The 288358-nt window shown below is 41.9% G+C and overlaps 5 protein-coding genes across 6 annotated transcripts in view; 4 read left to right on the forward strand and 1 right to left on the reverse strand.

The window, feature by feature from the left end:
- The first annotated feature begins 28780 nt into the window (after nt 1-28780).
- Nucleotides 28781-46844, forward strand: fam180a (family with sequence similarity 180 member A). Of its 2 annotated transcripts, none has more exons than XM_084050001.1 (3): nt 28781-28902; nt 44382-44479; nt 45888-46844. In XM_084050001.1, exons 1-3 carry the CDS (start codon nt 28815-28817, stop codon nt 46245-46247), a joined length of 546 nt encoding a protein of 181 aa, XP_083906127.1. In that variant the 5' UTR covers nt 28781-28814; the 3' UTR covers nt 46248-46844. The 2 variants fall into 2 exon arrangements, with proteins under 2 accessions (XP_083906127.1, XP_083906128.1); XM_084050002.1 differs by having other exon boundaries at nt 45918-46844.
- Nucleotides 46845-84555: 37711 nt separating this feature from the next.
- sema3c (sema domain, immunoglobulin domain (Ig), short basic domain, secreted, (semaphorin) 3C) lies at nt 84556-145679 on the forward strand. Its single transcript, XM_084050465.1, has 18 exons — nt 84556-84737; nt 88749-88926; nt 108335-108495; nt 110329-110391; nt 116411-116530; nt 119375-119465; nt 121616-121735; nt 122371-122513; nt 123696-123810; nt 125631-125700; nt 129689-129833; nt 130308-130530; nt 135333-135421; nt 137026-137067; nt 137823-137980; nt 139393-139460; nt 141001-141131; nt 143238-145679. The coding sequence occupies exons 2-18, from the start codon at nt 88788-88790 to the stop codon at nt 143649-143651; spliced, it is 2292 nt and encodes a 763-aa protein (XP_083906591.1). The 5' UTR covers nt 84556-84737; nt 88749-88787; the 3' UTR covers nt 143652-145679.
- Nucleotides 145680-146782: 1103 nt separating this feature from the next.
- Nucleotides 146783-159115, reverse strand: cd36 (CD36 molecule (CD36 blood group); the record flags this gene model as incomplete). The annotated part of the gene is made up of 12 exons (XM_084049540.1): nt 146783-146956; nt 147650-147704; nt 147800-147873; nt 148923-149041; nt 150721-150935; nt 152757-152826; nt 152969-153018; nt 154828-154919; nt 155597-155752; nt 157258-157402; nt 158446-158606; nt 158993-159115. 12 exons carry the CDS (start codon nt 159113-159115, stop codon nt 146783-146785), a joined length of 1434 nt encoding a protein of 477 aa, XP_083905666.1.
- A 6424-nt stretch (nt 159116-165539) lies between these two features.
- gnai1 (guanine nucleotide binding protein (G protein), alpha inhibiting activity polypeptide 1) lies at nt 165540-192492 on the forward strand. Its single transcript, XM_084050088.1, has 9 exons — nt 165540-166095; nt 178387-178429; nt 180004-180145; nt 181346-181503; nt 183665-183793; nt 185842-185971; nt 187028-187181; nt 188150-188380; nt 191134-192492. Exons 1-8 carry the CDS (start codon nt 165978-165980, stop codon nt 188338-188340), a joined length of 1065 nt encoding a protein of 354 aa, XP_083906214.1. The 5' UTR covers nt 165540-165977; the 3' UTR covers nt 188341-188380; nt 191134-192492.
- A 55422-nt stretch (nt 192493-247914) lies between these two features.
- LOC311040288 (membrane-associated guanylate kinase, WW and PDZ domain-containing protein 2-like) overlaps nt 247915-288358 on the forward strand; it is a 323523-nt gene continuing 283079 nt past the window's right edge. The window contains exon 1 of the mRNA XM_084050480.1: nt 247915-248407. Coding sequence (XP_083906606.1) covers nt 248074-248407 — 334 coding nt within the window. The 5' untranslated portion in view covers nt 247915-248073. The remainder of the gene's footprint in view (nt 248408-288358) is intronic.

The following is a 288358-nucleotide window of genomic DNA, read 5'->3' on the forward strand; positions in this document are numbered from 1 at the left end:
GGTACTTTTTCCACCCACTGGCACTGTGTTTCCCCAACTGTAGCCTTCTGTGTCAGGCCGGTATCAGGAAGAGTCATGGATTACAGAGCCCCAGAGGGACTTTTTCTTAGGGGAGCCCCAGCAGATCTTAACCGATTAGAGTTTTTTTTCCCCACAAGTGCCTGAGTCCTAGGCCTTCCTGTCGACTCTATCAGTGTTGGCACTGGATGGTGGCTAATGGCTGCCAGCCAGGACCGTTGTTTAACCCTTTAAGACCTGAAACGCATCTGTGTGTCTTTTTTAGATTTCTTTGGCTATTAAAAAATAGCAGATCTACAAGCTCATAGCGCGGCCACGCTATGAGCTTCTGTTTTTCCTCGCACTGCTGAAATTACTTGTAGAGGGAATTACAATTGCCGAGGTATCAGGGGTACCGTGGCAGGCAGGCCAGCTACAATGGCAGGCAGCATGAAATTATAACATCAACCCCGCCTAACAGCAGAGACTCTGCGTTTAGATATGAAAAGGAATAGGAAGTGAAATATGTACCCGCTCCAGTGGTCTTTGTGCCCGGTGACAGCAGAGCAAATACAGGTACGTGTACGTTAATTCCCCCTTTTGTCCTCTTAACCGGGAGCTGTTCCCCCAGGTGTTTGGGCTAATTCAATTGTAATCTTTTTGGAAACGGATAGATTACGTGCACTCTATTAACCTCAGGTGCCTCAGCCTCTTAGCGTGCAGCCGTGCACTTGGTGAATATCAATGCTGCCATCCCAGCACTATAACACAGCCATTGCTACAGTAACACACCTGTGAAGTAGCACATGTTGGTGAGCGAAACGCTATTGTCTGCTCAAGCCATTTGACCTGCTAAAGCATTGCATACGAAGAATGTTGTTAGGTTGAAACCGATTCAATGGAAAGATGAGATTTGGGTAGGGATGTTTTGCTGGGCAGCCCATGTCTAGCTGCTTCGGGGGAAAAAAAACATCTGCTACACATGAAGTTCCATGTTTTTTTTTGTAAGGAAGATGGAAGAAATGTTAGTCTTGGCCATTAAAGGAGATATTTCAGTACAGTCATCCAGATAATTTACTGTAGTTTATTTTCTTACTATAGCCTTATTTGTATGGTATGTGCTCTTATTCGGTGAATCACTGTAGTTGATATTTAAAAAACAAAGCAAAAAGTTGTTTATTGTCTCCGCCAGGCCGAAAGGCATGGCGAGAGAGTATGTTTTACCGTCCGTCCGTCCGTGTGTGTGTACGTCCGTCATTCGATCTGTCTGTGTACAGCGAATCTCCGGCACCGTTGACTTGCTCGCAGCGAAACTGTGCACACACACTCCCTGGATACCAGAGCAGAACCTCTGCCCCAAATTTTTCACAGGGGCCTGTTATAGCGCCACCAGGAGGCCGATTGGTGCAAAACACATTTCTTGACAGTACTCCTACAGATGTTGTCCAAACAGCACGCAAATCGGTACACAGTGTCTCTATAGTCATTAAACGAAACGGGTCTTTCAGATTTCTCATATTCCATCCTGATTGGCTAAAAATGTCTTCCAAAGTTTGCAGGAGTGCACCGTTTTGAACAAAATGCCTCAAATCATGAACACAGCATGCAATTTCTGTGAAATTTTGCACGCACATTCCCATTAGGCCGAGGAAGAACTACCATTTGAAAATGTTCAAATCAGCCTCATGGTGGCGCTATAACAGGCCGATTCGTGTTTTTACCTATAATCGCACCGATCTGTGTAAAACTTTGTATGCACACTCCCTATAGGTCAAGGAAAAACCTTTGCCCTGCAATTTTCACATCTGCCTTTTATAGCGCCACCAGGAGGCCGACATGTGTAAAACACATTTTTTTATACTACTCCTTCCAATCTTATCCAAATTTCACGCAAATCGGTACACATGATCTCTATAGTCATGTGATCACGACGGATGTGTTTGATTTTTCATATTCCATACTGATTGGCTAAGATTGACATCTAAAGTTTGCATTATTGGCTTTTTTTGAACAAAATTCTGCAAATCATGAATGCACCGTCCAATTATGCTCAAACTTTGCACGCACATTCACACTATGTTGAGGAACAAATGCCACCCTTTTAACTTTGGTCTGTTATAGCGCCACCAACAGGTTTAATTTAGCGAAACACATGTTTTGCGAAACACAAAATGCCTCAAATCATGAATGCAGTCAGTGTCCGATTATCGTGCAAGGCCTAAGAAGAAATGGCACCCTTTTCACGTTGGCCTATTATAGTGCCACCAGGAGGCCACAATAGCCTACCTGACCTGGCGGAGACCTGTGCTCCGAGGAGCACTTTTTCTAGTTTGTTGTGTTTTTAATCATTGTGCTTATTATCATCATGCATGATTAAATGGTAAATGGTGCATTTATAAAAAGCGGTTTTATCCAAAGCCCTCTACATAGATTGTGCATTACATTCACCCATTCACACACACACACACACACACACACACACACACACACACACATTCATACACCGATGGCGGAAGAAACCATGCAAGGCTCATTGGAGCATTTAGGAGTTCAGCGTCTTGCTCAATCACACTTCGACACTGGCTCTGGGGGAGCCCGGGATCGAACCGGTTCCCATCCGGACACTCTACCCCTAAGCCACTGCCGCCCCCCATGGTTAAGGTAGCTCCACCGCACTGACGTCGGCGGCGGTAAGCATTGCAATTAGCGTCTTTTCTCGAAAATCTGCCGTTGAATGGGCGGTGTGTACACTGTCGCGTACTGTCGGAAGTTGCAGGGAAGCGGCGAAAGCCAACCGAAGCAAGTTCGGTCTGCTTTCGACCGTCAGTAGTGGGACAGGAGATAGAGCTCTCTGGTTGGCTGCTAGGGACCCTTTCTAAAATGCTGGACATTTATTTTGTCTGAATACAGCGCATGGTAGGCCTATATTACTACAGCTGCATGATGTGTGCTCAAAATGCAGACACAAAGAATGGGACTGTACGTGCGCGTCTCATTCACACACAAGCTGCAGCTGTCATATTTTCCCTGAAACAAAATTAAGCGTATGCCACGTATCTTCAACTTATACAAATCATAAGCACTTACAGTACTCCTGCTTTTCTTTAAGGCGATAAAGGTCTGTAAAATTACTGAAGCAACTGGTGGTATTCTATGGTTTCACATCAATGTATTAACATGGAGGATAGATTGGCCATTTTATCAATTGAAAATTATGATTTCTTTGTGGATGTGCAAGGCTCGTGTGGTGAATATGGTCTAGTCTTTATAATTTAAGCATGTCTAGTCTTTATAATTTAAGCATGTACATGTTCATCTATTTGTTGTTGAAAAAGACATATTTTTAGCACCATAGTAACCGTCTATCGGTGTCGACTCTCAGGTGCATTTTTTTCACACCTTCCCACCAACTGATCTCCCGATTTCATTCGACTGCCAGTCGGTAGTAATCTGTAGAGTCTGTTTGGTGGAGAGCTGCCTTTAGACCGTAATCATTTTTCAATAACTGGAATACCAGGCAGAAGGAGAGAACAGAAAAGTTAAGATCAACTGGATAATCTCCTTTTCCTACTATAAATGTGCAAAATCTCTGTACGTCTGTACATCCGTCTGTAGTTCACGTATCGCGAGAACCGGCAAACTGGCGCGTGCGTCGCCAACGACCTGAGGGAGTGCCGTCTCTGCCGTCGAGCTTGATAGGCTGTTGTCCAGAACCGCTGATCCGACCAATATGCCCTTATATGGGCATATACTGATAACATCAGGGATCTCCATATAGGCATAAAAGGGACAAGGGCACATTATCTCGATAGTCATGTCATCAAGACGGACCTGTCCGATTTTTCATATTTCATCCTGATTGGCTACTTGATTCTACAACCTGGCCTGGCAGAGACCTGTCCTCCGAGGAGCACATTTTTCTAGTTGTCTCCGCCAGGAGACATTGTTTTCACTTTCCACATGTCAAGCTAACATTGGTCAAGCCTCACGTGACACGTGACAATACGGTGAAATAGTGTGATCTGATTGGCTAGTGACGTATAGCGGCCTATAAATACATGTGTCACTTTGAAAGAGTCTTAGCCTCTTCCAAAGTGAGGTAAGACAGGAATAACACAGACAGACAGGACAGATAGGACACTTACATAGGACACTTACATAGACAGGACGGATAGGACACTTATACAGACAGGACGGATAGGACACTTATACAGACAGGACGGATAGGACACTTATACAGACAGGACGGATAGGACACTTATACAGACAGGACGGATAGGACACTTATACAGACAGGACGGATAGGACACTTATACAGACGGATAGGACACTTGTGTCATGTTACTATGACACAGTAACATGTTCTATTTTTTGTAAGAATTAGAACATAAGAAGTAGAACATTCCCAACATTCCCAAGTCTGCTGGCGGAGACTTGTGCTCCGAGGTGCACTTTTTCTAGTTTGCCTTTGATTTACCTCACAGAATTACAGACTGAAAGGTGTAAAGAATTCCTTAATGTGGAAACCACGTTTCCCTGAAGTCCACATGCTCTGGTGCTCTCAGAAGACCAGTGTCTTCTGGCAGAATGTCCTCCTACCACGACTTATTGTGCATTGGAGGCACAAGCGAGGATGACCTCAGTGCAAAAACTTGTTTCCACCACCTCCAGAGCTTTATTGCCCTCCACCTTGTTTTCATCAATCACAGAACGAGTCTGGGCATGGTATCTGTTGAAACACTCTTGGGTTGTATATCCCTAGTGGCCGCCTGAAAAGGGGTTTATGGTCGTAATCAGTGTTTCAAAGCACAACGTTATTACCTTCAGCTGTTTGTAACTGTCAACGGCGAAAAGGGTCTCCATGCAGTCACAGTCTGTCAATAACCTGACCAACACAGGGGGGCTGCTGCTCCAGCCTGTGAATGATCCAAGCACCACCGAAGAAGAGCACACCCAGAAATCACGTGATCGCAACAAAAGAAATAATAGACACCTTTCATGTTAAAGGATTTATAAAAGTCAAATTTTCTGACTTTTTCTGTTGTTTTTCTGCTTGTTTTTCAAAAACCAAGTCACATTCAAACAGCCACAGCTCTGGAAAGGAAGATCGCGACCGGACAAATTTCGTTCCCTCTACTACGACACCCCCGTGTGTGTAATGAGACGATCTCCGTGAGAACGGCGGTCACAGAGAATATTCCATGATTTTGACAGTAAAATCGCTGTTTCCGCTGGAAATGGGCCGGTAGACGGATGAATTCATGAATTAATTCCTGTCAGTCAAAGAGTTAATGTACTCAGCTAAACAGATAGCCAACTTCTACTGGGATCCTGTAAATTAACTCAAAGACACATCTATCATTAACATTGAAAGGAGTTTCCATTGTCAGATAACATAGCCATGTACCTGCCATGAAATGGCTGAGATGAATCAATTATATCACCAAGCTACCTTGTCAGCACATAAAAAGGTGTGGCACATCACACATTATGCCCACAATTTGTGACTACATACAGTACCTTTATCTATGCCCGTTTCACCAGTGGAATATGAACAATGGGAAGCCAGGTGGTCTGTAATGCATGGCAAAAATAAATAGAAAATCTTAAAAAAAAACGTCCATAAATGTCCAGCTTATGATAAATTGCCGCTGCCTGTACAGGGCTTTCAAAATCGCACCGGGGGTGGTGTGGGATGGGGGGGCTGGGGTTGGGGCCGGGGCAACCCAGTCTGAACCTCACCATTCTCCCGTCTTTGTGTAGGTGTATATGTGACTGTCAGGCAGGAACCTCTCCCTTACACAGAATCCCATCAAAGCTGTCTACCCTAAGTGCCTTGTTAGAGACCAGATGTGTCGTCAATTTCTTACAATATCTCCCAACAGGAGCTTACGCAATTAAACTCCTCATTTTTGCATTACAAAGCCCAGGCCCTTTACCGTGGCATGCACACAACACGCACACAAGAACGGGAGGGGGCGGAAAATGGTATAGGACAACAGAGAAGCACAGATGCAAACACAAAGGGTGCAGACGCACGCAAGCAAACGGACGCACACGCCCACAAAACAGGTTTTGTATCCAAAGGGCACCCCTCTCCTTTCTGGTTCTGTGTGATTGCGCATAATTCCCTTCCTCCTTCCCTCCCTGCTTGGACTTCATTCATTCCTCTCATTAGATATACTGTATCATTCATAGTCAGCTCTAGAACATTTTCTCATGAAGGCTTTTCCCCCTGGAGCATAACCCAGGTTATTTGTTTCCTCCTTTGCGTCCTTAGGGCCAGTCAGAGTCTTAGTCACAGTTCACGATCATGAACTTCTTTGTTGACGATTAATTGTCATACAAATAATTGTGAATAATGGATTTCATTGTATTTTGGGCATTCTTGTTTGCCGTATAGGCTTTGAAAACTCCACGGGGCAGATATGACAGAAATAGCTTAAACATACAAAGACAATAGGCTCTATGCACAGCAGCCATATTGGGAATGAATTGGGCCCTTTCCTTACTTCCTTCGCAGGTGTTACCAATGTGATAGTAATTAAGGCTCTGTTCCATTTACTGTGGCATAGTGGTTGTCTTATTTTCAAGGACCCCCATAACTCTGAGAGTGTACAAATGGAACGGGTCCAGCTCTGTTCCATTTGTACACTCTCAGAGTTACACACCCACCATAAGGGGCCATTTGGCAACCAAAATAGAGTGTTTCTAGTGAGCCAACATGCACAATATCAGCACCCTGACCAGAATGGAACAGAGCCTTCACTAGTATCATTGGTAACACCTATGAAGGAAGTAAGAAGAGGCCCAATGTCTTTCCAATATGGCTGCTGTGCATAGAGCCTATTACTGAATTATACAAAGAAATGAATGACAATGACGGGTACCAATAATCGAAATAAACAATGTAGGCTACTATTGCCAAAACAGGCCATAACATTGTCATCCACGGCCACAGGAGTCATGCTCTTCACTGGCTGGGTAGATAGATTATTTCTGGGCAAGCAACACTAAAATATTTGTTCAGCTTATCTGGCCACAACAATATGACATAATTAAAAGAGCGTGGACAATGACATGGAAATAGGCTCTGGATATAATGTAGTCCCGGCAGCAGATTTGAACTGGACAAGAAGCGATAGGAAAGCTATGGGAAACTGAACCAGATGACTAAACGGGTATGCCACCTTCTGGAAACCCTGGACTACAGTTATGCACAGAGCCTAATAGTGATGAAATTATGATATTTCTGTCAAGTGTCATCCAGCTGTTTTCATACAGATGAATGGAAACAACTTTAACGATTCAGAAAACTAATTGTGATAAAATGATAAATGTGACACATCACAATGTATGTTCTAACTGCGAAACTGTGTCAAAGACACACCTGATACCTGAGATGAGATGGTTTGATGCTGAAGCTGATACGTATAAAAAGGCCTTACGGAAATACATTTTGTGTCATTACTCTAAGTACCATGCATCGATAATTCAGTCCAAATTATTTGCTGTTTGAAAGAAGGCAACGAGGCCTTTGGTTCTGCTGAATCAGATGGAAGGACTGAAGGAGACAGATGAGAGGGTGTGATAGGGTGCAATGCCAGCGGCTTCAACTGTAGTACCTACTGGGATTCTTAAAGACCAGACTGCCAGTTGGAGACTCTGGAATTTTCTCATAACACCACTTTTGATTAATGGTTTTCATACTGCTTCTCTGAAGGCCAGTCATTTTAATATTTCTAATCACTCAAACTTTATGTTCTGTGGTTAAGGGGGGCTAAGCTTAAAAAAATCAAAAAAACAATAATAATAATAATAACTAGAAAAAGTGCTCCTCGGAGCACAACTCTCCGCCAGAAGACTTGTGTTGGGAATGTTGGGAATGTTCTATCTGTATAAGTGTCCTATCCGTCCTGTCTGTATAAGTGTCCTATCCCTCCTGTCTGTGTAGCTAATCAGATCACAGTATTTCACAGTATTGTCACGTGTCTCCCACTCGGTCACCGTATGGACTGGATGGGAGTGAGCGAGTGGCCGGATTTTCGGTATTGGAATCTGGCTTATGGAATCTGGCTTATGACTCTTTCAAAGTGACACATGTATTTATAGGCCGCTATCTGTCCTGTCTGTGTAAGTGTCCTATCCGTCCTGTCTGTGTAAGTGTCCTCTTCCGTCCTGTCTGTGTAAGTGTCCTATCCGTCCTGTCTGTGTAAGTGTCCTCTTCCGTCCTGTCTGTGTAAGTGTCCTATCCCTCCTGTCTGTATAAGTGTCCTATCCGTCCTGTCTGTCCTATCTGTCCTATCTGTCCAATTATGTATCCTATATATAATTGTTACAGTATCCACCATTTCTCAGCCATTTCGTGATGGTTCCTGTCTTACTTCATTTTGAAAGTGGCGGAGACACTTTCAAAATGACACCATGTATATATAGACCACTATACGTCACTAGCCAATCAGATCACAGTATTTCACGTGTCACGTGAGGCTTGACCAATCGGCGTGTCATGTTTAGAAAGTGAAAACGCGGTGATAACAATACTCTCCTAGCGGAGAGTAACTAGCGGAGAGTAATAATGATAATAAGCCTGAATAAACACGTGTCTCTTCGTGTGTGTGTGTGTGTGTGTGTGTGTGTGTGTGTGTGTGTGTGTGTGTGTGTGTGTGTGTGTGTGTGTGTGTGTGTGTGTGTGTGTGTGTGTGTGTGTGTGTGTGTGTTAGGGCATTAACAGAATAATCGAATATTCGAATATTCGACTATCAAACCGACTATTCGACTATCAAACCACTATTCGATTATTCGATAAAAATTTTTTTTTTTTTTTAGAGTTTTTTTTTTTTTTTTTTTTTAGTGGCTTTTCTGCAGCAGACACGCAGCTGTGAGCTCTGGTGTGACGTCAACTCGCATTCCTTGAGTCCAGTCATCAATGTCATTGAAAAAAAAAAAAAAAAAAAAACTTTTTATTTTTTTTATTTTTTTATTTTTTATAATCAAATCGATTAATCGAATATTCGAATACTTATAGGTCGAATAATTCGAATACTAAAAATCACTATTCGTGAATGCCCTAGTGTGTGTGTGGATACATGTTGTCTTTTTGCGTGCTATAACTTTCATGTACATAATGTTGATGTGCCATGCAGGTCCCCCCCATGCAACTGCTGACATTTTTAGCACTGAGCTAAACAAAGCATGTCTACTTGCTCAGGGGAGATATTGCTTTTTGACTTTCAGGCAATACCACAGGTACAGGGAGGCCAAATTCAACCACCGCAGCTTTGTTATAACATGTTATTTACAGCGCGAATTGAGCCACCATCAACTGTATACTACAATTGATAGTGTTAGTGGGGCTAATGTTTTATTTAATAAAATGTTTTATTTTATTTTTTTCAAAATTGTTCTACATGTTTTATTTAATGTTTCTATATCAGTGGTGCTCAAACCTTTTCATGTCAAGGAACCCCCAAATGATATGTATTTGGCCGCCGACCCCATCTCAAAATATTTTGTTCCAGGGACGCCCAGAAGCAAAGATTTGAGTTAAAATGTTCGCTTTAAAAGAATATATATATTCAAAGATTTGCACACATTTTCACGATTTTTCAAAAATGGCAGATATACAAGCTCTTTGAATAGCCAAAGTGTAAAATAATGCTTTTTAGCTCAAATCAAAAAATGACAGATTCCAGGTTCCAGGTCTTAATGGGTTAAAATATTTTTTTAATATTCTTCTTTCAGTGATCATCTCTCTTCCCACTCTCCCTTTCCACTATGACATGCTCTCTCTCCAACACCCTCTCTCTACTCTTTCGTGTTGTTCAAGATGTGAGCTGTCTGGCATCAAGGTTTCTTTTCTAGTAAAAAAATCATTAGTAGTTAGTAGTGCTTCACAGACTTGAGGACAGCAGTTGATACAATCTCTGCAAGTAATTCTCTGTTGGTCAGCTTGTTTTCTGTCTCCCCCAGTGAAAAGTTTGTCAGGTCAGTTTCTCGGTTGTTTATTTTCTCATACCCGCTCTCATGTCATACCCAGGAGAACAGGTTTAACTGTGTTGACCAACAGCACCATGCTACAGCACACCAACAGTGTTATATAGCCCTCTCCCACCTCGACATACGTGTGCATTTACAGCACAGCATGGCTATTATCTAAGTGTCCTTGGAGGCTTGCATCATGCCTACCTTCGCTCTCGATGTGTGAATTGGCGAAAGTGAGGCATACATTTGTAAATCGCTTTGAGTGGTGAAGCCTGGAAAAAGCACTATATAAATGCAAGACCATTTATGTGTACCTGACATACTGTCAAAAATAAGGGATTTCCTATGAATTCATGCATGTTTATATATAAACCCAACGCCATGTTTCTGAGCTTTTCTGTGTATTCCTATGTCTACTGTATGTATGAGCGTGTGTTTGTGCAGGTGCCCGTGTGAATGCTAATACACAGAATGAGACTACTGCGTGGCGGGTGTAGCACAGTGACCGGTTTCTCGTGGGATTACCGATGAGCCCGGTTGTCATTGATCATCCACTAACAGTAAACAAGCAAATCCCTTCCCGTGTTTCTCTCCTACACCGTCTTCTCTGCAAAAGGGCGCAGCCAACACACACCGGGGGCAGACACAGTAGATTTACAACATTCCTCCAACTTGCTGAGGTTTGCTCGGTGCTGATAAAACCCAAAATGTAATATTTTACAAAATAAATAACCAAATAAACATTGTGGTGTTATCAGCGCCAAGCAAATCTCGGCCAAGTAGCTGGGGGGGCGATGCCTCTTCAGAATCCTTAATAGGATTCCTCCGCAGATGAGAAAAGTTGTGCTTATAGCTCTTCACTTTGGGATGGGAGAAACTTATTTTATCTTGTTCTGGTAGACTATGACCGGGCTGATTATCTGAGCTGAAACGCTGCAAACTGTTTATCCGTTTTGTTTACACTTCAACACATCAAAGAACCTTCCATCCCATATCGTTTACATGTGAAGTGAAAGGAAGGACTTTCGTATTTGAGGCCGCACACACCCATGCTCCCAAATATCTACCTTAACCGTGTCTGTGAAAATGAATCAGCAGCCAAGTATGATGAAACTCAAATTTCCATAAAATCTGTGGTCTACTGTACCTATATATAGAGCTTGAACCCTTCAATTCTGGGATCTACTGTCATGGCATGAAGTCTTTGCAATTTTTCTCTGAGCTAAGTGCTGATGAGGTGTTGGATTGTTGAAGGTTAAGACTCTGCAACTCTGCTTCAGGGGTCCCAGAGTTTTCACCTACCAGTAGAACTACTCCTCCCCACAGACACCACATCTCCACCCCAAACCTGAATAATTCATTGTGTTGTGCTTGTGCATGAACCCCGAGCTTTGGCTATAGCGAAGGCCAGCAGGCAACGGCATAAATACTTGATCCTTGTACAGACGCCATTGTGGCCCCCATACATGATTTAACCACATGAACCCTCTAGCTTCCCTATCCCTACTCTGAAGGGGAACATTCGCCAAAAAATGGCAGAACTACAAGTTCAGGGGGAAAAAGCAGCTGGCTTAGCATAGACCCCTAGGCAACGCCGGTCAAGTATATAAGGTTTAAGAAGCAGTTAACACTAAAGTTAATTCATGTTCCCATAAGGACACTGAAGATGTAATGAGGAAACAGAAGATACTCAATAAAGGATTTCTCAGGTGACTCCTAAATAATTAGCAAGGCCGACCTTCACCACACTTCTACAACAGGATTCAAACACACACACACACACACACACACACACACACACACACACACACACACACACACACACACACACACACACACACACACACACAGTACGAGCATGAGGAAACAGTTTTTGGAACTGTGCACTCTTTGAACTTTAACACAACTTAAGGCATCTCAGAACATTCATTGACTATTTCTTTTCATATCATTTTCTTTTCATATTTTCTAGAAAGCATCTAAAATGTTTTTTTCATGCTGTTGCAGAGAAGGACAGGCAGGTATAGCAGTGTGCTTTAAGCTTTAAGCACATTATTTGCCCTTGTTCCTGTTTTGCGTTTGACAACATAACAGCCCAAGCAGGGGCTCTGTGTAATTAATCCATTAAGACCGGGAACGCATCTGTCATTTTAGATTTTAACCACTTTAACCATTATTTTATACTTTGGCTATTCAAAAATAGCAGATATACAAGCTCATATTATTATTCTACAAGTAAGACGTGCCAACGCTGGAAGCGAACGCAGGTCGAAAATATTGTGTATTCACAGACTTGTGTGTGTGTGTGTGTGTGTGTGTGTGTGTGTGTGTGTGTGTGTGTGTGTGTGTGTGTGTGTGTGTGTGTGTGTGTGTGTGTGTGTGTGTGTGTGTGTGTGTGTGTGTGTGTGTGTGTGTGTGTGTTTGGCTGTAGCTGCACTCTGGCGCACTCTGTGGGTTGCACACAGGCAGTGCAGGCAGTGCACAGGCAGTGCACACACACAGACAGACAGAGACACAAGCCGAGCAGAGTTTCATAGTATGCTCCACTTGGGCGGAGGCGCGGCTTGCGCCTCCTTCCGCGTTCGCAATTATTATTCTATTGAAAAACCTTGAAAATATGTGCAAATCTTTGAATATATATTTTTAAAGCAAACGCTTCTGGGGATTCTACAAGAATAATGCCTTCTAAATCCTAACAGTTTTTCGAAAAAAAAACGTATGTTGCTATATACTTTTTGATGTCAAGACCCCAAAATGATATGTATTTGGCTGCGGACCCCCATCTCAAAATATGTTGTTCCAGGGACCCCCCAGAAGCACAGATGTGAGTTAAAAATGTTTGCTTTAAAAAAGTATATGTTCAAAGATTTGCAAAAATGTTCATGATTTTTCAAAAATAGCCAAATAAATCTTAAAATGTCACAGGCCTTTTTTCTAAGACCACCTTTGTTGAGATCTCCGTTCTCTCCACTCCATACTCTCACTGTCGCCAGTCCTACTGGCGTTTAACCCATTCAATCCGGGAACGCATTGAAAGTTTCAACAGAGCAGGCATAGATAGCCAGGCCACGGATGGTGAAGTTTGATATAGTCAATGAGCTTTGATACATTTACTACAGGGGTCTTCAACGTTTTCAGGCCAAGGACCCCCTAGCTAAGAAGGAGATGAAGCAGGGACCCCCTACTCTATATTGTATAAAATTGTGTTTCAGATTAAAGTTATTTTTTTACTTAGTCTGCTCTTTTTTCCCTCTACACCTATAGCCTCTTAGCCAAAAATAGCAGATCTACAAGCTCTCAACGCCTCGCAGCGCGAGGCGTTGAGAGCTTGTAGATCTGCTATTTTTGGCTAATGTTCCCCTCAGAAAAGGAATTCTAGGGTTCAAGTGGTTAATGTAAAAAACTAAATCCTATCAAAGATTTGGCGGACCCCCTATAGTAGCTCTGAGGACCCCCAAGGGGTCCCGGACCCCCTGTTGAAGACCCCTGATTTACTATGAACAGGACACACACACATAGTCCGCCTTTATGCAGAGCGCATTAAAAGGTATGTTACATTGACCCATTCACACACATTCACACACCGACGGTGGAGGCAAAAAGACTGCCTTTGAGACGTACTGTGCTGACGAGTCCGACCCAAAATAAATGACAGTAGCCTTCAGTGTGTATTAATCCTGAATAATCGCTTCAACTATATCCTTTTTCTTTGACATGCGCTACCTGTCTGCATCAACATGAATCAAAAATTCAATTTTCCCTTTTTAATGAAGAATAATAGCCAAATCCAGGCTGAGCAGCTTGTTAGACAAACACAATGAGTGGAGCTCCCAGTCTCTGCCAACACGGTTCCAACCTTTCTAAATGAACTCTCCATCACAAACAATCAATAAACGTCAGCCCCCTGTGCCATTCTGAGAACGCAGCGCAACTATTTCAAACTTTGCGGCATTCTGCCAAGACTTCCCACTGCTGCAGATTAATCAGGTGTGACTAGTAGCCAGCAGCAGTGGGGAGTCAGCATCTTTAATTACACCAAAATAATCCCTTGTATACTATTTAAATGCCTTAAAAAATGCACACACAAAAGTGTGTGGGTGTGTGGGCTCTGTGTGATTACACAGAGCCCCTGCTTGGCACGCACACACACACACACACACACACACACACACACACACACACACACACACACACACACACACACACACACACACACACACACACACACACACACACACACACACAAAATATGTATTTATGTCCAGATAAACAGAAGTACAAGAATGCCTTGTGCAAAGGACATAAACACTGCCAGTGCAGTCAGATAATGGGAAAACAGACAGTTACAAAGTGTATATAAGGCAGAACATTGTTACGTGCAATAATGTTGGCATACTTGTCAAACACAGCAGACAACAATCATGGGTACACACACACACACACACACACACACACACACACACACACACACACACACACACACACACACACACACACACACACACACACACACACACACACACACACACACACGGTACAACAAATAGACGACTCCTTGGTGCAGGTAGAGTTTAGTAAAATTGTCATCCGTGTTGGAAGTTTGAAATATTCAGGGCATGACAAAAGCACCTACTGCGCCCCTTAAACCAAATTAACCGTAAGGACAAAGCCAGCCTCAAGGACTCACTTTAAACCCTCTACTTATTAATTAAACTAATACTACACCAAATTTCTTTGATGAAAACAGCCGGACAATCTCTCAAGAGCTTGTAGATGTGCTATTTTTGGCGATACCCCCCCGAACAAGGATGCCAAAGGGTTCAATTGATTAAGTCCTTGTGTCCAGTTTCCTGCATTCACATACAGTACATTTTTGAGGACTGCTGTTAACTTTAGCTGTACCGTTTTCAGCCCCAATCCTTGACACTTAAAAAGCTGTATTTACTTTATAAGAGTTTTTGGCTGCAGCTCTGCAGATGCACTGTCTGCAACCCTCAACACCCATATGCGGCCAACCATATAATAAGCCCTAAAATACTATTAATGTCAATGTATCAGACCTTCGGCTGTTGGCTAATAGTGTAGCCAGAAACAATGTAATAGCATTTTGATTAGTCTTTTTATGTGTTCATTGGCAATTTTTCAAAGGATACAATATTTGTTTAATTATTAAAGAACAGAGGCGTAATGGGAGCCCGGGCAGTAAAAACAGCCATATAAATGAAAAGGAAGGCAAGGCAACTGAGGCATTAAAAAAATTAAATGGTCTGTATATCAACTTTGCCATGGTGCTAAATCATCCTTGTGTGAACATAGTGATGCTATATAAAGCTTGTTAACTTACTGCTGTCAATACTTTCAGCAGCCGTGGAATAAGGCTCAATGCTATTAGCATGGATGTGGGCTATTACTTGCACACGTCTCGAGCTCTTGTGACAACTTTCGAAACTCGCACAACAATAATAAGTGTTTGTTTGCTTAGAGCGTAAGTTCATTCGTCTCTGTCCATTTTAACCAATCAATACTTACCGTGGAGTGTCGTGGCCAGGACCACTTGATGATGTGCTTTAGTTTTGCCTTTAAAAGATGCCTTTTGCACATGCAATTCCCAACGCAGAGGTAAAACTCAGGGTGCAAGTGACACATCACTGACAAAGGGTGGCTATTAAGAAGCAATGGGCGAGGCTGGCCAATCAGACGAGAGTTCTCTGGAAGAACCATGAACCACTAATAGAGACCTCGCGGGTCAACTTGAACAATCACAACTGTCTCTGCCACTCTATGCTTCCACTTGAACCAATTAGAAAAGCAGCAATAACACCAGAGTTATACCTCTGGTGTATTGCTGCTTTAGTGAAATTAAACTACACTTTAATAAAGTTTACTAATATTACAAATGACTGGAAAATATGTGTACATTCCATAAGTACACTAAATTACCACTAATACGCATCTTCACGTTAGTGTAGCCTACTTTTAAAAAGTGTACACTAAATTACCACTAATACGCATTAAACATGTACTTTTAAAAAGTACTGAATTTCATAATAGAAGAATTTGTATTTGACATGTAATGGTGAATGTACTTTGCATGCAGTATGCAGTGGTGTACATCTTTTTATTTATTTGACATAAACCTGAAAATCTCATGTGTATCTCAGATCACACGTACCTTTGCAATACTCTCTGCCTATCTCTTATTCCCTTTCCCCCTGCTCAACATCCTTGTCTCCATACATGTTTTAATTTATAGGTTAACCTACTGTACCAAATTATCTTCTTTAGGATTGTTCCGTTCAACTCGGGCCCTCTTGTTAATGATTAATAAGGTGGCCTCTCTGATTGAAAGGAAAGGGTCTTTTCTCAGTGACTTTATCTCTCTCTTGGCCAAGATGTCTTCAGCAGCATCCACCCCTGTGGTTCCACTCACCTTATTCTTCGAGCTTTGAAGCTCGTTCAATTGAAAGACATGAGCAAAAGGCTCAAGGTCATCTCAGGTCTGGCGTTTGCCATTTATAATTCTCAGCCAAGTCAAATGGACATCTCCTGACAGGACTCTAGATTGCAAATGTTTGCGCACTATGTGTGACAAGCAATTATAATGGCTTGCAGTTCTTTCATACATTTTCCAAGTGAATCTGAAAATATTCCTTCCTCTGATGATTTACAATACATATCGTTTTTGTTTCCTTTCCCCACCAAATAAACTTTAGAGAATTGTTTGGGGAAATCAATATTGCCGGTGTGAGTAACTGGAAGCCGACAAGGCCGGCAGCAGAAGGATATCATCTAATGTGAGGCTCTGTCAGGTATACGTACTGTAGATTGCCTCTCATCATAATGAGATCTTTAATAAGAGCTATCTGGATACCACAGACATTATGATGAGTATTTACGTGTAGTTACTTTCATTATACGATCCACTACAGAGGCTGTCTTCTGAGAGGAAACATACTTAAAACGATAAATGTCCAATAAGAGGTACGCGTTATAACTTACTGACTGGGAGATTAAAGTGAGAAGCAAATGCTACCTCTGTCTGTCCTGGGAGAGAGACGTGTAGGGCGTAAGGAAAATGGAGGCAACCAGGGAGCTAATAATTTCCCCCCAAAATTGGTGTGATTTTCCCAAACTTTGTTAGGTCACTCGGGATGCTCTTACCTCCATTCTTTCTTATCTTCTTACTGTAAGAGCATGGGAGCCATGGTGGAGACGGAGAGATAGATGTGAATCTCCATCTCTCGCTGAAGAGCTGCCTGGCTTCAGAAGCGCAGAGAGGGAGAGGAATTTATCTCTATGCCACCCTGACCCACCCACTCCTCAAATTAAAAGCCAAATGTTGTCATTCTCTCTCTCTCTCTCTCTCTCTCTCTCTCTCTCTCTCTCTCTCTCTCTCTCTCTCTCTCTCTCTCTCTCCCCTGCTGATCCCTGTCCCCTCTCTCCCCACTTGTCTGGAGCCATGTGGAAATTACAGTGCAATTTGTTTGTACATGATGCTGTGAGATAGAATGTGGAGAGAAGATGGGGGAGGTAAATGGTGCAGTTTTTTGTGATGGATGCGACATGCAGAGAAAGCCTGACTGTGGGTAGCCTGCGTGTGATGCACGCTAGCTGGGTGTGAGATCCCATTGACATGACACAAGGCTTTGGGACTGATCTTGAATGAATTGTTCAATCTCATAATTCATCAAAATGTGTTTCATTTGTTGGAGGTTAACCGTCCAACAGGCAGCACAAAATGTTTTCCAAAGTTACATTTAGAAAATAAATAAAAGCGTACTTTCAAAAACAAATTTAAAGGTCAGGCTTGTCCGAGGATGACCTAGAGAGAAAAGTGTGATATTATACTTTTACATCTATGCGTCAGGGGAAGGCAGGGACAAAGCTAGAGGCTAGAGATTCCCTGCTGTTTATTGCCTATACCCCTTGTAAAGATAATGGCCAGATGCTTGCCAGACCGTGAGGAATTAAAGTTATTTCAGAATCAAATCGTTTAAAAACGTTAAGGAGTGAAGTGGGAAAATACACGTCTCATCCATTCTGTTATTGTCGGTCTCGATGGAGAGTGCACAGAGGGCAAAGCAATGTTAATGTACCCATCTCAAGTGTCTTTTAAATAAAGGTCAGATGAGTTAGAACAATATCCGAACATCATATTCAGTGAGCTCGACTAGCACCTGCACATTCCAGTATAGCAAACTCTTCAGGATGAAGATCTAAAGCACATTCTAAAACAGCCTTTTTCCATTACTCGACACTGAGCGGTTCACGCTGTTGGAGCGTGAAGTCTTTTCAAAGATTCAGCTCTCCTGCCGGCCCCCCAGACAGAGTCCTCTGATCAAAGATCTAAGAGACTTGTATCACATGAGATGCCTTAAGTACGCTCACCTTCTCATCCCCTTCTGTCTGCGTATAATAGCTTGACATGACGTGGCCAGGCCACTGCTATCCTGTGGGAGACGGAATTAATTGGACGTTTTTTTTGTAAAAAAAAAGGAATCCCTTTGACTAAAAAGCTATAAGCTTACAGGGTTGAAAGTGTCTTACATCTTGGACAGACTCGTGCAGGGAGGATATTCCAACAGAACTCTCTAAACAGAAGAATTCTCTTGGGATGAATCACCGTTTACAAAAGTGATTAAAAGTACCATGAACCATGAGAGGCAGGCGCTTAGGTAAGAACACCCTTAACTCATTCAGTGCCAGACTTATTTCTGGCAGTGTGGTCCCACGGCCACTCGGCCAGGATTTGGCGATTCTCTTACCTTTTCAAGTAGTCACAGAATATTTATCTCCAGTATGATTGATCCCCTGATGGTTGCTAATCACTGAGGGTTTCACTGTGTGATTTCACAAATGTCAACGAGGTCGTCGCGACCGCGTTGACATTTGTTGTCCGCCTTTGAAAATAGCATGTTTCACTCAAAAATACATGGTAAAAAGACAGAGACAGAGAGACAGAGACAGAGACACATACAGTAACTATTTAGCAAAAAAAAAGTATCTAATCTCTAATGAGTAATCAAGTTATCATTTTGAACTAATGTTACTCCAATCATTCCTTTTCACTTGAGCTTTAATGATTGACAAAAACAAACCACGTTGAATGTCAACGTTTGAGTACTACATGGATGTTCAAAATGCATTTTAACTGATTCCCAACCCTACTGGTATGTACTGTAACTCGCACGCCACTGATTCATTCTACAGCGCAGCCATTGCACCAGTCAGTGCAGCAGTGGCGTGCACAGACATTTTGAGGGGCAGGTGCTCAAGTAAATTATACTTTTTTTTGTTGACTTGGTCTGCTCTCTTTTCCCTCTACACCTATACCTCTTTGCCAAAAGATCTGCTATTTTTGGCTAAAGTTCTCCTCAGAAAAGGGATGCTACAGTAGGTTTCGAGTGGTTATGGTAGAAAGAAAAATCATATCACATAAAGAATTGGCGGACCCCCTGTAGTAACTCTGAGGACCCCCTAGGGGTCCCGGACCCCCTGTTGAAGACCCCTGCTGTAAACTGGAAAAAAAAAACTTTTTTTTCTTTTTTTCAAAAGGGCACTTCTGGTCAAGAGGGCAAAGGGCAGGTGCTCTAGCACCACCTAGAGTCTATCTGTGCACGTCCCTGCAGTGCAGAGTGCAGACGCTCACTTGGCTGTTGCCTCAGTCAGGCTCACCTCACCGGGGGGCCCAAGCCCGCTTCTTCTGTCGGTGCAGCAGCCTGGTTGGACACTCGGTTCATTAATTATTCATAAGTCTATTCCTGATATCCTAGCGAGGAGATGTGCTAGTAGGGGAAAGTGTAAACAGCTGAGAGTCACCAGGTAACTGCAGGGCTGAAGAAATAAGTGGCAACAGTTGTGTAGATGGGTGGGCCCGTCAGGTGATGGGGGGGAAGAAGGAGGGGAAGTCTGAGGACATCTGATGTGTAAGAATATAGCCAGTGGTGGAAAGTAACCAAGTACATCTACTTAAGTACTGTACTTAAGTACAATTTTGAGGTATTGGTACTTTACTTGAGTATTTCAAGTTTCCAATACTTTTACTTCTACTCCACCACATCTCAGAGGCAAATATTGTACTTTTACTCCACTACAATTATTTGAAAACTTTAGTTACTGGTTACTTCAGATATAAATTATGATTTTAGAAAACATACATTAACCACTTGAGCCCTATTTTATACCTGCCAAGCTCACAACGCGTCGCATCGCAACGCGTTGTGAGCTTGTAGATCTGATATTTTCAAACATTTAGTACTTTTACTTTTGGTACTTTAAGTACATTTTGATGCCAATACTTTTGTACTTTTACTCAAGTACATTTTTAATTCTGGACTTTTAATTGTAACAGAGTATTTCTATATTGCATATTGATACTTTTACTTAAGTAAAACATTTGAGTACTTTTTCCACCACTGAATATATATAGGTGTGGGGTGTTGAAGGAAATGAGGATGGCGAGGAGAGACAGAAGAGACAGATGTGGCCGGAGAGGAGAGACAGAGACACAGACTGTGACACATGTAGTGACACATATTTATAGCCATCTGTTGTTTTACCCTGTATCTCCTTTTAATAATCTCACAGATTTAAGGTAATTAATGAAATCTGCACATCAAGTGGACTCTGGCAGTCTGCAGAAAGTGGACTTGATTAATTGTGGGTTTGGACTAGGCCTGACCTCGATTATTCGAATTGTCGACTAATCAGTCGAGGGGTGTCTGAGTCGACTGCCAATCTCTTAGTCGAATTATGAAAAGAAAAAAGAAAGGTTTTCAATTATTATTATTTTTAATTATTCCACTGAGAGATTGGCCTAGTTTGTTATATTAATGAACTAATAGTTTGCCAAAAATAGGATATAAATCATGATTTATTGGGAGATAGATAGATACCAAGAAAGTAAGTTAAATCAGACATTAAGCACCCTACAGCCTAAATGGAATGTTTCTCTATTGCATAACATCTTTTTTGCATGATTCGACTGAGAGATTGACAGTCGAATCAGACTGATTTGATCCCAAAATCCCCTCAATGTTAATTTAATTCTGAGCATTTAGAAATAGATCTATAAGGTCCATTTTGTGCTGTGCAGATAAATGCAGATTGTTGAGACCTGTTCCAATGTGATGCGTTGTGAGACTGAAGATTGGCGATTTTTGCTATTTGTTGTATGAATATAGGGTGTAAATGTCTAGGTTGAGCGCCGCTTTGTAAACCAGGTGCAACTAGAAAAAGGTCTCCACCAGGTCAGGTAGGTTATTGTGGCCTCCTGGTGGCGCTATAATAGGCCAATGTGAAAAGGGTGCCATTTATTCTTAGGCCTTTCACGGTAATCGGACACTGAAGTCATGATTTGAGGCATTTTGTTCCAAAAATGTTTTTTGTTAAATTGGACCTGCTGGTGTCGCTATAACAGGCCAATGTGAAAATGGTGGCATTTCTTCCTCGGCCTAATGGGAATGTGCATGTGAAATTTCACGGAAATCGCACGCTGCGTGCATAATTTCAGGCATTTTGTTCAAAATCCTACAAACTTTGGAAGCCAACCTTAGCCAATGAGGATGGAATATGGAAAATCGGACAGATCCGTGTTGATCGCATGACTATAGAGATACAGTGTACCGATTTGCATGACCGTCAGATAAAATCTCTAGGAACGACCGGGCCAACGGTGCCGGAGATTAGCTGCCCACGGACGGACAGGACACACGGACGGACGGACAGGGTGCAAAACATACTCTCTCGCCATGCCTTTCGGCCTGGCAGAGACAATAAGTTGGGTGTTTGTTTTCCGAGTTTGAGGAGGGCTCCTCCTGCATGAGACACTGCATGGTGGCAGGTGCAGAGGTGAGACCGCAGAGCTTACAACAGAATGCAATGAAAAACTTTACTTTTACTTTACAAGCACGGCGCACACTCTGTGCCACACCGGCAGTGTATTTTAAGGAAAAACATTAGTGCTTGGCTGCATGCATGTTCAGTCAACTTTTCAGGGCAGCAAGGTAAGGGGACATAAATATTACTACACAGGAATATATGTATTTGGGGTTTATTCCATGATACCTGGCAACCCTACCACTTATAATATTCTCCTGTGGCGGTAATAAGAACCTAAACCTGGAGTGGAGTGGAGTGGAGTTCGTGAATGCACTGCAGGCAAGTTGTTGCGTTCAGGTGTTAGAACTCCTTTCATTATGCGGTTCTGCTTGTACTGCATGTACCTGGCTCCAGGCCCAGACAGTTGCAGTGCCTTTAAGTCTAGTGCTGACAGCTCAGTCTTGGGGGGGGGGGGGGGGGGGGGGGGGGGTCGACAACAGTGTTCCCAGAGAACACTGCTGTTATTACTCATTGCCGGCTGATAGTCACTGACAACCGTGAATCATGCCCCCGAAGCAGATTTTTGGACATGATCTCGGCGACAGAGGCATTATTACCTAGCTCGCACATTGGTCTCTCACCTTAAAAACCATAAGCTCCTTCCTCTCATCATGCAGAAGCTCGCTGATGCAAGAAGATGACTAAAATAATGTCTCCTAATATAGCTGCTGATAAGTAAGAGTAATGGAAAATCTATATTCTAGTTGAGCATGACGTTTTGTTATTGGATTGCTCACTACACTGTTTGACATGTGATCCAATCAAGTAATTAAAAAACGAATTGGTCGACGAGTGTAACGTAGGAAATGAGCCTCACGAACGTCTCTGATGCTATTCATTTCAAGCCAAATTACAAACTCTTATTTTGGGCCGTGAGTGACTAATTTGGATGTCAAAGTAATGAGATTATGGGTTCGATTGGATGGTTCTCTGTTGTTGGCTCATTACAGTCCGTAGCATATCAAACAAAACAAGTACATTTGGGGGTCCTGAATCCACCAATTAACCTCCTGGACCAATCCTAATAATGGGGAGCTGTCCAGAAGACACCCACCCACGTTCTAAAAGTCGAGATAGAGTGTATTTAAATTGAGCTGCATAAAACTGAGAATACTGTTTTGTGTTTTGTGGGGTGTGATGATGGACAGCCGAGGTAATTATTCTGCTTGAGGAATGATGATTAGGTATTGGGGTTTGGACAAAGTTAGCATTGTGGTTCTGCCGGTTTTGATGTGCCAGGCTACTGCTGTCAGCTACAGTCAGCAGGTAGGAGATATTATAATATATATTAGACAGCAGCAGCTCATCCTTGAACTATCATCACGCTGCAAGAGAATTACCCTGCGCTGCTACTAACTGCCTATCAACAGACCATGGACTTACGTTTCCAAAAACAGTTCCCCATCATTCCATATCAACAAACGTTTCTTATTCACAAAAGGCCATTGCTTTCTTTTTTGCATAGAAATTGTTATGATCATGATGTATCCTCACAATGTTGTCTTAACTGTCAGTAGACATTTTGTACCTACTCTTTACTGTCGTCATCACCCCGTCTACCGTTGATCTCAAAACCTCTTTTTTGCGTTGACGTTTCTAAAAAAATAAAACATAAAAGCAGTTTAATTCATTATGATATTTTAAACAATGATGGATTTGGTTCCTTTGTGTTTATTATTTCCAGCACATCTCCCAGGCCCTTGGCCGTAGTTCATTCGGAATATAAACATGTCAGAGAAGGAGAAGGAATGTTGAGAGGGTTGTCTTCCTGGAAGACACTGTGTTCTTCTCTAGTATTATTAGATGCAGTATCCCGCCAAGCCCTCCAGGCTTCTGTCCTGTCAGCAGCAACTCCGCAATCTGTTATAATAACCTGGTTGGTTTTTCAACTATAGGTCGTGATCTAAAGCTGGCCACAAAACAAGAATTATTATCATATAAGACTGGCTTGAAGAAGAGACTGTATGGTCCGTGGCATATGGAACAAAGGCAACAACTTAAGAACCCTTGATATTGCCGAATCCCAGATGCTTCTGAAGCTTTAGAGGAGCACTTATGGGTGGATTACTCAGACCTACAGCGTTGATAGATAAAACTGCAGCCTCAGATTTTGTTTGTGATGGCAATTCCATTAGCCTATTAAGTAAGCTTCACACAGGCTCACTATTTTTGCGGCCTAATGTCACATTTGCATATTTGAAGCATTCCAGTGATTCACACAAAAGCAATCAACTAAACAATGTCTCAAGGGTCCCACACCTGGTTTGAACCCAAACTCTCAGACCTCTTAGTGGCTGCATTCCTTTTTTACCAGACCTTGAGCTAAAATGTAATTATTCCAGATTTCACACCGTCACTGGAAGAGTTAGGAAACAGCAGCATCATTCCAATGCACACATAAAGCTTGGATAACTTTGATAGTCGTGTCCGTCAGCATGTGTGTTGTAACACTGCCCCCTTTTGGTGAAGCATTGCACTTAAGTCAATATGTACACTCAACTGTGCTTTTTATAAGTGGATTCGATTGACACGTTTCTACATAGAATCCCCACTGATTGATTCAGGGGTGAAGACTGGCCGTGCGTTTGTTGAATATTCTCTCTCCAGGCAGGCAGAAGAATGGCCACCTGCAGAGAGGACCTTTTTTCTTCTTTTTTTTTCTCTCCCTATTGTTTTTCCCGTTAGAACACCATCTGTTGTTGCCTAACTCAGGGGTTGTATAAAGCATTGGTTCTCAAAGTGGGGTCCGGGGACCCCCAGGGGTACTTGAGGGGGTTCCAGGGGGTCCCCAAGCTATATGATGGATAGGAACCAAATGGACCCTTATGGGTCTGCTACTCTGAGAGTGTACAAATGGTTCCATTTGTACACTCTCAAATTAACATTGATTTTACCATATGAATTGGGGTCCCAGAGATATAAATGCCATTAAATGGGGGTCTGTAGCCTAATGCATGTCAAACTGGGGGTCCTTGATATTAAAATGGTTGAGAATCACTGCTAGAGCCGTAAAAATCTTCTCTTATGGGGGTCCCTGGTATATCTTTTCAAATGGGGGTCCTTGACATGAAAAGGTTTGAGAATCACTGGTATAAAGCACACAAAGGCGAGTATTACGGCTTGTCCTTATGGATTTTTTTGTGTCCTTGTGTCCTTGTTTTATTCTTCTCTTTTTGAGATTTGAATGTATTGTGTTTTCTGGAGACTAGACAAGGGAAGGGCATACCTTCGGTGCCCATCTGGTATGGGAACATTCAAGCACAAATATGATTATAATGGAGCAGCAGAAATGACAGAAATGAAAGTCGCCGAGCCCTGTGCATATTAAGCAGGCCCTGCAGAGTTGCTAGATTAATGAATTGACTGTGTAAACTGGAAAATGTTGGCATTTGCCGTGATGCAATAATTGCACAATGCAGACAGTTGCTTTAGCAGCTTTCTGTATCTCATGCCATTTATTTTGATTTAATGCTTTTTTGTTTTAGCATTAACGACCCATGTAAATATGTAATTGCTGACATCTCCTCTCTGCTTGCCACCATTACCCCGTTCCTAATGCAAAGGTGGTCATGGCCCATTTGATAAAAGCGGATGGTTCGGATAAAGCCATCGCCCACCCACTGTGACTGAGTCACTTTAAATTTTACGCAGAGCCATTAACTCTTTAAAGTTTGCGATTGACCGTGTATTTGCGCTACTGAGACAAAATGTTATCAGTCTCACGAGTGCAATGCCTTTTTTTGGTCCAACACACACTGAGTGGTGCTATTAAAATGACAGCACCACTCATTGAGTTATGATGCTGTTTATTTTTTAATTTTGTGACTTTGGTTGTTAACCAGAGGTTTTGTCTGCATCAGACTGGGCGAATGTGAATGTTATTTGCAAGTTAGAGAGTTAGAGAAGGGGATACATATAACAAGTTAAAAGGGGGCTTAGAATACCCTTGTGTCCTGTGTACATTGAAGTGGCTGTTGAGAGAGATCCGTTTTTTTCTGTGGCTCCTTTACTGTAGTTTATTGATCTTTGCTTGAATTTGTCAACAAAGAGGAGGTTCAGATTTCAGTCAAGGTGGTGGTAATCTCTCAAGAACAGATTCTGCACTGCGTTGGAATCTGTCCTGAAGGTTCGTCATAACGTGTGCACACTGTGTGGGAGTGGGCGTGCCTTCAGATCCGGAAGCAGGCCGCGCTTTACCCAATCAAATGTAGTGGGCGGGATTCACGTGTCCGTCGTCCTTCCCTACTCGAAACTAGACGAAACTAATTTAACAATAGCGTCCGCGGAGCAGACAAAACCACGGAAAGATATTGACATTTGAACTTACTCTTTCATCATAGAAACAAGTGGGCTTATAACCAAAACGATCCATGTTCTCTGGGAGAAGTGGTGTTAGTGTTCCGTGTAGAAATGTTATCTAGTCGGAATGAAAACGCAAGCTCACCACCGGAAGTGGAGCGGTGAAGGCAGACTTAAACCCCGTTTCCTCGCGCACATGTGCTGCGTCGGCATTGTCCCAGAGTCACACTGAGGAGGAACGAACAGCAGAGGTCGCTGTTTTTCCTTTTCAGTGTGTCTCTGGGTTCCGAGATTGAGGTGGTGGTAATGATCAACAGGCTGGTGTTGATAACACAACGAAAAATAAGTTATTAACTGGGGGATCAGCTACAATGTTGCAAAGCAGGAACACTAGGTCTGGAGCAATCAGCCTGTCAGCCATTTATCTTTTATCAATCTGCCGCTCAGTGGCACTGCTGGGAGAAAGCAGCTCCGAATAATTTGACTTTGTGTTGAGATCAAAATACAGCATAACTCATTTTGACAACTGTGCTCTGTTGAGGGGGCTGAATGCTGACTCTCACACGGGAATCACTGCAAAATCCTACATGTTATTTTATCTCTCCGAGTCAAATTAACAAGCAGCCGCAGGATTTTGAATGATGCTGATGTACTATTTCTACGCCAGTAAATCAACAGTAAGATTTTGATAGTCGAAAGCTGTTTTCGGTTCATTTGGCGATGTTTAGGCACAGCTCTGAAAAAGACGAAACAAAATATGACTCATCTGCTGTGTCATTTTTTTTTATTTGAGCTAAAAAGTCTTATTTTACACTTTAGCTATTCAAAAATAGCAGATATACAAGCTCGTAGATCTGCTATTTTTGAAAATTCGAGAACATTTGTGCACATCTTTGAATATATATTATTTTAAAGCAAACATTTTTAACTCAAATCTTTGCTTCTGGGGGTCCCTGGAACAAAATATTTTGAGATGGGGGTCGGCGGCCAAATACATATAATTTTGGGGGTCCTTGACATGAAAAAGATTGAGCACCACTGATATAGAAACGCAAGTTTTTCAGAAAACTGCTTCAGGTCTTAATGGGTTAAATCAAATTTCATGTCATTTTCACAATCTGTGTAGAAATACAGTTTGAACCAAAATCATGATTTAGTGGCCCATATGGCCATGGCAAGCCTTTCGGACCAGGATAAAGGCGTGATTTAATTAGGAAGCAGCTTGAAAGCTAATGAGGTGTTGTGGTGTTTGCCTGGATTAATACACTTTCCTGGTGAAACCATCCATGCATGTGTGATGCCAACATGAGTTCGCTTTGTATACCTTATGGTCAGCTAATCTTTATTGTGTCTCTTCCACATATTGTAGTATAGTGTCCTACATGCATTGATTGTAACCACTTTCAACCAAGCGTCCCTATTTTGGGCATATGCTAAACCTTTTTTTGAATGTCCAAAACGTTCAAAGAATAGCAAAATCTGCAGATCTATGCTCATAATGCGCCATCTGAGCTATTTTTTTAAATAGGGCTCAAGTGGTTAAAGTGGCTTCTGTTTCTAACAGGTTGAACAATCTTGTGGGCCAGCAAGTTGATTTAGCAGCCATTCATCTGGTTTAGTCGGCCGGTTGACCCTAATTGAACCAGTCTGCCCAAGGCAAGCAGTCAGCCAGTAGCGTAGCGTGAGGGAAAGCCCGGCAAGTGGAGTACAGTAGGCGTTCCCCCCTTAGTCCTGATGACTTCCAGATGACAGCCCAGACGGCCTGGCTTCTTGAGAAAACTCGACACGCACACGCACACACACACACACACACACACACACACACACACACACACACACACACACACACACACACACACACACACACACACACACACACACACACACACACACACACACACACACGTTTGTATTACTATACTTGTGAGGACATCAACATTTTAGGAAGCTGATTTTATGATTGATTCATGATTTCTTTGGGGCTGCAACACGTTGTGAGCTTGTAGATCGGCTATTTTATGGTGTGTGCCATCGCCGCACAACTAAGTATGAAATGGGAAAAATCTACAACCCGACCCCTAAACCTAACCTCTAAATGTCTAATCCTAATATTAACCCCAACCTGAATCTTTTTCTAATTGTAAACGTATCTCTAAAAAAAAATCAACCATAAAACTTTTCTTGCGAGGACCAGGAAGATTTTCCTCAAATTCCTCAAATTCTAAAATACTTGTGAGAACGTTTGGTCCTTACAAGTATAGTAATACAAACACACACACACACACACGCGCGCGCGTGTGCGCACGCGCACACACACACACACACACACACACACACACACACACACACACACACACACAAAGAGTGGGTATCAGAAAGTGAATACAGTAGATGGGGGGAAAGAATGTGCCCTCAAATGAAACTATTGCTCTTGAAGTGCCAGAGCGCAACACACTCAGTTTGCTTTTATCCTCCTTCTCCTGATGGGTGTTCTGTTCGTTTTGACGTATAATCTGCTCAGCTGGGCCTTGGCTACTGCACCGTAGAGCCATGTGACATTTAGGGAATGCATCCCTCCATAGAGAGAAAGCAACAGAGTGGGAGATAGATAGAGAGACGGCGCTGTGTGTCAGTGGAGGTGTTGCTCTTCTGATATGATCACCATGATGCAGTGGTGGGCCGCTCTCATCGCTGTCCTCTCCTGCAGCGTCTACCTGGCAGCCTCTCAGCACTGGAGAAAAGGTAAGGTGGATGACTTAACGCTCAGTGGTGGAAAAAATCACTCAAATGTTTTACTGAAAGTATCAATACTGCAATGTAGAAGTACTCTGTTTCAAGTGAAATTCTGGAATTCAACATTTACCTGTGTGAAAGTACAAAAGTATTGGTATCAAAAGGTGCTTAAAGTACCAAAAGTAAAAGTACTAAAATGTTTGAAAATAGCAGATCTACAAGCTCACAACGCGTCGCCATGCGACGCGTTGTGAGCTTGTAGATCGGCTATTTTGAAATAGCCTAGGTATAAAATTGGGCTAAAGTGGTTAATGTATGTTTTATAATGTAATCATTTATATCTGCAGAGTAACTGGCAACTAAAGTTTTCACTTAATTGTAGTGGAGTAAAAGTACAACATTTGCCTCTGAGATGTAGTGGAGTAGAAGTAAAAGTATAGACAATTGGAAATACTCTAGGAAAGTAAAAGTACCTCGAAATCGTACTTAAGTACAGTACTTGAGTAAATGTACTTTGTTACTTTACACCACTGCTCGTTACGCTCTCTCACGGGTCCAGTCAGGGGCATGAGGGTGTTTTGTCTCAGTCGATTCTCTCCACTTCCACACATTACAGCTGTTGTGGCCACTGGAGCCACCGCTGGTGATTTGTTGACAATCTCAACTTTAAAAAGCTGTGAGAAAAGTTAGAGTTAAGCAGGCAGTGTTTCTTGTATGCAGACAGTAGTCTCAGGAGCATAAATGTAAGGCTGTAATGGCCCGTGTTCACACAGAGAAGACATTCTTGTTTGTTTGTGTATTCTACAGGCCGCCTGGGGTGATACTATGGGGATAAACAGACGCATGACGACTAATGTTGAATAGCTTTAATAATATTTACACAGTGCGCTGTGTGTGCGTGTGTGCGCGTGCGTGTGCGTGTGTGTGTGTGTGTGTGTGTGTGTGTGTGTGTGTGAGTGTGTGTGTGTTAGTGTGTTCGTGTGTTTGCTTGTGCCTGCCTGCATGCCCTCATACAGTACATACAATATTATATCTATTTAGTTTAGTTTATTTTGATCCACATCAACAATTACACAAAACGTACCACACTATAATCCAATACCACAATAACCCTGTCGTCCCTATTTTGGGGAAGCAAGAAGGTTTGCTCTATTGGCTCAGTGCTAAAAAATTCTAGCACTTGTGCGGGGGACCGCAGGGTTCGAATCCCAGGTAGTACGTGGAAGTTACAGAGTGCAGCTTTACATGGTTAATAATATGCACTTTTATTTTCCTTGCTAAATACAACTAGCTTCTTATTATTGGATCCAGTTCTACGGGGTCCTCATATGTTCTAGATTTAGCAGTGCAGGCTGAAATTCTCTGACAAACATTCAGACTCGGTCCCATTGGAAACCTGCATTCCTCGCCTCAAAGAATACGATACAGGGATTTGCACAACCAAAAAAGCAATGATTTAAATTGCTGGATTAGTCACATGATGATAAACCTGTGACAGGAAAGAGGATTTGAGAAAAAGGATTTGAAGGGTGATTTCCAATAGATACAATGCTAAATCACTGGGTGCATGACAGAGCGCTGGCCTATGTACTTTTACAGAAAGCGAGGAGGATAAGCACATTGTAGAGGTGCAAGGTGTGTGTGTGTGTGTGTGTGTGTGTGTGTGTGTGTGTGTGTGTGTGTGTGTGCGTGATTGCGTGTGTGTGTGTGAGAGAGAGTGTGTGTGTGTGTGTGTGTGTGTGTGTGTGTGTGTGTGTGTGTGTGTGTGTGTGTGTGTGTGTGTGTGTGTGTGTGTGTGTGTGTGTGTGTGTGTGTGTGTGTGTGTGTGTGTGTGATATATAGATAGATAGAAAACTTGATGTATCCCCAGGGAAATTGCAGTCATTACAGCAGCAGAATACACAGTAGTGAACATAGGACAAGGAGGCACAGCACAAAAAAAAACTAAACTTAAAACACTGTACCAAACAAGCAGGGAACAATACAAAAAGCCATCAGAGGCATCAAAAATAGAATACAAATAAAACAATAAGCATAGAAATACTGTCAAACCACTTAAACCCCAGCATCTGTATTGTGGGGAAAGCTCTCGCTGAAAATAGCAGATCGACAAGCTCACAACAAGACGCAGTATTAGAAAATACACTAGTATTGAGCCCTGGGGTTTAAGTGGTTAATGTGCAAAACAACAGGACGTACAACAATGTGATGTTTTGTACATGAGGGACAATGAGTGCAGAGACTTATTGGAAGTCCTGATGGCCGCCAACAGAAACAATCACAAGGATCCTTGGAACAGTGCAGATGGATCAGATCTGTTGCTGACATTCAGTGTTGATTATGTTGACTAAAACTATGCAGAAAAATGTGTGTGTGTTGAAATGTGTTGAACACGCTGGATAAATCAAAGAACATGATCCTTACAGTGATGCCTGCTTTGTACAGGTGGGAGTAGGGTCTGATCAGCAGGTGGATGATAGTGTTGTCGATTCTAATGTACATCTGCAGGGGGTGTAGTGCTGTCCTGCCTGTGTTTGTTCCTGATATAGGCCGCATTTAGGGTCACCTTTTGGATATCTGACCAGTTTATTGAGGACAGTGTGTCCAATTGGTTACAAAATAGGGTCCCTGATTTCATTTGACTGCAGTTCCATAAGTTAAGGCTTACGATAGGCAATGCATGTGTGTGTGTGTGTGTGTGGGTGTGGGTGTGGGTGTGGGTGTGGGTGTGGGTGGGTGGGTGGGCGGGCGGGCGGGCAGGCGTGCATGGCCATGTTTTGGAAGTAGAAGATGAATATTATAGATTGCATCATCAAAACTAACTGGTTGGTTGATTGTAGATGAGATGTAAATGAGATGTGAATCACTGCCCTTGCCAGGATGCTTGCCCGTATAGCCGTCCTGTATGGGAAGATGAAGCTAACCAGATTGGGAAGTTGACAGCCTAGGTTCTTAGGATAATGAGTAAATTGTCGATTCGGCTGCAGTGACTTCTATGGGGTCAGACCTTGACCCGTCCTTTTGAACACAATTAAAAGACAGTTCCACATCGTAGCTTACGGTGGAACCTAACCGAAACACGGCTCATGGACCTTCATTTCCTCCTCGTTCCCAAACGACTGCCAGACTGCCAGATACTCTCATCTTGATTGAGAGATAACGAGTGTTTTTCCTGCAGCTGTCTGGCAAAAACACCTGTCCTTGAGTTTGGCGTACTGTATTGTTCTTCCATCATTATTAAGACATTTGCCTGACATCATGAGATTTACTTCAGCTTCTCAGTTTGGGAGTGTTAGGGGAAATGTCTAGACGCACTCATGAAGCTTAGATTAATTTCTAAAACCTAGAATTCTCAGATAACCTTATTGAATCCTTTCAAGGGAAATGGGTGGTTTGAAGGGAAGATGAGGCTTTCTGTTTTCCTGTCTTGACCGCCAATGTTACCGCAGCTTTTTCTTTTAATTGATTGATGTAATACTTTATTAACATGATTATTAACAATACAGGTAGTAGTGCAGACAAAGGTTATGCTAAAAGAACAAAGCAATTGTCGTATATTTGGACCCCAAGTTGTTTATATTAATCTAAACCAGATGGAAATGTTAAAAGTAATCTTGCTAAAGTTAAGAAGAATAATGTGTTGATTCAGACCCAGCCTCGCGTCTGCTAATCAAGGACACTGCTAGGTGTGAATGGCAATTTACATCTCCATTGTTAACCTGAAGACATCAGGTCTGGCCTTTGTCTTCACTCCCAGGCTTCCTGACATGCGGGATGCAGACAGATAGAGACAATGTTCAAAGGACTTAAGCTGGATCTTCGACTGATCAATGGAGTTGATTTGGTCACCTTCCAGGGGGACCCCCACCCACAAGAACTTATTGTAATGTAAACCTACAGTATAAGAGTTGACTGTAAATGTGACATGTTAGTTAGTACTGTCCCACGCCGTGAGGCTGGGGGAGCTTCGGCTCACTGGTTCTCATGCTATGATGCTGCTTGTTGTTGCTGAATAAACCGAATCATGATCAGACCGATCTGGACGTCTTCTTATTATTTTAGGCAGCTATAGGCCTGGTAACCCGCAGTCTAGTTTTGCTTCATTTACCCCACACTAAACAAGCGAAGCTGAGAAATATACCAGTGTTGCAGACTTTATTGTTTTTCTGTTGAATTTTCTGTTGACTTGAGATCCTTTATGTATTTTGATAGGTCATTCCACATTTTGGTGGCAGCATAGTAGAATCCATTTTTTTTACCTATTTTTGAGCCGAATTGTGGGCGGACGCGGTCAGTTGATCTCCTTCTGGTGTTATGCCCAATTGCCCATGTGCGTCACTCACTCTAGAGTAGTAGTTTGACCAGTGGTGTAAAGTAACTAAGTATATCTACTTAAGTACTGTATTTCCCATTTTCAGTACTTTTACTTCTACTCCACTACATCTCAGAGGCAAACATTGTACTTTTACTCCACTACAATTATTTGAAAACTTTAGTTACTAGTTACTTTTCAGATATTAATTATGATCTTATGAAACATACAATAACCACTTTAGCCCTATTTTATACAGTACCTAGGCTATTTGAAAATCTACAAGCTCACAAAGCGACTCTTTGTGAGCTTGTAGATCTGCTATTTTCCAACATTTTAGTACTTTTACTTTTGGTACTTTAAGTACATTTGATACCAATACTTTTGTACTTTTACTCAAGTAAATTTAGAATCATGGACTTTTACTTCTAACAGAGTACTTCTATATTGCAGTATTGATACTTTTACTTAAGTAAAACATTTGAGTACTTGTTCCACCACTGAGTTTGACCCCTTTCCCACATTGAGACATCCCTCAAGCCAAATTCTAGCATTCACCACCGCTAATTCATGGATTGCTCTTGGTCCCTCGACTCCTGGCAAGCATTTAGAGAGATTACAAGCCCCCTGCCTGTGTATAATGACACCAGGGAACCCTGCCCATTCAAACAGTATTTGTTTAGGCAGACCGAAATGGAGGGGAATCATGATGGATGAATAGGCAGCGGCCATGCCGATAGTTTACTGTAAGTCACTCACACTGTGTCCAAAATCAAAATGTTCAACCACAAACTGATAGCTAGTCAGAGCGTATTACAGGTTGCGTGCTTGTTTTTAGATGTTTATCAGTAGTATTAACCCATTAAGACCTGTAGCCGATTCTACAAATGTCTTCTAAATCCCAACAGTATTCTGAAAAAAACGTATGTTTATATAGAGACACACGGCCGGAAGCGGAAGGCCTACAAATTCACGCCCACTTTTGAGATACTGCCGCTGCTCGAGGTCCGTTAGAACGATGAACTGCAGCTGCCAATGCAATCCCTATGAGAGGATATGAGAGTTAGCCTACTTTTAAAATATTCCTACATTAACTGGAGACGATATTGATTTAAATAAAAATATGTTTCCAAATGTATGAATTGTCTTTGTCAACATATCTTCTTGTTTTCTTAATAGTTGATGTGTTTCACATTTAATTTGCCACTTTAACGAGTTACCCATAATGTGAACACAGCAGAGGCGAGACGGCAGACAGACAAGTTGTCGCATTTCAGTGACATCACTGTCTTTACGAGCGCCGAGCGGCGACCAGTGGCGTACCCACACTGTAGACTAGAGGAAGGACAGGCGGTCGCCTGCCTAACTAAGATCTCGCCTGACGCCTGCCTAAAAAAAACAAATAACCCAAAAAGGTGTCAATGTGTGCTTAATGTCCTCAAAGTCATGCATCCAACAAGCTTTGAACTGAGCAGATTGGACCTTCTGTTCCAGAGATAATGACCAAAACATCTTGAAAACGGCCACTTTCGCCAGTTTTCTGGGTATTGAAAACCTCAAGGGGATAGTCCATGACGTATATATACCATGCGACCACTTACACTCTAGATTTCCGATGCTAGCGGTTTTGACATACTGATGGAGTATATTATAGTATATTGTGGGTAGTATATCGAGATGACAGATATGGGATATTAAAAAGGATAAATTAAACAAATGGGACAGTTTATTAGAACACAAAAAAAATCGCTAAAGCCTCAGTAGTTAACCAGTACAATTACGGTATTTTACAATGCCTCTCATAGAGATTGCATTGAGAGCTGCAGTTCATCGTTCTAACGGACCTCGAGTAGCGGCGCTGTGTCAAAAGTGGGCGTGAATTTGTAGGCCTTCCGCTTCCGGCCGTGTGTCTCTATATCAGTGGTTCTCAAACTTTTTCATGTTAAGGACCCCAAAATGATGTGTATTTGGCCGCCGACCCCCATCTTAAAATATTTTGTTCCAGGGACCCCCAGAAGCAAAGATTTGAGTTACAAATGTTCGCTTTAAAAATATATATATTCAAAGATTTGCACAAATGTTCTCGATGTTTTAAAAATAGCAGATATGCTATGAGCTAGCTTGTATATCTGCTATTTTTGAATAGCCAAAGTGTAAAATAATACATTTTAGCTCAAATCGAAAAATGAAGTGAATCAGGGTTAAACAGTGAATCAAAAAGAAATAGAAATTGCGATATGAACTACTAGTTTTAAATAATAATAGAAAAACTGTATTAGATAATGATTCAGTCCAACCAAACCTTCGTTAGGTCATGTTCACAAAGGTTGTACATAACTACGTAAAAGAGAGCGATTCCAAAATAGACTTCTAAACAAGGCATTCAAGTGCTTTAGGAAATATTTGGTCAAGTATGATATTCATTTCACCCATTCATCTATATTAAAGGGACATACCAGTGTTTTTGCATATTGAGCCCATTGACTAGAAGTTATGTGTAGGAGCCAAATGAGGGTTTATATTTGTATGTGTGCACTGGATTGGATTAGTGATTGATCTGATTGATGGAGGCACCTCATTGGCACCTCATTGGTGGGAGTGTCTCTGTGGGTGTGGCCGCCAGCGGCTATAAGTAATGGCACTCACCTGCTCACCTTTATGGCTGGTTTGACCATGGAGGTAGGGTGAGCTGGGAGAGCTACACTTTGTTGACAGCATTTGCATTTGAATTATTGCTCACTGTTTTAACTTATTTGATTTCTGTGCACATATTTATTACGTTTATTTATTGGAAATTGGAAATTGTAATATTTGGTGACACTGCAGTAAACATTTTAAACATGAGCAGTCGTTTGGACTCCCAAGCTTATCCTGCCAGCTGATCAATGTATTGGGGATTGTTAGCTCTGGTCCATAGCGTTCTCCTTAACGCTATGGTACTTTCGATTGTTTCCCCTCGCACCGTTTACTACAGCCTCTCGTCTGTAGTAAACATAACAAATACACTTTTGCTACTCACCAAAACAAAGACGGTTTTAAGTTTAAAGCCTACTCTACTAAGTGGGAACACTCTGAGCCCCCCACCTCACTTCTAAAATACTTTTTTGGCCAGAAAAGAAAATATTTCACCGGAAGGAAAAAATGATTTTGGTTACTCCACAGTGCCCACTACAGATTTGGTCAATGGTATTTTCCTATTGACCAGATTCCATCCGGTGAAATATGTTCTTTTCTGTCCAAAAAGTGTATTTTAGACGTGAGGTGGAGGTGGAGGGCTCAGAGTGTTCCCACTTAGTAGCGTAGACTTTCAACTCCATGAAACGGTCTTTGTTTTAGTGAGTAGCAAAAGTGTATTTTTTATTTTTGCTACAGACGAGAGAGGCTGCGCTACCACGGTGCGAGGGGCAATAATCGAAAGTACCATAGCGTTAAGGAGAACTCCTTCTAACGCTATGGACCAGAGCTAGGGGATGGTTATCAGCCGCAATATTATGTATAGCCTACTTTACACTACAGCTAACTTTTTTCCAAAGCATTTTTCCCTAATGTGTTAGTCCTAGCTTGAAAAGTTATGAAAAGTTAATATCTTTATCATTACATTTTAATGTATTTGAAGGTGGAGATTGTTTTGAAAAGTCTAAACTCTAAAATAGTCCCTGGAGAAAAGACGTTCATGACTTTAATCATGGTGATGGGATCATTGGATAATTATGAGGTCAATTTTAATTGAAAGCTTAAATTTTATAATAAGGTAATTATTTCACACTCTAAACGCGTTGTGGTGTGCTTTGATAAAATGTTGCCAGTAAGTTGTAGAATATACATGACTTGTAGTCAGTGGGATACACTTGCAATAATAGCGATATGGTCCTTTTTAAAGGGCTGTTTATATGTTGTTGTTGTTTAGTGCAGGGGTCTTCAACAGGGGGTCCGGGACCCCTAGGGGGTCCTCAGAGTTACTACAGGGCGTCCCCAAAATATGTGTGATATGATAATAATATTTTTTACATTAACCACTTGAACCCTATTATCCCTTTTCTGAGGAGAACTTTAGCCAAAAATAGCAGATCTACAAGCTCACAACGCCTCGCGCTGCGAGGCGTTGTGAGCTTGTAGATCGGCTATTTTTTGGCAAAGAGTTATATATATGTGTGTATGACCCCGAAGCCGTACTGCTGGCAGGTATCCAGGCCTTGCGCAACTGAGGCAGTTCCCTCCCCCGTGTCAACTATCGCACGGTCAAAGGGAGCAGGAAGGTCCATTGAGAGTGTGGTGGCAAGGTGCTGCTGCATGCGAGCCGCCGAGGCACAGCCTATACGCCTATCGAAGTTGCCCTGCAGCTTGAAAGAAAGTCTCCTTGGCCGGATCGTCAATTAGGGCCATGTCCTGGCCTACCACGGTCGAGCACTATACTCGGAGCATGGTACGCCGTTGCTTGGTGAACTGATGACCAGGATGCGCGGCCAAGGACCATGGGAGGGTGACCTGCATTGGAATGGTACTCTCCTGTATTGGAATGGTGCAGGCACAGGTGTACGTCAAGTACATGCTTCTCCGGCAGTTCATGCAGGGTTTGCCGCCAGGCGCCCAATGTCCATATGCAACGCTTGAGGCTGCTCTCTACTCTTGCAGCTGACCGTCAACTACCCTGCCCTGACGCTGTTCAGGTTGCCGGAGGGGATTTCATTCAAGCGCCCGCCCCCCAAGCCCCACAGGTGAGGCTGCCATTAGACGTTGTAATGCTTAAAAACTCTTCTCACTCCATACGCGCGGTCCTGTGTCGGCCCTGGTCTTGTATGATTATGTCCATCTGTGTTTGTTGTCTTTACTGTTTGTCTGTAGATTGTTTATTTATGTGTTACACTGTACTGATGTAACGCCCACAATTTCCCTTCGGGGATTACTAAAGTATATCTCATCTCATCTCAGGTGCGGGCGTATGGGGCCACCGCCCGGCCGGAACTGGCTGCGCCGGACGAGGCGGTGAGAGATGATGAGGCACCCACCGAGTCCAGGAGCCGAGCGCTCTAATGTTTCAGGTTTTGTTTTGTTATCTTAGAATTTGCTGAATTGCTGCTTTAGCCTGTATCGCAGTCCTATAATAAATGTTATACTTCCTGCATTTAAATAACTTTCAGAGTGTTATTTCTCACACGCTTGGGAGCTATTTCACACACGCTTGGGATAATTCCTGTGTTTGTCCTTACAATGACTACAGTCAGGGTTGTGCATCTAAAGTGTATTGGGGGTTGAAACCAGGTGGATAGTGGAAAATGGCAGATTTTAGCGCGTGTGCAACATTCTGACCTTTTCAACTTGTATATTACAACACTATGTAAAAACTATAGTTATACAGTAGGTATAGACGGGTTTCCGAGCGACGTCATCACAGAGCAGAATGCGCAATCTGCGCATGCCTGGGGGTGGAAGGCGCGTTCGAAAATACAGCCCTGAGCGGCAGTGAGCGCACTGGCCAATACAAACTAATAGGCGAGTGTGCTCCGGTGCTCCGGTGCGTAATTTCCAAACGCACCCATAGGCTTCCCCCCGCAGCTGCGCGGTCATATTCCTCTCAATGTTTACTAACAGGAAACCTGTCTATATATATTTATACTGTAGGTGTGTAGAGGGAAAAAAGAGCAGCAAAGGTTTATCTGAAACACAATTCTATACACTATAGAGGGGGTCCCTGCTTCATCTCTCTCTCAGCTAGGGGGTCCTTGGCCTGAAAACGTTGAAGACCCCTGGTTTAGTGGTTTAATGTCATCGCAAATTGTAATGCAATTAAGATATTGGTCTAGAAAATCTTTTTTAACCATATCCTACTTATAGTACACAGTGTGTCCTCCTCTGTCTTAACCACTTAAGCCCTATATACTTTTTGTTTTACAATTGTTTAATAGTTATAGTTGACTAAATAATTTACAAATCTCTGCTGTGTGGCAGAAACCAGCTAACTCCAAAATGAGTTAGGAGGTTTTGTTCATCATTGATAAGAACAGCTAAATGGACCAAGCTCACAATGAGGTTGGAGGTCAAAAGGGGGTGGAGCCTGGAGTCAGAAAAACCAGCAAACTCCACCCCCCTTTGGTGGACTTAGCTGGTTTAGCAGAAAGGTTGAGGATCCAATGGAGTTAGCTGGTTTCGGCAAACACTTTTTAATACTTTTCATTGGTTCAATTTTTTTTTATCAACACACAGACTTAAAGGGTGTTCAATAGCACTGATTTATGGGGGGAAAAAATGCAAAAGCGTAAAAATGGAGTTAGCTGGTTTCTGCCGGACAGCAACGATATAGTGTTTATATGGTTCCTCAATTACAAATACAAAGCAGGGCATCTGTCAGGGATAGGATAGATTCAAATCAATGCTTTGACACCTAAGTGATATACGGTTATTACTGGGTTTGGGCATAGCCCAAATACATACCATTCCCCTGGCCTACTGTAGAGAATGTGACGCCAAGCTTGATAAGACAGCTTGGCAGCTAAAATACTGCACTGCTACCGACCTCATAAAACACTATGGAGAAGCATTTATATTGAAATATTTGAGTCCTCCTTGGTTAACCAAATCCCTGCTGCATGTACCAAAATAACAATCATTACAGCAAGATTATGAGTGCCTCATACTACAAATATATATCAATACAACCAAAATATCAATAAACCCTTACAGTTCTCGTAATACTGAACAATTGGTGTTGTGACGACCCACAACCCTACTGTATACTTTAAACCATTCCGCATCATGACTGAACGGTTGCCACAGAATGCATCCACTGAAAAGATTAATTCTGAGTGGAAATACAATGGCTACACGCCAGAGATGAAATTGTCACAGCAGTGCCTCTCAAGCTGTCGTTTCCATGCATGTCTCCCACTCGCCACTCAACATACTGTACCATCAACATAGTACCATATGGGGCACTGTTTTTTAAATGTTCTTACATTTTTATCCCACGATTTTGTAACCCTATTTTTTCACCCAGTGCTAATGCCTATAAGCTTGTAATCCTGGGCGCTACTCTCCCTCTGCCAGCCTGGGGAGAACCCCAGGCCAAAACTGAGCTCATGCTTCCTTCAACGCATGAGGAGTTACAGTAGCAGACCACTTCTTATCACCTGACAAGGGGAGTTTCCCCGGTAGGACATAGCATGTGGAAGGAACACGTTATTCTAACCAGTTCCTTTCCCCTCCATCAGGCGCCCTGGCTGACCAGGGGGAGGTTAATCTGAGTTCCCAGAAGTTTTCGCCAGCTCTGGCGAGGAACTTCTGGGCCAGAGCCCTGGTATTTGTGGGCGGGATGTACCTTACGCTCTGAATCTGAGCGGACACGCCTCTTACCGGTCTGAGAGCTGTGCAACTCGTCTAAAAAGTCCGACGAGAGGCAAACAGCAGTACACAACAATGGCGGCCGAAATTTCTCAAGGGGAAATTGCTTCCCGTCGATCCTATTTAGATGCAACACCCACTGCATGTGGATCCCGCCCCCTTTTCTTCATTGGCTGTTGATTTGAATCACAACGCAGTGGCCGCGCCCCTGCTGTCCAAGCTCCGACGCTAACCCTCCCAGACTAGGGGGAGGTGGTATAGAGACTAGGATTACTGCATGTTTTTTTGTGAGGGTACCTACCCTGGGGGACAAGGGGAGAACATACAAACCCCACATAGAAAGGCCCTTTCGCCAATCCCACCCAGGGTATGGGCACTGATTACAAGGAGGAGAGAACACGCCCCCAGTGCCCACAGCGTCCCGACTGCCGACTGCGCCACTGTGCCCCCAGGGGCACTGTTTTTAAAAAAAAACACTATGCCCTAGGAGTTGTTTTGTTCAAATCGATTGCGTGCCAGTACAGCTTTGGTTTCTTATGCGGTATAAATTCCAGAGCTGCTGATCGTGCAATCTGGAGCCACTCACTCAGCGAGGATCATAAATCTTAACTCATGAGATAAGATGTGCAAGCAATTACATATCAACAGGGCTTGAATGGGATTAGGGTGAGAGGATTGACCAACCGAGTCAACTTACAGTAATGCCCTGTAGGTTATATAGCTATATATATCAATTTGCTGGCCTTGAACCATTGTACCGGTGGCAGAGGTTCTGTGCAGGCTCTCTATGGTGGCCAGATAAACTAAATGGAGGTGGAAGTAGATGGACATAAACGTGGCAGTCATCCAATCAGGCGGCGAGCCAGAGCATTTGGCACTAGCTGCCAGTCCTGTCGGGGTGAGGGCAGTGTAAGTGTGTAAGTGTGTAATTTTAGTATGATTATCTTATTTGTGTTCAGAAGATACAGATGAATATACACAGTCAAAGAGTATCAATGACCCCTTACAATTACTTAATGTTATACTAACTCTTGGGATTTTTACTGCGTAATCCCACTTCCATTTGTATATCCACCCCTTGCCATTTCCGCCTACAACAAGGGCCCATATAAAAGGCTGCTGATTCACAACAGAACCAAACACAGACATCCCGGGTTGCCCTGGGATGCAGGGACACCACCCGTGTTTGTCTTCGTTTTCCATTGGCAGCATCACACAGAGAGCCTACAAGTCAATTACATCAGTACTGTTGGAAAATGTAGTCGGAACAAATGGAGAAACTCCAGAGAGAGAAACTTTAACATCAATACATTATACAGAGAATCCTCTTTCATTTCAAAACACTGCTGTTTTCCAGTGGCTCTTCTTGACAAATTGGTGTTTAAACCTCAGTTGCTAGAAAGAGTCTTAACTATAAAGTGCTCCTCGGAGCACATGTCTCCGCCAGGTCAGGTAGGTTATTGTGGGGCAGCAATGTTCGCAATACAGTCATTATAAGATTTTACTACAAATAAGCTACAATTCAGGAGTTATGAATCAAGCATAAATAAGCCATATTGCCACCATGAGGCTGATTTGAAAAGGGTATGGTGGAATTTCTTCATCAAACTAGTAGGAGTGTGCATGCATAATTTGAAAGCCAATCGTAGTTAAACAACATGGAATATAACATCTGGCAGATACGTATTGATCACAGAGAACATTGTGTGCACATCCTGATCCCACCCACGCCTGTATTTAGGCCAGGTGCTGGACATCAAGGGAAGAAACACTCTTGAGTACCAAAATCTGTGTTGTACAGTATATCATCATTAGCCAGTGTTTGTGTCATAATGTGATAATATTTGCCTGATGAAGACCTAGAAGGTCGAAATGTTGCATAAATAAAAAGTGAGTTTTTTGGAGCTGGAGAACAGTGTGCGGACTTTCTTCTTTTTATCCTAGATACGTATTGATGACATACATAACTACTGAGGTGATGTGTACCAAATTGCATTAAATTTGGACAAAATCTGTAGGAATAATATAGAAAAATGTGTTTAGCAAAAATTGGCCTCATGGTGGCGCTATAGAGGACAATGTTAATTATTTTTGAATGGAGGTTCTTCCGTGGCTTACTGGGAGTGTGCGTTCAAAGTTTCTCACTGATGGGTCCAGCAATGCTTGTGCCATTATGTGCAAACGTGCCCCTCCCGCAAACTCTGAAAGCCAAACATAGTCCATCAAAAAGTTTGGAAGCCAATCTTTGGCAATCAGGATAGAACAGGGGCGCAGCCATGGGTGGGCCAATCGATTTAGCAAATAAACAAAAATGTTTAAAAAAAATGATAATACATTTTTGGGAGTATTAGCCAAAAATGTGTTTTGCAAAAATCGACCTACGCAATAAAAGGCAGATGTGAAAAATGTGGGCAACTGGTTCTGGTTAACAGAAGGACGGACGGACGGACACACATACAAACACGGACGGACAGGGGCGAAAACATAGTCTCGGCCACGCCTTTGCCCTAGCGGAGACAACTAGTATACTTTAAGAGGGAAGTTGCATTATAAGCCCTCAACTTTATACATTAATGGAGTTGAGTAAATGCATTCACTGTTCTGTTTTTGTGTGACCTTTCTGCTTGATGGGATCTGAAATATTATTAAAACATTATTAAAGTGTGTTTGTTTGTGTCCAATACTTCAGGGCTGCTCAGACTACCAATTTGGCTACTTCCAGCCTTGTTTGGACGTGACCCTTTGCTTGAACGTGACATGTCCAACACATTCCATTCCTACTGGGAATCTCTGTTGACTGTCAAGGTTTAATTAATGAAAAAGGCAGGAAGCAAATACAAGCGGGAATGGTTCATAAATCATTCCTTTCGAAAAACCCTGACCTCTTAAGGATACTTGGTATGTTTCTATTTGGTATGCATTCTATTTGAAGACATTTGACTGAAGAATGTTCAAAAGGAATTTCTTGGAATAGGCGAAGGTTGACAAATTCTTGTAGGCTACCGCCTATAATTTACTTAATCACTAAAAAGGAATTACTCACTTTAGACAATTCTTTTAACCACTTAAACATATATGTCGTTGACCGGGGGACCCCCAGGGGACCCCCGGGGGTCTATATTTGCCCCCCTCCTTTTTTCCCTCTCCCCCAAATGTCTCTCTCTCTGAAAATAGAGAACAATCGGCAATTTCCATAGAGTGTTTGCCAATGTTCTCCAAATGTTTCCTATTATGACATTCCCAGAATAGGGACACGTGGGTTCATGTGGTTAATAAACATTTTCTCAAGGTTTGTTGTGTTAATGCACTAGAAATTACAATTAAAGGATAACTATCCCTAGAAACACCAACGAAAATAACATACCTAAAAGAAAGTGTGCTATTGCTTAGCCTGAAAGGTAGGGCTGCCTGCAGCAACTGTTTCCAGTAGCTGATATGGAGGTGTTTTATTAGCGTCAGTCCTAGACAGACACCTGAGCCTAGGAGGACCCTGGTCAACTGTGTATGCCCTAACACTTTGAAATTACACCACGGTTAGCACAGCTGCACCTGCACCTTTTTCAGGCAAGGATGACTACTAACCCCTGGGCGTCACGCTGCGGCCAATTAGTTCCGTCACAGGCTCGAGGCTTCTACAAATGGCATAGTTGAAACCTAATTACCATTGGAACGCCAGGGGCCACATTCAGTCTAACCTGCATAGTATTTTAATAGTAATACGTCTGTGTTTGTTCAGCCACCAGCCCACCCACACGCAGGACTCACTGGATAAGGTGGTGCCTAATTAGCTAGAATGCGAGGAATGTCCTCTAATGCCTTCTCTCTTTCCTCTCTCTTGTAGCTTTGTATCCATCGGCCTATTGGATAAAGCGTGGGACACATTCATTGGTCAACCCCACGTTCCAGACGTCAGTGGAGGACGTCAACCTGCTTTTTGAGGTTAGTTAAGACCAGAGGTGGGTTTCCGGTAGAGCCTAGTGGAGCGCAGCGGAACTTGCTCTGAAGGTGCACGTGCGTGCCCGCGAGAGAGCCGTCAACACCTAGAACAATGGCCCTCTACCTGGCTGCTTTGCATAACATTAGGCTACTCGAGAAAGGCCATGGAATTGAATTACATTGTGTTAACATTCTTCTCACAATGAGAGACAATTGGTCTCTGCACTGCAGTGCGAAAGGGAATTCAGCCAGATGAATTTAATCATCACCCCAATCCGTACAAAGTTACTGTTTAAACAGGTATCAGCCTTGATGTTCATCAAGTTACATGGGCCACCTATGACTGGGACCCTACAGATTATGAAATAACTTGCATGAGATCCCCTCGCTTAGCTGAGGACCCATGCAAGAACGAGAGCTGCACCAGACACTCTAACGAGGTTACCCCTGTCATTCAAGTAAAGACAAGTTGTCTGATTATTTTAAGTATAGCTTACTTACAGTATATGTGGGTGAGTCTATGTAAAGGGTTTTTATATAAAACTAAAAGGAAAATAATTAATTAATTGAAACAAAAATCTACAACAAATTAACAATGCAACTAAATAAGAAATACAATTACATTAAAACAAATGGTTTTCCATCACATATGTTGCGTACAGTATTTCAACTAGCACTGAGCTGAGCGGCTATGTGCACATGCGTGCGGGTGCATGTGCGCGTGCACGTGACGTCATTACAATAGAGCTCCACTAGCTCAAAAATCCACAGCACACCCCTGGCAGACATAGCAGTAATATTGTTACAGGAACTAATTTCAACTCCAGTTCCAGCTAAGGAAATATGATGGTCCTCCTAGCCAAGTCAATCCTAGTACTCTCTTGAGGTCAATCATCTTGAAGTTGAAGTTTGCTGCTGAAAAACAGCAACGAGAATACCGTCACATACCACTACAATCCTCTTGCCTTCTCTATGGGCTGGATATTGTAGATTCCTATTTCATAATATATAGGGACATGCTATTTTAATTTATTCCAATGGCACCTCTTCAGTTATAGTAAAGGTATGATGGCTATTGGCCTGATGGTTTTTCTTGTGTACTGAGAGGTCCACATTTTTGTGTACTGTATGGATTTGTAATATTCACTGAGTTTTTTTTGACACACCAGTATCATGAGGTGCCGTCTGTTTATCCTATTCAGTCTGAAGAACAGTTTGTTCTCGAAATGTTACTCTTTTTGGATGTACTAATACATTTCACATAAGGGAGCTGTGTGCGGACCATCGTGTGCCTTTTATCTTTGTTCTTTTTGGGTCCCGCACTTGCCTTCAAAGGGTCTGTGGATGTGTGCGCAACTGTTTTTGAACTTGCTTGTCGTCCAACATGGACATACTTTCTGTTGAGGAACAGCAAGTATTTTCATTGGATGCTTTCTCTCAGATCCTGCTGGCCGGCCTGCAGATAGAAGGCGAGAACCAGCCCATGCTGATCCCAGATGAGGAGCTGGCTTCACTCAGGAACGTGGAGAAGCTGGAGGTCATCTGCGAGGACATCCTCCCCAAGAAGCTGTCCGAGATCAGGCGTCTGACGGCCGCGCTGGGCCGGCGGCCAGCGCCCCTGGACAGGAAGGACTTTGAGAGGACGGTGTTGACCATGGTGTACGCCGCACAGACACTGTCTCACATCAGCGACGAGCACCAGAGGGAAGTGTGGACTGATGCCCTGCTGCAGCTGTTCAAAGCCGTTCAGAAGGATCTTGCGCCCTCCTGAGGACAAAATTGTGAGATGTGACTTGGTGGACTTGACTTGCTCTGAATGTGGGCTTAACCCATTAAAACCGAGAACGCATCTGTGTAACCACATAAACCAATATTTTATTCTTTGGCTATTCAAAAATAACGGATATAGGTACAAGCTCTTAGCGCGGCACCAACTGCCGCGCTATGAGCTTGTAGATTTGCTATTTTTGAAAAATCGTGAAAATGTGTGCAAATCTTTGAATATATATATAAACGTTTTTAACTCTGGGGTGTCCCTGAAAGAAAATATTTTTAGGTGGCGGCCAAATATATATAATTTTGGGGGTCCTTGACACAAGTTTGAGAACCACTGATATAGTTTTTCAGAAAACTGTTAGGATTTAGAAGACATTTTGTAGAATCAGAACGAACGAGAACGATTTTTTTTTATGTGAACCCATGCAAATATATTATATAATTGATTTACAATAACACAGTATTATACAATTATGTTATTTCATTTGTTTCAGTGACGTTTGACTCTGATCAACAAGCAGTGTGTCACTCTGACACCCTGTGCAGAATTCCTTCCTTTGTATTGCATATAGCTATTACATCCCATCTAATTCCTTTTGGTGCCATTAAATATCTGCCCATCACAAAGGTTTCTCAGCTTTGTGATTTGAGAACGAAAAACCCCTGAAGTGTATAACGGATATTTGATTTACAGGTTAAAATGAATGTGCGTGCCAGTGTTGATTTTGACAGCAAATTTTGATTTAGTTTTTTTTTTGTCAGTCTTTTGAATAAAATACCATTTTAGTTTTAGTCATCTGAAATGGTTTATCTAGTTTTAGTCGACTAAATCTACACTACAGTTGATTTAGTCGACTAAAATGTATTTTGGCGGTGCCTTGATGGCGTCGTAATGGCTGATTTTACACTTGGTTGCATGCTGAAAATAGCCGATCTACAAGCTCTCAACGCGTCGCAGCGCGACGCGTTGACTATTTTCAGAGCGCAACACCCGAGCGCAACCAAACATAAAATGACTTGTCTTTTAGTTCTACTGGATCTCTTCTCCACTCGTCCCTCACTAACATTTTAGTCTAGTTTTTATTTGTTGATGAAATTTACAGTATATTTAGTCTTAGTTTTAGTCATCATAGCTTAGTTTATATTTAGTTTTCGTCAGTGAAAAAAGGTAGTCGACGAACATTTTTCGTCATAGTTTTAGTCGACGAAATCAACGTTGTGTGCATGTGCGTGCGTGTATGTGCGTGTGTGCATGTGCGTGCGTGTTACGCAGCAACATGACAGCCTCAACAGCATCAGCCAAACATGAGGATGATTAGCAGCCGCTGCTCCTGCTATCACCAACAGTAGACGCAGATGAGTTCTGAAAGCCTAATTTATACCGTGTAAGACAACCCCTGTGAGGCAGATTTTTTGGCTGACGGACATAATTTGGAACATCTCACAGGCGGTGCGCCACTTGGCACGTGGCTCTCACCTCCTGAAATTTCGAACAGCTCATGTTATTAATGTCTCGCAGCTTTGATTGGTTGACTGGCCTGGGGATATGGAGCTTGTGAATGAGCTGATGTATTGAGTATAAATGCCCAGCGCTATGAGCCATGAGCCATTTGTCTAATATACAGTAGTATAAACTAAAGCTAAAGCAGAGTTACTGTAGCTTTGGCAGAGTTAAGTCTTTGATCTGGGATTACCAGTAGTGGACAGTAATGAAGTACATTCACTTGAGTACCGTATTTAAGTAACTATTTTGCGACTTTTGTAAGTATCTGTACTTTACTTGAGTATTTGTATTTTGGGATAATTATGACTTTCACTTCACTACTACTCATAGCCCCATTTAGAACCTCTCCCTCCGCTATGTAGCTCCGAGATGAGGTCCTACGTGGCCCGGTGCCGTTTGGGTGAAAATTTTCCTCACATTTTCCACTTTACAGTACATGTTTCTTACCCCTTTCTGCACATCGTATCCAAAAAGTAAAGGTTTTCTGAAATGCTCTCAGATGTTTGAAATTTTAACGTACCATAAAATCTATCCAACGAGTTGAAAAAGCGTTTAATTCGCCTCTCCTCAGCCGGTTTGCACCTTTTGCTACGTGTTAATGCAGGAGGGTGAGGTTCCGATTGGAGCTATGCTACTCACTACTTTTCAAATACAAATATTGTACTTTTGACTCCACTGCGTGTCTGATATATAGGCAGAACATGGACCACGAACTGCACTGCTGGATCACATTCCTGTTGCAGATGAAGGTGATGGTGGCCAACTTCAGGCCACGTAGAGCAGTGGTTCTCATACCTTTTTAGGCCGTGACCCCCCAAAATAATCATATTTGAACTGGGGACCCCCCATTTTGTTTGACTCCGTTCCACAGATAAATATTGTGAAAATAGCCGATCTACAAGCTCACAACGCCTCGTGTTGCGAGGCGTTGTGAGCTTGTAGATCGGCTATTTTCATACATTTTGCCTCTTTCTTATATTATTTACTCCTACTACAGAGGGATGTTGAAGATGGCTGTCTTAAAGTTTTGGGAATCCACTCCATGAAGTGGCTGTTGTTCTTGTTTCAGCATTGTTGACATGCGGCCACAGAAGATGGCTGCCACGCTCAGGCTGCGCCCGTGCACCCGTGCACCCGTGCTGTTGGCTGCCCCGGCTGGTGAGCGGGAGTGGATCCAAGAATGCAGAAATGCAACCTGGGGAGCTACTAGGGCACCATGGCGACGGCCATCTTCCACAGATTGACCAGGGAAGCGCTAATCTCTCAAGAACAGATTCTGCTCTCCGCTTGAATCTGTCGGGGGGGGGGGGTTCGTCATATCGCGTATGCACTGGCCTACAATTGGGCGTGCCTTCAGATCAGGAAGCAGGCCGCGCTTTACCCAATCAAACGTAGTGGGCGGGATTTACGTGTGTGCCGATCCTTCCCCACTAGAAACAAACCGAAACTCATTTAACAATAGCGTCCTCGGAGCAGACAAAACCACAGAAAGATATTCACATTTTAACTTGCTCTTTCATCATAGAAACAAGTGGGCTTACAGGTATAACCAAAACGATCCATGTTCTCTGGGAGAAGTGGTGTTAGTGTTCCGTGTAGAAATATTGTTAGTGGGAATGAAAACATAGACGCACCACCGGAAGTGAAAGGCTGAAGGCAGACCAAAACCCCGGTTTCCTTGCGCACGTGTGCTCCATTTGCTCCCCCCTGAGCTAAGTGAAAATGTAAAAAACAGCAGAAAACGCTGTTTTTCCATTTTTATTTGGCGATGGGTTCCCAGATTGGGGAAGCGCAGACAGGCGGTGACTCCGCTCATGGTGGCAGAGACCAGGTGGTTGAGGTGCAGAAGTTGTACAGGGCCTCGTCATCAATGCATAATGTCTCATCTGTGTTCTCTACCAGCTGGTGGACTGACAGGGGTTGCTCGAGGGAGAGAATCGAGAAATAAATGAGGGGGCAGAGACAAAGCAAAGAAATGCCAGAGGGAAGACAGAACACGAGAAAAGTTGTTTTTGTACAAAGGAAAGGTTGAAAGTGTTTAGTAAAAGGTACCACACTGAACGTGGCCATGATCCTGTCGGGGTAATCTCCTTGGATGCCCATGCCTGACCTGGGTCCTCCTCCCAGAGAGTATACAGGTGAACTCTGGAGGCAGTCACAGCTCACTGAATCCAGGACAGAATGCATCAGCGCTGCTCCTTCAGTGTAGTTGCCCTTTGCCCAGTTGTTACCAGCACACCACTACTATGACCTGCATGTGGAGCATACACACATATATATCACTGGATTCTCATGACAATGACATTTTGTGAGAAATAACAATAAAAATGTAGGGTCACATTATGTACTAAAGAAGATATTGGGCAGTAAAATGTATATAGCAAGTGCTGTACATGGTCAAAAGAAAAACAATTAAAAGCATCAAAACAAAAGAAAAACATCAACGGGTAAAATGCATTAACACGTAGCAAAAGTTGAAAAATAAATTAGTTGAACTCAAATGCAGTTAAAAGCCAGGGACAACAGATGGGTTTTTAGCAGGGCTTGGAAAACCCCAATTGTAGAAGGGATGTTTTCTTGTGGAGGGAGTTTGCAATTAGAAAAGAAAATCGGTGAACTGTCTCCCTACAGTAATATGTGTGTGATGCAACCCAAGTGAAAAATTGGTTTGGATTATTAAACTCCTTTCGCCTGAGTCTGGCCTAAGGGGCTAACACACTGAGAAGCTCTGCTAAAATGTGCAATGCCTGTAAAACCATCGTTGTCTCCGCAAGGCCGAAAGGCATGGCGAGAGAGTATGTTTTACCCCCTGTCCGTCCATCCGTGTGTCCGTCCGTCCGTCCGTCCGTCTGTCCGTCCGTCCATCTGTCTGTGAGCAGCTAATCTCCGGCACCGTTGGCCCGGCCGCAGCGAAACTGTGCACACACACAATCCCTGCCATTTCAGAACCTCTGCCCCAAATTTTTCACATGGGCCTGTTATAGCGCCACCAGGAGGCCGATTTGTGCAAAACCCATTTTTTGATATTACTCCTACTACAGATTGTATCCAAACGTCATGCAAATCGGTACACAGTATCTCTATAGTCATGTGATCAACCTGGATCTGTCCGGTTTCCCAGATTCTATCCTGATTGGCTGAGGTTGGCTTCCAAAGTTTGGAAGATTGGTCCATTTTGAACAAAATGCCTCACATCATGAACGCAGCTTGCGATTTCCGTGAAATTTCACAAGCGCATTCCCACTAGGCCGAGGAAGAAATACCACCCTTTTCGCATTGGCCTGTTATAGCGCCACCAGCAGGTCTAATTTAGCAAAACACATTTTTGGAACAAAATGCCTCAAATCATGAATGCAGTGTCCGATTGCCGTGAAAGACCTAAGAAGAAATGCCACCCTTTTCACATTGGCCTATTTTAGCGCCACAAGGAGGCCACAATAAGTACCTGACCTGGCGGAGACCTGTGCTCCGAGGAGCACTTTTTCTATTTTTTTTCTGCTTCAGCTCCTCTCTTGCAATGCACCTTGGGTTATTCTGGGAACTTTTAGGCCTGCGTGAAAAAAAATGCTTCCCCTCAAATCTTTATTGATTTTGAGAGTAACACACACATGTGAAGATGATGCTTACAGTTCTGTGGTTATATTATGATTGGGTCTTGGTCACCTGTCTCTCCTCTGCAGTGCTGGGCCAGCACCCCTGTTGATGGGTTGGGAGGGTGACAAGTATCCTACCCACTGTAGAGGAGGAGGGCGTGATTGTGTTCTGTTTTCATTGTGAATAGGCATCCTTTTGCCTATAGCCTTGGATCAAGACTATACTATAGATGTATGGTAGTCTTGATCCAAGGTCTTTTGCCTTAAGTCGTATTTTGATTATTTTTGGTCAGGTCTGTACTGTATATTATTGCAGGGGACTGTTGGTGTTTGGAGATTTGTGGTGGAGAATAAAAAAAAAAAGTGCATTATTGGACTCTTCACTGAGCCATCGGCCGACGGCCAACCTTACTATTATGATTAAATTATAGATGTGCTGAATTCTGAGTGTGCGTAGCCTACTGTAGTATAACAGAATGACAGAGTGCCTTCGATTATATGGATTATGCTGACCATATATTCAGCCCCTCAAACCGGGACCCTTAAATCAATGCGCACGGTCGCCGTGCACACGCAGGCCCAAATTTATGCACGTTCATGCACACCACGCGCACATATCTTTCATGTTCATACATTCCACCACTGCACAGTGGTGGAAAAAGTACTCACATTTTGTACTCACGCATTGTGAGCTTGTAGATCGGCTATTTGTAAATGGCCGAAATATATATATGGCCGAAGTGGTTAATGTATGTTTTGTAATAATATAAAATCTACAAGCTCTCCATGCGTTGCAGTTCAAATAATTGTAGTGGATTAAAAGTACAATATTTTCCTCTGAGATGTATAGTGGAGTAGAAGTAAAAGCACTGAAAATTGGAAGTACACCAGTAAAGTAAAAGTACCTAAAAATTGTACTTAAGTACAGTACTTGAGTAAATGTACTTAGTTACTTTACACCACTGCATTTAAGGAAACAGGTGTCCTTAAATGCATTTTCGCCTAACACACAAGGCTGCCTATTGCATATTGAGAGAGCAGCACCCCTATGTGGCTGAAGACAGAACAGCATCTACAATCCAGGTTTGGCTGAGAGCTTGGACATTGACGAAGGAAATATCTTCTCCATGCACCAGTCTGGTCGGCAAAAGCACTTCTTTTTTTTTGTTGGGTCATTCCAGTTCACTGCAGCAAATTGAGACTGACAATTAGTTTGTTTTTGGGAACATCTACAGAATCAAACGAGCAGAGCAGGTGTTATCAGTGGTGGCTACAGCAAATACTTTTGTAATCGTTTTACTCAAGTCAATTTTGAATACCCACACACATAGGGGACCAACCAATTAAAATGCATATTTCATCGGGTGTGTGGAAGCCAAACCACAGATACCATTTCAAATTGATATTTCTTAATTCATAATGTGTATTGAGTAAAAATGGTATACAAATTAAATAATTGAAGATAAATAATTGCTAAATTCATGTTTGTTTCATTGTATATGTATACAAGTATTGACATTAGAGGACTTTTGCTTTACGAGAACATGTAGCCTACCTTTCCTTTAGTGTTAAGAAAAGGGGGAGGCATAAGAGGTATATGTGTCACCTAGCTCCGACGGAACCTCTCCCAGAATCGTAAATACAGCTAACATCGTATCCAAAAAGTAAAGCATTTCCGCCACTCTCTCAGATGTTTTAAGTTCTAGCGCACCATAAAATCTATCCAACGAGTTGAAGAAAGTATTTAATTTGCCTCGGTCTTCATCCGGTTACATGTTTTTAAGACAGAGATAACATTACTGATTCCCCTACTGGTCAAATGTTGAATTGCATCTTCTAATGCAAAATATTATGGAACCGGATGACGACCGAGGCAAATTAAATACTTTCTTCAACTCGTTGGATAGCTTTTATGGTGCGCTAGAACTTAAAACATCTGAGAGAGTGGCGGAAATGCTTTACTTTTTGGATACGATGTGCAGAAAGGGGTAAGAAACATGTAAAGTGGAAAATGTGCGACAATCTCGAAAACAAACGGCAGAGACAAATGAGGAACCTCATCTCGGAGCTTAGCTCCAATCGGAACCTCACCCTCCGCTGTATAGCTCCGAGATGAGGTTCCATATCGTTCTCTGCCGTTCGGCTGAAAAATGTCCGCACATTTGCCACTTTACATGTTTCTTACCCCTTTCTGCACATCGTATCCAAAAAGTAAAGGTATTCTGAAATGATCACAGATGTTTGAAATTTTAACCCACCATAAAATCTAACAAACGAGTTGAAAAAAGCACTTTATTCGCCTCTCTCCTCCGCCGGTTACATGTTTTTAAGACATTGCGCAAGAGTTGCGCCCATAGAGACAACATTACTGATTCCCCTACTGGTCAAATGTTGAATTGCATCTTCTAATGCATAATATTATTGAACCGGCTGAGGAGAGAGGCGAATAAAGTGCTTTTTTCAACTCGTTTGTTAGATTTTATGGTGAGTTAAAATTTCAAACATCTGTGATCATTTCAGAATACTTTCACTTTTTGGATCGGATGTGCAGAAAGGGGTAAGAAACATGTAAAGTGGCAAATGTGCGGACATTTTTCAGCCGAACGGCAGAGAACGATATAGGACCTCATCTCGGAGCTACATAGCGGAGGGAGAGGTACTATATGGGGCTACTCGGAGCTATGAGCGGAGGGAGAGGTTCCGTAGGGCAGGGGTAGGCAATTGAGATAAGCCTAGGGCCAATATCACTCCCAGACATTCCATCGCGGGCCGGGCCTCCCCGCGCGCATGCACAACACGCGCCCGCGGGCGCAAAATTTTTCGGGTCTAATTCGGGTCTAACTCGGTCTAATTCGGGTCTAATTTGGGTCTAATTCGGTTCTGTTTGACCAATATAAATCAACATTTTTTCCGGTTTAAATATCAGCACAGGCGATTTTTCTGGTGATTTTTTTTTTCTTCTCCATTTTCCTCTAATCTAGCTATAAAATGTTATAAATCCTTTAAAATGCATCGTGTTTATGAGTGCATGATTTCAAAAGTGGGTTCAAAATCAAAAAAAAAAATTCTAAAAAAAAAAAAAAAAAATTTTTTCAAACATTTTTTTTTCTCAAAATTATCTCACGGGCCAGATATTATTTCTGGGGGGCCAATTTCGGCCCGCGGGCCGCCTATTGCCGACCCCTGCCGTAGGGGCTATGTGTCACCATGACATATTGATGATTAGACTCAGCTGTTGTCATCAGTGGGTCAGACAGTTTTCTTACCGTCTTCATCTAACACTTATGTAAACCTGTGGAATATTCTTTTGTGTTTTGAGAGGTAAGACTTAATGTAAAACATTTTTTACAACCATCTATTCACTCCGTCTGGAGTGAATTCTGTAATAAGAAGACAGTTTTTTGGGACATATTAAAGTGAGCAAACAAGTAAGCCACATGCTTCCAGTGGACAATAGGCTCTATGCACAGCAGCCATTTTGGAGAGAAATTGGGCCTCTTCTTACTTCCTTCACAGGTTTTGCCAATGATACTAATGAAGGCTATTACGGTGGTTCTCAAACTTTTGATTTCAAGGACCCCCATAACTCTGAGAGTGTACAGAGTTACACACCTTTTAAAATGCACAATATCAGCACCCTGACTCTGTATGACCAGAATGAAACAGCCTTCATTAGTATCATTGGTAACACCTGTGAAGCAAGTAAGAAGAGGCCCAATTTCTCTCCAAAATGGCTGCTGTGCATAGAGCTTATTTAAACCTCTACAGGGTGTACAAAGACAGAGTTTAAAGAGGACTAGAGTAGGCCTAGGCCCACAGTGGTGTGTATTAAAAATAGCTGCTCATATAAGTTACAATCTACAGTTTTATTGAGACAACACCCAGGTATGAGCAGCTGCCTTCATCAGGGATAAGTAATTGTCCATGCAGTATTTACTTATACATTCTATTTCTATGAATAACTTTATGAATGATAGTTTCTCAAGTTCTCATTCTAGTCACTGTTGAACATTACCAGCTGCACAAAGCATACATTGATGACTGCAACATCTAGCCTGGAGCACTTGTCTTGATCCCTAGCATGCCCATGCTGACAATTAAACACAAGGAATAGGTGATGGCATATTTGTATAAGCAGTCTACAAGAATTGTTGTATAATTCATGACATCATATAATATAATATGGTCTGACTGCTCTGTGGAGCAGGTTGCTTTTAATGATTATTATCAAATGTGACCAGATGTGTTGCCTCTTCAGAATCACTCCCAGATGTATGTGGGGAGTTTGTACATTTATTCTTCTGTAAAATAACATGGGAAATGGAAATGATAACATTAATATCAAATCCCCTCCCTAAACACTTTAAGTCATCCATTTGCCATTGTGCTCCCTGGCCCTGCTATCCAGGATGTATAACTACTAACTACATCAACTTGGGCCTTTCCCTTCACCCTGCTATGGGTAGCAGATGCAGGGCAGGATGATGGATCAGGCTTGAACTAGCCACCTATCGACAGAAAAGCTGGTGATCTCATAAAGAAAAGCCCAACCATCATGTTTCACTTTAAACTTTAAAGCATTCGGCCAGAAGTCAGAGACTCTAATGCTTAATATATGTTTTGTTGCGCGGCAGTGTCATGCTTTGAAAATATCTGATTTACAAGCTCATGTTGTGAGTGCTTACTAGATCATCTATTTTCTCAGGCCTCACTGCACATTGCACACTGTAGCAGAAGTTGAAAGCATGAAAGAACAGTTTCATACATACTCTGGTTCTGCTGTCTCATCCCTGTGTGTGTGTGTGTGTGTGTTTGTGTGTGTGTGTGTGTGTGTGTGTGTGTGTGTGTGTGTGTATAAAATGTGGAATTAGAGTGTAATTTAAATGTGGAATTCTACGCATCACGTTAACACATTCATTTTCCTGCAAAAAAAACCTAAACGACTGAACTCCACTCTCTCAGCTTTTTTGAAATGTATTTCAGGCCTTGCACATTAACACTGCACTTAAACATGATGTTGGCCTGTGTTCCTCTTCTGTTCAGGAAAAGGTTAAACTAACCATATCTTATAATCTAACCTATGTGACAGGCCCTGCCATGTTCTTTTGATCACAGATCTATGATGTCACAGCAGTGGGTGTTTTATTGTTGTGTTTGTAGACCCCCCAAAATAATGATATTTGAACTGGGTACCCCCCACCCTGACAAACACTTGGAATGTAGGATTTTGTTTTTGTTTGACTCGGTTCCACAGATGAATATTGTGAAAATAGAAGCTGTGCTGTGAGGCGTTGTGAGCTTGTAGATCGGCTATTTTCCAAAAATGGGCCTCTTTCTTATATTATTCGACAATGTGGGCAATGTTTAACCAGTTTTTAGTTTGTTGATTACTTTTGATGCAGTAATGGTCTTTTTCTTGTTATTTTCTTCTGTTTTCCCAGGTATTAAAAAGGTCTTAAAGGTCTTTAAATTGTCACTTCACTGCCCCCCCCCCCCCCCCAAAAAAAAAAACCCACATGTTGAGAACCACTGGCCTATGAGATGGAGGAAGATTCTGTGCATGCTGAAGGAGACTCTACTGTGGGTCTAAGGGACACTTACATCAAGATCAACTCTGAAATGCACAAGTACCAACCCACACACTCAACACTAGAGATGGTCCGATCAATCGGCCATGGATCGGATAGGCCCGATATCAATGAAAATAATTGAATCGGTCATTCCGATAAATAGGTCAATTAACCGATCCGATCATGACTTATATATGTCAAGAGTTAGATATCACTCCGGATCCGAAGGTGGCGGTGAAACGCTGGCTGAATAACAGCCGCCTTAAAAGAAGGAAGAAGTGTTTGTTATGATCTCGCTGCACTGCTCTGCTGCACGCAGGTTTGAAAATGTCCACGGTGTGGAACTTCTTTACAGTGTGAGACCGATGCGACACACGCTATGGAAAAAACAACAACGCTGAAATCTGTTGCGCACAGAAAAAAACTTTCACTCAGTCTGTGTGTGTGCAGCCAGGGCTGTGTGTGTCAGTGCAGCCACAGGGCACAGCCTGTGTGTGTGTGTGTGTGTGTGTGTGTGTGTGTGTGTGTGTGTGTGTGTGTGTGTGCGCGCCCGCTCGTTGTGCCGTTAAAAAAAATTATCCAGCAAACAGCCCAAATAAAGTAGTCCATTGAAGTAGATAGGGACAACACTTATTGTAGAGTTAAGCACAACATTTTAGATCCCTTTAGAGAGTTTAAAACTATAAATTCCAGCGGAGTTTGGTGTTAGCAGCGAGCACATAGCAATGACATATGGTACTATTTTTGCCTTGAATATTTTTGAAAGGCAGTTTGACACGGTTTGTTTTTTTGCCTTGAAAACAATGAAAGGCATACAATGTTGCTATACTCAGTATGCCAAAATGGTATGGCTTTCATTGAGACAGTATGGCATACTCCTGGGTCCTGGCACCCACTAACTACATTGAAAACCTAACATCACTGTTACTGCTTAGATCAGGAGTTATTTTGTTGCATTGGAATTGCTGAGGTTTTAGACATATTTTAGTTTGTTCAAGACAGTATATTTAAATTTAATATTTTGTGGATTTAGTTTACTTGTTTTGAACCAATGCTGCACTCATTTGACTTGAAAAAAGTACTTGCTTTTAAACACAATAATAACTTATTATGTATGTTTAAAAGCAAGTACTTTTTTACTCTTACTTAAGTAACATTTTGAATGAGCTACTTTTAGTAGTGGGGTAAATGTATGATACATGAGTGAATTAATTAATAAATAAATTAAAAAGTTAAATAAAATACAAGAAGTAAAAAAAGATACAAATTAATATTGCGCAACATGATCGGATCGGTGATCGGTATCGGATGATCAGACTTGATCGGATCGGTGATCGGTTTAAAAAAACCTGATATAATATTGCGCAACATGATCGGATCGGTATCGGTATCGGGTGATCAGATTTGAAAATGATCGGATCGGTGATCGGTTTCAAAAAACCTGATCGGACCATCTCTACTCAACACAATACAGTAGGTGCTTGTGGGTGCAATTATTGATTATGCAGTATACAACATAGAAACTGCTCACTAGGTGGCAGTATTACCAAATGTTCTGGTAGCTTGTTTTTGTTTTCTGGTCAGGGAATTTGTAGGCTACACGTGACAGTGAATGATAACTGCGACATTTCTGTTTTCTGTATCATCATTCATGACGTCATGACGTAAATAAGGTACAAATGTGTCTTTACACATCTAACAAAACATTTGAGAAAAGGAAATTTGACAATTTTATGTCACATGACCTATTTTTATTTTCTTAATCTGTGTGTGGCTCTTTATCTGGTACTACATCTTGTTAAAATCATAGTAGCGTGTTTCCACATTGAGTGAAATACATTGATATCTAATTCAGCTGAATGCCGTGCTGCTCTTAGGTAAGATTATACACCTATTACTTCCCCTACAACTCTCTAGCTAGCATACTTATACGCCTCAGTTCTCAGCGTTGTGACAGAAAGAGACTGAAGAGGGAAACTTCACAATATGTCACTCATGTACACATTGTGCTTTGATGCACACAATTAAGCCCACCACACTGTCCATTATCGATGATAATTGAGCACACGGTGACGGCACACTGCCATGATAAAAACCGCCCATAGACTCGATAGATTCTGTCCTGTCTGCCAGTCAGATGACTTGTGGTTCAACTTGGCATTTTCTTCTCCACCATTATGAGGAAATATTTCTGGCTCCATATCTCGTGTATCAGGACGCAGTCCGGCCACTCCATTAAAAACATTCCACTGGCAACCGTCAGCAGCAGCCCATATGGGCCAAATTCCTCCCTTTGAAATTCCATTGGAAGAATATGTTTGTGTTAAAGTGGGACTGGGGCTTATGGTAGATTAAAGTACTGCTTTTTTTTTTTTTTAAAGAAACATTTTGCTTATTATTAGGCTAATCTCTGTCATTCTAAGTAGAGGTACAGTATATTACAGAATGAAGGGTGTGACTCAAGAACACCAGCTGTAGACCCAGTGTGTTGAGTTGATTTATGAAGCTGCAGCGATGAGACCGGGTGAGGTCATCATCATCCGCTTAATGGCACACTGATGTTGTCTGATTTTGACAGAACACCTCCAGCACAGTCCATCTGCAATTTGAAATGACCGCCTCAAGGTGTTAATAGTGCGACATCATAGCATTTAGAACAGTTGCATTTCATCAGTGTTAACCACCCGTTTCTAGAAGGAGGTTGTTGGCTGGACCGGTGTCTGTCCTTCTGACAGGCTAATGTAGCATGGAAAATTGCAGCCGAGCCTCGCTTTGAGAGAGGAGAGATGGTGCCAATGTGAGAGACTGTAGAGGGGGTGAGATGGATGGGGATGGGATGCATTTGTCAGGGAATGGGAATACCGGATTGCATCAAACGGCCAATCGCACAGCATGAGTGGGGCATCAGGGCCTCCAAACCACAACCAGGCCTCTCGAGAAGAGGCGCACAGAATGATATAAAAGCACTAGCGGGCTGGGTAAAAAAGGGAGTCGTGTGGATCACAATATCCACATGGGAATGACGTATAGCTTCCATGTGGCCAGCCTGTGAAATCTATGATTTATGGCTCCAAATTTGGGCAACGTTTTAGCTCGATCTGAGTTCCATTGACTTTAATCATAAACTAATTTAAATATAGAAAAAATATATAAAACATTTGTGGGAAAAAGAAAATGCATGGGGGTACTTCTTTGTCCTTATGGCAACTCACTCAAGACATTTGGGGCTGATCGGTCCAGTAGTAGTTGCAAGATTAGCTCCGGACAAACACACAGACAGACGGACATGCGCATAAACCAACCCTCGTAAAGACGTCTAGCCTCCTGCAGAGCTAGTAGCTACGCTGTAAAAAATGGCAGGATAAAATATATTGGATCTCATTATTGTATTTAACAAAGGCAGTGGTCTCCTCTCACCTGGACCATTGCGGATATAATTTTTGTCATGAGCACATTTGGTTGCTGAAATTGCCAGTTCACTTTATTATTCCTTTTCTGAAGCTTACAGCAAAATAAATATAGTGTTTATTTGTCACTATTGATTTTCCTATGTACAGCACCTCCCCCACTACATGTGTTATTTTTTTCATACTGGCTGGGAATGCAAGCCAAATGGTATAATTAATTGTGCACACAACATTCTCAGCCCACCAAATGGATTTGTTGGGCATAACAGGCCTGGAGCCATTGATAAGCAATGGGAGAAAGTTGGCAGCTTAGGCAGCAGTGAAGCTCAGGGTACAGGATGGAAGCTTATAGTGCTCTTCTCTCCCAAACTTCTTATCATACGTTGTTGTTATGAAGAGGTGCTCACATGGGAGTTGTGGTATGCTGTGTTTCAACACGGCTCGCAGCCTCCCAGGGTCCCTAATTTGATTTAGCTTGGGGGTAATGCAGACACAGGTGGAGGGGTCCCGAAGGGAAGCCAGATCCAGCACATTAAAGGTTGATAATGACAGCATGTGAGTGATTAATTACTGTCCTGCGTGCTGAAGATGTCCTTAGTGATATTAACTGTTTTCTCATTGCTCACTGTGACAGGCTCCCTGGAGATCCCTTTTTCATTTGGAGACTCTCCTCACAATACGTCTTCATTTGTTTAAATGCAGTCACCATGCCCAGATGGATTAGACTTGCTCAAGGTCGGTTTAAAATGGGACAAGAACAATATTCATTAAGGCTCACGGTATTAATATTCCATCACACAACCGTGTCACTGGAGAAAAATGATTCACGTCAGCACTTTTTGTTCAGTTTAAAGTACATCTCAACTAACAAAGTAAAACACTTATGAAGCCCATGTCTATAATAATGCATTAAAAACATACTTATAATACATTATAATACTGTATAATTACAGTTATTAGCACTTTTACTGTAAGTACTTCCATGTTTATAATGTGTTAAACATCCTACTTTAAATGTGCGAGATCTCTGTCCGTGTGTGTGTGTGTGTGTGTGTGTGTGTGTGTGTGTGTGTGTGTGTGTGTGTACGTGCGTCTGTAGTTCACGTATCTCGAACGGGAACTACAACCGACCTTCAAACTATAGAGGTCCAATACACCCATATATAGGCATTAGAGGTTTGGGGCGCTACGCGGCCCTCACATCTAGAGTTCGGTGTCCATATGGGCATGATATCCGTACACTGAGTTAAACCTCCAAAACATATTTATTTCAACGTTTCAAGACCTATAAAGTCAAAACGTTGCCCCTGAATGGGAGCTCTTTGATTTCTGTCTCTGTATCCACTATCCAGCCCCTACCTAAATGCAGGTATAAGATGTGTCCACAATCTCCTCATGGAACATATACTGTATGGGCCTGCCCATGTATGGGACCGACCTGCTGTGAAAATAACCGATGCGAGGCGTGGTGAGCTTATCGGCTATTTTCACTGCTTTTGTGCTACACTCTTGTATGAGCAGGGTATTAATTTACGAACAAACTAAGTTGAAATATGGAGATATGGGGTTTCTGCCCGAGTCAGCAACGATATGGAGATCCGGTTGTCCAGAACAGTAACCCTTGCTATGCATCCCTCTTTATGTGTTGTAATAAATGCATATAATCTTCATTGTATACAGTCATTAATACTTTTTAACAATAATCATCACATTATAAGCCATTTTATAGTGGCTTGTAAATATAAATCAAGTATAAATGCATTGTAATGTGCTTATAACACAGTATAATTACAGTTAGCACTCATAACTATACTCATAATGCAATCATAACACTTTATAAAGCCTTTTTTATAATGACTAATGCTGTGTTCACATTGGCAGCTACAAAAGATACAGAACTACAAAGCGACGCAGTGTATCGCTGTCGAAAGTGTTGATCAACACAGTCGTTGATGTCATCAAGCTTGCATCTGATGAGCACGAAAAATATAAAGGAAAATAAAGCCTGCATGCAGGTTATAAAAAGAACATGAACTAGCGGACAGAATTAATTAGTTTTACCCATTACAAGCAGGAATTGTGTGAAAAGAGAGCAAGTGAGTGGATATGGTTAAACAACAGGTTTGTAGCTGCAGTTGAAGCCAGCTCAACTTGTAGCTTTGTAGATTTCGTAGCAGCTACACACGTCGCGCATGGCTTTGTTTCTTCATGTTGTTGGCTTCCATTGAAAAGGAATGGTAGACTGTAGCTGTGTAGCTGCCAGTGTGAACACAGCATTATGAAGTCAAGTCTTATAATTCTAACATCAATGCAAGAACAACCAACAAAATGTTTCTCAGAATCAGTTTTATTTGTCACATCACAGTCTTATAAGCAGTGCCTACACCTCCAGGAATGCCAGGACTTTACTTAAAGTAACCACAATAGTGATAATGCTATAATGCATTATAAATTATTATAATGTATTTAAACAATGAAAGTATTTGCAGAGAAAATGTCTGCATGTTCAGCAATTCCTGAAGTATTAAACTTAACATATAAGTCATTATAAAATGATTCATGTGTTATAATTATTGATTTGTTATAAATCAGTACGAATATACATTTATTGAATATGAATATTAATTTATATATGCAGTGTTATAAGCAGATTACAATGCATTTTAGATATGTTCATAATGCTTTATAGACATGGGCTTGATAGAACGTGTTACCAAATTAACTCTCTGCACAAATTGGCACAATACTCATCTCTTGCCTTCTCATTGCATATGACGTTACGACCACTTGGCAGACGGCCAGGAAGAGAGAGAAGCACACAGTAGTAAATTCACATTCTGAAGACGTCCCTTAACTGTCGCTCGAAATGTTGGCTGTGACAAATGACATTTTCCGTCTCATTTACTTCACTCAGCACTGTGCCTTGTTTTTTGGGATTAATGCAGGCAATCCTAAAGAGACACATTTACTGCAAACCTTCTGATTGCTGTGTGTGTGTGTGTGTGTGTGTGTCACTGGTGTGTAGTGTACGTGTGTTGCAGTGCTCCATGGTTTTGATGTAAAGTACATATGTTTGTAGGTCTGGTGGTCTCCCATTGAGAGTCGTTAGAGCTGTTGTTTCTGGTGATGCTCTGTTGACTCTTGTCGTACATAATTCTGTGGCTGGCTGATCAAATGAAACTGCAGGCAGAAGAGAGCCCTCATCACTGTACCACCTGTACATCTACAATCATCTAACCCCACTGTAATGTTATGGTCAGAATAACTTCTCTGCGTCTACTAGAATCTGTTTTGTTTGTGTGTTTTGTTCAACTGTGAGCTATTAGGCAATTAGCCAGAATCCCCTGCAATTCTAACTTGACAGACTTTGAGAAGAGCTTATTATAGTGCTGATTTCTGAATCGGTTGTGGTCCAAAGATAGGCCCTCAAGAAATGGATACTGCACGAGGTGGAGCGTGAGTAACGTGTAAACAACCCAAGGCGTGTGAGGTGGAACTTGTGGGAAGATATCCTTGGCATAAACAAAGTGAAACATTTTGATTTCCGATTTGAGAACGCCTGCGTGTAGCGAATGTTTATTGATACTGCGTCTTCGCATCCGTTGATCTGTGTGATCAATGGTAAGTGATACAGCGAAAGCAGGTGGTCAGGACGACTCAGACACTTGCCTGTAAAGTGAATTCAACTCGACGCAGCTTGAGTCGCTGGCACGTTGCCATGTTTAGAGAAGAATTAATCATTAGGTGAGTCCGAGGATCTGCGGTCTGAGGGCTTTGTTTTCACGAAGGCCACCTTATTTTGGTTTAAACGTGCATTGAGCCCCCTAGTGTAGACGTGCTCAGGAAACGAACTGTTAGGTCTTGATGTATGGATGGTACAAGAGTTTGTTTCTCATGCAGGAGATGGTGAATTGTGGGGTTTGTGTGCAATGCTCGCACGCGCATTGGTGGAAAAAGTACTCAAATTCTTTACTTAAGTAAAAGTACCAATACTGCAGTATAGAAATACTCTGTTACAAGTAAAAGTCCAGAATTCAAAATCTACTTGAGTAAAAGTACAAAAGTATTGGCATCAAAATGTTCTTAAGGACCAAAAGTAAAAGTACTTGAAAATAGCAGATCTACAAGCTCGCAACGCGTCGCGATGCGACGCGTTGTGAGCTTGTAGATCGGCTATTTTCAAATAGCCTATGTATAAAATAGGGATAAGTGGTTAATGTATGTTTCATAATATCATAATTTATATCTGAAAAGTAACTTGTAACTAAAGTTTTCAAATAATTGTAGTGGAGTAAAAGTACAATATGTGCCTCTGAGATGTAGTAGAGTAGAAGTAAAAGTATTGAAAAAAAAATGTAAAAATACCTCAAAGCTGTACTTAAGTATAGCACTTGAGTAAATGTACTTAGTTACTTTACACCACTGCGCACGCGCATACACACCGTGCTTTGTGGATTCTGAGCCCCTCAGAGGCGCTCCCATTCACCATGTGTGTTTGATATCACACTGACTGTGAAGAAGTGAGCAGCCCCCCCCCCCCCCCCAGGGAGTCGTACACCAACCACCAGCTCACACTCTGTTTATCTGCTCATTTCAGCACACCGTGCAGTGTATCTGTAACCTGCATGCACTCTAAAGTATAACAAACTTTTCAACTAGGAGCCCTTCCTCACAAGACGCGTGTCATCACCTCCGCTCCCCAGGGGGGTTCCCCACGCTCGTTGAGAATATGAGAATAGACTTAGAGGTTCATCAAGTGTTATTCTAAAAAAATAATCCCATGCTCTCTCTCTTTCCTTCCCTTCTCTCTCTCTCTCTCTCTCTTTCCATTTCTCCCCTCTCTTTCTCTCTCTCTCTCTCTCTCTGAATTAATTGCTCTCTCTCTCCAGATGTCATATGTTGTTCTTCACAACCAACAATAAGGGAGCCTGTTTGCATGCACGGATCAGAAAGACATAAAGAGAATTACAATGACTTGTTGGCTTGGCGCATCCCTCTACTTTCCAGCAGTACGGTTTCGTAACGTGTTATTGGAGTGAACAGCTGCTGCTGATGTTGTCACAGGGGCGGCTCTGCAGAGAGGCTTTCTGTCAGGGAGGTTGGCTCCCACTGTCTCTCCTGCAGCAACGCTTGACGCGCCGAGTGAAAAGAGACACTTGCTCGGACATGCAGGTGTAATTGGGAATTGTCTGCTTGTCAAAAATTGAAAAGTCACAAGTCAGTTTGCTTTTCAATCAGAAGTCATCCACAGTGACATTTAACTCACTCACCCATTCCCAGCTTCACGTTCACTGAACTTTTCACGCCGCTGATCGGTACTGACAGCTGGAATTTTGTCTCGCAGAAGAATGTGCGATTGATATTTCGTCAACTAAAACTATGCATACTCGTGGCCAAATTGCCAGCATGACACGATCCCATTCTCCCCAGTGTTGGTTGTCTGAGTTGTGCTGAGTCTATAACTTTCTCCTGTCCCGCCTGGTTCCCTCAAACTCAGTTGACTTTACCCAGGAAAGCCATGTCTAGTTTCAGTGCCAAGACTGCCCAGAGACGGGGAACTCTCTCTAAAAGTGAATTATGAATAAAGAAGATTGTGTATCCTGAATCCAGGATTACAAAACCATCATGAAATCATTAGACAAATCTATTCCCGTCATTTTCAGAACATTTCTGCTGCCTCCTGGCATGATGACGCTGTTTGTTTTGTGACATTCATTTCACCCCAATGAGAGAACAGTTAGTGCTCAATTTAAATTCTTGGAGCCCATTCCAATGAGCTCTAATACAAAACAGAATGCCCTCATTGGGTCAAGGGCAGCGTTAACTGTATGCAGAAATATGCAGTCGATAAACCGCAGGCTTGTGGAGAGTGGCAGTTGTGTGCTGCTGCTGCATATCTGCAAACGGTGGCGGCAATCTCCATGAATGACACCATAGTCCAATTTAAATGGTCAATATTGTACGATACAGTAGTGACAATGTGGCAATGTGGGAGTGTAGCTTTATGAGTCCATGCCCTAACTTAATGCCGAGTCATTATTTCCACTAACAATATATCATCCTCTCATGGAGTAACTTGTCACGGTGACCTTCTCGGGACACCGGCTTTGCAGATACTGCGAAATGACCGGCCTGTCACCGTGCTTTGGTACCTCGTGTCATGTGGACTCACGTGTTGCCCTATACTGGATTTGTAAAAAAAAAAAAAAAAAAAGAGACAAAAAATGTCCGTTCTAATCCCCTATGGGAAAACGAGTCCACAGGTTAATGCTGACGGAATCAATTAAAGGCCTAAATGGAATTGCTTATGTGTAGCCCAGCTCATCCACTCAGCTAATTAGCACTATTCATCTAGTTGCTGGTGGAGCGGGATGCGGTCCCATGGCACTCACGGGGCTACCCTCAATTAAATGTCTAGGCTTTATATGGCTCCCTCATTGCCTCCAATGCGTCTCATTTACTTACTGTATGGGAAGGGGTTTTGAGCCGCAGATGTAGGCCTATGCAAGGCTTCCCTTGTGGGTTTGACTATTGATCTGGACCCCGATTTCATCCACCTTGTAAATGTTTGGTACTCTATAGGGAGTCACTCGGAGGAAGTAATAGAGTTGATTGGGACCAGCAGGTCACAGACCTGGTTGTAATTGTGTTTTCGGGGAAGCTAAAACGAGGACCAACTCAAAGCTGATAAAGGGAGTTGCGGAGGAGCTCTCTGGTCTGGATATTGGTAAAAAGTTGGCTTTCGTGATGTCATGATTCATGAATGATATTCCCATGCTCCAATGATTACACTTCAATTGGCAGACCGTGATTTGTGGTGTAATCAAATACTGCCAGGGTGGCGCATGATGGAGTGTGTTGGATGGTTGTTGGAATGCGCATGTAAGGGTTTGTTTTTGCATGGGTCTGTTTGTTTGTGTGTTTTGTGCATTCTGCGCAACCACCATTATTGTCAAAGACAATGACTGACTATGCCCGATGGCAAGCAACATATGTTTATAATCCTTGTGATTGCCTGATCGTTTGGTATAACGAGCCTGTTTCTTTTGATAAAGGGCTGGCCTTAACACAGAAGCAATCCTCCCAATGATGTCACATTTGACCTTCTATCATGCAAACTAATCTCCCAGTAACTCAGTGATCTAGCGAGGAAAGCATTCTAATCAGCAAGATCAAGGGCCCGAACAATGCACAATCTGGTAAATATAGCAGAAGATATTCTATATTTAGTACCATGTCATTCTGTAAATGATACTGTGGCTCTTTTCCTTATCTTTGTATTACCTCTCTCTGAAACTCTTTACAACATGATAGAAAACAAAGTACTATAAATGTTCCTTCTAAACACAGTTGTTCATAAATGAAACACATAGACCTACAGTATTACACATTTTTATTTTATATACCTGCAGTTGAACAATGCTGTTTACAAAATCATTAACACTAAAGACAGGAATTGAGCAGAGGACAATCTTACTGCTAATACTCTAGCATATTGATTAAACTGTCCAGGACACAAATCATTGTGCCACTCACTCTGCCTTTAAACTGGTCTGGTCTTTAGGGACTTCTTATAGGGACCTGCAGATTGAAATGTATGGAGCAATCGGCCCTGCTAATAAAACCTGTCACTCACTCATGTGACGTCATCATGCAGTCTGCCCAGGCCATAGTTTCTGTTCGAATCTTTGTCTTTTCATTTACTGATGCGTTATTTGAATCAATTAATTAATTCATTACATTTTGTGTCATTTTTTGATTTCTTTGGGCTATTCAAAAATAGCAGATCTAGCTCATAGCGCGGTACTTGAAAAACCTTATGTTGCTATAATATCAGATAAAATCTCAAACCTTTTTCATGTCAAGGACCCCCAAAATGACATGTATTTGGCCGTGGACCCCCATCTCTAAATATGTTGTTCCAGGGACCCCCCAGAAGCACAAATCGGAGTTGTTTAAAACATATATTCAAAGATTTGCACACATTTTCATGAATTTTCTAAAAATAGCAGATCTACAAGCTCATAGCCGCGCTATGAGCTTGCATATCTGCTATCAAAGCGCAAAGAAATCATAAAATGACACACATATGCGTTCCCGGTCTTAATGGGTTAAATGTGCATTCTACTTTTGTAGAAAGATGTCTAAGTGGGGTTTTAGACAGGAGGGACATGGTTACTGTCAGCTTCTCACTCACAAACAACCTCGACATCTTTTTCTGCCATGAAAAGGTCAAATTTACGTGTTACATGTGTTTTTTTGCTATGTTCTCATGCATCAAGGGTCAGATAAAAAAGCATGGAATAACTACTTCAATCAACTAAGAACATTTCAGTTGGCCTGTTACTCCTTAAGCATATATCAAGTGACACGTTGTTCCTCTTTAAATGAATGCAATCTGGGCAGAGAGAGAATGAGAACCTAATCTGTCAAGATGAGTAACACTGCCGAATGCAGGTCTTTAAAAAGAATGAAATCTTATTGAATTCTACCGTTGGTGACAAGAGTGCTTTCAGATGCTGGTTCAATCTTTTGATTGGCTGTGCTCCTCAGTTAACCCCTGACCTCAGGAAGCTTATAAAACATAGGAAGTTTACCCATGTCCAATTCACATGATATGGGACACGCAGGGCCACTGTCCCCTCCCCGTTCCTGCAGTCCAGGAAGTTCACCCTAATCAGATGCATTTATTGTGTACGGCAGGCCGAAAGGCATGGCGAGAGTATGTTTTACCCCCTGTCCGTCCGTGTGTCCTGTCCGTCTGCGAGCGGCTAATCTCCGACACCGTTGGCCTGCTCGCTCCGAAACTGTGCACACACACTCCCTGGAAGCCAATTCAGAACCTCTGCCCCAATTTTTCACATAGCCCTGTTATAGCGCCACCAGGAGGCTGATTTGTGCAAAACCCGTATACTCCTACAGATTATATCCAAACATCATGCAAATCGGTACACAGTATCTCTATAGTCATGTGATCAACAGATCTGTCCGATTGTTCATATTTCATCCTCATTGGCTAAAGTTGGCTTCCAAAGTTTGCAGGATTGGTCCGTTTTGAAGAAAATGCCTCATATGATGAACACAGCGTGCGATTTCCGTGAAATTTCACACGCACATTCCCATTAGGCCGAGGAAGAAATGCCACCCTTTTCACATTGGCCTGTTATAGCGCCACCAGCAGGTCTAATTTAGTAAAACACATTTTTGGAAAAAAAAAGCCTCAAATCATGAATGCAGTGTCTGATTGCCGTGAAAAGCCTAAGAAGAAATGACACCCTTTTCACATTGGCCTATTATAGCGCCACCAGGAGGCCACAATAACCTACCTGACCTGGAGGTGACCTGTGCTCCGAGGAGCACTTTTTTTTTGTTTCCCATTGATTTATTCAGCATGCTGCTGTACAAGACATGGTCAGATCTTACTGAGAACAGGTAAGATGAGACTGTATGTATGACAGTATTAATGGCAAATCTGTCTGCAGAGGATATTTAATATGAAATTCTAATTCATTGTTTGACCACATTAATATGTTTGCAGGTAAATATAATTATGAAAATCTCAGTGGAAGTCAAACAGTTTGTTTGGCTTTCTCTCTCTAAAGGTTGTTTAGAGAGAGAACCTGCCGGTCGGTTAACAAACAAAATGTGGTTTAAATTGGAGTCTCCTTACGCTTCCCATGTGAGAGCAGCTGTAAGAAATCAACGATTATCCAATAACGATGCAGATAACACACCATCCAAATCTGACATAATACTCTGCACATGATTCACGGTCCAAATGTCATACCGTTGATGCTGAGTAACATACCGTGCTATCATATTCAGTCTTAAAGTAACCCAAAACGTTTGTGTCAAAGAACTGTTTACCAGACCTTGAATGAAAGCATAATGAAAAATGTAGTTTTTTAAATGTTCGCATAGTTTAGTTTAGTTTATTAGCACATTGTTATAACAAACATATAGAAACAATACGTATATTAAATGACAAATAGCTGTGCAAGGAAAGGAAGAAGCCCGCTGGCTTATTTGAAATCCTTTCCTTCATGGGAGAAGTCATTAAACAACAGGATACAAAAACTGCTCAAAAGAAGAAAACATTTAATGTAGACCTTTCCAAAAGATGGATGCCAGCTTGATATTTAAAGGATCTACACCATGAATTAAAAAAATAATAATAATATTTAATATCATATTGTTTATGTCCCTCAAACGTTTTTCAAAAGGTTTGAGCCTAAATCAAGCCTCAGATATACTCATTCCAACTAACTTCTCTCTGGCTTATAAAGCACTTTCACCTGCAATACCACATTGTCCTGTTTGGCACGGGGCGCTATTGAGCCAGTTTGTATGCATGTTATCTCCTGGTTCTGTGTGGAAAAAGTAAAAAAAAGAAGAAAAAAAAAGAAATGTTTTTTATTTATTTATTATTATTATTGTACCCTGATGTCACGTCACGTCTGGGTGAAAATCAGTTTGGCCTGTTTTGAGTCCAACCCCAAATTTGCTGTGAAAGCCTGAGTGTTCAAACTGGGGTATTTTTGGGGATAGAAGAGAGTTAGGGGAGACCAAAAACACACAAAAAAGAAGAAAAAGTAAAAAAAATCATGGTGTAGTCCCTTTAACCAATGAGAAGTATTGAGCGTGTGACAAAAGAACCCCACACCGGATCCATTGGAACACAGGTTCTTTTTCCCTTTTCCCAAAAAGTTATGGTTTTGGACGTGCAAAACCTGCATGCATTATATGGAAACCTTATGGTGATACATCTGTATTCTGTACGTGTTTCTTAAAGGTGGAACCAAGAGGCGCTTATGGGGCTAGTTGCTTCCACAGGTGAGTGGCTTTGGTGAGTATCTGGGGGGCACTCGGTAGAGGAGAAATGTGCGCTGAAGGTGAGTGGAAGTGAGGTTGTAGCTCCGATGGGGGGCTGCTGCGATCATTTGGGGTGGTGGTACCCAGGGATGGCTGGGACGTCATGGTTCACGGTGTGAGTGGTTATTGGGGGGATTGCAGCTCCCATAGGGAAGTCCCAGTACAGCCCTGTCAAAGGGCTTTGCCGCCCTCTCTCTCTCCCAGTGACATCATCATGCATCTGTGTTTAATGCCAGGGTCCGGGGGTAAGGGATACGGCTTGACCTTTGACCTTTGGTGAAAGCCGAACCATTCGTCACGCATCACTAGGATCAGGGCCTTCGTGGGCTCCTGGCACATCTGTTCATAATGCAGGTAGTGTGTGTGTGTGGGGGGGGGGGGGGGGGGCTGAGGCTCCTGTGAAGCTGCTGTATGTATAAAGTGATGGCGGTTGAGTCGTGGGCTTCCAGAGGGGAGACCCTGATCCCTCCGTCTATAGTAAGGAGGTCTAACCACTCTTAACCCTGTAAGACCGGGAACGCAGCATCTGTGTGTCATTTTTAGGTTTCTTTGGGCGATTCAAAAATAGCAGATCTACAAGCTCATAGCGCTGCACCGAGTGCCGCGCTACGAGCTTGTAGATCTGCTATTTTTTGAAAAATCATGAAAATGTGTGCAAATATATTATATTTCTTTTTTTTTTTGCGGACATTAGTAACTCAAATCTTTGCTTCTGGGGGTCCCTGGAACTAAATATTAATATATATATTTTTAAAGCGAACATTTGTAATTTTTTTTACAAATATTCGCCTTAAAAATATATACATTCCAAGATTTTCACGAATTTTCACGATTTTTCAAAAATAGCAGATCTACAAGCTCATAGTGCGGCACTCGGTGCCGCACTATGAGCTTGTATACCTGCTATTTTTGAATAGCTCAAAGACATCTAAAAATGACACACAGATGCGTTCCCGGTCTTAATGGGTTAATGAGTCGGAGGAAACTGAACTTTGAACTGTGAGAAATCTCAAAAGAACCTCGATAAGACGCTTTTGAGAGATAGTTTTAAACACTTGACAGCTCAAACTAAACTGAATGAGGGGTTTGTATTTGTATATGAAGGCAATAAATATCCATCCGTCTTTACACTTTCAAATAACGCCACGGTGGCCGCTAAGTGTCCCATTTAGCTGTCCGGCGGTGTTGAAAATAAGTATGAATAAGAGTCTTCGGGGAACATCAGGTGTTTACATTCTCCATGATGGATGACACTGACACTCTTTAGCTTGAAGGTTGGATGTATACAGCTCTTTAAGGAAGTTCCATAGACCTTTTGGCTGTTTTCTACTGAGAGAGACAGAACTCGGTGGTTTTGATTTTCAGCGAGGCCTCAATATTAACCCATTAATACCGGGAACGCATCTGTATAATTTTTTGATTTGAGCGAAAAAGCATTATTTTACACTTTGGCTATTCAAAAATAGCAGATATTCAAGCTCGACGAGCTTGCAGATCTGCTATTTTTGAAAAATCTTGAAAATGTGTGCTGTGTTTTAAAGCGAACATTATTAATTCAAATCTTTGCCTCTGGGGGTCCCTGAAACAACATATTTTTGATAGGGGTCCGCGGCTAAAAACATATAATTTTGGGGGTCCTTGACATGAAAAAGTTTGAGAACCACTGATATAGCAACATAGGTTTTTCCGAAAACTGTTAGGATTTAGAACTCATTTTTGTAGAATCGGCCTCAGGTCTTAATGGGTTAACTTTTTGACTTGTTCAAGGCTTTACGGCGCTAGCACAAATTCTGCGTTTCTTCCGTCGGTCAGTGAGGTCAGCCCCCTCTAACTGACACTGGGATCGTGATAGACAGGTAACCCCCCGACCTTTTAACGAAGGCTCAATAATCGGAGAACCATGACCGCTGAGGCTCGACGTCGACATGATATCTGCTTAGGTTTGAGAACATAGATTACCGTTTGACATCAACTTACTGAACTATTGAGTGACCTTCTTGGCAGATTGAGGAGGAAAGCCCCGTGGCGAATCCCTTCTTCAACTGATTGAAATGCTAGCATGACACCCACTATGATCCATAATGACTGTCAAATTACAAGAGTTTAGATGGAGAAGATAAAGCATACCTCGAACCTTTCCAGTGAGCTTTTTGACTCTGAATCCACTCTTAGCTGTCCACTGAAGAAGATGTGTAATTATGATGAATGGATTTGGGGCAGAATGTTCCTGTTACAACAGGTTTTCTGTTTTTTTTCTCCTCTCCCCTTTTATTTTTTTAGGAATGTCTCTGATTGCCTTTTTTTGTATCTCATCAGCATCCATCATTAAGGGTTGTACATTGTCAAAGTAATCACTGTAGATTCTTATCACCGTTTTGATCCACTGGCCAAGTAACCACATTGCCAATGGGAGAGTTGAGCTAGAGGTTAAACCAATACGCTCCTGACAAAAAAAAGAAACATTTATCAGATATTCTATTTTTAAAAGCCCACCAGGTACTCCGTCTAGACCTAAACACACTTTTCAAGTGAAGTCTGAGAAGCCACTTTGATGTAAGCCAATGACTCGGGGGTCAGTAATGAGGCCAGATTCTATTCTAATTGGAGTGCCTCCACTTTGGTAAAGGTGCAATTACGCATTGCAGGGTCAGTTTCATGACATCACCGATCTACATCAAACGTTCCACTTACCTGATGAGCAGAGTAGACGACGCCACACATCCATCCCATGTGAATTGAAAGCAAAGCATCCGATGAAAGTCCTCATGATGTAAACCGCATGCTTTTAATACCACAACATTTAATAGAGACCTGCATGTCCCTCATTGAAACGGATCAGTACGTCTAGCTGAGCGGATGTTTTTCTTTTTCTTTTTAAAGGGACTGCTGTTTATCCCTATGAATGACTAGTTGTACAGAATAATAGACCTCAGTCTCTTGCATGGGCTACCTGCCAGACAAGGCTGCATAAATAGCTACATTTCTTTGACTATTCTTTATGCGTTGGTCTTTCACATTTGTCACCACAGCCCGGAAACTGATGAACAATCTAGCCGCCCATCAGTTGCAGTGTTGATTTCGTTGACTAAAACGTCTTCGACTACCTTTTTTCACTGACAAAAACTAAATAAAAACTAAATAAAAACTAAGCTATGATGACTAAAACTAAGACTAAATATGTTGACTATTTCGTCAACAAATAAAAACTAGACAAAAATGTTAGGGAGGGAACTAGTGGAGAAGAGATCCAGTAGAACTAAAAGACAAGTCATTTTGGTTGCGCCCGGGTGCTGCGCTCTGAAATAGCTGATCTACAAGCTCACAACACGTCGTTGTGAGCTTGTAGATCAGTTATTTTCAGCATGCAACTAAGTGTAAAATCAGCCATTACGACACCATCAAGGCACTGCTAAAATACATTATAGTCGACTAAATCAACTGTAGTTTTAGTCGACTAAAACTAGACAAAAAACTAAAACATTTCAGATGACTAAAATATGACTAAAACTAAATGGAATTGATTCAAAAGACTATGACTCACTAAAACTGAATCAAAATGTGCTGTCAAAATCAGCACTGATCAGTTGTAAACTGGGGGGCAAACATTGTCTCATGCATTTGTTCGTTTTCCCTCCTCATTGAAATGCTTCGCGTGGTTGTCGTGTTCCAGACAGAAGTTGTGTTTCGTTCTCAATGTTAGATTGTGGAAACTGATAAGACAGGAGCTGGGGAAATTGTTTTCAGGTGTTTTGTTTTTGACAATATAGTAAACTACAGCTGGGTTTGTTGTCGCATTCAGTTCTTGGACACCACTTCAATTCCACGACAGGAAAAGGCAGAACAACTGCACACAAATGCGTCAGGGTACACACACTAGAGATGATTGAAATCAATGAAAACAGAGCTGGGAAATGAGGGATAAAATATAATGAAATCCAGCAGAATCATTTGTAAAGGAATTGATGTTTACAATTGGGAGTTAGTATGGGAAATGAATGAGCTCCAGCATTCATGAAAAGCCATTATGGATTTGGCTGAGTGATGAGAATGAGAATGAATGAAACGTGCATCAGGATGAGCAGTATTGTCTGGTGTATAGCAGACTGGGCCATCTTTACAGCCGTCAATCCCGTGTGTCTCTCTTGCTTCTCTCTTTCTCTACGGCATGCTCATCATTTGAAAAACAAGTTTATTTGTTTGCATCTCCTGACTAATACCACACAGCTATTTGTGGATGCAGTGAATAGGAGTCTTTCAGTAAAACAAGCAGGCAGAGCTAAATGAGATGTCCGCTCATTAGAAAATGCGAGACAATGTTAAAGTGTCTATCTAGTGCTGCATCTAAGCTTTCAGACGTTTTTAGAAATAGTTTTGTTACAAATTCATATGAAAACATCTTATGATGCAGATAAATAAAGCTCCTATGTGTGAATCACAGATAGACAGTTGGTATATAGCAACAATGTGAAAGACGGCAACCCCAAGGAAATGTCCCACCACAGGAGATACAGAAGTTAGACGCGCCATTGTACAGCAATGGTGTTCCACTGCTATAGAACAGGCTTTTCAACAGATTATGAACCAGGGACCACCAACCTGACTAAGAATCAACCTGGGGACCACTGTGTTGTGTTGGGAGGCGATATGGGCGTGGTGTTAGGGGAAAAGGCTTGAAATTAAATAATGACTGTTAAGGATTTAATTTGTTGCACGATACAATACTACAGGCAACAAATTAAATCATGCCCTTAACTAGCCTGGCAGATTCGTCTGGTTTCCAGGATTGCCCTTAATAGTCATTATTTAACTGAAATAGGCTAGTGGTCCACGGCTAAAAAAAGGTTGAGAACCACTGATCTATTCCTATCCCACGGTTACCCTAAGTCTGTTCTCTTAAACTTCTATATTAAACTCATGTTAACTGATATACTGATTTTAACTTATGAGTACTTGAGCAGACATATGTTATATGGGCACATTTCCTAATAATGATGACTCGACCAGTTGATCCGGTACACTTATCTCTTCTTGAGATTCTAACTCCCTTTTCTGTGGAATTTCTTGACCTCCAACTTCCCAGTAACTGACAACATTGACGCATCATCATACTGTAGGTCACCAGGTCATTTAGTGCACTGTTTCTCAACTAGTCTTTCACTTTCCTACATTACTAAATGCATAGTCAGGGACCACATGCACTACCTTCACGGACCACCAGTGGTCCACGGACCACCAGTGGAACATTTATAGTAACCTCCACTCACTTACAGCAGTTACGATTGGGGTTGAGGGGCCAGTGGTCCTTAAGGATGTTCCAGGGGGTCCCCCAGGAAAATTCACCGGCTAGAAGAGAGAATGTATAAGAATGATTATTCGGATCATAGGTTTCACTCGCCCCACTTATCTCTAAACTAGAGTCTCGGGGGGCTACGGCCCCCCTCGACCCCAGCCGCGCACGGGGCTCTAGGGCTGTGAGGGCGCGCTTATTTTGGGGTACCAAAATGGTGGGATAGAACTGTCCAAAAGAAAAAAAAATATATATATATATTGGAAAAAAAATGTTATATTTCTTTTTTACGTGGTGGTCCGCGGACCCCCTGGTGGTCCGCGGACCCCCTGTGAGTGTTGGGACCCCCGGGGACCCCCCTGGAACATGGCGGACCCCTTCGGCTGTTTTTTTTTTCATGAACGTCCTTGCTTGTTTCTGTCGCTTGTTTTTGAAAACCTGGTATCCCGACTGACATCACTGACGTATCCTTGGTATTTGTACTTCCGGGTTGCATAATGATGACATCACTGTCGAATCCTTTGGTGTCATGAACCTACGCTTTGGTGTCATGATGCCCGTCGCCGTGTATTTTTGTGTTTGGGATGTACATGGCACGTGAAGGACGGACATATTGTGATCGAGACATGAGTGAAGTGAAAGTAACGGCCTGGGTGGATCAAAAGAGGTACGTAAGAAGGGGGGGGGGGGGGGGGGGTGGTGAAGCGAAGGACCTGCTTGTGTGTTGTTGTGGAGATGCGCAGAGTTCAATGGCGGCCGCTCGTGTTGTTTTGACTAAAGCCGCCGCCGTTCGGTGTCGGTGGTGCACACGGTAAACGGTACGAAACTGTTTCACCTTCCGTTTTGTCCGTAATGTGGTGAGTGGAATAAATTATGTTGCGACGTGGAAACTGTGAAGTGAGCAATGATAGGTGCCCAACGCCACCCGTAAATTCTGCGTGTCCGCCGTGGCTACTGTGTTGGCGAGATGTGGTGTGTCGGCTTTGTGTTTACTCGATTACAGAGCTGTGGCTATAGCGTCAGCGGCGCGCGGAAGTCACTCCCCGATTATATAAGTAGATATCATATCTTACTCCCTGGCACAAAACCCTGGTTTCAAAGGAGGTCCGGGGCTTACTTTGGGGATTCTTGACATGGAAATATTTGAGAACCATTTTCTTACAGTATATGATTTGTGATCCTCTTCATAAACTGACATTTTTGTGTTTCAGTCAGAAACACTCATTCAAATGTGTTCTATGGAGCTCAGGACAGTAGCAGCAGGAAGTGGCATAAATCATGGTTGGACTCCTCATGGATGTCCTTCCTATGAGTCACTATGCACAGTCACTAAATAGTTTTAAAAATATGTTAATTAGAGTCAGGGGCCCCTGGTTGGTCTGCATTGGTCTTGTTGTATGGCTGGTATTGGGTGCGATAAATGTAATGTTCTATTTATTTATTTATTTATTTAATTGTCTATTGTGCTTTGTTTTTTATGAATGTCTATGTTGTTGAGTGCTGTTGTTGCAATGATTTTAATTTAGGTAAGGTAGAATGGCAAGTGTGTTGATAGTTAGATGCTATGATGTAATCATTTATGCGGGACCTCAACGGAAATAAGTCCTTGGACTTTTTGTGATATCCTGATATATGCTGTACTGTGCACCTCGGTGAATTTGTACCATAAATGATCAAATAAAGTCAAATCAAATCGAATCAGTCTAATGCTTGGACTAGACTAGAGAAATATAATTTGATTTATTGCATCCTTCCGCACCAACTTAGATAGAACTGTATTTGACAGGCGATGTTATGCAATGGAAGGTCTCCCTCGAAAATGAGATGCTGCATCTCAAGTGGCTTGTCCTCCAGGGAAATTTCAAATAATGTGTGTGTGTGTGTGTGTGTGTGTGTGTGTGTGTGTGTGTGTGTGTGTGTGTGTGTGTGTGTGTGTGTGTGTGTGTGTGTGTGTGTGTGTGTGTGTGTGTGTGTGTGTGTGTGTGTGTGTGTGTGTGTGTGTGTGTGTGTGAAAAAGTTATCTAAGGCACACAGTAGAAAGAGTTCATAAAGTTCATCGCCTACAGTGTGAAGGGTAATGATACATTATATATCTGGCATGGCCTCAGACGGACCCAGTCCAAACTCCTGGTCCTACTAGTATGACAGATTGCATTACACTGATAAATATGCTATTATTAGACACCTGATGATAACTCTGCATTCCATTTTGACTGTGACTTTGCAAGACTTAAAATTATAGCCTAAGTGTCGTCTCATTCGGGCAGAAACCTTGTTTCTCCATATTTGATGTATTTTTCTTCATATTTTATACTACTGTATGTACCCTATTGTATATGTAATAGCTAAAATAGCTGATCTACAAATTAGTCCTCATAGATCTGATATATTTTCTATTTCAGTTTATTGCCCGGGCACTTAGGCTCCGAAGTAGCCTGACAGCGCGCCGCGGGTTCGAGTCCCGATCCCGACGGCCTTTGCTGCATGTCACTCCTCATCTCTCTCCCCATTTCCTGTCAGCCTACTATCCTGTCAATAAAGGCATAAAAAAAGCAAAAAAAAAGAAGAAAAAGACCGCCTATAGGTGAACCATTAGAATGAGGGCGTATGTGTTAGCTTGTTAGCGAATGGGAATGAAGGGATCTGAGTGAGGTTGAACGTGGAAAGGCTGTCTGATTGTAGTGGGTGTATCTATATAGCGAATGAGAATGGGGGAGAGTGAGGCTGAGTGTGTACACGTACTGCCTGCCGTGCCTACCTGAACTATCTCTGCGCTTGATTTATGGAACATTTCGAACATTTAGTTGAGTCGGCCCATCACTCTTTCGTCTCCTTCTCCATCCACTCTTCTCCTCTCTCTCGCCTGTCTTGAGCCGTTCCTCCTTTCATCCCTTCTTCTCTGCACCCCAGCCTCGGCAGTGGTTGTTATTTCTGGAGCCGCCGTATAATCAGTGGTGGAAAAAGTACTCAAGTTCTTGTATCAATACTGCAATATAGAAATACTCTGTTACAGGTAAAAGTCCAGAATTCTAAATTTACGTGATTAAAAGTACAAAAGTATTGGTATCAAAATGTACTTAAAGTACCAAAGTACTAAAATGTTTGAAAATAGCAGATCTACAAGCTCAAAACGTGTCGCATTGCGACACGTTGTGAGCTTGTAGATCGGCTAGGTATAAAACAGGGCTAAAGTGTTTAATGTATGTTTCATAATATCATAGTTAATATCTGAAAAGTAACTAGTAACTAAAGTTTTCAAATAATTGTAGTGGAGTAAAAGTACAATATTTGCCTCTGAGATGTAGTGGAGTAGACGTAAAAGTACAGAAAATGGGAAATACTCCAGTAAAGTAAAAAAATCCTCAAAAGTGTACTTAAGTGCAGTACTTAGTACAGTACTTAGTTACTTTACATCACTGCGTATAATCTGCAATGTGAGATCTTGTGATGTCCTTCTGTAATGGCAATGCCCTCTGGCAGAGCAACTCTCTCTCTCCCCCCCCCCCCCCCCCCCCCTCCCCAATGCCAAGTCCCCCTCTACATTACGGAGTGTGGACAACTTCAGAGGTACTGACTCCAACAGGGCATAACATTGTATTCATACTTTACAGTAATGTATGGATTCCAGCCGACCGTTTCAGAGAGCTAGAAAGGGTCTCGGGGTGATTTCTCTCGAACTGTTTTGACGTGGAGCGTGACTTTGGCAGAATTCTTCACCTCTCGTTTGGAGGGGTGGCTAAACCTCTCTATTAATCTCTCATAGTGAACAGTTGAAAATGAACGCCGGTGCCTTTGCTCATAAGCATTCATCAGATCCGCTCTTTGGTGTCTGGCAGCTTATTAGGTATCCCATTATTCATGTCTCTGCCTTTTTTGTTTTTCCTCCCTTTTCACGGGTCTCTTGAAGTGCCTGACGCAAGATGGAGAGACGCCATGCGAAATCAAAGCAGCTGCCTCGACGAGAAACAATATAGCCTTATTTCTAGCAGGAAACCTCACGCAACATGCAAATCAATCAATCAGCAGTTGATTCAGGCATCTTGTTACTCACACAAGCTGCTGGTCTATGTCAATGCCTATTGATTCTGATGTGCATTAATAATAGCTGTCAAATAATTTCCAGCCAGTTGATTGGGATGTTTCATTGCATGTGCTCAGCAGTGTTGAGCTTTTAGACACGTGTGTGTGTGTGTGTGTGTGTGTGTGTGTGTGTGTGTGTGTGTGTGTGTGTGTGTGTGTGTGTGTTTGTTTAACTGGATCACTTGCAATGACTTGTATTTGGCCTTTTGTAGTGGTTAACCACATGAAAGGACATTTTAGAGTACTTTGTACATGAAAATTGTGTTGTGCTTTTGACCCAGTGAATACATTTACGGTAGTTAAAACTATGCGCAGAATGCATTTAGATAAACAATAGCCTTTAAGGAAAAATTGAGGTATTTTTACCAATGTGAAATTTAAAACTGAGGGATTATGCAGTAAATCAGTTGTGACAGAAAATTAGCATGTTAAACTAATGTGGCTCTGTGAGAGGAGCATATCCCATGAAGGAGATATGCGTCACAATTAGAGTGGAACCACCCCTGGCCCTGTGTGCATTTAACGTCAGGGTGACAAATACAAAACATCTGCAGTACTAACAAGGGACAGGTTGCTTTGAGTCTAAGGTGCGTGCGTGCGTGCGTGCGTGCGTGCGTGCGTGCGTGCGTGCGTGCGTGCGTGCGTGCGTGCGTGCGTGTGTGTGTGTGTGTGTGTGTGTGTGTGTGTGTGTGTGTGCGTGCATGTGTGAGTGTGAGTGTGCACTGCAGCTATATCCCTTTACCACCTGCGTCTTGTGCATCAGATCAGAGGCACAGCGGTTCAGGCACTGTTCAAACAGATTGCGTGTTGAAGCCACATTCTGAACATATGAAATGTAAGTGTTTTACCAGCCTTATCGAAGGAGGATTTATATACACTGAGGATCCACCCATAGCTTACATAAAAACACCGCCTTTTGACAGCAGAAGAAATTTCAGATTTCTCTCGGCTCACGGCTGCCAGCAGGGAGTTGTGTGAACTGCACAATCAAACCATAACGTTGAGATGAATGGATGTGGCTGTGGTTCTCCCAGCTGAAGGGTAATTCCTCCTCATGTCCTCTATAATCATGTCTCCTGTCTAATATTACTCACCTCGCCTAGTGACTCTTTGGCTCATTTCACTCATTAAGGTAATTTACTGCCGGAGCCCTGTGGTGGGTAGTGTAAAAGATAAGCCTTAATTCTCTTTACTCACTGTGTCAATTCTCTCTTTTCTCCCCCTCTCTGAAGCTCTCTTCCCTCTTGCCTTTGTCTGTCATCTCTCTCTCTCTCTCTCTCTCTCTCTCTCTCTCTCTCTCTCTCTCTCTCTCTCTCTCTCTCTCTCTCTCTCTCTCTCTCTCTCTCTCTCTCTCTCTCTCTCTCTCTCTCTCTCTCTCTCTCTCTCTCTCTCTCTCTCTCTCGTGATGAGCACACAAGGCTTTTACAGTCCAATGAAGAGGCTGTGCTGCTTGGGCTGTACCATCCTGACAGTTTAATTGGAGAGGCGTAAATCAGCCCAGTGTGTCAGGGAGAGGGGTAATTATTTCCTTCTGTTTCAGCTACAGTACCAGAAGCCTGCCCCCCCCCCCCCCCCCCCCTCCCGACACTTCACATAGGCCCCGCATATCTGCATCTCTTGCTCTCTCTTTTTTTATTTTTCAAACAAGGCTCACACTCTCAATACCAGTAAGCAGTGTTGATTTTGACAGCAAATTTTTATTTAGTTTTAGTCATAGTCTTTTGAATAAAATTCCATTTAGTTTTAGTCATATTTTAGTCATCTGAAATGTTTTACTGTTAGTCTAGTTTTAGTCGACTAAATATCATAAGATTTTAGTCGACAAAATCTACAGTTGATTTGGTCGACTAAAATGTATTGTGGCGGTGCCTTGATGGCGTCATAATGGTTGATTTTACACGTGGTTGCATGCTGAAAATAGCCGATCTACAAGCTCGCTGCGACGCGTTGTGAGCTTGTAGGCGAAATTGTCGAAATTGACGAAATTGTCAACATAGGCCTATTTAGTCTTAGTCATCATAGCTTAGTTTGTTTTTAGTTTTCATTTAGTATTCATCAGTGAAAAAAGTTAGTCGACGAATATTCTTGTCATAGTTTTAGTCGACGAAATCAACACTGCTAGTAAGTTCCTGTGTGTTTACCTGAATTGGAGTCGTCTTTCGTGTGACCTTTTCGTCTGTACATAAGTGCTCCGTCTTTCACATCGCAGCTCTTTCTGTAAAAAAAAGGCATGAACAGCAGTCTGCAGTTCAACAGTTAACACAAATGTGCCCATTCATGGAAACACAAGCCGGGGCATAATTTACTTCTTTTGGAGCCGCGTATGGAAATAGAGTATGCACAAAGGCATTTGGTGAGTGGGCAGTATGTGTGGTGAGGGGTAACACATTAGAACATTGATTTGTCCAAGGACCACGCTTCAGTCCCGAGACCCCTAAGTTGTGCGGGTTTGGTTTTGGCACCCCGCATCGGCCGTGCGGTACATGTCCAAAACGAGGTGATGCCATAAAACACATCCCATCCTGTGGTCTCTGTGTTCTGGCATCACAAAGCATCTCCGGCTCTGAGCCACGTCTGTCTGTGGTGGAAAACATTCTGTGTCAGTGCTGCTCTGGCATGGATTTGAACCTTTTGCTTTAGCATTTTAACCGCTTTACCCCCCATGCTGAGTTTGCTTTATTCACTGACCCCCTTTTTCAAGTAGAGGTGTGTTGAGTGCAAAGTGCATTTTTTTTCCCGGTTCCTTTCTTGTTTGTTTTATTGTCTGAAAGTGATATGTTGAGTGTGCGTGGGGGATTGCGTGCTCCTGGATGGAGATGGAGCATACCGCTGTGACTCGGAGCATAAAAGCATATATCTCTCTTTAAGGTTGGCCACATTGGATGAAGCCTGGCCTGTGACCTTTTTTATTGCCTCGCTTTTAATAAAAAACGTTTAATAAAGTATGGGACTGCTGTGGTTATGGCGGTGTCATGAAATAAAACGGAGGAAATTTGAGCATAACGAGTGCGTTAAAATTGGCATCGTAATAAAAGGCTTGAATCAACACACATGTGTTTTATCATCACATTTTAATATCCGACCCACGATTGTCACTGTACAGAAGTTTGAAATATTTGTGTTTTTTTTTTAAATTGCCCGAGCACAAGACGTGCAAACAGATTTACCATTTAATATCAGAGAGAATGTCGGGGGGGGGGGGGGGTGGAAAATATGTGTCGGGAGTTTAATTTACATTGCACAATGAGTTGGCTGTGGGCTCATGGCCATCAACAGTCTCTCGGCTCTCTCTACAGACTCTCTTCCTCTATGTCTGTGTGAGGTAGAGGTCCTCTACGTCAGTGGTTCTCAAACTTTTTCACGTCAAGGACCCCCAAAATGATATGTATTTGGCCCGCGGACCCCCTTCTCAAAATATTTTGTTCCAGGGGACTCCCCGGAAGCAAAGATTTGAGTTAGGAATGTTTGCTTAAAAAAATATATATATATATTCAAAGGTTTGCACATTATTTTCAAGATTTTTCAAAAATAGCAGATCTACAAGCTTTGTATATCTGCTATTTTTGATTAGCCAAAGTATAAAGGGTTAAAATTATTGTGACGCTATATTAACACATTTTGCTGGGGACCCCCTGGTACCCCCCCCCCCCTTCCCAAGGACCCCTTGAGAACCAATGCTCTACGTCGCTGCTGATGATTGTGCCCCGCTATAAAGAGTTTAGGTGATCTGTATGCTGTCTAGTTAGCTGAGAGAGAGGGGGAGAGGGGAGAGAGAGAGAGAGAGAGAGAGGGGGGGAGGTAGAGAGAGAGAGAGAGAGAGAGAGAGAGAGGGAGGGGATGGGGGAGGAGGAGAAGGCGGAGGGGGGGGGGACTTCAGTAGAGTGTGTAATAGGACACCAGCCCTCTCTCTTTTCGCTCTCCTCCTCTCACTCCCCCTCTCCCCTCTCTCTCTCTCTCTCTCTCTCTTTCCTCTACTCTCTCAGTCAAGCCTGTCCTGTATAGACAGTTAGATGGAATAGCAGCATTTTTCTCCCCTCTGGGATATTCAGTCACCGGGGATCTTGTGTGTGTGTGGAACCAAAAGTGTTTGAAGGGGGATAAGGAACGGGTTCCATTCGCGACCTGGGCTGTCAGACCACGGCAGGCAGCGCCGAGGGAAGCCCCCTCAGAAGGTGAGTCCTGGAGAGGGAGAGAGAGAGAGAGAGAGGGGGACCGGGACAGGCATGTCTGTTGTCTGGATGAGGGTATAGGGAACCTCCATGAGCGAGACAGAGAGAGAGAGAGAGGGATGAGTCACTGGACAGAGAGAGGAAAGGGAAAGAGAGGGAGGAAGTGATAGGCAGCAGGAGGCTAACAGGTGCAGGGGTGAGAATGCAGGAAATCAGAATGGAGTGTTACAGAGTTAAAGGAGTGTCTCCCTGTTTCGACAGTGTCTCCTATGAGATGCTGTGTGTTTTAAAGTCAACTTTGATAACTACTTTCTGCCTTGGAATAGAACATGTGTAGGCTCTAATCTATTTTAAATATGTCATGTGTATTTATATGATTATCCACTGCTTATGTTTTTGATCTTTTCTATGGACAAACTTGGTCCACATACATTAGGTCTACACACATCAAGTCTGATTAGCTTTGAATAGTTGTTGAATATGGTAGATCTATTGGGGAAATAAAGGTGTTTGTTGTTATAATACTCATTCAGCTTTACATGTAGCTGCGTGTGTCTTGTTCCAGTATGCGTGTGTTTGGCAACATGCAGCAGGAAAGGTGCTGTTGACTGGTTGCTGACAGGGTGGGGTGTGAACACGCACTGACCCCCACGTTTAGAAGCAGGGGAAAGTGTGTACACTAAGCTATAACTGACAGTATACACTATACGGATCATTCACATGGTTAGAAAGTTCCGTTCTCTAATTGAGCTAAAATGCTCCTCTGTTCACCATCTATTTTTTTTATGTATATACCAGATGACTACAAGATGTCTCCTGTGTAATTTATGTACATTCAATTTCAATGCGGGTTGGCTATCTCTCCTCAAATATATACAGGAAGAATGATTTAGGAAAGACCAAAAGGACACATCTATCAAACCTGAAAGCAGATGGCAGAGCTTTCTACTTCAGTTGCCCCAGTATAAACGGACTAAATTATATGCATGTGTATGAGGCAATAACAGGGACAGAAAGGAAAACCAAATGAACACAGACCCCCGTTCGGGCAGCCGAAGAGCCATAAAATTTCATAGGTTCATCAATATTAGTTTTTGACAGTTGCCTCTGAAATGCCAAGATCGAAAAATTCATTAGGCGGTCAGCCAAGGAACACACAGTGAACTCAATTATCATTATGTCGCTCCCGTAATATATCACTCCACTCAATCAAACCGACCTCTTTTGTGCAGACAGATTTAATTGTCATCGCCGAGATTCCTGGCCCGAGCCCTGGTGTTATTTCTGGATTGTGCCGGGCTCTGCCAGACAAAATGTTTAGGCCTATTACTTTTGATCACTTCTGCAAACGGAAGGTGTCGCTTATTAAGGGACCAATTAAGTCAAGCAAGCGCAGGGGTTCTATAACGTATGTAGTACGTAGGTCATTCATACCCTCGGTATAGTGGAAGTTCTGCATTACTGCGGTGGCTCTGAAGAGAGGGAAACTACAGCGCAAGTGTCTAAACCTGACCCATAAGGGTGTCATGGCAGGCCTGTGTCTTATCTCAGTCAACGACTCCTGACACTCAGTTAAGCGGGCCACCGGGAGCACGGCCTCTCTCTCTGTGATGACTTGAGCAGCTGTGAGCCTGACGTCTTCAGGCCGCGGCAGAGAGCCTGTTGGAAGATCACCCCAATCTCGCTCTCGTTCTCTCTCTCTCCCTCTCTCTCTGTCCAGAGAGAGCCAGAGGTAGAAGTTTAGCGGCTTAAGAAGGCTGGGGTTGGAGCAGGACTTTATCCTCAGGGGCTGGCCTGGGAGATAGGTCATAGCCGTCGGAAGCTTGGAGCCATGTATGTTTGAGCTAAAGGATGGGGCTGTTTCGTTTCGCTAAAGTGCAGCCAAAAGGATCTCACTGTGGAAGTTTTCCATATGTGATGCCTACATTCACACTTGTTCATATAGGCTACATGCGTGGGTACACACACACATGCACCACTCCCCACATGGTACTGTATGTTATCGTAAAGTTTAGAGTGTGTAATAAACCAATATGTCATTCATGCCATGATCCACGCCTCACACTCAGTCTCACCTCCGTATGGCGCTCCAACTTTAAAGTTTCATAGAAATCACACAGCTTGTGGTCTTCTGCATCATCAATCTTTTACTGCTCATCTATAAACCACAAGAACACAGAACAACCTCTTGTATACACATTCCTTCTTCGCAAGCAAAAAAGGCAATTTTCTATCATGCTTCGGTGTAGTATTTCACAGCTCAGGCAGCATTGCAGGCAATTTCTCCGGAACGGGTGAGATAAGGCGAAGAAGGCCTTTTCTGGAGCCATGGAAATTGGCTATGTGCTGTAGGAGGACTTGCCCCCCAGGCAGTACCTGTCCTTATCAATAATTGAGATGCTCTTGTCCTGTAATGGAATGAGAGATTGGCGGCGCAGGGCCGAGAGGAAGTGTTTTCATTGGCAGCCCTTTTGTGCAGATTTATCTCATCCATATTTAAGACGTGGCCATCTGACTGGGTAAAAGTGAACAACGGAATTGAACTGACTCGTTAAGCTCTGATCTTTGCTCAGCATTGTCTTGTCTTTTTTTCAATCAATTGTATTGCATTATACTGTAGGGCAAGTGGATTTTTAAATGAGTTCTCATGGGAAGACGGGCCCGGACTGAAGTGATCATTGTTCGTGACCCTGCTGTTTTTATATATATATAGCTTATGTTTCTGGCTTTATACTCGAAGCTTTAACTTTTATAGAAAAAAATCCAACTCAAAATCAAACTGTCAGTGAAACTAATCTGTCCCCTCTCAACCTTTGACACCATTACTTATAATGTCCTTCACACCAGGCTGCTAAGTTTACAGCGTGGCTTTGGGCCATGGAGATGGGCCAAGTTGACAATTAATTGTCACTAAAATAATTGCGATTAACGATTTAATTGTGTTCTGTCGTTGAAAATTAATGGAACATTATGAATAAAAATTCTGTTTGGCTTTTAGACTCGTATTAATTACTTTATACTTAAAGGAGAATTCCAGTCATTTTAGATGTTTGCTTTGATGTGTCGCTAATCACTCACCAACATACAAAGGGCCGTTGAATTTTTCCAGAGAAGCCCCTGTTGTCCATTGTGGAGACCCCTTCCACTGGCATAATGGAGTAATGTGTATAAACGAAAATCGCCTATTTTAGCAGCTCCAAAGCTCGTCTTTTTTCCACCAATCCTCATTATGCAGTGTACTGACACTCAAACATGCACTGAATGTCCCTTATGAGCTGCCGTTCATGCAGAACGACATGGAGCTGGTTGCTTGTTTTTCTCACAGAATCTGGCAACACAGAGGACTAGCTTCACGTCGTTCTGCATGAAGCCCTTTGTATGTTGGTGAGTGATTAGCGACACATCAAAGCAAACATCTAAAATGACTGGAATTCTCCTTTAACCCATTGAGACCTGAAGCCGATTCTACATGTCTCCTAAATCCCAACAGTTGAACTGCTGAAAAACGTATGTTTCTATATCAGTGGGGCTCAAACTTTTTTCATGTCAAGGACCCCCAAAATGATATGTATTTGGCCGCAGACCCGCGCAAAGATTTGAGTTAAAAATGTTCGCTTTAAAAATATATATATTCAAAGATTTGCACACATTTTCACGAATTTTCAAAAATAGCAGATCTACAAGCTCGTATGAGCTTGTATATCTGCTATTTTTGAATAGCCCAAAGTGTAAAATAATGCTTTTTAGCTCAAATCTAAAAATGACACAGTTCCAGGTCTTAATGGGTTAAATAAACGAACAAAACATCACTAGTGAAAATAGCCGATCTATAAGCTCAAAAGAGCTTGTAGATCTGCTATTTCCACAATTTTTGACATTTAAAAAAATATATATGTCATTTTTTTACATGGAATTGATTATGACGATTATGTAATAATTGTATCAGGCCTAGGAGATGCACTGTTTGGTCTCTGAACAAATTAAAAAAACATGTATATTCCTCCTACCCAACAGGCAGTGGTGACCTTGGTGTGGTTCCTGAGCCGTGCAGTCATGGGCTGGCCAGAGGGGTTGACCACCAGACCACCTCTGTGGCCCACGATGACCCCCCTCCTCCTGGCGCTCTCCCTCCTCCTCGGCTGTGTCTCCAGCATCTCTCAGCCTCAGCCCAGAGTCTTCCTCTCCTTTGAAGGTAAAATAAACCTCATTGTGCCCTCGCAATGCGCTCCCAGACAGGGTTGCCAGATCTGACAGGGTTGCCAGATTTTATTTGAAAATAGCCGATCTACAAGCTCACAACGCGTCGCATCGCGACGCGTTGTGAGCTTGTAGATCTGCTATTTTCAAATAGCTGATGTATATGTTAAAGTGCTCGTGTGGCCCATAGTCGCTTCTTTTGGGCTGGTTTTCCTAGACCTGGTTGCTTGTTTCTCTCACAGAATCTGGCAACACTGCCCCCAGAGCATTATTATGCAAACAAAGACACGCACACACACACACACGTAAAGCATTACGGCTCGACCTCCTGATGATGTGTTTATTGTGTGCTAATGCCTAACAAATGGTTGAAAATGAAGGCATGCCAGAGGGATAGGTACAGTATTACTATGACTATGTCATTGCAGATCTTGAAGCAACTATTATGCTGTCTTGGGGGGCGATCATGAACATTATGGTCGTTAGCAGTGGTGGAAAAAGTAGTCAAATGTTTTAAAAGTATCAATACTGCAATGTAGAAGTACTCTGTTACAAGTAAAAGTCCGGAATTCAAAATGTACTTGAGTAAAAGTACAAAAGTATTGGTATCCAAATGTACTTAAAGTACCAAAAGTAAAAGTACTAAAATATTTGAAAATAGCAGATCTACAAGCTCACAACGCGTCGCGAGCTTGTAGATCGGCTATTTTCCAATATCCTAGGTATAAATTAGGGCTGAAGTGGTTAATGTATGTTTCATAATGTAATAATTTGTATCTGCAAATAGTCAAATAGTTGTAGCGGAGTAAAAGTACAGTATTTGCCTCTTAGATGTAGTGGAGCAGAAGTAAAAGTATTGGAAATTGGTAATACTCAAGTAAAGTACAAATACCTCAAAGTTTTACTTAAGTACAGTACTTGAGTAAATGTACTTAGTTACTTTCCACCACTGGGTACAGTATTGCTACGACTATGTCATTGCAGATCTTGAAGCAACTATACAGTCTTAGGGGATCACGAACATTATGGTCGTTAGTCTCATAATGAAAGGGGCAAAGTTTCCATTCAGGCACAAATCACAGAGGAAGCACACACTTACTCCTATATTCAGGGGGTCATGTCTGAGAGTGCTTTGGCGGTGCTTGTTCTATTGTCCCGCTGTGTGTCGAGGCCGTGGTGGGCCGTACCCCTCTGTGGGATGGTACCGTTTGTCAGGATGACCCTGAGCCCCATGGTCCTTGTTAAACTTTAACCACGCTATACGCCATAATGGAAGGAGGCCCCGGTGGGCATTGTCGGGGGGGCTTCTGGTTTTCATTTTGTCGTTGTATGTCATTTCTTTGATGTTGCCCTTGGAACGTGGAGCACAGGGTCAAGGGTGTGCGTGCACGTGCGTGTGTGTGTGTGCACACGCATCGTGCTTTTAATCCATTTAGACCGGGAACGCATCTGTGTCAAAATAGCAGATCTACAAGCTCGTAGCGCGGCACCGAGTGCCGCGCTACGAGCTTGTAGATCTGCTATTTTTTTTAAATCGTGAAAATGTGTGAAATCTTTGAATATATATATTATTTTAAAGTGAACATTTGTAACTCAAATCTTTGCTTCTGGGGGGTCCCTGGAACAAACTATTTTGAGATGGGGGTCGATGGCCAAATACACATCATTTTGGGGGCCCTTGACATGAAAAAGTTTGAGAACCACTGATATAGAAACATACGTTTTTCAGAAAACCGTTAGGATTTAGAAGACATTTAGCATAATCGGAACCTCAGGCCTTAATGGGTTAACAGTGACTGAGCAGATGAGAGTGACTGTCTGTAATGTGTGTCTGTGGTGGTAAGGCATTTTGCACGAGTCTGCAGGAGATGCCATATTGGTTTCTTTTTTCCTGTATCTTTTCCTTCTCCTCACCCCCTCCCTTCTTCCAAAACTGTCTCTTTCATATTTATGTCATAATTTCTCATACCTGCTTCATTCTTCCCTTAATATTTTGCTTTAGTTTTCTCTGCTTTCACCAATTCTTTTCCCTTGACTCCAGAATAGACATTGAGCCGTCGTACCATAGACGGGGCCCTGGCTGTCGGTGCTGGGTGTGGAGCACGTTAGCTTGGAAAAAGTAGTCGTTTCTGCAGACAGGAAAAACAATGCTATCCCTTACTTTGGTTGTCGACGCTGAGTGAAATTATTCACCGACTCCTGTATGCTTCCAAATGGCTGGCTTAATAGGCCAAAGAAGGAAGTCGACGCTGTAAGAGAGCCAATCCATTTCTTGAAGGCTTAATTCCTTTTCCAGGTGCAAATTTGATTCGAATTCCTTTCTTGCCGTAGTTTTGTTTAGCTGCGGAGGGAACCTAGGTGGAATGCTACTTGCATGCAAGTATGGCCTCCGGTTTGATTTTTTTTGCTGCTGTGTTCTCATTTTGTAATGGAGGCTTGGGGCCTTGAAACTTAATGAATATCTGTCACTATTTTATAGATGTGCGTTTATTTTACCGTGGCATAATAAACCTGGCATACATTCATTACATTTACGACAAAGACGGCAGAGGCATAGCAGAGGACAAAGCTGCTCAGTGGGATTATTGGAAGCTAGACAGTAGATTCCAGAGGTGGCTTCCATTCGAGCTGTGATTTAAGGCTGTCCACAGCGCCTGAGCTCAAGCACAAGGGGCAGGCAATTACATTTTATTTGTGAGTTAGAAATCACGGTTAAGTCGAGGAAAATGAGGCTCATATTTCTCGGGCTGACCTTGAAAGTTCACCATGGGTGAGCTCCAGATGCAGGGAGAGGCCGTAGAGACACTCAGGGCCCAAGGGTGGAGGCTTCTCTCCCCCATAAACAACTCTCTGCAAGTCCTCCCCTGAGGAGGAGGGAAGCATTCGGGATTGCTTGGGTTCTCTCCAAGCCTGATCCGGAGGGAGGAATGAAGAGAGGCTATAGGAATGAAGAGCGGCTATTAGGAATGAGGTCAGGAAGCTGCGACGACGCAGGTGGCTTGGCACCTGCCGGGTGGTCAAAGGGCCATTCCTTCATTTTTTATTATCATGACCTGGAATTATTTAGCATCATTTTACACTTTGGCTATTCAAAAATAGCAGATATACAAGCTCGTAGCGCGGCACCGAGTGCCGCGCTATGAGCTTGTAGATCTGCTATTTTTGAAAAATCGTGACAATGTGTTCAAATCTTTGAATATATATTGTTTAAAGCGAACATTTTTAACTATATTCTTTGCTTCTTGGGGGTCCCACTAAACATTTTGAGATGGGGGTCCGCGGCCAAATACATATCATTTTGGGGGTCCTTGACATGAAAAAGTTTGAGCACCACTGATATAGAAACATAACGTTTTTCAGAAAACTGTTGGGATTTAGAAAACATTTGTAGAACCGGCTTCAGGTCTCAATGGGTTAATAGCTCAGGTTAAATGTTACTTCCCAGCTCTTAAAGTTGTGTTATGAAAACGTCTTTATTAGTCGTTAGCGTTCAGACTATTGTTGCAGCGGCAGACAGCAGACCTGCATTGCTCAAAGAAGAGGCAATATCAGGAATGAGGTCAGGAAGCTGCGACGACGCAGGTGGCTTGGCACCTTGCGGACGGGGTGGTCAAAGGGTCATTCCTGGTGGCCGGATTCTGTAAAGACATTTTTATTATCATGACCTGGAACTAACCAAACAAAGGCCCTGGAAAAAATAAAGAAACCACCGGGTGGGGGGTGGGGGTTGGGGGTCGTAACGTGGATGTAGACAGCAGGAATACCCTCCTCCGCTTTCTCCCTCTGTCACTCCTGAAACCCTATCCAGGGGTAAGGCAGGTTCACGGCGCTCCCAAGTGTACATCGCAGACTAGCGGAGAAGTTGCTGTCTCGGACATTCTTCTCTCCCTCACGGAGGCGAATGTGTGCGAGGCGGCGGCTAAAACCGCATACTTAAACGGTGAAAAACACCGCCTCCAGAATGCAGCTAAACCCTAAATAATAAACAGTCAAACACGGCCATTCTCCTCAGCTTGGTGAGATAATAAACACCGGCTTGCATTATTTCAGCTCGAGTCGTTTTTGAGGTTAACCCTTTGATAGAGGATATTTACACTTCTGCATCTGCTTTGAATATCTTTTTCTTTGAGTGTTTAACCCGGCCCCTATTTTCGTTTGCCCATTGAGAAATGATCTCAAAACAAGGTGAAATCGTGGTGGCCCCACACAGCTCACGAAAGAGAATAGTAACTGAAAACGGGTGAATTTTGCATCTCTGTAGTTGTATTGCTATTGTTGAATCGGCCAAAACCAATGTTGTGCAGTAAGCTGGCAACCAAGAAGGGCAACGCGAATCATCAGAATATCACTACATGTGTGTATTGTCAAAAACAAAATGTTAACACAGGTGCTGTTATGATTCATTTTATTTTCAATTCCATGTGCTGCAGATCCAATAGAATATTCTTGCAATGAGATGTAACAATAATTCATAGTGAACTATGCAAGGTTTATTGGATCTTGTTTACGCGATACACTTATTTGTTTTAGCTCTTGCTCATTTGATTTTCCTATTTGTCTCATCTGTTAGCATTCTTAGCTCGGTATATAAGAGCGAGACTGTTCTCGGGGATGACATTTGGAGGGCAGATAAAAATGTGAGAATGTTGCACCACGACAGAGAGACGGGACAGAGGGTTGAAGGGCAAGTAGACAGTGGTGGAAAAATCACTCTAATGTTTTACTTAAGTAAAAGTATCAATACTGCAATGTAGAAGTACCAAAAGTAAATGTACTAAAATGTTTGAAAATAGCAGATCTACAAGCTTACAACGCGTCGCGATGCGACGCGTTGTGAGCTTGTAGATCGGCCATTTTCAAATAGCCTAGGTATAAAATAGGGCTAAAGTGGTTAATGTATGTTTTATAATGTAATAATGTATATTTGCAAAGTAACTAGTAACGAAAGTTGTCAAATAATTGTAGTGGAGTAAAAGTACAATATTTGCCTCCGAGATGTTGTGGAGTAGAATTAAAGGTATAGACAATTGGAAATACTCCAGTAAAGTAGAAGTACCTCAAAATTGTACTTAAGTACAGCACTTGAGTAAATGTACTGAGTTACTTTACACCACTGCAAGTAGGACAGGGTGAAGTGACGTCAATGAGAGGAAATGTCTTGTCTGGTGCCACTGGGAGGACCACAGTGGCCGCTGTCCTCATTGCGGGCAGGGAGGGTGTGAAGGAGGAAGGCAGGGCGACGTCAGGGGTTGAACAGTGGTGTTTGCTGGGTATTCTATTATGTATGGGAGCCGGTGAACCTTGCGGTTGGCCATCAAACACTTGGCAAGATTCCCAACGGGCCTTTTCTTCGACTTTATAAGCATTGACTGACTGAGCTCTATTGGGGGGTGGTCGGTGGTCCAAGGGTGAGTAGTCACTATCCACACAGATCCATACAATGGACGGCAGACGAACAGAAAGATTAAGGTTGGCAACCTTTAGAGACCTGTGATTCTCTCTCTCTCTCTCTCTCTCTCCTCTCTCTCTGCCTTTGAAGTAGTTTATTTGTGTGAGCTGGTCAAGCAGAATCAGTGCAAAAGCCTTTTGTTGGGCCAAGAGACCACTGGGGGCATTCAATATTAAACAGCAGGTTGCTTGCTGCCTTTTGCTGCAGTGCTGTAGAGCAGAACTCTGTGGTATCTCATCTTAAAGTGGAAAATATGCCTCGCATGTTCCGCAGCAAGACCAGCTGGAACGTATAAGCGCTACGATAGAGCGTTCATGTCAAAAGGTCTGCAGGAAAGACAACCCATTTGTCCATCAGCATGAATCGATGCCAGTGGATCTGTGATTGACAGGACATATTGCTTCCCCTGTTCTCACAGGCATTTTGCTCACTGCTAAAGCCATACAGTAGCCCACAGTGAGGATCCTCTGACGGAAATGGGATCTAAAGAGGGGAGAATACAGAGTAGATGCTGTCGATACTACTTCCCAGAGAACGTATCTAAAGTGACTACAAGCTGCAATCACTGTCCTGTGTAATTCAATGTTCTGTAAACTGTGAGGGAATCGATTTTTCAAGGACACAAGGCTGAGGGGGTAACAAAAGCAGCAAAGCTACCAAGTCACTCAGAGTCAAAAAGAAAAAAAAGAGAAAGAAACAGCAGTCTCTCTAATGTGATTGTGGTGAGGAGCCAATTGGGAACAGAGAGAGATGTGTGGGCACCGGGGAGGGACTTGTCATTGTGCCCCTTTTGGGGGATCGCAGAGGAGATTGCAGTGCTCACGTTCTGTGATGAGAGAGTGGAACTGTGGATTCCTTTTTTGCTGTTGTGATCATTATAGCTTACAGGGGGAAAGGCAACACCACAAGAAAACATCCCCCAGGTTTTCTAAGTCCATAGCAATTTCTGACAGACTACTAGGCCTTCAAAAATGTTTAGTGTGATCAAAGAAACGAAGTTCAACAGCAATGTTCCCCGCAGTAAACAACACTGTTATGGTTGTGGTTTTTGGTTTCCCATACAAGGAGAGAGAGGCTCCTCATGTTGCTGGATCGTAAAGAGATAGCGATTTGCAGGAGCCTGAAAGTATGTGTCGACTGTAAATTTGGATCACCCTGGATTGAGTTCAGGCACTGGAGCTGGGTGGCCCAAGGTTGTGACTTTGACAGCCTTAAAGACTCTGATTTGACTCTGAAGGGTTCCAAATGGAACCATAATGGACCCTTACGTGTCACTAAGGATTTAATTGTGTGGTCTGCGTGTTCTGAAATGATCATACATTCCCCAGAGGACACAATGGGGGGTGGTAAGCGTGGGAAAATTTGACTCTGCTGTATTCATGGTTAGTTTTTTGAAGGTAAATATGGGTGGAGACGAGTTTGCCACAGTAGGGCAATTTGCTCTCTGCATATTTCCAGTATTGTTTGTCAAATAATCCAGAGTCACTCATGAAAATCCATCTTTAACTAAAATCTTTGCTTCTGGGGGTCCCTGGAATAAAATATTTTGAGATGGGGTCGGCGGCCAAATACATATCATTTTGGGGTCCTTGACATGAAAAAGTTTGAGCACCACTGATATAGAAACATAAGTTTTTCAGAATACTGTTGGGATTTTGAAGACATTCGTAGAATCGGCTTCAGGTTATGAGGCTGCACTGTGTCATGACAAAGTGATAAAACCCCAACTACAATATGGGATTATCTTGTCCACTCAGTTTGAAACATCCCCTCAACCTATAAGGAGCAGAGATTAATTTAGGAGCTAAATTGAATGGCCCTGTGGAGTGTTAAGTCTTTTTGATAAACACCAGCCACGGAACACAAGCCAAGAGGTCTCCACACCCCATTAACACCGCAGGGACAGGCTGCGGGCCAACTTCTAAAACAGCCTTTGTGTCTTCCATGCAAATCAGCTCTCTTCAACTGGCTGCTATACCTGAAAAGGGCACCACAAATAAATTATCTTCATGCTAACGAGCCCTGGTCCCCGTTTAACCCATTAAGACCGGGAAAGCATCTGTGTCGTTTTTAGATTGTCTTTTAGAGTCTTTGGCTATTAAGAAAATAGCAGATATACTGCTATTTTTTTATTTGAAGTTTTTTATTTGAAGCAAACATTTTTAACTCAAATCTTTGCTTCTGGGGATTCTGCGTCTTCTAAATCCTAGCAGTTTTCTGAAAAAACGTATGTTGTAACATGTAGTATTTGGCCGCGGACCCCCCCCCACATCTCAAAATATTTCATTCCAGGGACCCCCACCCCCGACCCCCCCAGAAGCAAAGGTTTCAGTTACAAATTCATATATACAGTATATTCAAAAGATTTGCACAAACTATCGATATTTCGTTTTTAAATAGCAGATCTCCAAGCTCGTAGCGCGGCACTGAAATGGATTGACCGGATTGAATGCGTTAACGTGCGGGGGAACCCGTTCCGTGGTTGTCAAGGGCAGCCTGGTGGGAGGACCCCAATCACTCGCCTTGATAAATATTGAAGCCGGGGGGCTCACACACACACACTGTGCCCCCCCCACTTGTAATTCATCCCTCCTCACAAGATGGAGTGGGCTTCACTGTGAAGGCCCTGACTTTCAAAACTTCTGCCAAAATACCGCTGCCCTTTGTTTCCGATTATGCGACAAGCCTCCTCCTCAGTCGAGTTCTGGATGGCTGCACTCATCTAATACAAGCGTTGGTACACTCATACATACTACACCATGTAGAGGACTTTGTCCTGGCAACTATAACAAACAAGAGTCCCTCTGGGAATACAACAACAACAAAAAAAGGCATTGGCCTGAATGGGGGGGATGTCTGTTCCATATCCCTGGGGACATAGCCCACCAGTGATACAGTAATGGCTGAAAGATTTATGTTCAGGTATAAGGTCGAGGGGTAAGTTAAGGTGGCATGCCAGAGCAAGGAGCTCGCTCCTCTCGACCACCCAGGAGGACTGTCTCTTGTGCAAGTCAACAGCAAAGGGGTCGTCTGATTGTCTGTACAACAGACATGCTCTGCATTCCCTGGCGGGCAGCAGCAGCGCTCGCTCCAAATACCAAGACGCACACTTCTCCGGAAACTTGCTGCAATTTCTCGTTGCGAGCAAGAGCCAAGGCTCAGCCGAACGACTCTCTAACATAAAGTGCATCTCATTAATCCCCTCGTTGTCTTTCAGCCTATTATCTATGTCGAGACGTATGTAATGGGAATCATATGGCTGTGTGGGATGCCTGAGTTCGTATGTATGCCTTTTCCTCACAACACACAGTGAAACGTTGCTGTGCAACGTCGCCGAGCAGACAGATCTCTATATCTAAATAATCGTGCGAGCTCAGAGTCTATAAGTTCTCTCTTGGCTGTGTGTATACTGTACGTGTGTCTGTGCTAATGAGACGCTCTGCAGGGTGATGTTATCCAGTACCACGGCGGTCTTCACCGCGTGGCGAGTTCACCAAGGTGTTGGCTAATAGCCCCTCTAGGAGCAAGAAACCTGAGACACTAGCTTGTCCGTCAGACAAGCCCACGAGCTGGCCGGTCTGCGTTCTCCCTGTCCTAATTAGCGCCTGGTCTCCTTCTCCCCTCTCACAAACACCCATAGGGAATCCATAGTGCAGTTTGGGCAACCCAGTTATAATATAAAAATGTCCTCCAGCTTATTAAAAACATGCATTATCCTCTCTCTCTCTCTCTCAAGCGGTTTGTTTGATTGATTGATTGACTGAATACTTTATTGACAGTTTGCAAAAAAGGTACAGTGGTACAGATGCATACAAAAGGTGCTAAAAGGATAACACAAAAAGCCCAAAGGGCGTATTTCCATTGTGGTCCTGTGTATTCAATTCATCGAGACATTTAAAGACAATAATATGCAAAACATCATATACTAGTTGAAAAATATGTACATTAAACAGTTGGGGGGGGGGGTCATTTCTGGTGATAAGCTTAGACGTTTTACAGGTGACCTCTCACTTGCCCACACCGGGAGCCCCTTGTTACCTTTCACCCCTGGCAGCTGGTAAATCACTGTGTTTTTACAGTCAGATGAGCTACAGTCACACAGAGACTACACAGAGTCTACAGGAGGGTGGCAGGAGATATGGGTCAGAGGATTCTCTGAGTTTATGAATTTACTGGCCACGGCGGAGAGCCACAAGGAAGATAAAATGGGACCCGGTAGGTCCCTTGCAGCCACTGAGGCATGATGCCTTTGTCAGATTCAAAAGACTATGTTTCCGCAACTGACATTAAGATATGGCCAGGGCCAAATAGTTCTTTCTGTGGTGTTGAGTGATGGCCAGTGCTCGTGGATTGGGTAACGGTCCCGAATACATCTGTTTGTCAGTCAAGGTGTTTTTTTTTTTTCCCTTCTTTGAAAGTCCTTTCGCTCTTTGTAAAGAAAGTCTCTTATTGATAGGGCACTGTGAAGAAATGTGCCATGAAACATAATATTTTGTAATGATTGGAAGGAACTCTGTCTAAATCTTTATCCAGTGATAGTGAATATATTGGTGTTGTTGGATATGTGCCTCTTTTCCGTCTGTTATGACTTTACACCTTGGCTAAGCCTTTGTATAAGCTCTGCAGTTAATACGCCCAGTATGTGACAAATTCTTCAAACAATCCAACAGCCAAAAGTGGGAGAATTCACAACGTTTGAAAAGCAAAGAGTCTTAAAACACATCTGTAAAAGCTGCCTCATCATAAAATACATCTGACTCCACACAATTCAAAAGGCTCAGGCCATGGAGAATTTCCATCTGACCTCGTCCATCCTCAGAAAGACAGGGGTCTTCGTTCGTATTGATGCTCATTGATTACCTTTCAGCATGTTGCTGACGAGGAACAATAAAACATTCAACACGGGGGGGGGGCAAGGTCAGACAGAGGAATGTCAAAACAACAGAGACGTGCAGAGAAAAGCAGGCGGACAGACGAGCTGTCAGATATCTCTCAGACATGCATGCAGCCCTGAGGCATGGCGAGCCGCAGCTCAGTGCATTTTTGTTATCCTCCTCCGGGTGGACGAGGGCCCACGTTCTATCTCGGTCAATTAGGTCTGAGCTGAGGACACGGCGCTGATGGGGAAATATGCATGTACGTACTAACACACAGAGGAACACACACACACACACACTCATTAATGCATGCAGGCATTGCACACACGGACACAAACCAGCACACACATGGATACAGACAAACAGAGTGATGGACTGACAGATACAGACACAGGTGCACACACATAAACACATATGCGTGTGCGCATGCATGCGTGAACATCCCTCATTTTACCAGCAGAAACATTCAGCTGCATCTACCACAGTGGGTGCCTAATTTTAAACAGTAAAAAGGTGCTTCTTCCCACTTCTAAGCCCCCAACCCATGCACCAAGTGAGACATACTGGTCCACTTTTGGTCGCTTCAGCATTGCCCTTTCCCCCCCATGACTTCTGACCTTTTGTTGACCCCCAAAGGATGCATGCCGTCGCCTGATATTGCCTCTCTGAGCAATGCAGGTCTGCTGTCTGCCGCTGCAACAGGGGAATAGTCTGAATGCTAACGACTAATAAAGACGTTTTCATAACACAACTTTAAGAGCTGGGAAGTAACATTTAACCTGAGCTATTAAGGATCTGGCTGAAGAAGACTTTGAACTGTTGTTCATTACCTTCCTCTTTGATTCACACCTGAGACATTACCTTACAAGAGGTGAATGTAATATTGGCTGAGGCAGCTTAACCTTCATGTTACAATTGAGAGAAAGTTTACATTGGTAAGGATTCGGTCTTACTGAAGCTAGTTTGTGTTGAGTAAGTAGTGTGGAATTCAAATGGATGAAAAAACAATGTTCAGATGTTAGCGGCAGATTTGAGTCATTATAAAAATATCCACCCGACAAATGGTGTGTGGACTTTGTTTTATTAACCAGTGTGGAAAATTGTGGACCCAGTTTCACCGGTGATTCAACGGAACGTTTTGCCACCAAAATGTAATCATGCCCATGGAATGTGCGTCCAACTGATTAACACACGTGTGTGCGTACACACGCACACGCGCACACGTGCACGCATGCACACGCAGCAAGTAAACATCTTTAACAGCTTGGTGTCTGCCTACGGTATATGAACAGTATCCATCTCATATGAATAATGAGGGGTGAGTGAAGGTTTTAATGAGGCATGATAAAAGTGAAGTCTAATCTGGGGAAGCAGAGGGAGTGGGTGTATATGCGTTTTTTTGATGGGGTGGGGGTTGTTGTGGTGATAGGCCGTAGCTGAGACAGATATGTATGATTCCCCCTCATCTCCATGCCTGGTTCTGTTCAGGCCCTTGGCTGAGAACAAAAGCCCACACGGCCCATTCCAGTATGAAGGAGCACTCACTCAAACAACAGACGTAATCATCATCGATCTCTCGCACGTTGTGACTGGAGCTACTCTCTCCGCCAGGCTCTGCTGGCTGCGAGTCCGCACGGCAGGCTCACGCAGAGGCAAAAGATACATAAACAAGCATTATGTGAGCGTGTGCATACATATGCATACGTGCATAGACACGCACACACTTTCAAATAAACATTCTTCATGGTTTTGACATTGCTATATTTCTGTCCTAATACCAGGCTTACGCTGTACTGTATAGCCTACTGCAAGTTTGCCAGAACAGGGTGAGACCGCTAATGAGGTTAAATGATGTGGATAATAAACACAAGCCACTGCTCAGACCAGTGGGATGAATAGGCCAGCATTCTTTGATCCTGTCATTCCTGGAAAGGTATTTTGGTATTGGCTCACAGTCTGCTAGTACAGTGGCAGAACAACAGTAGAATATGTAATACTGCTATATCTAGATTAATGAACATAGTTAGCCTCAAACAAAAATGCCCTCCCAATTTGTACACACGGTCTGCGAATACCATCAACAATAGTTAAACTGCATATGTAGGGAATAGGCTCTATGCACAGCAGCCATATTGGGAATGAATTGGGCCCCTTCTTTACTTCCTTAACAGGTGTCACCAATAATACTAATTAAGGCTCTGTTCCATTTAGTGTGGTATAGTGGTTGTCTTATTTTCAAGGACGCCCATAACTCTGAGAGTGTACAAATGGAACCAAATGGACCCTTACGGGTCCATTTGGTTCCATTTGTACACTCTCAGAGTTACACACCCACCATAAGGGGCCCTTTGGAAACCAAAATGGAGTGTTTCTAGTGAGCCAACATGCACGATATCAGCACCCTGACCAGAATGGATCAGAGCCTTCAGTAGTATCATTGGTAACACCTGTGAAGGAAGTAAGAAAGAGGCCCAATTTCTTTCCAATATGGCTGCTGTGCATAGAGCCTATTTGGGAATGGTAAACCAGCACACTAATAGTACGAAGTGGTGAATATTAAAAAGCCAGAGGTGAATATTCAATGTCCTGTTATTCTATCTCGGTGAGTATTAACCCATTTCAAACAATACCCTCCCCTCGTTTATATGTACAGTATGGCCTGAGAGCTGTGTAACAACCTCACAGGAGGCAGTGTGTTAATCCTGTCTGTCATCTCAAAGCGAAACTGCTGCTATTTCACCCATTTATTAGTATTATTAATTATTGACACACATAAAAGAAGCAACAGGAATTTTGATCAAACTTGCATCACTGTTATGACATCGTTGATATAGGGATTGGGAGCACTCTAATAAAGCAAGCCAAACGATGTCAGGCTTCTGGAATCTAATCAAAGGCAGTGGTTCGATTAAAAGAGAGCTTTTAAATGTCATTTAATGACATTTATTGGCATTGATTCCCAGGAATGTATTGATATGAAATTCACCAAACTCTAAGATGATTCAGTTCTTTCGGTATTTATTCCCCCACCCCCAACCTCTCCCTCAAGTCATTGCCAATTCCATGTATGTACTGTAGTTCCTGTCACTGCCGACATCTACTGTTGGTCTGGGGAGGTATAATGTAGGTACTAGGTACTAGGCAGCAACATGTCTCCTCACATGGAGTCACTAGCCACTATTATTTAACCTGACAGTGAGAAGCTTAGGCGGTGAAGCTGTTGTTTTTGTCATGTTGTTGTTTTGATGTTTTATATGTGGGACAATGGATGGAAATTAGCTTCTAGCTAAATGTGGCATGTTTACATGACATCATGTTCACTTCTTGTGTACATGTAGCCTATTGAATGTTCATTTAACGCACACTGTCCCGTAATTAAACAAGTAAAGTAAAGAGGACCTAACGGACGTGAAGGAGCACCCCATCCTTCCCAGTTCCTGTCCATGCTGAGCAGGCACCCCGACTAACTTCTAGGAGTCGCTAGTGCAGCAACAGAGGCCGCCCTCCCATGTCAGCTTACAACCCGCCAACAACAATTGTGTTCATTGGAACGCCCGGCCAAGCCGGAGGTGGTGGTGGTGTGGTGGGAAGGAACTTTACCCCTGCACCACCTGGATGGCCCTTTCAGTATTTATTTTGCATTTCAAGATGATGTGCAAATGAAAAAAAGAAAGAAATTCAGCTCTCCTACCTTCTCCCTGGACAAAAGAAATCTGTGTCCATGGATTTCCAGTGCAGTTAAACATTACATTACAGTCATTTAGCAGACGCTTTTATCCAAAGTGACTTACAATAAGTGCATTCAACATAGGTCGGGAAGGAAACTACTAATCACCAGAAGTCTTAAGTGCATTCTCTTTTAAAACATTCAACTAAGAGTATACCTAGCACGGTTTTAGCAAGGTAAAAGTGCAATATATCAGCTACCTTCTGTGCTGTCAGCGTGTTCAACCACTTTTCTTTCGAAAATAGACGATCTACAAGCTCACAACGCATCTCATTGCGGTGAGTTTTGAGCTTGTACAAAACACTTCGAGGATGCTTGAGCTGTGCCACCCACAAACACTTTTTTGACACTCTTCCTCCTCTTATGAGCTGTGTGATCTCAACTAGAAGGAACGCTTATAAACTCATGACCAATAAAGCACATGTGGTCAGGGAACGTCATGAGCGAGTGTGGATTTGGTCCTAATGGGCAAGCACACCGCTCTTTTTTTCCTCTTTTGTTTGTTTGGTAATTAATTGTCCGCTTTGCTAATCACTTCAAAAGCTGGGGATTTCTGTATAATTGCGTAATAGGGGCTACACTGTATATGACATTGGCCAGCCATTGTTATAATGTCATTACAGGATTTGATCGTGAAAATCAGTGATAAGCCAGAGTTTGTTGTGTTTGTAAGAGAGTCGATGGGAACAGCTTGGTGAGATGCATGAAATTTTGTGTGATGAATGAATTAAGTCGGCTAGGAGTTAGCATCAGTGATGGAAAAAAGTACTCAAATGTTTTACGTAAATGTGTTTTGCGTAAATAAAAGTATCAATACTGCAATGCAGAAGTATAGTAAAGTAAAAGTCCAGAATTCAATTTACTTGAGTAAAAGTACAAATCTGTTGGTATTAAAATGTACTTAAAGTACGCAATGCGACACGTTGTGAGCTTGTAGATTGGGTATTTTCAAATAGCCTTGCTATAAAATAAGGCTAAAGTGGTTAATGCATGTTTTATAATGTAATAATTTAGATCTGCAAATTAACTACTAACTAAAGTGTTCAAATAATTGTAGTGGAGTAAAAGTACAATATTTGCCTCCGAGATGTAGTGGAGTAGAAGTTAAAGTATAGACAATTGGAAATACTCCAGTAAATTAAAAGTACCTCAAATGTGTCCTTAAGTACAGTACTTGAGTAAATGTACTTAGTTACTTTAAATTACACCACTGGTTTGCATGCATGCACACGGCTAACACTAGCTGCTAACGCTACTAATGCTAACGCGTTACGGCTAACGCTAGCTGCAACCATATTCCATTTGAAGCCTTCCTCATTAGGTGGTCGTGGCGTTGGGTTTTTATTTTAGTTTAGACATGTCCCAGTGGATGTATTGTGTTTCTAGGAAAAACCTCGACAATTCATAACAGCAGCCTCTCTCCCTCCTTTTGAGAGAGCAGGTGCAGCATCTGGCATCGCAAACTTTTGGTCCTGGTTCTGTGAGAGGCTTAATCTGCAGTATGCAGCGCAGGGATGACTCATATGTTTGTGTGGAACCAGGGAATAAACACTGTGTAGACATTGGATCCCATGGAATGAGCATGTTCCACAGGGCAAGGCCTGCCTCTCCCAAGAGTACACAGTAAAATCCAGAGTGTCCATTTAACTCTGAAAGTGTAGAATAGGACCCACACATACCGGTTTGCATGTGACACACACCCTTGCTGTGTTCCATCTCAGAGCTTGCGGTTCGAGACCTTCCCTCCACCCCTTGGGAGGAAACATGAAATGTCTCCGATTCCCACCACTGTGAAAACAATACAAAGTTCACCATAATATTAACAGTTATTTCACCTTGCACCACACCCTGGTGGTGGACACATTGTTGCCCCTGTGGAATGTCCTATAAAGCAGGGATTCTCGGCCCTTTTTATTTACACTGTAATGTTCATTTAACTCATTAAGACCTGGAACGCATTTGTGTCACTTTTTGATTTGAGCTGAAAAGCATCATTTTACACTTTGGCTATTCAAAAATAGCAGATCTACAAGCTCATAGCGCGTCACCGAGTGCCGTGCTATGAGCATGTAGATCTGATATTTTTTTTAAATCGTGAAAATGTGTGCAAATCTTTGAATATATATTGTTTTAAAGCGAACATTTTTAACTCATATCTTTGCTTCTGGGGGTCCCTGGAACAAAACATTTTGAGATGGGGGTCGGCGGGCAAATACATATAATTTTGGGGGTCCTTGACATGAAAAAGTTTGAGAACCACTGATATAGAAACATAAGTTTTTTCGGAAAACTGTTGGGATTTAATGGGCTAAATGTCAACCATTTAGCTTGGGACACCCTCAAGGACCCCCTGAGTTTCCCCAGTCCCTAAAAGGGACATTTGATAGAAGGGGAGATGTGGGGGGGTATTGGACCATACCAGAACATAAGCGCACATATTAACTTTGAGGTAACTGTGATTAAGCTCAGGCTGATTAAAGTCAGTCAAGCTGCTCCATTGGAATCAGCCATCATTAATGACGGCATTCTGCCAGATTGCACTCCAGGCTGAAACAGAAGCTCAAGCTGTAAGGGTTGTTAAATTAAGAATGTTCCCCCGAGTGTAGAAAATGTCTAAAAAAGTGTTGTAAAATCTCTCCCAACTGCTTATTTTTGGGGAAGATATAAGAATGTGGTTTTGGCTTTCGTTCGGAAACCCAGTGTGTTTCTAATTAGCTATGAGATACCCACTTCACCCTTGGTGGCACGCCTCAACCAGGGTTGCCAGATCTGCTTATTATAATTTCCCCGCAAGATTTCATTTGAAAATAGCCGATCTAGCTTGTAGATCTGCTATTTTCAAATAGCTGATGTATATGTTAAAGTGCTCATGTGGCCCATAGTCGCTTCTTTTGAGCTGGGTTTCCTAGACCTGGTTGCTTGTTTCTCTCACAGAATCTGGCAACACTGGCCTCAACTTCCATGTACTTTGGCAGAGCGAGTTATGTAACATCTTTAGCTCTCCTTGGAGCTGGGATAATACCACCCCTGAACAGGGGCCTTATTCGATGCTATCTCCTTGGCTTTGAAGCCTATGGCAGATGGTATCTCTTTTTTTTACAGAGGGTTTTGCTTTATTAAATGGAGAGACTTGCTTGTCTGCTTGAAGGGGGAGCCCCTCAATTCCAATTTAAATTCTGCCGAGTCAGGTGAAAACAAGGCAACTCTTGTGTGTTCCTCATTAGTCCGCACAAGATGCTCTCGACTTCAATTATACAGTACAGCCCTATACCTACCACAAGGCTAGTATACATCACATAATATGGCTATTTCTTACGATGTTGAGTATAGGTGCAAAGTAAAGAATCGTGGGAAACATTCAATCCACCGATGATTCACATGGTAAGCTCATCTTTGTTTAACATTAAGCAGCCCAGGCTCTGATCATGGCATATGGTTCGAAGTGCCAGACAAAAAGCCTGTGATCAGAGAGAGAGAGAGAGAGGGGTGGCAGGGGAAAAGCCACTTCCCTTCAAAGATAAAAGGCCTCCGCCGTCTCAAGAGTCTATACGGCTGCACAATAATGACAAAATGTGACTTTATAGCCCTGCAGGCATTGACGGGACAGCATAAGAGAGCTGTTTGTTGATTAGCGGTGGCAAAACAAAAGGAGACCTGGAGAGGGTCAAAAGCAGAGGGGAGGAGATGGAGCGTATAGATCTACTCAGCGCTCCTGTCCGACCCCCCGACCCCCCCCCCTGGCCCCAGAGCGCTCAATAGTGATTGAAAAACGTATAAATATGCATGAGTTTGGCTGCAACAGTGAGGGGACTTTGATGGTATGATGGAGAGTTCTCTATCTTTTGAAATGAATGGACTCGAAATAACTGTTCGTGTGTGTGTGTGTGTGTGTGTGTGTGTGTGTGTGTGTGTGTGTGTGTGTGTGTGTGTGTGTGTGTGTGTGTGTGTGTGTGTGTGTGTGTGTGTGTGTGTGTGTGTGTGTGTGTGTGTGTGTGTGTGTGTGTGTGTGTGTGTGCGTGCGTGCGTGCGTGCGTGCGGTATTGACAATAAATGCATGTTTTTAATGAGCCTGGAGGAAGACTTTATTTTATAACTGCCTTGCCCCAAAATATGCACTGTGTGGGTTTCCCCAGACTCTTAAGTGACCGAAAGTTATGTAAAGTAGACAGCACTATCTTTCTATACAGGAAGAAGTTATACCACAAAAACCCAATTCAATTGTCGTTATTTTCCAGTGTTAGCTGAGGGCACTGGTGGAATGTAACTAAGTACATTTACGCAACGCGAGTTTTGTACTTGAGGTACTTTTACTTTATTTGCACATTTCCTTTTCTTCCTTTATACTAATACTCCACTACATCTCACTGGCAAATATTGTTATTTTTATTCCACTATAATTATTTAACAGCTTTAGTCACCAGTTGCTTTTCAGATTTAGATTATTAATGTAAGATCTACATGGGGCAGGGACGCAGAAAGGGTGGGGGGGGGGGGGGGCTGGACATACTCAGTTCCCAAGGGGTGAGGGATATCCCCCCCCCACTTTTGGGATGAAGAAAAAATAAAAAGAAGAAACTTCCGACATCTACACTTCATGGAGTACATTTTTTGTACCGAATTAACCGAATTAATGTTAAAAAAAACACCCAAAAAAGTAACAAACTCAGGGGAAAAACGCAAATCTTCGCGGCGCGCGCACGCACAGAACGCATGCGTCCCCTTCGGTTCCCCTAAAATGCTCTCTGCGTCCTTGACATGAAGTAATACATTGTGATTAGTATCAAGTTAAAACAACCTAGCAGCTCATAATGTAATTTAAATCAGTCCCACCAGCTGCAATTAAAGTGTTGAACACATTCAATCCAGTATTCAATAGTAAGATTATGAAATAGGCCATTCGGCATAATGGTACTGTAAGTATATTTTGATGCCAATACTTTTGCACTGTTACTCAAGTACAACTTTGAATACAGTAAAAAAAAACAAAAAAACGGCAAGCACACAGTGGGCAAATCATTATTATAAAACATACATTAACCACTTAAGGCACTTACATAGGCTATTTGAAAATAGCCGATCTACAAGATCACAACGCGTCGCATCGCGACGTGTTGTGATCTGCTATTTTCAAACATTTTAGTACTTATAATTTAGGTACTTTAAGTATGTTTTGATGCCAACACTTTTGTACTTTTACTCAAGTAACATTTTGAGCACAGGCCTTTTACTTTTAACAAAGTATTTTTATATTGTAGTATTGCTACTTTTACTTGAGTAAAAAATATCCGAGTACTTCTTCCACCCACTGCTTGCACAACACTGGCTAAGGCTCATGTTTTTGTCTCTCCAGACCTACAGGTGTCTCCTTCCTTTGAACACTTCAGTCTGTCTGAAAAGGCCATGGACTACAGGATCCTGCAGATGGACGAGGACCAGGACAGGATGTACGTGGGCTGTAAGGACCACGTTCTCTCCATGGACATCAACAACGTCACCCACGGCGCGCTGAAGGTCAACACCTCCAACTCAACACAATTATACACTCCAAGTCAACATTAGACACCATGTTTGAGTCAAATGAAATAAAAAGGGATATTTCTTTTGCCATATTGATACCTAATGTTCATTTACCTTAACCCTTTAAGACCGAGAACGCATCTGTGTCATTTTAAGATTTCTTTTGGCTATTCAAAAATAGCAGATGTACAAGCTCATAGCGCGGCACTCGGTGCCGCGCTATGAGCTTGTACATCTGCTATTTTTGGAAAAATCATGAAAATGTGTGCAAATCTTTGAATATATATATTTTTTTAAGCGAACATTTTTAACTGTTACAACTTCTGGGGGTCCCTGGAACAAAGTATTGTGAGATGGGGGGGGCGTCCACGGCCAAATGCATATTTTGGGTGACATATTTTCTTAAGAAAGATTTGAGTAAAAAATGTTTGCCTTAAAGATATATATATTCAGACACATTTTCACGATTTTTCAAAAGTTGCAGGTCTACAAGCTCGTAGCGCGGCACTCGGTGCCGCGCTATGAGCTTGTTTTTTGAATAGCCCAAAGAAATCTGAAAATGACACACAGATGTGTTCCCGGTCTTGATGGGTTAAATAGGTCATTTTAATCGATGAGATGCAATGTGCTGACATTGTTTAATTGGTTTCTTCAACTCACAGTAGAAAGGCGAACATGTAAAAGGCATTGATTATTCCGTTAGGCCCCTGATAGCATTGCACACGTGCACATCAAAAGCCCAAGAAGACTGCGCCACGATGTTAACACCATCTGTGTGTTGTTATACAAATTACCATACAGATTAACCAAGATCAGACCCATGTTGAGGTAAACAAAGCAGAGCTTAAAATGGTTCACTTAATAGTGCTGCCGTGGGCAGGATTCATAAGCTCACACTGATAACTATGATCTCGTATGCCGAGAGGGAGGTATTGTTGGCGTAATTGACAGCCGAGAAGAGCATATACACATGGGGAAAGCATTTATTTTTCTCTCTGGGGAGTGCTCTGCCACGTCCATTTTGCCTGAGTAGATTGCCTGATATATTCATAGCACCAGACCCTTAAGTACCCCTTCCACATTTGAAACCACAGCATTTTTCTCCTGGCTGTGACTGTGTCTGTCATCGTGGACGGTGAAAGAAAGGCTACCACTATTTTGTAACTTTTTTTTAATTCAGTAAAGACGGATTATTCAGGCTGCCACAATCTGAACTTTGCGCACCCCCCCCCCCCCCCAAGTGGGGGTCTGCCAGCAAATGCATCAGACCCAAAAGTGGATTTATTCACTTCCGGTTTTGAAAAGTCCCCAAAATGCTCAGAAACTTCGCCTACCCCCCCTAAATGGGGGTCTGCAAACAAATATATATGAAGTGGGTGAAACAAGCACTTGAAACCATTTGAGTAATTGTTTATGTATTTCAAAAAAAATATTAACATTATTTTCCTTTTTTAGGTTTCGGTTTATTTTTTATTCATTTTTTAATTATTTTTTTACTGCTTTTTTTTTACCCCACCAAAATGGACCACCCAAAAACCTGATAGGAGCACGTTTTAGGCCATTTGGAGTCGATTGGTGGTACTTTGTAGTGACACTATTTTGAGTCGCCAGCCTTTTCTTAGGAAATTTGTTTCTGGTATTCCTTTATTTTCTGCGTTGTTTAGATTTCGTTCTCAACAATGTTGTGATTAGATTACTTGTTACTGTGAGAGGTGATCATTTTGTTTACAGTGTGACCTGTGGTTTTCCACTTAGCATTCCCAGACCAGGTTTTTCCCACTGATCTCTAGTTAAACTGCCCCCTCTCTCTGTTTTTCCCCCCTGCAGGTGTTTTGGCCTGCGTCTACCACCAAGATAGAGGAATGTCAAATGGCTGGCAAGGACCCTACGGTGAGAGCAAACAAATCACATGTCCATTTGAATCAAATGTACCCAGGTGTCCCTATTTTGGGAAGATTTTAAAAAAATACTTTAAATTCATTAATTATACGTAGCCTGCGAGTTAGTTCAGGCAGCATACACTCGAGAGGTTTCTATGTGGCTGTATACAGCGTCATGCAAGACCCATACGTCATACACTGACGTGGCAATCAGCTGTCCAATTGGGCGGGTTATTTAAGCTCACCTAAATCAGGCGTTCCATCCGCTTGTGTGTTCTGGTTTGTTGTCATGCAGCGTTTGCTCCCAGCACCACCAGTAGGCTCTGCTATTGGTCTGTTCCCCATGGGGGTTGTTATTATATATCTATCTCCCTGCTCTTAATGATGGTTGTCTAAATTTCTCTGAGCAGAGACAAAAATATAGCAGAGCCTGAACGCCAAGATAAATATTACATCCACACTTGTATCCTCATTCTATAATATTGGTTCAATATATTCGGTCTATAATATTGGTTCAATCTATTCGTGAGTTATCTGACTGAACTACGATCATGATCATAAGGGTTCAGGTCTTAATTTAGGGCAGCATAATCTGCGTCCAGATCGGTGTCCCTTGGGATGATTCAAGCCGGAAACATGGTGCGTGCTGCTGTCCTCTCCCATGTGTGATCATGTGTTTCAGTGTCCCAGGCAGGTCCACCGCCACATGTGTAGCAGCTAGCAGATGTCTAGAGAGGGTCACTGACATGACGGAGTCCTCCTGGTATCGGCTCTGTTTGCAAAGATGAGAATGAGGACGTGGGAGGAGTGCCTCAGACCGCTATAGAATAATAAACCAGCATCAAAGCTGCACAAATTGGACACAGCTCATTGCTGTGTCTTTTTCTAAAGAATTCATAACCGCAACGCCTGATTTTACACACCGAAAAGAGATGCGGTCGTGAGCAGAAACGAGACTTTAATGAAGACATGGAGCTCTGCGAACTGATTCCGTCAGTGCCTCTGTTCTCCGCTAATTGGGCCACTCTGAAAAAGAACAGAATCTGCAGGGATTACACTTCAAACTAGAGCTAAATGAGTTGTTCCGAAAACAAGAGCAAACAAGTGTTGTTGTATAGAATATAATAGAAGAGAGTTTTTCTTCTTGGAGTGTGTTATCTCTTAACACATCAAGTGCCAGAGGTTGTTTAAACAGGGTATACTGTACATCCAGTGCCAGTGTTCTTACCGTTTACGCTGATCTGTTTAGAGCTGTAGAAGCCCCCACGAGGACCCGGATGTAAACAAAGGGTGCGTGCGCGATGGTCGAGGGTCCTGGAACAATAATATTTCTAGCGACTGGAACAATAATATTTCTAACGCGATCCGCCATTGCAGAGTGATCGCGCGTTGAAAATGGCTTGTTTTCACGACGGTAAAAAGGTATGGAGATATGGACCTTTTTCTCCAAATCCTATCATTGGAGCGGACGGAAGGGAAGTTTTTTTGGACTGGATTCACATCCGTCCGTTCCATTTTCAGGGGGAAAAAAAAACTAAAAACAAATTGCAAATGCGAGAATTCGAGTTTATGGCACTCAACGGGTGTATTTGCAAACACGAGAATTCTCATGTTTGGCCCTCAATGTGTTAATTATCTCTAGATGTTTCTTTTATTTTCCTTATTAATAGCACTGGAGTATGCTACCAAGCATGTCCCTGCAAGTAGAGCTGTACAGTATGTCACGAATGAAAGCTGGAATAGAACTACGCTACCCCCACAACGTTTCGTCCTCCTACCACAGATTATTGTGTTACCACCAACACGCCCAATTTGTTAACGCGTAGGCCAACATGTCCATCGGTCTCCGGTCTCCCTCACAACAGCCAAAGAAACGGAGCCAAGGGTTTGGACAACGCACAGCATTGTAAGGAGCGGAGAAGAAGCTGTTTTCAGTCACGGTGTGATTTGTGCTGCCTTGAGTCATAGCCCTGCTGTTGTGGACAGGCTCCCACAAATATTTGGGCGAGCTGTCTCTGTGTGGAGCCATTCAGTGGCCCTCTCTCTCCTCCGCTCTTCCCTTCTTCTGTCAACCAGCACCAGTGCCAGGTCCCTTCCTCTCAATTTATCACTGTACTTTTTTTTTTTTTTCGTCCTGTCTTACTCCTTCCTTCCCTTTCTCACTCACTTTTTCCTACTGTGCCTCTGTATGCCTTTTTGTCTTTTTAATTCGGCCCCTACATCTTTTTTTACTCTTTCTTCCCTTTCAAGGTTTTTTTTCTCTCTCTCTCTCTCTCTCTCTCTCTCTCTCTCTCTCTCTCTCTCTCTCTCTCTCTCTCTCTCTCTCTGTCTGCATGTTTCAATAAACTTTCATAAAGCAGTCGTTCGTCCTTCCTTACTGGGCTTCTACTTCTACTTTTTTATTATTTGTGGGTCCTGAATCAGAGCCTCTGTCAGTTTGTTATGGTTACCCTCCTCCATCTGTATATATTCAGTTCCTCTTCCCTGATAGAATCTGCGGTCGCTGGGACTCCGGAGAGAGACCACACGTTCTTTGCAAACGGAGGGTGGCATTTAAGGAGAAATGTAGGTTAACCTCTTCAAGTACAAGAACGCCAGACTGATTAAATCTGTTGGCTCCGTTTGCTCGAAACCTCCGCTCTCGACTCTAAACGGTGTCGAACACCACCTGAACATGGGGCCATGAGGAGGCTAGTTGCTGCATCTGGCAGGGTTTAAAGGTTGTGTTGCCTGGATCGGAAACACACGAGGAAATCAGACGTGATATCTTTTCTCATATGTCGCTATGGGAATATGAAATTGGATACGGGCGGGCTGCAGCGTGTGTGCAGGTTAACGGTGTGTGTGTTTGTAAGTGTGTGTGTGTGTTTGTGTGTGTGTGTGTGTGTGTGTGTGAGAGAGAGATATGGGTGTGTGACGCTGGAAATGCAGTTGTTTTCCAGCTCTCCGCGGAGCTTTATGCATTCTGTGAGCTGCAGCAGCTGCTATTTCCACTGCGATGGCCAAGTTCCTAACCGTTCCCTGGGTACTTGCGCCTCTCCTCTCGAGGTTTCTCCTCCCTTCTCTCCTTCTCTCTCCCTTTCTCCTCCTCTCCTTTCTATACCAGCTACAGTATAATGATGCTTTGAGGTTGTTGCTCCACATTCCCAGATGGCATAGTGCCAGTCAATTGTTTGTGTCCACTGGCGTGCCTACTTGTGATGCACTTTTAAGACAATTGATGTTCAGTTTTATGTGTCGGCTTGATGTGTCCGAGAACAGCATCATAGAGGCTCTAACAAGCCCTATGAGAAGCAGTTATAGATACACATCCAGGCTTAGAGAGCATTGGCGTAATAGCCTCTACACTTTTTAAGTAATCTACGTACTTGGGGTTGGGTGGGGGGTGGGTGCGCTTGAGTGATGTTTTGTTTGTTGTTTGTTTGTCTCTTTTTATATTATGTGCTGTCTTTTTTTTTTATATGGACCCACGGGTCTGAAATAAAGATTATATATACCCTTCCAATTCCTTCCTTCTACCCTGATCTTTCCTCCTCCTCTACCCCCCCACAATGTTAGACTTTAATTACCCACAAAGCCCCAGCACTCATGCCACTCCAGGCAGATTTATGGAGTTGGAGGCAGTGACGGGGAGAGAGAGACAAGTAATGAGACGAGAGATCAGCATAAGCTGGGTTCTCCAGGTCCATGGGCTTGCCTCAAATGATTGTGCCGTATAGTGATTATATATCCGTATAGCTGTTTCATAACAAGAGAGATACGTTTGAATTGCATTTACTCCTGCGGAATAGGATACTGGAAGGGTGATAAACAAGACCTGGCCCAATCCCAGACACAGGAATTAGGCCTCATCCACCGCTGTTGTGTCTGTGCTGTTGAAAAACCCATATGAGGAGGTGTTCTTTTTCTTGGTTTTGTCATATTGACAATAATTGAAAACATTCATTTCACAACAACAACACAAACATTTGGGAAACAGATTTTTGCTCATTTCAGCCACATTCCTAGGTGGTTTGAAATAGAATTCAAATCCGATTTCTAAAGATTTGCCTCAGTCAGTCTGGACACTCTGGCAAGGAATAACAATTACGTGATATTTGTTTTGCAATTATGTCATAATTTAATCAACCAAAAGGGTCAACGTTTAATGTTACAATTTTATGAGCCCATTTTGTTTTATATGTTTTGGCATGAGATTTATAATGATGTCAAATGTGGACGTTCCACTGATAAACTAATGATGATTCATCATCATTTATCTTTTGTTTTGTTAGACAGGGCAACAGATATTTATTTTTTTACTGGAAATTCAATTTGTTTTACAAACAACTGTAACTATATTATAATTTTCCATTATCAAAAAATATATTATGTTATATAAATGTTGGAGATAAGTGTTTGAACAGCTAAATCTGCCCTGCCCCCAACATTCAGAAAACACACTGCAGAGCAGTTTTGTCATGTCAGGAGTGGAAGAAGTCCACCTGGTAAACCCACCCAAGTTTAAACAAACACAAGGACACTTAATATCATCAATATACATTTAATTGCACAGTTAACTGTATAGAGGCTTCTAGACTGGGATGGGCAACTGGCGGCCCGCGGGCCGCATGCGGCCCGCACCGTCACTCAATGCGGCCCCAGGCCAAATTTTTTTATTTATTTTTTTAAGTTTTTTTTTTTTAAATCACAAAGAAAAACAAAGTAATCTAAACATATCCGAAATGGTGAACTATTGCCTTCAACTGTTCCAAACATGCAACTTTCCATGAACCATTTTAATTACAACAGTCCACCAGTAGAGCGCGCTCTCGTTTATTTTGATAGAAGCCATAATTATTAACTATAATTCAAGTGTTCATTTTTGTATATTTTTAAGCCAAGGTTACAGCAATACTCTGAAAGGCATACTCAGGAATGTGAAGTTTTGTTTAGCAGTACAGCTGTAGTAAGTTGATAGAAAAAAACAAAAAAAAACAAAAACAAAGTTATAACAAATAATAATAGTTAATATCCCTTATTTATCACATAATATGTGACTATTATGGGCTTTTTGAGTAATGGGGTACTACTGGCGAGAGTGCCGATAAACAGGGGGACCAACATCCAGCCAGGGGGGGGGGGGGGGGTCGGTAATGCGGCCCCCCAGAGTGATTGAGGAAATGTTGTGGCCCTCACCATCTACAAAGTTGCCCACCCCTGTTCTAGAGCATTGCAAATATAGCTGGTTCCGAATGCAAGACATTTACAGTGTACTTTTATAGGCCAATATTATACCAAGTACAGTCAATACAGTCAGTTCATATATCAACCTCCTCCACTACCTGCTTTTGCAGCTTTTTGGAGAACCTTTGTCATTGTCTCCGCCAGGCCGAAAGGCATGGCGAGAGTATGTTTTGCACCCTGTCCGTCCGTCCGTGTGTGTGTGTGTGTGTCCGTCCGTGTGTCCTGTCCGTCCGTTACCAGCTAATCTCCGGCACCGTTGGCCCGGTCGCTGCAAAACTGTGCACACACACTCCCTGGATGCCAATTCAGAACCTCTGGCTCATATGGGCCTGTTATAGCGCCACCAGGAGGCCGATTTGTGCAAAACCCATTTTTTAATATTACTTCTACAGATTTTATCCAAACGTCATGCAAATTGGTACACAGTATCCCTATAGTCATGTGATCAACACGGATCTTTCCGATTTCCCATATTCCATCCTCATTTAAACAGGGGGACCAACATTTGCTAAGGTTGGCTTCCAAAGTTGGCACGTTTTGAACAAAATGCCTCAAATCATGAACGCAGCTTGCGATTTCCGTGAAATTTCACACGCACATTCCCACTAGGCCGAGGAAGAAATGCCACGTACCCTTTTCACATTGGCCTGTTATAGCGCCACCAGCAGGTCTAATTTAGCAAAACACATTTTTGGCTCAAAATGCCTCAAATCATGAATGCAGTGTCCGATTGCCGTGAAAGACTGGAATAGAATAAATTGCCCCCTTTTCACATTGTTACTTTGTCTCTTTTCTCTCCCCAGCACGGCTGTGGGAACTTCATCCGAGTGGTGCAGCCCTACAACCGGACCCATCTGTTCATGTGTGGCAGTGGAGCCTACAGTCCAGTCTGTGTCTATGTCAACAGAGGTCGCAGGCCAGAGGTAGACAGTCATTTCCTTTAAGAGTGTTATTAATACCATACCGGTATGTGATAGTTCACAATAGTAGGCCCAGTGGTGTAAAGTAACTAAGTACATTTACTCAAGTACTGTACTTAAGTACACTTTTGAGGATTTTTTGCTTTACTGGAGAGGTAAATATTTTGCTTTTACTCCACTACAATTATTTGACCGTTTTAGTTACTTTGTAGATTTAGATCATTATCACAAAACATACATTAACCACTTCAGCCCTATATACATTTCGGCCATTTGAAAATAGCCGATCAACAAGCTCACAATGCGTCGCGATGCGACGCATTGTGAGCTTGTAGATCTGCTATTTTCTAAAGATGTTTATACATTTTAAACTTTTGGACATTCTGCACAATGAGTACTTTTGGTACTTTAAGTATATTTTGATGCCAATACGTTTGTACTTTTACTCAAGAAAATGTTGATTACCGAACTTTTACTTATAACAAGAGTATTTCTACATTGCAGTATTGATACTTTTACTTAAAAGTACTTTTTCCACCACTGAGTAGGCCATAGCTTCCTCCACTCTTATCCGAGTTCAATGAGTGAGTTATAATGTTGTGACAACTTGCTGTAGGTAGACCATAAAAGTGAAGGAATTGCATGTGCTACAATGTGATGGTATCATATCTTGCAGCTCTGCCGTAGCCAAATACCTTCTCAATGAAGTCAAAACTGGGAATTACCACAAGTTTCAACACATGTTTGAAACAAAGTCTCTTGAGGCAATACTGGCTGGGCAGAGTCACTATGACTTTACACATCAGCAGTAGTGGGAAAAGTACTCAAAATGTTTTACTTAAGTAAAAGTATCAATACTGCAATGTAGAAGTACAAGTAAAAAAGTCCGGAATTCAAAATGTACTTGATTAAAAGTTCAAAAGTATTGGTATCAAAATGTACTTAAAGTTTCAAAAGTAAAAGTGCTAAAATGTTTGAAAATAGCAGATCTACAAGCTCACAACGTGTCGCATGGCTTGTAGATCAGTTCAAATAGCCTAGGTATAAAATAGGGATACAGTGGTTAATCTATGTTTTATAATGTAATAATTGATATCTACCAAGTAACTGGTAACTACGTTTTCAAATAATTGTAGTGGAGTAAAAAGTAAAATATTTGCCTCTGAGATGTAGTGGAGTAGAAGTAAAAGTATAGACAATCGGAAAAATACTCTAGTAAAGTAAAAGTACCTCAAAATTGTACTTAGGTACAGTACTCGAGTAGATGTACTTAGTTACTTATACACCACTGCGCATCAGTTCCTATAGGGTATAATGGGCAGAGATACTGAAAGGAGAGACAGAGTAAAGAGCTGGTTTCTGGGCACACAGCCTCTCATCTCCGGGCCGACACATAGCTCTGGAAGTGAGAGAGGGAGAGGAACTCATCCAGGAGAAAAGTGCTCACTGAAAGAGCAAACTTTTAGCCACAGAACCATGCTGCTGCCAAGCGCTAATAGGCAAAGACCTCCAAATCAGGCTTTTTCTCTCCACGCTGCAGTGCCTTTTGTCATTTCCAGGGGGGGTTGACAGGCAGACAGCTCCGTTTTTAAACCTCTCTGAGCCCAAATGTGCCCAGTGTCTCTGACAGCCGATCAATACAGTATAACAAGCTGTCACACAGTGAGATATTGACGGCAGGCTCACAGTGGTCGTATGTGGCCCTTTGCAGTGGTGTTAAAGTAACTAAAGTACATTTACTCAAATGCTGTACTTTACTTTTACTTCTACTCCGCTACATCTCAGAGGCAAATATTGTACTTGTACTCAACTACAATTATTTGAAAACTTTAGTTACTAGTTACTTTGTATATATACATTATTACATTATAAAACATACATTAACCACTTTAGATCTATTTTATATACGGGCTATTTGAAAATAGCTCACAACGCGTCACATCGCGACGCGTTGTGAGCTTGTAGATCGCCTATTTTCAAACATTGTAGTACTTTTACTTTTGGTACTTTAAGTACATTTTGATACCAATACTTTTGTACTTTTACTCAAGTACATTTTGAATTCCAGACTTTTACTTGTAACGGAGTACTTCCACGTTGCAGCATTGATACTTTATACCCTTTTGGCTCGTGAACATGCATCAGATCAGCTGGAACTGATGATAAGGCAGGATGCTTACTTTTTTTTGAGCAACTTGTTGTTGTTTCGTCTTCGTCTGCACTGCTCAGACTTTATGGTGGAAGCACTGCAGAATCCAGGGTCCAGTCCAGCAGACGCATTAGGTCCACCTCCAGAGGGCTGCAAAAACACATAAACAGACAGGCTATAAGATCAGACACTTGTCTCCTGGAAGAAGAAATGTTCCCTGGCCACAATGTCACTTGCACTTTGGGGGGGGGGGGGGGGGGGGGGGGCTGGGTTGCATCATCGTCTGTTGGATTGAAATTCAGATGAAACCAGAGGCTTCCAACACAGTATACAACAGTCACCAAGGATACAGCAGAACCTGGCCGCCCGGGGTGGGGATTGCAGTGGGATTAGAGAGAAGATGAGACCTGAGATGGAACAACAGCGATCCAACACGTTAGCAGGGGAAACCCCCCTTCCCCCCTCCTATAGACGGAATGTTGTTTTTAATGTCCCGTGTAGGCAGTTAAGGTCCATTGCCCAGGACTGCCTCTCTGTACTTCTTCATACCAAAAAGGAAGGGAAACTTAGAGCAGGGCTACCTTGTGGAACATTTGGTATGCTCATATTTGTCATGTTTATTGCATTAGATATTCCCCAAAATAAAGTTTGTCTCTCCCTGTCTCTCGCTTCCTCCCTCCCTCCCTCCTCCCCGGCAGGAGCAAGTGTTCCACATCGACTCCAGAGCCGAATCTGGAAAAGGACGCTGCTCCTTCAATCCCCAAGTTGACACAGTCTCCGTCATGCTCAGTAAGTGCTTCCTCCCTCTATAAACACACACACACACACACACACACACACACACACACACACACACACACACACACACACACACACACACACACACACACACACACACACACACACACACACACACACACATACATGCAAATGCATACTGTGTATATGTCTGCTGTCCGGCAGAAACCACTCCAAAATGTTCATTTTTCAGGAAATGAAAAAAAGTGGAGTTAGGAGGTTTTGTTCATCATTGATAAGAACACTGTTACAAGTAAAAATCCGGAATTCAAAAATGACTTGAGTAAAACTACAAAAGTTTTGGTATCAAAATGTACTTAAAGTCCCAAAAGTAAAAGTGCTAAAATGTTTGAAAATAGCAGATCTACAGAGGTTGGAGGTCAAAAGGGGGTGGAGCCTGGAGTCAGCAAAACCAGCTAACTCCGGTGGAGTTAGCTGGTTTTAGCAGAAAGTTTGAGGATCCAATGGAGTTAGCTGGTTTTGTCAGAGGCGCTTTTTAATACTTTGGTTCAATAATTTTTTTTTTACCAACACACAGACGTAAAGGGTGTTCAATGGCCCTGCAAAAAAAAAATCTGTCAAAATGGAGTTAGCTGGTTTCTGCCGGACAGCAACGATACAGAGACACAGCGCCACCTCCTTATCTTTGACCCCCCGGGTCAGGCTACACACTCTCCCTGTTTGTCCTTTGATCTGCGGCCGGTCACCAGGGTGTCGGGTGGCTGTTGACGCCGCCCGAGGCGTCGCGTCGCACGCACACATCTCGCCTTTCTGACATCCGAGCACCGTTATGTCAGTGGGCCAGCAGCGGACGGCCAATCAGCCGGCTCGGGGATGAAAAGTTACTAGGGCGCGTGACACCGCAGTGGTGGGAAAACGTACCCTAACGTTTTACTGAAGTACAAGTATCGATACTGCAATGTAGAAGTACTCTGTTTGAAGGGAAAGTCCGGAATTCAAAATTTACTTGGAGTAAAAGTAGGAAAGTATTGGTATCAAAATGTACTTAAAGTACTAAAAGTAAAAGTACTAAAATGTTTGAAAATAGCTGATCTACAAGCTCACAACGCGTCGCGATGCGACGCGTTGTGAGCTTGTAGATCTGCTATTTTCAAATAGCCTAGGTGTAAAATAGGGCTAAAGTGGTTAATGTATGTTTCATAATATCATAAATGATATCTTAAAAGTAACTAGTAACCAAAGTATTATATTTGCCTCTGAGATGTAGTGGAGTAGAAGTAAAAGTATAGACAATTGGAAATACTCCAGTAAAGTAAAAGTGCCTAATTTTACTTAAGTACAGTACTTGAGTAAATGCACTTAGTTACTTTACACCACTGACTCGGGCGCGTGTGGGACGGGGGGGGGGAGGGGGTTGGGGGGGGTCCTGTGCCTCTTGCCTGCCAAATAGAGCTCGGGTCAATGTCAGTGCTGTGGAAGTGACGATGATGCAGCGCTCCCCAAGCCTCTCTCTCTCTCTCTCTCTGACTCAGACAGAGGACAATCCCAGCCAGTGTCTGGCTCTGATAAAAAAAAAAGGCTCCATTTGCATTGTATCGCCCCTCATCCTCCCCTGTGACCCCTCCGAGAGGCTGTCTGGGTGCTGTCGACACGCTCCCCTTAGAGCAGGCTGGCTTGGACGCCGGCCACATATACCCCCCTTCCCTCCCCCCGCCCCCCAATACCCCTACATTCCCCGCATCTTCCGAAACACATGGCCCCGGTGCTAATGATATGATGGAGGGACCTAGTAATGGAATGATGATAAAAGGCATGGCGTGCGGCGGTGCCGAGTGCAAAGTCGGTTATTAGCAGTCAAAACAACGGGGGCGGGCGGTAAATCCGCCGTTAACGCTGTCAGAATTCGCTCTTGCCGTTTCCCTTTGTTTAAATAGTCTCAGGCGTATTAATCAATGGGAAATCAGGCTGCTGCATTTAAAATATACACTTCTGTTATATATGGTGACATATGTTAAACAGAGGGAAATGGCAGAGTACGTAATTGGCTGTTAAGCGAAATAGATAGGTTTTTTTGTCACAGCCTTTATGATGGCAAGATTATTTCTTGTGTGTGTGTGTGTGTGTGTGTGTGTGTGTGTGTGTGCGTGCTTGCGTGCGCGTGTGTGTGTGTGTCTGTCCAGACCAGGAGCTGTTCTCGGGGATGTACATTGACTTCATGGGGACAGATGCTGCCATCTTCAGGAGCCTGACGAAGAGGAACGCAGTGCGGACAGACCAGCACAACTCCAAGTGGCTGAGTGGTGAGTAATGCATTCATATGGCCCTGATCAAGGACATTTGTTCAAATAGATATGTATTACTGAACTGAACACTGGGAGACATTACCCAATTGAATGCACGTAGAATAGTGTAGCTTACAATCAGTTTTGTGCGCTTATTGTAAACGTCTTTGGTTGCTTGTTTTTCCTGTAAAGTCACTGGTAGTTGCGGTTTGCGTTTTTTTGGGGCTTGTTTCTAAAGTGTAGTTGCTTATTTGGTCTTTCTTCCTAATGTTGTTTGAACCAGTTGTTCTCAAACATTTTCATGTCAAGGACCCCCGAATTAATATGTATTTGTCCACGGACCCCCCAACTAAATGTATTTTGTTGGTAAAATGTAAAACAAATCATGAACAAAAATCCCTTTTTTCACGATTTGTTTGGCGCGCGTTAGAAGCTTGTAGATCGTCTGTTTTCAAATATCCGATGCTCATGTGGCCAAGTTGTTCCTTTTGGGCTTGTTTTCATAGACCTACTGCAGTTGCTTATTCCTCTCGCAAAATTTGGCAACACTGCTTATAATAATAATAACTTTATTTATATAGCGCCTTTCAAAAACAAGTTACAAAGTGCTTTACAATAACAACAGTTCAACAGTACGATGTGCTTTCTTGTAGAGCCAATCTTCATTGATGCCCAGCTGATACCAGATGGAACGGACCCTAATGATACCAAACTGTATTTCTTCTTCCGTGAGAGGCTCACAGATAACAGTGGAAACACTAAAAATATCCACACCATGGTGGCCAGAGTGTGTCCAGTAAGTGTCTATGATTGATAGATATACACATATATTTTTGGATATGATATACAGTATATTGTATGATATGATAAATATCATATGATAAAGAATATGATATATATGCAGTGGTGGAAAAAGTACTCAACTGTTTTACTTAAGTAAAAGTATCAATACTGCAGTGTAGAAGTACTCCATTACAAGTAAAAGTCCAGAATTAAAAATTCACTTGAGTAAAAGCCTAAAGTATTGGCATCAAAATGTACTTAAAGTACCAAAAGTAAAAGTACTAAATATTTGAAAATAGCCGATCTACAAGCTCACAACGCGTCGCGATGCGACGCGTTGTGAGCTTGTAGATCTGCTATTTTCAAATAGCCTCGGTATAAAATAGGTATAAAATAAAGTGGTTAATGTATGTTTCATTATGTCATAGTGTATCTGAAAAGTAACTAGTAACTAAAGTTTTCAAGTAATTGTAGTGGAGTAAAAGTACAATATTTGCCTCTGAGATGTAGTGGAGTAGAAGTAAAAGTATTGGAAATTGGAAATACTCAAGTAAAGTACAAATACCTCAAAATTGTACTTAAGTACAGTACTTAAGTAAATGTACTTAGTTACTTTCCACCACTGTATATATGTAGTGATTTTTATGAGATATATTTTATGATTTTATGATGATATACTGAAAGATTATTGATATTATGTTATGATACATAAAACGATATATCATTAGTGGAATGTGTATTGTTATAATAGTATTTAATGGAAAAGCAGTATTTAATAGCTTTTTTAACCCATTAAACCGGGAAAGCATCTGTGTCAGTGTTAGCGTTGGCTATTCAAAAATAGAAGATATACAAGTTGGCTATTCAAAAATAGAAGATATACAAGCTCACAGCGCGTCTCTTCGTGCCGCGCTGGGAGCTTGTACATCTGCTATTTTTAAAACATTTTGAAAAATCTTGAAAGTGTTTGAAAAGTGTTGAATCATTTTGAATAATTTTAGTACTACTGATTTAGAATATATCTGTAGAATCGGCCTCAGGTCTTAATGGGTTAAGATATTAACCTTCAAAACATGCAATATTAGTTTTCCTCTATAGGTCAGAGCGAGTGACTATATATGATAGAAACGTGTGGTGCTTGATGCATGCCTGAGGCAACATGATAACGGCAGGCATTTTGTCCGTTGCTCTGCAGAACGACATCGGGGGTCAGCGGAGCCTGGTGAACAAGTGGACCACCTTCCTAAAGGCTAGGATGGTGTGTTCTGTCCTGGAAGAGGACGGCACCGAGACCCACTTTGATGAGCTGGGTGAGTGGTAAAGAGGGCAACATGTACTGTACTCTCTAGTACACAGTTTCCCATACAGTGGACAGGACCAATGTTTGGGTCCCGGGCCAATTTTTTCCGGGTTTCGAATAAATATCCTCTTAAAAAAAAACACATTTCAAAAGATTAAAAAAAGTTTAATCAGAAAAATCACAACTTTTCATCAATTGAAAACAACTAGTCCATACCCGGTCGACGCATCCGCAGGGGGATATGCGCACATGATCTGGCAACCCGGGAGGCAGTTCGTCCCACAGTTCCGTGCACATGGTAATGGGCAATGGCTGTGTGTAAATTCAATTGCTCCAGCCACTGAGGAGAAACGGGCAGAACAGTTTTTGGCCTCACCATGCACTACAGACAGAGGTTTCTCAAAAGTATTTAATAAATAAAAGCACATAATTCCCATGAGTATATATATATATATAGATCTACAAGCTCGCAACGGGGAGCCTGACGTGTTGTGAGCTTGTCGATTTGCTGTTTTCACTAGTTTGGGTCCCGGGCCAACGTCTAATCTCTCCTTTGGTTCTCGAGCTATAAACTTCATGGGAACCACTGCTCTAGTACAGCACGTGTTCCCTAGAACACGTCACTTGTTATGAGTGAATTTCAAGGCCCTCAAAAACCATGTAAGCTGTTCAAAACATGCTCTGTTCTGTCAGAGTCCATGGACTGGAAACAAAAGAAACTAGGAATCATTTTTATTCCGGTCCTGGCAGCTTAATTGCTTTTTGAACATCTTGGGTTTTCATCCAACGGTAGTGATCAGTTCCTCCTCGAAAGGTTACCCTGTTTCATTTGGAACGAGACCGTCTTTCACTGACATTTTTCATAACACTTTCTGTGTTATTGCTGGTCAGTTTCTATTGGTTTATGCATGGATTTTCCCAGGGATTTTCTTAACCCATTAAGCCCGGGAACGCCTCCGTGTAACCACTTTAACCATTATTTTATACTTTGGCTATTCAAAAATAGCAGATCTACAAGATCATAGCTCTATGAGTTTGTAGATCTGCTTTCTTTTTTGTGCAAATATTTGAATATAGATATATTTTTTAAGCGAACATCAGTAACTCAAATCTTTGCTTCTGGTGGTCCCTGGAACAACATATTTTGAGATGGGGTCCGCGGCCAAATACATGTCATTTTGGGGGTCCTTGACATGAAAAAAGAACCACTGATATTATGGCGACATACGTTTATTTTTTAAAAACTGTTAGGGTTTAGAAGACATGTGTAGAATCCCCCAGAAGCAAAGATTTGAGTTACAAATGTTCGCTTTAAAAAAATATATATATATTGAAAGATTTGCAAAAATGCGCTCATAGCGCGAGTGCCGCGCTATGAGCTTGCATATCTGCTATTTTTGAATAGCCCAAAGAAACCTAAAAAATGGCACAGATTCTTTCCCGGTCTGAAAGGGTTAACCTCTGTCTTGTTGAACGAAAACCATCATCGAACAGCTTTTTATTCACTGTTTTCCATTCTGCTCACCAGACTGGGCCTGTCAACAAGGACATTTATTAATTCCTACATCCATCACTTCCTCGCCTGTTGTCTCCACTCCAGGCGCTTAATGAATAGTCATTCATTAAAACAAGAGCATGGCGCGTGTGTGTGTGTGTGTGTGTGTGTGTGTGTGTGTGTGTGTGTGTGTGTGTGTGTGTGTGTGTGTGTGTGTGTGTGTGTGTGTGTGTGTGTGTGTGTGTGTGTGTGTGTGTGTGTGTGTGTGTATGCGAGTGTGCGTGCGAGTGTGTGTGTGTGTATTCATTAAAGTGTGCATATATTTTCCCATCCAGAGAGTGTGTTTTTGCTGGAAACCGATCAGCCCAAGGGCCTGTTGGTGTATGGCGTCTTCACATCCACAAGGTAAGACCCCATGATGCCGAGGGGCAAACCGCAACATTCCTGTATAGCCTCTGGTGTTCGTGCACATTTTTAAGTGTTATATATCAGCGGCAGTATGTGGATGTGCCAGGCACTAAGGCTATGTTCAGACTGACAGACGAAGGCCTATCCAGATTAGAATCATACTGGTTTTATTAAGTCTGATTGATTGATGTACTTCATTTAGTAAGACATGAGAAAAACAGTACATGGAAGTACAGGTTCACAATACAAGGTCTACTAAACTGGAAGACTCATAAAGCACTAAGCTTGTTTAAAATCCCCATGCACACAAATCATGATGACATATAAGAGACAGACAGATATACACACTACTATACAGAATGTATACAATCAGCTTACACGTTACTGGTATGAAAAATAAGAAATATGTACAAGAGAAAAAACAGCACAAAAAAAAAGAGAGATAAGCCTAATGGATTTTTGCACATAAGATTTGAACCCCATACCTAGGTCTGTGTCTCTTTACATTTCTTTGGCTTTTCAAAAATAGCAGATATACAAGCTCATAGCGCGGCACCGAGTGCCGCGCTATGAGCTTGTAGATCTGCTATTTTTTGAAAAATCTTGAAAAAATAAAATGTTTGGATTTTTTTCAAAAAAACTGTTAGGATTTAGAAAACATTTTTAAGAATCGCCTCAGGTCTTAATGGGTTAAATAATAATAAAAAAGAAACGGTTTTGGACATGCAAGGTTTCCATCCGACAGTGACAATGTTCAGGCGACAATGACATACAGTCAATTACAGCATCTCCACCATATGGCCTTCATGTTGATGCTCCATCCTTGTCAGTGTTGCATTGCTGAATTGGAACGTGGTTGCACTCTTATTTTAATGACGTGACGCGCACGTCGCTTAACACCTACACTACAGGTCACACAATGGACAATTGATATGCATCTAGGCTCATTCCTATGTTAATTCACCTGGTGTGAGTCGGGAGCCTTTGTTAACTTTGTAGAGGCGTTCATTTAAAGCAGTTTTAAATCTATGCGTGTGCCTGCGCGTGCTCCTGGTCAAATAGGATGATCCTTATTAATAACAGGTGTACTTAATGTATCATATTATGCATAATGGCATACATTTGAGTCCATTTACTGTGGCGTCAACGAAAATAATTCCTCTCCGTCCTGGCACCCTTTTAATGAGTTTCTCACAGCAAAGTTATGTATCCCACTTATTTAGATTCTATTATTTTCTGTAGATTTCTAAGATTTATTTTCTTGGGCGAGCAAAGGCACCTCATTTGCTCGCCCAAGAAAATAAATAGCACCCACAGAAACATTATGCACACACACGGATTTCACTGCACCGTGACTAATGAGCTTCCTTACCTCCTGGTGATTATTTCTGCTGTATTATGACAGGAAAGTGAGTGTAGAGAGAGGGAAGAACGTCCCCAAGCTGAAATCAACCCGGGTACAATTTGATTTCCACCATACTCTCTACTGCCGTGGTTCAAATTTTATACTAAATCTAAGAAATTCCATAAATACAAAAATTGCGACGCATTGTGAGCTTGTAGATCGCCTATTTTCACTAGTTTGGGTCCTGGTGGACACACCAAATTTCTCTTTTGGCTCTCGAGCTAGCTCGAGTGTGATGTCTTAACCCATTAAGACCGGGAACGCATCTGTGTAACCACTTAAACCATTATTTTATACTTTGGCTATTCAAAAATAGCAGATCTACAAGTTCATAGCGATTTTTTTTTACCCAAATCTTTGCTTCTGGGGGTCCCTGGAACAAAATATTTTGAAATGGGGGTCCGCGGCCAAATACATATCATTTTGGGTGGCCCATGGACTATGAAAAGGTTTGAGAACCATTGATATTATAGCAACATAAGTTTTTTCAAAAACTTTTTTTTTTGTAGAATCAAATTGCAAAAATAGCAGATCTACAAGCTCCATAGCGCTGCACTCGCGCCGCGCTATGAGCTTGTAGATCTGCTATTTTGGAATAGCCAAAGAACTCTAAAATGCCAGAGATGCGTTCCCGGATTGCAATGGGTTAAAGCTGGCGGCACTCATCAAAAAGTACAATACTAGGTCTATTTCATCTCCTGGTGTGCTGCTTGCATATTATGTCAACCTCCATCAACCAGATGAAGGAACTCGATACCAAATGGATTCAGATCTGCACACTAACGCCGGTTATCACGGGCCTTTATAGGCTTGAATGGCAGGCTTCTAGGAACGGTCATTTGATCCATCTGCTCTGAAACATAATTGGTTTCGTCTGGGTTAACCCCTTAAGACCTGGAACGCATCTGTTTCACTTTTAGATTTGAGCTAAAAAAAAGCATTATCTTACACTTTGGCTATTCAAAAATAGCAGATATACAAGCTCATAGCGCGGCACCGAGTGCCGCGCTATGAGCTTGTAGATCTGCTATTTTTGAAAATGCGTGCAAATTAATATATTTGTATTCTTTTAAAGCGAACATTTTTAACTCAAATCTTTGCTTCTGGGGGTCCCTGGAACAACATATTTTGAGATGGGGGGTCCGTGGGCCAAATACATATCATTTTGGGGGTCCTTGACATGAAAAAGTTTGAGCACAACTGAAAACTGTTAGGATTTAGAAGACATTTGTATAATCGGCCTCAGGTCTTAATGGGTTAACCCAGGGTGACGCAGCCACAGGCCCCCCTGATCCAACGGTTACCCAAGGATCACATCAAGGCTACAGTAGTCTAGCCCGGCTCTCTAAGAACAGCCAAACCAAACAGTCGGGTCTTTGAGGTCCCGATGCACTCCTATCCTATGTTATTCCTATCTCTCCACACTGTTTTATTCCTCCAGCTCTGATTTTTTTGGGTGACCTGTACCCCCGGCAACAAAGCCTCTGTTATGTGCTAACGTGGCGCGGTTTTAAATGACCGAGCCAAACCACATTGGATTCCACCCTGGGAACCCCCCCTGGCCGAAGTGTCCCCTCTAGAGCGTGGCAGCGGGGTCCGCCCAGATTGTATGGCTCGGGACGTATCCGCAGCAAACAGCGGGGTCCGGGAAGAACTATGCTGTTTTGAGCTGGGTGGGGTCCGGGATGATGTGTATGCTGGGTTCTCTCCTGTGTGTATCATGGTATGTGTGTGTGTGTGTGTGTGTGTCAGAGGCGAAACGTCATGAGGGCCAATTTTGGGGCCATGGCCCGGTCAGTAAAAACCCTGCCTGCCCCGTCTGCTCAAACTGCATGCAGGACAAGATTCGCCAGGGGGAAAAAAACAAAAAGCCCCTCACCCTCTTCTGTTGTAGCCAACCACAGCAAGATGCCTTTGTTTTCAAATGGCCCTCATTTGCAATCGGCCGAATTATAAAAGAGGACCATTTGAAAACGGGTTTGGCCGCCGACAGGCACGCAGAATGCATGGATGCATATTTATAGCAGAAAGAGCTTCACATTTAACTATAGCCGTACTACTCATTCATTTCTGAACCGATTCTTAGAATTTAAAATTCTCTATTAGCTCTGAAGGGTCTACTCTTCTTTCATGTGTATCAGTCATGATTGTTTTTCGCCATCAAACAATATCAAGCAAAAAGGACACATCGGCCGTCCTTCTCTCCCTCGTGCAGAGATGCGCACCTCTCTCCATTCAGAAATGGAATAGAAGAAGAACCGTCGTCCCAAAACACCCTCGCCCCGGGTCTAATCGGTCTGTGAAAAAAAATGGGGCAGTGTGTTTTGGGACGAGCGTTCTGTTTTCCATAGTGGAATGGCTCGGAATGGGGTGGGATACAGATTCTGGCCCGGTCAACAGTAGAATCCATGCTACGCCAGTGGTGTGTGTGTGTGGGTGTCCACATTATGAGGACAACACCGGGTAGTAGCAGTACGTTAGGAGGCCACCAGTTAGTTAGCTGCTCCCTCTTATTCTCAACATGTCCCCATAAGTACGGAAACCTGACCTTTTGTGTGTGTGTGTGTGTCATGTCCTCAGCTCCGTCTTTAAAGGATCAGCAGTGTGTGTGTACAACATGGCTGAGATCCTGACCGTCTTTAACGGGCCCTTCGCTCACAGAGAGGGGCCCAACTTCCAGTGGGCAGCCTTCCAGGGCCGAATACCCTATCCCAGGCCCGGAACGGTGAGTTCACTTCAGGGTCATGCACGTAATGACATTATAGCACTTACATCCTATACTTCATTTACTGTCCCCCGGGGATCTATACTAGGCCCCCTCCTTTTTTCCCCCCTTTACCAAATCTCTCTCTCCATTTTATAACTTCTTTTAAAGAAGTAAAACCGGTGCATTTCCGTTTCCGTTTTCCGGCCTTATAAAAGACTTTCGGGGGTGAAATTCATGGAATGGGTCTTGTGAAACATTTGCCACTCACAAAAGATGTAAAATGTAACTTTAGTTTTTTTGAAAAAGTTACCTAGTATTACTTTAAGTGTGTATTGGTTTTATAAATGTGTATAACCAATGAAAAGAGCTTGTGATTTAATAATAACTACATTGGATCCATTGGAAGGTTTCTGCCCGACAGCAACGGTATGATTGTTTAATCCTATATCTTAACCCTATATCAGGATAAAGTCTGTGACTGTCTTTTCCCAGTGTCCCGGTGGAGCTTTCACCCCAGACATCCACACGACCAAGGAGTTCCCGGACGACGTGGTGACATTCGTGAGGAACCACCCGGTGATGTTCAACCCCATCTACCCCATGGGCAGGAGACCACTGGTGGTCCGCACCAACGCCGACTACAAATACACCACCGTGGCCGTGGACCAGGTCATGGCCGCGGACGGCAACTACCAAGTCCTCTTCCTCGGCACAGGTATGGATGGACCTCCCCCCAAACACACACACACACACACACACACACACACACACACACACACACACACACACACACACACACACACACACACACACACACACAGTGGTGGAAAGTAACTAAGTACATTTACTCAAGTACTGTACTTAAGTACAATTTTGAGGTATTTGTACTTTACTTGAGTATTTCCAATTTCCAATACTTTTACTTCTACTCCACTACGTCTCAGAGGCAAATATTGTACTTTTACTCCACTACAATTATTTGCAAACTTTAGTTACTAGTTACTTTTCAGATATAAATTATCATATAATGAAACCTACATTAACCACTTTAACCCTATTTTATACCTAGGCTATTTGAAAATATTTAGTATTTTTACTTTTGGTACTTTAAGTACATTTTGATGCCAATACTTTAGTACTTTTACTCAAGTAAATTTTGAATTCTGGACTTTTACTTGTAACAGAATATTTTTATATTGCAGTATTGGTACTTTTATTAAGTAAAGAATTTGAGTACTTTTTCCACCACTGCGCGCACACACACACACACACACACACACACACACACACACACACACACACACACACACACACACACAATCGGGCCCAATGTCTCTTATTTCTCAATTCTACTATACTTGTGGGGCGTTTGGCCCTCACACACACATCTACTATTTCAAGTTTGTGTTTAGACCTGCTAGTCCTTAAGACTTGGATGTATTTGATGGGACTCTACAAGCAGGAAATAGTCTAAACACTGTATATTTCTGGTTATGGCTGCACACAAAAAAAAGTAATCTGAAGTTGTGATTTTAGGTTTCACATTACATAATTATTATGTAATCACGAAACTTGGCAGTTATTCAGACATCTTATCTGATCAGAATCAGCTTTATTTTCAGGTGTGGCAGTTGACTTATGTTTTTCCGTGCGCACACATTTTGTAGTATTCCATGAGAAGAGAGAGGATAAATGGAACCATGTCATTTGTACACACTTTGGAGTAGAAGTATATACTTATTACATTCCAGTTTTTGTTAACTCTGAATTATCTCTGTGACCCAACAATATTGTTCTACTTACCAACTTTCCAAGTGTCTGTCTCATAATTCACTGTTCCACCCACTATGAAAACCCTCCTCTTTTAGCTCTGCATCAGCTAGCCTGCTAATAGCTATGGGACTTATGCAGTGGTGGAAAGTAACTAAGTGCATTTACTTAAGTACAATTTTGAGTTATTTGTACTTTACTTGAGTATTTCTAATTTCCAATACTTTTACTTCTACTCCACTACATCTCAGAGGCAAATATTGTACTTTTACTCCACTACAATTATTTGAAAACTTTAGTTACTAGTTACACTTACATACATTAACCACTTTAGCCCTTATTTTAAACCTATTTGAAAATAGCCGATCTAGAAGCTCACAGCGCGTCGCATCGCGACACATTGTGAGCTTGTAGATCAGCTATTTTCAAACATGTTTGTACTTTTACTTTTGGTACTTTAAGTACATTACGATTTGATCAGTACTGCAATGTAGAAGTACTCAAGTACATTCTTAATTCAGAACTTTTACTTGTAACAGAGTACTTCTACATTGCAGTATTGATGCTTTTACTTAAGTAAAACATTTGAGTACTTTTTTCCAGGACTGGACTTATGATCCTTATGATCAATATGACATCATAGTATTGACGTCATAGACTGGACATATTTGGGCATGGCTGACACAAAACTCCGACAATGTGTACGAGTATTGCATAACCGGAGGGTCATGCGTTCCTGACTTGCGTTCCTGAGGAGGCCGATGCCCAAAAATGGCACCAGCCTAGTCATCAATAATCATAATAATGAATAATCGTATTCATAAATCATTCAGCAAAATGATCAGTTTTGTCACTGTACGGCCCTGACTCTAATATATATATTTATATTCTTCTTCTTACATTGACTGCGGCTATACTGCTGCTTTAATTATAAAGTGTTTACATGAGCGATTTTAATCATAATGACCCATTGGCTGATCTGTTCTACTGTGAACCACCCAGCAAATTGAAATATAATGACCCTCCCTCTCCACTTAATTGAATGCAGTGGCTTCTTTTTTTCTCCCCCATTTTTTTTTCTAATTAGAGGTCATTTGAAAACCAATTTGTAATTTACAGTGTAATCCTGGAGGCAGCTGCTCTTCGCGCTAATATGATATATTACATACAATATAATCCTTGTTTTTTTATGAGGCATTTAACGAGCCAAATGACTGCAGAGGGATGGTAAGTCCCATAGCTATATAGCGGGCTAGCTGATGAAGGGCTAACAGAGGGTGTGCATAGTGGGTGGAAACAGTGAATTGTGAGACAGACCCACTAAGTTGGTAAGTGGAACAATATTGTTGGGTCACAGATAGGGAGAGGTCATTCAGAGATAACAAAAGCTAGAATTCATATACATTAATTACTTCAACTCCAGTGTGTACAAATTACATTTGTACACGTTTCGGATTTTGTACGCTCTTCTGACTTACATTAAAGTAATACTAGGTAACTTTTTCAAAAAGACAAAAGTTACATTTTTATCTTTTGTGAGTGGCAAATGTCTGAGGAAGGTCGAAAGACCGAAACGTCAGTCTATCTGTTTTACTTGCACCGAAATAAATAAAAGGCCTAAACTGTCCGTGTTGCTCCAGCGGTCTCTCTTCTGCGTCTATTGTCCCTACCCTTGTGACGTACCGGACTGGCTGTTTAAGGCTGAGGCGCAACGGTAGAATCCCTTTGTTTCACAACACCCATTCCATGAATTTCATCCCCGAAAGCCTTTTGTAAACATATTTTCTATTGAAAGTGGACAGGGGGTGTCTTTCCCACGAAAATGACGTCATACGTTTCCTGTTTGGCCCGGAACTACCGCGCTGGTAACAAAAAGGAATTTCACGCTGTTTTTATGGAATTATAGGATTTGAAGATGGAAAAACAAAAGCAAAAGAAAACACAGCACATGGTAATTAAAGCTCCACTTGCTAAGAGAAACAATCCGGAGATAATATAAAACAACTAAAATAGCTCATTTTGAAACGCTAATGCAGGAATCCGCTAAAGACCTGCAATGACGGTAGTGACCAGCAGAGGTTGCAACAAATCGTTATTTTTGGACCAAACCAAGTATGGCTTTAACACCAAGGATTTCACTGTGTTGTTTTGAGCTGGTGTGCCCTTTCGCGTGTGCACGCTTTACAAATGTGCACATTTACAGTACGCGTGAGTGCACCTGTGTGTGTGCGCGTGACGCGTGTGTGTGTTGTGTGCGTCAACACGTTTGCAGTCGGTACGCAGCCAGCGAGTCTCTCTATCTCTCTCACAGCTGCTTTGTGTTTATCGGGCCAGCCTCTCCTTTATGATTGTGCTCTCTCCTGCCTGGATTCCTGAACGGGGGCCAGGACCGTCTGTCTAACCGAACAGTGGTGGGAAAAGTACTCAAATGTTTTACTTAAGTAAAAGTATCAACGCTGCAATGTAGAAGTACTCTGTTACAAGTAAAAATCTGGAATTCAAAATGTACTTGAGTAAAAGTACAGAAGTATTGGTATCAAAAATACTTAAAGTACCAAAAGTAAAAAAAGTGCTAAAATGTTTGAAAATAGCAGATCTACAAGCTCACAACGCGTCGCATCGCGACGCGTTGTGAGCTTGTAGATCGGCTATTTTCAAATAGCCTATGTATACAATAGGGCTAAAGTGGTTAATGTATGTTTTATGATGTAATAATGTATATCTGCAAAGTAACTAGTAACTAAAGTTTTCAATGATCTCCGGGACGCGAGAGACTCTTATTATGAAGACGTTTCCAGGAGCTGCTGCTGCTCTCTGTAACTCCTCCCCCTTCCTCCTCTGTCACCTCTCTGTGTTTCCGATTCCCAGGGACAGTTGGATGTTATCGATGATGATGGTGGTGTTACGTTTTTTGCCCTCCCCGTGGCCCTTTGTCCTTCCCCTGGTGTGGAGTTAACTACCCCCCGCCCCCCCCCCCCCCCCCCCCCCCCCGCCCCCCCCCCCTCTTTCTCCACCACAGCTGACTTTGCTGCGGATGCCCGGTCGGTCATGGCTATCATGTCTAATTCATAAGCAAACACGGGCGAGAAAAGGAAAACAAGACTGGGGCAGAGTTCTTTTTTTCTTTCCCTGGGTGGTTTCTTGAGTCGCGTTCTCACCGCATCTCGAGGTCTCTCTCTCTCTCTCTCGGCCGCGGTCATGAGGGTGTAGGTATGCGCCTCGTGTGGTTAACCCATTAAGACCGGGCATGCACGCGTGTAATTTTAAGATTTATTTGGCTATTAAAAAATAGCAGCTATACAAGCTCATAGCGCGGCACCGAGTGCCGCGCTATGAGCTTGTAGATCTGCTATTTTTGGAAAAACGTGAAAATGTGTGCAAATCTTTTCATATATATTGTTTTAAAGCGAACATCTTTAACTCAAATCTTTGCGTCTGGGGGTCCCTGGAACAAAACGTTTTGAGATGGGGTCCACGGCCAAATACATATTCATTTTGGGGGTCCTTGACAAGAAAATGTTTGAGAACCACTGATATAGAAACATACGTTTTTCAGAAAACTGTTGGGATTTAGAAGACATTTTTGTAGAATCGGCTTCAAGTCCTAATGGGTTAAAATGACCCTCTCCATTGAGTTTTTGTGTGTTTTATTTGTGTCTATGTGTGTGTGTGTGTATGTGTGTGTGTGTGTGTGTGTGTGTGTGTGTGTGTGTGTGTGTGTCCTATGTCCTGTCTCCATGCCCCCAGATAAAGGCACAGTGCAGAAGGTCATCGTACTGCCCTCCAATCGCTCCTTGGATGAAGATCTGATCTTGGAGGAGCTGGAAGTGTTTAAGGTATGTCGGCCTTTATGTCTACGTGTACATGTCTGTCTGTCTCTCATTCCTTTGCTTTCCCAGCACACCTCGCATGAAAAGCAGAGAGCGGGGCGAGCGAGCTTGGCCACAACACACAGGCCTCTGGCACAGGAGGGAGGGAGGGGGGGGGGGGGGGGGGGAAGTACTCGATTTCTTTACTTAAGTAAAAGTATCATTACTGCAATGTAGAAATACTGTCACGAGTAAAGGTTCCTAAATTCAAAATGTAATCGAGTAAAAGTACAAAAGTATTGATATCAAAATGTACTTAAAGTATCAAAAGTAGAAAGTACTCATTATGCAGAATGTCCCATTTCAAGTTTACAAATGTATAAAAATCTGTGTAAAATAGCAGATCTACAAGCTCACAATGCGTCGCATCGCGACGCATTGTGAGCTTGTAGATCGGCTCTTTTCAAATGGCCCGAAATGTACATAGGGCTAAAGTGGTTAATGTATGTTTTGTAATGATAATAAAAATCTACAAAGTAACTAGTAACTAAAGTTTTCAAATAATTGTTGTGGAGTAAAAGTATAACGTTTTCCTCTGAGATGTAGTGGAGTAGAAGTAAAAGTACTGAACATTGGAAATACTCCGGTAAAGTAAATAATACCTCAAAATCATACTTAAGTACACTACTTGAGTAAATGTACTTAGTCACTTTACACCACTGGGAGGGAGAGAGAGTGAGAGAGAGAATTGAGGAGGTGGATGATTTGAAGCAAAGGGGGTGATGGGAAACATACCGAACAGCCCCTGCGAGCGCCCTGGCGGCTCTGACCCCGGTGAACTACCACCGGCACGCCATTTTATCTTTGCCCCGCCGATTCCAGCTCAGCCTTGTTGCCGTAAGAGAGAGAGACACGGTCATGGTCAGAAGGCTTTAATCTTCACACACACACACCTGGACTCATACTGGTGCTCGTCTGGCTCTACGAGGGAGCCAGCATGGACATCTGGGCAACAGAGGACAATGTTGTTTCTGCAGCTTTCTCATGGTTGTTTGGTCCTCCATGACGATCTGTTTACAATGAGTAGCCAGCTGTTGTTAACCCATTAAGACCTGAAACTGTGTCATTTTTTGATTTGAGCTAAAAAAAGCATTATTTTACACTTTGGGCTATTCAAATAGCAGATATACAGCAGATATACAAGCTCGTAGCGCGGCACCGAGTGCCGCGCTACGAGCTTGTAGATCTGCTATTTTTGAAAAATCGTGAAAATGTGTGCAAATCTTCTGAATATATATATTTTTAAAGCGAACATTTTTAACTCAAATCTTTGCTTCTGGGGGGTCCCTGGAACAAAATATTTTGATGGGGGTCCGCGGCCAAAAACATATCATTTTGGGGGTCCTTGACATGAAAAAGATTGAGCACCACTGATATAGAAACATACGTTTTTCAGAAAACTGTTGAGATTTAGGAGACATGTAGAATCGGCTTCAGGTCTCAATGGGTTAAAAGAAAGCCAGAGATGTTTGTGCCACTGAATGAGATAAATGTGTGAGAAAGACAGATTGTCTCTGACTGGTAAATACCTTTGATGAAAACATGACATGGTATTGTTGTTTGTTTTTCAGGACCAAGCTCACATAACAAACCTCAGGATTTCCTCAAAAAAAGTAAGAGTTCATGCATTCTTTTGTGACTTTGCGTCCATATTCATATGATTCTATTGTGCCTACTGTGCCCAAATATCTTTGGCTGCTGATGAAACTGCTGGAAAAAAGCAGGAATGCTGGAATCTGATTTATACCTTGTAGGCCTGACCTTGATTGTTCGAATAGTCGACTAATCAGTCGAGGGGGGTCTGAGTCGACTGCCACTCTCTTAATCGAATTATGGGAAAAAAAATATTTTTGATTAACTAATAGTTTGCCAAAATAGGATATACATCATGATTTATTGGGAGAAACCAAGCAAGTATATGTTAAATCATTAAATAAATTAAATTAAATCACAGACATGAAGCACCCCTACAGCCCAAATGGAATGTTCCTCTATTGCATAACATATTTTTGGCATGATTCGACTGATATTTTTTTTGGTGTTGCATTAGTCGACTATTAGTCGACTATAGGCAACTATTGGCCAATCAGATTCGACTATAGAAATCCTTAGTCGTGGACAGGCCTGATACCTTGTCATACTTTAGTTTCCCGTGCTGAAAATGGCCAATCTACAAGCTCACAACGCATCGCGATGCGATGCTATATGAGCTTGTGTATCTGCTATTTATTGTACAACTGAGTATAAATGAAGCATAATAAGCCATAATTACTGAGCGACTGGCCTGTTTTTTTTTCCTGTCAGCCGTTCCACTCATTATACAGGACATATGGGGCCCGCTGACCTTTTGACCTTGTTTACATTGCAGCAACAGCTGTACGTGAGCTCGGAGTACGGGGTGTCCCAGGTCTCGCTGCACCGTTGTCAGGCCTACGGCTCGGCTTGCGCTGACTGCTGCCTGGCACGAGACCCCTACTGCGCCTGGGATGGACTCAGCTGCTCCCGTTTCTACCCCACGGGTAAAAGGTAACACGTGGATTCCATACCAATGCACCACATTGTGAGGCTCAGTTTAAAGGCATACTGTACCTGGCAACCCTAGGTTGGTTCTGTTGAAGCTGGCAAAAACAGCTTATATACTGTTACATATATCCTTTTGAACAAGCATGCGGTGGTGTAAAGTAACTAAGTACATTTACTCAAGTACTGTACTTAAGTACAATTTTGAGATGCTTTTGCTTTACTGGAGTATTTCTAATTTTCAATACTTTTACTTCTACTCCACTACATCTCAGAGGCAAATAATGTACTTTTACTCCATTGCGATTTTTTGAAAACTTGAGTTACTAGTTACGTTGCAGATATAAATGTATTACATTATAAAACATACATGAACCACTTTAGCCCTATTTTATACCTAGGCTATTTGAAAATAGTTTGAAAGTTCGCATCGCGATGCGTTGTGAGCTTGTAGATCTGCTATTTACCAACATTATAGTACTTTTACTTTTGGTACTTTAAGTACATTTTGATACCAATACTTTTGTACTTTTACTCAAATACATTTTAAATACGGACTTTTACTTGTAACAGAGTACTTCTACATTGCACTATTGGTACGTTTACTTAAGTAAAACATTTAAGTACTTTTTCCACCACTGCAAGCATGTATGCATGCATACGATGAAAATAGCAACTGACAGCTCTTGAGGCTAAACGATACCTCAAAAAAACGTTTTCAACGGAAAAGACACGTCTAACACGTCGACACAAGGTAGCATCAAAATTAGACGTCAGCATGAGGTGAGGAGGGCAACGATATTGAAGTCCTTGCACTCTTTCCAAGCGTGCACTTTAATGTTAATCTCTGTCACCAAATGAACATTTTATTCTCCCTGGCATATCCTCTCTCCCGGTAGACATAACACAGACAACGAGGGATGAGTGACAGCCCTCATTTACACATGACACCTCTCTGCTCTGCTTTAACCCATTAAGACCTGAGGCGATTCTTAAAAACAGTTTTTCGGAAAAAAAAATTTAAAAAAATATTTTCACGATTTTTCAAAAATAGCAGATGTACAAGCTCATAGCGCGGCACTTGGTGCCGCGCTATGAGCTTGTATATCTGCTATTTTTGAATAGCCAAAGACATCTAAAGTGACACAGAAGCGTTCCAGGTATCAATGGGTTAAAAGCAGCTGTGAGTGTGAGTCTCCACATGCCTGTCAGCCACAGGTCAGGTTTAGCTTGGGTCGTAGAGCCAAAACACAAAGCCACCCAATTTCCTTCACAAAACATGATCTTGCATGATGTTGGTATTTTCCCCCTGCCTGATGCATACAGTATGAGTGTCCTCCATGCTGAGTGAAATAACAATGAAATTGCCCTTCAGTAATAATAATATATAATATTATCTGTCTTTTTTTTTTTTTTAGGAGAAGCAGGAGACAGGATATCATGCATGGCAATCCCCTCACGCAGTGCAGAGGTTTCAATCTGAAAGGTATACAATTACAAAGCTGCTGAATTTCACAAACTCGGTGAACGAGCCTTCATTGGCAAGGCATTGTATTATTGGCAAGGCATTGTATTATTGGCAAGGCATTGCACTTATTCCCACTGATTCACATTAGTCTCTCAAGACAGAGACGTGTTGTCTCCCACAATTTCCAGTAGTTTTCACAGTGTGTAATTTGGAAGCTCTGAAAATGTGTAGAAAATAAAGCTAATGTCTCGCCATTTCCCTACATCCATTTCACCTTTCAGTCACATCTGCTTAGCAAAAAGAGAAAAATATATTCCAAAGATATTTCAAAATATTTTTTTGCGAACAGAATGTTGTGATTGACGGAATACCTTTGAAGAGGTGATGACAGTGTCCCGTTCTCAACGTTTCCGAGGCGGAATTACAGACTGTAATTCCACAATTCTTTGATTGTGGAAAAGATAGTCTGGCACCATTACATCCTCTCATTGTAAAACAATACACAGCAGGTGGGATTAGTTATTCACCTAGGGAAAGTCTATAACAGAGATTAAACTGTATGTGTTTATGTAAAAGCGAATAGCACAGCGACTGAGTGTGTGTGCGCGTGCGTGTGCGTGCACGTGAACTCGTGCACATACGTGGGCACTGCTGGCACCTGGCAATTAAGGCTGCGACTTACAGTACTTGACCATGAATATTCGGTGTAGTTTAACACTTTAAGGCCTGGAACGCATCTGTCATTTTTTTTATTTGAGCTAAAAAGCATTATTTTACACTTTGGGCTATTCAAAAATAGCAGATATACAAGCTCATAGCACGACACCGAGTGCCGCACTATGAGCTTGTAGATCTGCTATTTTTGAGAAATCGTAAAAATGTGTGCAAATCTTTGAATATATATTTTTTCAAGCGAACATTTGTAACTCAAATCTTTGCTTCTGGGGGGTCCCTGGAACAAAATGTTTTTAGATGGTGGTCCTTGGCCAAATACGTATACATTTTGGGGTCCTTGACATGAAAAAGTTTGAGAACCACTGACATAGTAAAATACGTTTTTTTCAAAAAACAGTTTTTAGAAGACATTCTAAAAACAGACATTTTGTAGAATCGGCCTCAGGTCTTAATGGGTTAATGCAAGGAGGGGCTCTTGTCCCAGAGAGAGTTCTATCTCTCCGCAAACAGTTGGCATTTCTAAATGAACACCAGCCCGGTGGAAGCAGCCATATGGCCATCGCCACTAATGAGTCTTCCTGTCATTCATCCTGCTGAGCGAAGAACCATGTGGCTCTTAAGTGATACAACAAATGACATAATTGACAGCAAAAACAGTTACTGTCCAATACTTGAATAATTAGGGTAGTTTGGCAACAGTGTAGCAGCCGGGGGTTTGGTTTTGGTGCAGGTGGAGGTTAGGTTAAACTTTAAGGTCAGCTTTAATTCCACCCTCACTGTTGGGACATCTGTGGCTTTTCTGTCTGTCAGCAAGTGACGTACTCTGGTGTTGTGTGTGTGTGTGTGTGTGTGTGGTTGTGTTGTGTTCGTGTGTGTGCGTCAGCTTACAGAAATGCGGCGGAGATGACGCAATACGGTGTGAGAAACAACACCACTTTCCTGGAGTGTCTACCCAAGTCCCCGCAGGCGTCCATTCGCTGGCTCATCCAGAGGGACAATGACAGGCGGAAAGAGGTCGGTTCAAGGTCTAACGCCCACGCTGCAGCTGCCTGAGTTCTGATCTATCGCAAAGTAATGAGCTCGCGGAGCGCGATATGAAAATCCCTGGTGATAAATGGTATCAGTTAGCAGGTATCTGTTTTTCATCCATCACAGCGATCCATCCACACATTATTACATCAAACATCAAGTATGTCATACCGATCACACGAGCCTACTGCCTTGATCTGGACTCGCATTGCCTGGGGAAGGACATCGGGAGTGTTTTATTGGCTGCAGCATATTCTAATGAGTGTTGATGCAGATAAAATGTGACATGAACCTCGACTAACGAGGGGATTCTCAGCAGGGAGACGCTTCATAAATATTTGACACCCCTTAAACAGCTTGAGTCCTTGAAAGTGTGCAAGCCGAGCACCTAAATGATATAGACTTGGCCATCAGTGCTTTGATGGATCATAGCCTAAAGTATAGGATTTCGCCTTGACATACTGTGTACTGTTGTGTCTCTGGGTTGGATCCTGGGCAACAGCCAACTCTGTGTATGAGGAGCACAGTCGTGCGGTAAGTACCGGGAGCTGATGGAAGGTGTTGCGCTCTTGTGCATTGACGGGGATAGACGCCCTCGTTCTCAGCCAATACTGACATTAAGTCTCGCTGACCTACTTTCTGTGCATTATTATAGTTTTGTGGCACAATGCTGTTAAAGTTCTTTCATGACTGATTTCCCAATGTTTTTATTGTGGGGTTCCCAAACGAAATAACCCCTTAAACCCTATTTCAAAAATAGTGAAAGTAGCCCATGTACAAACTCACAACGATCTGCTATTTTATATATTGTAGAACATTATTGTGAGGGGGGAAATGGTTTGGTTTATTTGAAAATATAGTCTTTGGAAGCAATAGTTTTGGGATAATAAATAAAAAACTGGGATATTTACCCACGACCCATAAAAACAGGGTTGTACCCAAAATGGGTCACTGCCCTATGTTTGGGAAGCATTGGTCTAAATAAATGAGTGCATATTTTTAGGTCCAAATCAAGTCTTAGTCTCACATATTTAGTTTAGTAGTATTTAGTTGACAGACTTGAGTAACAATTACTTCTGCAGTCAACCTTTTCTCGGTAAAGGATCCCAAGGAATTTCACGAATCTTTTTAAACATGGACCGCACTCAGGACAATTAATTACTCTCCGCCAGGAGAGTATTGTTATCACTGCGTTTTCACTTTCTAAACATGACACACCGATTGGTCAAGCCTCACGTGACACGTGAAATACTGTGATCTGATTGGCTAGTGACGCCACCGGGCCTATATATACATGGCATCACTCTGACAGTGTCTCCGCCACTGTCAGAGTGAGGTAAGACGGGAACCATGAAATGGCTGCATGGCTGATACATAATTGGCAGATAGGACAGATAGGACATTTATATAGACAGGAGGGATATGACATAGGACACTTATACAGACAGGAGGGATAGGACACTCACACAGACAGAACGGAAGAGGACACTTACCCAGACAGGTTGGATAGGACACTTACATATACAAGAGGGATAGCGACCTATAAATACATGTGTCACTGTGATAAGCCAGATTCCAATACCGAAAATCCGGCCACTTCGAACCGGCCACTTCGAACCGGAAGTAGTCAAGTAGTCGCGGTCCAATTGTTCCTATCTGTCTTATTGGACAGATAGGACAGATAGGACACTTATATAGACAGGAGGGATATGACACTTACATAGACAGGACGGATAGGACAGGAGGGATAGGACACTTACACAGACAGGACGGAAGAGGACACTTACCCAGACAGGATGGATAGGACACTTACATATACAAGAGGGATAGCGACCTTCGCGACCTTCGAACCAACACAAGTCTTCTGGCGGAGAGTTGTGCTCCGAGGAGCACTTTTTCTAGTTTATTTTGATATGTGTAGCCAGTGAATTGGCTTCAGGTGTTGTATGCTGATGGCTTCGTGTTGCTGGTCATGGAGTTGTTATAGTCAGAGGCTACTGAATATGAAGGTTTGCACATCATTTTGGACATAAATCAGAATGATCATTTATAGAGGGCGCTGATAACCCAACCGTGTCTTCCCCTCCGCAGGTGAAGCTAGGCGACCGCGTCGTCTCCACCGAGCACGGCCTCCTCATCCGCTCCGTCCAGCTGTCTGACCAGGGCCTGTACTACTGTCTGACCACGGAGAACGGTTTCAAACGCACCGTGGCCAAGATTCGCCTGCGCGTGCTGAGCGAGGCCATGGTCAGCGTTCTGACGGACAAGCAGCAGTCGCCCTGGGCGTGGGCCACCTCGCTGCACCCCAAGTCCCTGCTGGCCGCGTTCAGCCCCGCCGAGAGCCTGGCCGTGCAGCAGTACTGCAAGGAGAGAAAGCAGCTCCAGAACCTCCAGCTCCAGCAGAAGACCCAGGCCCCGGGACCTCTGCGGGGGGACCTGGCGAAGCTCAAGCCCCTGCTGGACCGCAGGAGTCGGAACCGACGCAACCACCTCCCAGACGTCTGACGGAAGGACGGCAAAGCTGGCACAGAGACAGACTGATAACCACATATTCCTCTGATTTCTAAAAGGACATTAGCAGGACCTCGCTAGCCAGCTCCCTGACCCCACTGTGCTGTACTTGCGGAAGTCAGAAGAGAATTCTGAGATATCTCCTCGCTTATCTCATTGTGTATGCATGACGTACTTTGACCTGAAAGACTGTGAGATACACACACACTTCCACACAGACGCACGCACGCACACACAATCCTTTTAATGTCGGTGTCCTGTTGCAGTCACAAGCAGGGCCGGATTTATAGGAGTTGAGGCCCCTGGGCTAGAGTAATTTTTCAGACCCCCTGGCACGCATAGCGTGCGCAAAAATTCACGTTTGCTTTTTCTTTTATTTCGTGTTTTTGTTACTTTAATTCGGTTAATTCGGCAGGGTTACTTTACAATTTCATCATAAGAAATATATATATGTAAAAAAAAAGTTTTTTTCTTTTTTTTTAGGCACCCCCAGTTGGGGCCCCTGGGCTGCAGCCCACCCTAGCCCAACGGTAAGTCCGGCCCTGGTCACAAGGCAAACTGAAGTGACCCTGTCGGTTTATGGGTGATGATACTAACCAACTGTGTGGTCTCAATATAACTAACGATAATACACCTTAAGACATGGGTGTGGTTGATGATCAGATTATAATAGGCAATGGAAAAGAAATTGGGCCAACAGGAAATTGGCACAACGTGGACATGTTGTCAACATTTTTGAGCCAATATCCTAAACAAGTTAATATCCAATAAAGCGAGGTAAGTTGAAACCCTGCAAATAAATAAGTTATGGATATTTTAAGGGAAATGAAAGAGATAGAGAGAGATATGCATGTTTTACGATGAATGTTATTGATTTTTTTTATGCCAAGCGCTACATCGTGCTTCACTAGTTTCTACAGACATTTGCATAATACTGTCTGTAGCAACATACTGTACAGTATGTTTTCTCAGCAAAACTTAACAGAGTTATTCATGACCGTTGTGGGCATATTTAACATTATGCAGAGCGTTCCATTCCTGAGAAACATTTGTCATTCTAGTCTGTCCTCCTGCACCATATACTTAAGACTAGCTCTGTCTTTACAAGACACAGATTGCCTGATAAGTGGCCTCAATAAAATAATAGCTGAGAAATTCAAACATCAGTGTAGGCCAAAGTCCATGTCTATAACTCTTTGAATAATTCATTCTGTTCTGTTGCATACGCCTTACATCATCTCTGTACATAACAGCATATCCCCTTTTCTCCATCCATACCGTAATATACCCTCTTGTTTCCAGCACAGATGCATGTTTACAGTATGTGTATGAAACGCATCATTGACAACAGAACAGGCTATTTTAAGCCCTTTGAACAGTTCAGCTGGCAGACACGCACATTTTTAGTTTTTCTTCTTCGGGTAAATGTATGCTAGTAGTACCTGAACATCGGAGTACTCTCGATTGACGCTGAAAGAGAAGAATATCTCTGGAGAATCATATTTTCTAATGATGAATAATACTTCATCAGTGGTATTAATGAAATAATGAACTGTAGGCCTACTCATAGTTTGCGATATTGCAGGGTTGACTTTCCCCATTTTATGTGAATAGAATCCTGTTTTTTTTTGTAAGCATAGCTAATGTAGATAAATATTATTTGTCGTTCGTGTACAGTGCTTCTCTTGTTTTATCCTTTTAACTTAATGTCACGTCCTCTCTTTCTTTTTTGTTTACATTGTGAGCCTCGTGTACATAGATATTTCAACCTAGTCTACCAAATAACCATGACCGTATCTGCAAATTGCAGAGGTAAGTTTTCATTCTGAAATGCAAATGGCTTTCCCAGTGTAACCTTTCCTACGACAGGTCCCCATGTCCCTTTTTAAGAAACAAGCGAGACCAGCATTATGTAAAGTCCAGGTCAGTGTCATTTCAGTGTTATTATGAAACCTGCGTGTGTATATCTATTTATTGATGTCATGACAGCCTGAATAAAGCAATTAAATGAATTGGATCTGATTGCGGAATTCATTGTCCGACTATGTCATGTACTGTAGTGTAATATCAGTATTGCTCTGGCATTAGACCAGATTAATTTAAAGGGGAAATTCGTTTCCACAAAAGTAAAACCAAAGTGTTCGGTACCTGCAATACCTCAGATTGACAAATATCATGTTCAAAGAAAGTCAAGTCTCCTGTAATCGCAATTAAATACTTCCTGGTGTGTCTGACCTGTACCCTCCAGATTTAACTTTAAAGGCCCCAGGAGCCTACAGAGGGTCATTTAAAACCCATAAAACTCGAGAGAGGGCTCCTGCTGGGCAGAAATACTGCTTTCTTACTAAACAAACCCAAGTACCACACACAACCGCAGTATAATCATCCCTGAGACCATATTTTACTCTTATTTTGATTTACGGGCCACTTGGGGTGAAAAGGAAACTGAATAATTGGGCATTAAAGTGCACAATAGAGAGGTTTGTTTCAGCGGCAAGAGAGCCTGTGACTGTTTTTTCATTTTTTTAGGCCACAGGGAATGTGGATCAGTTTTGACAAACCCATGCTGTGTCATGACTAAAGTGACTATTCCCTTGAGAACACTCCCTTCAGTCCCTTGCATGCAATAGAAATACAAAATGTCATTCATTCACGTTTTATTCAGTCTGAAGGCTCAAGTCCAGCCCAGAATAGAAATAATGAGTTTCAAGATAAAAAATAAATTACAGTTTGTGTACATTTTATGTATGGGATGGATAACAAACTCGCTCCTCTCTCTCTCTCTCTCTCTCTCTCTCTGTGAAGATCTCAAATGAATTACACTATGGTCGTAAAAGGGATTCCTCTCGCTTTCAACATCCCCAACGGGGATGTGGTCATAGCAGTGAAGACAGCAATCAAAAAAGGAACAAAGTACGAAGTCATAATTTGCCAAAAGTAATTCAACTCTCAGACTTCACAAAATCACAGTACCCTCCCCCCCCTCCCCCCTCCCTTGGTATCAAATAAAATCCTAACATTATAAAATAAAGTGCAGGTCGATAAGATATCAAAAGATCCGAGGTCCAATAGGCTATAGCAGCGTGAACGCGCTTTGTGCTCCACACCACACGTGACAAACTAACTCATGCTATGCTTTTCCTTGCGTTCCTCTTCACGCACAGGTAGGTTATTAGACAGCCGGCGAAGGTGGCCAGCCCCATGCCTAACAACGCCTGCTGTACCGTCTCCAGCAGTTGTATACGCGAGGTGAGCTCTGCCTTGAACATGTCCGCCGTCGCGTCGTCCAAAGAGCCCGTCTGATTCACATAGATGGAGAGGGGGAAGGGGGCAGAGAGAGACGGAATGAGTGAGAGACAGTGGTGGAAGAAGTACTCTGATGTTTTAATCAAGTGAAAATAGCAATACCATAGCAACTACAAGTAAAAGGTCTGTACTCAAAATGTTACTAAAATTGCAAAAGTATTGGCATCAAAATCTATTTTCGAATAGCCGAAGCATAAAAACAACTGTTGTGTTTTGTAATGTTAATCTTGCTCTACAAAGTAACTAGTAACTCGAGTATTCAAATAATTGTAGTGGTGTCCCTGCCACCGGTCAATAATAGCCACTTTAGAGATGTCATCCTTGGCAGAATACGTTGTAGGGGGGCCTTCATTGTACATGTACATACATGGTTGTATGTTCTCTCTTCTATTGAGACATTTAGATCGTGTAAAAGGTCATGTCTCACCTAGACCTAGACACAGGATCTGACACAAATTTTGACCTGATGGTCAAGATTCAATTTATCCCCTGAGCAAGCAGGCGGGCTCTATTAGCTCAATGGTAAAAATGTCAGCCCTTGCGCAGGAAACCGAGTTGAAATCCGGGATAGAAGAGGAAAGTTACATAGTGCAGCTTTAAGTACAGTACTTGGGGTAGAGAGAAAATGGAACCACACACATTTCCCAAGAGAAATGTTCAACTAACAATAACCTAGTACATCTTACCTCGTTCAGCCAAACAACGGGGAATATGGTGAAATCCTTTACTTTCTTCAAAACCCTAGAGGGAAAGGGTACATTATTTATACATTCAATGAATGATTACATCTGTGATTACGGTCCCTTGAGATGGGTTGAGATGTTATAATAACTTACGTGATAACTTCGGACGGCCCATACATCATGTTCACCTGCAGTCTTTTGGCAAACCTCATGGTGAACCCAGTTGTCTGATAGTAAACAAAACCACATAAAAAAATGAAAATTAGCACCACAATAACTGTCCATGAAAGCTCGTGGAGGTGTCAGTGTGGAGAAAATGCACGATAGAGTATTTATAGACGGATTTCCGCGCGACGTCATCACAGAGCAGAATGCGCAATCTGCGCATGCTCGGGGGAAACGAATTGTTGCGCCGTTCACTCTGTTGTTGTGTTCGGGAGTTAGCCATAATTCTGCTATTATAGGCATAATGCTGCTATTATATACAATCAGATCCAACTTCCGACAAATCATTTTTATTGAGTAAACAAGGTATTACAAACTGCATCATTTAATCTACTTTCATTAAACCCGGTGAAGATCATTTCTTTTATGAATGGACATTTGATCAGAGCTGCTGCGGGTAATGGCGCCCTCTATAGGCTTACCCCTCCTCTGCGCGGTCATATCCTCTCATGTTTACTAACAGGAAACCCGTCTATAAATCCAGAGCATAAAACATGTACCCATAAAGGTCAATTGTAACATCTCAGAGTTAAATGAACATTCCGGATTTTACCATGTACCTGATATGCCACATCAGGGGTGGGCAACAACCCTGATGGCCTATTGAGGCGATCAACTGAGGTCATAAAAAACAACCATCATTAACATATTTGTTTGACGTGCATAAAGGCCAAATTGTTTGATGTTTTTAGTATTCAGTATATTATCTTTATTACTAATTAAGATTATTGACATTCTTTTATAGGTTTTATTATTAAATGATTGCCTATATTATGACTGAGATTAGATAAAAGCAATGGTGGTTTCCACTGTCTGGCACTGTTTGGGCACATGATCACGTAGCTATTTTTCAAGGTTGGCGTGATCACCGATCACGCCAACCTTGAAAAATAGCTACGTGATCATGTGCCCAAAAAGGTTGCCCACCCCTGTGCTACTGTACATGAATCTCAGTCTGAGGAATCATTTATAGTCCAGCATATCCATACGGTATAGGCCTATATAACTTGCAGTAAATAGGACATAATTGTGAGAAGTCCTATGCTCTTACAGGCTCCACGTCCAGGAAGGTCTTATGATGTTCTTCACTGGGACTGAGCCCTGACACGGCCTGGGTCAGTACAGGGCTTCCATGGAGGAAGTGAGGCAGAGAAATGTAGATAGGGAACCCTGTACAGAAGGAGAGGGACAAATGAGGCATTAGTGCGGCCACGCATCTGAGCGCAATGATCGGTGGTGGAAAAAGTACAACATTTTTTTACTCAAGTGAAAGTATCAATACTGCTATGTATAAATACTCTGTAAAAGTCCGGAATCCAAAAGGTACAGAATTCAAAAAGTACGAAACTATTGGCATCAAAATGTACTTAAAGCACCAAAAGTAAAAGTTCAAAATGTTTTAAAATAGCCGATCTACAAGCTCCCAACGCGTCGCGATGCGACGCGTTGGGAGCTTGTAGATCGGTTAGTTCAAAATAGCCAAGGTTTAAAATAGGGCTAAAATGATTAATGTATGTTTTATAATATTATAATTTATATCTGAAAAGTAACTACTAACTAAAGTTTTAAAATAATTGTAGTGGAGTAAGAAGTGCAATATTTGTCTCTGAGATGTATTGGAGTAGAAGTAAAAGTATTGGAAATTGGATATACTCAAGTAAAGTACAAATACCTCAAAATTGTACAGTACTTGACTAAATGTACTTAGTTACTTTCCACCACTGGCAGTGATGAAACAACAAAACAACATTTTGGGGGGGGGGGCTTGTTTTCATAGACCTGGCCGCTTGTTTCTCTTGCAAAATCTGGCAACACAATGATTACCTGCATTTTACACCTGTAGCCTAATCGGGAGGAAGTGGACAGATATTGAATGAAGCAGCAGAAAAGGGCAATACACCATATTCACACGGCGGCCATGTTTCCATGAAGTCAATGAAAGTAGCCACCCTGACCCCTGGCACTTTCAATGTTAAATTCCAATATGGCCGCCGTGTGAATATGGTCTATTGGCTCTATAGACGGATTTCCGCGCGACGTCATCACAGAGCAGAATGCGCAATCTGCGCATGCTCGGGGGAAACGAATTGTTGCGCCGTTCACTCTGTTGTTATGTTCGGGAGTTAGATAGCCATAATTCTGCTATTATAGGCATAATAGGCATAATGCTGCTATTATATACAAACAGATCCAACTTCCGACAAATATTTTTTATTGAGTAAACAAGGTATTACAAACTGCATAATTTAATCTACTTTCATTAAACCCGGTGAAGATCATTTCTTTTATGAATGGACATTTGACCAGAGCTGCTGCGGGTAATGGCGCCCTCTATAGGCTTCCCCCTCCTCTGCGCGGTCATATCCTCTCATGTTTACTAACAGGAAACCTGTCTATGCACAGCAGCCATATTATCACTTCCTTCACAGGTGTTACCAATGATACTAATGAAGGCTCTGTTCCATTTAGTGTAGCACAGTGGTTTCCACGACCCCCATAACTCTGAGAGTGTACAAATGGAACCAAATGGACCCTTACGGGTCCATTTGGTTCCATTTGTACACTTTCAGAGTTACACACCTGTAAGGAGCCATTTGGAAGCCCATGAGGGTCCCTGGACCCCAACTGTAGATCCACTGGTGTAACAGAGTGTTTCCAGTGAGCCAACATGCACAATATCAGCACCCTGACTCTGTTTGACCAGAATGGAACAGAGCCTTCATTAGTATCATTGGTAACACCTGTGAATGTCTTCACAATATGGCTGCTGTGTATAGAGCTTATGGCGCCGCCCGGAGATGTGCCAAGATTAAGGTGAAGAATAGGCACCCATCAAGTCATATACTGACCATCTCGACATGGGCTGACGTCCAGCACTCCCGATAAGGTGCAGTACTTGGTGACCAGTGGGTCTACGCAGTAGCAGTGGTTGTCCGGGTTGTTGGGTCTGTCCGGGTCGTTTGGGTTGACGTTCGGGGCGGCCATGGTGGACTTCAGGAGGGTGAAGCGGTACAGTTTGATCCCTTTCAGATTCATAGTGGACTCGTAGCTGGCCGACACCGACCTGTGTGACAATACACGGACGAGAGGGGTCAGAGGTCAACCGGTCTTAACAGCAGTGGCGTAAAGTACAGTACATGTACTCAAGTAATGTACTTAAGTACAATTTTGAGATGTTTTTTTACTTTACTGGAGTATTTCCCAATTGTCAGTGGTTTTGCTTCTACTCCACTGCATCTCAGAGGAAAATATTGTGCTTTTTAGTCCACTACAGTTATTTGAGAACTTTAGTTACTAGTTACTTTGTAGATTTGGATTATTATTACAAAACATACATTAACCACTAACACACCACTAACGCCCTATATACTACATTTCGGCCATTTAAAAATAGCAGATCTACAAGCTCACTAATGCGTCGCGATGCAACGCATTAGTGAGCTTGTAGATCTGCTATTTCAAATGATTTTTTATACATTTTATACATTTGAAAACTTGTGAAATGGGACATTCTGCACAATGAGTACTTTCTACTTTTGGTACTTTAAGTACATTTTGATACCAATACTTTTGTACATTTACTCAAGTACATTTTGAATGCTGGACTTTAACTTGTAACAGAGTATTTCTACATTGCAGTATTGATACTTTTACTTAAGTCAAAATGTTTTGTATTGTTTCCACCACTGCGATCTGGATCAAATAGTTGATTGATGAAGAAACCACATTCATCATATGTGCATGCCCGTTTCATGATGAAAATATATTTTTCTATCTTTCTTTTTTCCAACCCCTACAATGTAACTTGGTTGAGAATCAGATTGACTCATTTGAGTAATGAGTATTAAGTCAAATCCCTGGCTGAGATTTTGTTGTTGGATAGCTCTGACCTCTAGTGGATACTGCAAGTAAGACCGGTTCAGATGTGAGGTCTACTGAACAGTGAGTGTCTGTCAAGTCAAGAGAGGAGTGGTCCTCAGTAGTGGAAAAAGTACTCAAATTCTTTACTTAAGTAAAAGTATCAATACTGCAATGTAGAAATTCTTTGTTACAAGTGAAAGTCCGGAATTCAAAATTTACTCGAGTAAAAGTACAAAAATATTGGAATAAAAATGTATATTTTCAAATGGCCGAAATGTATATAGGGCTGAAGTGGTTAATGTGTGTTTTGTAATAATAATCAAAATCTACAAAGTAACTAAAGTTTTCAAATAATTGTAGTGGAGTAAAAAGTAAAATATTTGCCTCTGAGATGTAGTGGAGTAGAAGTAAAAGTACTGAAAACTGGGAAATACTCCAGTAAAGTAAAAATACCTCAAAATTGTACTTAAGTGCAGTTCTTGAGTAAATGTATAGTTACTTGTTAAATGTTTACACCACTGGTGGTCTGCAATGTCGGACCCCGTCCCCAGCTAAATGATTGATGTCAATCTTCACCATGCATTGCATGTACAAGTAAATATGACTACAGAATGTACAATAATGTCTATTTTGATCAGTTTGACTGTTATCACAATACAGTGCATAGTCAGTAAAATAATTCTGCCAAATGACATACCATATCGGTTGAAGTCATATCTAACAAAGCAAATGTTCTTAGTTTGGGGCAGAGATACATATCTTATCAAATGGGGTCCGTGGCCTAATGCATATCAAATTAGTGGGCCTTGTAATTAGGTGGAGAATCACTCATCTAGAGACTGCCAAATCAGTGCAAGATGTCTTTAAACAACATCTCTACCAGCTTGGCTACAGAATCACAGTTCTACTTCATTATGTGGTTACATACAATACAACACGTCATCACCCATTAGTTGATGTGAATGTTAAGGAGTGGTATTTATCTACATTACTGCAACAACTATAGACAGAAGTTCCTCGTCACCTGCAGATGTCTGAAGAGAAGAAATAGAGAGGCTTCTTCTTTTCCACAAAGGGAGGGAATGAGGAGGCATCTGGGAGAGAAAGATATCTTTTTACAGCTACCGTAAGAGCTATAGCCAATAGGCTAGGTCGTTTGGTAATAGCTGAGTCATGTAAGCTTTTCTTGTATCATTAAACACAACGGTTCTCCAGTACTACATGTATGAACCTCACCTGTCCCATTGATCAGGTTACAGTACTGGTCCTTCCAGAAAGGTACCTGCCTTTTGGAGAAGAAAAATAATAACAGAGAACAAAATAAAAGTAGATTACTATACAGTACAGTTATACTCTTGTCCAGAAAGAGAGGAGCAGGTATTTGGGTTCCATGTTTCCCAAAGGAAATTGTGTGTGTGCGTGCGTGCATAGCTTACGTGCGTGCGTGCGTGCATGTGTGTGTGTGATTGGGTTTAACCCATTAAGACCTGAAGCCGATTCTACATGTCTCCTAAATCCCAACATCTGAAAATCACACCCTGTGTGAAGGTAGCGGCGCCTTTGATACATTTTGTCATCGATATGTGTTTATAATGTGTTTATAGCCATGTGTCACGTGAAGCTTGACCAATCACTTTGTTGACGCACCTGACCAATCAGAACGTTGACGTACGCACACGGACAAAGTCAGGTATAGAGCAGGATCGCGGCGCTAAAAACCTATGTTTCTATATCAGCGGTGCTCAATCTTTTTCATGTCAAGGACCCCCAAAACTATATGTATTTGGCCGCGGACCCCCATGCCTATCTCAAAATATTTTGTTCCAGGGGGTCCCAGAAGCAAAGATTTGAGTTAAAAATGTTCGCTTTAAAAATATATATATTCAAAGATTTGCACACATTTTCAAGATTTTTCAAAAATAGCAGATCTACAAGCTCGTAGCGCGGCACTCGGTGTATATATGCTATTTTTTAATAGCCAAGTGTAAAATAATGCTTTTTAGCTCAAATCTAAAAATGACACAGATGCGTGGATGGTGGAAAATAGTGTAAATAGTGTCACCTTGAACTCTTTTAGCCTTTCACTGCTAGTAGTCCATGAGCCAGAGCCCCAAAATTGAGCAATGATTATCGAAAGAGTGAGCAAAACCATACCTATATTAAATTGTTCATAGGGTCAATACGAGTAAATGAATATATGATAACCTTTCCACAGGAGCAGCTTTTTCATAGTTATCACACATTTTCTTATTTTCCCCATATGTACATGACAGGTGAAAAAATGACAAAATTTAAAAAAGAGTTATCATAATGAAACTTCCCCAGTTGATTACTTACATGAAGACAATGATTTATCGTATCACAAGTTTTCTGAAACTGTATATTTAAATATGCAAATTAGGCATTTAGTCCATGAGCCAGAGCCACAAAATTGAGCCAGATATTGAATATTCCCTCGTTAAAACCTTTGACTCCAACCTCTTAACAAAATGAAATAAGAATGTTGACTCTGGCTTTGTCCAATGTTCCAATGTTGATTCTGGAAAGTTATGCAAATTCAGGCATATTTTCTTAATGCATAATTTGCATATTTAAATATACAATTTCAGAAAACTTGTAATACGATAAATCATTGTCTTCATGTAAGTAATCAACTCAGGAAGTTTCATTGTGATAACTCTTTTTAAAATGTTGTCATTTTTTCACCTGTCATGTACGTATGGGGAAAATAACAAAATGTGTGATAACCATGAAAAAGCTGCTCCTGTGGAGAGGTTATCATATATTTATTTACTCATATTGACCCTATGAACAATTTAATATAGGTTTGGTTTTGCCCACTCTTTCGATAATGAAATCTTGTCTGGCTCATGGACTATATAGGTCAAAATAACCTGAACACTATCTGTGTGATGTAATATAATTATGTGGTGTGACGTGGTTGCAGCCGCACATCTAATAAACCATTTAAGATTTATATGTTGATAACAGTAATCAAGGCCAGGAGGAAGAGTTTCATTCAGGGAAAACATAGCCATCAGATATTTATCCCCTGCAGGGGATTGGTGTTTTAATTTTATTTCAATACTGCTTACCTCATTCCCATCCACCGGTCAATAATATTCACTTTAGAGATGTCATCCTTGCCAGTGAATACATTGTAGGGGCCATCATAGGTGCCATTGTACTAGGGAAAACACACAGGAGGGTGAAGTCATTACATTTGCGCTGAAATCCATTACAAAAAGGTTTTAAGTCTGATTTATAATTTGCTTTGCTGAAAATAGCCGAAAAGAGCTCGCAACTGAGCTTGTAGACGTGCTATTTTTCAGCATGCATTAAGCCAAGGGTCTTCAACAGGGGGTCCGGGACCTCTCAGAGTTACTACAGGGGGGGCCGCCAAATCTTTGTGTGACAGGACGTTTTCTTTTTTTACATTAACCGCTGAACCTTAGCCGAAAATAGCAGATCTACAAGCTCACAACGCCTCGCAGCGCGAGGCGTTGTGTAGCTTGTAGATCGGCTATTTTCGGCAAAGAGGTTTGGTGTAGGGGGGGAAAAAAGAGCAGACCAAGTACACGTTTTCTAAGTATCGAGGCTTTAAGTGGTTAACTGTCTGAAAATACACATTAACATGAATCCAACACAGCGCTACACAATGACAGCGCTGTCAAACAAGTCTATGAAGCTATCTATGAAATCTATGAAAATGTTCCGCAACACTATTTTGTACAATATGTAGTGGGGGGGGGTCCCTGTTTCATCTCTCTCGCAGCTAGGGGGTCCTTGACCTGAAAAAAAACATTGAAGACCCCTGCATTATAAGCATTACTCTCCTTAATTAGGATAGTCTTGTTCGCTTACAGGTGAGAAAATGCCCACGGTGTCTTTTAATATGGGGTCCAGGTACCCCCATAGGAGCTCCTTGACTGTACGGCGCTGGAACAGCGAGGAGTTGCTTTTCTGGATCAGCCCCTCCAGTAAGAAGTGCAAAGGCTTGGGAACGAGTGAATAAGCTCCCTGAAAAAAAAACAATACGAGAATAAGAGAAATATAAATGTTCATATTTTAAGCCGTTAACTACAGTATAAACACCAATGTAATTCTGCACCAACACACAAACAAAACGGCAAAGAAAGTGCTGATAAATGGCCCCACGGCTCTGGCAGATAAGAGTGGAAAATGATGTTCCTTTTATGACAGCAGATAATGCATAATGGCATGCTGGAGACGCACGATTTCATCTTATCAGTATTCAAGAGCAGACCTGCGACGTACATAAACCCATAAACTGGACTATAGTTATAAAATCATGACCCTTTAGCCCCAATTTCATATGATTCGAACATCAGCTCTATCATCAGTATGTCGACAGTCAACAGTTTCTTGCTCAACATTTCCCGTTGAGTGAAAGCAAAGTACAGCATGATACTAGCTCATATTTACAGTAATATCCTCACTGCAATATCCTTTTTATCTGTGCTATTTTTACGCCTCGCTTCCTCCAGCTTCTAGCTTTATTACATGAACAGTAAAACCTTGTTTGTGTTCAAATTTTAATTTAGTTCAGATTCAGAATTAACCACAAGAACACTATTTCTGGGCATGTCATAATAGACGAACAGTAGGCGAAAATAGGCGATCTGGAAGCTTTCAGTCAAATCATCTCTTCAGTAAAATCTCTAGAGCAGCTATTTTTTGCAGATTTGGTAGAGGGGAAAAAGGAGTGGACCAAGGATAGATCCCTGGGGGGCCCCAGCCAATGAAGTAAATAGGGTTTAAGTGGTTAAGTACTAGCCTAATATTCAGAAAAACAAATAACGCACATCCTCCGTTCTTTGGTGCTGAGCTGTAACTGTATGAACAGTGATATAGAAACAAAAATAGGGCTTGCAACTCACTTTTATGCTCCAAGGTTTATTCAAACAAACAGCTGATAATCTGATATATCTGCTGTTTGTTTAAATAAACCTTGGAGCATAAAAGTGAGTTACTTGCGAGCCCTATTTTCGTTTCTAAATACTAGCCTACACAGTAAGTTCAAATCAAAGTAAACTAAGGACATGGTAAAAGTAAGTCGTGTTGATTAATCAGTATTCATTTATCCATTTGTGACTCTGGAAGTGTACAAATTCAACCAAATGGCCCCAGAAAATTGACACTGGGGATTTGACTGTGTACTGCAAATCGCACTTTCCGCTTTTCACTTCTTCCCCCTTTCTTTTTTTGGGGGGGCCATTCTGCACTGAACTGAACTGTGCTGGCTCAGCAGTTTTGTCATATCACACAGTCCTTACCAGCATACCTCTCAGCCTGCTTTAGTAAACGGCTGCATTCCAGAGCTACTGTACTGTACCTACTGCAATGCAGCCTAGTTTGATGTGGCTTTTAGCTTGTTGTTGACTACTAATTGTACAGCAGCTGAATGCGGGCCATAGAACCCCCAGAGTGAGCATCAGACATCACAGCACAGTGTGTGTGTGTGTGTGTGTGTGGGGGGGGAGGGGGGGGGGGCTCACACTTACAGCCACAGCCAGGTTCAGGGACGTGATTTCATCCTCCTCTGGTCCCACTGACATGGACGGCTCAAAGATGGCGCCCGCGGGTAGCAAGAAGGACACGGTGTGGTTGGGGTTGGCCGTTATGTTTTCTTTTGCGAGATACCTCGTTCTGAGGAAGAGACATGGATATAGATTTATCGTCACCAGAGGTGGACAGTAACTGAGTAAATTTACTTGAGTACTGTACTTAAGTACAAATTCTGAGGATCTGTACTTTACTTGAGTATTAGATTTCTTTGATACTTATTACTCTTACTCAAGTAAATTTCCAAGACAAATATTTTACTTTTACAAATTTCTAGGAAGGCTGAAAAGTACAAGTTACTTTTAGGTTTGCTGGTTGTTTTTTCCCCCTGAAATGCAATTGGCCACACGCTGTGTTCGTCAAAGAAGGAACAGCGTGCGCCCACGCGCACATGGCCGAACGTTGATGCGCACATCTGAAAAGTGCACATCTGAAACATTTTGACTGGGCTACTTTTACTTGTAGTGGAGTAAATTTAACCAGGGCGTATCTGTACTCTTACTCAAGTACTGGGGTCGAGTACTCTGTCCACCTCTGATCATCACCACATACATTGAATTAATGGCCGGGAGTCAATCAGTCTGTCTGTCTGTCTGTCTATCTGTCTGTCTGTCTGTCTGTCTGTCTGTCTGTCTGTCTGTGCCATTAACTAAATCGTTTTAGATTTTTTTGTATAGTCAGTGTGAACTCTTGACATCCACTTGACTTTTACGATTTTTAAAACTATATTTTTATTGTTATAGTGCTCAGGGTGAATGACCCTTACTGTTGTGTACGGAGCTGTCTTGTAATAAGCATTGATATGAGGTAGTTATTCATCCTTGACCTTTTGATATGAAATATAATAATTGTCCTAACAATCTGAATATTGTAGTATATATTATAAACTGCATGCTGGCCTGATTTTTATTGTTACAGTATGATTACAGCTCTCCACTCTTATCTATGTGTAACATGCAGAGAACGATTTTACCACTAACCTGGGTTATCACCTACTTCTCTAATCATATCAGGTAATAAACCTCCTTGCAAAACTTCCCAGAAAACATTCTAACAACACATCTACTGACACACGGCTATAAATGTGGCTGAAATAAGATACAAAATAATTGCTATGTATGCTGTACCTGTATGTGTAAGGTCCTTTCTCTATCACCACCGGCGTGGAGCCATTTCTCCAAACGTCCGTGGGGTTTTGCACATCAAAGAGCCAAAACTGCCGGTACACCACTCCCCCCGTGGACACCCAGTTGTCATAAGCCGTCGTACCGTTCTCAATGACAGCTTCCTGTTCGCAGCAGACAACACAGACAATCTATTTTTAAAACCAGCTTCAAGGCTGCCAGCAGGTCAGCGTGCCCCCCTCTGCCCGGCATCTGAACAAGGATGGCTCTCTTTTATTGCAGAACATCAAATAACACAGGCTAAAACCATCATGTGACGGTAAATAAACACCACACACTTCCCTCGTGCACGGTCGGTCTCCTGTTTACCAGCAAGTTGACGGCATTCCAAGAGGCGCACCTCTCCCTCTATTTCTCCGGGTTCACCTTGATCACTGGCACTGCACGCGGATGCATGCATATTATGCGCGCATGCACTCACACACACACAAAAAACACACACATGCACACACACACACACACACTCCCGGGGTGAAACTGAGCACCGTACCTTCTCCACTGTCCCCTCAATGATGCCGTTACCCAGTGGGATGAGTATGCCTCCCAGGACCGCTACCAATGCCCCAATCACAGCACCAGCTATAAGCCCACACTCCTTGTTACAGCAGCCCATGGCGGTGTGTCGTGCTCCGTCCTTCTGTCCGTCCGTCTGCTCCTGTACTCCTTCTGTCGGTGTGTGCCTCTATGTGTGGCCTGTGTGTGTGTGTGTGTGTGTGTGTGTGTGTGTGTGTGTGTGTGTGTGTGTGTGTGTCCTGGGATCAGGAGGCGAGGCAGTACCGTCGGTGGAGCAAGCAGAAGAAGGCCAGGTAAAGGTACAGACACCCCTGGCAGCAGCCAAGGGACTCTTCTGATATGGAATTTAATGACATTAAAGGGTTGAAGGTTGGCGAGGGAAGGAGCTCCCACGTGCCCCTTTCCTCCTCCTCCTCCTCCTCCTCCTCCGGTTATCAGTACACCTGATAACGGGGGGCCGGGAGAAAGGACGTGAGAGACAGAATCTTTGCTATCTGAGGATTCAGAGGAGATAGGAAATAAGATTATGAGCGTGATATGACTACATTAAAGGACCTGCAAGATTTTTTGTCAGCGCTACGCCACTAAATATTTGTATATATAATAATGTCACTTTTCTTGGTAAACAGTAAAGTGAAACCCCCTGACAAAAACATCCCAACACCACCGCTAGTCCACCACACTGAGTGATTGAATACTTTATTAGCAGTTTGCCAAAAAAAAGCACAGGAAGGTACAGTTAAATACAAGGTCTGCTAAGAGGATTTTAAACCCAAGAAAGCCTATATCTTGTTTCCATTGGGGTCCTTTGTACTCAATTCATAGAAACATTTAATGACAGACAAATAAACACTACTATGCAAAACATCATCATATAAACAGTTTAAAAACAAAAATGTGTACAGTAAACAGGGGGGGAGCTAGGCTTTGACTTTTACAGGGGTCAGTTTCGAACTGCAGCCATCTGTGCATGCTCTTTTAGAGCGGTTTTGAAGGAGAGTAGGGTTTTACACTCCTTTACAACTGTTGGTGGGGCGTTCCACATTTTAGTGGCATAGCAGGAGAACGAATGCAACCCCTTATTAGAGCCAAATCTGGATTGGACGTGATAAGTGGAGCTCCCTCTGGTGTTGTGATTGTGGACGTCGTCAAGTTGCAAGTTGCTGTACTCCGTCCTCTATATCCTGAGCCATCCGACCCTAGCAAAGTGAGCAGGGGTTAGATGAGTTAAAGCCTTTACTGGTTATTTCGAGCTGTTCTTTATCATGTACTGTAATTCCAACATAAAAGGTGGGTCATATACTGTGTTGTAAAAATCACAGTGTCTGTACATAATCTTATATACTTACTCACTCGTAGACTGTGTAAAGCAAGCCCATTGATGTGTTTCTGACACCATGTGCTCTTTTTTATCGAGATACTGCAGATCTAAGGATACAGGATGTCACAACAAGTCGTCTGCTTGCCAGAACTTCATGTTTCTCAATATTGCTCAGGTTTGTACTGTACATGCATGTCTTGTGGTCACGTAATGTGGCTTTGTGCAACCCATTAAGACCTGGAACGCATCTGTGTCACTTTTTTGATTTGAGCTAAAAAGCATTATTTTACACTTTGGCTATTCAAAAATAGCAGATCTACAAGCTCATTGAGCGGCACCGAATGCTGCGCTACGAGCTTGTCGATCTGCTATTTTTGAAAAATCTTGAAAATGTGTGCAAATCTTTGAATATATGTTTTTTCAAAGCGAATCTTTGCTTCTGGGGGTCCCTGGAACAAAATATTTTGAAATCGGGTCTGCGACCAAATACATATAATTTTGGGGGTCCTTCACATGAAAAGGTTTTGATCACACCACTGTACCAACATACGCTTTTTTGTTAGGATTTAGAAGATTTAAAAGAAAATCAGCCTCAGGTCTTAACATGGCATGTGACTCTATAAGTTTTTGTCTTGTTCTCCGAGCTCACACTTGCTTGCAGAAGGGAAATTCAAACAACCATGTCCAGTCTAGGCTCACCAAAGAGGATTACTATAAATCACAACATATACTGGCATGCGTATTTTGCCAGTGTTCTTAAACAAAGTCCATAGATTCGTCCACTTCCCAATAATAAAACTACAAATGATCTGTAATAACAAGTTGCACCCCAGGTCTGTTTGGCAGCAAATTGTTGGTCTCATTTTCATGAACTATGTCCTCTCCTATCTCCCAACCCCACTTGCAAAAATGACAGCATGGATGTAGCGCTGTACGGCACAATTACCATAGCTGGGCTTTACCAGTCCAGCATAGACTTTCAGAGATCTGTGACAAACCAGTTGTGTAAAGTATCTAAGTACATTTACTCAAGTACTGTGCTTAAGTACACTTTTGAGTATTTTTTACTTTACTGGACTATTTCCTATTTCCAATACTTTTACTTCTACTCCACTACATCTCAGAGGCAAATATTGTACTTTTACTCCACTACAAGTATTTTTAAACTTTAGTTACTAGTTACTTTGTAGATATAATATATTATACTATAAAACATACATTAACCAATTTAGCCCTATTTTATTCATAGGCTATTTGAAAATGTGTAGATCTGCTATTTTCAAACATTTTAGTACTTTTACTTTTGGTACTTTAGGTATATTTTGATGCCAATACTTTTGTACTTTTACTGAAGTAACATTTTGAACACAGGCCTTTTACTTGTAACAGAGTAGGCCTACTTCTACATTGTGGTATTGATACTTTTACTTTTGGTACTAATTGATAATAATAATAATGATTATTATTAGTAGTAGTAGTATTAATTAGTACCAAAAGTAAAAGCACTAATTATGCATTGCAGAACTTCCCATTTCAAGTTTTCAAATGTAAACAAATGATTTGAAAATAGCAGATCTACAAGCTCATTGTGAGCTTGTAGATCTGCTATTTTCAAACGGCTGAAATGTATGTAGGGCTGAAGTGGTTAATATATATTTTGTAATAATAATCCAAATCTACAAAGTAACTAGTAACTATTGTGTTTTTCAAACAATTGTAGTGGAGATTCACTGCCTTTTGCTATTATTTGAATGTTGTTTTATGCTTTTGCTTTTTTTTGGCCTTATTATTATTACTTATTGGTTGTAACTGTAATTGTATTATTGCTCTGTAAAGCACTATGAGCTGCATGTCATGTCATGAAAGGTGCTATACAAATAAAGTTTATTATTATTATTAAAAGTACAATATTTGCCCCTTAGATTCAGGAATTTCAAATAGCGTTAAGTAAAAAATGTCAGTACTTTTCCCACCACTGGTGCCATGTAGGCGGAGCTGTGAGAGTCAATGTGAGACTAGCTCCACTGTGGTACTGCAGAGGTCCTTTTCAAACCACATGAGGGCAGCACTCACATCATCATCATTATCATCAACATCATTGTAAGCATCCTCATCATCTCATGGCCAGAAAGGCCTAGTTCACACATCGCAGCATGATAAATGTCACCATTTTTTCTATATTCTTATTGAAAGAGAATACATGTGACCTTAATGGCTTTACTTTGTAGTTATTGGATACCCATCTCCAATGCTTCATCCTTGTGTAAGCACAGGGCTCATTATAGCAGTAGCTGAATTTGTGAGAAGCTAAGCAGAGATTGTTCATGTTACCCGGCTTCTCTCTAACAGAACATTGGATTATTTAAATATACTGTAAATAATTAACTGTGTACCCTTGTGTGTATCATAGTTTTGAAGTGGATCTGTTTATGGAAATTCAATTCAAAACTTTATTGCAGACACGCAGGGGGTCCATATATTAAAGTCACACTGTGAAGGAGACTGCAGGACTGGTCATGTTGTGCATCATTTTCTAATTTGTTTTTTCTAAAGACTATTCTACAGTGCAGTATCTCTACTTGTCAACAAAATAAAAGCTGGCTGGTACCCTGGAAGCTGCCTCCTTCTCACAGTGACTTGTGCCAGTAAGTATCCTTGGGAATCGATGGTTCCCGGGCCATGTGGCCCATGGCATAGGTCAGGAGCTTATCTCCTGTTTCCTTAGCGTGATGTACAGCTGGATGTAGTACAGGGGTCTTCAACGGTTTCAGGCCAAGGACCCCCTAGCTGAGAGAGAGATGAAGCAGGGACCCCCTACTCTATATTTTATGAAATAGTGTTTCAGATTAAAGTTTTTTTTTTTTAACTTAGCCTGCTCCTTTTCCCCTCTACACCTATAGCCTCTTTGCCAAAAATAGCAGATCTACAAGCTCTCAACGCCTCGCAGCGTGAGGCGTTGAGAGCTTGTAGATCGGCTATTTTCGGCTAATGTTCCCCTCAGAAAAGGAATTCTAGGGTTCAAGTGGTTAATGTAAAAAAAACTAAATCCTATCACACAAAGATTTGGCGGACCCCTTATAGTAGCTCTGAGGACCCCCTAGGGGTCCCGGAACCCCTGTTGAAGACCCCTGTACTAGTACATGGACATGACACCAGCATATCTCAGGGACTTACTCCCAATCCAGCCCTTGATGCTGTGAGCCAAGCAGGGAGGCATCGGGTACCTCCTTTTATCATATTTGGGATGACTCTGCCACGGATTGAACCCCCAACCTCCCAAATTCAGAGAGGACACTGACTCCAACCACAAGGCCCCTGAGTCGGTGCCAGTGCCCATCCATATCCATGGCTTCCTCAGTCCCATAATATGACCATTGGATCAGCGCTCTTGGTTGTCCGCTACCAGTGGTGTGAAGTAACTAAGTACATTTACTCAAGTACTGTACTTAGTCAAATGTTTAAGTATTTTTACTTTACTGGAGAATTTCCAATTTTCAGTACTTTTACTTCTACTCCAAAATATATATATATATATATAATACTTTTACTCAACCACATTAATATTAAAACTTAAATTACTAGTGACTTTGTAGATTTTGATTATTATTACATAACACACTAACCACTTCAGCCCTATACATATTTCAGCCATTTGAAAATAGCAGATCTACAAGCTCACAATGCGTCGCGATGCGACGCATTGTGAGCTTGTAGATCGGCTATTTTCAAATATTTTTAATACATTTTGAACTTGTGAGATGGGACAGTCTGCACAATGAGTACTTTTACTTTTGGTACTTTAAATTGTGCCTATGCAACTGTTCCAAAGAACAACATGAGCAGGTGCATGATCACCAGTGTGCCTTTATCTCTAGAGGGTTTCCTACGTTAGATAAACTGACATGCACCTAATTTGCCTAGGGATAGTACGCTGGGTTGCTCCCATGCGTCTCACCTGCTGCATGACAAAGAGAGGAATTAGAATGACAGGATTAGAATAGGACTTGTGACCACTAATTTACATGCCTATTATTAGAAAAACATATGTGTAAACAAACAAACAAAAACATGAATTTACACAACACTGATGACGGTGCTGTGATGTCAAACAAGTCTATGAAGCTATCTATGAAATCTATGAAAAGGTTTCATCTGCAAGACAATATATAGTGGGGGTCCCTGTAGACCAGTTCACTTACTTGGGAGCCACAGTTTGTGAAGAGGGATGATCCTACCTCAGGTACTTTTATTGTGAAAGTGGTGTTTAAATGATACAAAACAGCTTCATCAGGTGCTATTATGATGCCTAAATAAATCAAAGAAATACTTTTATTGTGAAAACAAAAAAATGCAACAGGAAGTGTAAATACAGCAGCTATTAGGATGGTTGTATCGACAGCCAGCGTTGCCATGTCGGCTTATTATAAGCGACACTGGGCTTGTTTTTCTGTAAAGTTGCTTGTAAATATTGGTAGTTGCGGTTTGCGTTTTTTTTGGCTTGTTTCTAAAGTGTTGTTGCTTATTTGGGCTTGTTGCCTATTTTGGCCTAATGTCGTTTAAACTAGTGGTTCATAAACATTTTCATGTCAACATATATTTCTTTTTGATTACTAGCCTACTCGTTTCGTTTATATGATGTTTTTGCATAATATTGTATATTTGTCAGTCTGTCATTAAATGTTTCCATGAATTGAATACACAGGACCCCAATGGAAACAAGCCATAGTGATCTATGTCAGGGGTTTTCAACCAGTGGTCCGGGGACCACCAGTGGTCCTTGAGGGGGTTCCAGGGGATCCCCAGCCAAATTAATAGTTAGCAACCAAATTGACCCTTATGTGTCTGTAACTCTGAGAGTGTACAAATGGAACCAAATGGACCCTAACGGGTCCTTGTGTACACTCTCAGAGTTACATGAACACTGATGATGGTGATACAGTGTAGATTGGGACCCCCAAGAAATCTAAATGGTTGAGTCCCTGGCACATCTTTTGAAATGGGGGTCCCTGGGCTAATATGTGTCAATCTGGGGGTCCTTGGCGCGCAAAAGGTTGAAAACCACTGATCTATGTGATCATACTAGCCATCAATAAAAAGTGAAGCGGGCTCGCTTCTTTTGGGCTTGCTTTCAATGACCCGGTTGCTTATTTCTCTTGCAATACATGGCAACACTGATCGACATCTCTCACAACGCGCACAGCAGCAGCAGCAGCAGGAGCAGTTTTATTCCAGCGTTGCAGCGAATGGAGGCTTGACGCTCTGTAAGGAGAGACACAGCGATCTGCCGAGGGATTTATCTAATTGTGTTTTAATCATCAATCAAAGAGCTGCTTCCGATGCAACGACCGAGATTACACTGATTCGTTTTAGTAGGTGTTTAGAAGAAAAGATCCACCTGTTTTCAGCCTTTTCTTTCTTTTCTTTTCTAACAGTCTTAGAAAAAGAGACACATTGCTGTCATAATAGGGCGTGCGCGCGGGTCTCATTCGGGGAGCAGTTTTTAACCCTTGAATGTGGGTATTTTAGTCCATTTTATCGGGGTTTTATTGTTTTTTTTTTGGTACACCACCCTCCCGTCCCCCCCAAAAGCACCCACTGTGAGGATCGCCCACTGTGAGGAGCACCCACCGTGAGGATCATCATGGGGTGCACGCTGAGCACGGAGGACAAGGCGGCGGTGGAGCGCAGCAAGATGATCGACAGGAACCTGCGGGACGACGGAGAGAAGGCGGCCAGGGAGGTCAAGCTGCTGCTCCTAGGTACATGAACTTCACCATGTTACTGTTTAAAGAGCAGATCTACAAGTACACACCATGTTACTGCCTCTAAGAGCAGATCTACAAGTACACACCATGTTACTGCCTCAAAGAGCAGATCTACAAGCAGTGGTGGGAACAGTACGCGTGTTTTAGTAAAAGTATCAATATTGCGCTGTAGAAATACCCTGTTACAAGTAAAAGGTCAGGAATGTAAAATGTACTTGAGTAAAAAAATTACGAAAGTATTGGCATCAAAATGTCCCATGTCACAAGTTTCCAAATGTATACAAATGCTTTGAAAATAGCCGATCTACAAGTATACATCAAGCTGAAGTGGTAATGTGTTTTGTAATAATAATCTAAATGTAACAAGTGTAACTAAAGTTTTAAAAAAATTGTAATGGAGTAAAAGTAAAATATTTGCCTCTGAGATGTAGTGGAGTAGAAGTAAAAGTACAGAAAATTGGAAATACTACAAAGTGAAGTTAAAAAAAAAACTCAAAATTGTACTTGAGTACAGTACTCGAGTACATGTATCTCGTTACTTTACTTACCACCACTGCAAAGAAAGAACAGATCGGCTTGTAGATCTGTTCTTTTCGGCAAGCGACATTAACAGCCATCCGAGGCTTTTAATCCACATTCACCGTCATGACTTTTGCCCCGTTGCGTTGACATCAGCTCGATACAAAGTATCCTGCTTTGTCTCTGCAACAAATGGTCGCATAATGGATCATTGTCATCGACTAAACCCTCTCAACAATGGTTACATTTCCTCTCCCGTCCACTCTCCACTCTGTGTGCACACCACCATCTGTATTCTGTAGAGGCCTATGCTCAGTGGTGGAAAGTAACTAAGTACATTTACTCAAGTACTGCACTTAAGTACACTTTTTGAGGTATTTCAGAGTATTTCTACATTGTGGTATTGATACTTTTACCCAAGTAAACAATTTGAGTACTTTATCCACCACTGGCCTATGTTTAATTAACGTAGGGGAATGGCCTAACACAGAAAGTGAATGGTGTAATGTTACAACAACACACACTCAAAAAGCACAATAACTTTAATTTGAAAATGCTATAAACATGCCATGGAAATGGGTTATCAATTAGTGTGTACTTAAGAAAGCGTTTAGAAGATGCAGACGTGTGTGTGTGTGTGTGTGTGTGTGTGTGTGTGTGTGTGTGTGTGTGTGTGTGTGTGTGTGTGTGTGTGTGTGTGTGTGTGTGTGTGTGTGTGTGTGTGTGTGTGTGTGTGTGTGTGTGTGTGTGTGTGTGTGTGTGTGTGTGATATTGAATTGAATTGAATTGAATTGTGTGATATTATGCATGTGATTTTACAGGCCAGTGCTGTAAACTTATTGCTCATACTTGCTTGCATGAGGAAAATTTTTCCCCTTGACGATATAGATTGGGTGAAAAACTTTTCCATCAGGCTCTCAGTAAGAGCGCCTTAGGAACTGTTGACATGCACACACACAGACACATGGTATGTGGGTTACCAGGACAAAATGCTCTCAATCCACTACAACTAAAATGGCCAACAGAGAGAGAGGCCATGGCTGTGGCTTTTCAGAGCAAACATACGATTGTTAATCAGAATTAATTTGTATTCTTTTCACGGTTTCATGTTACCATTTCCTCTTCACTTTTATCCGATTTGGGGAAATATAAGACATATTGTACTACATTGGATCAGTTGTTGGAAACAACTGTATGAGTGTTCTGTTACTGGGCTTTTGTGTGAGCAGTCAGCACCCATACATTTTTCTTTAATAGCTCCAATGCATTCCTCAGGTTCTTGCAGGACAGACGGGGCTAGTCGATTCAAAGCAAGCAAGTTGGGTCAAGTTTTAGCTGCCTTGCTGCAGGGCGGAACATGGGTTATTATTATCACCCATCATACAGACGACATAGATTTTTGCAGACACAAAATACCTGACATTCTAGTGTTTCTGTGTGTTTGTGTGTAGAGGGAATGTGTCTTCATTAATTAATTAATGAATATATATATATATATATATATACACGCACTCACACACACTTTACACACATACAACTTATCGCAGACTGCGTGTCAAGTCCTGATGCCCTTTTTAACCCTTTAAGACCTGGAACGCATCTGTGTCATTTTAGATTTCTTTGGCTATTCAAAAATAGCAGATCTACAAGCTCATAGCGCGGCACCGAGTGCCGCGCTATGAGCTTGTAGATCTGCTATTTTTGAAAAATCGCGAACATTTTTGCAATTCATTGAATATATATATATTTTTACAGCAAACATTTGTAACTCAAGTCTTTGCTTCTGGGGGTCCCTGGAACAAAATATTTTCGCGGCCAAATACGTATCATTTTGGGGGTCCTTGACATGAAAAAGTTTGAGAACCACTGATATAGAGACATTAGTGTTTTTTTCAAAAAACTGATTTAGAAGACATTTTGCAGAATCGGAACCTCAGGCCGTAATGGCTTAAGTTGTATGCTATGGTGTGTCGCTATGGGGTGGACATTTTGGCACCACGGCATGCCGTTTGTCTTTTATCCATTCAGTTGGTAGCCAGGTAACGCTCACACAGCCTGTTCAGGTTACTGGCAGAGAAGTGATGTAACATGCAGCCAGGCAGCCAGCGACTCCGGGAGAAAGGAACACAGTACCCAGTAAGATGAGCGCGCTGCTAATGACTAAAGCATTAAAAATGGAAAAGCTCCACACTGCAGCGAAGCCAGAGAGAGCAGACCGGAGTGGGAATCCGCTTTATTTACCTTGACGGTAAACATTAAGTGTTCTCGTTCCGTTTGCAGCACAGATAACTGCTTCTCTCCCTGAAATATGAATGTCTCCTCTTTTTACGATCCCATGGCCATAAAAATCTGTTGGTATTTGTTAGCAACGAGGGGTAAGCATGACCGCAGAAAGGAGTCAAACTACTGTTTGAAAACCTTTTTTAAAGCTTTTTTCTAGTTGACTCAGGGTGGTCACCTAGTCAGTTTGCGGCAATGTGTATGTTTAGAGTAAAGGCTTGGTATGGTAGCTGGTTCTGGCAGTGGGTGTTTTTTGTGGTGGGACAGCTGGTTCTGCAGAACCGCCTGTAATGGGTTCAGACCTGAAGCCTCATTTATACGCCGTTGTACAACTGTGTCACTCGCCGAGAATAACGGATTTTCAACTGAAAATAGAAAATATATTTCAGTTGATTGTCACTCAGCGAGCGAAGAAGTATAATTAAGGAGTGAGCTGCTGTCTGTACCAGTAGCAACATGAAATCATCACGCTGACACTGAGGCCTTCATTTGCATGAAAAGTGATTTGTGTGCGTGTGACTGTGTGTGTACACGCATGTAAACACACCTTAAAGTTCGAACAGGCTTGACAGCCTCAGGTCCTCCCCCTGCAGTTGGTGAACCTGGTATTTCTTACGGAAAACCTGTCATTTCTACTGAAAAACTGGATTATTTCCAATTTAGGCTAACTGTCAAACTTTTAATTGACACTAATTTTATCCCACCGTCTCCAAGCCTCAGTTTCCCTACTATTAGTGTCTAAAATGGATCATAATCTCCCCAGCCTAATTAATCTAGCTATAATTGTTTTAGTGGGACATTGTAGAAAGGTTTTTGTGAATAGTCTTAGATGGAATAGACCTTTCCCTAGCATTTCATCCTCCTGTTTTATGGTTCATACTGTGTGCCACTGACATTACTTTACAGCAGTAGTTTCTCACATTGAAGATTAAACATGGAAACGACCTGCATTCCTTGGTCACTGTCCCACCGTTAGCTATCTCACTCAGAGTACATTGGTCTGTGCCAACGCGAGCTGGAAACAATCTATTAGCCATTGATGTGCTTTTTGTGCTTGTTTGCAGATCAATGCCAGTGATTTAGTCTGATTGTTTCCTCACTGGGTAATGCTGCCAACCAGATCCTGGAATCCTCTGAGTGACTCATACTTGAGTCCCCCAGCGGGACTGAAAGGAAAAGAAAAGAGGAATTTGATAGAGAGTGGAGGGGAGAAAATGAATCATGATGGGGAAATGAAAGTATGACTGAAAGCAAAAAACTAAACAAAAGTAAAGGAATATACTGTACAAGGGGAAGAGTGACATTCACAACAGTGAGGAGTAAACTGCCCGTCGTCATTAGCCTCTCAGTTGTACAGAGAGTCAACCCTGGGATGGATGGTGCCAGCTCAGCTATGATGACTAAAATTAAGACTAAATATACTGACAATTTCGTCAACAATTAAAAACTAGACTAATGTTAGTGAGGGACCAGTGGAGAAGATATCCAGTAGAACTAAAAGACAAGTCATTTTACGTTTGGTTGCGCTCGGGTGTTGCACTCTGAAAATAGCAGATCTACAAGCTCACAACGCGTGTAAAATCGGGTATTACGACGCCATCAAGGCACCGCCAAAATACATTTTAGTCGACTAAATCAACTGCAGATTTAGTCGACTAAAATCTTATGGTATTTAGTCGACTAAAAGTAGACAAAAACTAAAACATTTCAGATGAGTAAAAATATGACTAAAACTAAATGGAATTTTATTCAAAAGACTATGACTAAAACTAAATCAAAATTTGCTGTCAAAATCAACACTGCGCTAGTACAGCAACCTCCCCTCCCCTCCAACCACAACCCCTGCAACCTGAATCTGCTGACCCAGACGAGGGACGAGCCCTCGGCCTGACCCCCTTTTATCCACCGCGAGCTGGAATGTGAACACCGGGTCCCGAACAAAAAAGAAAACCTGTAAATGTGTTAAAATGTGGGGCCGGGGCAGGCCGGCCGGCGGACCCTGCCAGCATTACATAAAACGCTTCGAATGACTTGGCATTCGCGGCGCTGCTAATCTATAATACAGAGTAGACTCGGTAGCCATTTTAATCACGTTTGTGGCCTATGCTAGGCATTCCGCTGTTGTCATCGCGCATTCCTCACTCTCCCCTCCCTCCCTTCCCTTTTCTCTCCGCTGAGAGGAAAATCACCCAGGAGGAGATCCAGGAGGAATGATGCGTTGGTGGCAAGCGATAGAAGCAGCTCTGTTCTGTTTAAAAGGGGAGGAAAAAGAAGGCCAAGAAAAGGCTTACATATTCAACGGAGGGGGTTGGCTGGGATCGTCTCAAAAAAATTCAGCAGATCACCAGAAACAGAAAACAGCTGGTCCAGTGGTTTTTGGTCAGAGGCTGTTTTCTTTTTTTTTTTGGGGGGGGGGGGTGTATCAAAGGAGTGGGCGTGTGTAACATGACTCTGCATGAAGGCCACCGGGTCAGGAGGACTGTGTGGTTCCATATATCCTATAAAAGGCCATGTGTGCTGAATCAGGAACTCTGCATTATACCCCCCAGGCCCAGAGCAGGAGGCTTTGAAGGTGGCTGGGGCCACGCCCGTCCCTGTGATGTCACAACTTGGGAATAGACCCAAGGCGGGTCACACGCCACAGGCCTGAACTCCTCCAACCGCATCGAACACAATGCTCTTACAGAATTTGAACCCAACTTTGAACTGTTTGATAGTTAATTTTAATAATCCATGACCAAGATAACGTCTGTATTAACAAACAGCAGATACATGTATCTTCTGTTAGCAACTTGAACTGTTTGATAGTTAATTTGAACCCATTAAGACCTGAAGCCGATTCTACATAATGTCTTCTAAATCCCAACAGTTTTCTGAAAAACGTGTTTCTATATCAGTGGTGCTCAGACCTTTTCATGTCAAGGACCCCCAAAATGATATGTTTTTGGCTGCCGACCCCCATCTCAAAATATTTTGTTCCAAGGACCCCCCAGAAGCAAAGATTTGAGTTAAAAATGTTCGCTTTAAAAATATATATTCAAAGATTTGCACACATTTTCACGATTATTCAAAAATAGCAGATCTACAAGCTCGTAGAGCTTGTAGATCTGCTATTTTTGAATAGCCAAAGTGTAAAATTATGCTTTTTAGCTCAAATCAAAAAGTGACTCAGATGCGTTCCAGGTCTCAGTGGTCTTGAATTCAAACCATAGACTGTATAAATGAGATGGACAAACCCACTCCGCTGCTTTCTACAGACCGAAAATGAAGCCGATTGTTCCAAGACTAGGTCCGCCATCTTTCAATACGCGTCAGAATGAGACCAGAGCATTATTGGTTGGGTAGCTTGTCAATCAAGAGCGGGGGGCGGGGAATGAATGCTATTGGTTGTGTAGCTTGTCAATCAAATCATCCCGCCCCTCCTAGAGAATAGCCTACTTTATCGTCAATTTTATAATAAATAGGACCATAATTTAGCAAAACGCATATCCTGATGATTGAAAGGAGACTTTAAACTAGCGACTGGAAGCATATAGAATTTATGACATTTTTTATTACAGTAAGAAAATCTAGTCTAAAGTTTGTCAAAAAACCCATTCACTTGCGTTAAAATAAATTCTTTCTGACACCGCAGGTCGGCGCAGGGTAAAACAGCGCCACTCTGGCCATTTACAAGCTTCCGTGTCGGCCTCATTGTAAATATCTAAGACTTGCCCCTTGATTCAAACACAAGCTGTGTACTAACTAATTGCTTGATCTCCAGGCAGTGTAACAGTATTACACTGCCATAGACATATTTGTGTTAATATTCACAGTTGTTTGTTTGTGTAGCGTCGCAGTGTGACGCGTTGTGAGCTTGTAGATCTGCTATTTTCAGAGCGCAACACCCGAGCGCAACCAAACATAAAATGACTTTGTCTTTCAGTTCTACTGGATCTCTTCTCCACTCGTCCCTCACTAATATTTTAGTCTAGTTTTTATTTGTTGACGAAATTGTCAGTATATTTAGTCTTAATTTTAGTCATCATAGCTTAGTTTTTTCAGTTTTCAGTGAAAAAAACAACAACTAGTCAGTGAAAAAAGGTAGTCATAGTTTTAGTCGACGAAATCAACACTGTGTGGGAGTGAACTACTTTGAAAATAGAATCAACAATCAGAAAATAAAATGGAATCTTTGACAAGATTCCCAAGTTCCTCCCAAGAAGACAAGTTTTGATCAGTTAGCTCAAACTTTCCTAGGGCAGGGCGGGGGTCTTGGCTTTCGAGAGTGAGCTCATAGCTTGTCTGAAGTGGATTTTCATGAGCTCTGCTCCGCATGGCCTCGAGAGAGCCGCCGTGTGGGTATGTGAACTGAAGTGGCCGCGGCGTTCATGTGGAGTAATGTGGGCACTAGTAGAGCCAGGGAGGCTGCTGTGCCTATGCCCGCCGGCCCACCCACTGCCCCGGCCATGCTCGGCCTCACTTTAACCCATTGAGACCTGAAGCCGATTCTACATGTCTCCTAAATCTCAACAGTTTTCTGAAAAACGTATGTTTCTATATCAGTGGTGCTCAATCTTTTTCATGTCAAGGACCCCCAAAATGATATGTATTTGGCCGCCGACCCCCATCAAAATATTTAGTTCCAGGGACCCCCAGAAGCAAAGATTTGAGTTAAAAATGTTCGCTTTAAAAATATATATATTCAAAGATTTGCACACATTTTCACGTTTTTTCAAAAATAGCAGATCTACAAGCTCGTAGCGCGGCACTCGGTGCCGCGCTATGAGCTTGTAGATCTGCTATTTTTGAATAGCCAAAAGTGTAAAATAATGCTTTTTTGCTCAAATCTAAAAATGACACAGTTCCAGGTCTTAATGGGTTAACAGCATGTCTGCTGGCAGTAATGCCCCCCCCCCCCCCCCCCCCCCCCCCACCACCACCACCACCTCCCTCCTGGGACCACTCCGGCGACGCAACATTGGCACTTAATTAAAACGATGTGTCCTCAGGTGCATCTCATCCAATTATACCCAAGGTGAGGTGCCAGTGCTCTGGTGTCAGCATGCACTCGCTGCTGCTGCAGGGCCCTGGAGGCTGTTCATAGGAATTCCATCTCTCTCTCTCCTACTGGCTTCATCGCTTCCCCTGTTTCATCTCTGATTCGCCATGTTGATTTGTGACATGGAGCGAGCCCCTCGAGACTTTTTTTTTGTGACATGTGTCAAGGACGTACTATCACAGGTTATTTGTTCAGTAACGGCGAGATGAGACGGAACTAGATTAGGGCGGTGATTTCATTATGCAAGACCAGGCCACCTCGGCTCTGCTAAGTGTATCACAGGGAAAACGAATGGTGCCACATTTTTATAATGAGTGTTTCCTCTTCCTCTCCAGGTTTAATAAACCGGGGGAAAAGCCGTTTAGGGTCATTTTAGGAGGTCCACTGGAAAATGGAAATAATTCCGTGCGTTTCAGGAGGATTGTTGTTGTTTACTTGGGGGACTATCCGTTTCCCAGTGGCTTAAAAACAGCTCCCTATTTGGAGTGCGTTTTGTGTCACTGGGGAAATGTTCATTGGCTCCCTATGACCGAGTCTGCTCCCCCGTAATATGAGCACAATAAGTGTGCATTAGCAGATCTAATATAGTTTATGGAAATAGCCATTAGGGCACATGGGATATGAGGATAATGCATGTGGTTAACAAGGGCATACATTGAAGTTAAAAAAAGAAAATTAGATTACAGAAATATTTCCTTAACCCATTAAGACCTGGAACTGTGTCATTTTTAGATTTGAGCTAAAAAGCATTATTTTACACTTTGGGCTATTCAAAAATAGCAGATATACAAGCTCGTAGCGCGGCACCGAGTGCCGCGCTACGAGCTTGTAGATCTGCTATTTTTGAAAATTCGTGAAAATGTGTGCAAATCTTTGAATATATATTGTTGTAAAGCAAACATTTTTAACTCAAATCTTTGCTTCTGGGGGTCCCTGGAACAAAATATTTTGATGGGGGTCCGTGGCCAAATGCATATCATTTTGGGGGTCCTTGACATGAAAAAGATTGAGCACCACTGATATAGAAACATACATTTTTCAGAAAACTGTTGGGATTAAGGAGACATGTAGAATCGGCTTCAGGTCTCAATGGGTTAAGGGCACAATCGCATCCATATTACCAGTCACAGAGATGCTGTGTACTGTAGATGCAGTAGTAAATATAGATTTCCAAATCTAAATGTTTCTCACACACTCAGCCACGCTAGTCGTTGCCATGGAAGTGTGACGTTTGAGAGAGAGGGAGAGGGAGAGAGAGTGAGCCTCAAAGTCGCCATGTAAAGGCAGGATCCTCCCTAATCGCTCACTCTGTCCTCCCATTGCAGGGTTTTGCATATCATTAAAGTAGAGTTACGCATATCCAATCCACTTAGTGGCGTCTCTCGCTTCCTGAGGTGACTCGTAGCATTGTCACCAGTAACCTATTTAATCATCAAGTCAATTGCGTGGTACTTAAAGACGGAAGCCCATGAAGGCAAAAAAAGGAGTGCTGTTCATTTAACCCATTGAGACCTGAAGCCGGTTCTACATGTCTCCTAAATCTCAACAGTTTTCTGAAAAACGTATGTTTCTATATCAGTGGTTGCTCAATCTTTTTCATGTACCCCCAAAATGATATGAATTTGGCCGCGGACCCCCATCAAAATATGTTGTTCCAGGGACCCCCCAGAAGCAACGATTTGAGTTAAAAATGTTTGCTTTAAAAAATATATATATTCAAAGATTTGCACACATTTTCACTATTTTTCAAAAATAGCAGATCTACAAGCTCGTAGCGCGGCACTTGGTGCCGCGCTATGAGCTTGTATATCTGCTATTTTTGAATAGCCCAAAGTGTAAAATAATGCTTTTTAGCTCAAATCTAAACATTCCAGGTCTTAAAGGGTTAAAGTTTTGCCTGCCAATTGATTCAATTCTTTCTTTCTTTCTTTCTTTTTCCTTTATTTATTCAGGGAAGCCCATTGAGAGCAAGCTCTCTTTTTCAAGGACGCCCTGATAACAGCATATAAAATACACACATAATGAGAAACGATCACAATTGAATCACATTACAATGTCACAGATGCAAATAAACATAGTGTTACATGAAACAGGTGCAGCCACTATGTAGTGTGTCCTCAAGAAGCACCCTGAATGTCACTATTGAGACCAATCGCACCAGTTTCAGAGAGTCCTGAAGTTTGTTCCATTTGTGTGGAGCATAATACACAAATGCAGTTTTTCCTTGTTCGCTGCTCTTACGCGGACTGGTATATCTAATGTGTGTTTGTGAACGTGTTGAGTGTCCAGTAACCTTTTGGTTCCAAAGTCAACGTTCTCCTTTAGGAAATGGCCAGTGCGAACACGCCATTTGACCTAAGTCAGATGGCTTGAAGTGAAATGAGCTCGAGCGAATAGTCCATGTAGGACATGACAGAAGGGAATGTGAGTGACATGATGACTGATAATGAGGCCTCTCTGTGACCTGATGTGTGACCTATACATAATACGTACATGGCTTCAAATCATTCTCAATGCTCTAAAATGCACTTGTGTCAGTTCATTCTGATCTAAGGCTGTTATGCGTATCTGTGTCACCTTTTTGATTTGAGCTAAAAAGCATTATTTTACACTTTGGCTATTCAAAAATAGCAGATCTACAAGCTCATAGCGCGGCACTCGGTGCCGCGCTATGAGCTTGTAGATATGCTATTTTTGAAAAATTATGAAAATGTGTGCAAATCTTTGAATACATATTGTTTTAAAGCAAACATTTTGAACTCAAATCTTTGCTTCTGGGGGGTCCCTGGAACAACATATTTTGAGATGGGGGTCGGCGGCCAAATACATATCATTTTGGGGGTCCTTGACATGAAAATGTTTGAGCACCACTGATATAGAAACATAGGTTTTTCAGAATACTGTTGGTATTTGGAAGACATTTTGTAGAATCGGCTTCAGTTCTTAATGGGTTAAAGCACTGCACCGCCAATAAAAGCAGAGGTCTTGCCACAAGAAAAGGTTGTTATCCAACATTTACCCACTTGCTGGAGTAGTGCTGTAATGTTTATTCCCAGGGTTATGAAGAGTTTCTTACCCCAGAATATGAACAAACACTACTAATATTTAATTGTTGGTAATAAGTAGCCATGTACTGTATAACTGATTAACCCATTAAGACCTGAAGCCGAATCTACAAATGTCTTCTAAATCCCAAAAGTATTCTGAAAAACGTATGTTTCTATATCAGTGGTGCTCACTTTTTCATGTCAAGGACCCCCAAAATGATATTTATTTGGCCGCTGACCCCCATTTCAAAATATGTTGTTCCAGGGACCCCCAGAAGCAAAGATTTGAGTTACAAATGTTCGCTTTAAAAAATATATATTCAAAGAATTGCACAAGTTTTCACGAATTTTCAAAAATAGCAGATCTACAAGCTCGTAGCTTTTAATTTTTTTTTTTTTTAGCTCAAATCAAAAAATGACACAGATGCGTTCCAGGTCTTAATGGGTTTAATCAACTCTGAGCTGTATGGTTATGGTAAAATAACTAGAGCTACGCGGCCCTCACTTCTAGTAGCCTGGCCCGCACATCGGAGACCGAGACAGTAGAGATGTTTTTTTTTTTCGTCAGCCTAATCCACGTGTACACGTGTATTATCCATCTAACCGTATTAGATGATCCATTTGTTTTTATGCTGCTGTTCTGTCATGTGACATTCAGTGTAGGCTGCTGTAATATTTGCGAGTGAGCAGGCTATTGTAACTTCAGGACAACTGTGCTGCTCAACTATTTTGAGCAGACTGATGAAAGCCTAGTTTTCAACGGCTGTACATTGGGGCGGAACACATTTTTGGTGGGCCAGACGTTGTTTTTTTTTACCAACGCACGCTTAACAAAAAAAAAAGAAACGCCAATTCCCTCCTTAGTATAGACGACAGCAACACGTTCTTAAAATGACTAGTCGGTGTTACACCAAATGTGTTAAGTTGTCCGATTCTGTGACTTGTCTTCAGTGCAGTTGGTAGGACGCGACGCCGCGACGGCAAGTAAACTGAATTCGATGGGTAAACAAATATGGTGTAACTGGGATGTGGTTCCGCCACTTGATCATCCCCAGCCAATCACAGATCGCAGTAACAAACAGGACATCGTAGCATCGCCACAACGGGAGCGTGGAAATAAGCCAATGGCTTACCTTTCACCACTGATAGCTTTGTGTCACATGTTAAGATTCCATCCATGTATTGGAGACCCAGTTTTCCACTCTGAACGTGTCTTTTATGTGCTTAACCACATTAATTGGTGTAGAGGGAAAAAAAGGCCCAAGTATAGACTCCCGAGGGACCCCGGTACCCATGTGTATGTATAGTTAATGATGTCCATCAACTCACTCCCCCTTTCTTCTCCTCCTCTTTGTGTTCTCTCCATCCCCTCCTTTCTTCTCCTCTTTGCTTTCTTAGGTGCCGGTGAATCGGGGAAGAGCACAATTGTCAAGCAGATGAAGTGAGTCCATTTTGCTGCTATGTAAATTAACCCATTGAGACCTGAAGCCGATTCTACATGTCTCCTAAATCTCAACAGTTTTCTGAAAAACGCATGTTTCTATATCAGTGGTGCTCAATCTTTTTCATGTCAAGGACCCCCAAAATGATATGTATTTGGCCGCGGACCCCCATCAAAATATTTTGTTCCAGGGACCCCCAGAAACAAAGATTTTAGTTAAAAACGTTCGCTTTAAAAATATATATATTCAGAAGATTTGCACACATTTTCACGATTTTTCAAAAATAGCAGATCTACAAGCTCGTAGCGCGGCACTCGGTGCCGCGCTATGAGCTTGTATATCTGCTATTTTTGAATAGCCCAAAGTGTAAAATAATGCTTTTTAGCTCAAATCTAAAAATGACACAGTTCCAGGTCTTAATGGGTTAAAACAACTTTTTTTTCTCCATCCATCCTTTTTGCACCGATCCATCAAGACTATTGCCATCAGATATGAGTAACGGTATGGTACAAGGTGGTCCTTTTCGATGGATATGCATATAAACGGCGGCGTTATGGTCTTTGAATCTCAACGCAAACGAGAATAAATCACAATACAAACGAGAATGATGACTCATGAGTTATACAGGGCACACCACAACGCAGTAGAATGGACAACAGTGACTCTAAATAGGCTTGCAGCTAGTGATGTAACTATTCATCATGTGAAAGAAACGATTAAAATGTGTGACAATTTTACCCATTAAGACCTGAGGCCGATTCTCCCAAGTCTTCTAAATCCCAACGGTTTTCTGAAAAACTTATATTTCTATATACTGATATAGAAATATACGTTTTTGTCATGCCAAGGACCCCCGAAATTATGTGTATTTGGCCGCCGACCCCATCTCAAGATATTTTGTTCCAGGGACCCCCAGAAGCAAAGCTTTGAATAAAAAATGTGCGCTTTAAATGAATATATATATTCAAAGATTTGCACACATTTTCACGATTTTTCAAAAATAGCAGATCTACAAGCTCATAGCGCGGCACTCGGTGCCGCGCTATGAGCTTGTATGTCTGCTATTTTTGAATAGCCAAAGTGTAAAATAATGCTTTTGAGCTCAAAAAAAAAAATGACACATATGCCTTCCAGGTCTCAATGGGTTACATCTGTGGAATTAGAAAATGAATCTCGATGCTCTTTTTAAGTACGTGAAATGTTTTGAGTTTGCTTGTTCACTGCACACGCTCGCTCACATGCACGCGCGCCGTACTACAGAGTATAAATTAGGCTTTAGCACTAAACTGTGAACGCAGCACTACACCTCCTTGTTTATCGTGGCGCAACAACGGGGGAGTACCAAAATAATCGCCCCAAAACACAGTCGCCCCGGTGCAAACCCGGCGGTATTACAGGCAAATCGGTGGTATATAGAATGGGGGCGAGCCTTCCCGTTATCTTATGGACTACTGTCATTTGTTTTCCGAGGCGAACTTGTCCGCCCAGCCCAACACTTACAGGTTGGTCAAAAATACTGTTGTAGTCCCTGGAATAAGTTCCTTTTTGAATTAACACTCTCCTCTCTCTTCAGAATCATTCATGAGGCCGGTTACTCGGAGGAAGAGTGCAAGCAGTACAAAGCTGTGGTCTACAGCAACACCATCCAGTCTATTATTGCCATCATCAGAGCCATGGGCCGCCTCAAGATCGACTTTGGAGACGCTGCCAGAGCTGTGAGTATAAACTCAACTGAAACCTAGACTTGCGGGCCCTTTTTAATACCTACTATACTGTATATTCAGTGTGACATCGCCAGGAATCTTTCCTTGGGAGGGCAGGGGGGGGGGGCAAACTAGTGTATGCTCAGCGTCCCAATGTGAACACAACAGAGTTTGTTTTTGCGGTTGCCTCCTGCTGTTGAACACGAGGAAGTATGAGAAACAATAATTGGGATAATTTGACCCCCCACGTGTCGTCTCCGGTAATAAACAGCCTCCAAAATGTGTTGACATTTCATTTCAGTTTAAAAATAGGGCCGGGCCGGGCTATCGCGTTAATTTCTATTAATTAATTACAGAAAAATGATCGTGTTAAAAAAAATAAAACACGATGCGGTGCGGGTCACATGCACACGATTTTTAATAATTAATGAAACCACTATAAAACAACAGTATCAACAACACACTCTACCAGCCTCGAATGGTGGAAAATAGCAGATCTACAAGCTCACAATGCCTTGTGCTTGTAGATCGGCTATTTTCACATGGTTACTGCATGTTTTATAATAATAATCGTAATCTACAAAGTAACTAAGTTTTCAAACAATTGTAGTGGAGTAAAAGTACAATATTTGCCTCTTAGATGTAGTGGAGTTACTGGAGTTGAAGTAAAAGTATTAGAAATTGGAAATACTCGATAGTCAAGTGCAAATACCTCAACATTGTACTTAAGTACAGTTCTTGAGTACATGTACTTAAAGACGTATGCCAAAATCCATTTGAAAAAATAGCTTTTCACTGTTCTCAGGTCAAATATTGATATGCGATTAAAATGCGATTAATTGCGATTCATTAATTACAAAGCCTCTAATGAATTAGATTAATTTTTTTAATTGAGTCCCAGCCCTAGTTAAAAATGGGCTGTTAGGGGTCCGTTTGACAGGTGTTTCAGAGTTAACCCATTGATACCTGGAACGCATCTGTGTCACTTTAGCTTCCTTTGGCTATTCAAAAATAGCAGATATACAAGCTCGTAGCGCGGCACCGAGTGCCGCGCTACGAGCTTGTAGATCTGCTATTTTTGAAAAATCGTGAAAATTATTTTTTAGTATTTTTTTCCGAAAAACTGTTGGGATTTAAAAAATGTTTAGAAGCGGCCTCAGGTCTTAATGGGTTAAATGAACACTCTCACCCCTCTCCCCGCTTCTCTCACAGGACGACGCGAGGCAGCTGTTTGTGCTGGCCGGCTCGGCGGAGGAGGGCTTCATGACGGCGGAGCTGGCCGGGGTCATTAAGCGTTTGTGGAAGGATGGAGGGGTTCAAGCCTGCTTCAGCCGCTCCCGAGAGTACCAGCTCAATGACTCGGCAGCATAGTGAGTCACGCGCGCACACACACACACACACACACACACACACACACACACACACACACACGCACACGCACACGCACACACAGAGAGGCAATTTAGACAACAGTGTCACCATGACAGTGAGTCATTCACACATAAGATCCACACATCCAAAAACGCCACAATCCCAGACATGGCAGCCGTCCTGACCTCTCTCACACACACACACAGTGGTGTAAAGTAACTAAGTACATTTACTCAAGTACTGTACTTCAGTACAATTGTGAGGTAGTGTTACTTTGCTGGAGTATTTCCAATTGTCTATACTTCTACTCCACTACATCTCAGAGGCAAATATTGTACTTTTACTCCACTACAGTTATTTGAAAACTTTAGTTACTTTGCAGATATAAATTATTACATTATAAAACATACATTAACCACTTTAGCCCTATTTTATACCTAGGCTATTTGAAAATAGCAGATCTACAAGCTCACAACGCGTCGCATCGCGACACGTTGTGAGCTTGTAGATCTGCTATTTTCAAACATTTTAGTACTTTTACTTTTGGTACTTTAAGTACATTTTGATACCAATACTTTGGTACTTTTACTCAAGTAAATTGTGAATTCTGGACTTTCACTTGTAACGGAGTATTTCTACATTGCAGTATTGATACTTTTACGTAAGTGAAACAATTGGGTACTTTTCCACCACTGCTCACACAACCCTGAGTCACTCTTGCTTTTAATGATATGCTGAAGGTCTGTCCAGGGCCTTCTGCAGGCCAATAAATCCCCAAGCAACGGTCCTGCTTAGATAGGCTGTGTGTCCCAGTCAGACACTCGCAAGACTCCTACTGCACCTCAGTCAAACATTTTGTCTACCTCAACAAACATTCGGGGAGCTTGATGGCTGCCATGCGTCCGTCTAACGCCTGAACTTGGAGAGAGAGCCATTAAGTCTTTGACCTCAACGTTTGGAATGTTTTCAAGGCTAGCAAGATCGGGCAAAATTGGAGCCCCCCCCCCCCCCCCCCCCTTAACCTCCCTCCTGCTAAACGCCTCATTTATTTGTTGAAACATTTAGAATGCTGTGTTGTGTGCAAGGGTCTTTGGTGTTAGAACAAATGATGTCATCACAGGGCAGCTCCTGTGTTTGTTTGGTAGAAACCCCCCCCTTGCCTTGTTTTGCAGCGAAAGAAGAAACGTCACCATTTCCCCTGTTGGCACAGAGAACTGCAGTTTGTTGTGCCAGGGATTACACTATACAAATGGTTTCCAGCGGGGGGGGGGGGGTCATTAAGGGAAATAACTTCACTTAATTTGTTTTTTTTAACTAACAAACTCCAAGGAAAGCATACAAGCTTAATTTTGGAGAATAGAATAAGAATGGAAAATATTTCCTTACGTTTACAATTCAGTATCTGTCAAAGACTTGCGTTACCTAACAGCTTTTAAAAGCCATTACAATTTGTTTGAATGTTTTACTATTTGTCATAAACACAAGTATAACTTATTCTAAATGTGGTTTTCTAAAACTCTTGTTACGTATGAGCTGTGTCATCACCCAGTGTGAGTACACCATGGTGTTAACCGTGGTTACGTGTGTAACCCAACAGTTTCTCCCAACTCATCTTTGTTTCTTTACCCGTAAGGGTCCATTTTACGCTCTCAAGAGTTAAAGATCTATCTAAGGGTCCATTTGGTATGGTTTCATTTTACACTCTCAAGAGTTAAAGATCATTTGGTTACCAACTCTTCCATCATTTTAGCTGGGGACCACCTGGAACCCCCTCAAGGACCACTGGTGGTCCCCGGGACCACTGGTTGAGAACCACTGTCATAGGGGGATTTGATAAATGCTCAGTTGTTCAGTTTGAGATGTGGAATCCAACAGAGATGTGGGAATCCGACAGAGTTTATCTGACTTGTGTGGCCCTATTGTTTCATCAACCTTGAGAATGTGTTGAGAGTTATTAGTTTTAACTGGCAGCTAAACACTTGACCTTGACACTCTCACACCCTCTCTCTCTCTCTCTCTCTCTCCCACTTGCATCCTCTCTCGCATGCCATCTCACTCCCCCTCTACTTTCTTCCTCTCTCTCTTATTTCTCACCCCCCTTCTTTCTTCCTCCCCCTTTCTTTGCTGCTTGTCTCTTTGTGTGCGCCCCCCTCTCTCCAGCTACTTAAACGACCTGGACAGGATATCCCAGGCCACCTATATCCCCACTCAGCAGGATGTCCTGAGGACCCGCGTGAAGACCACGGGCATTGTGGAGACACACTTCACATTCAAGGACCTGCATTTCAAGTAAGAAGTAACTTCCACCGTGACTCAATTAGCCCATTAAGACCTGGAACGCATCTGTGTCACTTTTTCATTTGAGCTAAAAAAAAAAAAAGCACAATTTTACACTTTGGCTATTCAAAAATAGCAGATCTACAAGCTCGTAGCGCGGCACCGAGTGCCGCGCTACGAGCTTGCAGATCTGCTATTTTTGAAAAATCGTGAAATTGCAAATCTTTGCTTCTGGGGGGACCCTGGAACAAAATATTTTGAGATGGGGGTCCGTGGCCAAATTCACTCGGCTTCATTTTGGGGGTCCTTGACATGAAAAAGTTTGAGCACCACTGATATAGAAACATGCGTTTTTCAGAAAACCGTTTAGGATTTAGAATACATTTTTGCAGAATCGGAACCTGCAGGCCTCAATGGGTTAGTTTACCTTCCTGTTAGCAGCTGTGGAGATTCCCATTGTACCGAGCACATGCATCCAGCAGTGATGGATTGTCATAATGTCTGCCACAGAGCTATGTACGGGAGTGACGCCATCGGTGATGACTCATCCAGTATCATGCGTGACCTTCAGTCGGCTTAAAGCAGACGGGAAGTGTGTGACTTTGAGCGTTTATGGTTGTTCCTTCACACAGTGTTCTTACAGAAATCTGATTTCCGTAGCCTCTTGCTCAATCGGTGGAGTGCGCCTCTGAAAAACCGCGTGATCCACATCCAAATGTAAATCATGCTTTATTACCCTTTAAGACCTGGAAGGCATCTGTGTTGAGCTAAAAAAAAAGCATTATTTTACACTTTGGCTATTCAAAAATAGAAGATCTACAAGCTCGTAGCGTGGCGCCGCGCTACGAGCTTGTAGATCTGCTATTTTTGAAAAATCGTGAAAATGTGTGCAAATCTTTGAATATTTATTATTTTAAAGCAAACATTTTTATCTAAAATCTTTGCTATTGTGGGGTCCCTGGAACAAACTATTTTGAGATGGGGGTCGGCGGGCCAAATACATATCATTTTGGGGGTCCTTGACATGAAAAAGTTTGAGCACCACTGATATCGAAACGTAAGTATTTCAGAAAACTGTTGGGCATTAGGAGACATTTGTAGAATCGGCTTCAGGTCAATGCAAATCTATGGTCCTTAGCCGGGCTCTGTGTTACATTACTGTGATAACGTACGTTAAGTATTCCAAAGCAGGCGACAAAATACCCCCGACTTCATGCCAAGCAAATGGGGAACGGAAAGTAAAGCCCCATCTGTTCTGAACATTCTGTGACACAATTCTCTCTGTGCACGATGCAACACGGAAGCGTTAACTAACTCTACTTAAAAGCCATTAGTTGCTGGCTCCTGTCCTGAAAATGCTTTTTCTACGCTACAGCGCAGAATTCAGTGAGCAAATAAATACACGGCTGTTGATACAAATATTTATCGTAGAAATGTTAACCCTTTAAGGCCGGGAAGGAAACGCATGTGTGTCATTTTAAGGTTTCTTTGGCTATTCAAAAATAGCAGATATACAAGCTCATAGCGCGGCACCGAGTGCCGCGCTATGAGCTTGTAGATCTGCTATTTTTAGAAAAATCGTGTCCCGCGGACAAATACATATTATTTTGGGCGTCCTTGACACAAAAAGTTTGAAAACCATTGTTGATAATAATGAGCAACATAAGTAAAAAAGATTATGAAAAAAAACTTAAGGAAAAAAAAACTGTTAGGATTTACAAGACATTTGTAAAACAAATTTGAATGAATTTGTAAAAAAGATTTTTGTTAAAAACTTTTGCTTAAAAAAATTATATAAATATTCAACCTAAAGATTTGCACACATTTTCACAATTTAAAAAAGAAATAGCTGATCTACAAGCTCGTAGCGCGGCACTCGGTGCCGCGCTACGAGCTTGTAGATCTGCTATTTTTATATAGCCAAAGAAATCTTAAAATGACACGGATGCGTTCCCGGTCTTAAAGGGTTAACACACACACACACACACACACACACACACACACACACACACACACACCCTTTTTATTGAGCGGCTCGTCGCTTGTTTCCCCCTCACCAGGATGTTTGACGTTGGCGGCCAGCGGTCCGAGAGAAAGAAGTGGATCCACTGCTTTGAGGGCGTCACCGCTATCATCTTCTGCGTGGCCCTCAGCGACTATGACCTGGTGCTGGCAGAGGACGAGGAAATGGTGAGCCACACACTCCTAGGGGCTGGGGGGGCAGCACCTGTCAGCGGGGAGTGTTGAACGGGAGGAGCGGGATGTAGGGTCTACATCCTCCCGGTGGGGGCTTCTTCTCACTGTAGGATGCTACGTCAGCGCCAAGCGGTGGCAGTGTTGCCAGATTCTGCGAGAGAAACAAGCAGCCAGGTCTAGGGAAAACAAGCCCAAAAGAAGCGGCTATGGGCCACTATGAGCACTTTAGACATAGACATCAGCCATTTGAAAATAGCAGATCTACAACGCGACGCGTTGTGATCTTGCAGATCTGCTATTTTCAGATAAAATCTTGGGGGGGGGGGGATTATAATAAGCAGACCTGGCAACACTGAGCAGTGGGAGGACTTAACAACAAAATTGGGAGAGAAAAGAGGGTACACATAATTGGCTACTCTTATATTAACCCATTGAGACCTGAAGCCGATTCTACATGTCTCCTAAATCTCAACAGTTTTCTGAAAAACGTATGTTTCTATATCAGTGGTGCTCAATCTTTTTCATGTTAAGGACTCCCAAAATGATATGTATTTGGCCGCGGACCTCCATCAAAATATCTTGTTCCAGGGACCCCCAGAAGCAACGATTTGAGTAAAAAATGTTCGCTTTAAAAATATATATATTCAAAGATTTGCACACATTTTCACGATTTTTCAAAAATAGCAGATCTACAAGCTCATAGCGCGGCACTCGGTGCCGCGCTATGAGCTTGTAGATCTGCTATTTTTGAATAGCCCAAAGTGTAAAATAATGCTTTTTAACTCAAATCTAAAAATGATACAGTTCCAGGTCTTAATGGGTTAAAAAAAAAAACATATTTATTTAATTGCTCCTCCTGTCTGCGGGTGCTTCCTCTTTCAATGCAGCTCAGGAGGCTTTGATGCCACAAACGGGCATTGAGAATACAGGATCATTATGCTTGGTTAGTCTATCCGTTAAAGTTCAAATGAAAAGGTCAGCACTCATTCACAGCATGCCTTTCCAGCACTAAAAAGCTTGTTGTGTTCTTTTGCTCCCTCTTTCACACAGAACCGAATGCACGAGAGCATGAAACTGTTTGACTCCATCTGCAACAACAAGTGGTTCACGGACACCTCCATCATCCTCTTCCTCAACAAGAAGGACCTGTTCGAGGAGAAAATCAAGAGGAGCCCTCTCACCATCTGCTACCCAGAATATGCCGGTGAGGCCGACGGCGCCTGTCTCGAAAAGTTTGCGTGAAAATTCTCTAGTGAAACTCGCTAGAGAATCATTAACCCATTAAGACCCGGAACGCATCTGTGTCACTTTTTGATTTGAGCTAAAAAGCATCATTTTACACTTTGGCTATTCAAAAATAGCAGATCTGCAAGCTCGTAGTGCCGCGCTACGAGCTTGCAGATCTGCTATTTTTGAAACATCGTGAAAATGTGTGCAAATCTTTGAATATATGTATATTTTTAAAGCGATCATTTTTAACTCAAATCTTTGCTTCTGGGGGTCCCTGGAACAAAATATTTTGAGATGGGGGTCCGCGGCCAAATGCATATCATTTTGGGGGTCCTTGACATGAAAAAGTTTGAGCACCACTGATATAGAAACATAAGTTTTTTTCTGAATACTGTTGGGATTTAGAAGACTTAATCAGCTTCAGGTCTTAATGGGGTAAACTAATATGAGAAATTGACCGTATGAAAGCTACACATTATGCATTGCCTTGAAATGGATGGAATCAGCCATCTGCCCCAGAAACTCCTTTTTAAACATATGGAATTGAAATATCAAGAACTTCAGGCAATTGTTTGTTCTATCTTCTCTTTTTTTCTGTTTGTTTTATGAGAACAAAGAAGGGAAAGAGCATTGTAGCAGGATGTTGTCTGCCCAGTGTCCTTTAGTCACATCTGCAAGCATATCCATTTTAAATACCTTTCCTATGCAGCGACGTCCTGTGGTTTTAGCTGTTTCTTTGGGTCAGGCTCTTAACACATGTGTATGGGGTGTTTCAGCTGTTTCTTCGGGTCAGGTTCTAACATGTACCAGGTGTTTTTTTTTGCTGTTTCTTTGGTCAGGCTCTTAACACATGTGTATGCTGTGTTTTAGCTGATTCCCCCGGGTCAGGTTCTAACATGTACGTTGCGTTTTGTTTTTTTCGTTGCCGTTTCTTCGGGTCAGGCTCTAACACGTACGAGGAGGCGGCCGCCTACATTCAGTGTCAGTTCGAGGACCTGAACAAGCGGAAGGACACCAAGGAGATCTACACGCACTTCACCTGCGCCACCGACACCAAGAACGTGCAGTTCGTCTTCGACGCCGTCACCGACGTCATCATCAAGAACAACCTGAAGGACTGCGGCCTCTTCTGAGAAGCAGACGATGGTGACAGGAGATGTCCTGATGTACCTGGTAAGGGGTGGTCCTTCCTGTGTGTGTGTGTGTGTGTGTGTGTGTGTGTGTGTGTGTGTGTGTGTGTGTGTGTGTATGTGTGTGTGGGGGCTGTCACGATTACAAATTTAAAGGTCGGGTAAGTGATTTTCTTTGGTTAAAATGAGTGTTAAATAGCTCTATATTCTGATAGTACTCATTTGCTATAGAGTGTTTGTTCAGTAAAAGGAGTCTCCTTGTCTCTCCAGCTCTTTAATAAACAGAAAATGTGTTTTTGTTTCAGTTTCATTTCCAATTTTATCCAATCAGAACAGAGAACTCAATCAGGATATAGATTAAACAAGTGAAATTGGAAGTGATGACACTAAGAAATGAGCAGGCAAAATTGGAACTGGAACACTATAAAAATGAAGCTTAAAAATGGGTACTTTCTCCTGATTGGTTGAGACCGGTTTTCCACCGGAAAATGTATTTTCTCTTTATTAAAGAGCTGGAGAGACGGGGAGACTCCTGTTACTGAACAAACACTCTATAGCAATGATTACTATCAGAATATAGTACTTTAACCTTTTAACAAAATACTTTTTGTATTAACCAAAAAATATCACTTACCCTACCTTTAATTGTCACTCAAATAATTGCGATTTAATTGTGTGTTTGGCATCAAACTTTGGCATTCTGTTTGCCTTTTAGGCTTCGTAATAAAAAATTGCACAGGCCAGATATGACAAATAACTTAAATATACAAAGAAATTATTGACATATTTAATAATTTTATACATTTGAAAATAGCTGATCTACAAGCTTTCGTGATGCGATGTAAGCTTGTAGATCTGCCATTTCTGTTTGTTTTTTTATGTTTGAAAATGTGTGAACATTTTTCAACATGGAAACGATTATGACGATTATGCAAAAATAATTGCAAAATAAATTATCTCAAATAACTGGCCTAGTTTAGGCCTAGTGTGCATGTGTGTGTGTGTGTGTGTGTGTGTGTGTGTGTATAAGGGCACATTTCTGCAATCCGCATGGCAACCACGTACACTCACCATGGCATACAAGATCTATGGTCAAAACCCAGCGGAGTCTCTCAGGAAGCATTGAGCCTACTTTATGTTTAACCATTTGAACCCAAGCGTCCCTATTCTGGGTTGAACAGTCAGCGAAACAAGCAACCAGGTCTAGGAAAACCAGACCAAAAGAAGCGACTAGGTCACATGTGCACTTTAAAGGGTAAGACCACTTTGGTAGAGGTTTGGGTTGTGTAGTTACCTTGCCATGATGTAACCCCAAAGGTGGACAAGAAATAAAAGATAATCGCTCCATTGATTAGAAATTGATAATTCAAAAATATGCTCCTCATTGACTTACATTGTACGGTAAAACAGCTCTCAAAGTCACTCTTTTAGCACATAAATGAACCAAAACAAAGCTGATTCAGGCAATATAGAACATCACCAAACCCAGTACTGTTTATTTTTTTAATAAAAATGTCAACTTCCTGTTGATTTTACTATTTGAAGATCTGGATCCGGATCAGCGGATCCAGTCCAGGTTTTCTACTTATTAAAAATGGCAAAATCAACAGGAAGTTGACATTTTTATTTAAAAAAATAACAGTACTGGGTTTGGTGATGTTTTATATTGTCTGAATCAACTTTGTTTGCGTTCGTTTATGTGCGAAAAGAGTGACTTTGAGAGCTGTTTTACCGTACAATGTAAGTCAATGAGGAGCATATTTTGAATTATCAATTTCTAATCAATGGAGCAATTATTTTCGCTTACTTGCCCACCTTTGGAGTTGCATCATGGCAAGGTACCTACACAACCCAAACCTCTACCAAAGTGGTCTTACCCTTTAACATATACATCAGCTATTTGAAAATAGCAGATCTACAAGCTCACAACGCGTCGCGACGTGCTGACTCCGGTCAACTAGGCATAGGGTTTAAGTGGTTAAACATGAATTCATGCTCAAGTAAATCAGTTAAATTCGTCACGCAAAACCATAATGTATGCTTTTATGCCAGTTACTCTATGCCCGCTACTAGTTGCGGCGTGGCTGAAGTTGACCACAGAGACGCGGCACAATCATCATTATCAGACGCTTAACGTAATTAAATCTGCAAAAAATCACTGCCTTCTTTTATTGGAGGTTTAATTAAGATTTTCTACCCCGTTTATAGATGTTTGTGAAATGATAGCGACAAGGTCGAGATGTCCTAATCCCCCTCATTAACCCATCGAGGCCTGAGGTTCCGATTCTGAAAAAAAAAATCTTCTAAATCGGTTTTCTGAGAAACGTATGTTTCTATATCAGTGGTTCTCAAACGTTTTCATGTCAAGGACCACCCAAAATGATATGAATTTGGCCAGCGGACCCCCATCTCAAAACATTTTGTTCCAGGGACCCCCAGAAGCAAAGATTTGAGTTAATGTTTGCTTTAAAAGAATATATATATATATATATATTCAAAGATTTGCACACATTTTCACGATTTTTCAAAAATAGCAGATCTACAAGCTCGTAGCGCGGCACTCGGTGCCGCGCTACGAGCTTGTCGATCTGCTATTTTTGAATAGCCCAAAGTGTAAAATAATAAGCTCAAATCTAAAAAGTGACACAGGTGCGTTCCAGGTCTTAATGGGTTAAAAAATGACCCTGTATCTCCACCCCTCCCTCCCTCCCTCCCTCCCTTTGACTCCTTTTCTTTCTCTTTATCTGCCTCTTACGCTCTCTCCCCCCCCCCCCCCCCGACTCTCCTTTCTTCCAGGAAAAAAAAAACGGAGCCAGCGCAACGTGCATTTTCTTTTTTTCGGTGGGGAAGAGGTCTGGGAGAGGATCAGTCACAACGGACGGACCGGTGCTGTACTATACGCCACTTTTAACCTGCTTTATTTATGTTGACTTTTTTTGTTTTTATTTTTTCGTCTCGGAACATTTTGAACTAGCCGTTACACCATTTTGTGTCGAATGTTTTGTTGTAAAAGCGTCAACAACACACAGCGACCCCCCCCCCCCCCCCCCTCCCTCCCGCACATATTTCTTTTTTCTTTTTATTGGTGAGAAGAAGAAGAAAAAAAGCGACAAAGGAGCCCCTGTATTTCCCGGTTTCTTTTCATCTCTCCCTCTCTGGAAAAAAAAGAAGCATTGCCGTCAGCGGGGGGGGGAACACACTTTTTTTTTTTCTCTTTCTCCCTTTCCTACAACAGTGGGGTGGGAGGTAGGCCGGGGGGGGGGGGGGGGGGGGGTTGTCGGTACTTGTGCCTTCGCATGCGTTTTTACTGTGGTCGTCGTAGCCCGAATGCTTGTTTGTTCTTTTGCCTGCTGAATTGTTCCAAACATAAGAGGTGAACCCCCCCCCCGTCATATGTTGATGTCCCTGCTTTATCTTATGTGTATGCACAACCACTGTGCTGGCGGGAGGACCCTTTCCCATTGGTCTAAAAAGGTACATGGGTCTCCATGGTGACCAACATGTAGCCACGCCCCTCTTCATATAACCCCCCCCCCCCCCCCCCCCCCCCATGACGATGGAAGGCCTCACTTGACGGCCGGTCCCACACAGTACAAACGGAGATGTAATATCGTTACATTTTAGCCTGTCAGGGATTCTGGTTTTTAAACTGTACACTAATGTATCATTCTATTCAACCGTTCGGAGAGAAAATGGTTTTGCAGAGTCGCCGGGCTTATATTACGCTCATGCGCTCAATGAACTACAAAAGGCCAGAATAGGCACATTTTACTGTATATTTTAATGTATTTGGAGGAGCGTTATTACGGAGCCTTTCGGCTTCCGACGGAAAGACTGAACCTCCGAAGAGACGGTTGTAAAAGAGGCGAAGCACGAGGTGAGAAACGGTTTGGGGTTCAAATACGGTTCTTAGGGCCTCTATTTATCAAGCCTTTCGGACTAGGGCCGCTGGCGTAGGAACAAATGTTTATCTGGTTGTTACTACTGACCTGGTCGGTGAGTTCAGCGCTGCTATGCCAGAAAGGGGTGATAAATGTGGGCCTTGGTCTGTACACCTAAAGAAACTGCCACAACTGTTTATGTGTGTATTCTCCATGGATGGAGAATCTTTGTAGACTCATCTCCCTTATTTTGCTAATAAAAAACATTTACAAATCGCACAAAATTGGTGTGTCATCATATGTATTCTCACCAGGCACGTCCTTATCAAGGTCTGTTGACCACTTGAACCCTAGCGTCCCTAATTATTCAGGCGCTAACATCTGCCGAAAATGGCAGATCTGCAAGCTCACTAAAATGTTAATCGCAGATCTATTCTAGTTGTAAGCTTGTTGGCTATGTTCGGCAAAGAGATTTTGGGTATAGGGAAATGCTATAGGATCTAATATAGAACCGTGGGGTACTATGGTCAACTAAGTGTATATATATTATAGGGTTTAAGTGGTTAATGTTAAAATTATTGCAATGTTAGCATACTTAGCTGCCATGGTGTAACTGCACGAATATAGCCATCATTCATTCTGCTCTTCATTTGGAGTTCTGGAACCTGCGATATAAATGTCACAGGCTCTGCTCAAATACCTCCGAGTCATTGTAATGTTTGCCTTCTTGATCAGATGTGAGAGCTATCTTTTAAAAATTATGTTTGTGTAGAATAGTGATGGGAAAAAAGGTTCATTTCAGTGAACGAACGATTTCGTTCATGTTCACAGGAATGATTCGTTTAAATGATTCGTTCAAATGATTTGTTCAAATGATTCGTTCACGTTCTCGTTCAGTAGCGCTATTTTCTAGCGTTCAAAATGTACTCGAGTAAAAGTATTGGCATCAAAATATACTTAAAGAACCAAAAGTAAAAGTACTAACATATTTGAAAATAGCTGATCTACAAGCTCACAACGCGCCGCATCGCGACGCGTTGTGAGCTTGTAGATCTGCTATTTTCAAATAGCCTAGGTATAAAATAGGGCTAAAGTGGTTAATGTATGTTTTATAATGTGTGTAAAACACCATCGCGGGAGTGTTTTTTTTTCGCAAGTGAACATAACAGTTTCAGAAAGTGAACGAGCTCGTTCACGTTCGCGGCAAATGAACTAGTTCTTATGAACGAATCGATCATGAATGACACATCACTAGTGTAGAACACTCATAGGCCTTTATCTCAATATGCTCAATAAGTTCACATGCTCATACAGATCGACTTGCAGTCCCAGTGCAGGCTAGCTACTGTACAATTATGCTTGCATCTGCAATGAATATTATCTCTCTGTGAATGCGCAGCATTTCAATTCTCCCTACAGCCTGAGACAAAGTTGAAAGATATCGCAATCAGTTCCACACACAAGCCTGAGGCTGTACTTGTATACCCCCGCTTGTTTTGGAAGTGAATTACTTCCTCGATTGTTTTTGAAGTTAAATTACTCCTGGCAGTCGTTCACAGTGAGGGACTTGTGCACAGAGAAATTGACTTTGGTCACACTAGCATGTTTGGTCACACGCTAAAGTTTGCCTGAAAGGAGAGCAAATTCGAAACCCGTTTCTGTGCAGTTGTAATGGTTAATAACACTTAAATACAAACCATTTACATGCTCAGACAAATGTATATTTTTAAATGTCATCCCAGCTAAGACTATTTGCAGTGTAAATATGGGTTACATACAGTACATGTGCCATTGGTGTCCTCTCCATGTGAGAGCATGTCCATGGGTTTTCTTCATGTAAACCATAGAAAGTAAGGCACGGCCATATGACACACCAGCGTGTTCGCTTAACCCTTTAAGGCCGGGAAGGAAACGCATGTGTGTCATTTTAAGGTTTCTTTGGCTATTCAAAAATAGCAGATATACAAGCTCATAGCGCGGCACCGAGTGCCGCGCTATGAGCTTGTAGATCTGCTATTTTTAGAAAAATCGTGTCCCTGGAACAAAATATTTTTAGATGGGAGGGGGTCCGTGGACAAATACATATTATTTTGGGGGTCCTTGACACAAAAGGTTTGAAAACCATTGATAATAATAATGAGCAACATAAGTAAAAAAATATATTAAAAAAAACTTAAGGATTTTTTTTTTTTTAGGATTTACAAAACATTTGTAACATTTTGAGTTTTTTTTTTTTTGTGAATTTGTAAAAAGATTTGAGTTAAAAACTTTTAAGCCTTATCTTCATGTAATTGGTCCTCACTAATGCTCATTATAAGATGCCACAATTTCCATTTAGTCACTCCGTCTCATTAGCTGGCTACAGACGGTTCAGAAACCTGCGACCTCATCGATGGGGATGCCAAGCTTTTAGAAACTATACAGCTTTTATCTTCCTGGAACGTTATAACTGAAATAGAAGCTAGTGTTCTTGCATCAATAAAGAATTAAATATTTTTGAAATCTTTGAAATTGACTAAACCTGCCTACCGATGATGTAATTGGTACTGTAGGCAGGTGCCTGAACTGTCCGCAGCCGTCCTTTGAGACACAGAGTGAGTAGACAGAAAATGGACCATCGTAGAATAGGCTCTATTCACAGCAGCCATATTATGAAGACATTCACAGGTGTTACCAATGATACTAATGAAGACTCTGTTCCATTCTGGTCAAACAGAGTCAGGGTGCTGATATTGTGCATGTTGGCCCACTGGAAACACCCTGTTACACCAGTGGGTCTAAAGTTGGGGTCCAGGGACCCTCACGGGCTTCCAAATGGCCCCTTACAGGTGTGTAACTCTGAGAGTGTACAAATGGAACCGGGTCCATTTGGTTCCATTTGTACACTCTCAGAGTTATGGGGGTTGTGGAAACCACTGTGCTACACTAAATGGAACAGAGCCTTCATTAGTATCATTGGTAACACCTGTGAAGAAAGTGATAACATGGCTGCTGTGCATAGAGCCTATTAGCATTAGTGAGGACCAATTAAATTAAGTTGTCTTGAAAAATGGAGAAGTGATCCTGAAAGACGTAACAAACAGCATTGGATGTATATTATGTCGATGTATTTTATACCAATCGAACAATATCTGTAGATGTCACAAGTACTCAAGCCTAGAAATAATTACTGATAATCGGACACACAAAAAAACATTATATCCCCCCTTATTACTATAATAATGGACTGTCCCTCCCCCTAGTGCACAAAGCTGAGGTGACGAGCAACTGAAAAGTTTAGTTTAGTAGTCAACTAAACAATGACTGTGTTTATATGATAAGCTTGCATTTTGTATCACACATCTTAATGCACAAAACTTTGTTTTAATATATATATATATATATATATATACACACACACACACACACACACATTTAATCATCAACTATTGCATCCCAAATTCACTTGACTCCTTGCTACTGACCCATTCAGCCCATGTTTATTCTTCGGTCTTACTTTGCTTTGACTAGAGCCGTGGCCTGCACAAGTTTCCCAGTTCTGTGCAAAGTCAATGTGGCTCCATAAACAAATTGCATGTGTAGGTAGGTTGTGCTGCACACAAGTACACAACACTGATTTGTGTGTGCGTGCGTGTGCGTGTGTGTGTGTGTGTGTGTGCCCTTTCAGCTGCCTGCGAAGCAATGTCGACCCAACATTTACATGTTTTAGCTACACTGACCATCAGTGGTGGAAAGTAACTAAGTACATTTACTTAAGTACTCTACTTAAGTTCAATTTTTAGGTATTTGTACTTTACTTGAGTACTTCCAATTTCCAATACTTTTACTTCTACTCCACTACATCTCAGAGGCAAATATTGTACTTTTAGTCCACTACAATTATTTGAAAAGTTTAGCTACTAGTTACTTTTCAGATATAAATTATGATATTATGAGACATACATTAACCACTTTATCCCTATTTTATACCTAGGCTATTTGAAAATAGCCGATCTACAAGCTCACAACGCGTCGCGATAGCTTGTAGATCTGCTATTTTCAAATATTTTAGTACTTTTACTTTTGGTACTTTAAGTACATTTGATGCCAATACTTTTGTTCTTTTACTCAAGTAAATTTTGAATTCTGGACTTTTACTTGTAACAGAGTATTTATATATTGCAGTATTGGTACTTTTACTTAAGTAAAGATGTTTAGTACTTTTTCCACCACTGCTGACCATTTCGCAAAGGGGTAAAAAGTGTGAGAGAGTAGGAGCAGAGAATGTGTGTTCATGTGAAACAGGGCTTAGGGATTTGGCTCCCATGGGCCCTACCATTTGGAAGATGTGTGTGTGTGTGTGTGTGTGTGTGTGGGAAGGGAGTTGTATTTTTAGCACCTTCAAAGATGAGAGAAGAGAGAGAAAATAACAATGAATGAATGGGGTGGCCATTTAATTGCACTGTAAAAGCAACGCCAGCAAAACTACTGCTGAGGTTTTCTCTCGGAACAGCCGAACAAAAGGGTGGGGACTTTTTGAAGACTGTGTGAGAGAGACGGGAGAGAAAGAAGGGGTGTACCAGGGAATTGGAACAACAGAGCCATTCTTAGTGTCGTCCCGCTGTTTACTGTCTGCTTCTCTGCCTTGGTTTCTCTGAGGGCAGCAATTTGAAAACAGAGAGATAAGACGGTCTTATCGGTGCTGCGGCCATGTTGGACAGGGTGCATTGTAACACTAATAACTACACGGCCAGCGTCTGTAGCATATTTCTCTGCCTAGCAAAACACGCATTTGTCTGCCTTGTGACACACACACACACACACACACACACACACACACACACACACACACACACACACACACACACACACACACACAGGGAGAGAGGGAGGTTCTCACACATACATTAAACATGGAGAAACACATCAGCAGGCTACGTGCACACAGACACAGACAGCCAGCATCCTGTCTCCTGAGCAGGCGTGCATGTGCGTTATTTATGGTCGAACAGACCATGTTCTTTTTTTTCACACATTCCCTTCCCTTATAACTGCGTTCTATTTCCAGTTGCTTCGGCAGTGTGTCTGTTCTGTGAGACACAATACACCACGTCAAATCCTGAGTGTTCATTTAACCCATTGAGACCTGAAGCCGATTCTACATGTCTCCTAAATCTCAACAGTATTCTGAAAAATGTATGTTTCTATATCAGTGGTGCTCAATCTTTTTCATGTCAAGGACCCCCAAAATTATGTGTATTTGGCCGCGGACCCCCATCAAAATATGTTGTTCCAGGGACCCCCAGAAGCAAAGATTTGAGTTAAAAATGTTTGCTTTAAAAATATATATATATTCAAAGATTTGCACACATTTTCACGATTTTTCTAAAATATTTTTTGAATAGCCCAAAGTGTAAAATAATGCTTTTTAGCTCAAATCTAAAAATGGCACTGTTCCAGGCCTTAATGTGTTAACCCATTCAGACCAGGAACGCATCTGTGTAATTTTAAGATTTCTTTGGATATTCAAAAAATAGCAGATCTATGGATTTTTTTAAAACTGCTTAGGAGCCGAGATACAGCCTCTTTCAGTAAGAAGTTAAACAAGAAGTGAATGGAGCAGCAAGTCTTCAAATCATGATATCTTGGGTTCTGAACTTTTTTTTCCTTTCTTTTTCATGACGTCGGCGACATCATTGGCACTCTGGGCTTATGAAAAACGGCGACGTCAATGGCACTGAATGAGTTAAGCCACAGACCCCCATAACTCTGAGAGTGTACAAATGGACGGGTCCATTTGGTTCCATTTTGTACACTCTCAGAGTTACAGGTCTACAAGTGTCCGTTTGGTTCCTGACTATCAATAATTTAGCAGAAGGACCCCCCCACCAGGCCCCACTTTGAGAACCACTGTCGTATACACACTATCTTGGGACATTACATTTGGAGCGACCATTTCTAAATGGATCTCCGGTTATAATCGTTGACCAATTAGCCTGTGTGTGTGTGTGCGTGCCAGTGTTGATTTTGACAGGCAATTTTGAATAAAATATAGTTCTAGTCATATTTTAGTCATCTGAAATGTTTTAGTTTTTGTCTACTTTTAGTCGACTAAATGCCATAAGATTGTAGTCGACTAAATCTGCAGTTGATTTAGTCGACTAAAATGTATGTTGGCGTGCCTTGATGGCGTCGTAATACCTGATTTTACACTTGTTTGCACGCTGAAAATAGCAGATCTACAAGCTCACAACGCGTCGCAGCGCGACGCGTTGTGAGCTTGTAGATCGGCTATTTTCAGAGCGCAACACCCGAGCGCAACCAAACATATAATGACTTGTCTTTCAGTTCTACTGGATCTCTTCTCCACTAGTCCCTCACTAACATTAGTCTATTTTTTATTTGTTGACGAAATTGTCAGTATATTTAGTCTTAATGTTTGTCATCATAGCTTAGTTTTTATTCAGTATTCGTCAGTGAAAAAAGGTAGTCGACCAACATTTTTCGTCATAGTTTTAGTCGACGAAATCAACCCTGGTGTGTGTGTGTGCATCTGCATCATGTGCTTGACAGATTATCTTGGTGTAGGCGGGTGGCTGTATGAGCAGTAGATGATGTGTTTATTTGTGTGTGTGTGTGTGTGTGTGTGTGTGTGTGTGAGTGAGTGTGTGTGTGTGTGAGTGAGTGTTTGCATGTAACGTGCAGGATGCTCTGTGTTCCAGCTGGATGTCTGCATGCTGCATGCATGTGCGCCTGTTCGTCACCTGATCTTTGTTGGCCATGTTCAGTCAGTCCTCAGAACCCAGCTTTTATCTTCACAACACAGACATGCGCACACAGACACACACACAGAGACAGACAGACACACACACACACACACACACACACACACACACACACACACACACACACACACACACACACACACACACACACACACACACACACACACAGCTCTCGCTGTGATGTCATTGATTCTGGGCTCCATGGCAACAGTGAGCGAGAGAGAGAGAAAAAAGGGGGGGGGGGGGTTTCAGATATTCCTAGACTGGCATAGCCTTCAGCTTGGGGGATGAAGCTGTTATAAATAGCGCCTGATGTTTCCAAGTGTCCGACAGTGGTGGCTGATGGGTAGATCTAAGGCAGGGTCGGCGTTATTGGGTTATTTTAAACGGAACATTGTGCTCTCTGTCAAATGACTTATCTCAGCAGCCCCTCTGTGCAGTCAAAGAATGACGCCGACCGTCCATGGCCCTTTAGGGGAAGCTGTTTGTCAGAAATAGGCAGGTTATTCTGGTTATTCATTTTAGATTTGATTTCATCACCAAAGAGTGCTGCCTGTCTGTGAAACGAAAGACGTTGCAAATTATTTCCCCGACATTTTCCTCCACATTCAGACCATTTATTTTTCTTGTCCTCAAATTTCCTCTCTTATCTGCCTCATTACTTTATCACCGCCTAGTGCTCTCGTTTATTTTGTGCTGCCCAAATAATGCAACTGCATGAGACACAGTAACTAAGCACATTTACGCGTTGTGAGCTTGTAGATCTGATATTTTCAAACATTTTAGTCCTTTTACTTTGGTACTTTAAGAACATTTTTATACCAATACTTTTGTACTTTTACTCAAGTACATTTTTTATTTCAGACATACTTGTAACAGAGTACTTCTACATTGCAGTATTGATACTTTTTCTTAAGTAAAACATTCGAGTACTTTTTCCACCACTGCATGAGACACAGAATACCTTCCAACTGCTGTAATTTGTGTGCCTATCTGTGTGTGTCTCTGCATGTGAGATACTGTGCCATTGTCTATGTGTGTATTTATGTAGTATATACATATATACTCACCCTGAAATGTGAAACGTTTTTTAAATTGATACTTACTCGGGTGTAAGGATCAAGGTGGCTTTTACTGCCGGAAATGACTCATAATGAGTCATCATTATTTACATAAAACTCCCCCCCCCCCCCTTTTCAACAACCATTACCTTAGTTTCCTACTGATAAACTCTTTTAGTTTCTCCTTAATTCACAATTTGTGTATGATAATTGGTTATTAGAAATGCCTTTGTTATGTGCATTGAGTTGGTTTCCCCCGTTGTTACTGTAGCATTCTCTACTATTCTGGGATGGCTGTTTTTCAGTAGTTGGAACATTGCTTCTGCAATTTCATGTTGGGTCATTAGCTCTGGCTTGCATTTGACGTTCATTCCAATTCATTCCAACTGTGTTTAGGCTTAATTTCAGGGCTCTGTGCGGGCCAGTCAAGTCCTTACTCACTGATCCCAAAAGAACAAACCATTTATGTGGGGCAGTGGTGTAAAGTAACTAAGTACATTTACTCTTGAGGAATTTTTACTTTACTGGAGTATTTCCCATTTTCTGTACTTTTACTTTTAATCCACTACATCTCAGAGTTAATTATCGTACTATTACTCCACTGCAATTATTTGAGAACTTTAGTTACAAGTTACTTTTCAGATATAAATGATGATAATATCATAATTTATGAAACATACATACATACAAACATACATAAAATAGGGCTAACTTAAGCCCTATTTTATACCAAGGCTATTTGAAAATAGCCAATCTAAAAGCTCACAACGCATCGCATCGCGACGCGTTGTGAGCTTGTAGATCTGCTATTTTCAAACATTTTAGTACTTTTACTTTTGGTACTTTAAGTACATTTTGATGCCAATACTTTTGTACTTCTACTCAAGTACAATTTTTATTCCGGACTTTTAATTGTAACAGACTTCTACAGTATTGATACTTTTACTTAAGTAAAACATTTGAGTACTTTTTCCACCACTGGTCATTCGCTCTGGCTTGCTTTTGACGTTCCAATTCATTCCAACTGTGTTTAGGCTTAATTTCAGGGCTCTGTGCGGGCCAGTCAAGTCCTTACTCACTGATCCCAAAAGAACAAACCATTTCTGTGGGGGAACAGGAAAATAGCCTTCTGCAAATTGTTGCCACAAACATGGAGCCATACAATTGTCTAGAGCAGTAGTTCCCAAACGTTTTAGCTCAAGACCCAAAAGAGGAATTTGATGTTTGCCCGGGACCCAAACTAGAGAAAATAGCAGATCTACAAGCTCACAACGCATCGCTTCGCGCCGCGTTGTGAGCTTGTAGATATGCTATTTTCACTACTTCTTAAACGTTTGTTTTCTAATTTAGGGAATTTCTTTGAATATTTCTATTTTATGTATGAAATTCTTTTTGAACTCATGAAATGTGGAATATTTTTGAAAGTCTTTGAAAATAATTAATAAAAGTTTGGAAACAAAAAAATAAAGGGATATTTACTGACCCATATAAATGGATCGGGGACCCGTTTGTGGGCCGTGGATCCATTTGTATGGGTTGCAAGTAAATATCACTTTATTTTTTGTTTCCTAAATGTCCTTATGTTTGGGAAACAGTGGTAGAGGATGTCACCGTAGCTGTAGCATTAACATTTCCACTCACTGTCTGGAACAGGAGACTGAATAAACAGGACACTAATTAGAAACGCTATTTAGAAAGGTTGTCCACTGGCTTTTTTTTTTTGTCGTTTCATGTTTGTGTGCTGTACCCATGCCTAAGTGTGCTGTACCCATGCCTAAGTGAAGCCTATCGCCACAGAAGCCCCCTATAATTACCAGAAATCTCAGTTGCTTTTTGAGAAAGGTTTCTCGGCTGCTCTGTGCCTCTCTCTCTCTCTACAGCCCTGAACAATGGTCCAGTGAGAGAGCTCTAGCATTGTGGGCTTTGATGCACACTGCTCAGGATTAAACAGCATTTTCCACCCTCTTAGCATTCCTGTAGGCCCACTGCCGGTGCCTAATTCACACACTGCGTTGTTGTACGATTGTGTCCTGAGGCCGAAAATAGCAGATCTACAAGATCACAGCGCGTTGACGCATTGTATAGTGCTTGTAGATAGGCTATTTTCAGTGCGGGAGGGACACCGTCATATGACTAATATATATAAGCAGGCTTTGAGGCACACCAGCAGCCCACCCACCCAGTCACATGACCTCACATCAGCCAGGGGTGAAAGACTCCCAACACCCACCTGGGCTCATAGGCAGTGGTGGGGAAAGTAACTAAGTACATTTACACACAAATTCTGTACTTAAGTAACATTTTGAGGTATTTTTTTTTACTTTACTGGAGTATTTCCATTTTTTTTCCAATACTTTTACTTTGACTTCTACTCCACTATACATCTCAGAGGCAAATATTGTGCTTTTACTCCACTACAATTATTTTAAAACTTTAGTTACTTTGCAGACATAAATTATCATGTTATAAAACATACATTAACCACGTCAGCCCTATTTTCTACCTCGGCTATTTGAAAATAGCCGATCTACAAGCTCACAACGCGTCGCATCGCGACGCGTTGCGAGCTTGTAGATCTGCTGTTTTCAAACATTTTTGTGATTTTACTTTTGGTACTTACATATTTTGATGCCAATACTTTACTTTTAACACAGGCCTTTTACTTGCAAAGTATTTTTATATTCCGGTATTGCTTTTACTTAAGTAAAACATCCGAGTACTTCCACCACTGCTCATAGGAGATATGATATGATTCATGTTGGCCTCTGCTAAGAGGAGACCCCCCCCCACCCCCCCCCCCCCCCCCCCGGCTGACTCACTCACTGCTCGTGGGTGGATTTCTGCTGCTTTTCTTGAATGAATGAATCACTCATTATTTATAGGTCATGGCATCAAATTATCGTTTTGGCCTACTTTTCCACAAGTAGGACAATAGCAACTCTCTGGCAAACACTCGTTTATTTGCATGTCACCCCCCCCCATTCCAATGCCTTTATTATCGGAATACTAACCTGTGTACCTGTGCGGCGTGTGGGGGAACACGTGCGGAGACGACAACCGGACAAAAGCATTTTCCGGAAGCATCCCAGTCGAAGCTGCCTAATGTACAGCAGTGTTGATTTTGACAGCAAAATTAAATTTATTTTTTGTCATCTGAAATATTTTAGTTTTTGTCTAGTTTTAGTCGACTAAATACCATAGGATTTTAGTCGACTAAATCTACAGTTGATTTAGTCGACTAAAATGTATTTTTGGCGGTGCCTTGATGGCGTCGTAATGGCTGATTTTATACTTGGTTGCATGCTGAAAATAGCCGATCTACAAGCTCACAACGCGTCGCGCTGCGACGCGTTGTGAGCTTGTAGATCTGCTATTTTCAGAGCGCAACACCTGAGCACAACCAGACATAAAATGACTTGTCTTTTAGTTTTACTGGATCTCTTCTCCACTAGTCCCTCACTAACATTTTAGTCTAGTTTTTATTTGTTGACGAAAATAAATATATATATGTATGTCAATATATTTAGTCTTAGTTTTAGTCATCCTAGCTTAGTTTTTATTTCGTTTTTATTTCGTTTTCGTCAGTGAAAAGCGGTAGTCGACGAACATTTTTAGTCATAGTTTTAGTCGACGAAATCAACACTGGCTTGTTCTTAGACACATAAAGATGTATTCGGTTGTCGTTAATGGATGGGTGTTCATCTATATTTAATTCTGTAAATGGCCATTCAGTGGAACTTAAACTAGAACCTTTCGCCTAATTACAAAAAGGGAGGAGGGGATCGCTGAGGTCAAAGTACAAAAATCAATAGCAGCCGGAATGATCATCCACTCTCTCCCTGTGTCTGCCTGAAACGTTTCAGTTCCCACCAGGCCTGGAATTTCGTCATTTTAAGGGCAAGGCTACTTGGCCTTTGGTGGTGTTCATTTTTTGAGCGCACAAAGGCCAGATGCCAGGGCAGGAATGCCATCAAATAAAACAAGATTGTAGTGCATTGAAAGAATTAATTGAATTTAAGGGTTAAGGTTAGATTTAATATGTAGACTATCTGCAGTGAAATAAATGATTATGGTATTTACAATCTGATCCATGCTCATCGCTGCACCAAGCGAATCTCAACAAAAAACACTGGTGTCTACATATTGACTGCCCTGGTTCCCACATCTGTTTTTTGTTTGTTTTTGTTCTTTTACTCAAATTGGGTTTAATTATTCATCACTCCACCCAGCCCTTTACTCCACACCACCCCTCCTCGGCCCGCCACACAGCTCTGGAACTGGAAATTGCTCTCCAACGCATGAGGCAGAAGTGGCCTGTGGCCACTTACCCTTAGCATGCCATGCACTGTCCACATACTGTAATGGCTTGATGTGAGCCCTTTTCAAAGTGGTGTTACAACAGTTCATCTATTGGGAGAACAGAGTGGCAGGATTGAGTTCTGTTCAGAGTGTGAGGTAAGGTTGAGTCGTAGCTAAATAATTATGCAACGGAGGATATGATTTATGATGTGGTGGCCCTATGCTTCCAATATCCTTCATGCAACATTAGCTTCACTACTGGTCATCCTGACTCATGGCTCCCCCTTGAGCCTGTGTGTGGGCACTACATCTGTGTAGCCTACATTGTAAGGCAACATGGTGGTTCTCAATAAACCAACTTCTCTGAGTAATTATTTCATAACCATTGCAACATTCTGAAACCACACAGGCGATTGGAGTGGAAAATTATGACGTGCTTTTTCTTTATGCAGGCGTCATCTATGTAACCTTAGTGCTGATGCATCCCTTATAGATTTCTTTCCTCAGCAGTCATGACTCAACCCACGCACAACTACACCACCAACTGTGTGTGTGTGTGTGTGTGTGTGTGTGTGTATGTGTGTGTGTGTGTGTGTGTGTGTGTGTGTGTGTGTGTGTGTGTGTGTGTGTGTGTGTGTGTGTGTGTGTGTGTGTGTGTGTGTGTGTGTGTGTGTGTGTGTGTGTGTGTGTGTGTGTGTGTGTGTGTGTGTGTGTGTGTGTGTGTGTGTGTGTGTGTGTGAGAGAGAGTCCAAAAACAAGCACATGCTTGCCTGCATCTGTTTGTTTGCTTATATATAATTCAAAGATTGACTTTTCTCAAGTCTGTTAGCCTTCTCCGTTGTTAATTTCATGTGTTGTCCCTCCCTTAATTATTCATCAAACGTAATCAGCCACCCACTCGTTTCCTCTGAATTCTAATATTCTTTAATTTACTGAGGTCTCACCACCATCCACACAAGAACAACAATTCATCCCAAGCCTTGTGCATTTTCCATGGTCCTGTGAGCCAAACAAGGTTGTAAATTGACCCCAAACAAACAGCAGCCACTGCAGCCCAAAGCAGCTGATGATTTGCGTGTTTCTGTCTCTCAATTAAAAGAGGTGTAGATCACATTTATGTAACTTTGCGCTTTCTCCTTTTCCTCCTCCTTGCTTTTTCTCACACATTCACAAAATGTCAGAATTTAGTATAGGGGAGCAAAAATGAACACTGAAGAACATGATATCAAAGCAGGCAGGTGGAGGCGGGTTGTTGAAAAGAAATGAAATGAAATAAAACTCAACAAAAGCATACTTCAGCCACTGTGATTCTAATACTGTATTATTGTAGAAAGTATAATATGACCGTAGCTCAAGGTAAAGTTGTGCAACCTCATTAGTCTCAGACACACTCGCCCTACTTAATAATACATAATTGCACAATTATCGTCTTGTTTTGTGAAGGAAGCAAGCTATTGATAGAATCGCTGTTTAAAATGCTACTTCAATATGGGATCTAGATTTTCTAAAGGCCTTTGTAACCTTTTGCTGTGAGCCTGAATTACATTTTCAAACACGCATTTTCAATACATTTTTGAAAATGTTCATGATTTGTCCCTGAATGTGAGAGGTGTTACACTGCAGTTATTCAGCCTGACAATGGCTAATCTCTGGCACTGTTCAAATGAAAAGGTACAATAGCCATGTCTGAATAACAGAGCATTTAATTATTTGTCTATACTTATAAGGACCATGTACTGTAGATGGTGTCATTATGTCAATCGTGAACTTACAGTACGTTACCTAATGTCCAGTGGTGGAAAAAAGTACTCAAATGTTTTACTTAAGTAAAAGTATCAATACTGCATTGTAGAAGTACTCTATTACAAGTAAAAGTCCAGAATTCAAAATTACAAAAAAAAAGATGTATATTTATATATACTTAAAGTACCAAAAGTAAAAGTACTCAAATGTTTGAAAATAGCCGATCTACAAGCTCACAACGCGTCGCATCAAGGTAAAGAATAGGGCTAAAGTGGTTAATGTATGTTTTATAATAGAATCATTTATATCTGAAAAGTAACTAGTAACTAAAGTTCTCAAATAATTGCAGTGGAGTAAAATAACAAAGTTTGCCTCTGAGATGTAGTGGAGTAGAAGTAAAAGTATTGGAAATTGGAAATACTCCAGTAAAGTACAAATACCTCAAGATTGTACTTAAGTACAGTACGTAAGTAAATGTACTTAGTTACTTTCCACCACTGCTAATGTCCACTGCAAAGCACTACGCCTATAATTACTATTAGGCCTACATGTTGCTGAATATCTCAAGTTTGAACATTGAAATTGTCCCTCTGCACTTTTACATGGTCAAATGGTTTGTTTAGAGCGATACTGGGTGTTTGAGAAAATAATTCAAGGTGTTTGTATGGAGCACAACTGTAGTAGCCTAATCTGCTCAGCAGATGGCTATTTAAAGGTTTGTTACCATGCTCTGTGTGGTGAGGATAAGACCCCGGTTGCTCTGGAAACGGTACATCAACCAAGGACATGCGTTGTTCTTCTGACTTCAGTCAGAAGAATAGAGAAAAAAGTATGTATATATATATATACACTCTGTGTGTGTGTGTGTGTGTGTGTGTGTGTGTGTGTGTTTGTGTGTGTGTGTATATGTGTGCATGTATATATATATCTGTCTGTCTGTCTGTCTGTCTGTCTGTCTGTCTGTCTGTCTGTCTGTCTGTCTGTCTGTCTCTCTCTCTCTCAAGAAGAACGGCAGAATGGAAAATAATTGGACAAATACTAAGGCAGGACCAACAACGACTGCAACATTGCAATGCCATGGGCTCCAGAAGGGAAAAGAAGAAAAGGAAGACCAAAGACAACCTGCAGGCGTGCCGTTGAAAAAGAAAGAAAAGATGCTGGGGGGGGAAATCATGGTCTGAAGTGAGAGGACTGCAGCAGCTGATCGTGAAAAGTGGAAGCGCTCTGTGAGGGCCTTACTGTATGTGCCACGAGGCACGAAATTGGATAGGTATTTTCAGGTATACTGTATATATATGGAGAGAGAGAGAGAGTGAGAGAGAGAGAGAGAGAGAGAGAGAAAGCACACATATGAGTGTGTAATGAAACACTCCATCTGCTTGTTCAGAAGCAGAAAGAGGCATTGTAAGGAAGCAGAACGAGGAGAATGTCCTCTTGAAGCAGAACTCGGTTTTTGATGTTCAGTCATCCATCTCCCATTTCCCAGCAGCCTCTGTCGACGCTCCATGGCTTAGATGCAGTTTAATGGTTTAAACCAGTGGTTTTCAACCTTTTTCATATCAAGGTCCATTATTTATTCGGCATTTGAGCCGTGGACCACCGTTTGTTGATTTGATGATTTTGTCAAAATAACAATTCTTAATTTCTCCTACCTTCTCTAATTGTGTAGACTTCTTGTACATTAAGTAATGCAGATGTTTAACAATAATTTAACTCTTGAGAGCGTAAAATTAAACCAAATGGACCCGTAAGGGTCCATTTGGTTTCATTTTACAATCTCAAGAGTTAAAGATCTATCAGGGTCCATTTGGTTACCAACTCTCCATCATTTAGCTGGGGACCACCTGGAAACTCCTCAAGGACCACTGGTTGGGAACCACTGGTTTAAACTGCATGCAGTTAGATGCAGTTTCCATGGCTCCGAGATGCAGTTTAACTGTACATTGCAATGTAATGTTGTGCTTGTAGTGGTGCAAGAGAAGCAGGGTCTCGCTATGAGACTATTACATCAGCAGGTCAATATTCTGGAATCAATTATTCATCTCACCTTGTGTCCCTCAGGGCGCGTGTGACAGAGAAGGCAAGACGGAGAGACAGTCTGTGATTGATGGACTGAATAAGTGAAGATTTCAAAGTCAAGTTTGCTTGTGACTTCCGGTGTGACCTCCTGCAGTCAGACCTCTGTCGTTCTCTACTGTCCCCGTTCGGTTATCAACAATGGTGTAAAGCTACTAAGTACATTTAGTCAAGTAGTGCTTAGGTACACTTTGAGGTATTTTTTTTACTTTACTGCAGTATTTCCATTTTTCAATACTTTTACTTCTACTCCATTACATCTCAGAGGCAAATATTGTACTTTACTCCACTACAATTATTTGAAAACATTATTTACTAGTTACTTTGCAGATATAAATTATGATATCATAAAACGTACATCAACAACTTTAGCCCTATTTTATACCTACAGTATATATATTTGAAAATAGCCGATCCACAAGCTCACACAACGCGTCGCATCGCGAGCTTGTAGATCGGCTATGTTCAAACATTATAGTACTTATACTTTTGGTACTGTAAGTATATTTTGATGCCAATACTTTTTTACTTTTACTCAAGTAACATTTTGAACACAGGCCTTTGACTTCTAACAGAGTATTTGTGCGTTGTTGTTGTATTGCTACTTTTACTTAAAGTAAAATATCTCAGTACTTCGTCCACCACTGGTTATCATGATAAGCTGTCGCGTTAGCCATCGATCTGTGTGCTGTGATGATAGATAGGCTTGTTCTACTCACCCCTCTCTGCCCACTGATCTGATTATATCAAACAGCACACCCCATTGTTTGCCCACAGAGGGGTTCATGTGGATTACACCACATCTGTCGCCTTCCGTTCTGCTCAGGCCTTCTTTCCAGTGGTGGAAAAAAATTACTCAAATATTGTACTTGAGTAAAAGTATCAGTACTGCAATGTAGAAGTACTCTGTTACAAGTAAAAAGTCCCGAATAAGAAATGTACTTGAGCAAAAGTACAGGAGTATTGCTATCAAAATGTACTTAAAGTACCAAAAATAAAAGTACTAAAATGTTTGAAAAAAGCTATTTTCAAATAGCCTATGTATAAAAATAGGGCTAAAGTGGTTAATTTGTGTTTTATAATGTAATAATTTATACCTGCAAAGTAACTAAACTAAAGCTGTAAAATAATTGTAGTGGAGTAAAAGTACAATATTTGCCTCAGAGATGTAGTGGAGTAGAAGTAAACGTATACAAAATGGGAAATACTCCAGTAAAGTAAGAAATCCTCAAAAGTGTACTTACAGTAAGTACAGTACTTGAGTAAATGTACATAGTTACCTTACACCACTGCTTCTTTCTTGGGTTCTGACAAAGCAGCTCATTGGAAATCATATCATATCTCCTCCTTGGGAATATATAGAGGGATGTGTGAGGCGTTGCCTCGGCATGCTGGGCACACCTGCACCTACAAAAAATGAATTTGATTTTGCGGCATTGCATTTATTGATGCACTCCAGTCATTTGGAAAGCATAAATGGGTTAAGGTTTGCTCGGCCTGGGAAAGTACGGTGGCCATAAGGAATAATCCTTCATCAGTTTGCTGATAAGCCGATCACTGGGATGTATGATGGGGCACAGGAATCAATAGGAGGAAAAAAACTTAACCCATTAAGACCTGAGGCGACAGTTTTAAGGAAAAATATATAAAATAAATATTTTCACGATTTTTCAAAAATAGCAGATCTACAAGCTCATAGCGCGGCACTCGGTGCCGCACTATGAGCTTGTATATCTGCTATTTTTGAATAGCCAAAGACATCTAAAGTGACACAGAAGCGATCCAGGTATCAATGGGTTAAGCGTGAATCTGCAGCATTGGTGTGCATGTGAACCTTCTCTGAATCAATAAGAATAACAAAAGTTAGAATTACAGCAATTCCTTGTGTTGAATGTTTTGTCATGTTGCTTGAACTATGGGGGCGCCAGTGGCTCAGGGGTAGAGTGGCCAGGTAGAGTGAACTGGAAACCGCAAGGTTCCCAGTTCGATCCCGGGCTGGGGCGCTCCCCCAGAGTTAGTGTCGAAGTGTCCTTGAGCAAGACGCTGAACCCCTAATTGCTCCCGATGAGCAGGTTGGTGCCTTGCATGGTTTCCTCCGCCATCGGTGTATGAATGTGTGTGTGAATGGGTGAATGGCACAATCAATGTAAAGCGCTTTGGATAAAAGCGCTATATAAATGCACCATTTACCATTTTGAACTTGAGATTCCAATCGTGCTTATGAGTTTGAGAGAAATTGTTCTTTAGGGACCAGTCGAAATTTACAGAAGGGTCCCTGGAGGAAAATAGGGGAGGGTCATGGCTTTCTAATTTTAGTACAAGGGAGAGTCAGCTAATTTTACTTTGAATCCAAGGGAGGGTCATGCAATTTTGAATTGATAAAATAGTCTTTTTTATATAAATTTATAACTGGATATTCATAATCATTTGAAGTAATTATGTGCATGTGATTAATTTGGATCTATATGGACAGTTGTGCATAGATGCCAGCCTAGCTCCACAAGTAAAACCAGAATCATCAGGCCATAATTGATAGCCTAATTGTTAAGACTTAGACAGGGGCCATTTTCGAATTGCATGAGTACAAGCTAGCACATGCGATTGATATGGGCACATTTCCTACTAATGATGACTCAACCAGGTAAACCGGTAAAGTTTCCCTTGAAATTCTAACTCCCATTTCTGTGGAAGTATTTAAGGGAGGTTTTAGTACATCAAGGTAAATACAGGCTTTTATTTGATGTATGATGACGCATCAATGTTGTCAGTTACTTGGAAGTCGGATGTCTGACTCGGAGTCGGATGTCCGACTTCCAAGTAACTGACAACATTGATGCGTCATCATACATCAAATAAAAGCCTGTATTTACCTTGATGTACTAAAACCTCCCTTAAATACACCTGCTGTGTGCGTGTGTAAAACTGTCATCCTTGAGTTGAATTTCCTTTCTGTTGTCACGCACATTAACAGTATCCACCATCGCTAAAATATAATACAAATTTTCACTTTCCTACATTACTAAATGCATGGTCAGGGACCACATGCAATAGCTCCACGGACCACCAGTTGAAAACCCATGATGTAGGCAACAGTGTAGTCACCGTAGTTAATAATTATGGGATTCAATGGGTTTCCCACATGTAAGTTTAGAACACTGTCCATTCTGCTACCACTACAGACACTACACTGTGCATTTAGCAAGACTGACTACACAGTAATGTTCTAATCAATGTGGTTAGCAAAACATCGGACATAATATGTCCGAACAACATGACATTTAAAACTGATAATATTATCAGTTTTAAATGTCATGTTGTTGTATTTGATGGGGAGGGTTAGGGGTGTCAAGATAACACTAATTTCACGATACATACATGATGTTGGGAATATGATATCGATATGATACATTATTGTCTCCGCCAGGCCGAAGGCATGGCGAGAGAGTATGTTTTACCGTTCCGTCCGTCCGTCCGTCCGTGTGTCCGTCTTCTGTTTGTTAACAGCTAATCTCCGCCACCGTTGGACCGGTCGCTGTGAAACTGCACACACACACTCCCTGGATGCCACAGCAGAACCTCTGCCCAATTTTTTTCACATGGGCCTGTTATAGCGCCATCAGGAGGCCGATTTGTGCAAAACACATTTTTGGATATTACTCCTACAGATTTTATCCAAATATCACGCAAATCGGTACACAGTATCTCTATAGTCATGTGATCAAGACGGATCTGTCCGATATTTCATATTCCATCCTGATTGTCTAAGGTTGGCTTCCAAATTTGCCAGGATTGGTCCGTTTTGAACAAAATGTCTCAAATCATGAACGCAGCATGTGATTTCCGTGAAAATTTGCACGCACATTCCCACTAGGCCAAGGAAGAAATGCTCCCCTTTTCACATTGGCCTGTTATAGCGCCACCAGCAGGTCTAATTTAGCAAAACACATTTTTGCAACAAAATGCCTCAAATCATGAATGCACGCTCATTCCCACTAGGCCGAGGAAGAAATGCCACCCTTTTCACATTGGCCTATTATAGCGCCACCAGGAGGCCACAATAACCGACGTGACCTGGCGGAGACCTGTGCTCCGAGGAGCACATTTTCTAGTTAATATTCTTTTCTCATGTATCATCAACATTGGCCAACATCTTTAGTTTAAAATAACAATTATAAAGCACTTTAATAAACAATTACAAAGTGCTTTGTAAACACAAATAAATACATTTGTGCAAGCTTAAGGCAGAAGTGAAGTTCTCACTAACTATAAACCCATTGTTTCAGAGGACAGATAGACACTAATATAACAAATATAATATGATATAACACTGCATAACTATAAATTCCACAAACCTCATATTTTTGTCATCTGGACTTTACGAACCAAGTGCAGCCTAGTTATTTCCAACAGCTCAAAACAAATCTATAATACCAGATACAGTATAATACCATGTAAACAATCTTAGATTAGATGTAGGCCTATTTGAGAGTGCATGGCATAACTTTTTTGACGCATGTCACATTAACGAGCGTCAACGAGCATCAGCTGACACACAACACCTCCCCCCTGCAGTGCTTTAAACTGAAAGTGACTGGAGTCGGTTTCATTTCTCTCCAAAATATCTTGACTATGATGGAAGACATGATTAATAATTACTGTGATTATGATAAACTTTACATTTCGTATCATACACCATACAGTAACCGGGGCGGCAGTGGCTCAGGGGTAGAGTTAAATGGAAACCGCAAGGTTCCCAGTTCGATCCCGGGCTGGGGGGCTCCCCCAGAGTTAGTGTCGAAGCGTCCTTGAGCAAGACGCTGAACCCCTAATTGCTCCCGATGAGCACGTTGGTGCCTTGCATGGTTTCCTCTGCCATCGGTGTATGAATGTGTGTGTGAATGGGTGAATGTAATGCACAATCTATGTAAAGCGCTTTGGATAAAAGCGCTATATAAATGCACCATTTACCATTTACAGTAAGAACTCCAATAACTTTCACCTGCAAAAAAATAAATAAATAAAATAATTTAAAAAATATTACGATACACTATGACATCTTGACAATACCTATCGTCACATTTTAATACCACGATAGGCTATATCGTGGGACAATATATCGTGACACTCCTATAGGCGGGGAGGGTTCATCTTTTTTTTTTAATCACTTGGGGAGGGTCATCGATTTTTTTTTTTTGTGAAAGGGAGGGTCATGGCATTTTAGATCAGGGCACATACATTTTCTCCAGGGGTACCCTTCTTTAAAAATCGACCTGTCCCTTAACCACTTAAGCGGAGTTCCTCAGGGCGATATAGGCCTACTAGTGACTTTTCATTTTTTTCTGTTTTCGATTTTCGCTATGTACAGCGTTGTGAGCTTGTAGATCTACTATTTTCTGCGAAAGTTTTCCCTAGAATATGAGTATTGCTATAGTGTATTTGTTCAGTAACGGGTCTCCCAGATCCCACTCTATAGCAATTATTGCTATCATAATAGTGCTTTAGAGAGAGAGAGAGAGAGAGAGAGAGAGAGAGAGAGAGAGAGAGAGAGAGAGAGAGAGAGAGAGAGAGAGAGAGAGAGAGAGAGAGAGAGAGAGTTGCCAGGTAAAGTATATGTAAAAACCAAACATTTGCGAAAACCTGCCCTTACAGTATTGATTGATTGATTGAATATTTTATTGGCAGAAAGTACAGTTAAAACACTTTGTCTAAAAGGTCCGTCCAAAAAAGTCCTTGCGGTCTTGTTTCCATTGAGGTCCTTGGTATTCAATTCATAAACATATAATATTCATTGACCGGTTGCTTATTGCTCTCACAGAATACATGGCAACACTAGAAGGGGTCGGGTGAGAAACGTAAACAGGATTTATGATGAGACAGAAAATAGCATTTTTTCAACTAGAAATGATGCATTTAGGAGATGTTTGGACGTTGGAGGGACATCTATTGTTAGTGAGTACAGAATGTTTAATGTGCATAAATGGCCGCCGTGCCTAAGTAAAAGTGCAAAAGTATAAAATGCACTCGTATCAAAAGTAAAAGTACTCATTATGCAGAATGTCCCATTTCAAGTTTTCAAATGTATAAAAACCTTTTGAAAATAGCAGATCTACAAGCTCTGTGAGCTTGTAGATCTCACCCTATAAAGGCTACATTTCGAGTAAAAGTACTCACAAGGACTGGAGTACTTTTACTTTTGTTTCTCAAAGTAAATTTGTATACCAATACTTTTGTACCTTTACTGAAATACATTTTGAATTGACTTTTACTTGTAAGGGCGTATTTCTACATTGCAGTATTTATACTTTTACTTAAAGGGATACTAGGGAGTTCAGAGGTAAATACACACCAGCAGTACTTTTCCCCGACCACCAGGGGGTGACACAGGAGGGACCTCCATAGAGAGGTTCTTTTGTAGGCATGGTGCCCGAAAACAGGTTGCTTTATTGGGATACAATATGCGGAAATTCCCGCCCTGCTGGTTCTCTGAATTTTTATTTTTAAATAGGCTCTTTCATGATAAATTGACCACATATATGAAGTTAAACAACTAAATTCTATCCACACGCTATCTTACAATTAAATTCTGTGCCTCAAAAACGAAGTTTGAGAGCGTTTTAAAACCGAAAGTAAACGTTCATACGGACACGGACGCGCACGGACGCGCACATGCGTGCGTTAATTTACGTCCCGGTAGTAAACATAGAACACATAAACATTAGGGAAAATACGGATTTCAGAAGGAGGACTGTGTTTCAATGCATATAAACACCCCAGCATAATTATATAGTGGCTGATAGAGGGGAAAAAATGCAAAATATATATATATATATATATTTTAAATTTAGGCTTAATGTTCCCTACAATGCCTTTAAGTAAAACATGAGAATACTTTTTCCACCACTGGTTATGAACAGAACTGACTATATATTGGCTTGAGGTGGCTAAAGTGGCCAACGCGAAATCGCGCAGACACCCGACTTAATGTTTTGAGGTAAAAAATAATAATACATTAATTCAAAAACCGAGAAAAACCCGAATAAAATAATAAGAAATGAATAAATAACCGAATTAAAACCGGGAAAAAATCGCGCGAGGACGCGCCTCATGCTCGCGCGCGTGCATGGGCATGGGGGGGGGGTCACTTCCAAAAAACCTGTCCCCCCACCCAAGAATCCTGTCCTCAGCCCTGCTCTGTTCCATTCTGGTCAAACAGAGTCATGGTGCTGATATTGTGCATGTTGGCTCACTGGAAACACTCCACCAGTGGGACTAAATTTGGAGTCCAGGGAGTGGGACCCTCATGGTGGGGTTTCGAAATGGTCACTTACGGGTGTGTAACCCTGAGAGTGTACAAATGGAACGCCTTAAGGGTCCATTTGGTTCCATTTGTACACTCTCAGAGTTATGGGGGTCCATGAAATTAAAAGGTTTGAGAACCAATGTGCTACACTAGGAACAGAGCCTTCATTAGTATCATTGGTAACACCTGTGAAGGAAGTGATAATATGGCTGCTGTGCATAAAGCCTCCGGCTCCTGTCATTTCTGATTACGGAATCAGTGGGGTCAAATAGTGCTGGCATCGTGTCTTTGGGGCTGCTTGGTGTCGGTATAGCCATTTTCATTAATTTACCAATTACCTGGTCTGAGAAAAGGGGGGCGGACAGTTCCTGGCAAGTAAATCTGTATTGACAAAAACAGTCCACCTCCTTTCATTTCTGTTTTTGGAATCAGTGAGCTCAAATAGTGCTGGCATCATGTCTTTGTGGCTGCTTGGAGTTGGCATAGCTATTTTTATTAATTTACCACTCACCTGGTCTGAGAAAATGGGGGTGGACAGTTCCTGGCAAGCAAATCTGTAATGCCAAATACTGTACAGTCCGCCCCCCTTTTTATTTCTGTTTTCAGAATCAGTGGGGTCAAATAGTGCTGGCATCGTGTCTTTGGGTGTTCACTCTCCATTCCGACATCTCACCACTCCGACTAGTGGCTTCCGCGTGCGGTTAGGGTTAGGGTTAGGGTTAGGGTTAGGTATAGGGTTCGTCAACGTCGGAAAGGCGACATGTCGGAATGGAGAAATGCACCCGTGTCTTTGGGCTGTTTGGAGTTGGCATACTGTAGCTATTTTCCTTAATTTACCACTCACCTGGTTAGGCCTACTTGAACAAGGTTAGGCTACTATGAACATGAACATATTCATTTACCATTGTCTCTTGATAAATAGGATTTTATGATAATAATTATTTATGATAATGCAGGCCTATGGCTTTCCCAACACACGTGTGTGTGTGTGTGTGTGTGTGTGTGTGTGTGTGTGTGTGTGTGTGTGTGTGTGTGTGTGTGTGTGTGTGTGTGTGTGTGTGTGTGTGTGTGTGTGTGTGTGTGTGTGTGTGTGCGCGCGCGTGTGCGTGTGGCAACGATGCCTTCTCCTCCATCCCAATATTTCTGCCATTCCTCTTACATATCATGGCTTTTTTGGCCTACTTTCTGTTCCATGATGCGACACATAATCCTAGGCTAAAAGGAGACCCTGTGTTCTCCCTAACATGTGCTGTGCTGTTGTACCAGTAGATGGCAGCATGGATGCTTCACTCTTTTTTTTGAGGCGGCACAGCTAGAATATGAACAACGGCAGAAAAATATAATGCATTAATGTGTGGCCCACTGCAAAGGTTCCCAAACTTCTCAGGTCATGTGACCCCCCCCCCAAAAAAATAATCATATCTGAACTGGGGACCCCCCCACCCTGACAAGCACTTGGAATTGTAGGCGAGGGATTAATTTTTTTTGACTCCGTTCCTGTCCACAGATAAATATTGTGAAAATAGCCGATCTACAAGCTCACAATTGTACTGCCTATACAGTATATATTTCTGCAAGTATGTTTGTTTCTCATCGGTTCAAACACCTGTTCTCACACAGCATATACAAATAAATGTTATCAGTATAAATATAACATTATATGTTTATGAGTTGTGGGCATGCCGTGGTATATTTGATGGCAAACACTGACAGTTGGTTTAAGTCATACATGGGCAACTGGCGGCCCGGGGGCCACATGCAGCCCCCACCTTCACTTAATGCGGCCCGCAGGTTAATACTGGAATACTGATATATTATTGATTTCAGCTGTTACAATTCCAAACATGCAAACATGACCCAACATTAATTACTTCAGTCTATATTAGTAGCTTAATGACTAGTATTACAATTCTATTGTCTTTTTTTTGTCCAATGTATTTGTATTTAAGTCCATGAAGTTAACATAAGTATAACTAAATGCATTTGAAATTAAATCAAAATGTTACTTTTCAGGATTCCACTTCAAAATAGCAAAAAAAATCTGGATTCCAATTCAAAAGTAGCATAAATAGCAGCAGGGGCGCCGATTTGTGTAGCAGCAGGGGCGCCGATTTGTGTAGCAGCAGGGGCGCCGATTTGTGTCCCGCGCGCACGCGGACACAAATCCGGGTTTGATACCTTTTTAGGGGGTACCAAAAATGAAGTGAAGATGTCGGTGTTTTTTTCTTCTTTTGTGATGAGTTTGTCATGGGTGCTCTTCATTTACCCTGGGTGCTTTAGCCCCGAAGCACCTGCAGTATCGGCGCCCTTGAATAGCAGATCTACAAGCTCAAAACACGTTTTGAGCTTGTAGATCTGCTATTTTTGCTACTTTTGTGTGACATAGAACGGCGAAAAAAGTTAAAATACAGAGAGACAGTATTATGCAATGTGGCCCGCTGGAGTGAGTGTGGAAATATAGTGACAAAGTTGCCCGCCCCTGGTTTAAGTGATATACCAAAAGAAAGTGAAGTACAGAGAGTGAATTGATTCCATTATTAGTTTAGGAATTAGGTATTTGAGGTCGTGTGCAGTTGGGAAGGTTAAAAGCTTGGTTTGCCCAACTGTGTTGATTTAACCAACACTGGCTGCTAGTAGCCGGCCGGTGTTTCTTGTGCTTCAGTGGAGCGTGAGGAGAACATGCATTCTCTTCAGCGGGGGACCTCACTTGCACCCTGACGTGCACGTAGAGCCGTGCACGGCACACGCATACAAATACACAGAAGGAGGAGGATAACGGGAGTCAACGATACTCGCACAAATACACAGAGACCCATTTGTTGCGCTTTGCACTCTCTCTCACACACACACACACACACACACACACACACACACACACACACACACACACACACACACACACACACACACACACACACACACACACATGTTTCTGTTTGGATAATGCTTCATTTTATAATCTGCTTCAGGCTGTAATGACTTTGTGATAAGTAGAAGTAGCTTGTGTAAACAATATGGAATGCCCTCTGAAAGCAATTTAGACACTGCATTGGCTCTCTCCCCTCCTAGCTATCCCCACAGCATCCTGTTTCTGCAGCTTCCACTATTGGACCCTCTATCCCTTTTCTGTGCGATTTAACATTATGCAGCGGTTTAAAGGTTAGACAACAGATTGTCTTTAAGCAAGGCACCTGGGACCTGTCGTCCTAGCCTTGGAGTTGCATAGTGGACAAGCAGTAATTGCTGCTGGGAATCTCTCATGTGTTAATGCATGAAACAGGGCCTTGTTGAAAAAGAGCGAGCGAGCGTGCAAGCGTGCGTGCGTCTGTGTGCACATAATCTCTCAAGAACAGATTCTGGACCGCGTTGGAATCTGTCCTGAAGGTTCGTCAGAACGTACGTGTACACACTGTGTGGGAGTGGGCGTGCCTTCAGATCAGGAAGCAGGCCGCGCTTTACCCAATCAAATGTAGTGGGCGGGATTCACGTGTCCGTCGATCCTTCCGTACTGGAAACCAACCGAAACTAATTTAACAATAGCGTCCGCTGAGCAGACAAAACCACGGAAAGATATTCACATTTGAACTGACTCTTTCATCATAGAAACAAGTGGGCTTATAACCAAAACGATCCATGTTCTCTGGGAGAAGTGGTGTTAGTGTTCCGTGTAGAAATATTGTTAGTGGGAATGAAAACGTAGTCGCACCACCGGAAGTGGAGCGGTTGAAGGCAGACTTAAACCCCGGTTTCTTGGCGCACTGGTGCTAAGTCGGCATTGTCCCAGAGTAACTGAGGAGGAACGAACAGCAGAGGTCGCTGTTTTTCCTTTTCAGTTGTCTCTGGGTTCCGAGATTGGTGTGCATATGGTAAGACCTTCGCTGGTTTCCCCAACATGCGTATTGCGTACCTAGTTTCACCAGATAATTTGTGTTACATCATTTTAAGTTATAAAGGTGCACGGATGCATGGGCAAAGGTCAGCAGAATTGACACTCCGTACTGGCCCAAATCAAGCACGGTCATGTATCAGAGTTTTACGGGCCACGGGTAGCCAACCCGGCCTTGTCTCAATTTCATGGGTTCCAATACACCGGAATAATGTCGATGCTTCTTCTTTGAGCCTGGCACTTACTTACACTATTCCCAACTCACACTTTTGTAAGTCACCCTCTGGAAAAGGGCATCTGCTGAATGTCGGTGTAAATCTGCAAGGATTATATCAACTATTCCATCTCTTTCTACAACACCTTTACACAGCAAAGTCCTGAGTGTCAGTGTAACTCCAAGTGTAAAAATGCACTTCTAAGGATAGAGGATATTAAGGAGGAGTTAAACGAACACTTTGCAGTGTACCCTTTTGACTCAGTTCAAACTACAAACATATGCAGTGACTGCAAAAGGGAACACTGATTAAAGTAATTTAGCCACACTTTATACTAATGCTCCTCCAACAACGCGACTGCCATGAGGGCCCACTTACTTTTCAGCAAGCTTGTTGTTTAGCCCAGAACGCCTGGTTGATTACACCATCAATTATTAGTTTAATTTCATCATCTCTTTCCCTTGGTTTGAGAGTCATGCTTCTCCACTGCTCCTTCCCTATTAGCTCCTTATCCCACAGATTGTAGATTGTTCTACAACAGTGTCAAATATTCCTATCCGAACAGGATTGGAGACTTGCTGCATGCAAAGACGGGTATTTATTCTCTGGGTTAACCCTTTAAGACAGGGAACGCAGCATCTGTGTGTCATTTTTAGATGTCTTTGGGCTATTCAAAAATAGCAGATATACAAGCTCATAGCGCGGCACCGAGTGCCGCGCTACGAGCTTGTAGATCTGCTATTTTTTGAAAAATCATGAAAATATGTGCAAATATTTTTTTTTTTTTTTTTTTAGCCGACATTAGTAACTCAAATCTTTGCTTCTGGGGGTTCCTGGAACTAAATATTTTACAAATGTTCGCTTTAAAAAATATAAATATTCCAATATTTGCACAAATGTTCACGATTTAAAAAAAATAGCAGATCTACGAGCTCATAGCGCGGCACTCGGTGCCGCGCTATGAGCTTGTATATCTGCTATTTTTGAATAGCCAAAGAAATCTAAAAATGACACACAGATGCGTTCCCGGTCTAAATGGGTTAATGAAAAAAGAAAATTGAGCTCGGCGCTATACCGACAGCACGAATACTGGGATTCATCTCAGTCATCACTATGTATATTACAACGTTGATTAACTTGAGCTATATGGCTTATGTGTGGGGTTAGGAGGAGAAGGGGTGCAACCTAATTACGAAGGCAATATCAAAGCCACAGCACTATGGAGAACAGGCCATATGAGGCCACACAGTACGTTACCGAACAGCTGGGTAAATCAGAAGATTATAGGGGGAAAAATACCATTGTAATTGCTGCCGAAGTTGGTTCGGCACAAGGTACGTATTATTTTAGACATGGCAAGTGTCATAGGGAGGGCTGACGTCATATTTGACAGAGTGAAAGAGGTGTCTTATTGTGTCTGTGTCCTGTCCTTTTTGTTATCAGCACATGTATCCTTGTCTCTGGGCAGAAACCTTGTATGTCCATATTTCCCCCGTTTTTTTCTGATATTAACGCAATGAAAAGTATTAACGATAGTAATAAACTACACTGGAACACAGGATCTGTTTTCCATTTCCTGAAAAGCAACAGATTTGGACATAGACAGCAACGATATGCAGTGATGGAAAGTAACTAAGTACATTTACTTAAGTACCGTACTACTACTACTACAATTTTGAGGTATTTGTACTTTACTTGAGTATTTCCAATACTTTTACTTCTACTCCACTACATCTCAAAGGCAAATATTGTACTTTTACTCCACTACAATTATTTAAAAACTTTAGTTACTACTTTTCAGATGTAAATCATTACATTATAAAACATACATTAACCACTTTAGCCCTATTTTATACCTAGGCTATTTTCAAACATTTCAGACGATATGTAGAGACCAGAGCCCTGACACTCAAGGAGAGACAGATCTGTCATCCCTTTTGTGGTCCATGGGGCTGCCAGAGGATGCAGAACACACTCGCACGCACGAACGCGCTCGCACACGCACGCACACACGTACACACACACAAAAGATAGGGGGCTGCCCTTTTGTTTGTGCATGCCCTTTTGTATTTTGCCATATCTAATCTCTCCTCTTCATCGTCATGTCTGTACTTTCATCTGAAAACAAACTTTGAACTGGACTCACATCCTCCCTCCCTCCTTCCTTCCTTCCGTCTTCCGACACTCAAAGCCCGCGGCTGCCCTTTCATGGACTCTCTCTTCACAACCTCTGCACCTTTTTCCGAAATGTGACAAGACGGTGAAAGGAAATGCACTGCACTGATTCTCCTTTCATTTCACCGGAGAAAGAACATTTACTCAAGTACTGTACTTAAGTACACTTTTGAGGTATTTTTGGGGCGGTGTAGCCGCCCCCTATAAGTGAGTTTTGGACACCGACCAAAAAAAATGTGTACCCCCTAACCCTTCCATTGTTAATGCAAATCGATACTTTTTTCATATCAGCCAATCACATTACAGCTAGTGTCATCACCACTAACTGTGATGTGATTGGCTGACTTTGCAAATTCAGGACTGTGATTGGCTAGCGAAACACATGACACATGTGCAGCCCTATGAATAGCAGTATGGACTTTAAAAAAAGTCATTTATCCTTTTTTTAAAGTGAGTCATGTTGTGATGACCACACACCGCCCACTTCACACTGGGTGTGATTTTTTTAATTGTAACAGAGTATTTCTATATTGCAGTATCGGTACTTTTACTTAAGTAAAGAATTTGAGTACTTTTTCCACCACTGAGGGAGAGAGAGAGATAGAGAGATACAGAGAGAGAGGGAGAGAGATCATCCAACATGATGAAGCAGAGTGGAGTGGAAGGTATAGCTGCAGATGGAGGTCATTTGTACTGTATCTGTGTTGAAGAGCTTTTAAATTCTGCGATCTCACTATAACCTTTCCTAGGATGGTGTGGAGCACATGTACATATAATGATATACCGTAATAGCAAAGTGATTGAAACACAATGACAAAAAGGTGGGGCGTAGCAATGTGGCACTGTGTACTGTATGAGCCGTGGTGGAGTGCTGTACTTAAGTCAAATGTTTAGGTATTTGTACTTTACTTGAGTATCTCCAATTTCCAATACTTTTACTTCTACTCCACTACATCTACAGAGGCAAATATTGTACTTTTACTCCACTACAATTATTTCAAAACTTTAGCTACTATTACTTTCAAGATTTTGAATATTACAAAACATACACTAACCACTTCAGCCCTATATACATTTCAGCCATTTGAAAACAGCAGATCTACAAGCTCACAATGCGTTGCGATGCGACGCATTGTGAGCTTGTAGATCGGCTATTTTCAAAAGATTTGTATACATTTGAAAACTTGAAATGGGACATTCTGCGTAATGAGTACTTTCTACTTTTTGATACTTTAACTACATTTGGATGCCAACACTTTTGTACTTTTACTCAAGTACATTTTGAATTCCAGACTTTTAACAGAGTACTTCTATATTGCAGTATTGATACTTATACTTAAGTAATAAATGGGAGTACTTTTTCCACCACTGCATGCCCTCTTGAGAGCAACATGACTCAGTCACTATTGTTCTGAATGTTATTTCATGTTGCCTCGTTCCTCTACTTTGGTGAATGAAAGTAAAGGCTGTGATGACTTTTTCTTGTTCAGATAGATGTTTTAGAAGAGATCTGAAAATCGCTCGTCGTTTCATACCTCGGTAACCTCGCTCCGTGCCGTTTAGTACATGGCCTTGATCTTTCTATCAGTTTTAGACGCGAGTAACTTCAACATCTTAATCGTCTATTTGTTCTTTCGCTAATATGCCCACTTAACCCTCTGTCAACTCTCATATACTAGATAGGAAAGAGAAACGGCCTTTTTTTTTTGCACTGAAAATTCACATCACTCTCAGCCTGCAGTGTTTAATTCCGGCTTCTTATTACCAGACCGAGCAGGGACATCAGAGCCTATTTAGAAAGAAGCTTTGAGAGAGCTTTTGGCTGCAATCCGAGCTATGCATTTCTCATTAGTATTCCTGCTCTAACAGTTGTTGACTAAAGTAAAAAAATAAAAAAATAAAAAAACATTCCCTGCAGAGAGCCTACCTCTGTCCTGTAATGCTGCACGCTGTGTCATGGATTAGGATCTCAGCCTCAATTTATTTGCTCATCAACTCTTTTTTAACCCATTGAGACCTGAAGCCGACTCTACATGTCTCCTAAATCTCAACAGTATTCTCAAAAACGTATGTTTCTATATCAGTGGTGCTCAATCTTTTTCATGTCAAGGACCCCCTAAATGATATGTATTTGACCGCGGACCCCCATCAAAATATTTTGTTCCAGGGACCCCCCAGAAGCAAAGATTTGAGTTAAAAATGTTCGCTTTAAAAATATATATATTCAAAGATTTGCACACATTTTCAAGATTTTTCAAAAATAGCAGATCTACAAGCTCATAGCGCGGCACTCGGTGCCGCGCTATGAGCTTGTATATCTGCTATTTTTGAATAGCCCAAAGTGTAAAATAATGCTTTTTAGCTCAAATCTAAAAATGACACAGTTCCAGGTCTCACAGAAATTTCATGCGAGTGATTTAACGACAGACACTATTGTTAGATCACACCAGTTTTATTCTTCTGCGCCCTGTTCTCTGCCACGGCTGAATGGAGTTTAACCTGCTCCTAATGTTGCCACAGTCTGTTTTGAATCAGGAGCCATGTTTCTACAAACCTATTTCAATTATTCATTGTTTGTTCAATGAGCTACTCTGCGACAGTGACACATTTTGCACTGCATAAAAGTCTACCGGCAACGCTGTAGAAACAAGGGAAATTACTGTAGACCTGTAGTGCCTGGAGAGGTTTGACATTATTTAATTTGAGGGCAGCCAGTCACACAGAAGATTTAGGGCTGCGTTCTGAAATGACAACATATTTTAGAAGCCAATGGCATTGCTTTATGGGGGGGGGGGGGGGTTCAGTGGAAATAAGGTTAATACCTGAGAAAGACAAAGAAAGTCCAAGAGGCTCTGGCAATTGGAGAGAAAAAGGAGTATTATCCACTATATGGCCCTTTTTTCCATGGTCCAGCATCATTCTCTGGCCTATTATCCCCAAGCACAGAAGTGAGAGTGTGTGTGTGTGTGTGTGTGTGTGTGTGTGTGTGTGTGTGTGTGTGTGTGTGTGTGTGTGTGTGTGTGTGTGTGTGTGTGTGTGTGTGTGTGTGTGTGTGTGTGCGTGTGTGTGTGCGCGCTGTGTGTTGGGAGATGAGGAAAACCTGGCTGTCACTGGACACAGAGATGCCACTCCAGGCATTTCCCCCTTTTCCTGACAGTCTCTTCTCTGCAAGTAGGTCACTTCAAATATGGCTATAATGAGAGAAGTACGGTTTTATCATGACTTGTCACACTTCTTCTCCCTGAGTGTCAAAGTGACGAGACGAGTGTGTGCGTGTGCGTTTTCGCACGTGTGTGTGTGTGTGTGTGTGTGAGAGAGAGAGAGAGAGAGAGAGAGAGAGAGAGAGAGAGAGAGAGAGAGAGAGAGAGAGAGAGAGAGAGAGAGAGAGAGAGAGAGAGAGAGAGAGAGAGAGAGAGAGAGAGAGAGAGAGAGAGAGAGAGAGCGAGAGTGATGCAGTACAGTTCTGCACAGTATGTAATTTCTCTCTAGGGGTTTTCTCTCTGATTTCTCTGCATGTATCTGAGCTGTCATGATTGCATTCTAGCTGTTATTTAATAAAAGGTGCAATTCGCGCAGAGTGCAGCGTCAGACAAATGCACTTTCATAATAATGACAAATCCAGCCTAACTAATAATAAGGCCCACTGGGAGCAAGTTTAATGCTCAGGGATGCCTCTATTCTTCTTGGCTGGCTGTCTTCTGTGTGGAGGTAGCACTGCAGGGAGGCAAAGGAACCTTCTGTTCATGCTACGTTATGTTTGTTTCTATATTCTCTGTATCTATGTGTCATTTTTAAGATTTCTTTTGGCTATTCAAAAATAGCAGATCTTACAAGCTCGTAGCGCGGCACCGAGTGCCGCGCTACGAGCTTGCATATCTGCTATTTTTGAAAACTCGTGAAAGTGTGTGCAAATCTTTTGAATATCAATGTTTAACTCAAATCTTTGCTTCTGGGGGTCCCTGGAACAGAATATTTTGAGATGGGGCGGGGTACATATCATTTTGGGGGGGTCCTTGACACCACTTGAACCACTGATATATAATGTAGCAACATAAGTTAAAATAAATAAATAAATAGGATTTAGAAGACATTTGTAGAATCCCCCAGAAGCAAAGATTTGAGCAAAAAATGTTCGCTCTGAAAAATATATGTATTCAAAGATTTGCATACACATTTTCACGATTTTTCAAAAAAATAGCAGATCTGCAAGCTTGTAGATCTTGTAGATCTGCTATTTTTGAAAAGCCAAAGTGTAAAATAATGCTTTTTTAGCTCAAATGAAAAAAAATGACACAGATGCGTTCCAGGTCTTAATGGGTTCAAACAGAACAAAGTGTGTGTATATATCTTTGTTGAAATGAACCCATCAGTGGTCATGGTCTATACCTTGTGGTGTTATCATCTCAGACATGTAATGGCCTCAACAACAAAGTAGTGTACCAAAAAAAAGCTGAAAGCTTTAATTTTAGCCAATCATGGTTGAAACATAATTAGTAGCCTAACCCCATCAATCTCCCAAATATGCTTCATTTAATTCTAAATTACCTTTGCCTTCTACTAATGAGAGGCCAGTGTACTGTAGAAACCAGCAGTTTTTGCTTTTGTAGCCTATTATATGGCTTAAAGTTAGTCTCACATATCCAGACTATCAGAGATCTCATAGTGGTCAGTGGTGGAAAAAGTACTCAAATGTTTTACTTAAGTAAAAGTATCAATACTGCAATGTAGAAGTACTCTGTTACAAGTAAAAGTCCGGAATTCAAAATGTTACTTGAGTAAAAGTACAAAAGTATTGGCATCAAAATATGCTTAAAGTACCAAAAGTAAAAGTAGAATGTTTGAAAATAGCCGATCTACAAGCTCACAATGCGTTGCACCGCGACGCGTTGTGAGCTTGTTGATCGGCGAGTTGTAGTGGAGTAGAAGTAAAAGTATTGGAAATTGGAAATACTCAAGTAAAGTACAAATACCTCAAAAAGTAAATGTAGGTTAGTTACTTTCCACCACTGCTAGTGGTACATCTGGTGATATCTAAATTCAGTGAATGGGATACATAACTGTGTGGAATCAATAAGGACATTTTAAAATGAACAGCATGGCAGAACCAATGCAAATACTTTAGGGTGGTTCTTCATTCTGGGAGGGTATCAGGATTGGGTTTGAAAGTTGTGTTGCCTTAAGGCAAATGTTAAATATTTCTGTTTATTTTTTACTTGAAGTAATTTGATGTTACATCTTTGTATTTCTATTTACATTAGAAAGGCTAGTGAGTACTTTATTGTGAAGACGTGTAGCCATGTATTTTATTTTGAAAACTTTGTATATATCTAGAGTCACTTCCTGTCAGCACCATTTTATGCAGCAATGCACAGAGAAGACAGACCTGTTAAGGGCTGTGAGCCTTAAACCCATCTAACCCACTTGGAAGCATTTTAGACGCAATGTTGTAAGTTGTGTTGCTGATTTCAGTCATGATAACTTTCTGTGACCACTTTATGATGTTTTGTGAATGTTTATATATTTGGAATTTGGGAAAAGTTCATTATTTAGCCATGTTTTCTGCTGTCTGCAGAGTAGGGGGCCTAGTGCACAGGTGTCTGTCATGCAGCTAATTGCTTTGAAGTGTGCCTGCCTTTGAAATGTGATTAGCCTACTCACCTGCTTTCTTTCTACTGTGATTGTAGTTTTGAATGCTATCAATTAAGTACACAGACACTGAATGTTTGTATTGTTTATTATTTTGCAGTTTTCACCGTCATGTTAATGAGGAAGAGCAACAGTAAATGGTCAAATCTTACTTCGACTCTGTCTTCATTGGCTGCGGTTTATCTTGGTGTTTAATGACAGTTCCCTACACTGCATGAGAACACTACAAAAGTAGTGGGTTACGGGGGTGTAGGTTTGTTAGCGCTAGATTTCTCAGCTGTTCTAGCCCCTTCATTGAATTTATATTTCCCCAGACGTAGATCTCTGATCGTCCAGCTACGCGAGACTGGCTTTAAGTATAGTCACACTTTACTTTTATTTTAATTTAGTCTGACGTTTTGTCATCAGTCCAAGTCACTCCACATCAGGGGAGAGTGTGTCAGTGTCATGTGATTTAACCAACCAGTCACTCAGCCAGACGTTTGAGCACCACCATGTGATGAGTGCTGTGTTCATTGCATTTGATACACTGCTTCTTGAGTGCGGCGTGTGCCTTCACGATTGTGATCAGGGGTGGAAAGTAACTAAGTACATTTACCGAAGTACCGTACTTCAGTACATTTTTTAGGGTCTTTGTACTTTACTTGAGTACATCCAATTTCCAACACTTTTACTTCTACTCCACTACATCTCAGAGCGGCAAATATTGTACTTTTACTCCACTACAATTATTTGAAAACTTTAGGTACTAGTTACTTTGCAGATATACATTATTACATGATAAAACATACCGTACATTATCCACTTTAGCCCCATTTTATACATAGGCTGATTGAAAATAGCAGATCTACAAGCTCACAACGCGTCGCATCGCGACGCGTTGTGAGCTTGTAGATCGGCTATTTTCAAAAATGTTAGTACTTTTACTTTTGGTACTTTAAATACATTTTGATACCAATACTTGTGTACTTTTTTTGTGCCGTCGTGCCTTCACAATTGTGATGTCTGAGGGAATTAGTGATGGAGTTTGAGGTCCGTCGTTCTCGGTGCAGGAAGCAATCTGTCAGGTGTCAGCGTGCTATTACAGGGAGGGAGGTTGTGCTTATACTGTATGTAACGGAGATTGGTCCACGTCATCATCACAGGTGTGTATCCCAGCTTCCTAGAGATGGCGTGGTGGTGAATAAAGTAAAGGGAGATGAGATGAGATGAGGCAAGAGAGTAAACAGTGATACAGGGTACAAACTGGAGTGTTCATTTCATTCTTTTTACACTTTTAAAGTTAAAGGTTCTATGACATTCATTTTCACTTTTTTTTTTAATATGTTTTTTTGGGGGGTTTTATGACCTCAATCACACCCCAAAAAAATCTGAACTTTGAACATTCAGTGGATTTTCTGTGGTCTGGGGTTTTCTGAATAATTAGGCTGAAAAGTAATCTGAGCTTGGCCCTTGGGCAGTGAAGTCACAGGCCATTAATCCCGCCCACTCTCCTCCCCCCTCCCTTTGGGGGGGGGGGGGGGGGGGGGGGGGGGGGGCAGAGGCGATGATTGACAGGCAAAATCCCTCAACAGCGACAGCCGCAGGCAAAGATTTATTTTTTCATTGCAGTTGAAAAGGCTTTAGAAATGTGAGAGAAAAACAATGTGTGGTAAAACTGAATGTCATGAAACCGTTAAAGCAAAATGCCACTCTGGTAGATGTTTGGGTTGTGAAGTTACCTAACCATGATGTAACTCCAAATATTTAGCAAGACATACAGTAGCTGCTCCCTTGGTTAAAAACAAATAATCCAAAATAGTCTCCCCATTGACACATTGCACAGTAAATTAATTGCAGGAGTCACTCTTTTAGCACACAAAAATAGCAGATTCTGTCAATGTATAACGTTATAAAACCTGGTTTTGTCACAAGGTTGACTTTTAAGAACAAAAAAACACACTGAACTGCGTTTTGTTAGTAGTTGTGAAGTGTGTGCAGTGCTGTCATTTCTTCCCAAGCATTGTGGCATACCTGTATATGTTTCACATTGGGCTCTATACTCCAATTACGTGTCTTTAGCCAAACTAAAGGTCAGCCCAGGTGGACACATCTAAATGTACAATGAGAATAAACAATATTTTTTTCTTGTACCATGATGATAACCATGGATAATCATTTGAATTGGTTTAGAGTAGACTATGGGTCTATTGTAAACAGATTGACCACTATTTTGTGGGCACATGGGCCATGCTAATCTATAGTATTCAGTACATGCAGAGGAAAGAGAATGACAATTTTTCATCCGCATCATAAGTGAAAAACATAAATAAGAAAAAGAGGTTGCCAATCAACGGTTTTCTCAGTGGAGTGCTAGACCCAAAATCCAGTATTCATATCAAAAATAGGAATTGAAATCCCAAATTGTAAATCAATGGAGGACAAATAACTCACATTTCCACTTTTTTATTGGCACACACCAATAAATGACATGTTTCGGCTAAGAGCCTTCATCAGGGCTCTTAGCTCTTATGCGTAAGGGTTTGTTTATTGCTGTGTACCAATAAAACAGTGGAAATGTGAGTACTTTGTCCTCCATTGAAGCGATAAACATAGTCTGCACATTGCTATAATAATGGGGTCTTCATCAGGCTAGAAATGAGAAGGGTGGGGTATATCTGAGGCTTGATTTAGGCTCAAACCTTTTGAAAAACGTTTGAGGGACATAAACAATATGATTATATGATATTAAATATTATCATTATTTTTTAAATTCATGGTGTGTAGATCCTTTAATACTTCATTAAAAGTTTGCAAAAAAAGTACAGAGGTGCAGTTACACAATCATGCTAAAGGGATAACACAATAAAAGCCCAGAGGGCTTTGTTTCCATTATAGTAAACAACATTTCAGCCGCGTGGGTCAGCTACATCCGTTGTTGTTATTTCAAAGCCTCGCGCTGTGCTCACTGGAGGGGAAAATGGGAGGACGGTCAGGTTCTTTGGTGCATGTGTCACCTTTACCTGTCACCCTGAAGGACGCCGTCGGCATATCCTTAAGCCTTTAAGACCGGGAACGCATCTATGTGTCATTTTTTAGATTTCTTTGGCTATTCAAAAAATAGCAGATATACAAGCTCATAGCGCGGCACTAGATCTGCTATTTTTGAAAAATCGTGAACATTTGAGCAAATCTTTGAATATATATGTATTTGTGAGCTTGTAGATCTGCTATTTTTGACATTTGACATTTTTAACTCAAATCTTTGCTTCTGGGGATTCTACAAATGTCCTCTAAATCCTAACATTTTTTTTTTTTTTTAAACGTATGTTGCTATAAAATCAGTGGTTCCCAAACTTCTTTCATTTCAAGGACCCCCAAAATGATATGTATTTGGCCGCGGACCCCCATCTCAAAATATGTTGTTCCAGCGACCCCCATGAAGGAAAGATTTGAGTTACAAATGTTCCTTTTAAAAAAAAAATATATATATATATTCAAATATTCGCACACATTTTCACGATTTTTCAAAAAATAGCAGATCTACAAGCAAAGACATCTTCAAATGACACACAGATGCATTCCCGGTCTTAGTGGGTTAAGCTCATTGGTAAACATACGGTGTGTGTCGCTATGCTAGCCAGGCAGGGAGTACAGGAGGCTACATCAGTCCGTTCACTTATCATTGCATGGGGGAAGAGGTGAGGATTCAGGCATCCACCAAGGGGAGCCCATTCTAAGATTGACAAACGAGTATTGTGCCAACTGTTCTACCCTCCCTTTCCTCCATCCTCTTAATTCATTCAATCCCGGGAACGCATCTGTGTCATTTTTTGATTTCTTTAGCTATTATAAAACAGCAGATCTGCAAGCTCATAGAGTGCCGCGCTATCCGCTAGGAACTTGCAGGTCTGCTATTTTTGAAGCGAACATTTTTTACTTTTTAGCTTCTGGGGTGTCCCTGGAACAAAACAATACATATCATTTTGGTTGGTCCTTAATATGAAAAAGTTTGAGAACCACTGATATTATAGCACAAAAAAAAACCTGTTAGGATTTAGAAGACATTTGTAGAACCCCCAGAAGCAAAGATTTGAGTTACAAAAGTTCGCCTTAAAAATACATATCATATATATTCAAAGATTTGCTCAAATGTTCACGATTTTTCAAAAATAGCAGATCTACAAGCTCAGCTTGCAGATCTGCTATTTTTGAATAGCCAAAGAAATCTAAAATGACACAGATGCGTTCCCGGTCTTAATGGGTTAATTCCAAGCTCTCTACCCAATTTGCCAAACGTGACCCCATTCCTTGCCCCCCCCCCCCCCCCCCCCACCACCAGTGACATGGGAACATATTGAATTTTTCTGTCTGTTCGCTGGTGCCCACATCTTTTTTTCCTTTTGTAGATTTCCCTTTATTTCCGTATGAAAGAAAATCTCTTTTATATCCTCGCATCTGTGCAGAATTTTAATTGGTGGGCGACTCCCAAGGACTCAAAAACCTGCACAAGGCGAGGCTATAGCTCACCCTGTCTTGAATGCTGATGGTAGAATTGGGGGCCTTGGATGAAAACGTTATGCTTCGAGACAGATTTATCTGCCGGGTTTTTAACAACCTTCAGTCCCAGCAGGTCATATGCAAATTATACGAGCCACTTAATGGCCTCTTGTAAAAGTCTTCAATCTGCCTTACTCCTGTCCATCTGTCTACGCTGGTTCCTAGAATTCACTTATATGTGGGCGTGGCCTGTTAAAGTTTTTATTTGTTTTATTTTAAGATTTTCTCCAAAGTTCTAGAAATGAGCTGTGTTCTGGTCCGGGCAAAAATTGCACTCCGGAGAGTAGAGTCCTCACTGTTTCAGTGGTATGATACAATGCAATACAACCTGTTGGAAATGGATCTGCCTTCAGCTATGGGGCGCTTCCCCTTAAATACTTGGGTTGCCCTGCAGAGTCGAACAAAATCTTTACAGGACCCCCCCCCCCCCCCCCCAACCCTCCTCCACCCACAGGCATGTGCATGTCTACCCACAAGCCCCCGGTGTCTGTGGTTAAATCAACAAACATCCTATCATTTAGCAAATTGTTGCTAAGCAAACACTATAGCATGTTCCAGCATTTTCTCTCTCAAGACTTGCTTCTCTCCAGACTTCTGTCCTGCACCGGAATAACAAAACTGTTTCATCTCCTGTTCTTTGCAATGGTTTCATTCATCTTGTCTTGATTAATATTGTCGACTCTGTTTTTCGGTGATGGAGCAGAGAGTTGCCTTAACCCATTAAGACCGGGAACGCATCTGTGTGTCATTTTGAGATTTCTTTGGCTATTCAAAAATAGCAGAAGCTCATAGCACGGCACCGTTCTGCTATTTTTTTATTTATTTTTTAAATGTGTGCAAATCTTTGAATATACAGTATGTATTTTTCAAAGCGACCATTTTTAACTCAAATCTTTGCTTCTGGGGGATTCTACAAATGTCTTCTAAATCCTAACAGTTAACAAAACAAACAAAAATCAGTGGTTCTCAAACATTTTTCATGTCAAGGACCCCCAAAATGATATGTATTTGTCCGCGGAACCCCCCATCTCAAAATATTTTGTTCCAGGGATCCCAGAAGTGAAGATTTGAGTAAAAAATGTGTGTATATATATATATCTGCTGTTTTTGAATAGCCAAAGAAATCTTAAAATGACACAGATGCTGCTTTCCCGGTCTCGATGGGTTAATTACTTTCATGAATATTTCCCATTATTTCAAAGCCTGTTTTGACAGAGCGACTCATACGGCATGCGAGGGGGGTAGCAGCAGGAGGACTGTGATAGATGGAAGATGCATTCTTTTCGCTGTACAGCCCCCGGGCAGCTTGCTCCATTCAGAGTGACTGACGGCCCGGTGCTGAAGGTAAGAGTACTGCTAAATCTTCGCCGGCTTCGCTGTGGAATCAGTGATTATTCTTTCCTGCAAACGGGGGGCACATAAAGCATGCCCGGTGATGCCGACAGGACGGGACTGTCTGGAGGGAGGGAGACAACTGAACTGTACGCATACTGCCACAACACAGTCTATGTCTACCCCCCCACCGCCCACCCCCATGGCCTGCCCGACCTTGACTGTCTGTCACTCACATATGGATGGTCAAGGTGAGGATTAAGGCTGTATTATATGTCCTGGATGAGTGACCTTTAGGGGCCCCACTGCATTCCACACATGGGCTGCATCATGGTCATGTACCAGCGTTGATTTTAACAGCACATTTTGATTTAGTTTCAGTCCTAGTCGTTGGAGTAAAATTCCATTTAGTTTTAGTCATATTTTAGTCATCTGAAATGTTTTAGTTTTTGTCTACTTTTAGTCGACTGAATATCATAAGATTGTAGTCGACTAAATCGACAGTTGATTTAGTCGACAAAAAATGTATTTTGGCGGTGCCTTGATGGCGTCGTAATACCTGATTTTACACTTGGTTGCATGCTGAAAATAGCCGATCTACAAGCTCACAACGCGTCGCGCTGCGACGCGTTGTGAGCTTGTAGATCTGCTATTTTCAGAGCGCAACACCCGAGCGCAACCAAACATAAAATGACTTGTCTTTTAGTTCTACTGGATCTCTTCTCCACTCGTCCCTCCCTAACATTAGTCTAGTTTTTATTTGTTGACAAAATTGTCAGTATATTTAGTCTTCATTTTAGTCATCATAGCTTAGTTTTTATTTCGTTTTCATCAGTGTAAAAACGTAGTCGACGAACATTTTTCGTTGTAGTTTTAGTCGACGAAATCAACACCGACGCATACTACCACAACACAGTCTCCCCCCCACCGCCCACCCCCATGGCCTGCCCGACCGTGACTGTCTGTCACTCACATGGATGGTCAAGGTGAGGATTAGGGCTGTATTATATGTCCTGGATGAGTGACCTGTGGGGCCCACTGCATTCCACACATGGGCTTTATGATGGTCATGTACAAAAAAATGGCGTCGGCAGAGAGAGGCAGATTGCAAGCAAGCAATTTGACCTGAAGAAGCATCTGTGTAATTTTTTGATTTGAGCTAAAAAAAGCATTCTTTTACACTTTGGCTATTCAAAAATAGCAGATCTACAAGCTCATAGTGCGGCACAGAGTGCGTAGATCTGCTATTTTTTCTTAATCGTGAAAATGTGTGCAAATCTTTGAATTACAGTCTTTTAAAGCGAACATTTTAACTCAAATCTTTGCTTCTGGGGGGTCCCTGGAACAACATATTTTGAGATGGGGGTCGGCGGCCAAATACATAATTTTGGGGGTCCTTGACATGAAAAAGTTTGAGCACCACTGATATAGAAACATACGTTTTTTTCAGAAAACTGTTGGGATTTAGGAGACATTTGTAGAATCAGCTTCAGGTCTTAATGGGTTAAAGTCACACACTACTTTGTACATGGTTATGAACTCAGTGCTTGCATCGCATTAAGAAGAACTGAGCACTCTGATGAACCTTTCTTTGTCCCTCACAAATTGCTTCTCTAAGTGGGGTCCGGGGACCCCCAGGGGTCCTTGTAGGGGTTTCAGGGGGTCCCCAGTTAAAGAAGTTAACATAGCATCACAATCATTTTAACCACTTTATCCAATGTTGGCTATTAAAAAAAATAGCAGATCTACAACCTCACAGCGCGTCAATTCGTGCCGCGCTTCAAGCTTACTGTACATCCGCTATTTTAGAAAATATTTGAAACATAAATCTCTTCTGGGGGTCCCTGGCACAAAACCTTTTCAGATGGGGGGTCCGCGGTCAAATACAAATACATTAATTTGGGGGTTCTTGACATGACAAGGTTTGAGAACAACTGCCTTTACAATAACATGCCTCCATTGCTCTGTGTCTGGAGGGGAAGAAAGACTAGCATGGACTCTACGGCAGGGGTCACTGTTGAACCAAAAGCACTCATCTAGTGTTCTCTCTCTCTGTCTCCTTCCTCCTCTCTCCTGCTAGCTTCTCCTTTTTCCTCCCCCCTGTCAGGGAAGATTTAGCGTGACAGAGCAGGGGAAATAACTTGATTTAATATCTAGGTCATTCTGAAATCTTCTAATCTTGGCAAAGGGAATATTTATTGACTCGCAAACGAGTGACTTACTGTGGGAGCTGTTGTTAAAGGACATATTGGGAATGAATAATTAAGCTCTGCATGACAGATGAGGTGGAACACTGCAGTGCAGCTGAGCAAGGTGCCACTTTGTCTAAAACAGTGGTTCTCAACCAGTGGTCCAGGGACCACCCGGTGGTCCTTGAGGAGGTTCCTGGTGATCCCCAAGCTAAATGATGGAAGAGTTGGTAACCAAATGGACCCTAATAAGATCTTTAACTCTTGAGAGCGTAAAATGAAACCAAATGGACCCTTATAATGGGCCTTGACATGAAAAAGGCTGAAAACCACTGGTCTAAAATGCTAGCAAGAGGACGACAGCTTTTATTAATACAGAAAACAACAATTAAATTGTTTGTTATTGGTGTTGGTATTGAGGTCACTCATTTATTCTGCAAACAGAAACTACATTTTTTATTTTTAACATAAACTGGCATCATTGTGAACTCTGCAAAATCCCTTGTGTCCTTAAATTTCAAGAAACTTTGACCTATTATACATTATTAATATTAATTGATTCAAAAGTATGAAAGTAGATTCTTTCGAAGTGAACGTTGCTTTGAACATTGTAACAAAAATAATCCAGTCTTTATGATTTATTTATTTATTCTGGCAGTGAATGAGTTAATATAGCCTAGATGTATCTGATCAGCCGTTACGTCTCAAATGATCTGCACATTACTTTCTGAACCTACAAAACATATATTTCTATCACACATTTGATCAAAATTGTTTCTAAAGTGACTGTACCAATTCCTTGTGAATCTATAGCTATTTGACCACTTAAGCCCAATGTTGTACTTTGTCATACAGTATGTAAAACAAAATGTGGGAAACTTGAATCTCTTTTTTTTTGTTTTGTTTGAAATGTCCCCTATAATGACAGGCCCCAAAATAGGGATACCAGGATCGTGAAGAGGTGGAATATATAGTGTGAAGATCCTGGTGGAGCGGATCAATGAGGGTCTTTAGACTGAGTGCTGTGAACAGAATACAGAAAAGCCTTCTGGGGGGGAAATGGACTGGGGTCGCCAAATCGTTCATCGTTCAGACTGTGGGCTCAGTCAGTCCTTCTAGGTGGAAGTGAAAGACAGTTTTTGCCAGCTCACACACGCTAATGGGCTGGATCACATCACACAGCCCCCCCCTCATCCCCTCCCACCCCCTCCATCACACTCCTTTCTCACACATGGAATCCCAAATGCACTGTAAATGCCGTGAGTTTATGACACGTCTTAATTCCATTAAGAGTCGGACCATATTCCAGTGAAATCTCTGCAGCGGTATTGTGATAACCACCTTTCGTACTGTGCAGCATTGGTTCTCAAAGTGGGGTCCGGGGACCCCCAGGGGTCCTTGAGGGAGTTCCAGGGGGTCCCCAGCTAAATGATGGATAGGAACCAAATGGACCCTTATGGGTCTGTAACTCAGAGAGTGTACACATGGAACCAAATGGACCCTAACGGGTCCATTTGGTTCCATGTGTACACTCTCAGAGTTACATTGATTTTACAACATAAATTGGGGTCCCAGAGATAGAAATGCCATTACATGGGGGTCTGTAGCCTAATGCATGTCAAACTGGGGGTACTTCAAATTAAAATGGTTGAGAATGGCTGAGAAAACGAATAAGTGTCAATTTGGGGGTCCTTGACATGAAAAAGTTTGAGAAAAAGTTTCTCAAAGTGGGGTTCCAGGGGTCCTTGGGGGCGGGGGGGGGGGGTACCCAGCAAAATGTGTTAATATAGCGTCACAATCATTTTAACCATTTTAATCACTGGCACAAAAATATTTTTGAGATGGGGGTCCGCTGCCAAATAAATATCACTTTGGGGGTCCTTGACATGAAAAAGAACCACTGCTGTACAGCTCTAGCCTGGTAAACCCTCCCTCCGGAAATCTCATTTCCATTTGATTTCAGAAAGGAGTCTGGTCTGAAACGCCTTTCTGCAATAATCGCTGTGGGCTGGAGTTGGGCGGGAGTAATACCGTTGACTGACAACCCCTTCAACCAATGATCGTTTTTCCCCATCAGCCAATGAGCAGTTCATTTTGACGAGCTCCAGACTATGTGACGCAACAGGACTTTTGGGACGGCCATGCCGAAAATAGGTTGCCTTATTGGGATACATGCGTGTCACTCCCCGCCCCTGCCGGTTCTCTAAATTTATATTTTTAAATAGGCTCTGTCATGATTAATTGACCACATATATGAAGTTAAACAACTAAATTCTATCCAAACGATATCTTATAAGTAAATTCCGTGCCTCAAAAAATAAGTTTGAAAGCGTTATAAAACTGAAAGTAAGAAGTGAAGGCACTCGCACAAACAACAATGGCTGCCGTTCGTCTTTTGTCGGCGGCTCTCAGGCTGCACTCGGGTTCATTCGGGCTCACTCGAACTCGCCACCTGATTGGCCAACTGTCGCTGTCAATCACAGAACAATGAGCGACGACGCTGATAGGCTCGTCGGCTCGGCGAGCAGAGCGATTATTGGAGAAAGGCGTTTCAGACCAGACTCCTTTCTGAAATCAAATGGAAATGAGATTTCCGGAGGGAGGGTTTACCAGGCTAGTACAGCTCTGCTGTCACCGCAGACTACTGGGAGTGATAGCTTATTTTTTCCTTTTTTTGGGGCGGTGTAACCGCCCCCTATAAGTGAGGTTTGGACACTGACCAATCCTGCACCGTGATTGGCCAATAGTCTACAACGCAGTCTACAACGCTAACCCTTCCACAGTCAATGCAAATCTATACTTTTGCAAAGTCAACCAATCACATTACAGCTAGTGTCATCACCACTAGCTGTAATGTGATTGGCTGACTTTGCAAATTCAGGACTGTGATTGGCTAGTTCCCAGATTGCCACCAAACAGACTACTTTAGACTACAACAGACTGCAACAGACTGCAACAGACGGGTAGTCTGTTGGCAAAGGTTGACGTTTGTGACATCCGTGGTCCACGACTGACGCGCCCTCTAGGCATGTGACTGCGGGACCCGTCAAATGCCCAAATCTGCGTTGTTCGGCAACGCTTTCTGTTTGTGTCTGACCTCAGATCATGCCCACCCATTAGGCAATTTTAATATAGGATAGGGGGCAGTGTTGCCAGATTCTGTGAGAGAAACAAGCAACCAAGTCTAGGAAAACCAGCCCAAAAGAAGCCACTATGGGCCACATGAGCACTTTAACATATACATCAGCTATTTGAAAATAGCAGATCTACAAGTTCACAACGCGTCGCAATGCGACGCGTTGTGAGCTTGTAGATCGGCTATTTTCAAATAAAATATTGCGGGGAAATTATAATAAGCAGATCTGGCAACCCTGACAGGAGGACAGGATATTGTCAGCGGTTGCTGATTGCTTCTCAGTCCATGGAAGCATCACCAAGAAACCAATTAATTTGTAAACATTGAATATTTTAATATTTAACGGATGATCCTGCATGAACAATTATTCTGCACATACGCTTGCAAGTCAAACAAGACCTCATGGTTCTATTTGAAATGCTCGCTAATGAAAAATGCCCATAACCCTGCAAGCCGGGGTGCAACTCTATGAAATATTGAACATGTTAATTGTACAGAGCCATCTTACGAGTCGAAAGAAGGGTTAATGAAAGGACAGCTGTCTCTGTGCGTTGGTATAATATGCGCTCTCAATTATTAGTACCTTTGAGGGGCTAGGTATATGAAAATTAAACCCAACAACCCCCACCCAAATGACAAACTTTAATTTCCTTCAGAAAGTTTGCAGCCATGGCAGAGGCATGTTTTTTTTCTTTCTTTTTCTTTCCTTTTTTTCTTTGTTCCTTCACCCGCCTAGACAAACAAGGGGAGGGGGAGGTTGCACAGGGAGGACGAGCATGTGCAAGCTTTCGCCGGTGCAGATATTATTAATTGGAAGGTGTTCATAAACCCTGCTAACCTCTCAAGCTTAACCTTTCAATCCGACAATCCCTCCACCCCCTTCCACTCTGCTCTTGGTGCTTTCTGAACTTTAAGACCAACCATGCTCTTTTAATCCTCTAACCATTCTTCATTCTTCAAGGTGCCAGCACAGGTGTCAGCCTGTGCCATGCACAGCCTGCAGGCGACACCTGAACTCTTGGCACCACTGGGATATGCTTTTGCAGTCCGTTTGAGTGTTTTACATTCTAGATCCTGCTGCCGCGGTGTTTTAAAACGGGGATTAAAGTATCACTTATCACCACAACTTGACTTCACCAGGGATTATGTAAGGCCGTGAGGAGACGCGCCCACAACGGAATCTGTCTGGAAAAGAGGACATGCTACTGTGTCATTTAAATTAAATCGAAAAGGCCGAAGGTGTGAATGCAATTGCAACACTTTCAACTTGTAGAAGAGAAAAGCTATCCTAGTTAGTAATGGATGTTTCCATAGAGAGAAATCAGTCACCGTGGAAACACTGGGGGATGCATTTAATTATCCAGGCAAAAAAAAATAAAAAGACATCTAAGCATAAAACCAAGTTTGGATCTTTCTTGTATCTACAGAATATCATGTAAACTACTGTGATGCTTTATAAGAAGCTGCCAGTGTATAGTACTATTATAAATGCCCAATAATTCATGGAAATAAATTCTCTTTTATAACGTATCGCTACACGAACATTCTTTCCTGGCATAAAGCCTGTTATCGTCTCGTAATTTGATGCCCCCATATCTAGCAGTGTCTGTCAGATACGCTTTGTCACCGGTCCCTGGAAGTCCATCAAACTGTCGTAGTGCTGATTGTCTGGCAATAATGTCACTGTTCCAAACTGATGGATGATAGGACCCTGTCAAAACGAACCGCTTCAAAGAGATGGCACTGTGTGATTGTGCGAATGAAACGTTCCCTCTTGTTACAGGGGGGGAATAGATCGCTGGAATGATCTCCGTCTATCTCAGTGGGACTCTCCTGTTCCCATGAGGGCTAATGGTTAAGAGCCCTCGGTGTGGGAATGACACTCGTTTCTTTGAGCTGATGGGATCATTGGGATGAGAGGATGGGGAGATCAGCCCTGAGAACACCGTTCTTATAACTTGACATTCACGCTTTTGAGTTTGTTTAAACCCATTGAGACCTGAAGCCGATTCTAAATGTCTCCTAAATCCCAACAGTTTTCTGAAAAACGTATGTTTCTATATCAGTGGTGTTCAATCTTTTTCATGTCAAGGACCCCCAAAATTATATGTATTTGGCCGCGGACCTCCATCAAAATATGTTGTTCCAGGGACCCCCAGAAGCAAAGATTTGAGTTAAAAATGTTCGCTTTAGAAATATATATATTGAAAAATGTGCACACATTTTCACAATTTTTCAAAAATAGCAGATCTACAAGCTCGTAGCGCGGCACTCGGTGCCGCGCTATGAGCTTGTATATCTGCTATTTTTGAATAGCCCAAAGTGTAAAATAATTATTTTTAGCTCAAATCTAAAAATGGCACAGTTCCAGGTCTTAATGGGTTAAGTGCCGGCTCACTCTTGTTCTTTGACAATGTTGACTCTATCCATGTACTGTATGACAGTGGTTTTCAACCCTTTTCATATCAAGGTCCTTTGTTTTTTTCGGCATTTGAGCCACGGACCACCGCTTGATGAAATTTAGACTCTCAGACCCAAGACTCGGAATATTTTGTCGTTGGATAAGATTTTGTCCACAATTCCACACTGTATTGATGTTGGTACCATAGGAGAGATAACAGGCAAACGTTGATCAAAATAACAATTCTGAAACAATTCTGAAACTCCTGAGAGTGTAAAATGAAACCGAATGGACCCTTATGGGTCCATTCGGTTTCATTTTACACTCTCAGGAGTTAAAGATCCAATAAGGGTACCTTTGGTTACCAACTCTCCATCATTTAGCTGCATGGCGGACCACCTGGAACCCCCTCAAGGACCACTGGTTGAGAACCACTGATGTACAGTATGACTAGTATCTGTATGTGTAGTACGTATTATGTCTTTCTCCCTGTCTTCTCTCTCTCTCTCTGTCTGCCTCTCTGTCTCTCTACCTGGCAGCCCTCTCTGTCTCTCTATCTTTGCCCTGCCAGTTCCACTAAAACCTAAGATCACGATGGCGGCCACATCAGCTTGCGTGGCACATCTCTTGGCACCCCTTTACGCTTTGAGGAGGAGAGCGAGGGGAAACGGGAGGGCTTGGACCTTTTACGGGACAGCAGGGTGGAGCAGATGGCCCGAAAAATCAACATGTCAGACGCTTTGAAAATGCAATCAGCCTGGGTCGCTGCAACTCCACCACAGCCACAGATTGAAGCAGGCACGTGCACAGATAGACTCTAGGTGGTGCTTTTTTTTTTTTTTTACAGCAGGGGTCTTCAACAGGGGGTCCTCAGAGTTACTACAGGGGGTCCGCCAAATCTTTATGTGATATGATTTTTCTTTTTACCATAACCACTCGAAACCTAGCATCCCTTTTCTGAGGAGAACTTTAGCCAAAAATAGCAGATCTACAAGCCCACAACGCCTCGCGCTGCGAGGCGTTGTGGGCTTGTAGATCGGCTATTTTTGGCTAAGAGGTTTGGTGTAGAGGAAAAAAAGAGCAGACCAAGTCAACAAAAAAAAGTATAATTTACTTGAGCACCTGCCCCTCAAAATGTCTGTGCACGCCCCTGGATTGAAGAGAAACGGACTCGGTGCAATCATTTCACACTGTATATCAAGTCAGAAATGTTATTCCAAGCATCCTAATAGCGTAAACAGCTCTACCGGAGTTGGAATGGCCATATTTGATCAAGCAAAGTGGATAATGGCATTTGGTTGATCGGCGGTGGGATAGGCATCACCGGGGCCATTCTGCTTCATTCCCGAGCAGCTTTAATTACCTCGCGATGAGCCCTGTCATAACCATTACATCATGTAGAGGCCGAGAGCGTTCCCCAAGGCAGCATCACTGGTCGAAGCCAATGAACTCCCATCTGGTAGCATTGGTGTGTGTGTGTGTGTGTGTGTGTGTGTGTGTGTGTGTGTGTGTGTGTGTGTGTGTGTGTGTGTGTGTGTGTGTGTGTGTGTGTGTGTGTGTGTGTGTGTGTGTGTGTGTGTGTGTGTGTGTGAGATAATGATTCCCTGGAACTATGGAACTCCAAAATCATTGTCTGAAACCAATGGCACACCTGCTGTCTCTTCTCCCTCTGTCTGTGTGTGTGTGTGTGTGTGTGTGTGTGTGTGTGTGTGTGTCCGCGCGCATAGCAATTTTCCGAGCAGAAATGGGACATTATACGGACAATAGTAATAATATTTCTCGCGGTTAACTCTCAACATATACGGTACATGTCATAACTGCATAACCATGCAACATAATTCGAGTCATTATTCTACCGTCTACGTTCATCGTCCACATGGGGACTCCCTGCACCATCATGCAGACGCACACCCTGCGCTGTAAAATCCTGAGTGTTATTTGAAACCTGAGAGTGTACAAATTGAACCAAATGGACCCATAAGGCTTCACGGTTCAAAATGTCCCCCCCTATTTCGTTAGAAGGCAATTGGAACCTTACGGATACATTAAGTTCCCTTTGTACACTCTCAGATTTAAATTAGCACTCAGGATTTGACTGTGTGTGCATCCCACTTACCGTGTTGCCAGATTATGTGAGAGAAACAAGCAACCATGTCTAGGAAAACCAGCCCAAAAGAAGCGACAATGGGCCACATGAGCACTTTAACATATACATCAGCTATTTGAAAATACCAGATCTACAAGCTCACAACGCGTCGCGATGCGACGCGTTGTGAGCTTGTAGATCGGCTATTTTCAAACAAAATCTTGCGGGGAAATTATAATAAGCAGATCTGGCAACCCTGCCCACTTAGCTCAATCACACACTGTTGTTGCAGTCTATTCATTCCCTGCACTGTTGATGTCCTCTTCTCCTCCTCAGCACCAATTCTTCCACGCGCAGAGCATTCCTCTCCTTGTTCAAACACTGCCTCCAGAATTCCCGTCCTCCTTGTTAAAATACTCCCCTCTCTCTCGGCCATTCCATAGCCGTCTGTTGCGCTCCCACCTCTGGAATGCAGAGGCACCTCTCCAATTGCAAGGGAGGAAAAAATGATGCACTGTCCCTCTATTGTCATCGCTTCACGAGAAGAGCCATTGTTGCTGTTATCGTGAACATGACTTCATGAACTCATTTGTAGCCGATTTGTTTTCTCTCCACGGGGGCACCAATATCGACTGCTCAAGGGGGAGATTTAATTTGGATCTTTCATTTTGATGTTGGGGGACAATGTATTATGATTGTTTGTCTGTACTCTTGAAGGCCAGCCAGCTGAATAACAACTAAGGAATCAGAGTATTAGTTTTTTTTAAATTGTCTTGTCAATAGGATGCCACTCCACATAAACACTTAAGTATCCATCTGTCTGTCTGTCTGTCTGTCTGTCTGTCTGTCTGTCTGTCTGTCTGTCTGTCTGTCTGTCTGTCCGTCTAATGTCTTATAACAGTGATTTTCAACCTTTTTCGCATCAAGGACCCCGAAATTGACACATATTAGCCCACGGACCCCCATTTGAAAAGACATGCCAGGGACTCAACCATTTTGATTTCTTGGGGGTCCCAATCTACACTGTATCATCATTGTCAGTGTTCATTTAACTCTGAGAGTGTACAAATGGAACCAAATGGACCCGATTAGGGTCCATTTGGTTCCATTTGTACACTCTCAGAGTTAAACTGACATATAAGGGTCAATTTGGTTCCTAATTATTCATTTGGCTGGGGACCCCCTGGAACCCCCTCAAGGACCACTGGTGGTCCTCGGACCACTGGTTGAGAACCACTGTCTTATAAGACATTCACTGTGTGCGTGCATGTGCAGGATTGTATGAGAGTGTGTGATGTCTGTATTGATTTGTATTACTAATGCACTGCTTTCATTTCTAGTAGAGAGAGAGTGAGTAAACATGTCCCCAAGGGCAAATCTGTCTTGGGCACAGTGCTACAGCGCTAACCTACGTTTCTTTCCATATAAATCACATCACAAAACAGTAAATAATATAGGGTAAGACTGTATATTAAGGTTGGGTCTATAATGCATTATGGGTACATTTATAACGCATTATAATGCATAACAACTCATAACAAGGTTTATGAAGTATTATAAGCATTATAAGCTCAGCGGAACAGAACATTATAAACTGCCAGGTAACACTTTCAGGTCTACAATGCATCAGCTCTTATAATAGGCTACGTCATAAACGTTGTTACAAGTTGTCATACAGGATTATAAACATTTACATAACGGGTGTAATGCCTTGTAAGCACATTATAATGCATCATAAATGCGCTTAGAATGCATTACAGACCCAACATTAAAGGTAGGGTAAGTGATTTGCTTTGGTTAAAATAAGTGTTAAATAGCTCTATATTCTGATAGTACTCATTGCTATAGAGTGTTTGTTCAGTTAAAGGAGTCTCTTTGTCTCTCCACCTCTTTATTAAACAGAAAATGCATTTTCGTTTCAGTTTCATTTCCAATTTTATCCAACCAGGACAGAGAACTCAATCAGGATATAGATTAAACAAGTGAAATTGGAAGTGATGACACTATACAAATTAAGCTTAAAAATGGGTACTTTCTCCTGATCGGCTGAGATTTTGACACCTACCGAAAAATGTGTCTTCTGTTTATTAAAGAGCTGGAGAGACGGGGAGACTCCTGTTACTGAACAAACACTCTATAGCAATGATTACTATCAGAATATAGTGCTTTAACCTTTTAACAAAATACTTTTTGTTTTAACCAAAAAATATCACTTACCCTACCTTTAATATAAAGTGTTACCGAATATGGTTTGCTTCTTGAATACCTTTGATGGGAGAGAGCAAGGGACCTGATATAACTAACAACATTGTGCCTTGAAAATAGTCCATAAACAAGACATACTTGTTTTCCCCTTTTTTTCTCTCTTTAATTTTTGCTTAAAATTTAAAGTAGCCAATTCTTTTTTACCCCTTTTTCTCCCCAATTTAGTCATCATGCCAATTAATTCCTCCCCACACACATTTCTGTGTTGTCACTGTCATATCCTACTGTCTCACCTGCCAGTGAGGAGCCCCCACCAGGAGGACGTAGAGCCTTCGTCCTACTCCTCCCGCCCAACACTCCCTGCTGACAGGTGCCGCCCCAGCCCGTAGGAATACATGCGATGACCAATATCACCCTCCCCCCCGCCCGGATTCCCTCCCCCGAACACGGGCCAATAGGCTCTATGCACAGCAGCCATTTTGGAGAAAAATTGGGCCTCTTCTGACTTCCTTCACAGGTGTTGCCAATGATACTAATGAAGTCTCTGTTCCATTCTGGTCAAACAGAGTCAGGGTGCTGATATTGTGCATGTTGGCTCACTAGAAATACTAGTGGGTCTCAAAGTGTGGTCCAGGGACCCTCATGGTTCCTTGAGAGGGTGTAACTCTGAGAGTGTACAAATGGAACCAAATGGACCCTCCCGGGTCCATTTGGTTCCATTTGTACACTCTCAGAGTTATGGGGGTCCTTGAAATTAAAAAGTTTGAGAACCACTGTGCTACACTAAATGGAACAGAGCCTTCATTAGTGTCATTGGTAACACCTGTGAAGGAAGCGAGGAAGGGGCCCAATTTCTGTCCAATATGGCTGCTGTGCATAGAGCCTATTGTGTTTGTGTAGACGCTCGACAAAGCCGGATGCACCACGGTGGATTCGAACCCACAACCTCCGTGGTGGTGGGCAGTGACTTTACCACTGCGCCACCCGAGCGCATAACAAGACATATAGGCCTATAACTTTCAATAATCAAAGAACTGCAGCATTAGGAATAAAACACTCATGGAGCCTTCATGAAGTTGAGCTGAGGCCAGACACTCAAATGTAGTCCAAAACAGCTGCTTTACAGCAAGCCATTCAAAATAAACTGACCCTTACAGGCATAAGTACTCTGCAACTGATGAAGCTACACTTTTAAGTGGAAAGGAATGACATTGCGGCTGGAAATTGTAATTTGAGTTGAGTCACATCTAACTTCCTAAATGCTTATATTTAACAGTGTTTCAGTCTATTGCACATTAATGAACTCCTTGGACTGTGTCATAGGAGGACATAATTATAGACTGTAAACCAGTGTCAAAAAGAGGATACTCTTGTGGTATGAAATCTCTTACTATTGCCCCTTCGGTTGGCAGTGGTGGAAAGTAACTAAGTACAGTACATGTACTCAAGTACTGTACTTAAGTACAACTTTGAGGTATTTTTTACTTCACTGGAGTATTTCCAAATTACATCCATTACATCTCAGAGGCAAATATAGTACTTTTACTCCACTACAATTATTGGACAACGTAGTTAATAGTTACTTTGTAGATTTGAAATATTATTACAAAACATACATTAACGCTGAAAATAGCCAATCTACAAGCTCACGACGCGTTGCAGCTTGTAGATCAGCTATTTTTCAAATGATTTTTATACCTTTTGAAAACATGAAATTGAAGATTCCTGCATAATGAGTTATTTTACTTTTGGTACTTTAAGGTCCATTTTGATGCCAATACTGTTGTACTTTTACTCAAGTAAATTCTGAACACCAGACTTGTACTTTGTCTTAAACCTTTTCAGGCCAAGGACCCCCTATCTGAGAGAGAGATGAAGCAGGGACCCCCTCTACATTGTATACAATTGTGTTTCAGAATTAAACTTTTTTTGTTGTTTACTTGGTCTGCTCTTTTTTTCCCTCTACACCTGCTATACCTCTTTGCCAAAAACAGCAGATCTACAAGCTCACAACGCCTCGCAGCGCGAGGCGTTGTGAGCTTGTAGATCTGCTATTTTTGGCTAAAGTGCTCCTCAGAAAAAGGGTTGCTAGAGTTCAAGTGGTTAAAACTCTCCCAACTCTCCCAAGACGAACTGCTCCTGGAGGTCAACGATACGCCGGTGGCCGGACTGACCACCCGGGAAGTGCTCCTCAGAAAAAGGGTTGCTAGAGTTCAAGTGGTTAAGGTTAAAAAAAAAAAATCATATCACACAAAGAGGGTTAGGGAGCTAGGGAGAAGCATTAATACTTTTACTCAAGTAAAAAAAAAAGTGAGTACTTCTTCCACACCACTGTCTGTTGGCATGTCAGTGGAAATACCAGTAGCTTTCTTTTTTTTTTTTCCTCCATGGAAAGCAGGGTTTTCCCAAACCTTCTCTCCTCCTTCTCTTCCACTTCCAGCCTTCACATCCGGGTCAGTTGAGTTTTGCTGGAACAGAGTTGGAGCAGCTCTCTCACTGAGTAACAGCAACGCAGGGCTGATCCAGCTGCTGTGTGTGTGTGTGGGGTGTGTGTGTGTGTGTATGTATGTATGTATGTATGTGTGTGTGTGTGTGTGTGTGCTTGTTTGTGTGTGTCTGCTGCTGACATGGATAATACTGGCGTTTACTGTTAAAACAACCCCCAGAAAACCAGCTGTGGAGCCGAAACAGGCACCAACACCACCAGGACTATAAAGGCAAAAAAAAAACAACCCAAGGCAAAGACCCAAGTTTCCTCCTACTATGGCTTCCCTCGTGTGATGCTTCTTTTTTTCTCCAGCCATGTCCAAAAGCTTCAAGAAGAAGAACCACTGGACCAACAAAGTCCACGAGAATGTCCTCTGCAGGAGCGCGGAGTCCGGTGGGGAGCTGCTCGGGTTCGAGCTGGAGGGAGGCGCGGAGAACGGACAGTTCCCGTGGTTCATCGGAGGAGGAGGGGGGGTTGTTAATGTTGTTATGGGGGGGAATAAAGTGGTCAATAGAAACGGCAAACTCTCCCAAGACGAACTGCTCCTGGAGGTCAACGATACGCCGGTGGCCGGACTGACCACCCGGGACGTGCACGCGGTGGTCCGCCACTGCAAGGACCCCGTCCGGCTCAAGTGTGTGAAACAAGGTGAGATCTTGAGTAACCTCGCATCACCAGTCTTTCCACCTAGATCTTGAGTTGTTTGGTAGCTCCCGGTAGCTGTTTGGAAGGAGTTCTCCTTAATAGCAGATGATCTACAAGCTCACAACGCGTCGCGATGCGACGCGTTGTGAGCTTGTAGATCGGCTATTAAGGAGAACTCCTTCTAACGCTATGGACCCAGAGCTAGCTGTAGAATACAACTCTCGTAAGACGTATTTATTTATGATTCTGACGTTTTCAATCTACGAGAGTTGTAGGGTTCACGCCCCATGGAGACATGGACTTTCAGCACTATACCCCGTAGACACTCCAAACATGTACACATTGAAAATGAAGGTGCTTACCCCCAAGCCCCAAATGTTAACTGTCTCTACGTGGCAGTAGTTTAATGTAATAATCCATATCCTTCAATAAAGAAGTGTTTTAATGCCGTCTGTGGCCCATTCTGTTGGAAGTTCCCAATGGGCGGTAGTGACGCGCCCATCTGGTGAAACCCGGAATTACACTCAATGTAAACAGGAAGTAAACGAGGGTGGAAAAAAATGGCGTTCGGCCACAGACGGCATTAAAACACTTCTTTATGGAAAGATATGTATTATTACATTAAACTACTACCCCGTAGCGAGAGTTAACATTTGGTGCGTGGGAATAAGCACCGTTATTTTCAATTTGTACATGTTTCGAGTGTCTACGGGGTATAGTGCAGAAGTCCCCGTCTCCATGGGGCGTGAACCCTACAACTCTCGTAGATTGAAGACGTCAGAATCTTAAATACGTCTACGAGAGTTGTATTCTACAGCTAGCTCTGGTCCAATGAACGCTATATGGACCACCAGAGCTTATGTTGTTTTGGATCGTCTCGAAATGCAAAGAGAGAGGCGCCTCTTTTGCTTTTTGTTGCAGCGACTTCATAAAACACTCTTTTGTGTGAAAGCAGATATTGATGCGCTGCTTGACAGACAGCATTGAAAATACTGTGAGCTTGTAGATCGGCTATTTTCAAATAGCCTATGTATAACATAGGGCTAAAGTGGTTAATGTATGTTTCATAATATCATAATTTATATCTGAAAAGTAACTAGTAGTAACTATAAAGTTTTCAAATAATTGTAGTGGAGTAAAAGTACAAGACAGCGTCGCTATTGTCTTTTCTGTGCAGTGGGAAAAGTATTCGCATGTTTTACTTTAAGTAAAAGTATCACTGCAAATTTGTAGAATTTACAAGTTACAAGTAAAAGTCCGGAATTCAAAATGTACTTGAGTAAACGTACAAAAGTGTTGGTATCAAAATGTACTTAAAAGTACCAAAAGTCAAAGTACTGAAATGTTTGGAAATAGCCTGTGTATAAAATAGGGCTGAAGTGGTTAATGTATGTTTTATAATATGATCATTTATCTGCAAAGTAACTAGTAACTAACTGTTGTAAAAGTACAATATTTGCCCCTGAGATTTGGAGTTGATAGATTGAATACTTTATTAATAGTTTGCAAAAAAAAGCACAAAGTACAGTTCTATACAAAAAGATGCTAAAAGGAGGTTTAAACCCATAAAAGCAGTATGGCTTGTTTCCATTGGGCTCCTGTACAGTAGAAGTAAAAGTATTGAAAATTGGAAATACTCCAGTAAAGTAAAAATACCTCAAAACTGTACTTATAAGTGTAGTACTTGAGTAAATGTAGTTGCTTTACACCAGTGGTCCGGGGACCACCAGTGGTCCTTGAGGGGGTTCCAGGTGGTCCCCAGCTAAATGATATTTAGGAACCAAATGGACCCTTATCATAAGGGTCTTATGTGCCTGTAACTGTCTCAGAGAGTGTACAAATGGAACCAAATGGACCCGTTACTCTGAGTTAGATTAACATTGATTTTACAATATAAATTGGGGTCCCAGAGATAGAAATGCCATTAGATGGGGGTCCGTAGCCCTAATGCACCTACTGTAATGTCAAACTGGGGGTCCTTGAAATGAAAATGGTTGAGAATCACTGCTATAAGTACAATTTTGACGTATTTGTACTTTACTTGAGTATTTACAATTTCCAATACTTTTACTTCTACTCCACTACATCTCGGACCCAAATATTGTACTGTTTTACTCCACTTCTATATACAAACATAACTAATTACTAAAGTTTTCAAATAAATGTACATTTATTTGAAAACTTTAGGTACTAGTTATTTTTGTATATAGATTATTATTACAAAACATACATTAACCACTTCAGCCCTAAATACAATGTGTCACGATGCGACGCATTGTGAGCTTGTAGATCTGCTATTTTCAAAAGATTTTTATACATTAGAAAACTTGAAATGGGACATTCTGCACAATGAGTGCTTTTACTTTTGGCACTTTAAGTGCATTTTTATACCACTAATACGTTTGTACGTTTACGCAAGTACATTTTCAATTCTGGACTTTTACTTGTAACAGAGTATTTCTACATTGCAGTATCGATACTTTTACTTAAGTAAAAAAATGTAGTACTTTTTACACTAGCTGTGTCTCTGGTGTTATTGTTGCTTTAAGGGGGTGTGTTATGTTTGAGGGTAAATTCACAACATGCCAAAGTTAGGGTTTGCAAAGAGACAACCCATGTCCCCAACACGTTGTTTACAAATAGATAAATGGTTTTCAGATATTCCTTGGGCTACACTTAGTGGTCCCGAGTTGTTTTTACTATAGCTTGAACGCAGTGTTGCCATGTTTTGTGAGAGAAATAAGCAACCAGGTCTAGGAAAACAAGCCCAACAAGCCCAAAAAACACTCGCCCCAAAACACGCTCACCCCGGCGCAAATCCTGCGACCTCGGAACGGTCGCCACCTCAAAAACTCTTGCAATATTTTTTTTAATATATCTTTTGAAACATTCTAACAACACAAATGCTCCCTGGGCACACAACATTTTCATGAAAACATTTGAGAACCACTGGTCTAAATAATAATTTAAAAAAAATGGAAGCAAGCCTAAATAAGCAAGTACACGTTAGAAACAAGCCCAAGAAATACCAATTTTTACAAGCAACTTTTTCAACAAGAAAAAGAAGACCAAAGTCGCTTATAATGAGCCGACATGGCAACACTGTTTTTTGCTAGCTTGAATGGTGTCAGAATGTGGGTGTGGCATCCAGTTGTAGCCTATGGGCTTTTGTGGTTGCAAGTTTGTTTACTTTTTGGTGGAAAGGATTCCGCCACATTTTGCAGTTGTTAATCTTCTCCAAAAGTGTTTGATTTTGAAAGCCAGGAGGAAATTAAGGTTACGTCTATCGACTAGCTAATTTGTACAGCCTTAGGTGGACAGAATCGTATTTTTCATTCTTGCCACCCCAGCACATTGGATTGCATATGCATGCTGCTTTGGTTTCACCAGGCACTTCATGAGCCGCCAAGGCTTGGGCTGTCGGAGGAATCCAAGATTCTTGGAAAATATTAAAATGTAATATCAAATGTCAAGCGCTGGAGTGAAAAGGAAATATTTCAGTGTGACTGTGATTCTGTGAGAGGCATAAGTAAACAGTGAACACTACTAGTGATTTTTAAATGAAACCTTTCGTTTCAAGCCATGCCTTTTTTAAAGCTTCTCAAGTGTGACCTTTTGCCCCCCCCCCCCACACACACACACACACACACCAGTGTTGATTTTGACAGCACATTTTGATTTAGTTTTAGTGATAGTCTTTTGTGTACAATTTAATTCAGTTTTAGTCATATTTTAGTCCTCTGAAATGTTTTAGTTTTTGTCTTGTTTCGTCGACTAAATACCATAAGATTATAGTCGACTAAATCTACAGTTGATTTAGTCGACTAAAATGTATGTTGGCGGTGCCTTGATGGCGTCGTAATGGCTGATTTTACACTTGGTTGCATGCTGAAAATAGCCGATCTACAAGCTCACGACGCGTTGTGAGCTTGTAGATCTGCTATTTTCAGAGCGCAACACCCGAGCGCAACCAAACATAAAATGACTTGTCTTTCAGTTCTACTGGATCTCTTCTCCACTAGATCCCTCCATAACATCTTAGTCTAGTTTTCATTTGTTGAAAAAATTGTCATTATATGTAGTCCTAGTTTTAGTCATTGTAGCTTAGTTTTTATTTATTTTTGATTTTGTTTTCGTCAGTGGAAAAAAGTAGTCGACAAACATTTTTCGTCATAGTTTTAGTCGACAAAATCAACACTGACACAAACACACACACACACACACACACACACACACACACACACACACACACACACACACACACACACAGCTCTCGATTTGGGGTGAAAAATCCTGTAAAAAACCCTATAAGAAGCTTTGAATCAAATCCTTGGAGTGTGCACGTGCGCCATTCCATGTGAGATCCTGTATATCTCACACCAAATATCTATTCAAAGTACAGCAAGGCTTATACAAACAACCTTTTATATCTTGACTTGATAAGTGATAGATTGTATAGGCCGTTGGTTCCCAAAGTGGCGTCCGGGGATGTTCCAGGGGGTCCCCAGCAAAATGTGTCAAATATAGTGTCTCAATAATTTGAACCACTTTAACCTTTTTATACTTTGGGCTATTCAAAAATAGCAGATCTACAAGCTCATAGCGCGGCACCGAGTGCCGCGCTATGAGCTTGTAGATCTGCTATTTTTGAAAAATCGCGAAAATGTGTGCAAACCTTTCGTATATATATATTTTTTTTCTTTAAAGATATTTTTTGGGGCTTTTTCTGCCTTTATTGATAGGATAGTAGGCTGACAGGAAATGGGGAGAGAGATGGGGGGATGACATACAGCAAAGGTATTCGCCTGGACCGCTAGGCCAGCGGACGCCCCCCCGTATATATATTTTTTAAAGCGAACATTTTGTAACTCAAATATTTGCTTCTGGGGGTCCCTGGAACAAAATGTTTTGAGATGGGGGTCCGTGACCAAATACATATCATTTTGGGGGTCCTTGACATGAAAAAGTTTGAGAACCACTGATATAGACGCCCCACCCCCCCCTCCCCTCCCAATGTATTTGTTGCCATGCCAACTCCGCCTTGTGTACTGGCGGTCTCTGTCACTGCCAAACCTGTGCTGTTGGCTTGGGGAGGGTGAAGAGAGACAGCCACATTCCTTCTCCGATACACATCAGCCTCTTCTTTTCAAGAGTTTCTCCAGGAGACACTTGAATTGAACCGAATTGAATACCCTCTGGCCCTCTCCCTGCTAAACAGGCACCTGACCACCTGACCGACCAGTCGTGTAGTTGCAGCGACAACTACACCAGTGGTCCTCAAACTTTTTCATGTCAAGGACCCCCAAATTGACACCTGTTAGCCCGCGGACCCCCATTTGAAAAGATATGCCAGGGACCCCCCATAAGAGAAGATTTTTACAGCTCTAGCAGTGATTCTCAACCATTTTAATTTCAAGGACCCCCAGTTCGATATGCATTAGGCTACGGACCCCCATTTAATGGCATTTCTATCTCTGGGACCCCAATTTTTATTATAAAATCAATGTTAATTTAACTCTGAGAGTGAACAATTGGAACCAAATGGACCCTTACGGGTCCATTTGGTTCCAATTGTACACTCTCAGAGTTACAGACCCATAAGGGTTCATTTGGTTCCATTTGTACACTCTCAGAGTTACAGACCCATAAGTGTTCATTTGGTTCCATTTGTACACTCTCAGAGTTACAGACCCATAAGGGTCCATTTGTTTCATTTGTACACTCTCAGAGTTACAGACCCATAAGGGTTCATTTGGTTCCTAACTATCTATCATTTAGCTGGGGACCCCCTGGAACTCCCTCAAGGACCCCTAGGGGTCCCCGGACCCCACTTTGAGAACCACTGAACTACACCAATAGTTCACGCCAGTTTCCACCGCCATTTAGGTTAATTGGAGCGCCTGGCACTAGCCGTGGGCGGCACCTCTGTCGGGAATCGAACCTAGTGGGAGAGAGAGTTTTGTCCTCTTCACCACCCGGCCGGGACACCTTGATTGCATAGATTGGATGAGCGCTAATTAATGAGTCTTGCCGGTTTTGCCAGGGCATCTTCCCCCTGCCTGCAGATGTCTAAGACAGGATGTCTAATGATGAGATGTGTTGTTTAGCAGAAAGTCATTCTGTAGACACAGCCCCTGCAGAAACATCCAAGTGTTTTTTTTTATTGGAATGATTTGTCCATGATTTAACCCATTAAGACCGCATCTGTGTCATTTTAAGATGTCTTTGGCTATTCAAAAAATAGCAGATCTGCTATTTTTTGAAAAATCATGAAAATGTGTGTATACTGTATCTTTGAAAATATATTTTTTTAAGCGAGCATTTGTAACTCAAATCTTTGCTTCTGGGGGTCCCTGGAACAACATATTTTACAAATATTTGCTTTAAAAAATATATATTCAAAGATTTCCCCCCAAAAATCTTGATTTTACAAAAACAAAAATAGAGTGCTGTGCTATGAGCTTGTAGATCTGCTATTTTTTTTTTTATTGTGAAGCTTGTACGCGAAGCTTGTAAATTTTTTAATAGCCAAAGAAATAAAAAAGTGACACACAGATGCGCTCCCGGTCTTAATTAGTGAAAGACTTAGGAGGAAACAATTAATGTCATCTTTTGAGGCCTGAACACTACGCGACCCCTGCTTTCCCACCGGAGCGTAGTAACTTCAACTTGGCGACTTCACTGCAGTAGCCTTCATAAATGATATTTGTACTTAGGCTGTCGTAAAAGTTTATGTTTAGCAAAACAAAAGTAGTTGTATTAGTTGTGAATTAGCAAACTAGACATTTAGACTGGCGAATGACTTCTCCTCATAAGCGCTAATGCGCGCAACTGTTTTCGCCAGGTTTTATTTCGGTTGTTTCTCATAAGCGTGCGTCCGTTGTCCTTCAACAACACAGCCGTCTGCCAAAGCCCGGAAGCAAAAGCGGGTGTGCGAACACTACATACACAGTTGCTAATGTTTAGCCTTTAGAAAAGACGCCACTTGTTGACCTGCAAAGTGATTGGAAAACTATTGTAATGAGGCTGTATGTCACTCTTTCTACAATGACTCATCTGCTAATAAGCCATGTATATGTTTACTACTGAGCTAAAAGAGCATGTCCGCTTTTTCAAGGGAGAATACAAATTTTGACTTAGAGGTAGTAGTACCTTTGTCAACCAGTAGTGGTCAAACCAGACCACAGGATTTCTCAATAGAAGAGCAGGAAGACCAAATACAACCACTGCATTTGATTCACTAAAAAAAAAGTTACATAGTGTAGCTTTAACCCATTAAGACCTGGAACTGTCATTTTTAGATTTGAGCTAAAAAGCATTATTTTACACTTTGGGCTATTCAAAAATAGCAGATATACAAGCTCATAGCGCGGCACCGAGTGCCGCGCTATGAGCTTGTAGATCTGCTATTTTTGAAAAATCGTGACAATGTGTGCAAATCTTTGAATATATATATATATTTTTAAAGCGAACATTTTTAACTCAAATTTTTAGCTTCTGGGGGTCCCTGGAACAACCTATTTTGATGGGGGTCCGCGGCCAAATACATATAATTTTGGCGGTCCTTGACATGAAAAAGATTGAGCACCACTGATATAGAAACATACGTTTTTTTCAGAAAACTGCTGAGATTTAGGAGACATGTAGAATCGGCTTCAGGTCTCAATGGGTTAAGTGCCAGCTATCACACTAAACCACAATTAACGATTTAATGAGGTATACTTAATATCCCTCATTTCAGCATCAACAAACCATGCATCTTCCTTAATGGTAATTAGACTAGATCTTTTCTCTCTTTTTGCCTCAAGCTAATGAACAGTGCTGCTACTGACCACTAGTTCACATGCACAGTGGATCTCCAAGGAGGCAGAGAATACAGACACAATAGTCTCTTTTCCATGGACGCACTGCTTCAATAATGTAATGACTTGAACCAATAGCACTTTTGCACTGTCTTTCTTATCTGTGATGATAACTTTCATTATGGCAATTTATGTAATTAAAAGGTCTGTGCCACAATTTGCACGCTTTTATCATTTTCCCCTTAAGATACTGTGTGAACTTTGAAACTGTGATGAAGATGAAGTGTACTTACAAATTCCATTTCCTATTCACTGTAATGTGGCCTACATTTTTCATGACGAAATACAAATGTCCCGTCATCTCACACACACACACACACACACACACACACGCACACGCACACGCACACGCACACGCACCAGGTCTTTTATTAGTCCCTGGGGTAAGGATTAGACGAGATGGCCCTCCGGCAATCAACTGCCGCCCTGCAGGACATAATTAGAATCTCCGCAACACACACTAAACTGGGACATTACAGAAACATAGGGTACAATTACAGTCACAGATAGTACGCCCCACTGGATTACAGTGAATGCTCACTGGAGGAAGACACGAGGGATGTAGCGTGAGGGAATGACCGGTGGACTCGCTGTTTGTTGTTTGTGTGCGGGTCGCCGTGTGGCCATACTGTGGCGTCAGCACCAGCTAAACGACATGTCTTTGTCAACTTGCTTTTGTAAAAGGATTTGTGTGGAAGGATAAACATGTTCTCTCTCATTCTCTCTCTGTATCGCACACACACACTTAAGAGACTCTCTCAGACAAAGACAAATATGCATATACCCAAACACTCAAGTTTCCCGATCTCAACTTAAGGCTTAATGTGGACACATCGCTGAAGACTTGGCGTTGCATGTTTTCAGAGTGAGAGACTCTTTACCTGTGCTCTGATAGGAGAGAGAGAGAGAGAGAGAGAGAGAGAACCGGCCTATACTACTGATTGAGACTCCCTCGGAGGCACCGCGCGCGCGGCGCCGGTAAGAGTAGACATTTCCAGGTCAGCCAGAGGCATTTTTGACGTGCTCGCCGCGCACACACACACACACACACACACACACACACACACACACACACACACACACACACACACAGCCCTGTCTGCCTGTCTGTCGAGGGGGAAGTCATTATGCTGCCCGGGCGCAGGGAGTTGTAACGAGACAGAGGCAGGCTCACAGCCATGACAGTACCTTCCCAACCAAGAGGAAAACCTTGCTGTATGGTTAGTTTTTATTTTGCGCTTTTTAAGCAAGTGAGCCACGCACTATTTCCTCCACTTATTTTGACAGGGGGAATTAGATGGGCTGGTGGATGCCAGTCTGGAGAACAGACTGCGGTGTGTCTGGTACGGGGGGGGGGGGGGGGGGGGGGGGGGGCGCGGGCGCTTGTCTTTATTAGCTCTTCTAACTTGAAACCCCCACAACACAGCCTGGTGAATGTTGATGGTCCTCTGAAGGACATGTTGAGGATACGCTAACTCTTTCGCGCGCTGTCGCGCATACACAACATGCCCCACCGGTGTCAAAACATCCCTTCCAGAACCTTCCTGCTCGATGGGCATACACCGCTACACAGCACGACTACAATGTAAAACGCATCCCCAGAATAAACACGGAGACACAGTACTGTATATATTTCACGGGGTGGGTGAGTTTACCGCCTCGCGGCTGTTCGTGCGGTATAGCTGGAGGCTGTCTTTTGCCAAGTAAACGCGTAGTAGGATGACTTAAGCTCATGTTGTCGACATACTGTTAAGTAGGCTATCCAGTCCAGTCCGGCAGAGAGACAACCAATATATTATCACTCTGGCTTTAACCCCTTAAGACCGGGAACGCGTCTGTGTCATTTTAAGATTTCTTTGGCTATTCAAAAATAGCAGATATACAAGCTCATAGCTATGAGCTTGTAGATCTGCTATTTCTTTTTAAATTGTGAAAATGTGTTTAAATCTTTAGGTTGAATATATATATACTTTTTTAAAGCGAAAGTTTTTAACTCAAATCTTTTTACAAATTCACTCAAAAAAAAAACTCAAAATTTTACAAATGTCTTGTAAATCCTTATCGTTTTTTTTTTCCTAAAGTTTTTTTTCATTTTTTTTTACCTATGTTGCTCATTATTATTATCAATGGTTTTCAAACTTTTTGTGTCAAGGACCCCCAAAATAATATGTATTTGTCCGCGGACCCCCTCCCATCTAAAAATATTTTGTTCCTCCAGGGACACGATTTTTCTAAAAATAGCAGATCTACAAGCTCATAGCGCGGCACTCGGTGCCGCGCTATGAGCTTGTAGATCTGCTATTTTTGAATAGCCAAAGAAACCTTAAAATGACACACATGCGTTTCCTTCCTGGCCTTAAAGGGTTAATCCATTGAATCCGGGAAGGCATCTACAAATGTTCTTCTAAATCCTAACTCTTTCTGAAAAAAACCTATGTTGCTAAATATCAGTGGTGTTCAAACCTTTTTTCATGTCAGGGACCACCCAAAATTACATGTATTTGGCCACGGACCCCCATCTCAAAATATTAAGTTCCAGGGACCCCCTCATCTCAAAATATTAAGTTCCAGGAACCGCCCCAGAAGCAAAGATTTGAGTTACAAATGTTTGCTTTAAAGGTTTGCACAAACTTTCACGATTTTTCAAAAAATAGCAGATCTACAATCTGCCATTCTTGAATCGCAAAAGAAATCTTAAAACGACACACGGGTGCCTTCCCCGGACTGAGTGGGTTAATGGCCCATGTTGAAAGTAATTGAATGATGGATGTGTGCGCTGATGAGAGTGGACCGGTCACTAGTCTGGTGTGGGGGGGGTTAAAAAAGACGAGGAAAGACCCCCAGGCGAGATATGTGATATGAGAGTAATGTGGTGTCTGTCGACCGTCGGCCCTCGTTCGTCTTCATGATCTAGTCCCGATTCAGGGGGTTAAGTTGCCGCTAAGTGGCAAGTGGCGAGTGCAAGTTGTGCTGTTTATATGCAACACACACACACACACACACACACACACACGCACACGCACACGCACACGCACACGCACACGCACACGCACGCACACACACACACAGGTAGAACTAGAGCATATTAGCCTATGGCTTGCATCATACCTGTAAGGTATGATGCAAGCCGCATTCAATACGGGAAACGCATCTCTTGTCATTTTCAGATGTCATTGGGCTATTCAAAAAATAGCAGATATACAAGCTCATAGCGCGGCACCGAGTGCCGCGCTATGAGCTTGTAGATCTGCTATTTTATTTATGGTGAAGACGTGTGCAAATCTTTGACTATATATATTTTTTAAAGCAAACATTTGTAACTCAAATCTTTGCTTCCGGAGAGGGGGGGAGGTGTCCCTGGAACAAAACATTTTGAGATGGGGGGTCCGCGGCCAAATGCATATCTAAAATCTTTTTCTAAATCCTAACAGTATGTTGCTACATATCAGTGGTGCTCCCAACCTTTCCATGTCAAGGACCTCCAAAATGATATGTATTTGGTCGCGGACCCCCATCTCAAAACATGTTGTTCCAGGGACCCCCCAGAAGGACAGATCGGAGTTACAAATGTTCGCTTTAAAACATATAGGTAAATATATTCAAAGATTTGCACACATTTTCGACGATTTCTAAAAAAAAATGCCAAAGAAACCTTAAATATGACACAGATGCATTGCACTGTGTGTGTGTGTGTGTGTGTGTGTGCGTGTGTGTGTGCGTGCGTGCGGATTACCAACATGTCCCTTAGGGCTGCAGCAGCACTACTGCTGCCTTGCCGGCGCTCATGCTTGACTGAAGCTGAGAGGAGAGATATCTTGCTTTTTTTCCACCTCTATCTACTGCAAGGCTCACCTCTGGGTACGGGTAATGATGATAAAACACATGTAATGTAACCCTAATAATATCATTATCCACTATACTACTGTGGGACGTGGCAATGCTCCATAGGGTGTGTGTGTGTGTGTGTGTGTGTGTGTGTGTGTGTGTGTGTGTGTCATTGTATGTAGTATTTACATTAGTGCTGTGAAGTCTGTCATTCTATTCAGTGGTGTAAAGTAACTAAGTACGTGTACTTTTGTACTCAAGTACTCAAATACAAGTACAATTTTGAGGCATTTTTTACTTAAGTGGAGTGTTTCCAGTTTTCAGTACTTTTACTTATACTCCACTACATCTCGGACGCAAATATTGTACTTTTACTCCACTACAATTATTTGAAAACTTTAGTTACTAGTTACTTTGTAGATTTAGATTATTATTACAAAACGTACATTAACCACTTCAGCCCTATATACATTTTTGGCCATTTGAAAATAGCCGATCTACAAGCTCACAATGCGTCGCGATGCGACGCATTGTGAGCTTGTAGATCTGCTATTTTTTTAAATAGATATGTGACAGATCTACATCTTTAGGTCTCTTCACTGTACTGCACCTAGTAGTACACACACTCACCCAAAGAACCAGAACAGAGCCATTCAATTGCTCTGTTCTGGTTCTTTCACAACACATGTGCACATGCAGCCCACACATGCTGCCTATCCCTTTCTCAGTGTACAGTACTCGCTCAGGTGCATCTAACGAGTTGAATTAAATTAGCAGATGGCATTTTTTTCCTCAGCAAAGCTTGTTGCCCCCTCCTTAGGCAACACCAGTCAATCAGTCATTTACACTTACAGTGTCTTGGTGTGGAGAGACTGCCTTGCAGTTATAGTCAGGGGATATTAGCAGAATATTTTCCAATCTTGGAATAAATTCCTTACCGAAAGAAAAATTCACCAATGTGTTTGTAAAGGTGTCTAGTAACACATCTCACAAAGACTGAAATGCAGTCCCCCTAGGAGAATTTTTGACAGCTCCTTAAAGTTGGGGTACCCACCATAACCTTGGTTAAAAAAAAAATCAAAAAAAAAAAAATCAAAATTGAATTCTGTTTTAAGTAGCATGTGAGGTGTCAAACTAGGGTGTTTTTATGATTCTGAATCCATTGCAAGCATTTGTTTTGCACCAAAACCACTCCTTGGGCTAAAAACGGCCATGGCCATCCTTTTCCGGGTATACTTTTTGTGTAAAAAGCCCATTGAGATTGGGCCGTCTTTTTAATATCCCCTGACTATTATGTATATCCTCCTAATGAATCTGCAATCATTGCATGGCTATAATAAAAGCAGCCATTTATTTTTTAAAGTGTCTAATTATAGCATGATTATATGAGTGCAATGACTTCTCATCTTGATGTGAAATGCACACAAGCGTCAAGCGCTGCCTTTACTATCGATCACACAGGGTTCTTTTTTTTTGTTGGCTCTTGAAAGGCTACAGTATATTCCTGATTATAAAAGAATGTGACAGGTTATTCAATAAGAATACCTCCAGATGGCCCAACATATGCCATTCAAAGTAACTTTGAATCTACTCAGCGTGTTACGGCAATCTGGGCACCCTACTGTAAATGCCGAGGGTAATGCACTCGGATAGCGGCATCTAATTTCTGATTAACCCATTAAGACCGGGGAACGCATCTGTGTGTCATTTTTAGGTTCCTTTGGGCTATTCAAAAATAGCAGATCTACAAGCTCATAGCGCGGCACCGAGTGCCGCGCTATGAGCTCGTATATCTGCTATTTTTGTGCAAATCTTTGAATATATATATTTTTAAAGGAAGCATTTTTCACTTAAATCTTTGCTTCTGGGGGTCCCTATTGCAACATATTTTTAGATGGGGGTCCGCGGCCAAATACATATAATTTTGGGGGTCCTTGACATGAAAAGGTTTGAGAACCACTGATAATAGGAACATACGTTCAAAAAGAAAACTGTTAGGATTTAGAAGACATTTGTAGAATCCCCAGAAGCATTCGAGTTCAAAATGTTTGCGTAAAAAAAAATGATGTATTCAAAAGATTTGCGCAAACTTTCATGATTTTTTTCAAAAATAGCAGATCTACAAGCTCATATGAGCTTGTAGATCTGCTATTTTTGAATAGCCAAAGACATCTTAAAATGACCCGCGGATGCGTTTCCCGGTCTTAATGGGTTAACTGACTGATGTTGAGAGTGGGTAGAAAAACGCCCACACAGCATAATGCCTCCACACTCTTGTGGGTTTTAACAGCAGCACCATTCCTATCTACCACAGCTAAAATGTCTGACTGTCTGCATAATGATGTAGAAATAACAGCAAGAGAGGTTTTGTTGGCCTGAGTGTTTAACCCGTTAAAACCGGGAAAGCGTCTGTGTAACCACCTTAATTTATACTTTGTCTATTAAAAAATAGCAGATCTACATAGCGCGTCACTTCGTGCCGAGCTATGAGCTTGTAGATCTGCTATTTAAAAAAAATCGTGAACATTTTGGCAAATCTTTGAATATACATGCATACATTTTTTAAGCGAACATCTTTAACTCTTGAATCTCTAGAATCTTTGCTTCTAGGGGTCCCTGGATCAGAATATTTGGAGATCCAAAATCCAAATACATTATCATTTTGGGGGTCCTTGACATGAAAACATTTGAGAACCACTGATACAGAAACATACAGTAGTAAAATTGAATTAGAAGATATTTTGTAGAATCGGCCTTGGGTCTTAATTTAATGAGTTAAAGCTGATTAGCCAAATATTTAGCTTGTCCCCCTGATTGATTGAGATCTGGACATTGTGTTTGTCCCCCACTATTGTTGAGGCTCCATGGATGGCATTGTTGGTCCGTCCGTCCACCACTTACATACCCCACCAAACATACATCATCTCGAAAACTGCAAGCTGAATTAACACACACAATTAAATGTGTGCTTTCATAATGCCTGGAGGATGTATTCCATAGAATGTGTGACCCCATGGCCTTTCCTTTTGTGCCATACTTAGGTCAGATTCTACATTTAAATTGGCACACAATGAATATCAATATCTAATGGGCAGATTGCCATGACCCTTGCTGAGCACATTTATGCGTGTAGGAGGAGGTAGATCCCTGTTGACATTAGTGATCCCCATAGCCTTTCCTTCGGGGGTGTTAAACTGGCGGACCCAGCCAGTGAAGGGGTCGGTCCAATCCGATTCATGATCATTTATTATGATACATTTCTTTTAAAGGTTTTCTGTACTATCAAGTTGTTTTTTAAAGCTTAGATAAGGCATGCACATCTGTCATAGGCACTCACTTTCCATTGTTTTTTCTCTGGCTGCATTCTTCACATTCCAGTGGCTGTGACTCCCTTTAACTCTGGAGATGCAGGGGGGGGGGGGCAGGGGGGACGAGACATCTACTGGAAATGCAACCGTTATGTTCTCTCTCTCTCTCACAGCCAACCGTAAGGTGTCATTTTTAGCAACGAGGACCTTTCTCACACAGTTTAGAAATTTTCAAAAGCTTGAGGGATGAAAGTCTTGAGAAACGCCAGCTATGAATGCGTGATTTCAAAAGGCTTTTCTCCAGTCAAAACAAGTCTTAACATTCTTTGCCACTAAGCATTGTACTGTTGACATCAAGCTATTATAGAAAGTATGTGGTTAGTTGAAGGAATTGGACGGTGTCCAACAACGCCAGAACAAGGAGAGGGGATCAAGTAGCCTCGAAAGTAACAGATTTGTGACCATTTGGGGTCATTAGTTCAAATTCCCAGTTGGCTGGGAACGTCTTACAAGTAGGTGTAAATGAGTAGGGTTTAGCCTATACCCCCGACTAGTGCCCTTGAGCAAGGCATTAAAGGACAACTTTGTTTTTTTTACAACCAAGGTTTATGTTTTAGCTTGTAATTAAAGTAAATACAAGATGATCGTTAAACAATTTTCTTGTACTGCTTTCTATAGTTTTAGCAATTTTCGCGATCTTTTTTTTACAGTGGGTGGGGGCATTCGGGCAGGTGGCTAAATATGTGTTTTTCTTTTACATTAACACGTCGATTTCTTTATTATTATTTACAGTAGCTCTTCCAGCCCCCAAAAAACTCACATCTGGCCATCAAAGACCACGGGACATTTTTTATTGTGTAAAAAAAAGACATTTAGTCTATATAGACATATTTAGGGGTTATTGTGCAAAATAATACTTTTAGCCACCTGCCCGAATCATGCCCCCGCCCACAGTAAAAAAAATATCGCGAACATTTCTAAAACTATAGAAAGCAGTAAATGAAAAAATGTCAACGCTCATCTTTTATTTACTTTAATTACAAGCTAAAACATAAACCTTGGTTGTAAAAAAAACAAAGTTGTCCTTTAAATCACACCATACCTATAGGGTAGGCCAGTGGTTTTCAACCTTTTTCATGCCAAGGACCCCTAAATTGATATGCATTTGGCCGCGGACCCCCATTTGAAAATGTTTTGTGCCAGGGACCCCCAGAAGCAAAGATATCAGTTAATTTTCGCTTTAAGAAATATAAATATTCAAAGATATGCACACCTTTTTCAAGGTTTTTCAAAAATAGCAGATCTACAAGCTCATAGCGCGGCACTCGGTGCCGCGCTATGAGCTTGTATATCTGCTATTTTTGAATAGCCAAAGCTAAGTGGTTAAAAGTGATTGTGACGCTATTAACTAATTTTGCTGGGGACCCCCTGGTACTCCCTCAAGGACCACTGGTGGTCCCCGGACCACTGGTTGAGAACCACTGGGGTTGCTGAACAACAATAAACATGCCTTTTTTTCTCCCACAACAAGGACTCCCTGCCCCGCGCGGGGGGGGGCAGGCTGTTCCTGACGCATAGTAGTGCTGCAAACTAAGGATGTTTTGGAATGTGTTGGACAGGCTGGGTTTAGGGAGCGGTCTATCTGTTTGACCTCATTAGTAGTGAGGGCGCGGGGGCCGTTCTATAGTCAGCGTTGCCAAGTGTGTGCCTCTCCTCCTCCTCTTGCAACTGGAAGAAATAGAAGGCTTTTTTTTTTGTATTGCTCTATAGAGAGAGGGAGGCTTGTGTGTGTGTCTGTCAGCGTGGTGTTCGTACGCAGATTAACCCGTTCGGACCTGTGTGTAATTTTTTTTTAGATTTCTTTGTGCTATTCAAAAATAGCAGAGCTACAAGCTCGTAGCGCGGCACCGAGTGCCGCGCTACGAGCTTGTAGCTCTGCTATTTTTGAAAAATCGTGAACATTTTTGCAAATCTTTTGAATATATATTGTTTTTTAAAACATGTTTTAACTCAAATCTTTGCTTCTGGGGGATTTTACAAATCTTCTAAATACAGTTAAAAAAAAACAACCTATGTTGCTATAATATCAAGTGGTTCTCAATTTTTTTTCATGACAAGGACCCCCAAAACACCATGTATTTATTTGACTGCGGACCCCCATCTCAAAATATTTTGTTCCAGGGACCCCCCCCAGATTCAATTAAAAATGTATAAATATATTCAAAGATTCGCACACATTTTCACGATTATTTTCCAGAAAAATAGCCCCAAAAAAAATGTCACACAGATGCGTTGCCGGTCTAAATGGGTTAATGCCTTTCAGTGCCGGTGTGTTGATACGGCCCCATAGCTGAGAAACACACACACACACAAAACAACTGTATCCGTGGCATACTAATGACATGTTGTAGAAGAGAGAGAGAGAGCGATGCAACGACAATGCCTCTGGGTTTACCGAGGCGTACTCAGGCGAGGCGCGCCATGTGTTAGCAAGAAATACAGCCGTGTCGGGTTCAGCTGAGGTCTCGTAAAGTATCGCCGGGTATAATAACCTCCCTCTCGCTCCCTCCACCTCAGTCACAGAGGTGGAGACACACAACTTCAATTCATTAACGGGCGCCTGTGCATGCACCTGTGTGTGTGTGAACCTGTGCATCTACTGTAGATGACACTTGACAGATCTATAAATATGTATTTATCAATCTGATAAAGATACATTTCATTTGTATGTGCTTGTTCATATTTGCTAGCCAGCCTGCCTCTTGTGTGTCAACACTATTAACCCTTTAAGACCTGAGGCCGCTTCTAAGAATTCTCTAAATCCTAACAGTTTTTTGAAAAAAATTTTAAAAAAAATGTTTTCACGATTTTTCAAAAATAGCAGATCTACAAGCTCATAGCGCGGCACTCGGTGCCGCGCTATGAGCTTGTATATCTGATATTTTTGAATAGCAAAAGAAATCTTAAGTGACACAGATGCGTTCCAGGTATTAATGGGTTAAGATAGCAGGTTCATCTCGGAATTGTTGACAGTGTTGAGGTCGCCGTGAACCTACAGTAGTTGCCAAGGAAACTAAGCAAGACGACAGCTGCCGCGATGACACAAGGCGTACATTCACCCTATGTGTATACGACTCAGTTCAAAACTTCAGAGGAATATATCTGGAACTTCACTCCAAGCTCTTCCGACGCTTATAAGATCTCTTCTCTGGAATAAATCCAAATATACATTTTAATAAGAAGTTTCATCTGTTTATTGATGTAATTCATTCACATACTGACAGATAGATATGGACCGGTATTTACTAGTGAAAAATAAAGTTATCAACATGCATATACTGTGCATACATACACCCCTACCTTGGTATACGCCATCAACTGAGGCCAGGTTTGCTATTTATTCACCACCACTTAAACGAGAGGTATTCAAAGGAGAGGGGAGTTTCAGACCATTTTATAGACATCTCAATGCCTCTAGTCTAGACAGCCATTGTATGACCACTCACTTTAACCCTTTAAGACCGGGAACGCATCTGTGTCATTTTAAGATTTCTTTGGCTCTATAAAAATAGCAGATATACAAGCTCATAGCGCGGCACCGAGTGCCGCGCTATGAGCTTGTATATCTGCTATTTTTTTTTATCGTGAAAATGTGTGCAAATCTTTAGTTTGAATATATATATAGCGAAAGTTTTTAACTCAAATCTTTGCTTCTGGGGATTTTACAAATGTCTTCTAAATCCTAACAGTTTTTTTTTTCCTAAAGTTTTTATTTTTTATATAAGTTGCCCCCAAAATAATATGTATTTGTCCGCGGACCCCCTCCCATCTAAAAATATTTTGTTCCAGGGACCCCCAGAAGCAAAGATTTGAGTTAAAAATGATTTGCACAAATTTTCAAGATTTTTCTAAAAAATCACACCCTGTGTGAAGGAAGCGGTGCCTTTGGGGCGGGGCGTAACTCATTTCAGTTCGTCCCTATTGGTGGTCTGAGTCCACTTACCAAATTTGTACTTGGTAGCATGCTGCAAACTGGAATAATGGCTGTTTAAAGCCCAGCCAATGGGCAGACAGAGGGGGCGGGGCTTAAGTAATTACAGTTTGTCCCTATTGGTGGTTTTAGTCCATGCACAAAATTTGTACTCCGTAGCATGCTGCGAACGTGAGTTATGGCTGTTTAAAGGCCAGCCAATGGGAAGACAGAGGGGGCGGGGCTTCAGCAATTCATGCTGGTCCCTATTGGTGGTCTAAGTCCACATACCAAATTTGGACTTGGTGGCATGCTGCAAACTGGAGTTATAGCTGTTTAAAATCCTGTGCCCTAAACGGGCGGACGGAGAGAACATACGCGGGGGGTCCCTGGACCCCGCTGTGATAACTTCAGAAATTCATGCTCGTTCCTATTGGTGGTGTAAGTCCACATACCAAATTAGGAGTTGGTGGCATGCTGCAAACTGGAGTTATAGCTGTTTTAAATCCCGTGCCCTAAACGGGCGGACGGACATAACATACGCGGGGGGTCCCTGGACCCCGCTTTGATAACTTCAGCAATTCATGCTCGTCCGTATTTGTGGTGTAAGTCCACATACCAAATGTGGACTTGGTGGCATGCTGCAAACTGGAGTTATAGCTGTTTAAAATCCTGTGCCCTAAACGGGCGGACGGACAGAACATACGCGGGGGGTCCCTGGACCCCTCTGTGATAACTTCAGAAATTCATGCTCGTCCCTATTGGTGGTGTAAGTCCACATACCAAATTAGGAGTTGGTGGCAGGCTTCAACCTGGAGTTATAGCTGTTTTAAATCCCGTGCCCTAAACGGGCGGACGGACAGAACATACGCGGGGGGTCCCTGGACCCCGCTGTGATAACTTCAGCAATTCATGCTCGTCCCTATTGGTGGTCTAAGTCCACATACCATATTTGGACTTGGTGGCATGCTGCAAACTGGAGTTATAGCTGTGTAAAATCCCGTGCTCATCATCCCGTGCTGATACGGACGGACGGACGGACATACGGACAAAGTCAAGTGTAGAGCGGTTGGCACCGCTAAAAATAGCAGATCTACAAGCTCATAGCGCGGCACTCGGTGCCGCGCTATGAGCTTGTGTATCTGCTATTTTTGAATAGCCAAAGAAATCTTAAAATGACACGCATGCGTTCCCTTCCCGGCCGTAAAGGGTTAAATGAATAGGGCACATTCATTGTGTACATGTCAGGTAAATGTAGGTAGGTGTAGGCCGAAAATTGGTTCTGACAATCTAGCCAGGGAACATAGAAATCTGGGCAACAGTATTCCAACAAAAGACGCAGTCATGATGACTCATTACATTGTCTATGAATATGTGTCAGCCTAAATGCAGTATTTAGCCTTTCAAAAGTACCGTGTCATTCAAATGATTTAATTCATTGAGTCATTCACAACGTTTTTGTATTCATAGTTGAATTTGAACAGTTTAATGGTGCGTTCACACGGGCAGATTAAAATATACAAAAATACACCGCATCTTTGTCGCTGTGTCGCTTTGTGTCCGTGTTGCTCAGCGCGGTCGTTGACGCCATCGAACGTGCGGACATCGGAGCTACAGCTGTAGCTTTGTTTCTTTGTATCAAAGTATATCAAAGGTGCTGTGTACAGCATCGTATATCTTAGACCCTTCAGAAAAACGTGGGCTAAAACTCTTGATTATGCGGGCTAAAACTCTTGATTATGCGGGCTAAAACTCTTGATTATGCGGGCTAAAACTCTTGATTATGCGGGCTAAAACTCTTGATTATGCGGGCTAAAACTCTTGATTATGCGGGCTAAAACTCTTGATTTTGCGAGGAAATATGCATTTTTTTGGCAATTTTATGCGGTGAATTTGCGGGAAGTTGCGAAATATGTGAAAAGTTGCGAAGCGCATATTATGGGATGCGCATATTATCCGATGGACATATTATGCGATGCGATTCGGCCTTTTTGAAAAAAACGATACCCCCGCATAATTATGCGCTATTTTTCTGATTATGCGGTAAATTCTGCGATCGCATAATCGCATTTTTCTGGAGGGTCTAATATCGTTTTCAATGTGTGTGATAATCTGAGTAGGCCGATATTCAGTGATATTCAGCCGATATCTCCATGGAGGCTATACCAAAAACCAAGCCAACATGTACTACTAACGTATCACACCAGTTTATTTTAATACATGAAAAGGCTTTTTTTGTATTGTATTTGTATTTGCTGAGCAGTCAGATCACCTGAGTAGTTGTAGGCCTAAATGTCTGGCATTTGTAACAAATGAAACCGCTTGTAAATCGGTTGAGAATTCAGCGAGATGTGATTATTTTCATGCCTCAAGAGACTTAACACGCACTAGCAGCTTATACCAGGACCAATATGGTGGAATAAGCATCAGCAGTCAGTGCAATCTCTACAGTCACTAGTTATTAACTATATAATATATACACGTTTTTAAGACCTGGAACGCATCTGTGTCATTTTTTTATTTGAGCTAAAAAAAGCATTATTTTACACTTTGGCTATTCAAAAATAGCAGATCTACAAGCTCATAGCGCGGCACCGAGTGCCGCGCCACGAGCTTGTAGCTCTGCTATTTTTGAACAATCTTGAAAATGTGTGCACACCTTTGAATTTATAATATTATTTTAAAGCGAACATTTTTAACTCAAACCTCTGGGGGTCCCTGGAACAAAATATTTTGAGATGGGGGGTCCAGCGGTCCGCGGCCAAATACATACCATTTTGGGGGTCCTTGACATGAAAAAGTTTGAGCACCACTGATATAGAAACATACGCTTTTCAGAATACTGTTGGGATTTAGAAGACATTTGTAGAATCGGCTTCAGGTCTTAATGGGTTAAAGTGACGGGCCTCTGATTTGGATCTGTCAGGGAGCCAGTTGTCTGATAGTGTGTTCCAATTTGTTTAGCATTTATGTTCCCCAAATGCAGGGCCTGCGTCCAGGCCCAGGGACACCTTTCGAGAAAAGAAGCATCCAATTAAACCTGGTGACCCAGATAAGTCTCTGGGCTTCAAATCAAAACGCTGCCCTTCTGTTCGAGACCATGATACAGAAGGCCAAATAAACAACACACACACACACACACACACACACACACACACACACACACACACACACACACACACACACACACACACACACACACACACACACACACACACACACACACACACACACACACACAGTTTATGTGTAGTACCGCTGTATGAAGTAGGGATGGCCAAATGGAGACATTTTATTAACCGATTACCGTTAGGCCTTAACGATTAATTAATCGATAACCGTCAAGAAAAAAAATATAGTTTTTTTTTAATGGCATTTTATTTCAAAGGGCCAAGTCTACACCGTTTGTTTTGTGTCTCCACCAGAACTCTGCAGCCGCACTGAGGCGCTCCAACACAAACAATACAAATACAAAGACGAGGAAAAAGAAGAATAAAGTGGAAGTTAAGTGGGATTGCAGGTGTAGACTTGCCCAAAAGACAATTAAAAACATTTTTGGCCCTTAAAAAACGATTACTTTTAATCGTTAGTATTAATTGGTTGGCGATTTAACGGCGGTTAACGGTTATCGGTTGGCCATCCCTAATATGAAGGCATCAGTGATACAACTCTATGAAAGAAACGGCTTCGATTAAAACACAGTGTACCTGGCAAGTCAAAGCACTGTCCATCTGACACAGTCTGTGTGAACTATTTTATTGCACGCATCATTTACTAGTATATTGAAAGACTAGCCTGTTTGGGATCAAATATAAAACCTCTATTTTATCTTTGCGCGATCACTGGAGCACCAGATCTATGAATGGTAGTGTCACCAAGTGGCTGCAGGGCTACAGTACGAGCCAGAACGTTGTAGCACTCAGTCACACATACAATAGAGCACTGGTTCCCAAACTATTTCAAATCAAGACCCAAAAGAGAAATGAGATGTTTGTCCAAACTATAGTGAAAATACTAGTTCTACAAGCTCACAACGTGTCGCTTTGCGCTGCAAGCTTGTGGATCTGCTATGTTCACTACTTCTTAAAAAATATATATATTTTATAATAGAAATTAGTAGATTTTTTCATTTTATTTATGAAATGCTTTTGAAAAATGTTGGATTTTTTTGTTTTTATAATCTTTTGAAATAAGATATATATATATATAGTTTTTAATCCATTAAGACCGGGAAGGCATCTGTGTGTCATTTTTAGATTTCTTTGGCTATTAAAAAATTGCAGATCTACAAGCTCATAGCTCGGCACCGAGTGCCGCGCTATGAGCTTGTAGATCTGCTTTTTTATCTTGAAAATGTGAGCAGATCTTTGAATATATATGTGTGTGTGTGTGTGTGTGTGTGTGTGTGTGTGTGTGTGTGTGTGTGTGTGTGTGTGTGTGTGTGTGTGTGTGTGTGTGTGTGTGTGTGTGTGTGTGTGTGTGTGTGTGTGTGTGTGTGTGTGTGTGTGTGTATGTGTATATATATAAAGCAAACATTTGTAACTCAAATCTTTGCTCCTGGGAGATTCTACAAATGTCTTCTAAATCCTATTTTTTTTCTTGGAAAAACGTATGTTTCTATATCAGTGGTTCTCAAACTTTTTCATGTCAAGGACCCCCAAATGCATTATATGTATTTGGCCGCGGACGCCCAATATTTTGTAATAGGGAATCCCAGAGGCAAAGATTTGAGTAAAAAAAAATCCCTTTTAGAAATATATATATATATTCAAATATTTGCTCGCCGAAAAAAATAAATAAATAAAAATAATGTTCAGAACCCAAGATATGATGATTTGAAGATTTGCTGCTCCATTCACTTCTTGTTTAACATCTTACTGAAAGAGGCTGTATCTCGCTTCCTAAGCACTTTTTTTTTTACAATGTATTTTTGGCTCTGGCACTCAGAGCCAAACTGCCAGAAATAAGTCAGGCACTGAATGAGTTAATGGGTTAAATACAGGAAACGAAAAAAGGGGTTATTTACTTTATTTATATAGTTTCGGTCCACGACCCAAATATGGGTCCCGACCCACCGCTTGGGAAACAGTGCAATAGAGCTGCCGTAGCCAGTCACTCTGCATGGGGAGGGATGTGGTGACAGGATGACAACACCCACATACCTAACGGGTCGGGCACAGCGAGAGACAAGCGGGAAATGGAAAACGGGATGGAAAAGAGGGATAGAGTGAAACGATAGAGAAGTGGTGGAAAGTAACTAAGTACATTTACTCAAGTACTGTACTTAAGTACAATTTTGAGGTATTTGCACTTTCCTTGAGTATTTCCAATTTCCAACACTTTTACGTGTACTCCACTACATCTCAGAGGGAAATGTTGTACTTTTGCTCCACTACAATTATTTGAAATCTTTAATTACTAGTTTCTTTGCAGATTTTGATTATTATTACAAAACATACATTAAACACTTCAGCCCCATATACATTTCGGCCATTTGAAAATAGCCGATCTACATGCTCACAATGCGTCGCATCGCGACGCATTGTGAGCATGTAGATCGGCTATTTTCAAATGATGTTTATACATTTGAAAACTTGTAATTGGACATTCTGCATAATGAGTACTTTTACGTTTGGTACTTTAAGTCCATTTTGATGCCAATACTCTTGCACTTTTTACTCAAGTACATTTTGGAATTCCGGACTTTTACTTGTTACGGAGTATATCCACATTGCGCTATTGATACTTTAACTTAAGTAAACAATGCGAGTACTTTTTCCACCACTGCGATAGAGTGATGGGGTAGGGGTGGAAAGAAAACGAGTAAAGAGAGAGGAAGCTTAGCAGTGCGACCCTCATTTCCCACGCCTCATTGGAATAACTACGGTCCCTTTCAGGTTTAGAACAATGGAGCCCCATCGCTCATCATAATGAATGTAAAAGGCAGAGCTCGGCCAGGGCTGAACAAGTGGAAAATGCTGCGGTGCCGCCCCACAGCCTGCTTTGAAATTTCCAACCTTTTTCTGTAAAAACAAGACATGACTCAGTCATGTATACCAGCTTGTTATATGTTTTCTCTGATTTGTCTCGCATAATCTGGCAACACTGTTAGTGGCTCCCCATTGGCTTAGACCTGTTGCTTATTTCTCTCGCAGAATCTGGCAACACTGCCAGAGAGGCGAGAGGCGTGTCTAGTACCATAGCTTGGGAGTTCAGAGTATGGGAAAGTATCCCCATTGGCTTAAAGGGCAGCCAATGATGAAAATTACAAATCTGTAATGTGTCTAATGATTACTAGTAGGTCTGTCTCTTCTTAGACCAGCTTTGCAAGCTGGTAAAAAAGACAAATTGATTGCAGGACATAAAAAGTGAAACGAAAGAAAAAGGTTGCTCATAATCAAATACAAGGCACCACAGCGGGTGGTTTTGACCCAATCAGAGCAGCAAGTCTGGCAGACACTCATCAAAGCAGGTGAAAGGTGTGCATGTCACTGCCTGACTGTGCAGCTCATTTTCCTGTGTGTGTGTGTGTGTGTGTGTGTGTGTGTGTGTGTGTGTGTGTGTGTGTGTGTGTGTGTGTGTGTGTGTGTGTGTGTGTGTGTGTGTGTGTGTGTGTGTGTGTGTGTGTGTGTGTCTGTGTGTCTGCTTCAGTGATGAGACAAAGGAGCAGTGGTGGAAAAAGTACTCAAATTCTTTACTTAAGTAAAAGTACCAATACTGCAATATAAAAATACTCAGTTACAAGTCAAAGTCCAGAATTAAAAATGTACTTGAGTAAAAGTACAAAAGTATTGGCATCAAAATGTACTTAAAGTACCAAAAGTAAAAGTACTAAATATTTGAAAATAGCCGATCTACAAGCTCACAACGCGTCGCGATGTGACGCGTTGTGAGCTTGTAGATCTGCTATTTTCAAATAGCCTAGGTATAAAATAGGGCTAAAGTGGTTAATGTATGTTTTATAATGTAATAATTTACATCTGAAAAGTAACTAGTAACTAAAGTTTTCAAGTAAATGTAGTGGAGTAAAAGTACCATATTTGCCTCTGAGATGTAGTGGAGTAGAAGTAAAAGTACTGAAAATGGGAAATACTCCAGTAAAGTAAAAATTCCTCAAAAGTGTACTTAAGTACAGTACTTAAGTAAATGTACTTAGTTACTTTACACCACTGCAAAGGAGTGACTGGGAGGTGAAAAGGCATGTGAAGAGACATTTTTCACCTTGATGTAAGCTTTGCTATCGTTACCTCAAATAAGCACACTTCTGTCATGTTGACAGAAGTGTGCTTATTTGAGTGGTGACTTTTCCTTTTCCTCTATATCTTGGCCATTTATTAAGGGGTGTACAAACAAATGAATTTGCAGTCTTTATTTAGGCTACGCATTGAATGTGTGACTGTGATCAGAGGCTAAAGATAAACAATATTTTTCAGCGGATTCCTGCCAACAGTCAAGCTTCTCTGTTGAAAATAAAATTGGGCTTAAATTACCAGTGTCAAATTGAGTTCCCAGTCCAACCATGGATGAACTCCACACGAGTGCATGACAGTGTCTGCGCTCTCAACACCCTGCAACTCTTCTGGAATGGATTTAATGATCTATTTTTATCAAGAGTAGCCCAAAAAAAATTCCCAATTTAGTCATTATGCCAATTAACCCTCCCATACATTTCTGGCTCACCTGCCAGTGAGGAGTCCTCACCAGGAGGACATAGCCAACCATCCTACTCTCCCGTTCAACACAGGCGCCACGCAAGCAGCAGTGCTGACACAACAGCTTTGCAACTCTCCTATAGGTGGATTTCTGATACAAAGTCACATGTTGTTGACAACGTACGGTAATAGGAAAAGAAACCAGAAAAGGGTGCTTATTCTAAAGCATGGAAACATGGCATGGCACACGGTTTGCTGTTTTGACTCAAGTGGCATGAACTAGAAAAGTGCACTCTCTATCTCCGTGTGTGTGTGTGTGTGTGTGTGTGTGTGTGTGTGTGTGTGTGTGTGTGTGTGTGTGTGTGTGTGTGTGTGTGTGTGTGTGTGTGTGTGTGTGTGTGTGTGTGTGTGTGTGTGTGTGTGTGTGTGTGTGTGTGTGTGAGAGATTACAGCACCAAGGACAGTGACACAGTGGGCCAGTGTATTGTTGTATTTGTGAACATGCAATACACATGAACATGCTATAGGAACATGGATGTACGGCCTTTTTTCCACATTTGACAACATAAACATTCTAAATGGGTTCAAGTTTACTTCCTGTTGCAGTGTGCGTTTGTTTCCTGTTGCAGTGTTTGTGAATATCAGGAAATAAACATGGACCCAAGCTCTTCCCTATAGCAATGCAAAATCCACTGACAAGTTCTATACACAGTGCAGATAAGTGCTCACCCAGTGACATTAAAACATGGCATGTGGTTTTCTTTTGACGTTTTGACGCAAGTGACATGAGTATCTTTTGGGTTTTATCCGATACCAGGGCTAAGCGGGTACGTTTAGCCAGTGACGTGGCTAAACGGTGCCAGAACTGATACATTACATTTTTTTTGTATTTCTTTTTTTTTTTTACAGTATGTCAAGTTTTCTTTTCTTTTTTTTTTTTTTTTACAGTATGTCAACTATTAACAGTTTAAAGTATAAGTAGGTAAGAAGCCTTGGGAACCAATGGTTCCTATCCTGAGCCATGTGGCCCATAGGGCAGGAGCCTATCTCCTGTTTCTGTAGCGTGAGGCAGCTTGATGTACAAGTACATCCCTCCAGCCATGATGTACAAGTAGTACACCACCTGGACATGATGCTAGTATGTCACAATCAAACCCTTGATGCTGAGTGCCAAGCAGGGAGGCATTGGACAGCGACAGAGGGGAACTAGAAAAAGCGCTCCTCGGAGCACAGGTCTCCACCAGGTCAGGTACATTATTGTGGCCTCCTGGTGGCGCTATAATCAGACATGCAGACTTGTAGCTTTTCAGCTTTACAATAGCCGTTTTGAATCCAAATAGGGCAATTGTGTGACACCTGACCCGGAAAAAAAACAAACCTGTCACCTTTTTCACCTCGGGGCTGTTTGCATGCCTGTATAATAGGCCAATGTGAAAATGGTGCCATTTCTTCTTAGGCCTTTCACGGCAATCGGACACTGCATTCATGATTTGAGGCATATTGTTCCAAAAAATGTGTTTTGCTAAATTAGACCTGCTGGTGGCGCTATAACAGGCCAATGTGAAAAAGGGTGGCATTTCTTCCTCGGCCTAGTGGGAATGTGCGTGTGAAATTTCACGGAAATCGCATGCTGCGTTCATGATGTGAGGCATTTAGCCAATGAGGATGGAATCTGGAAAATCGGACAGGTCCGTGTTGATCACATGACTATAGAGATACTGTGTACCGATTTGCATGATGTTTGGATACAATCTGTAGGAGTAACGTAAAAAAATACGTTTTGCACAAATCGGCCTGCTGGTGGCGCTATAACAGGCCCATGTGAAAAAGAGGTTCTGAGTTGGCATCCAGGTAGTGTGTGTGCACAGTTTCGCAGCGACCGGGCCAACGGTGCCGGAGATTAGCTGCTAACGGACGGACAGGACACACTGACGGACGGACGGATATAAAATGCACTCTCTCGCCATGCCTTTTGGCCTGGCGGAGACAATGAGAGTAAATCAGAAGCGCTAATTACCTAAAGACAAAAAGGGGTGGGGGGGAGGGAGAAAAAATAACAGGAGAAGTGGAATGCAAAAGTGCCAACAAGGCCAGGGGAGGGAGTGAGAGAATTTAATGAAGCAGTGAGTGAAAACACTGTGGGGAGGAGGACAGGCATAGGGAGGGAGAGAAGGAGGAGGGAGAAGGAGTGAAGAAGGGCTCGCTGCTTGGTTGTTAGTCGTTGAGAGGGAGCGCAGCAGTACTTAGCATTCCACTGTTCTGAGAGCTGTTGCACTGGGGGTGGGTGGGGGGGGGGGCAGCCACCCGGTGGTAGTGACTAATAATAAGTGGTGCTGCAGAGGAGATGAGGATGTCGTCGTCAGTTCCTTTTTAGAGGTTCCAGAGACGCTATAGCCTCACCTCATCTCCTCACTGCTTCTTCTGACTTCCCACCAGTGTTGATTTTGACAGCAAATTTTGATTTAGTTTTAGTCATAGTCTTTTGAATACAATTCCATTTAGTTTTTTAGTCATATTTTAGTCATCTGAAATGTCTTAGTTTTTGTCTAGTTTTAGTCGACTAAATATCACAAGATTATAGTCGACTAAATCTACAGTTGATTTAGTCGACTAAAATGTATTTTGGCGGTGCCTTGATGGCGTCGTAATGGCTGATTTTACACTTGGTTGCATGCTGAAAATAGCCGATCTCACAAGCTCACAACGCGTCGCAGCGCGACGCGTTGTGACGCGTCTCAGTTTTAGTCATCATAGTCATCATAGTCATCATAGTCTCAGTTTTAGTCATCATAGCTTAGTTTTTATTTCGTTTTTATTTCGTTTCAGTGAAAAAAGGTAGTCGACGAACATTTTGCGTCGTCGACGAAATCAACACTGATCACATGAAGCTGCACAGCATGACTTTACTGCCCCAGGGCACAGACAGCCTGCAGTGAAAGCCTGCAGTGAAACTGTGTGTGTGTGTGTGTGTGTGTGTGTGTGTGTGTGTGTGAGAGAGAGAGAGTACATCTGTGTGATCGATGTCCACATCACGCCCTTATGAATGAAAAATGTGTCGGCGTCATCTTTCATTGAATGAAAAACGTAAAAAAAAAAAAATCTAATAAATATATATGACAACTGTGAGTTCTATAGTTCAATAGAAAAGTGAACTTCTCCACTGATCTCCTTGCAGCAGCCCTGAGCGAAATGAGATTTCAATCAAAGAGATGGCTAATGTAAGTCTTGGATTGTAATTCAAACACCCAGCTCTGAGACTCTGACTCAACCATGTGCTGAGAGCTACAGTTTAAAGTAAGAAAAGACGTATGTTGGTATTCTCCCGTGAAGATAAAATCAATGTTTCAAGAGCCCGAGCAGAGGAGAGAACATAACATCCAAAAGGCATTATTCACAGCATGGCCACAGATTTAAGCTTCAATGGCACCGTACCCGCTAATGCCTATAATACCTAAAATACCTAGAATTCGGTAAAGTGAAACGTAAATAACTGTAGCAGTAAACAAATCTATTGGGGTGGGTATTTCTAAAAGTAATAATAACAATTGTAATTGACAATCATAACGTACTGTAGAAATGAAGTCTTTTTGAATTAAGAAAGACTACTTCAGAAATGAGACAAAATGTCTAAATATGGGGTGGTGAGTCATTGTTTTTGAAACCCAATAAAAAAGATAAATACTTCATTAGAAATTCGATAGACAGTATATTTATGTCAGTCTTTTGTTAGGTATTAGATGGTCAATAACCAAATGTCAAAAAAAAGGTGGGAGTGATCTGGCATAAAAGCAAACCCAAGATGACACCTAGGCTGGGCCAGGCTTTTTCCAACTGATAGAGAGGGAACAGGGGGTACAGTGGCACCGCCGGTGACTGTCAAAAGAATTATGGACACAATGGCAAAAGCAGGCTGACAACTCTCTGTCCCTTCATTGTCTGTGCCACATCTCTCTTCCTACCTGCCATGTGCCCCCTCAACCCAACCTCTCTCTCTATGTGTGCGTGTGTGTGTGTGTGTGTGTGTGTGTGTGTGTGTGTGTGTGTGTGTGTGTGTGCGTGTGTGTGCGCGCGCTTCTCGCAGGGCCAGGCCGCCTCTCCGAAGCGCTTTCTCTAGCTTTCCTTCTGCCACTGGCTGACTGTTAGGCAAGGCAATGAATACATGTCTATGAGCCCAGGGGACAGACGGGCCGGATTGAGCCGAGCTCTCAGTCTCTTCAGTCTCTCTCTCTCTCCCTCACCAGACTCATTTTTAAGGATGTGGTGCCTCTCTCCCAACTATACAACAGAAAAGGGATAGAACATGTGCACACTGTAAAATCCTGAGTATTCATTTAGCTCGGGGAGTTAAAGGTTTTATGACATTCATTTTCACTTTTAAATTTTAATGTTTTTTTTGGGGGGTTTTATGACCTCAATTACACCGAAAAAAACTGAACTTTGAACATTCAGTGGATTTTCTGTGGTCTGGGGTTTTCTGAATAATTAGGCTGAAAAGTAATCTGAGATTGGCCCTTGGATAGTGAAGTCACAGGCCATTAAAGTTGAAAAGGCTTTAGAAATGTGAGAGAAAAACACCTGCAATGGATCACTGGAGTGGAATTTTGTTAAAACTTTTTATACACGTTTGAAGGACCATGACAAAGACTTTTTGATGTGTTGTACAACTGAATGTCATGAAACCTTTAAGTTCTATATACAAATGTTTTAACTCACATTTATTGTCTCCGCCAGGCCGAAGATGGGGCCGAGACTATGTTTTCGCCCGTCTGTTCTTGTGTGTGTGTGTGTGTGTGTGTGTGTGTGTGTGTGTGTGTGTGTGTGTGTGTGTGTGTGTGTGTGTGTGTGTGTGTGTGTGTGTGTGTGTGTGTGTGTGTCCGCCCGTCTGTCTGTGAGCAGCTAATCTCCGGCAAAGTTGAACCCATAAGCTTTGCACGCACACTCCCTAGAGGCCAAGGAAAAACCTCTGCCCAAAATGTTTCACATTGGCCTGTTATAGCACCACCAGGAGGCCGATATTTTAAGAATTCAATCAATACATTTTGTTCTAGTAGGTCCATATTTTAATCCTCTACGCCAGGCTGACAGGCCAGAGGGCAGAGATTATTTTTGCCGCAGGCTGTGAAACAGCCGAAGGCTGATAAATCGACGAGAAGGACGTTTGTGCGACCTTTTGATGATTGGCCGCAGTGGTGGAAAGTAACTAAGTACATTTACTTAACTACTGTACTTAAGTACAGTTTTGAGGTATTTGTACTTTACTTGAGTATTTCCAATTTCCAATACTTTTACTTCTACTCCACTACATCTCAGAGGCAAATATTGCACTTTTACTCCACTACAAGTATTTGATGGCTTTAGTTACTAGTTACTTTTCAGATATAAATGATTATATTATAAAACATACATTAACCACTTTAGCCCTATTTTATACCTAGGCTATTTGAAAATAGCAGATCTACAAGCTCACAACGCGTCGCATCGCGTCGCGTTGTGAGCTTGTAGATCGGCTATTTTCAAATATTTAGTACTTTTACTTTTGGTACTTTTTGTACATTTTGATGCCAATACTTTTGTACTTTTACTCAAGTACATTTTTGATTCTGGACTTTTACTTGTAACAGAGTATTTTTATAGTACAGTATTGGTACTTTTACTTAAGTAAAGAATTTGAGTACTTTTTCCACCACTGATTGGCCGATTGAAAGCACGTGACCTCGATTCGGAGTTCAGGCTATGGGATCTGTCGTCATGGTTACAGCCCTGTAGGCTATGGCATGTCTAGCGGCTGGCTACCCTAACTTGGCCAGAGACAACAGCAGAACGGACAGACGCTGCTGACTTATAAACTTTAATTTAGGGCCCACGTCGCACTGCATTTTAGGAGTGGGAGGAGGGCGCTTTGGATATCATCTCCATAGCACTATAGCACGCACATTGACAAGTGTCTGCTCCTGAGAGACGCACCGGAACGAGCCTGATTTCGGCTTGAGGCGCAGTGAAATATCCCTTTAATCCCTTTAACTAAGCATACCGAGCTCTTAACCTAAAGGTCTGCATATAGTTGTTTGGCTGCGCACGTTGCCAGGTTTGGACATAATGCCTGTCACTTCTCAGCCAGAGCTAACCTTCTTTACACATATTGTCAATATGTCACTATGTAAATGCATTGTTATTTTGGAGTCCTTTTCTGTCAACATGTATTCCTCTACATGTGTTCACATACTGTGTAGAAAAAGCAGAGAAGCCTGTGGCATATGATTTATGCCACAGGCTGTATGATTTATCCCTGTGTGTGTGTGTGTGTGTGTGTGTGTGTGTGTGTGTGTGTGTGTGTGTGTGTATGCAACTGTGCACAGCTAATCTCAGGCACCGATGGACCGATTGGCATCAAACTATGCATGCACACAGCGCACTCCCCCGCCAATTTTTAACCCATTAAGACCTGGAACTGTGTCATTTTTAGATTTGAGCTAAAAAGCATTATTTTACACTTTGTGCTATTCAAAAATAGCAGATCTACAAGCTCATAGCGCGGCACTCAAAATGTGTGCAAATCTTTGAATATATATATTTTTAAAGCGATCATTTTTAACTCAAATCTTTGCTTCTGGGGGTCCCTGGAACTAAATATTTTGATGGGGGTCCGCGGCCAAATACATATAATTTTGGGGGTCCTTGACATGAAAAAGATTGAGCACCACTGATATAGAAACATACGTTTTTCAGAAAACTGTTAAGATTTAGGAGACATGTAGAATCGGCTTCAGGTCTCAATGGGTTAAGACGGCCTCATGGTCAGCCCTTCACACTTTGTGGGGCCTCTAACCCATACTTTATATAGCAACATAGGTTTTTTCAGGAAACTGTTAGGATTTAGAAGGCATTTGTAGAATGGGCCTTAATGGGCTACCATGCAGAGACAAAAGCTATTGCACTTAGACCGATCAGCGGGGCGCCACACAAATGCTTTCACCAAAGTAGGTACAAACAATCTCGTGAGTAATGTGACGATGAACATCAAACAGGGTTTTGATATACCATACTGTCTGCTTGTAACAGGCTTAAAACATTAGGGGGGGGGGGCTTTTTAGGGCTTTTCTAGTTGCATACATTTCTAAGTTTTGATTGTTTTTATTACACATTTGCCTTGGCAATGTGAATGTATGTATTCCATGCCAATAAAGCCCCATGGAATGAAACTGAATTGAGAGATATAGAGATGCTGCATAAAATACATGAATCTGTGTTACCCATGAATACACGTTCTGCGACTTGGCTTAGAGCATTAAGACCTGAAGCCGATTCTACAAATGTCTTTAAATCCCAACAGTTTTCTGAAAAACGCATGTTTCTATATCAGTGGTGCTCAAACTTTTTCATGTCAAGGACCCCCAAAATTATATGTATTTGGCTGCGGACCCCCATCTCAAAATATTTTGTTCCAGGGACCCCCCAGAAGCAAAGATTTGAGTTACAAATGTTCCCTTTAAAAATATAGATATTAAAAGATTTGCACACATTTTCACGATTTTTCAATATCTGCTATTTTTGAATAGCCAAAGTGTAAAATAATGCTTTTTAGCTCAAATCAGATGCGTTCCAGGTCTTAATGGGTTAGAGCATTCAGAGTGAGTGTGACCTCGGTGCAGGTAGACAATGACGGCGAGAAGCGAGACAGCCGGGGGTAAGCATACTTACACTTCAGAATGTGGAGAAGGAGTACAATCCACAAGACAGCTGAAGGTCTCGCTGACACGAGAGGCCTCTCAACGGGCTCAATCCGTCTCAGACAAATGGTTTTGGGGTGTTATGGAGGCATACCAAAACCAAGCGTTATTATTACCGAGGGCAAACGAAATGAAAGCTAGGTAAAAAAAAAAGGAACCCACTCATCCGTAGACCTGTTCTTTTTGCTGTTACAATACAGACCGGAGTTAGCCTACAAGTTGTATTGAACCGAGCTCCTAATGATGTGTCGCCCACGTCCCTGTAGGATCCATACAGTCCAGCAGTAAATCAATCGATGTCTTCATCGCATCCTCACAGCCTTTTATTGTCAGCTCACAGGCAGGGTTGCCAGATCTACTAATTATAATTTCCCCGCAAGATTTTGCGATGCGACGCGTTGTGAGCTTGTAGATCGGCTATTTTCAAATAGCTGATGCATATGTTAAAGTGCTCATGTGGTCCAGTGCTCATGTGGCTTGTTTCTCTCACCGAATCTGGCAACACTGCTCACAGACTGCAGGCCTCCTCCTGTGCAGTGGTGGGAAAAAGTCCTCAAATGTTTTACTCAAGTAAAAGTATCAATACTGCAATGTAGAAGTTCTCTGTTACAAGTAAAAGTCCTGAATTAAAGATTTACTTGAGTAAATGTACACAATTATTGGTATCAAAATGTACTTAAAGTACCAAAAGTAAAAGTACTAAAATGTTTGAAAATAGCAGATCTACAAGGTTGTGAGCTTGTAGATAGGCTATTTTCAAATAGCCTAGGTATAAAACGGGGCTAAATGTAATCATTTATATCTACAAAGTAACTAGTAACTAAAGTTTCCAAATAATTGTAGTGGAGTATAAGTACAATATATATATTTTTTAATATATATATATACATATATATATATTACCCTCACAATATTTGGATTAAGAGCGTCTGCTAAATGCCTACACTGTAAACTGCAGTGGAGTAGAAGTAAAAGTATAGACAATTGAAAATACTCCAGTAAAGTACACACACACATAGGCCTACGGCACAATCAGACAACAAGTGACCATGCTGCTGTCTTTGAATCATGAGCAGACACTAGATACAGACAGAGAAAAAAACACCCAGGCCCCTCAGCAAGTAATAGTTTCATATTGATCGTCCTCTTGTCGCAGTGAATCAGCACAAGCCAGCGTGGGTTGAGGAGTTTGCTTAATCCTCTCTCTCAGGGTTACACCTCCTCCCCTCTTGTCTTTTCCTCCAAATAACCTATTTATATTCACATTATTCTGAACCACTGTTGCTCTCAGGGTGCAGAAAGTAACATACACTTTAAGAATAAATGAAACTGCGGCCGAGCAGACGGATTTGATTTGGAAGCGAGGATAGGAATGCTCTCACCTTTTGTGGATAGTCATGGAAATATCCAGAGGGGACATTTTATGTACCCCTTTTTTTTTACATTAGCAGAAACAAATGTGGAGCTAAGTTAACTAAAACAAAATGTAAATGGAGGTTACAAAACTGGAACAGATGTTTATTAAGATGCTCCCAGTTCAGAACAAACCGACCACCAGCACACATATCCTTCATCGTCTATCAGTGGTGGAAAAAGTACTTAAGTAATGTTTTACTTAAGTAAAAGTACCAATACTGCAATGTATAATACTCTGTTAGACTGTTACAAGTAAAAGTCCGGAATTCTAAATTTACTTGCGTAAAAGAGCAAAAGTATTGGTATAAAAATGTACTTTAAGTACATTTTAACCAAAATTACAATTTTTTTTCCCTTTACATGAAAAGGATTGAGCACCAGTGATATAGAAACATACGTTTTTCAGAAAACTGTTGGGATTTAGAAGACATTAAGACGATTGTAGAATCGGCTTCAGGTCTTAATGGGTTAACACTGTGAGAATATTCCTGACAATTCAAATCTTTATTGTCAAATCACAGGTTTGCCGGTGTAAATAAGTGGGTGAAATCATTGTGTTCCAAAATGTTGTATCATTATGTAGTTTCTGTTAGAAGCGAGAGAGTTGGACTGAGAGCAGGAGAGAGCGACGGGAAACAAGACCAAATGACAACGTCATTGTGACTGGCATACCAGTCTGAAATTTTAATTTCAAGGACCCCCAGTTCGACGTGCATTAGGCTATACGGACCCCCGTTTAATGGCATTTCTATCTCTGGGACCCCAATTTATGTCGTAAAATCAATATTAATTTAACTCTGAGAGTGTACAAATGGAGGTTCCATTTGTACACTCTCAGAGTTACAGACCCATAAGGGACCATTTGGTTCCTAACTATCCATCATTTAGCTGGGGACCCCCTGGAACTCCCTCAAGGACCCCTGGGGGTCCCCGGACCCCACTTCGAGAACCAATGTTCTAGAACATTGGCATCATATGCAGGTGTGTCCATAACATGCCATCATGAGGTGAGGCTAAAAAAGTAGCAGCAGTTACAGTGTTCTTGAAGTGCAGTTCAATAGACCAGTTTGTGCAACAAGGAAAGATGAAAAACACATATTTCACAGTTTCAGTTTTTTAGCTTAAAGTTTGAAGTACTCTGTGAATACATGAATCTCTATAATCGGGTCTGTGTCTGTGATCACTGAGCCATTATTGGTTGAGATTTAATCAAACTCAAACAGGATAGCCCACAGATTTTAAAGATTTGTCTGCACGAATGTGGCGGTTTGGTCACATTAACCCATTGAGACCTGAAGCCGATTCTACATGTCTCCTAAATCTCAACAGTATTCTGAAAAACGTATGTTTCTATATCAGTGGTGCTCAATCTTTTTCATGTCAAGGACCCCCAAAATTATATGCATTTGGCCGCGGACCCCCATCAAAATATTTTGCTCCAGGGACCCCCCAGAAGCAAAGATTTGAGTTAAAAATGTTCGCTTACAAATATATATATTCAGAAGATTTGCTCACATTTTCCGTGCCGTGCTACGAGCTTGTATATCTGCTATTTTTGAATAGCCAAAGTGTAAAATAATGCTTTTTTAGCTCAAATCAAAAAATGACACAGTTCCAGGTTTTAATGGGTTAATAACGTGGTCCAGAAGATGAGAGAATCACCAGCCGCTACATGTGAATCATTTGATGACGGGTATTACATCAGGCAGTAACCCAGCAGAGGGCAGCCAAGGGTGCGAGCCGGGCCCATCGCAGCCCCACAGGGGGGTATAGCAGACGAATGGACAGATGGCGTAATGTCCTGGGCTATCAGAAACATGATGGCCTACTGTCTGTCATTTGTCTTGGACATGACCTTCTGTAGTGTTCGTACCACGTACGTGTCAGCATTTTGTCACTTTGAAAGCTGTTGACATCCATGCAGTGGTGTAAGTACATTTACTCAAGTACTGTACTTTAAGTACAATTTTGTACTGAGCTTGTAGATCGGCTATTTTCAAACATTTTAGTACTTTTACTTTTGGTACTTTAAGTACATTTTGATACCAATATTTTTGTACTTTTACTCAAGTCAATTTTGAATTCGGGACTTGTAACAGAGTATTTCTACATTGCAGTATTGATACTTTTACTTAAGTAAAACATTTGGGTACTTTTTTCCACCACTGCATCCATGCCAATGCTACCAAGTCGTTTTTTTGTTACCGGTACTTTTTTTTTTTTACCTTTTATTGACAGTGAGAGACAGGAAATGCAGAGAGAGCAGGGGATGACATTCAGCCAATAGAGTCCAGCCAGCCGGGAATCGAACCGGGGACTCGCTGATCAGAGAACATTGTGCCCCCCGTGTAGTATGCGCCCTAACTATCAGGTCACACCCACCAAGACGAAGTTATTTTGTGTTAACCTATTCAGACCTGGAACGCATCTGTGTCATTTTTTGATATGAGCTGAAAAGCATTATTTTACACTTTGGCTATTCAAAAATAGCAGATCTACAAGCTCATAGCGCGTGCCGCGCTATGAGCTTGTAGATCTGCTATTTTTGAAAAATTGTGAAAATGTATTCACATTTTTTATATATATATTATTTTAAAGCGAACATTTTTTACTCAAATCTTTGCTTCCTGGGGGTCCCTGGAACAAAATAATTTGAGATGGGGGTTGGCGGCCAAATACATATAATTTTGGGGGTCCTTGACATGAAAAAGTTTGAGAACCACTGATATAGAAACATACGTTTTTTCAGAATACTGTTGGGATTTAGAGGGCTTTGTAGAATCGGCTTCAGGTCTTAAAGGATCTACACCATGAATTAAAAAATAAATAAATAAAAGGTTTGAGCCTAAATCAAGCCTCAGATATACTCATTCCAACTAACTTCTCTCTGGCTTATAAAGCACTTTCACCTGCAATACCACATTGTCCTGTATGGCACGGGTGTGGAAAAAATAAATACATATATATATATATATATATATATATATATATATATATATATATATATATATATATAAATAAAATAAAAACGGGATGTATTGTACCCTGACGTGACGTCAAGGGTGAAAATCAGTTTGGTCTGTTTTGAGACCAATTTACAGAAAACCCCAGATTTGCTGTGAAAGCCTGAGTGTTCAAACTGGGGTATTTTTGGGGATAGAAGAGAGGTAGGGGAGACCAAAAACACACAAAAGAAGAAAAAGTTAAAATTCATGGTGTAGTCCGTTTAATGTGTTAAGTTGGAAAAGTGATTCTCGTAGTTGAATGGACAGGCATGGTGGACGCGAACAAGCTTGCACTTCAGCACTAAGTGATCTGCCTATTTTATGTCTGTATGGCGGCCCGCACCACCGGGCCATTCTGGGACTAAATAATCCATTCTCCCTCTAGTCTCACCCCCCCCCTAAGGTGGACCGATCCATCAGCAGGCCGACAACACAGAGCTGCTGGCTGTAAACTCATTAATAAGTGTTCATCAACCAGGGGTGAACTGAGGACAAGATGCAGATGCATCCCCTTATTTATTGGCTTCCCTCTGCGCGCGTGTGTGTGTGTGTGTGTGTGTGTGTGTGTGTGTGTGTGTGTGTGTGTGTGTGTGTGTGTGTGTGTGTGTGTGTGTGTGTGTGTGTGTGTGTGTGTGTGTGTGTGTGTGTGTGTGTGTGTGTGTGTGTGTGTGTGTGTGTGTGTGTGTGTGTGTGTGTGTGTGTGCGTGCGTGCGTGCGTGCGTGCGTGCGCGTATATATAGTGTACATATACACACATACAGTGGTGTAAAGTAACTAAGTACATTGACTCAAGTAATGTACTTACTTAAGTACATTTTTTTTTACTTTACTGGAGTGTTTCCAATTGTCTATACTTTTACTTCTACTCCACTACATCTCAGAGGCAAATATTGTACTTTACTCCACTACAATTATTTGAAAACTTTAGTTACTAGTTACTTTGCAGATATAAATTATTACATTATAAAACATACATTAACCCCTTTAGCCCTATTTTATACCTAGGCTATTTGAAAATAGCCGATCTACAAGCTCACAACGCGTCGCACCATCTGCTATTTTCAAACATTGTGAGCTTATAGATCTGCTATTTTCAAACATTTTAGTACTTTTACTTTTGGTACTTTAAGTACATTTTGATACCAATACTTTTGTACTTCTACTCAGGTACATTTTTGAATTCCGGACT

The sequence above is a fragment of the Gymnoscopelus microlampas genome, assembly GCF_963454915.1.
Source record: "Gymnoscopelus microlampas genome assembly, chromosome: 23".
NCBI classification, from domain to species: Eukaryota; Metazoa; Chordata; class Actinopteri; order Myctophiformes; family Myctophidae; genus Gymnoscopelus; species Gymnoscopelus microlampas.

Bases quoted from the DNA above. Each gene is read 5' to 3' on its own strand.
- fam180a (XM_084050001.1), top strand. From the start codon at position 28,815: ATGATCACCATGATGCAGTGGTGGGCCGCTCTCATCGCTGTCCTCTCC. The intron at 28,903-44,381 runs GTAAGGTGGATG...TCTCTCTTGTAG, and splicing joins CTCTCAGCACTGGAGAAAAG to CTTTGTATCCATCGGCCTAT. The intron at 44,480-45,887 runs GTTAGTTAAGAC...GTTGAGGAACAG, and splicing joins ACGTCAACCTGCTTTTTGAG to CAAGTATTTTCATTGGATGC.
- sema3c (XM_084050465.1), top strand. From the start codon at position 88,788: ATGGGCTGGCCAGAGGGGTTGACCACCAGACCACCTCTGTGGCCCACG. The intron at 121,736-122,370 runs GTGAGTAATGCA...GCTTTCTTGTAG, and splicing joins CAACTCCAAGTGGCTGAGTG to AGCCAATCTTCATTGATGCC. The intron at 123,811-125,630 runs GTGAGTGGTAAA...TTTCCCATCCAG, and splicing joins GACCCACTTTGATGAGCTGG to AGAGTGTGTTTTTGCTGGAA.
- gnai1 (XM_084050088.1), top strand. From the start codon at position 165,978: ATGGGGTGCACGCTGAGCACGGAGGACAAGGCGGCGGTGGAGCGCAGC. The intron at 183,794-185,841 runs GTAAGAAGTAAC...CCCCCTCACCAG, and splicing joins TTCAAGGACCTGCATTTCAA to GATGTTTGACGTTGGCGGCC. The intron at 187,182-188,149 runs GTGAGGCCGACG...TCTTCGGGTCAG, and splicing joins CTGCTACCCAGAATATGCCG to GCTCTAACACGTACGAGGAG.